Source organism: Macrotis lagotis, chromosome X, assembly GCF_037893015.1.
Source record: "Macrotis lagotis isolate mMagLag1 chromosome X, bilby.v1.9.chrom.fasta, whole genome shotgun sequence".
Classification (NCBI taxonomy): domain Eukaryota; kingdom Metazoa; phylum Chordata; class Mammalia; order Peramelemorphia; family Peramelidae; genus Macrotis; species Macrotis lagotis.
This window is the reverse complement of record NC_133666.1, coordinates 345,838,376-346,082,706: the sequence shown is the minus strand read 5'-3', so window position 1 is coordinate 346,082,706 and position 244,331 is coordinate 345,838,376. Positions and strand designations below refer to the sequence as shown.

Below are 244,331 nucleotides of genomic sequence, written 5' to 3'. Positions count from 1 at the left end.
AATGTCTAATAACATAATGTAGAATTTTGTCAGGAATCACTGGTCTAGAATTTGAAGAATTTATTCTGTTCCCTGTTCTGAAAAAAAAAAGGACAAATTTTGCCCTTCTCCAGGACTAGAGTAACTCTCCTATTCTGTACAATCTCTGAAATGTCATCAACGGTTCAAAGTGACAACTTTCGGTCCTTTCAGTATCAGAGGAAGTCGATTGTTGCCTTTATCAAGAACTCTCTCTTTCTAGCTCTTCTCTTGGGCATCATGTCCTTATTTGCTCTGACTGTTCAATTCAAAGGTGATTTCCCCTTAGCAGGGAAGCCAGAAGGGAAATAAGGAGCAGTTCTGCTTTCCTGTTTCAGCAGTTAACCATTGAACTCTGCCCGAGCAGCAGAGCTTTTACTTCTTCCACTTTCCACATTGCTCCAATACAACTTAAAAATAAAAACCTATTTTATTACCTTTTTTTCTCTCACAAGGACAACTTATTTTGAGCTTTTGGATTCCAGACACTATTGTGAGAAGATGCTGATGGTTAGGTTTCCACAGGCTGTATTAGGACAATATACACTATAAAAACTGATACCTCTGAATGATTGAAGAGACCTATATGATACACAATATGTGTAGGAATGTGAGAAATAGGACAAGGGGAGGAAGGGCGGAACAGCCAGTCAAATGGCTAGCAGAAATCTTTATGTTCCTCTTAAAGGGGGCCCAGGTCTAAACTAGTCCCAACTGCCCAGGTTCAAGGAATGGCCACTGACTTTTCACTAAGACATGCTTAATTAACTTCATACATATTAATTTCTCCACCTAAGGAGGAGCTTAGGATTCATTATAATAACATGGGATGTATGTGTAAGCACTATTGGGGTGGGGGAACATATCTAGGGGATACATATGAGGGGAGGGTAAAAAGAGTTCTAACCTAGGGGAGCCTGGACCAATCCTGCCTCTGATGGGAAGAGGACTTTGTTAACCACTTAGAAGGTTGGTTCTCACTTCTGCTATGTACGCACCAGAGGGTTCTTTCAAGAACCTTATTAAATGATTCTTCTTTCACTTCAGACTTAGTTCCATTATGAAGAGCCAGGTTCCATTTCAGCACTGCCACAGGGAAAGCAATAGACAACTGCTGGTCCAACCTTGTAGAGGGAATCTGGGGGGATCTCCATTTCTATTCTTTCAGGGCTACAATACTCTTTGTATTCATTCTTGACTATCTGCCTTGCTTAGATCTTCAGCATCTGTGTATTTATGTATGTATGTCTGCATGCATGCATATATGTATATATATATATATTAATAAATTTAAAAGGACTAAGCTTTACTGACAAACTGACATTTGGCATATCTTAGCTACCTATATAGGAAAATTTACATATGTAGCATTTACTCCTCAAGAACAAAATATATCTTTATAAAAATCTAAGTTTGAAGTGAATTATCTATGCAACCACATGAGTCTCTTCAGATAGCTCCTGTTTTTCTTTCTTATCAGAATTGTTTCTCTTTGTGTCTTTAGAATTTAATTCTTGAGAATTTCCCATTCTTCTTGAATTGTCCTTCCCTACAGAATTTTAATTCCTTAGATCCTACCTTCCTTCCTTCCTTTGAACTCTTTGAAATCTTGCCTCAAATCTAGGATACAACATGAGCTATGCCCAGCTTGCCTCTCTTTTATTTTAAACTCTATGAGAGAGCAGTTACTTTCTGTGAAGGTACCCATTATTTCCATACACTATTTCTATCCCAGAAACCAATTCCTATCAGATCTAGAACAGAATTCCTCCATGAGGTTCTTCAACCTATAGAAAAAAGTAATGATTATTAAATAAAGAAACTGTTAAATTACACTCCTTCTGGCAGAGAACTCCACAGGTAAATTGACATCTTCAAACATTAGTCATTGTCACTACTCATATCCTCATTTTTAGTATCAAAAATTTGAGAAGATATATGATGTAGTTGATAGAAAGCTAGCCTTGGAATCAGGAGGACTTGGGTATTAAGTTCCACAGCTGAAATTTCCTGACTCTATGACTCTTTCTGCCTCTGGCAGCTCTCCAAGACAATAACCATTTCAGAATAGGTGAATTGAGAGGAATTCCCTCATTGGTAATTCCTGTAATTCTTCCCATTTAAATAAAACAGGATAAAACTGTTTTTGTTGCTTTCCAAATCTTTTCCTCATACTTATTCTTTCTTTTTTCCCCTAATTTTTTTAGTAAATTTTGAGTTACAAGTTCATTTCTGCCAAATGTTTGACACTTGTATGTGAGTGTGTGTGTGTGTGTGTGTGTGTATAAGAAACCATACAATACATACTTCCATACATCATTTTTTTTCTGGACCTGGATAGCATCTTCTTTCATAGTTCCTTTGTAGGTAGATCTGAATATTCATATTATTCAGATACTCTTTTTTCTAAATTTATTTATCATTCCAACTACATGCAAAGATAATTTTCAACATTAAATTTTTTGTAAGATTTTGAGTTCCACATTTTTCTTGCTCTCTCCTTTCTTCCCCCTCCCCTTGATGAGTAATCTAACATACGTTATACATGTATAACTTTGTTAAACATATTTTCCTATCAGTCATATTGTGTAAGACGAATCAGAACAGAAGGGATCAAAAAGCCATGAGAAAGAAAAAAAGCATAAAACAAATTTTTACAATGGAAAATAGTATGCTTTGGTCCACATTCAGACCTCATAGTTCTTTCTCTAGATGTGGATGGTATTTTCCATCACAAGTCTTTAGAATGGTCTATGATTATTGTACTACTGAAGAGAGATAAGTCCATCATCACACAATATTACTGTTAATGTGTGCAATGTTTTCTCAGTCCTGTTACCTTCACTTAGTGCCATTTCATGTAAATCTTTTCAGGTTTTTCTGAAGTCTGCCTATTCATGATTTCTTACAGAATAATAGTACTACATCACATTCACATACTAGATCAGACATTTTTCCAATTGATGGGCATTCCCTCAATTTCCAATTCTTTGCCACTACAAAAAGAGCAGCCATAAATATTTTTGTACATGTGAGATGTTTTCTCTTTTTTAGGACTGGGATATAGATTTAGTAGTAATATTGCTGGATCAAAGGATATGGCATGGTTTTATAGCCCTTTTTATAGCCCTTTATAGTAGTTTCAAACTGCTCTCCAAAATGATTAGATCATTTCAAAATTCCACCAACAATGGCTTAGTGTCCCAGTTTTCCCAAATCCTCTCCAACAATGATCATTTTTCTTTATTGTCACCTTGGCCAATCTGATTGGTGTCTGGTCTCTCAGAATTGTCTTAATTTGCAATTCTCTAATCAACAATAATTTAGAGCATTTTTTCATATGACTATAGATATTTTTAATTTCTTCATCTGAAAACTGCCTGTTTATATCCTTTGACCATTTATCAGTTGGAGAAAGATTTGTATTCTTATAAATTTGACTCAATTCTCTCTTTATATTTTAGAAATGAGTCCTTTATCAAAAATGCTAGCTGTAAAAAATGTTTCCCAATTTTCTGTATTCCTTCTAATCTTGGTTTTAGCTTTTCAAAAACCTTTTGATTTAATGCAATCAAAATTATCCTTTTTGCATTTTATAATATTCTTTTTCTTTTGTTGGTCATAAATTCCTTCCCTTTCCAAATAATTAACACCTATACTATTCCTCATTCTCCTAACTGGTTTATGGTATCACCCTTTATGTCTAAGTCCTGTACTCATTTTGACCTTATCTTGGAATAAGAATGTGAGATGTTGGTCTATGCTTACTTTCTTCCATACTCCTTTTCAGTTTTCTCAGCAGTTTTTGTCAAGTAAGTTTTTATCCCAGGAATCTTTGGACTGCTACTGTTTCTTTTGTACCTAATCTATTCCACCAATTCACCATTCTATTCCTTAGTCATTACCAAACAATGACTGCTGCCTTAAGCTATAATTTTAGATTTGGTACCGGTAAGCCATCTTCCTTTGCAATTGTTTTTCATTAATTCCCTTAATAGTCTTGACCTTTTCTTTCTCCAAATGAATTTTGTTACTACTTTTCTAAATCTATAAAATAATTTTTTGGTACTTTGATTAATATCACAATGAATAAGTAATTTAATTTAGGTAGAATTGTCATTATATTAGTTCAGCCTATCCATGAGCAAATTGACAGTTTCCTAATTTTTAGATCTGAATTTATTTGTGTGAAAACTGTTTTGTAATTGTTTTCATACAGTTTCTGGCAGGTAAACTCCCAAATAATTTATGTTGTCTACAATTCGTTTAAAGGAATTTCTCTTTCTATCTCTTGGTAATTTATAGAAATGCTGATGATTTATGTGAATTTATTTTATATCCTTCAACTCACATCCAGGGCCATCTCTAGTCATCCTGATTCATTTCTGGCCACTGGAACCAGATGTCTCTGGAGGAGAAAGTGAGATTGGTGAATTAGCACATCACTCAAATCCAATTCACATTCTTGTCATGGGATGATGTCATGATCTTCTTTGAAAATGAAGGACAAAAAAGATCAAATAGTTTATATAGAACTGGAATTTGTTGTTTTTTAAGATTTTATTTATTTTGAGTTTTACAATTTTTACCCCAATCTTCCCCCCCCCCAAGGTAGTCTGTTAGTCTTTACATTGTTTCCATGGTATACATTGATCTGAGTTGAATGTGATGAGAGAGAAATCATATCTTTAAGGAAGAAAAATAAAGTATAAGAGATAGCAGAATTACATAATAAGATAATGTGTTTTTTCCCCTAAATTAAAGGTAATAGTCTTTGCTCTTTGTTCAAACTCCACAATTCTTTCTCAGGATAAAGATGGAATTCTCCATTGCAGATAGCCCAAAATTGTCCCTAATTGTTGCACTGATGGAATGAGCAAGTCTATCAAGGTTGATCATCACCCCTATGTTGCTGTTAGGGTGTACAATGTTTTTCTGGTTCTGCTCATCTTGCTCAGCATCAGTTCATGCAAATACTTCCAGGCTTCCCTGAATTCCCATCCCTCCTGGTTTCTAATAAAACAATAGTATTCCATGACATACATATGCCACAGTTTGTTAAGCCATTCCCCAATTGAAGGACATTTACTTAATTTCCAATTCTTTGCCACTACAAACAGGGCTGCTATGTACAAGTGATGTTTTTACCCTTTTTCATAATCTCTTCAGGGTATAGAATCAGTAGTGGTATTGCTAGATCAAAGAGTATGCACATTTTTGTTTTGAGTGTAATTCCAAATTTCTCTCCAGAAAGGTTGGATGAGTTCACATGGAATTGTTTTTTAAATGTTTGGTAGAAGTCACTTGTAAATCCATCTGGCCCTGGAGATTTTTTTCTTAGGGAGTTCATTTATTTAAATATTTTATTTCCTTTTCTGTTAATCTTGGCAATTTATATTTTTGTAAATATGCATCTGTTTCAAATTTATTGGCATACAGTTGGACAAAATAGCTCCAAATTATTCCTTTAATTTCCTCCTCACTGGTGACTGGCCAGATGTGAAAACTATATATGGATCTGGATGTGAAATCCCATAGTCCCAGTTATACAACTAGCCTTGCCTGTGGGCAGATGCATAAATTTGCATATTTGTGGACTGATATGTGGATTTGTATATGGACTTTTATCCAGTCACTGTCTGGTACTGCTGCTCCAAAATAAACAGTAGGAATCTTCTGCCCTTGGCTTCCCAGCTTTTCTTTGGTCTGTCTGAATTCTGGAATCTGCTGCCAGGAGAAAAGCTTGTAGTAAATTCACCCTTTTCATTTTTGATACACATAATTTGGTTTTCTTTCTTGTATTTTTAATCAGATTAACAAAAGGTTTATCTATTTTGTTGGTTTTTTCCTTAAAACAAAGTTTTATTTATTAGTTCAATTGTTTTCTTACTTTCAATTTTATTAATTTCTCCTTTGATTTTCAGAATTAATAATTTAGTATTTAATTGGTAATTTTTAATTTGTTCTTTTGCTAGTTGTTTTAGTTGCATGCCCAATTCATTGATCTCTTCTTTCTAAGCATGTAGAGATGTAAAATTCCCTTAATAACCACTTCAGCAGTTTCCCACAAGTTTTAGTATATTGTCTCTTTACTGTCATTGACTTGGACAAAATTCTTAATTATTTCTATAACTTGTTGTTTGATCTACTTATTCTTTAAAATTAATTTCCAATTAATTTTTAGTCTATCTTTCCATGGCCCTTTACTTACATGTATTTTTTTGCATTATGATCTGAAAAGGATATATTTAATATTTCTGCCTTTCTGCATTTGATTGTGAAGTTTTTATGCCTTATTACCATGTACCTCAAAGAAGAAAATATATTCCTTTCTATCCCCCTTCAATTTTTTTCCAGAAGTTTATCAAATAGAATTTTTTCCTATCACCTCCTTAACATCCTTCTTATTTATTTTGTGGTTAGATTTATCTAATTCTGAGAGAGGGAGGTTGAGGTTCCCCCACTAGTATAGTTTTGTTTTCTATGTCTTCCTTAACTCATTTAGCTTCTTCTCTAAGAATTTAGATGTTAACCACTTGATTGATATTGCTTCATTACCTATGGTACCTTTTAGGAAGTTGTAGTTTCCTTCCTTATCTTTTTTAATGATTGTAGTTTGTACTTGTAACTTCAATTGAGATCAGGATTGCTACCCCTGCTCTTTGCACTTCAGTTGAAGTTTTCTGTTCCAGTTTTTTACCTCTACTCTTTATGTATCTCTCTGCTTCAAATATGTTTCTTATAAACAACATGTTGTAGGATTCTGGTTTTTAATCCATTCTGCTATCCACTTACATTTTATGGAGAGCTCATTTCATTCTCATTCACAGTTATGATTACTAACTTTGTATTATACTCCATCCTATCTTCCCTTCATTTATACTTTCTTTCTTCTTTCACTCTATCCCTCTTCACCAGTGTTTTGCTTCTGATCATTGACTCCCTCAATCTGTACTCCTTCTATCAGCCTTTGTCCCTTTTCTTTCCCCTTTCCCCTTTTACTTTCCTTCTTCCTTTCCCCTTCCTTTCTATTAGGCCCTTCTTCCCTTCTCCCCCATTCCCCTCCAAAATCCTTATATGGTACAATAGGTTTCTAAATCCAGTTGTATATGTTATTTCCTCCATGAGCCAAATTCAATGAAAGTAGGATTCAAACAATTCTCACCCCCTTCCTTCTATTGCAGTAGTTCCTTTGCTCCTTTTTCACATTCTACCTCCTGCCCTAGTACAATTCCTTTTGTTTATACTTAATTATTTTTAATATCCTCTCAAAATCAACTTTTGTCCCTACTTCTGTCTGTACATCCTCTAATAGAAATGCATTTCTCAAGAATTATAAGAATCCTCCTCCCATGTAGGTATATAACCAGTTTAATCCTACTGAATAGTGTTTTTGTCTTTTTCCTTGTTTACCTTCTATGTATCTCTTCAACTCATGTTAGAAGATCAAATTTTCTATTCAACTCTAGTGTTTTCATCAGAACAAAATCTGAAAGTCATCTATTTCATTAAATATCCAGCTTTTCCCCTGAAAAGATTATGCTGTTTTACTGAGTAGTTGATTCTTGGTTGTAATCTAAATTCCCTTGCCTTCTGGAATATCATATTCTAGGCAACTTCAATCCTTTAACAATGTTACCATGTCCTGTGTAAGCCTGTGACTCCTTGGTATTTGAATTGTTTCTTTCTGGCTGCCTGCAGTATTTTCTCCTTGTGCTGATAGTTTTGGAATTTGGCTACAATATTTCTTGATGTTTTCATTTTGGCACCCTTTTCAGGAAGTGATCAATGGATTAATTGAATGATTTTTTTTATCCTCCTCTTTTTTTCCTCTAGGATAAAATTAGGATATCAGTATAGTTTTCCTTAATAATTTCTTGAAAGATATTGTCCAGGCTCTTTTTTTTTATCATGGCTTTCAAGTAGTCCAGTAATGTTTAAATTATTTCTCCTGGATCTATTTTCCAGGTCCTATGTTTTTCTAATGAGATATTTTATTCTATTTTTTTTTTCATTTTTAAGCTTTGCTTGATGAATTCTTGTGTCTCATGGAATCGTTAGCTTCAACCAGTACAATTCTAATTTTCAAGAAATTATTTTTTCAATTGGCTTTTCAATTTTTTTTATTTATTTAAAGCAATGGGTTAAGTGACTTGCCCAAGGTCACACAATTTGGCAATTATTAAGTGTCTGAGGTCACATTTGAACTCAAGTCCTCCTGATTCCAGGGCTGGTGCTCTACCCACTGAGCCACCTTGCTGTCCCCTTTGACTCATATTCTTATAAATTTGATAAAGTTCTTGATATATTTGAGATATGAGGTCTTCAATTGAAGTTTTAATCTTTAAATTCTCCCCCCCAGTTTTCTGCTTTTCTTCTAATTTTGACTACATTATTTTATTTATATAAAACCTTTTCAATTGGATATGATAAAATTTGCATATTTATATCTCACAATGCTATCTCATTTATTCATAAATTTTTCTATCCATAAATCTGATAGATTCCATGTTCTTCTAATTTGTTTATAATATTTCCATTTGTGTATAGGTCATATATCCATTTTTGACCTTATCTTGGTAAATGATATAAAACATTGGTCCATTCCTAGTTTCTGCAAGATAATTTTCCAGTTTTCCTAACAATTTTTCCCAAATAATGCTTTCCCAAAAGTTTAACTCTTTACATTTATCAAGCACTAAGTTACTATAATCATTTACTACTGTGTATTATAGAAATAAAGGAAGGAAGAAAGAAAGAAAGAAAATCACTAATTGTTTCAACTAATCTTTTTAGTTGAATCTCTAGAATTTTCTAAGTATACTATCATATCATCTGCTAAAAGAGATAGTTTTATTACTTCATTGTCCATTCTGATTTTTTCCAATTCTTTTTCTTATCTTATTGCTATAGCTAGCATTTCTAATACAATTTAGAATAATATTAGTAACAATGGACATCCTTATTTCACTTGATCTTATTGGGAAAGTGTCTAGCTTATTCCCATTAAAATATTGCTTGCTAACAATTTCAGGTCGATTTTATTATCATTTAAAGGAAAAATCCATTTAGACTTCTGCTTTTTTTTAATAGGAATGAGTGTTGTCCTTTATCAAAAGTTTTTTTGTTTTCTTCTCCTTTTTGATATAATATATGATTTTTTGGTTTTTTTGTTATTCATGTCATCAATTATATTAATAATTTTCCTTATATTGAACCAGCTCTGCATTCCTGGTATGAATCTAACTTGGTCACAAGTATATACACTTTGTGATATATTTTTGTAGTCTCCTAGCAAGCATTTTATTTAAGATTTTCTTCTCAATATCATTAGTGAAACTGATCTAAAATTTTCTTTTTTGATTTTTCTTAGTTTAGATATCAGTGCAATATTTATTTCATAAAAGGAATTTGATAGGACATCTCTGCCTATCATTATAAATAATTAATTTAATATTGGTATTAGTTGATTTTTAAATGTTTTGTAGAATTCAATTGCAAATCCATCTGGTCCTGATGCTTTTTTTTCATATGAAGTTCAGTTACAACTTATTCAATTTCTCTTTTTTCTAAAATAGGTTCATTAAAATATTCTAGTTCCTTTTCTGTTAACTTGGGCAGTTTATATTTTTAAGTATTCTTCCATTTCACTTAAATTATTAAATGTATTGTATATAATAGCAAAATAGCTCCTAATGATTGTTTTAATTTCATCTTTGTCATGTACTTACTCTTTTCATTTTTGATTCTAGTGAATTTATTATCTTTTCTATTTAATACATCATAGTAACCAATGGCTTAGCTATTTGTTTTATTTTTCATAAAACCAACTCCTAATTTTATTAATTCAATGGTTTTCTTATATTCAATTTTGTTAATCTCACTTTTAATTTTTCAGGATTTCCAATTTAGTATTCAACTGAGGTTTTTCTAATTTGTTCTTTTTCTAGTTTTTTTAATTGCATGCCTAATTCATGAATCTGCTCTTCCTCTATTTTATTGATGTAAGCATTTTCTTCTGATTACTTCTTATCTAAGATTCTATTCATTTCTTTAGTTCCTTTATTACTTATATTTTGATTAGATTTATCTAGTTCTAAGAGAGAAAGATTGAAATCCCCCACAATTCTAATTTTGTTTTTTATTTCATTTGTAATTCACATTTTCCTTTAAAAATTTAGATGCTATAACATTTGGTGCATATATGTTTAGGACTGATATTACTTCATTATGGATAATATCTTTTATTTATATATTTTTAATTCATTTGTTTTACTAAAAGCATGCAACAGTAGTATTCACCTTTCATTTTTTTTTTGGTAAAGTTTTGAGTTTTACATTTTTTGCTCTTTCCCTCCCTTCCTCCTACCTCCCCAACAGAAAGCAATCTAAGATAGGCTCTACATGTGCAGTTATACTAAATATAGATCCACATTAAAGTATGATACCCTTTTATATAGTGTAGTTTTTCTGCTTATCTCTTTTAATTAAATCTGTTAGATTTAACTTTGTCTGAAGTAATGATTGCTACTTTTTTAAATGATTGCCTACCTTTTTTTTACATCAGCTGAAGCATAATAAATTCTACTCCAGCCCTTCGTTTTACTCTATGTATGCCTCTTATTTTAAAATGTGTTTTTTTGTAAATAATATATTGTTGGGTTCTTGTTTTGATCTTTTTGATCCACTTGATTCATTTGATGTTTTCATTTTAAGATGAATGCATCGCAAACACACCCAAAGTTATAATTACTGTTTATTTCTATTCATCCTATTTCCCCTTACTATTTCTCTTCTTCTTTCTTCTTCTTCTTCTTCTTCTTCTTCTTCTTTCTTCTTCTTCTTCTTCTTCTTCCTCTTCCTCTTCCTCCTCCTTCTCCTCCTCCTCTTCTTCTCCTTCTTCTTCTTCTTTTCTTCCTCCTCTCCTCTCTTCTCTCTCTCTCTCTCTCTCTCTCTCTCTCTCATCTCTCTCTTGTTCTCTTTTTCTTATCAATCCTCAGAAGTTTAATTTACTTCTAATCATTGCCTTTCTAATCTGTACACTTTATTTTTGTTTTTGTTTTTTGTTTTTTGCAAGGCAAATGGGGTTAAGTGGCTTGCCCAAGGCCACACAACTAGGTAATTATTAAGTGTCTGAGACCAGATTTGAACCCAGGTACTCCTGACTCCAAGGCCGGTGCTTTATCCACTACGCCACCTAGCTGCCCCAAAATAATTTTTTTAAGGTTTTTTTTTTCAAGGCAATGGGATTAAATGGCTTGCCCAAGGCTACACAGCTAGGTAATTATTAAGTGTCTAAGACCAGATTTGAACCCAGGTACTCCTGACTTCAGGGCCAGTGCTCTATCCACTGCGCCATCTAGCTGCCCTAATCTGTACATTTTTTAAAGAGTTCTTTATCTTATGCCTTTGACAACCCATATAAGTTAAGACTTTTATACTCTATTAGTTGTTATTCCTTCTTTAATCCAGTTCTGATAAAAATAAGGTTCCTGTACTACCTGCCCCCATCACATTCTCCTGTTTTTATATTCACTCTTCTTTTGTTTGAGATGATTTGCTCCATTTAACCTCCTCTAACACAATTTTATTTTTGAGGTTCATCCCAATCATAAGCAACTGGAATCCAAATTTTCTATGTAGACTCCTTTGTTCTACTCTAGTAATGATAACATTCTTTATAATTATAAATATCATTTTCCCATATAGGGAGTTAACAATTTAACCTTATTAAATGCCTACTTTCTTAGAAGTCAAATTTTCTGTTCCATTCTGGTAATTTCCTCAACTATGCTTGAAAGTCATTTAGTTCATGAAATATCATTTTTTTTTTCACTTGAAGGATTATACGCAGCTTTACTGGGTAGGTTAATCTTAGCTGCAACCCAGCTCCTTTGATTTTTGGAACATCATATTCCACCCCCTTTGATCCTTTCATGTAGAAGCTGCTAAGTCTTCTGTTATCTTGACTGTACTTCCATAATATTTAAATTGTTTCTTTCTAGTTGCTTGTAATATTTTCTCCTTGACCTGTGAACTTTGAAACTTAGTTACAATGTTCTTATGAACATTTTGTCATTTCTTTCAAGTGGCGATTGGTAGATTTTTAAAATTTCTACTTTACCATCTAGTTTTAAAACTTCAGGGCAGTTATCCATAATAATTTCTTTTTTTTTTTTAGGTTTTTTTTTTGCAAGGCAAACAGGGTTAAGTGGCTTGCCCAAGGCCACACAACTAGGTAATTATTAAGTGTCTGAGACAGGATTTGAACCCAAGTACTCCTGACTCCAGGGCCAATACTTTATCCACTATACCACCTAGCCGCCCCTCATAATAATTTCTTGAAGTATAATATCTAGACATTTTTTTGGAATCATAATTTCCAGGTAGTCTAATATTTCTTATATTATTTCTTCTTTCTAATGAGATATATCACATTCTCTTCTATTTCTTCATTCTTTTGGTTTTGACTTATTATTATGTCTAGTTTTTTTTAAGTCATTAGCTTCCCCTTCCCTGATTCTAATTTTTAAGAAGTTATTTTCTTCCAAAAATTTTTGGATTATTTCCTCAATTGATTGACTTTCTTTTCATTCTCTTCTCAATTTTCTTGTATTATTCTCATTTCTTCTTTCAATTTTCCTCACCCTTTCTTATTTGATTTTAAAAGTCTTTTTCTAAAAAGTTTTTCAAAGAACACTTTTGGGGCTTTTGATCATTTTATATTTTTCTTCGAAGTTTTGCAAGTAGCTTTTGAATTCATTATCTTCTTCTAAATTTGAACTATAATCTTTTTTTTTTAGTTTTTGCAAGGCAATGGGGTTAAGTGGCTTGCCTAAGGTCACACAGTTAGGTAATCATTAAGTGTCTGAGGCTACATTTGAACTCAGATACTCCTGACTCCAGGGTCAGTGCTCTATCCACTGTGCCACCTAGCTGCCCCATCTATAATCTTTTCTGTCACTCTAGTACCTAGTTATGTTTAGTTTATTTTTCTGAATGCTTTCTGATTTTTTAAATTGTTTACTTTTTTGGCTGCTAACTTTATGTTAGGATCAGGCTCTACTCCTGGGGTGTGGGAGATAATGGCTCAGGCTTCAGGTCTTTCATGTTATTGTTTTCTGAGCTCTATATGAGGGTCTTAGACTTTTTGGTTTTTTCCTAGTTTTCTGATTCAAAGCCAGCTGTGACCACTCCTCCTCTGGCTCACATCTCATTCTGAGTGACCTCAAGTACTTCACTCTGTTTCTGAGTCACAACAAGATCTCCCTAATACCATTGCCACCACTATAGTTCTGGTTTCCTGCGCCAACCTGCCCCTCTGTCCTGGAACTGAAATCAGGGATTCTGTTCTCCTAGGCATGACCACACTAGCAGAATCCTTATCCCTCTGCTACCTAGTCTTCTCATCCTGTCTGAAGTCATAGCCTGAGACCGCATCTGACCTAGATCTCCTTATGTTCAGCACTAGCAGAAGCCTCCTCCCAATTTTCTCTGGATCAGTTGCTGAACCCCCACACTATTTGGGGGATGAAAAATCTGGAAGCTAAGGTTGCCTCAGACACAACTGCCCCCAGGATGTGTTATTTGTTAAGTGCAATATCTGTACTTCTCTCACTACCCTGTAATATTAGATCTTTCCTAACATCCTTCTAAATTGTTTTAGGCTGAGTGACTGCTTTAATCCAACTTTAAATAATCTGCCACTCTAAAATTCACTTTGAATTGTTTGGGGAGTTGTTTGGGGAGCAATTTGAGGGAGCTGGATAATTTCCTACCTTATCCTACCATCTTCCCACAATTCCCTTCCATGTTCATTTTTCCTAGAGTTTTGTATTAATTTTGATCTTTCACCAAAAAAAGTCATTAGATAGTTGATTTAAGAATAACATGCATATCAGAAGTGATTTGTTTCCTATCTTTTAAAATGAAATCTATGTCATTTTGTGACTTTATTCAGTACTTGCCATGACCAGAATCTTTTGATTATTTTTTATATTTTTTATTTATTTAGTATTTTATTTTCCCCCAGTTACATGTAAAAACAATTTTAACATTTGTTTTCAAAACTTTTGAATTCCAAATTCTCTTCCTTCCTTCCTCTTCACCCCCCCCCATTGAGAAGGCAATCAATTTGATTTTGGTTATGCATGATAAGTCTAGCAAAACATTTTCTTAATAGTCATATTATGAAAGAAAACATAACTCAAGAAAAATAACATTTTAAAAAGTATGCTTCAATCTATATTCAGGCACCATCACTTCTTTCTCTGAGGATGGGTAGCATTTTTCAATATAAGTCCTTCAGAGGTGTCTTAGATCATTGTATTGCTAAGAATAGCTTAAGTCATTCAATATAGCTGGACATCTTACAACACTGCTGTTACTTTGTACACAGTGCATATTACTTTGTATCACCTTATGTAAATCTTTCTAGGTTTTTCTGAGAGCATTCTGCTCAACATTTCTTATAATAGATTAGTTATTCTATTACAATCACATTCAGTTTGTTCAGTTATTCCCTAATTAATAACATTCCCTCAATTCCCAATTCTTTTCCACCAGAAATGAGCTACTATAAAGGGAAGGCATGTTTTTATAGTCCTTTGGGCATGGTTCCCAATTGTTCTACAGAATGGCTGAGTCTGTTCATAACTCCACAAACAATGAAATAGTGATTCATTCTTCCCACATTCCCTCCAAAATTTGTCATTTTCCTTTTCTGTCCTATTATCCAATAGGTATGATGTGGTAATGCCTCAAAATTGTTTAATTTGCATTTTTCTAATCAATTGTGAATTAGAACATTTTTCATATGACTACAGATAATTTTGATTGCATCATCTGAAAACTATATTTTTTTATCATTTTTCAATTGGGGAATGGTTCTTGCTTAGTGAATGAATTCCTTGTGGAGAACTAATGAGAGAACATGAACAAGAATTACACAGGATACGTAGACCTAGGTGGATTGTCATCTGCATTGTTGGAGGAAACATCCAAATCAATGATTAGATTACAGATCCTTTTAAATATCACATCTCCTTTCTCACCCAGCAGGAAACCTCAGAGAAGATAAAAGGAATTTCTAAAACAGCCTTTACACTGTTCATTGGTTCCCTGGAAATTCCTGGAAAGCCAGGGTGCCTGTCCATTTAAGATAATCTATCACCTGAACAATCAGCCTCTTTATTACTTCAGCCTATTAGGGGACCACATGGCAAGAATGAATGAATGAGAAGAAGACAGTCAAGAAAATAGTTTGAATATTGGAAATAAGATTCAATCAACATTCTCACTTGCCCCCTTAAACCAAAATGAGAAGAAATTGAAAGAGAAAAAATATTAAGCCAAGAAAAAATAGTGCCAGAAAGTTCCTTTTTATTAGAGAATATCTAAGGAAAGAAACTATCCCTGAAGCAAATTCTTCTCCACAGAGTTAAGGAGATATCTAATGATTTTCTAGCTTAATTTTAGAGCTGTGGACTTGGGAAAGATAGTTGGAAGCATCATATTAGAGCAATCAATTCTAGGTGTTTGTATGAAGAATTTCAACTACCCCCTGGAAAATACAATCCATAAAATCAAAGATTTAAAGTAGAAAGGGACCTTAGAAGTTGTCTGAGTAATTTCATTTTGTATTAACATTTTAGGTTTGAGAATTTAGAGTCAAAATTAAATTTCTTTTACTATAAATCTAATTGTATTTACTATTTTGGAATGTATCTAGGTGGGAACAATTACCATACATGGCAGGATTGATCTTTCTTGTGGATAATCAGTGTCATTCCTTTGAAATAATTGCCATTGTATAATATAATATCATACTCAATGATGCTTTTTTCAAAGGCAAACAACATGAACTACCAAAACAGAGTCATATGCCTGGAGTAATTTTATCTGCAGAGATAATTTGGACATGCATTCAAATGAACTGTTGTTTGATTGAAAGTAATAGTTTTTTGTTTTATATTCTGAACTTTTAATGCTTTATGCTTATGCCTTATTTATAAGTTTTTTGTTATGTTTCTGAAAGTATTGTAGAATATAATGGTTGAGAAAGGATTTTAATATAATTGATGGTAACTGGAATGGGATATATATTTCACATGAGGTAGAATCATCTCCAATCTCCCCTAAAGTGCTATGATTGATAGATTAATTAAAACAATAATGCAAATAACTATCTAGAAATGACATAGACCACAAAGAGGCTACAATTTTATTATTACCTTTGAAGAATCTGGTATTTGGCTAATGATATTATAGTGAGACAACAAGACTAAGGACTGTTTTGTTTGTTCAAAGACAGCAGATCTCCAACAAACTACTAGAGATAGGAGTAGCAGGAGGATTCAAGGGGATGAACATCCCTAGTAATGAATAAAAACTTCCTAATAAATTTTTTGGGAAGCTTTTGAGATGTTTCACACTAGAGACCTGGAATCCACAAGGCAACATTTTCAAGTATGCTTATTAGTGTTAGAGTTGTTTGTGTACTACAGGAGAAAGGCCAGAGCACCACTGGAATTCCATTATCTTTGCTGGGAGCTGGAGGAAGCTCTGTACTAAGTAATTTGCTGAACAACCTGAATGTTAGGTCAAATGCTTCTTCCACTGGGTGTGATAAATGTAGAAAAGATAGGCAGCAGTTGTTTTCTGTCCTTTGTTTTGAAGAAGACCATGGTATCATGGAAGTGATCCTATGACATGAAAGTGAAATTGGTTTTAAGTGACAGGGGCTGTACTCAGTCACCAGCCTCACTTTCTCCTCCAGAGCCATCTGGGTTCAGTGGCCAGATATGAATCAGGATGACTGGGGGCAGCCCTGGAAGCAGTGGGAGACTTGAAGGCCAATAACTGCACTTGGATATTTTCCATCAAGAAACAATGAGCACAGGGAAGCTAGGTGGCGCAGTGGATAGAGCACTGGCCCTGGAGTCAGGAGTACCTGAGTTCAAATCCGACTTCAGGCACATAATAATTACCTAGCTTGTGTGGCCTTGGGCAAGCCACTTAACCCTACTGCCTAGCAAAAAAAAAAAAAAGAAACAATGAGCAGTACTTCTGGCCAAGATGGTGGAGAGAAGACAGGCACAGTTCTAAAGTCTCCTGATCTTTCCCCATCTATCACATGAAACAAACCTCTTAACAGAAATTCGACCCACAAAACCCAGAAAGAAAAGTCAGGATTTGTCTTGCGCAGCAGCCTTGTATAAGTCCGGGCGGGTGAGTCTGGGCACAGAGGGCGGATCAGCCTCCTATCAACCAGATTAGTAGCTGAATTGGAACCAGGGAGTCTGAGGGCCAAAGAGACATACCTGCTGGATCAGCTGTGGGGCTAGACTATGGGGGCTTGAGTCAACTAGGAAGCAGAGCCACTGGTGTTGGCACTCACCCTCTGCCACCAGGGCTGGGGGGAGAGTTCTGGTGCAGGAGAGCTGGGGACACTATCCCTGGGCTCCTCTGGGAGGAACTCTGAGTCCATGCCTCCACTGAAGCTGAGGCCTCTTCCCAGAACAGACAATTGCAGACTATTTCTGCCTCAGGCACAGATGTGTGAGCAGAAGAGCCAGCCCAGCTGACAATAGGGAGAGGGATGACCTCACCCCAGGGTAAAGCCCACCATTGATTAAAGGCAAAAGGATTCAATAGCTTCAACCCCTCCCTTCAAGCTAAGGGAGAAGGCCTCAATCAAGGTCACAGACACTCCAGAGAAAGCAATCAGCACCTCTCACTGGCCAGCCAGGGAAATTGCACTCAGAGAGTAAAGCCTCTAGCAATCCCAACAACAAACTCCTGTGAACCAGCCCCTCCCCAACTCAAGGTCTTAGCAAAATGAAGAAGGGTCAGCGGAAAGGTGGATCCATAGAAAAATTCTTGGAAGAAAATGACCCTAAATCAGAGAGACCTAGAACCTCTGAGGAGAATATGATCTGGTCTCCAGCACAGAAAGACTTCCTTGAAGAAATAAGGAAGTAGTTTAAAAATCAACTGGAAATTTTGGGAGAGACAATTAATACCTTGCAACAAGAAAACAAATCCTTAGAAAATACAATTGGACAAATACAAAATGAGAATAAATCTCTCAGATCCTCAAATGGGCAAATGAAAAAGAAAATAATTCTCTCAAAACCTGAATTGGTCGAATGGAAAGCTCTTTCAAAAGTAGAACTGACCAATTGGAAAAGGAGTTGCAAAAGGTTAATGAAGAAAACTCCTCCCTAAAAAAAAGAATGGAGTCTGCAGAAAGTAATGACTTCATGAGACAGCAAGAGCCTGTCAAACAAAATCAAAAAAATAGAAAAAATAGAAGATAATGTAAAATACCTCATCAGCAAAAACACTGACATCAAGAACAGGTTGAGGAGGGCCAACCTGAGAATTATTGGACTTCCTGAAAAAATTGAAGAGAAAAAAAGCCCGGACTTCATATTACAGGATCTAGTGATGGAAGATTGCCCTGATATCATGGAACCAGAGGGCAAAGTAGTTATTGAAAGACTACATTGATCCCCTCTAGAAAAAGATCCTAAAATGAAAACACCAAGGAATGTTATGGCCAAATTCCAGAACTATCAGATAAAAGAGAAAATCCTGCAAGCAGCCAGAAAGAAACAATTTAAATATCAAGGAGCCACAGTAAGGATTATGCAGGACCCGGCTGCATCAAAATTAAGGGATAGAAGGGCCTGGAACAAGATATTTCAAAAAAGCAAGAGAGCTTGGAATGCAGCCAAGAATCCACTACCCCACAAAGCTGAGTCTTCTCTTCCAGGGGAAAAAAGATGGACATTTAACAAAATGGAAGAATTCCAAAAATTCCTGATGAAAAGACCAGAGCTAAATAGAAAATTTGGACATCAAACGAGAGGTTCAAGAGACACATGAAAAGGTTAAAAAGGGGGGGGGCAGTAAAAGGAAAAAAAACTGCTATCCAATAGGTTGAAACTGGCTATATCCCAGTATGGGGGGAATGATTCTCATAAATCTTGAGAACTGTAACTCTAACAGAGAGAATATCCCTAGCCAGAAGTGATGGACATTCATGACCTATCCATGAGACTGCTATCCAATGGGATGTAACTGGCTTTTTTTTTAGTTTTTTTTTAGTTTTTTTTTTTTACAAGGCAATGGGGTTAAGTGGCTTGCCCAAGGCCACACAGCTAGGTAATTATTAAGTGTCTGAGGCCAGATTTGAACTCAGGGACTCCTGACTCCAGGGCCAGTGCTCTATCCACTGTGCCACCTAGCCGCCCTGATGTAAATGGCTTTAACCCCACTTGGGAGAAAGACTCCAATAACTCTCAAGAATTTTAACTCTGTTAGATAGAATATACTTAGCCAGAAGTGACGGATACTAAGAATTTTTTATGACTCAGACAGAATGATTTTAAAAGCACTACCTCTTTAAAAGGGGGGACAGGAAGGAGATGGGAGGAAGGAGGGCATTGAATAGGGTAAATTTCATTACACTAAGAGGTACAAAATACCTATGGTAATAGAGGGGAAGAAGGGAGGAGATGAAAAACACCTGAATATTCTCATTAGACTTGGCTTAAAGTCAAATTACACATACTTAGTTAACTTAAAAAACATCTAAACTTTCAAGTATTAAAAGGGGAAAAGGAGAGGGGGAAACAGAGAAAGGAAGGGGGAGGGGAAAAGGTAATAACAAAAGGAAGGGAAGGGAAAAAGGAAAAAGGGAAAGGAGAAAGAAAGGGGAGGGGTGATATAGAAAGGCAAACACACTGAGGGGGTGATATTCAGAAACAAAATACTGGGGAATACAGATAAGGGGGAAGGGGGAAAATACAAACAAAGGGAAGATAGCATGGAGGGCAATAAAGAATTAATAATCATAACTTTGAATGTGAATGGGATGAACTCTCCCTTAAAACATAAATGAATAGCAGAGTGGATTAAAAACCAGAATCCTACAATATGCTGCTTACAAGAAATTCATTTGAAGCAGAGAGATATATCTAGAGTAAAGGTAAATGATTGGAGCAAAATATATTTTGCTTCAGCTGAAGTGAAAAAAGTGGAGTAGCAATCTTTATCTCAGACAAAGCAGCTACAAAAATAGATAGCATTAAAAGAGATAAGGAAAGAAACTTTATCCTCCTAAAAGATACCATAGACAATAAAGTTATTTCAATACTGAATATATATGCACCCAATGGGATAGCATCCAAATTCTTAGAGGAAAAGCAGAAAGAACTACAGGAAGACATAGACAGCAAAATTCTACTAGTGGGAGACCTCAACCTCCCACTCTCAGATCTAGATAAATCGAATCATAAAATAAACAAGAAAGAAATTAAGGAGGTAAATAGATTGTTAGAAAAATTAGATATGGTAGACTTATGGAGGAAATTGAATGGGGGGTAGAAAGGAATATACCTTTTATACAAAAACTGACCATGTACTAGGACATAAAAACCAATGATCAACTACAGAAAGGCAGAAATAGTGAATATATCTTTCTCAGATCACAGTGCAATAAAAGTCATATGCAATATTGGGTCAAGGAGATATAGATCCAGAACCAATTGGAAACTGAATAACCTCATTTTAAAGAATGAGTGAACCAAAAATCAAATTATAGAAAGAATTAATCATTTTATCCTAAATAATGACAATAATGAAACAACATACCAAAACCTATGGGATTCATTCAAAGCAGCTCTTAGGGGATATATTATACCTTCAAATACTTACATGAATAAATTAGAGAAAGAGGAAATCAATGAACTAAACATGCAACTAAAAGAATTAGAGAATGAACAAATTTAAAATCCCCAATTAAATACCAAATTAGAAATTCTAAAAATTAAAGGAGAAATTAATAAAATCAAAAGCAAAAAAAACCTATTGAATTAATAAATAAAACCCAAAGTTGGTTTTATGAAAAAAAACAAAAAAAATTGATAAACCTCTGGTCAATTTGATTAAAAAAAAAAGAAAGAAAACCAAATTGCTAGTATCATAAATGAAAAAGGTGAATTTACTACCAATGAGGAGGAAATTAAAGTAATAATTTGAAATTATTTTGCCCAACTATATGCCAATAAATTTGATAAGTGAAATGGATGAATATTTACAAAAATATAAGTTGACCAGGTTAAATGAAGAGATTAAATACCTAAATAACCCTATCTCAGAAAAAGAAATTCAACAAGCCATCATTGAACTCCCTAAGAAAAAATCTCCAGGGCCTGAAGGATTCACAAGTGAACTCTACCAAACGTTTAAGGAACAATTGGTTCCAATTCTATACAAACTATTCAGAAAAAATAGGGAAAGATAGAACTCTGCCTAACTCTTTCTATGAAACCAATATGGTGCTGAAACCTAAACCAGGAAGAGTTCAAACAGAGAAAGAAAATTATAGACCTATCTCCCTAATGAATATAGATGCAAAAATCTTAAATAAAATCTTAGCAAAACAATTACGACAATTTATCATTGGGATAATGCATTATGATCAAGTAAGATTTATCCCAGGAATGTAGGGTTGGTTCAATATTAGGAAAACTATTAGTATACTCAATTATATCAACAACAAACCTATCAGAAATTATATGAGCATATCAATAGATGCTGAAAAAGCTTTTGAGAAAATACAGCACCCATTCCTACTAAAAACACTAGAGAGTGTAGGAATAAATGGATTTTCCTTAGAATAATTAGCAGTATCTATCTGAAACCATCAACAAGCATTATATTCAATGGGGAGAGGCTAGAGGCATTCCCAATAAGATCAGGGTGAAGCAGGGGTGCCCATTATCACCACTACTATTCAATATCGTATTAGAAATGTTAGCTTCAGCAATTAGAGAAGAAAAAGAAATTGAAGGAAGTAGAATTGGGAAGGAAGAGACAAAACTCTCGATCTTTGAAGATGACATGATGGTCTACCTAGAGAATCCCAAGAAATCATCCAAACAGCTACTGGAAACAATTAGCAATTTTAGCAGTTGCAGGTTATAAAATAAACCCTCATAAATCCTCAACTTTTCTATATATGTCTAGCAAGATACAGCAGGAAGAGCTAGAAAGAGAAATCCCAATCAACATAAACTCAGACAATATAAAATACCTGGAAGTCTATTTGCCAAGACAGATTTAGAAACTTTTTGAAAACAATTATAAAACACTTCTCACACAAACTGAATCAGATTTAAATAACTAGGCAAATATCAATTGCTCATGAATAGATAGAGCTAATATAATAAAAATGAAAATTCTGCAAAAACTAAACTACCTGTTTAGTGTCCTACCAATCAAAATTCCAAAAAATTACTTTAATGAGTTAGAAAAAATTGTAAATAAATTCATATAGAGAAATAAAAAGTCAAGAATTTCCAGAAATTTAATGAAAAAAGTGCAAAAGAAGGTGGCTTAACCCTACCTGATCTAAAATTTTATTATAAAGCATCAGTCATCAAAGCTGTCTGGTATTGGCTAAGAAACAGAGTGGTGGACCAGTGGAATAGCAGAAACAGCAGGAAATGATTATAGTAATCTGCTGTTTTATAAACCCAGAGTCCAGCTATTAGGATAAAAACTCTCTTTGATAAAAACTGCTGGGAAAATTGGAAGTTAGTATGAAAGAAACTTAGATTTGACCAACACCTCACACCCTTTTTTTTCTTTTTTTAGGTTTTTGCTAGGCAATGGGGTTAAATGATTTGCCCAAGGCCACACAGCTAGGTAAATATTAAGTGTCTGAGGCTGGATTTGAACTCAGGTACTCCTGACTCCAGGGCCAGTGCTCTATCCACTGTGCCACCTAGCTGCCCCAACCTCCCACCCTTTACCAAGATAAGGTCCAAATGGTTACAGGATTTAGACATAAAAAAAACAATAATATAAGCAAATTACAAGATCAAGGACTAGTTTACCTGTCAGATCTATGGAACGGGGAGCAGTTTATGACTAAGGAAGAGTTGGAGAACATCCCCAAAAACAAACTAGATGATTTCTATTTGTACAGATAAAACCACTGTATCCAAGATCAAAAGAAATGTAGTAAATTGGGAAACAATCTTTACAACTAATGATTCTGACAAAGGACTCATTTCTAAAATATACAGAGAACTGAGTCATAGTTTTAAAAAAAGTCATTCCCCAATTGACAAATGGTCAAAGAATATGCAAAGGCAATTTACAGATGAGGAGATCAAAGCAATCCATAGCCATATGAAAAATTGCTCTAAATCATTAATTATTAGAGAAATGCAAATTAAAGGTTCTCTGAGGTACCAACTCACACCTCTCAGACTGGCCAATATGACCAGAAAGGATAATGATCATTGTTGGAAGGGTTGTGGGAAATCTGGGACACTATTACACTGTTGGTGGAACTGTGAACTCATCCAACCTTTCTGGAGAGAAATTTGGAACTGCGCCCAAAGGGCAACAAAAATGAGTATAACCTTTGATCCAGCAATACCACTATTGGGTCTATACCCTGAAGAGATGATGAAAAAGGGTAAAAACATTACTTGTATAAAAATATTCATAGCAGCCCTGTTTGTGGTGGCAAAGAATTGGAAATCAAGTAAATGTCTTTCAATTGGGGAATGGCTTAGCAAACTGTGGTTTATGTATGTCATGGAACACTATTGTTCTATTAGAAACCAGGAGGGATGGGAATTCAGGGAAGCCTGGAGGGATTTGCATGAACTGATGCTGAGTGAGATGAGCAGAACCAGAAAAACACTGTACACCCTAACATGGGGGTGATGTTCAACCTTGATGGACTTGCTCATTCCGTCAGTGCAACAACCAGGGACAATTTTGGACTGTCTGAAATGGAGAATATCAGATAAAGAACCGTGGAGTTTGAACAAAGTCCAAGGACTATTACCTTTAATTTAGAACATAAACAGCTTTCTTATTGTCTGATCTTGTTATCTCATACTTTTTGTTTCTTCCTTAAGGATGTGATTTCTCTCTCATCACACTCAATTGTGATCAATGTACAACATGAAAACAAAATAAAGACTCACAGATTGCTTTCTGTGGAGGGGTGGGAGGGAGGGAAGTAAGATTGGGAGAAAAATTGTAAAACTCAGATAAAATCTTTAATGAAAAAAAGAAACAATAAGCAAAGTGCATGAAAGAAATCATTTCTGAATAGCTATAATGAGTTGTATTTCTCCTACAAGATAACCAGAGGTGGGTGTGCTAAATAAGAAATCATGACTATAGGCTTATAAAGAAACAAAGAGGCTGACACCTAACTCATAACACTTTTGGTCAGTGTCTTCTGACCAGGAAGATAGATATTCTACATTTTCTCCTTCATCTGTCTTGAGGCTGAATTCCTTTCTCAGGGACAGGGATTTTCTTTTGTATTTTCATTCCAGAGTGTGAGAAAGACTGAATAAATCAGCACCCACAGGTCTTCTCTGATGAGGAGACCTATTAAATACACTTCTTCTTTTTGAATGACATCATCCCTAACTTTAGGTAGTGTAAGGGCAGCGCCCCAGACAATGGCAGAAATTAAGGGTGACACATCTATCAGATTAGTTAATATGACAAAAAAAAAAGAAAATGACAAATGCTGGAGGGGATGTGGGACAATTAGGATATGAGTGCATTGTTAGTGCAATTGTGAACTGATCGAACTCTTCTGGAGAGTAATTTGAAATTATGCCCAAAGTGCAATAAAACTATGCATACCTTTTGATCCAACAACACCACTATTAGATCTGTATCCCAAAGAGATCATAAAAAAGGAAAAAGAACTCACATGTACAAAAATATTTATAAAATCTCTTTTAGTGGTGGCAAAGAATTAGAAGTTGAAGGGATATACATCAATTGGGCAATGGTTGAACAAGTTGTGGTATATGAATGTAACGGAATACTATACTATTGCTCTATAAGAAATGATGAGCAGGTAGGTTTCAGAAAAACCCAGAAAGATTTACTTGAACTGATGCTGAGTAAAGTGAGCAGAACCAGGAGAACTTTATAAACTGTAACAGCAACATTATGTGATGATCAACAAGGATAGACTCTCCTCAGCAATCCAAGTCATCAAAGACAATTCTAAAAGACTTGTTATTTACATCCAGAGAAAGAACTATGGAGTCTGAATGCAAAGCAAAACATATTATTTTCCATTTTTAAAATTTGTTTAAATTGTTTCTTTCTTGTGTTTTTTTCTTCTTGTTCTGATTCTTCTTTCACAACATGACAAAAATAGAAATATGTTTAACATGATTGTGTATGTTTAACCTATACCAAATTGCTTGATGTCTTGGGGAAGGGGGAGGGAAGAGAGGGAGGAAATTTTACAAAAATAGATGTTGAAAACTATCTCTACATGTAATTGAAAAAATATTTTTAAGATAAAAAAGAAGAAATTAAGGGTGGCAACCCATACAACTAAATAAAATAAAATGATTTTACATAGATATCATAATAGCTTTGAACTCTTGATCCTAGAAGGAATTTGCGTCAGGATGTTCTAAAGACAATAATTCTTTCAGTGTCTCCAGCTTATTTTCTATGCTTCCAATTTGTATATCATTAGGAATTCCTAAGTAAAAATGGCTTTATCATTATTTGTGAATGTGGATGGTTTCTATAAGAAACTAGGCAAAGACTTTATACCATAATAAGTTCAAAAAGGATACATGATGTGAATGTAAAAGGTCATATCGTAAAAAATACATACAGGAGTTCTATTATTATAGCTAGGGCAGAATTCTTAACCAAACAAGGGATTAACTAGATAATAAAAGGCAATGCACATGACTTTGACTGCATAAAATTTAAAAGCTTTTGAACAGATAAGATAAAGTTAGACTATGCAGAAAAATTGTAGAATTGCATAAAACTTCATCAGTTAAACTCTGCCTAACATATAAAGGTAATTGACACAAATATGTAAAACCAAGAACCATTTTCCACTCCTTAAGTGGCCAAATAATATTAACAGTTTTTTAAAGAATAGCAAATTATAAATAAACATTCTAAAATATGCTCTGACAAGCAGCTGGAGAAGGAAATGGCAAACCACTCCAATATCTTAGCCAAGAATATCCCAAATATGATCTCAAATAGGGTTATGGAGCATTGGACACAACTGAAACAACTCAATAACAATAATAACATGCCAAATCACCAGTAATAAGAGAAATGTCATTAAATTGCCTCTGAGATTTCACCTAATACCCTACAAATGCAACCATCTTAACCCTACAAATGCAACCATCTTTCCTCTAACATTAATGCTTACACCCTACAAATTATATCCTACATTTTACTCCCTACAGATGCAAACACCTTACACCCTAAAAATGCAGCCCATCTTTCCTCCAACATTAATTCTTATCATTTTGGGAGAGATGAGAAGAATTAATGTTGGAGGAAATATAGGTATACTAATCTGCTGTTGGTGGAGTAGTGAATTGTTCCAACCATCTTGGATATCACTCTCACTCCCAAGCAAAGTCACTCTGGAGGTCAAATGGGAAAACAAATAACAAAATGTGCATACCATAACCCATATCAGATTGTTTGTGGGGGAGAAGGAGGGAGAAAATTTTGCAAAAATGGACATTGAAAATTATCTTTACATGGAAATGAAAAAAAAATCATTAAAGTTATCAAATGCATACTAGCATTCTTTGGTGTAACTAAGGAATTAGATGCAAACTGAACACCCAAATAGGATCCCACAAATTGGGAATGGTTGAAAAAATTACAGCATATGATTGTAATGAAATATTGTTGTGTAGTAAGAAATTACCTACATCAGGAATTCAGAGAAACATAGAAATATTTTTATGAACTGATGTGATGAAGTAAACATTCTAGACCTTCCTGTGACCAGGCCCAATACCCTGCTGCTCATGCCCCCGAGAGAAGTTGGCAAGGGACCAGACCAGGCTGTGTAAACTTCAGACTGTGCAAACTCTGTGCAAACTCAAGGCAGCTCCATCTTCCACTACCAGCCTTTTCTCCCAACAATGATATGGAGAACTCCTGATGACTCATCCTCAGATTCTCCTCTCAGGATTTCTGCTTCCACAAGGAGAGAGAAGTACAAACTCATTGTAATGTCAATAAAGTCCAACAAAGAACAAGGCACCAATTTTATTTGTGTCAGGTGAACTTTATGAATACTAGGAGAAATGCAAATTAAACTCTTCCATTGACTTTCCTTTTAGCTCTCCTATGAATGGATTTTCTGAGTATTCTCATCTCTTACTTAAAGTTGTTTCAATTATGTCTGACTCTTCATGATTCCATTTGGGGTTTTCTTGGAAAAGATACTGGAGTGGTTTCTCCATTTCCTTCTCCAGATCATTTTCCAGGTGAGGAAACTGAGACAAACAAAGTTAAGAGACTTGGCCAGGGTCACACAGGTAGTATATGTCTGAGGCCATCTTCCTGACTCTAGATCCAGCTCTCCATCCATTGTGGCACCTAGCTGCCTTTATCAATCTGCTATTTGAATTCTAGTTCTCTGTAACTCAATATATAGGTCTTTTATTTCTTTTTGTAAAGGTCTAAGTAAAACAAGTTTTTTGACTTCTTTATTTTACTTTGCTATTACTGAATATTTGTTTTTTTTTTCTGTCTTGTAACACCCCCCTTTTAAAGGAAAAAAAAAACCTTTGGAACAAATAGTCCTAGTTGAATAAAATAAATTCTTATACCGTCCATGACCAAAAATCTGTCTCAGGCTTTATCCTGAATTCATCTTTCTTTTTCAGGAGGTGGGTGGCATAGAGTATCATCATCATCATCATCCTCTGGAGTCATAACTGCTAGCTACATTGATCAGAGATCTTGAGCATAATCTTATCATCAGAGGCTCCTGACATGCCCCCTTTGGGATGCTTCCAGGACCATTATTCTCAAGGGGGAATCTTCTGTTGTAATTCATATCTCATGAACCCTCATTTCCACTGATATTCCCTCATCAAGTCAGAATAAATTCCAGCATAGTAAAAGTAGCATGGCAAAGGCAAGAATATTTACTGAGAGTAGCATGCAAAATTAATCACAAAAGAGTTAAATCCACCAAGAAGGGCTCTCATCACCCATTCCCCAAAGTTACCTCCTCCCTAAATGTCTCTTGTTAAGTCACTCTGGGCTTAGCTCACAACCCAGTGGGAGTAGTCTATGACAAGTCCCTTATGGCATAATCTAGAAACAAACATGAGCATGTGCTGAACTTTTATATTTCTAGTTATTACAGTCAGACACTTCAAATCCTGCCTCAGATACTGGCTGTGAGGCCCTGGGTAAGTCTCTTAACTTCAGCCTTGGTTTTCTCATCTGTGAAATGAGAATAGCTCCTACCCCACCAGGTTATTTTGAGGATCAAATGAGTTATATCAGCAAAGTGCTTTGCAAACTTTAAGATGCTATACAAATTTTTCTTATTTTAACCATCATCATCATTATTATTATATTATTATTGTTATTATTTTGCAGGCTGAGATACTCATTTCAGGGTGTCAGTAGGGTCACATGGAGATTGCAATAGAAAACAGTCTCTTCCTGGCACAGCTACCTGCTAGTCAGAACAGGATGGCCAGGGTTTGGCTGCTCTTTCTTTCCCAGTCCTCTTTCTGACTCTGTCATCCAGATTGGAGCCTTCATCTCTCACTCCACTGTTGGATTCTCATCCTCTTTACCCTCTAAGTTTTTGAACATGCCATAGGTTTCAGTCAGATTTTGTTCCCAAGAAGAAAATGGGGGGCGGGGCTGATACTCCCACCTCACAAATCAATGAGCCACTTCTGTCCCCTTAAAGTATTCAAAATAGGAGCCTCCTACATCAGGAAGGATGTACTGTCTCATTGATGAATCAAGGACTCAACATCGAAGTTTCAAAGGATAAGAAACAATTGAATGCTGCCTTCCTGGGATAGAAGGAGAATGCTTGCTAATTCCCAATATAGCATTTTGAAATTGGTTTGGGGTTTTTTGTCATTTGTTTGTGGTGTTCTGTGCTGGGTAGACTTCACTCATTCCCATGGGTATTACCTTTGAAACATTTTATTCACATATTCAATCAACAAATATTTTTCCTGATTCCTCTTAATTGTAGTGCCTTCCCTCTGTGGATTATTTTCAATTTATCCTATGTAGAAAATACCCATACATAGCTATTTACATGTATTCTCCATTAGATTGTGAGCTCCTTTGGGATAGGGATTGTCTTTTGCTTTTCTGTGTGTTATACAGATCTTTGTGGTCCTTCAAACTCTTAACACAATGCCTTTACACATTTGTTGTTGTTCAGTTGTTTTAGTTGTATTCAACTCTTTATAACTCCATTTTGGAGTTTTCTTGGCAAAGATAATGAAGTGGTTTGCCATTTCCTATTTCCTTCTCTAGCTGATTTTACCGATAAAGAAACTGAGGCAAAGTTAAATAACTTGCCCAGAATCCCATAGCTAGTAAGTGTCTGAGGCTGGATTTGAACTCACAGTAGGTATTCAATAATTGCTTGCCTGCCTGACTTGGGGTTTTAGTGAAGATACTAAATTTATATAACAAAATTCCCCATTGTCCTGGAGCAGCTTAGAGATAAGACACTAACACAAATAACTAAGATATAAAATATTGCATTAGAGCTGAAAAACAAAGTATTTCCTATACACAGAATCAGGATTCTAGCCCTGATAAATCCTAGGCCTATTTTCTTATTGTGCTTCTCAAAGGTTTGACATTTCTGCAAAAGGCTTATGGGTAAATAATAAAGGAGCAATTTCTTTTCCATGGGAAAATATGTTTCCTTCAAAACAATGTTAATGCTTATACTACTGCTGTAATAAGTGTATGGTCTCTTTCTCAGGACAGTCCAACAATTCCTACCTGGCCCCTATAAGCCTCAATAGCTGTTGAACACCAAGGAGGCCACCTTGTAGGTTTCCATTATCTTGTCTACAATGTATACCTCCATTAATCTCTGAATATCTTCCTTTGTCTTTTCTAAGACCTTCATTTGATTTTTATTTTTTCCTTCAGAGTTTAAAATTGCTGATCATTTCATAATTGGATAAGAAACCACTCCTCAGAATTCTTTTTATATGGGATATTTTCCCCTTGTGGTTGTAACAAACTGATGCTTTCATCAAGCTGGAAGTTGTACTCTAAGTTAGTTATTTGACATATATGGGACACAAAGGGAAAGATTATATTTCACTCAAGAAGTCAGATAAAATGTAATGGAGGAGGATGGCTAAATTAACAGGGAACCAGGAATTTATACAGCACTCACTATGGGCCAGTGCTAAGCACTCTATAATGATTATCTCATTTGATCCTCAAAACAACACACCAAGGTAAATGCTTTTATTATCTTTATTTTACAGATAAGAAAAATGAGGCAAACACAACTAGTAGATGTCTGAGGTTGAACTAAGATTTTCTTTTCTTTTTTTTTTAACTAAGATTTTCTTGATTCCATTACTCTATTCACTGCATCACCTAGTTAAGTTAAAAAAAAATGTATCTTGTCCTGGTCAGCACAAGGGCCAGTTTTGGATAACATATTTTTAGCAGTACCATAAGACTAAGAGACTAAGGAGGAAATGCATTTCAGGCATAGAGGACAAAGTGATAATAGAGGCAGAATAAGAGGATGGCAGGTCCCAAGAGTTGGTTCTATATAATACAGGCATAGAATTGGCAAAGGGGAAGCTATTTTAAGGGAGGACTTTATGGTGTGTAAAGAAGGCATGTCAAGCCTAAGTTCCCTTTGGGAATTACTGTATTTTCCCATGCTTAAGATGCCCCCTTTTTTGAAAAATTTGGGAGTCTAAAAACTGGAAGCATTGTTATAGTTTTTTTTTTTTACTTGCATCTCCTGTTTTTTCAGGATTGGTGTCTTTGCACTCATTGTTTCATATTTGTTATGAGTATATTAGATTATGTTTTGCCACGTTCTGTCCAGAAATGGTTCAGAAAAGATTTTCATACAGTACTGAATTCAAGCTCAAAGTGATCCAGTTTGCAAAAGTGAATAGAAATTATGCTATTGAACATCAGTTTGGTCCAACTGAGAAAAAAATCTGAACCTGGCTATGAGAAGAAGAAACCTGACTGAAAATGCTCCAGCAGAAGAAGGCCATGAGAGGCAAGTCAGCCAATAGGCCTGAGTTACAAAGAGAATTGAAGAGATGAATTGAAGAGCAAAGGACCATTTGGATTCCTGTGTCCACAAAAATGATTTAGCAGTTGTAGAATTTGAACAAAGCTCAAAGACTATTACCTTTAATTTAAAAAAAAAATTATCTTACTATATAATTCTGCTATATCTCATACTTATGTTTCTTCCTTAAGGATATAATTTCTCTCTCATCATATTCAACTTAGATCAATGCATACCATGGAAACAATGTAAAGACTAACAGACTGCCTTCTGTGGGGGGTGGGGGGTGGGGGAGGGAAGCAAGATTGGGGGCAAAATTGTAAAATTCAAAATAAATAAAATCTTTCCAAAAAAATGATTAAGCAGGAGGCCAGAAGAACTGCTGATGAAAAAGAAGTGACCGATTTCAAAGGAGGACACAATTGGTGCTTTAGGTTCATGAAACAGGATGGACTAAGTCTGTGTCCACACACCAGAGAATGCTTGTGGTCAACCACAGGGCAGAGCACAAGCCAGGAGAGTAGTCAGAGCCTCTCCTGAATCAGTGATTCCTCATCAAAAACAAATGAGGATGAACTGATGGATGGGAGTTTTGACAGTGATGAGGAGTTGTATGAATTTTATGCTGAATAAAACTTGAGTTCAAAAACTTTATGTAATACTTTTTTTTTTCAAATTTTTGGGCCCCAAAATTAAGATATGTCTTATACATGGGAGCATCTTATACTTGGGAAAATACAGTACTACTCTCAGAAGGCTATGTTCAGGTCAAAAACTTCTGTTGACTTGGTTTGAAAAAAGAATGGGAATGTTATAGTAGGGCAGGACGGATTGGATCAGAGAAGGAGTTGGATAAGAAATGACTGCTAGGATCAGTCCACGATGTCCAGTTCACCCATTTGCTTTGCTGGAGGAGTAAAAGTGCAATGTACTATACTCACTAGATCCCTATTGCTGACATCCCAACTATCAGTGCCTTGCTGATACTAGAGTGCTTTGTTATTTTCTCCTTCAGTTTATTTTATACATGAAGAAACTGAGGCAAATTGGGTTAAGTGATTTGCTGTAGGTCATTCAATTAGTAAGTATCTAAGGCCAGATTTGAACTCAGATGTTCTTGACTCTAGGTCCAGTGTTCTGTCTACTGCACACTTCAAATCCTCACTGATACTTAACACTTACCAGCTTTACAACCTTGGGCAAGTCATTTAACCCTAATTGCCTCGCATCTAGGGCCATCTCCAGTTGTCCTTATTTATGTTTGATCATTGAACCCAGAAGACTCCAGAGGAGAAGATGAAGCTGGTGACTTAGTACAGTATCCCCTCACTCAAATTCAATTCATATGCATTGTCACAGCATCACCTCCCTGATGTCATGTCAAGAAAAAGGACAAATATCACCATCATCACCATCACCATCACCATCAGTCATCATCACCATCACCATTAACATTACCTTACTAAGAAACCCAGATATTGTTCCTCCTCCTGGTGCTGTCAGCACTTACCTAACACTCTGCCCTGAAGACCTGATGCTGTTATGGTTATGTTTTGGAGGATAGTCAGGAGTAGGCCAAGACCAGGACTCCTCAGGACACATTTGGAGGCATATGGTTGCTCTGGGAAACAGATGGTAAAAGTACAATTGTCTATTTCAGCTCCCTTTTCATTTGCTTTGCTATAAGAAGAGAGTTACTAATCAGTCTGAATTTTCCAATTAATGTGATGAACTTAGTGGGTGCATCTCTTTCTTTAGAATAAACTAAAGGACACCATCCCAATGTATCCTGGTAGTGGATTGATTTGATGTCAGAGATATGGACTGTCTCCTGATGACTTCCTAAGAATCAGCTGCTCCTCTTCGTGGTCTAGAAAAGCAAACTGGTTGCTTTATCTTGCTTTCTCAGACTTCCTTTTCACCTTCAAAACTTGGACTGGAATGCAACAGTACTGACCTGCTTGTTTGGGGTAGAGGGCAAGTTTCTTCCCACATTCTTTTTACATGAACCCGTGAATCTCTATCATATAGTTTTCTTTTTTTTTTAAATTTTTTACAACTAACAAGCATATATATTCTTTCCTTCTCTCTCCTCTCTGAAAATAAAAAAGGCCCATCTAACAAACATGCACTGTCAAGTAAAACAAATTCCTTTTTATATCCAAAAATATGTCTCATTATACATATACTTTCAAAGCTGTCCTGCTTATGATTATCTTCTGAAATGGAGGCAACCAGGCCTGGTTCTTTGGGTACTCACCAGGAAAGGCTTCAATAGCAGCAGAAAACAGGACTGTAACCACACTTTAATAAGCTTACAGGGTGAGAGAGAACATTATAAATAGTATGGGAGAAAGGTGGAGGGAGAGGATGGATAAGGGGGACCAGAACAAAATACAATTTTAACATAAACCTTTATCTCTAACTAGCTTCTTCCTGTCCCTGCTCTCTTCCCCTAAACAAAACAAAAAGAAAACCTCTTTTAAAAATTATTATCTGTAATATTTTATTTTTCCCAATTACATGTTAAAATAATTTTTTAAACTTTTAAAAATGTTTTGAGTTCCAAATTTTATATTTCCCTCCCTCCCCTCCCTCCTCTCTAATATAGTAAGCAATCAGATATAGGCTATTCATTGGCAATCATGTTAAACATTTACATATTAGCCATTTTGTTCAAGAAGTCTCAAATAAAAGTAGAAGAATAGAAGTGAAAATAGCATACTTCATTCTTTATTCAACAATATCAGTTCTTTCTCTGGAGGTCCATAATATTTTTAAAAAAATCTTTCAAATACATATACATAGTCAATCAGAACAAAATCCCACATTGGCTAAGGCTAAGAAAATGTGTATCTCATTCTACAATTTGAATCCATCCCTCTCTACCAGGAGATGATTAGCATGTGTTATCATTGGTCTTCTTTGACCATGCTTAAATTGTGGTACACTTGCATTATTTAACCTTTTGAATCTGGAGAAATAGAAATATTAATCTTCATATGCCATTATAGTTTTTCCTTTTAAATCTACCTAGCTCTGGAGAATGAAATGGCAAACCACTCTAGTATGTTTGCCAAAAAAACCCAAATGGAGTCACAAAGAGTTGGACATAACTGATGACAACTGAATATCACCTAATGGGTTATCCAGAGAATAGAAAAAATAAACCCAAGATTACCAAATAAAATTATCTGAATATCTTGTACTATATGACTGAATAACACTTTAAAGTTTTACAAAGGACCTTTCATGTGTTACATGTAACCTTTTACAAAGGACGCGACATGTAACAATACTCTTAGGCATATATTATTTTCCCATTTTATAAATAAGGCAATTGTAAGAAATTGAAGGACTTTATTGGGATCTATAACTATTTAAGTGTTAGAAATAGGATTTGAACTCATATCTTTAGGCCCCACACTACTCACTGCACTATACTTTCTCAAACAAACTGGAATTTTTGAAGTAGATCTTCATTGATTCACATGATTTTTTTGCAATCCCTAAACAACATGTTTTCTTCATGCAAGGCAAAGTACAGTTCCTCTTAAATTCCCCTCATTATTTTCACTGTAGAATATTTTAAAGGCAGCCCACTCCTTTACTTGAAAGAAACACTCATTATTTGGCATTAAACATTATTTACCTGTATAAGGTTACTTATATATAGGGTAAAATGAAAGTATTCTAGTAACATGAATAAATCAATAGTAAGTAAGTAATAAATATGGTTTGAGATTGGGTCTTCCCATCTTGCCCAGGCTGGTCCCAATATTCATAGCATTCCTTCCTTTTTCCTCTTGCTTGACCCAATCCAGTTCACTTCTTAAGCACTTTGGTTTCAGCATATTGATACCAAATAGTACAGACAGTGACCTAATTCTTATAGAAGCTCAGAACTCCCAAAGCTAATCAATCCACCAGCCTCAGCCTCTCTAGCATCAAGGACTAGAAGATTAGACAATGTCTAGCATATATGTGGTAGTGACAGTGGTGGTGACGATGGGGTGTGTGTGTGTGTGTGTGTGTGTGTGTGTGTGTGTGTGTGTGTGTGTGTGTGTAGGGTGAAGAAGGGGTGAAATTATTGCTCAGAACTGCAGCAACATTGGTCTAGGTGGATTCAGATTGACTCATCACAATTTTTTTGAACAAAATAGGATAAGATGGGGAGAGAGACAGAAAGACAGAGACAGAGAGAAAGACAGAGAGAGGGAGAGATAGAGACAGAGACAGAGAGAATATGAGAATTCAGATAGTTTTCTTATTGCCTAATATTTTATTTTTCCTCAATTACATGTTAAAATAATTTTTAAACTTTTAAAAATGTTTTGAGCTCCAAATTTTATATTTCCCTCCCTCCCCTCCTGCCTCTCTAATATAGTAAGCAATCAGATATAGGCTATTTATTGGCAATCATGTTAAACATTTTTTTTTATTAATTCCTGTGAGTACCCTGCTAATGGTTTACCCATCTGGGTAAAGTCTTCCTGATGGCTCAGTTATGTTGTGTCTATGATCTCTAAAGGTATCTGGTCCTTCTTGGTCCCTGTTAGGTTTTTTTGTTTTGTTTTGTTTTGTTTTAGGGTTTTGTAAGGCAATGGGTTTAAGTGGCTTGCCCAAGGCCACACAGCTAGGTAATTATTAAGTGTTTGAGGCTGGATTTGAACCCAGGTACTCCTGACTCCAGGGCCGGTGCTTTATCCAATGCACCACCTAGCCACCCCAGGATATTGCAATCTTGTAGAAAAGGAAAAATATATATTTATTAGTGTATTAATTAACTTTTTATGTGTGTTCTACATATTTTTAAATGTACTTGTCTCCCATTAGAATATAAGCTCCTGATGAATAGATTTTTTTTATTCCTTGTATTTTGTACAGTTGGGCACAGTGCCAGGTGTATGGAATGCTTATTAATTGAAAACAATAATGCAAATCAATATATAATTAATATATGAGAGGAGAAACAAATGATGAGTTCAAGTAAGAGATGACTAATAAATGGTTTGAGGGGAGATGAGGGATGACCTCATGGTTGAATGTGACATTAGATTGAGTCGGAAAGGATGGGTAGGATTACAAAAGGTAGAGAATGGAAGGTGAAGGGAGCAAAGATATGGGTACAGGAAAGTGAATTATGTATTCAGGGCATAACAAGAAATTTAGCTTGGCCAGAGTATAATGTATATAAAGAGATTCTGTAAAAGGAAAGGCTGTGAAGATAAATAGGAACCAGATGACAGAAGGCCTTGAATGCCAAGCTATGGTGATTCAGCTTTATTCAATATGCAGTGTGGATCAGAGCCACATGATCAGAATTTTATATCAGGAAAATTAATCTAGCAATGGTGTGTGGGATGGATTGTGAAGAATCATAAAATTTTCAAAGCTGAAGGGGACCTTAGAAAATATCTAGTCTGAAATCCTCATTTTATATTCAACATGTATTTACCAAATATCAACCATAGACCAGACTGGGTGATGAACTACTCTCTGATCTCAAGAAATTTACATTCTATTGAGCAAAAAAAATAACTTGTATAAAGAAAAGAGGTATAAAGCAGAAACAACAAAGAGTTAAAGTAATTTAGGAATGGGGAGGTGAGGAAAGGTTCTCATAATTGAGTATTTCAGGTTTAGTCCAGTAGGGTTCTTGTAGGAAGTAGCACCTGAGTTTTGAGGAGATAAAGTATTCTATGAAGCAATAGGGAGAAGGGAATGCAGTTTCTCTGGATTCCAGACAACCTGTGCACAGAAAATAGCAAGTAAGTAAATCTGAGTATAATGTGTGACAAGAGAAAAAAAGTGAAAAACCCAGAAAACTTGTCTGGAGGCAGATTAGGAAGGGCTTTAAAAGCCAAAGTGAAGAATTTGTATTTTATTCTAAGGTCAAGAGGGAATGACTGGAGTTTCTTGAATAGGGGAGTGACATGGCCTGATATGAGCTAAATTATAGCAATTTGGCAGCTGCATGGAGGGTGAATTGGAGAAGACAGACAGAGCACAGGGAGATCAAGTAGAAGACTATTTCAATAGTTCATGCAAACTACCAGTCCCTGATCTAGATTATGTGAGTGAAAAGAAGGAGAATTAACAAGACTTGGTGACAGATTCAACATAAAGGTAAGAAAGCAAAAAGTATCTACCTCTAAAACTGAAAACATGGGTAACTAGAAAGATATTGATATCCTCAGTGAAATTAGAGAATTGGGGAAGAATCTGGGGGAAAAGAAAACAAGCTTACAAGCCATGCAGTTGTCATTGTCAAACAGAAGTTTCAGCGAAAGTGTGGGAATAGATATATGGATATGGAAATATGGTGCACAGAGAAGGGAAACTTCTGAGACTAAGAAGAGAATATATAGAGAGAAGATAAGAAGGTCCAGGACAGAGGCTGCAAAGTACCCTTAATCATAGAGGGTGAGACCTGGATGATGATGAAGCAAAGGAGAAGAAGGAGCAGCAGCTGGATAGGTTGGAGGAGGACCAGGAGAGAGCAGGATCACAGAAAATCAAGGGAGAGAATCTTAGAAAGTGTCAAATGTCTTTGAAAAGTCAAGAAAGACAAATATTGAAAAAAAGATCATTATCTCTGCAAACTTGAGGAAAGCTGTCTCAGATGAGTGATGAAATGGTAAACTAGATTGTCGAGGAGGAAGCTGAGGTCTAGAGAGATTGGCATTGCTAAATTTCACACAAGTTGTGAATAGTGCATCTGGGACACAGGAACCACTTAATAAATGCTTATTGACTGACCCACTGACCCAAAAGCCAGGGTTCTTTCCACTCCCTTTCAGTTCTGCCTCTGGTCCTCATATGACACAATTTCTAGATAGCTTACGATAATAACAATAGTAATGTTTATAGAACACCTTATAATTTGTAAAGGGTTCATATCTATATATGCATACCTATAACAATATATTATAAACACGTCCTATATGTCACAGGTATGATTATATTACATGTATTTGTAGTTTTCAGTTGTTTCAGTCCTGGTTGACTCTGTGATTCATTTAGGGTCCCCCCCCCGCCACCTACTGTTGTGTAACTAAGCTGGGGGCTTTTGTGGGGCTCTGAAGAGTGGTGCCTCCCTCCCTCCTCTGACTTCCTCTCACCAGCTGTGGCAATCCTGCCAGTCACTTTGGCAGCAATACTGATCATCTTGAACCCTTGCCCATGAATTCCTGCACTGCATGGGCGCCTGACCCCCAAGCTGTATTGAGGGCTTATATAAGCAACATTCACTGAAGCATCTAAAAGCAGTCAATGGCACAAATGCCACTGTATGGAGGAAAATTCCTACTGCCTGGGTCCTCCAATCACTCATTGCTACATGTCCATCTTATTTATCTCTCTCACGCTTCCCTTTAATTCTACAAATGTCATTGTCTTTTCCACCTCATCCCATCTTCCCTTCTCTCCTCCTTATGTCTCAGGTCTACCACTAATATTGCTTAGCCCGGGTAGTAGAATTTAAGAGACTGCTGACCTGCCTTTAGCATGTCAATATGATCTCATTTGTTCTCACTAACTTTCTTCCAGATGGCAGCTGTTTGCTCAGAACTATGGTTATAAATAGAAACAAAAAAGGACTACCCTCCCTCAGAGCTTATTACCTCTTTATCTGTCACTCTCATGGAGTCGAAGAAGGTTTCTATGGGATGTTCCTTATACCAACTGCTTTATTAAATGACACATCCCTTTAATTAAAATTAAGATAAACTGAGGCACAAAGTTCTAAGTAGGAATATGCAAAGTGCAAGTTTACCAATAAATAGGATTTCAGCTTCCTCAGCAAATTGAAGACCTAAATGAGGGGGACCGCCCTCTTTTGTGGTTTTGGGGAGTACAGAAAAAAGAGCATGACTAGTTAAAAGAGTTCAACATCATGGATAGCAAAACTAAAATGTTTGGTGACAGAGCTGAGGTGTGTGGAAACAATATGATGTGTTGGACATTGAGAATGAATGACCGGTCACAATCCTTCCTTCCCTCCTGTGCCACTTGCAAAGTTAGAGATAGTGGTCCAGACTTCTTTGGATAACAAACCAGACATACTTAACATAAGATTAGAATGGTGGTTAACAAAAGAACTGGCTTTCTAAACTTAACTCATAACAGGTCAGCTGAATTCTGGCCTGCAGAGACAAAGAACCATGACTTGGGCAGTTATAGAACAAACGCAATCAACTATAAGCAGAACCAATTAAAAAATGATAGAGAATCAGTCTGATTATTTTATCCCCCAAGAGGTTTTTAAAGGACTCAAAATAGTGGTTAATAGATTTGGAAAGTATTACATGGCACAGTAAATAGTGCTAAATTCGGAGTTAGGAAAATCTGAATTCAAATAACATTTTAGACACTAGCTGAGTAAATTACTTAATCTCTGTCTCAGTTTTGTCGTTGTTCAATCATTTCAGTTGTATCCTTTTTGTGGCCCATTTGGGGTTTCCTTTGCAGACACTGGAGTAGTTTGCTATTTCCTTCGCCAGCTCATTGAGATAGGGAAATGAGGTAAATAGGGTTAAGTGACTTGCCCGTGGTCACATAGCAGGTCCAGGGCTGGATTTGAATTCAGGAAGATGAGTCTTCTTGACTCTAGGCTCTGTACCCTATCCACTGTGTTATCTAGCTTTCCATCTTGCTTCAGTTTGTTCAATTATAAAATAATGAAGTCACAGCAATTGGCCTCTGAGGTCTCTTCCAGCACAAGAATTATGACCCCAGGAATAGACCCTGGTTCCAAAAGAAGGGTTGGATTAAATAGTTTCTGGGGCCCCTTTCAACCTGTGATCTTATGATTATAACAAAACCTCTTTCAATATTAACAAAATCACAAATGAGAGGGGCTTGGATATCTTGGAGAAAACTGGGCAATATTATTGTTGTTGTTTGTACTTCATTCTCAAAGAGGATCAAAGACATCATGAGCATGATGTCTTGACTTGTGCCTAAATTGAATCTGAGTGAGGCAGGGCTCTGCAGTCATTGTCTTCTCTCCTTCAGAATCATCAAAGTCCAGGAAAGAAAAAAAAGGTTAAGATGACTGAACATGACTAGGCAATATATGGAGGTTATGAGACAATGTGATAAGAATGAATACAGGGAAGAATACATTTGGGGACAACAGGAAGAATATTGCTATGGCATCCATTCTTTTGAGAGCTGTAGTGAAGGGTAGATTCTGCAGGTGTTAGTCCAGAGTTCACACATTATAGTATGTTGATGTTTAAGGACTGGAAGAGTAAGCAATGATGGAAGCTCTTGGAAGCTCCAGTTTATTTTAAAATCACAGGTGCTCAGAGCTGAAAGAAGCCTCAAAGACCATTTAGTTCATCTAAAACTTATATGAGAACCTTCTCTATACGTAGTCAACCAACCTTTGCTGGGAGATCTCCACTTTGCTCCATTCTAATTTTATATTGTTCTAATACAAGTGTTCTTTTATTTATTTTGTTTTTGTTTTTACAAGGCAAAAAAGTTTTTCCTTTCATCAAACTTAAATATTCCTCTTTATAATATTTGCTCTTGCTCCTAGTTCTGCCTACTGACTCCAAAGAGAGTAGTAAATCTAATCCCTCTTCAAATATCAAAGACAATTAATTTCCTCCTAAGTCTCCTCTTCTCCACCCTCAACATTTTTCCAATTGATCCATGTGTAAATTAATTTTCAAACTGAGAAGCATTATACAATTGTAAGTTGTTCTCATCATCACTATCATCATTTTTTCTTTTTTGCAAGGCAAATGGGGTTAAGTGGCTTGTCCAAGGCCACACAGCTAGGTAATTAGTAAGTGTCTGAGGCCAGATTTGAACTCAGGTACTCCTGACTCCAAGGCCAGTGCTCTACCCACTGCGCCACCTAGCTGCCCCCATCATCATTTTTCTTGAAGTTCAGATACCAATATCTAGCATTAACATAGTACTTTAAATTTTGCAAGTGTATATGTTATCTCATTTGATCCTCAAAATATTCCTGTGAGGGAGGCATTGTTATCCCCATTTTATTCATGATAAAATTTAGGCCATGGACTGTTAAGTGACTTTCACGGGCTCACACAGGTAAGTCAGTGTCTTAGGAAGAACTTGAATTCCAATTCAATCCTCCAAGAATTTATTAAGTACCTACCATGTGTGAATCACTGTTCTAAGACCTGGGGATACAACTAATAAAAAGGAGTCAAGAATTTACCATCTAAAGTGGAAGACAATATAAAAGAAGCTGGAAAGTTGGGGGGGGGGTGAAGAGGAGGGAGAGAACACACCAAGGGTGCTCACTGAGAGGGCATCTTATTCCCTGGAAGGGCAGCAGATGCAAAGTGAAGTGAGTTGAGTCTAGTTCAGACTGTCCTCTATAAAGGAAAGCATTGGGAGGAGTGTAGCACTCTACCCTCCAGCCTCCAGTTGTGCCAATCAGAGGAGACTAGCAGGTGAGGGAGGTGTATTAATAAAACCTGAGCTGGCAACATGGTGGTGAGTTTAGAAGGTATGAGCTTATCCTGAGAGGGGATGTCTTGTTCTGCTGAGCTGAAACCAGGTAGGACAGAAGATACAAAGTACAACCATCTCAGGGCTTCCTGACTCCAACTCACCTGTGTTGCCTCTGCAGCTCCACCTCACTGCCAGCTGATGCAGAATTCACACATGTCATTATACATCTTACACGTTAATATAATATGATTATTGCACAGATACTTTTTATAACTGAATAAATAGATTGACAATTAGCTCATCGCTTGTGAACCCATTGAAAGCCTAGTAGCAGGCAGGACTACATATATGTATATATATATATATATTATATGTTTATGCATTTATATATATAATATATGTTTATGCATATATATATATATATATATATATATATATATATATATATATACTTACATCTCACCCTGTTTCCATAAGGAAACTTTTCATTCCATGTAATTTGGGGATTATAGATATTTGACAGCATCAATTAAAATATTTTTCTTAAATTTCTATTAATATGGCATTAGGCCAATTATGGACAACAATTTTATCTGTGATAATGTGCTAGTTCCAAAACAATTTGCTCAAATCTCAAGGGTATTTTGGGTTCTGTATTTGTAGTTTGAAGGGCTTTTTTCATCTGATATGTTATAAACAACAGCAAATTTCTGGTTTATAATTGTGGACATCAGACAAGTCTTTCTAAGAATGAGTTGGCAATTTTTGAAGCTTGTTCTGATGTATTATAATTTCTATTATTTCTTTTTAAAAAATATTTAATGATTTATTTTTTTTCACATTATTATAATAATCTTCCCCACCCCCCCAAAATAGAGAAACCTCAAGGGAAATAAAGTGAGAGGGAAAAATAATGTACTTCAGTCTGTGTTCAGATACCATCAGCTCTGGCTCTGGTATGGGTTGTATTCTTTATCACAAGCCAAACAGAGAAGTTGTTTCAAAATTTTTTCCTATGTTGCTACTGTTAACTGTATTTCCCTCCATTCTATTTTTTCCTCTCCCATTTATTCTATTCTCTCTCTCTCTCTCTCTCTCTCTCTCTCTCTCTCTCTCTCTCTCTCTCTCTCTCTCTCCCTCCTTTCACCCTGTCCCTCCTCAGAAATGTGTTGTATCTTACTACCCTCTCCCAAGATCTTCCCTCTTTCTATCACTTATCCCCACCTCTTCCTTTTCCCATCTCCTCTCATTTTTCCTCTAGGGTGAGATAGATATCTATACCCTATTATTATTTCCTCTCTGAGACATTTTTGATGAGAATGAAGGCTCACTCATTCCCCCTTCACCTTTTCTCCTTCCACTACATTGCAAAAGCTTTTTTTTGACTCTTTTATGTGAAATATTTTCTCCTTTCCAATTCTTCCAGTGCTTTATCACCCATTGACTCCATCTTTATACTATCTTATACCATTATATTCAGCTCCTATGCCTTGTCTATATATGCTTCTTCTAACTGCTCTTGTAAATGAGAAGGTTCATATGAATTAGCAGTATCTTCTTCCCATGCAGGAATACATACATTTCAACATCATTAAATCCCTCATAATTATCCTTCCTGTCCACTCTTTCTGTGCTTCACCTGAGTCCTGTATTTGGAGATCAAACTTTCTGTTCAGCTCTGGTCATTTCAACAGAAAAGTTTGAAAGTCCCCTGTTTCACTGAATATCTCTTTTCTCTTGAAAGAGGATCTTCAATTTTGCTTGGTAGTTGATTCTCAGTTGTAATCCAAGCTCTTTTGCTTCCCAGAATATCATATTCCAAGTCCTACAAGCCCTTAATATAGATACTGACAAATCCTAACTGTAGTGCCATGGTAGTTGAATTGTTTCTTTCTGGATGCTTGAAGTATTCTCTCTTTGACTTGGAAGTTTTGAAATTTGGCTATAAAATTCTTGGGAGGTTTTATTCGGGGGGGCATCTCTTTTCAGGTGGTTTCCTCAATTTCTATTCTACCCCTTGCTTCTAGGATCTCAGGGCAATTTTCCTGGATTTTTTTCTTTGTCATAACTTTCACATAGCCCAATAATTTTTTAAACTATCTCTCCTGGATCTGTTTCCAGTTTTTTTTTAATGAGATATTTCACATTTTCTTCTAGTTTTTCTATTTTTTGTTTTGTTTTATTGCATCTTGATTTCTCACAAAGTCATCAGTTTCCTTTAGCTCCATTCTACATTTGAAGGAGTTTTCTTTTTTAATTTATTTTTTATTTTTTTAAATTAAAGATTTTATTTATTTTGAGTTTTACAATTTTTCCCCAGTCTTACTTCCCTCCCCCCACCCCCCACAGAAAGTAATTTGTCAGTCCTTACATTGTTTCCATGTTGTACATTGATCCAAATTGAGTGTGATGAGAGAGAAATCATATCCTTAAAGAAGAAACATAAAGTATAAGAGATAACAAGATCAGACAATAAGATATGTTTGAGTTTTTTCCCTAAAATTAAAGGGAATAGTCCTTGAACTTTGTTCAAACTCCACAGTCCTTTCTCTGGATACAGATGGTATTCTCCATTGTAGACAGCCCAAAATTGTCCCTGATTGTTACACTGATGGAATGAGTAAGTCCATCAAGGTTAATCCTCCCCCCATGTTGCTGTTAGGGTGTACAGTGTTTTTCTGGTTCTGCTCATCTCACTCAGCATCAGTTCATGCAAATCCCTCTAGGCTTCCCTGAATTCCTGTCCCTCCTGGTTTCTAATAGAACAATAGTGTTCCATGACATACATGTACCAGTTTGCTAAGCCATTCCCCAATTGAAGGACATTTACTTGATTTCCAATTCTTTGTCACCACAAACAGGGCTGCTATGAATATTTTTGTACAAGTGATGTTTTTACCCTTTTTCATCATCTCTTCAGGGTATAGACCCAGTAGTGGTATTGCTGGATCAGAGGGTATGCACATTTTTGTTGCCCTTTGGGTGTAATTGCAAAAGGAGTTATTTTCTTCAGAGAGCTTTTTAAAATCTCCTTTTCCATCTAGCCAATTCTCCTTTTTAAGGTATGCTTCTCCTCATTTTCCTTTTGAACTCCTTTTTTCCATCTGACCTAAAGTGGTTTTTAACATGTTGTTTTCTTCAGTGTGTTTTTGTATCTCCTTCACCAAGTTGCTGACTTGATTTTGCTCTAGCACAGCACTACAGTTCTTTGCAACTCCCAGTCCTGGTCAACAGACCTTTCCCTCAGATCTAACAAGTTGTCTTGGACTGGGAAATTGTTTCACTCAGTCTTTTTTGTAGGTTCTGACCTTCTAAGATTTGACTAGAGTCATAATTTTATGGTTTTTGAAGTTTTGGGGGGAAGAATTTCTGGGAATTCCTACCTTCATGCTGCCATCTTGGTTCCGCCCCTTGCTGTTTCAATTTCTATTATTTCTTTGAATAATGTATATTAATCATCATATCTGGGCTCCTTAAATGTAACATTTCTCTAATTTCTGGAGGTAGTAACTTGTCCTTTAAGGTACAAACCTCTGTTTCCTTAAATGAAGATATAGGACTCAGCTTTTTATTTGACACTTCTTTGTTGACTTATTGTTGGTTAAGTTCCTAAGGATGTTGCCCATGGACATCCTTTCGATCCCTTTCTTTAGTCTTAGCTAAAGGTTTTTTCCAGGAATAAGCCACTTATGGTATGTATATGATGTTCATTGGCACATAACTATCATCAGTTTTTGATATTGTTTGCCAACATGATATAAGTTGTCCCAAAAGTTTTTCTGTGAGTTTATAATTTGTTTATTTATTCTCTAAGTATATCTATGAATGAATCCTCTTTCTCCTTTTTGACAAAACAAATGGTATGAAGAACATGGAAAACTCAACCAGAGGAACTGAATTCAAATCCCACCTCTGATACTTAGTACCTATATTTAACTTAGGTGTATCAGAATCTCTCTGAGTCTCTAGTTCCTCATCTGTAAAATGAGGAAGTTAAAACCAAATGTTCTCCATGGTCCCTTCCAGTTCTCAATCTACGATTCATCTTTCTATAGCTGTCTTGGGGTGAAGAGTCTAATGTTTTGTTAATATTTTATATATGAAGAGCAGAGATGGGGAGTGAGTTGTCTAGTTCATCTTGTTCTCTCTTTTCTAAAGATATTCCAATGCAAACTGTTCTATAGACTTGCACAAGAAATAAACGGGCAGCCTTTGGTAACTGAATAAAAGTGTTAGGATATATTATTGTTGTTATTATTATAATCATTGTTATTAATAGTATATTCATATTTTTCAATGGAGTTCAGATAGAAATGATCAAGAAACAAGTGGCTGTATTGTTGTTATTCTTTCAGATTTAATGTTCTACAGATTACTGCTTTCGTGGATAGGAAAACTCCTTTTAGTAATTGAATAAAAGTATTGACATGCATGCTCATCTTTTGTAAACTTCTGTAATCTCACTGAAAGCATTGTAAGCACAACTTCAGCTTGTGACAGAACAATAGCAGTACCTCCCCCCATGACTTTGATTTCCTCTGCTCAGTCTCTATAGTTTGAAAGCTTTTTATCATTGTTGTGGCGAGCTCTCCAGGCCCTTCATGGTCCTGTCTAGACACCATCAAGGCCAGCATTGTTCTTCCTGAGCTTTCAAGCCCCTAAATGAGCATAAGATTCCAGCCATTGTCTGACCAGAGCAAAGTACTGTTGGTCTATTTGGGTTGGACCAGTTGGGCAGGCTCCTTTCCCTAGAGATGAGTGTATGTAGTGGGCACTGGGGATGCGTGGCACCACCACCCCTCTTCAGAACATGTGTTTGAAGCAACATGCTGTTGGTGCCCATGCTATTCTGCTGAAGGACATGATCAATTGAATTCATCTTCCATTGGCAGTAAGGGTGCCAGAAACCCTTCTGAGCTGTTTGTATTAATTGGATTCGCAGGAAGACTCGCAAGCTTCAAGGAGTTCTGATTACCTCCAAGGACGTCTCTTTAAAGGTTAAAACACTCATTTTCTTGTTCATAAATTTTTTTTTGTGATTTCTCTGTTCCCACCAGTCAGATTCAGTTAATAAATTCTAAAAATGAATAATCAGTATTATTCATTGTTTTACCTACCCTGACTATAGTGTATATTTCTTAGAGCACCAGTAATTTTCATCCAGTAGAGAAGCCAAGGACATTCATCATTAGTATTTATTGGGAGGGGTGTGTGCACCATTTTCTCTTCATTAAATTTTCATTTCTCAGGTGATCCTGGAATGCAGATCCTCAAACAAGGGGCCAGGGTCTGGGAAGGCCCTCATGTTGGACTAGACTCACTCCCTGGGCAAGTGCCAGAGATCCAGTTTTGAAGGGTATCAGCAATTGTTTGAAACCCTAGAGAATGATCTGTTCAGACAATATATTTGTTGCTGCTTTTAGGTTCCTAAGTCAATTGTTTCTTAACACTTCAGTCCCCATTTATTAAGGACCTGTTATAGATCAGGGATGCTAAGATCTGGAAACTAAAGTAGCCTGGTTTGTTGTGAATATCAAATAAGATAATACACATGAAATGTTTTACAAACCTTAATGCACTTTACAAATGCTAATTATTACTATGTTTTGGGGCATCTGGTATCTTGGGACAGAACTGGCATTGTCCCAGGCAATAAGGAGGTCAGTGTTCCAGTGAGAGATGACCCTGGCTCATTCCAAAGTCTACAGAGAAATAGCCAGGACAGGAATATTAGTCAAAGGGAGCCTGCAGCCTTGTCATTCTAGACATGCAGCTCTCTGACAGTGGCCAAGGACCAGAAGAGTTTCCTAGAATTCCAACTAGAAACAAGCCCACATTCCTTAGATCTAAACTGAAATCAGGAACTTAACAGAATTCAGACCAGGAAGCTAATGGTCAGATTCTGAGCTGGATCTACTTTCGGAGCACTAAAAGTTTACAGGTCCTCAGTCTGAGATAATCCTGGACAAAAACTCAATACTCAAGTAATTCTAGTAAGGGTTGATTTTATGAAGGTCTTTCAAATAAATCCTTGGCTATACTTACCATAGGTTACTTGTTCTAAAACTCCATCCAAGTCATCTTAAGGGTATGTTTTTAAAGTCCAGGTCTAACACCAGGTCCCCCCCCCCCCACCCCCGCCTCCATCCTATTTCCTCAATAAGCATGCTTATTGTCAAAATCTTCCTTGAGTTGCTCTGGGAAAATGGCTTTCATTGAGTCTAGTGAGATTTTGGGTTCAAAAATCCTAGGGCCTTTCTGGAAACAGAAAGGAAGAGAAGAGGAAATCTTTCTCAGAATTAATAGACCAAATGGCACTGGATTTCATGAGAGGTCCATCAGTTGATTTTTGTTGCTTTTGCAATGGTTAATTTGGGCTAGCAACTCAACAAGTATAGAGAGCTACCACCACTAGTAATTCAAAAGACCATCCCATAGCTTGTAAGGGACACTTGTTGAACCATCTCTTCCCTTCCAGAGCTGGGTTAGATATAGGGACCAAATTGGGACCCACAGAAAAAGATAGCTACTAATCCTAGAACTGACTTGGACTCCTGGAGACCTTTCAAACCTTTCAAATTCCAACCTGCAATTGGAGCCAGATTGAAACTAAGAGGGTTAGACAAATCACTAGCTCTCATGGTATCTTCCAGAATCAAGCTTAGTCCCAGTCATACCAATAAACTTGGTAATTTTCAATACCTATTAAATATTAAGTGCTCAGCAATGTTTGCTGAACAACTGAATGAATATTGGGTATTAAATCAAGAAAAAAAGGAAATCATACAATTGAAAGACACATACGCCTCTATAGTTCTTTATTAATTTAATTTTTCCTTCAAAAATTCAAACAATTATCACAGTCCTTTGTTTGATATCTCCCATGTTTAGACATGAGCTCATTTCTCTAGTTCCCTTAAAAATTGGTGACATTTCCCAGGTTATTTTGATGCCGAATCACACAGTTTATTCAACAAGAGAAGACAGCAGGGAGCAGTCCTTCCCTCACTGCTGCTGCTCTAAAATATTCACAAAAGAAAGAAAACCAGACTACTGTATCCTTGAATCGTCGGCAGGTCTTTGCCAGAGACACTTCTTGACAAAAGACTTAGGTCCTTCAGGCCTTTGTTAACTCTCCTCTCACTTCTCTCTGAGTTACTATGGAGGCATGTAGGAAAAGTCCACCTACTTCAATAACATTCTATTTCAGATTTTTAAAAAGAACAGTGTGGGAGTTAATTCTTGAAGAAACTCAGGGCATTTTTAGTTCTGTCAAGCTAACTTGACCAAGTGGTAATTAGAAGCTACTCTGAAAATTTAGGGAACTCAGGTTAACTCCTACCCTGCTTCTGGAAGGGAAAAAAAAAGTACAGAATTTATATGGATTATTGTTTGTATTTGGAATTCTGAACTCAAGTCTTTCTGCTCACTGTTTTATTCTAAGCTCTTGTTGAAGTCCTTGGTCTGTGTAGATCTGTTTATTTGTATCTGTCATGGGAATAATAGTCATAGTCCCCTAAATTACACTCTAGGGATTTAATAGCACTAAATGCAGATGTATTTGCAATGACTAATTTATACCTTTGTTTGCAACCAGGAATAGTCCTACTCCTTCTGTAAACACTATTAAATAATAACTACTTCAATAAGAGTAGTGATAATAGCAATGGAAAAGATAGTAATAACAAGAATATATTAGCTTTCCTTAAGAAAAGATGGGAGAGAAAGTGTGGTGCAAAGAGAGATGGGATTTGAATCCTGGCTTGCCACTTTCTACCTATGTGACTCTGTTTCCACAACTGCAAAATGAGGGGGTTAGTCTAGGTGAACTCCATGGTCTTTTTCCAGTTCTAGATCTGTGATCCTATGAAAAAGAATCCTTAGACAAAACATAATGTTCATCTCCCTTAAACCTTTGGAGGAAACACTATTATGGGTTTTTTATATTGTAAACTAATTATGAAAATTAGTTAAAAGTATTATTATCATTTAACTCAAAGCATTGACAATTTCCTACTACCCTCCTCCCTGTCTTCCCTCCAGTGTATTAGGTAAGACATCTGCAGCAGATTTGTGACTGAGTATGGTCAAATATCACAAAGGGAGAGAAGCAAGGGCTGTGACTTGCATTGGTAGAGAAAGTTAAAGCATTTGGGATCCTGGTCAGGGTAAAGGGCTCCAAAAAAATCTCTAAAATATATATTTAAGTGGAACTTTGCAAATCTAATCATATGAGTTTTGAACTGAAAAGGGAAGGGGGAGGAAAAGACAGTCTGTATATATCCACCAGACCAGAGAGCATATATATATATATGTATATATATATATGAAAAAATATTATTAGAATGGCCCAGAAAATTATAGAAATCAAAATCTAAGAAATTTGTCAGTTAAAAATAAAACAAAATCCATGGTCCAAGACATCTGTATACAGATGTACATACAGACTCTCTCATAAGTGCTTCACTGCTTCAGGAGACTGGAGCTGACCTCTGACAATTGGCCAACTGACTCTCAGAAGCTGGATATTCTTCAGAAATGCTGCTCTTCATTAAGGTGAATAAAAATTAAGCTGTGAATCACCTCCATGTGCTTTTTCTCCCTTGGATTCTCAAACTAGACAGTAGCAGGAAGAGAAGCTTGGGTGAGGCAAAGACTTTTCTCTCATTCCCAAAGATCAATCAAAAGAGGAGTGATATTCACAATAAAAACTGGTCACTTGGACAGGAGAAGATATTCAGGAAATAGATAATAAGTTTGGCATAGATAGATGATATATAGTGTTTTTTTCATTGTTGTTCAGTTATTTCATTCATGCCCAACTTTTTTTCTTGGCAAAGGTACTGGAGTAATTTGCCACTTCCTTCATTTTTCAGGTGAGGAAACTGAGTCAAACAAAGTTAAGTGACTTGCTTAAGGTCAACAGCTAGTGGATTTGAATCCAGTTTTACCTGATTCTAGTCCCAGCATTCTATCCACTAGGCTGCCCGATAATAGTGATGAAAGACCTCAGTTATTCAGAAATGCTCAATCTACCTCTGCCCAAAAGAAGAGCAGGATATAACTTCTTGTCTTGCTTTAATGATGATTTTTCTCTTCCAAAAAATAGAGAAAGCAATTGGAGCAATTTCTATTTTGTATCTACTCCTTAACAACAAGGAGGAAGTGATAATTGGAGTGGGAATGATGGAATTTTCATGACTGCTTGCCCACCGGGTTCTTCTCCTATATGTTCCTCCCTTCTTTCCAAATCACTTTCCACACAGCTGAAATTTTTTTTCCCTAAGACCCAAGTCTGACTTCTCCAAGGCATCCCCTTATTCAAGAAGCTCCAACAGCATTTAAAGTCCTTTACAATCTAGCTCCAACTAGTAGCTTCTTGTCACACTCTAAATTCCCTCCAAACTGAATTTATCATTGTTTCCCAAACTTGGTTTTAAATTTTCTCTTCTGTATACAAACACATACTGTTCCCTAAACTTGGATTGCCTCCTTTCTTTCCTCTATAGTTTAAAATCCCTGGCTTTCTTCAAGACTGGGTTCTTTTTCCATCTCCTTCAGAAGATGTTTCTGATTTCCTTATAATCCTCTCTCCTCAAATTATCATAACCAAGATTATTTGTTTGCATACTTTTCCCAGTAGAATATAATTTCCTTGGGCAGCTAAATGGCAAAATGAATAGAGCACAAGCCCTGAAGTTAGGAGGATCTGAGTTCAAATCCAACTTCAGACACTTACTGGTTGAGTTACCTTGGGCAAGTCACTTAACTCTGATTGCTTCTCATCCAGGACCATCTCCAAGCATCTTTATTCATATCTGGACACTGGACCCAGATGATTCTAGAGGAGAAAGTGAGGCTGGTGACTTAGCCTAGGACCCAATCAAATCCAATTCACATGCTTATCATGGCATCACTTCCATGATGTCTGGGCCTTTTTTGAGAAAGAAAGACAAGCATCAGTCTCCTTAGGACAAGAACCTCTTTGTTTTGTCAGTATCATCATTACCTAAGCAAAAGCTTTGCCTATAATAGGTGTTTAAACAATGTTTAATTGGAGTGGATTGGATTAGACTTCACTTTGTTGTTGTTTTCATTGGTTCTTCAAAGTTATAAGCCTCACTCCTCAAGTCTTCAGAGTTCAATATGCAGGACAAGAGTCAAAACGACTGCTGATGCCCAGGAGACTTCACCAAAGGCTGAAAGCATGGGAGGTTTTCTCATTTCATAAGGAATTCATGACTGGCAGACCCTGAGATGTGAACAAATCAACGCCAAGTGATAAAATCCTGTCCCTGATATGGAGAGAACAGGATTAAACCAATCAGCAAATTATTATATCCTTTCTTTTCCTTGGCCTGCTGCTCCATGCTGATAAGGCTGCTTTGGGAGGGCAAAAAATTAACCTGTACCCTCCAGGACTAGAAGGTGAGAAGAATATTGAAAAAAAATATTAACATTTGTGCTGTACTATGTTTTTCAAGGCTCAAGTCTGATAACAAAAAATTTATTCACTTTAACATAAATCTACATTCAGGCTGTTGAAACTGAAGGGAGATGTTCAAACTAGCATAATCCTCTCTCTCCTTCAAAATGACTCTGTCCATAAATGATAGCATACAACATTTATAGGAATCTTAGCTAGGAAAAAATTATAATATGTAAAAGATTAGTTTGTGTTAATATTCCATAATAGTGGAGTAACAATCTTATTTCCCTCCTGTATCACTCTCCTCCCTCCTGGAGTAAACAAAAGGGTTTCTTCTCTGCCAATAAACATCAGTATCTTTTCTTTTTTTTTCAATTTTGTTTAAGGCAATGGGGTTAAGAGTGGCTTGCCCAGGTCACACAGCTAGTGTCTGAGGTTGGATTTGAACTCAGGTCTTCCTGCTTCCAGGGCCAGTGCTCTATCCACTGTACCACCTAGCTTCCTCTTGTTTCTTTTCTTAACTGAGAAGAGTAGGTAATGGTACCGAACAAACTTTAGGTGAGTAAGCAAGGAGGTGACTGCCCTTAAAGGAGTCATTTACTCAAATCCTTCTGGAATAAGGAAGGAAATGATGTAAAAACAAGACAAGAATTACCTTTGTTTAAAAAAATAAAAAGTTGAGGGGCAGCTAGGTGGTGTAGTGGATAAAGCACCGGCCTTGGAGTCAGGAGTACCTGGGTTCAAATCCGGTCTCAGACACTTAATAATTACCTAGCTGTGTGGCCTTGGGCAAGACACTTAACTCCATTTGCCTAAAAAAAATAAAAAATAAAAAGTTGGATTTCACCCTTAATTCATTTCCCCAAGAAAAGCTTTTATTATAATTTCATTAGAAATAGTTTGGATAAACTAGGGGTGAGAATACTTAATATTTGAGTTCCTTGCTATTTTTTTGCTTTTATTTTATGTTGGCATAATTATAATATATGATTAATTATGGTCAGATTGTGCTAAGATTCAGTAGAAAATGGGCTTTTGTGGACAATGATTTTGAATATCTAGGAGGCTAAATATGGCAATGTAATACAACAGAGATGTAGGCTGAGCTAGATTATTCTTTTGGGGGTGGGGGTTTGCAAGGCAAATGGGGTTAAGTGGCTTGCCCAAGGCCACACAGCTAGGTAATGATTAAGTGTTTAAGACCAGATTTGAACTCAGATACTCCTGACTCCAGCGCCGGTGCTTTATTCACTGTGCCACCTAGCCACCCCTGAGCTAGATTATTTCTAATGTCCCTTCCAATTCTGAGATTTTGTCATTCTGCAAAATCACAGATCCCTCTGCAACACTGAGGTTGAAGCCACCAGGTGGTGGATGACAACTTCCTAGCTGCTAGCCCCCAAACCCAAAGTGGTCTCTGCAAATAGCTGCATAAATACACATTTATTTGCACTTTCTGTTGATGTTTGTCCTTCATCCTCAAAGAAGACAACAACATCAGGGAGGTGATGCCATGACAAGCAAGTGAATTAGCTTTGACTGGGTTCACTTTCTCCTCTACAGTCTTCTGGGTCAAGTGTCCAGCTATGAATCAGGACAACTGGAGATGAGCCCGGATATGAGGCAATTTATCTTCACACATGGAGAGAGTCAGTTTACTTTCGGGTTTCAATTGATCCATTCCAAGAAAACACTCTCTACTCTCTACTTGGAACCATAGGATAAAGCTAGAAGGAAGTGAACTTCACTGTTGGGATTATCCAGGTTTTGTTGAACTGGTTATGCTTTGAGGAGAAAGAGACACCCAAATGACACCTATTATCAACATTGCTCTGTGCTGGGGTTTTGTGTTTCTGTGCTTATGTTTACTTGTATTGTCTGAATTCTTGCAGAAATCTCACATCCTGGACCATACTGTCAAACTGTCTTGGGTAAAAGAACATTTAAAGTTCTCTCTGATGATCGGCATCATCCTTAATGCTCTTTGAGCCTTTTCCTCTTTTCATGGATATCCTTAAATTAGAGGTTAAAAGACTGATAGCCAAAAGATTAAGGGATCCTGTTACATGAGCCACAGTCTTCTCCCCCCAAATATGGTTTTAGAATTTAGCTCAGGTTCTAATATCTAAGAGATCAGAAGTGTCTAATGTTTCCTGTACCAGCAACTGCCACTCATCAAACTGAGATGGGTAACTCAAATGGCTATTTATTCAGCCTAAACCTGAGGGAATACTGTGCCAGAGATTACTGAACTCAATAATCCCTACTCCTTCATGCTGTTCTATCACTGATCCTGTTGCTGATCTGTGACCCAGCAGCTGGATCTCAATTTAGCTTAAAAAACTGTCTGCTGACTTGTGAATGGAGTCTCTCGGTCTAAGTAGACAAGACTCTCTCTCTCTCTCTCTCTCTCTCTCTCTCTCTCTCTCTCTCTCTCTCTCTCTCTCTCTCCCTAGTGATATTACTTTATTACTTGATTTCTGGTACTTTTTTTTATCTCAGACTCTATAACTAAGAAGTTTCTACCCATTCTGAGACTGCTACCATACTTGAAACCCTCTCTTTATAGAACTCAGCTACAACTTCCCTTTTCACCAATATTGCCAACCAGCTCCTAGAAGATGACAGATTAGAGTTTTAAATTCATTTGCAATCATATTTTCCCAAAACAAATCAGTTACGAATTTATGACATTTGCCAATTTCCAAGATGAAAGTGCTCATTCTGAATGTTTAACACTCAGCTCCCTCAGTGTAAGCTGGCTCTAGCCCACCCCCCCTTTTCTTGTACTTAATAATGTTTGTCCTTCATTTTCGAAGAAGACCATGACTTCAGGGAGGGGATGCCATGACAAAAACTCAAATTGTATTTCAGTGAGGGGGGCTTGTGCTAAGTCACCAGCCTCACTTTCTCCTCCAGAGCCACCTGGATCCAGTGGCCAAATATGAATCAGGATGACTAGAGATGGCCCTGGATGCCAATCAGGGTGAAGTGACTTGCCCAAGGTCATACAGAGTCAGAGACTGGATTCAAACTCCCATCCTCCTGATTCCAGGGCCAGCGCTCTCTCTATCCACTGTGCCATTTAGCTGCCCTTGTACTCAATAAGGGAGCTTGGTTTATAAAACAAAACTAAAAATGTTGGAAAGTTTTGCTTCCCCAGGAGAGTTTGGATCTGGGTGGGTTGGGGGAGCAGGGAGTTCTTGACTATACAGTTCTTACTATGACAGGCACATATATTTAGAATTGGACCTTAGCATCAACTAGTTTAATTCCTTCATATTATACAGGAGGAAATTGAGGCGGTGAGGCTAAGTAATTTGCCCAAGATTCAACAATAAGCAGCAAGGTTGAGATTCAGTCACATCTTTAGTCACCTTTCCAGTTTGAGATACTTCAATGCAGAGGGTCTTACTTTGTATAGCGATACAAAACAGAGTACAAAGGGTAGCCCTGGTCTGTAGGTAAGTTGAACACTGATGTTTAGAGGACAGAGTGTATCTTGCAGATCTACCCATCAGTAGTTCATGAAATGTGCTTCTTTTTCAGAAGGATAGAAAATAACCTTGTGGGTTGAGGAACAGGACATTTTTTTATGTAGCTCTTGAATCAGTTTGACAGAGAAAGGCAGGAAACCTTTCAGAGCTTTAACCTGTCAACAAAATATTTTTCAAGTAGAGAAAAAAAGTATAAATCTTCAGCTTTGCTTACTCCCATTTAACTTCTCAGGTCAGAAATGAGTTTCCTTTCACCTCAGAACTGAAAAATAGCCTCCATAAACTTCTCTTATTATTCCTTTTATAGCAGAGACTCACTAGATTAGAATTGAGGTTGATGATGTTTATCCTTTGATCTCAAAGAAGATCATGCCATCAGGGAGATGATACCATGAGAAGCATGTGAATTGGATTTGAGTGAGGGAATGCTATGCTAAGTCACCAGCTTCACTTTCTCCTCCAGAGCCATTTGGATCCAGTGGCCAGATATGGATCAAGACAATTGGTGATGGCCCTGGATGTCAGGGAATCAGGGTAAAGTGACTTGCCCAGCTAGTAAATGGCAAGTATCTAAGGCTGGATTCAAACCCCTGTCCTCCTGACTCCAAGGCCAGTGCTCTATCCACTGCACCACCAAGAGAGGGGGGTAGTCCTTGTGTAAATGGTGAAACTGGCAAAGTTTGTCAGTGGGAGCCATCTGGCATCCTTTTAAATTCCTCTTTAACCCTTATGGCACCTCTATTCTTTTGTCTGGCCTGCTTTCCCCATAGTTCTCTTAGCCAAGTCAACTAATGTCTACAAAAATTTAACTGGGAGTTCCCCTCCCGGAGGTATTTGCATTTCAGTGAGAAATTCTTAAAGTCTGAAAAGTCTTTTAAACCCAGAGGAATGAATCTCTAATGAGAAAATATCAGTCAAAGATCCAGATCAGCCCTGGAGGGAGCTAGCTGTCTAACCATCAAATCAGAAGACTGACAGGGTACAATGTCTACGTGCACCTCATGGAGTTAGATTCCTGAAGATAGGTGTTCACTTGAGACTTTTATAAGCTGAAGTTTATTTGAAATTCACTCAAAGAATTCTGTTCCAAAGAAACTCATGACAGATCCTATTGTAAAGTGGATAATCATCCCCAAAATTTGTTGTATTGAACACCTAGGAAAATGTACTGAACCTGGAGTTGGAAAGACTCTTTCAGAGTGTAAATATGGCCTCAGCCACTACTAGCTGAGTGACCCTGGGCATGTCACTTAACCCTATTTGCCTCAGTTTCTGTATCCAGAAAATTAGCTAGTTAAAGAAATGGCCAACTACTCCAATATCTTTGCCAAAACAAAAACCAAAAAAAAATAAAAATCGCCAAACCTCAAATGGGAACGCAGAGTTGAGCATGACTAAAAACAACTGAACAACAAAATTATTGCCTTTGTGTAGTCAAATGCTCATGTCTTGGATTTATTCAAAATAAGGTATACCTAATATCTATTGTATTCTTTAGACTTAGAGTTGAAAAAAACAGCATTAACTTCTTCAAAAAAAATGCAAGAACATATACTATATATTGAAAATTGATAACTGAAAGGAGTATTCTTCAGCTGAGCTAGGATGTAGATTCTATTTAAAAGAAACCTATCAATAGTTTTAATCTAATTAAAAATACAATAGACTATGTCCCAATTAGTGTGTATAACAAATCCCCTGAAGTGGTATCATTATTTGAATTGCACTGTATGTTTTCATTGGGTTGGAACCAATTATAATGTTACATAATTATAACTTCAAATAGTTTGAATTACAATACATGCAACCACTTGTATGATGTTAGTCTAAATCTAAGCCTATAATCTTTTCCATTCCATTTTCCAGTTTTCATCAAATAGGGGAGTTCTTTGCTAAATAATTTATAGTTTCCATTTTCATGAATGTTGTGTTATTGAGTTTTATTGTTTATTATTCTCACTTGTCTAGTCTGTTCCATTGATTTACCTTTATTTTGTAAACCATACCAGATGGTTTTGATGACTGCTGTTAATATAGTTTGAGATTTGAAAGAATATTACCTATATGTTCATGATTGATCATATATCTATTTTTTTCTCAATTTTTCTTTTCTATTTTCAGATAATTTGTTTTACTTCAAACTTACACTTTCAATTCATTCAGTTCTACTTCAGTCAATAATTAAAATATCTCCAAAAATTTCTTTAGCAACGACTAGCCTGAGACTAAATCTGGAGTTTAAAGATCAATGATTAATGGCCCTCATGTAAATGCAAAAAGATTTGGGAAGCAATGGGCAAAGGCAGTCCAGGAAGTGAATTAGGTTAATGTGTGGCAAACATAAAGAACTAAATACCAGGCATTAGTCAACATGGAAAAGCTAAGTAAGGAAGGTAAGAGTCCTGGTGCCTACCAGTGATCCCTTTTACCTTTAGGATCAAATATCAAATCAAATCAATCAATCAAATCAAATATGAGCCTCTGTTTGACTTTTAACATCGTTCATTACTTGGCACTTACCTTTCCAGCTTTACAATTTATTCCCCTTTACATAGTCTGCATTCCACTGATGCTGGTTCCCAAAAAGGAAGGTCCATCTATTGACTCTTGTGCTTTTTCACAGGTTCCCCCATTGCCTCGAACTCTCTCTACTTCCTTACTTCCTTTGTGTCAGCTAAAGTCTTACTTTCTGCAAGAAACCTTTCCCAGTCTTCCTTGATTTTAGCACCTTCTTTGAGCTGATCTCCAATTTCTCCTGTACATCTTATACACACATAGTGATTTGCATAGTTTCTCACCAAAAGACTGGGAACTCCTTCAGACCAGGGCTGGGTTTTTGATTTTCTTTGAAATCTCCAGTGCTTAGTATGAAAGTGCTTTATCTTGATGACTTGACTGAAAAAAAAAAACAGGAAAGATGGGGAGTCTGAGGAGAGGGACTAGGGCCAAAGCTCCCAAGTGGTAGTGCACCCCTGAGATTACTATGTCCGTTTCCCATGAGTTACCTGACCAGACAAGTGAACTGGATACGGAGTAAACCCATTTGCCCAAAGGAGTCAATCAGGAGTCTGCAGTGAGCCAGTCTTGCTCACTCACACACACCTTTGCTGGTGTTCGCTGACCAACCTTGCTTATCTATGCCTCCCAAAATGACCCAAACTGGCCTTGCAGTCAACTGTTCCTCCAAATCCTGTTTCTGTAGTCCACCTGTTCCTGGGAAAGATTGTGCTTCCTTTCCCAAGACCTGCCTAAACCACTCCTTTGTAGTTTTGAAGCATAACTCTCCCCTCCCCTCTTGGGCTGGGAGCTCCTTTGTACTTTGTACTGGGATGCCTCAGCATTAGTGTCAGATTTCCTTCCTAACAAACCTCTTCTACTTTCAACTCAGCTTGGACTCCTCTGCATTTTGAGGGGTGGGTTTCACCTGGTTGATACAAGTCCAGACTAGGTAGGAGGGCACATCAAACATAGAGGGAAGTATGATCTAGGAAGTTGGAGGTGGTATACTAGAGATCAACCTGGGGCAGGCATGAAGTAATGCTCAGGCCCCAGAGAAATAATCTAAACAAGAGGGTCAGGCCTCCATCACTGAAAAACTAAGTAACAAGTATCAGCATAGGCACAAGAATCAGCCACAAGATATACCTTAACAGTGAGCAAATTTCTCCCAAGGCAGGAGACTCTTGTATGCTACCTGAACTGGGCCAGGACTAGGATTATTTCGTGCAAGAGTGGCTCCAAGTCTATAGACAAGGGCATGCCTGACCATCTAACGAATTGTTCTGGGAATAGGAATCTAAACTGACAATAAATTTCCAATAAAATAAAGTAATTCGATTCCAGTAAGTGGCTTTGTTTAATTTGTTGTAAATTTGTTTAATGTTTTTTCACCGTACTAAAGAAATTTTATTCTGATAATTTGGATACAATATCCTAGTAAAGGTCCTCCCTCTATATACACATCTGCCTAGATCACATCCCATCATAAATCCTGTGGGAGGACATGGACCAAGGGCCTTTAGATGCAGAGGCTGGCTCTCCACTGTGCCATTGCAGAGGGGAAAGGGACTGGACAAGGTTTATAATGTTAAGAACAGTCAAGCTCCTGAGGAAGAAAGGAAACCCAGAAATACCAATAGAAGAAAAAACCAGTCCCTGCCCTCAGAGAGCCTCCATTCTAATGGGGGGGGAGTCACACGCAAGAGAGAGTTGAAAAGCAGGCTGCCAGCCAGTTGGAAAGAAGCAAGGCACCTGGGTGTGAGAACAGTATTAATAGGAAGTATAAACTCTAGGATCTGAATAGGGAACTATTAAAGTAAAATCTGCCTAGAGTTCCTAAATGTTCATTTTCATCTATGCCCTGTCCAGAAATCTTAGCTGTCTTTCTGCAAGTTATTGCCACAAGTACTCTAGTCTAAATGTAAAGAGAAAATGTTTTAAAGACTAAAGCTCTCTGAAATGTTTAAAGAATAAATCACTATGTGCATACACATGCATATCTGTGCCTGTATATTGGTAGTTAAACCTATGTGAGTATGCATATATGCATACATATGTTATACACACACCTATATCCATATATTTATAAACTCTTATTATATACTCAGTCATTGGAACAATCCATCATGGTAAGGATGCTCTTGCTGAGAGGATCATCATGGAAGAGGTGGCGTTCAAGCTGAGCCTTGCAGAAGGGGTAGATAGCAACAGAAGCAGAACCTGTTTCAAACATAAGGATCAGAATGGACAAAATCATATATGTGGGAGAAAGCAGGTTGAAATCAGAACATAGTATGCAGCAAGGTTTGACTGGAGTCTAAAGCAAATGAGAGGGAGTACTGGGATTTACAAGTGGAAAAAGTACATCAGGGCCAGATTGCAGAGTTCCATGAATGCCAAGGAGAAGAGCTGTTATTTTATTTGGTAGGTAATGCAAACCATTGAAGTTATTTTGTGCAGGAAAATGGCCAGACTTGTGCATTAAGATGATTACTATAGTTGTTATGGGAAGGATGTATTAAAGTGGAGAAATACTATGTAATGGAGATAGATGGTGGCAGTTTGGGTGGACGGTAAAGACAGATATGACATAAATTGAAAGTAGGGTCAAGAGAATTTCATAATAATCTGAGAGTGAAGAAGTTTGAAGCAGAAGGACAGAGAAAGGAAGAGAGTAAGGCAGAAAGTGCCACAAATCGATCTGAGCTTTTGAGCTTCTGTGGACTGGTAAGATAGTGTAACATTAGTGAAGATTAAAAAGTTAGAAGGAAAGGAGAGGTATCAGAGGGGAGTTAATGAACTTCAATTCTTGACTTGCTCAATTTGTTTTGTTAACAGCTGATGTGTCAACAGCGCAATCATCAAGTCTGTTGTGGTCTAGAATAGAGGAAATCTAATCACTTAGTTGATCATTTGTCTTCAGGATGTTAAGATCAAAATCATTCACACTGACCCCAATACTTTTATGCAAATATTCTAGTATGAAACATTTTGAATCCCTGTAGATCAATTAGTCTATCTAAAAGAGAGTGAACAATGTTTTGCTCAAATCCAATAACAGAATCTTTTTTTTTTTAGGTTTTTGCAAGGCAAATGGGGTTAAGTGGCTTGCCCAAGGCCACACAGCTAGGTAATGATTAAGTGTCTGAGACCGGATTTAAACCCAGGTACTCCTGACTCCAGGGCCGGTGCTTTATCCACTCCACCACCTAGCCGCCCCCCAATAACAGAATCTTTTGAGCATTTAGACTTAAAATACTTTTTGAAGGACTGTGTTCTTTTGTTAGTGTGGCTGAAAATTTAGACTCGAATTGAAATTGGCTTAAAAGAACTCATATTCAAAGGTAAAAATTTATTTTACTCATATTCAGAGGAAAAACTATTGGTTGTCCTGTATAAAGCATGACATACAACCACTGTATCTTTCAACACAAGGTCCATTTAGATAGACTCAGATTTTAGAAGTAGTGGTATTGTTGTTCAGTTCCTTCAATTATGTCTGACTCTTCATGACACTTTTTTAAGCTTTCTTGGCAAAACTACTGGAGTGGTTTGCTATTTCCTTCTCCAGTTCATTTTAAGTGACTTGCCCAAGGTTATATAATTAAGTATCTAAGGCCAGATTTCCACTAACAAAGAATAGAAGTGTATCAAGTATTTATTATAGGTTGATCAACCTCATTCCTATACTTGATTTTATTATCTCAAACTCTAGAACAATCCAAATGGTATAATTGGGAATTTTCCAATTAAGTAACTAAATTGCAACCTTTTTCTCATCAATGATTGTCACTACCATATTTCATTAACTATCATTTGGTTAATAAACTAGATAAGTCTCCTTTTTCAAAAGTAATAACATATTTCTTTAAATATTTAGTTCCATAATATTCCATTCTTAAATAAATATTAAAATATGGAATGTATAATTTTTTAAATGAAATTAATAATAAAAGAAAGATATAGACAGAAAATTTTAACTGAACTATCACAACCTAAAGTTAAATGATAGATGGAATCACTTGAAAAAATATGATTCCGTTTCTCTCAAAATACCAAAGAAACTGACTTCTCAAAAATCTTCACTTAAATTAGCTTCCTTCATGGGAAGACTTCTATGATAATAAAAAGTAAAGTACTTAAAAGCAGGAAAATAATATTCATGATAAATACAATATTTTAAATGAAATAACAACAGAAACAACAAATAGAAATTGAATGCTATATAATTGCAATGACCAAACCTGGCCTCAAGAAAGATGAGACTGTACTTCTCTCCCTTCTTTGCAATGAGAAAAAAAGGACCATAGATGTGGAATAATTATGTAATATGATTGATTTTTGGCACTTTCTGCCTTACTCCTTTCCTTTCCCTGTCCTTATGCTTCAAACTTCTCCACTCTCAGATTATTATGAAATTCTCTTGACCCTACTTTCAATTTATCTCTTATCTGTCTTTACCATCCACTCAAACTGCCACCATCTATCTCCATTACATATTACATAATTATTGTACACTGCAAATAATAGTGAATCAAAATGATATGTCAGTTAACTTTCTTGAACTATGTTTTTACTCTTTTAAAAAATTCTCTGGGGGCAGCTAGGTGGAGCAGTGGATAGAGCACCGGCCCTGGAGTCAGGAGTACCTGAGTTCAAATCTGACCTCAGACACTTAATAACTACCTAGCTGTGTGGCCTTGGGTAAGCCACTTAACCCCATTGCCTTGCAAAAAAACTTTAAAAAAAAAGAAAAAGAAAAAATTCTCTGTCATAAACTTAGTACCACTGTGCTGATTCACAGTAGGTATTTAATGAAAGTTTGATTGATTGATTGATAAGGAATGTTGGAAAGTTGGAAGATATATATTGAAAGATTAAAGTGACATAAAAGCAAAAGGTGCCAAAATTTATAATGAAATATCCAAAGAGACAATGGTAGCTAATGGTGAGTTTTTATAAAATGAAACGAGACAAAATTTCATTAGAAATGCATTTAATGAACTTATTTTTTTCACATTCTCTCTTTTCACATTCACTCTTTTCATGTTTACTCTTCTGACAATGAATGCTTTCTCTATTTGCTTCACATAGTAAAAGATATCAAATCCAAAAGAAACCTTAAAAAAAAGCTTCAACAAAAAAGATTTCTCCATCTCTTTTCTATCTTCTCCAGTTTTTCTCTTCATCCATGACAAGAAAAGTCTCATCACTAGATTCTCATAAAGTTCTATTTATATTCTTCACATTAAAAGTTAGCATTCCTAACAAGAAATAAGTTTTTCCTCAGTTTACCTTTCTTTTCCAAAAACTCCTGATCTTCAGAGTTCACAGATTAAATTTATATACATTTTCACTGACTCCAAAGGAAGAAGCATCTCAAAGTTATCTATTTCTGTTAATCCAAACACCATCTTTTCCCTAGCATTCCATTTGGCTCTTAAGGATAAAATGATGGCATCTATAACCACTATGCAGAAGGTAGTGAAATAACTGTTATAGCAGCAATTTTATCATTGAAGAGCTCAGAACTAAGCTATTCCCCTGAATTGAAATATCTGAAGTTATAATAAACTTTCTTTTGTTTTTTTTTGCAAGGCAAACAGGGTTAAGTGGCTTACCCAAGGCCACACAGCTAGGTAATTATTAAGTGTCTGAGACTGGATTTGAACCCAGGTACTCCTGACTCCAGGGCCGGTGCTTTATCCACTACACCACCTAGCCACCCCTATAATAAACTTTCAGGAGCAACAAGTATCTCATTATTACTCCTCAAACATTCCTAAGAATCTGGGATTTCATCAGTTTTAGTGTTCCATTCATAAGTGTAGATTGAAGTTCATTCTGTGCATTTCTCACTCATATTCATATTTACCACAGGAAAAGGATATGGGGAGAGGTCCACACAACATGCCTTCAGACTTTCCTGTAATTCTCTTAACATCTCAAAATTTGCTGAATGACCAGTTTACTTTTATGCATCATATATTTCTTTGATGGCATCTATTCTACCACTTAATAGGGTTTTTTTTATTTGTAATGTGTTACAGATTGCTTAATAACCATTGTGCTCTTCAATATTCACATTTGTAGAATATTCAACTTCAGTTAATATACTCTAGTGTTCCATGACTTAAAAGTCATATAACATTACCAGAAAAATACTGATACTAAAAGAATGAAACTTGGTTCAAAGAGAAGAATCTAGGGATAATTATGAAAACCTTGTAATTTCTCAAAGGCAGTTCAGTTTGTTCTCTTCTTCCTAGTCAATGCCTAACCCAAGCAATTGTCCATTTGCAGTATCTGTCTAGGTGCACATATGGTTATTGTTGTTCAGTCATTTCAGTTGTGTCCAATTCTTTGTAAGCCATTTGGAGTTTTCTTGGCAAATCTATTGGAGCGCTTTGTCATTTCCTTCTTCAACTCATTTTACAGATAAGAAAACTGAGGCAAGGAGGATTAAGTGACTTGCTCAGGTTCACACATCTAGTACATTTCTGCAGTCACATTTGAACTCAAAAGGTGAGTCTTCCTTACTTCAGGCAAGGTATTCTAACCCATGTGCCACTTAGTTGCTTTATTGTATATGTAAACACAAATGGATACCCATGTCTGCATATCTTTAGTTGTAACAATTTTATATTTTGTCCACTAAACTGCACTATTCTAACTGGATAATAGGCTTTGTTCTTCCACTAGATTTTTCCTTTATGGATAGTGACATATTCTTTTTTTTTTTTTAGTTTTTGCAAAGCAATAGGTTAAGTGACTTGCCCAAGGCCACAAGGCTAGGTAATTATTAAGTATCTGAGGCTGGATTTGAACTCAGATACTCCTGACTCTAGGGCCAGTGCTCTATCCACTGCACCACCTAGCCACCCTATTATGCCTCTTATTTAGAAAGTACCACAATGTTCTGAGTCTTCAGATAATCAGCACAATGTCATCTGCAAAGAAGAATATCTGGAGGGCCTTTCCATCTCAGTAGAATTCCTGATGGCCTTTATAACCTTTGATGGATCTCCTTCAGCACAAGGTATAAATGCCAGAGTGAAATCTTTGGGGAGCATATATCACCCTGTTTTATGCCTCACCCATTATCAATAGAGGTTAAATTTCTGCAGGAATCTTATATGATTTGAACATATTCTCTGAAAACATTTTGTTGAAGAAGAACCTTTAAGGAGACCTTTTTTCTCTCCCAAGTCATGTGCTTTTTAGTCAATAAACCAAAAGCAAAGTGTCTCTTTATGTCTGTAGGCTGATTGTGTGATAGTAAAGATGTGGTCACTGTATAGTATCACTGATGGGAAACCTGCCTGTTCCTGGACTACTGTCATCAAGGATGTCCTTAATACAAGCATAAACTATATAAATGGAAAAGTTATTACTGCTCTTCTGAAATTTTTTTCCATCTCTTTGGTATCTTCCCCCTCTTCAGAAACCTTGAGAATCACTCCCTCAATAAGCCTCACAACTACTTGTGTCACTAAAAGCATAGATCTCCTTTTATGCAAATCTTTTCCAACTTTAATCTGTTGGTGGTGGAGAGTATTTAAGTAATGGATCTTAGGAAGAAAAGAAGAAGGTGATGGACGCAAGAAAGATGTAAGGATAAGGTGAATTAGCCTAAGGAGAGAATGGAATAAAAAATTCAAGGGGAAGGAATATGGGGCTGCCATATTATGAATTTAAAGTAAGAAGTTGGAGACACAGCTGTCAGCTGTCAAGTAGTTAAGAAGTTAATGGGGCTGTCAAGGTGTTAACTTATAATCACTCACAAGTGGCATGAAAGACAAGGATCTAACTTCAATAAACATATATATATATATATATATATATGTAATATATTGTACCAACTTGTGGAGAAAATCAGAGGGAGAAATTGGGGCAGGATGACAGTACCAATAGCTGGATGTTAGGGTAAAAAAAAAGAGGGCTGAAACTGCCAGAACCAGTCCTGTCCTTGTCTTTCCAAAGGGTTTTCATGGCAGGATCCCCAGGCCAGAGAATTTAGGAAACTCAGGTAACCTTGTAGCTCATCTTCAGGGATGCACCTTTCAACAAAAGGGAAATAGAACCAGAAAGTATATAATGGAGGGGTACCAAAAAAATTGAAATAAATATTTTAAGAGAAAAAGCCTTAACAAATAGGTGAACAGGCCTGAAGAATACCTCTCCACAATGCAGTTTCCTTAAAAAAAATTAGAAGGGGGCAGCAAGGTGGCACAGTGGATAACTCTAGAGTTGAGAGGACCTGAGTTCAAATCTAGTCTCAGACACTTACTAGCTGTGTGACCCTGGGCAAGTCATTTAACCCTAAATGTCTCTCAATAAAAAAAAAGGACTTCAATGAGAAATCATTATAATAAACTTTTTTTCTTTATCAAGGACCATGGAACCACCACACTTGAGACTCTTAACATCATACTTCCAGATGGGCTTAGATAGCAGCTTGAAATGGAACTGAAAAGAACACAAGATAAGCAGCCAGACTAGATCAAGTGCATCAGACAGGAGCTAATCCTGGAGATCACACAACTGTATGTTGAAGGATAGAAAACATATTAGACATTACTAAAATGGAAAATGGCAACCAAAAGAACAACAGTAACTCCTGCCCTACATGTCTACTCTACTGTGTGTAGTCTACAGTTAAGGGCGGGGGCACAGCTAGGTGGTGCAGTGGATAAAGCACTGGCCCTGGAGTCAGGAGGACCTAAGTTCAAATCCAGCCTCAGATGTTTAATATTACCTAACTGTGTGGCCTTGAGCAAGCCACTTAACCCCAATGCCTTGCAGAAACCTAAAACCAAACACAAACAAATACAGTCAAGGTGGTCCAAGATGTGTGGAAGTGCTGATCATTCCTCTGACCATTAAGTCCACTAAGGGAAATGGGGCAAAATTCCAGGTCTTGTATCTTCCATCCACCCTAAAACCCTCCCACCTCCTGCTGCCAACTTGGTGTCCCAGTTGTGTGAGATCGATCTATCTTCCCATTGACCTCAGAACCCCTGGTTCCTGAGGAAAGCACACTTTTCTGCCCTAACTCCACCCTTTAAAGCTAGGGTGGGAACCTTTTCCTGCCAAGGGCCATTCATAATTATCAACTTAAAAATTATCCTGCTATATTTGGTCAAACATTGAAAAGTCACCCCTAAAAAGTTCCTCCTCTGTGACTGCCATGGAGACATCAGACCAAATGATTTTTTCCAGGCTACACACACACACACACACACACACACACACACACACACACACACACACACACACACACACACACACGATGTTGTTCCTCACCCCTGCTTTAAAGGGAAGAGTAGTGGAAGCAGGCCTCCCATCTCATGCTGCACTGGTCTTCACAGCCTCCTTTGGGATAGAGAGTGGTCCTGTTCACTCACTGATGAACTTTATCAAACCTTGCATACCCTAAACATCCCAGGAATTCTGAACCCCTGTAAGTTACCATGGAATCACTATGTTTCCCACCCACTATCTCCTAATTCCTTAGTCTTATACCTCTCAATTCTCCCTCTGCAAAGTTTCAACCAAACACCACCCTATCCTTCTACTGTGCAATCTGTTTCTTTCCCATTTGTTCCCTATTTAGCTATTACTAAATCCTGGGTCTCCCCTGGTGTTCATTTCCAACCCTGGCTGCCCCTTTAATTATCCACTTTGGCTCATTAGTTAAGGCAAGGGAGTGGGGGAGTTGCAATATTTCTTGCTTCCCATTACCACACTTCCAGGTTCTTCTCTTACCTTTAAAACTCCTTTGAAGGGGCAGCTAGGTGGCGCAGTAGATAAAGCACCGGCCCTGGAGTCAGGAGTACCTGGGTTCAAATTCAGTCTCAGACACTTAATAATTACCTAGCCTTGGGCAAGCCACTTAACCCCATTGTCTAGCAAAAAAAAAAAAAAAAAAAAAAAGAAACCTAAAAAAAAACTCCTTTGAAGTTCATGTTATGCATCTGTACCATGAAATCAAAATCTTTGGCAATTTTTCTCTATTCCCCAACTCCCACTTTCCTACTAAGAAGACTTCAACATACTCCAACCACTCAGTTCTTCAACCTAATCATTTCTGAGTCAGTACACAAAGATGGTAATAACCTTTATCCTGTCATCACCACAAATGTACCACCCTCTGCATTTAAGAATTCTAAAACTGCCTTACTCAACCATAATCTATTGGCTTTTCATCTGTCCCTATCCTTTCCCTTACAAAACTTTACCCTTTGAGCAATGTGTCCTCCAATCCCTTGACCTCTGAATTCTCTCCCAGGATATTTCTGCTGCCACTCCTCTTCTCATCTTGACCCTTTGGTGAATCAGCTCAACCCTACATTGTCCCTCCTTTCTTGAATCTCTAGCTCTCATCTTGCTGACTTTGCCCTGATTCAGCTTTGGGTCATGCCCACCATCTGTTAGCATTGGATCTCTCCTATAATCTGTCATCTTTGGTCCTAAACACCAGCTACTGAATGGAGGTAGAGTAAATCATAGAACTATTCTGACTGGGCCCATTACAAATTTATGTTACACAGTCTCAACTGAGACCTGATATAGGAGACAGTAATCCTACCATGCCTCTCACTATCCCACTTTCCACAGAGATTCCACCAATCCTTTTCATCCTTCCTCAAACCTCCATTGTTCCCCATCCCAAATCCCATCTAAGAACCTTGAAGGCATTCATCTTTTCTCAGTTCTTCCTCATATCACTCATATGCTTCCTTTTTTTCCGTCTTCACTGTCTCGCATGTTGAAGTGGCCTTACTCCCTATCTGCCCCATTCCTTCCCTTCTCTGTTATCTGAACCTCATTACTTATTGCCTCATTATTACTGCCTACAAGCAAGCCTATGTCTTCCTCACCCTGAGAAAACCCTCACTTGATGCTTCCATGTCTCCTCATTATCTTCCTAGATCTATTCTGCCCTTCTAAGGTTAAACTCCTTGAAAAATCTAGAATAGGGGTGGCTAGGTGGCATAGTGGATAAAGCACCAGCCCTGGAGTCAGGAGTACCGGTCTCAGACACTTAATAATTACCTAGCTGTGTAGCCTTGGGCAAGCCACTTAACCCCGTTTGCCTTGCAAAAACCTAAAAAAAACATCTAGAATAGGTGGCCCCCACCTTTCCTTTATCCTTTTACAATCTGGCTTCTGATTTTAAATGCACTGAAACTATCTCCAAAATTATGTTTTGCCAAATTCAATGGCCTTTTCTTGACAGCCTCTTCTCTCCAAGTTTTGGAACACCACTTTCTCCTGACCACTCTTCAGCATCACACCCCCAATTATAGGTGTCCTACATGTTATCTTTCCTGCTCCAATCTCTCTGCTTGAAGTCATTCTTAACTCCTCTTACCCCTTGTTATTCACTGTTACCAAAGCTCACCAGTTTCACCTTTGTAACATCATCCTTCTGTCCTTAGACACTGCCCTATCCTGGTACAAGATTGTTGCCAATAGCCTGCTGGAGGATTTACCTGTTCCAAGTCTCTCCCCAATCCATTCTCCATCCTTTCAGTCACTAAAGTGATGTTTTTGAAGTGTAGGTCTTTGCTATGTCATTTCCTAACAACTCCAGTGGCTCCCTATCACCTCTAGGAGCAAATTTAAAATTCTATCTGACCTTCAATGCTCTTCATAATCTATGCCTGCCTAACCTACCTCATTCCTTACTCCCCCAAACATTCTGGATCCACCTCTCAAGCCCTACGCATTTTCTCTGGCTTCCATTACTGGAATATATTAAATCATTTTTTTCCTGGCTTCCTCTTAGTCCCTACTAAAATTTCATCATCTATAGGAAGCCTTGATTTAATTTCCTCTTCTTTTCTTTTGTCTTACATTAGATGAACTCCTTGAAGGCAAGAGCTGCCTTTTGATTCCCCAGCACTTGATAGTGCTTGACTCACAGTAGGTGCTTAATGGACCAATCAGATAGTGAACATAAAGGATGGCAGAGACAGAGCCTTCCTGGTACCCCTGGGGTGATGAGTAAGGTGACACCACAAGGGTCCAAATCTTGTGTTGAACTTATGGAAGGATATGAAGAACTGCACAGAACAGACAAGCATGGATGAGTTGTGACCTATGTTTTTGGATCAAAGATACATTGAATAACTTTTAGAAGGTTTTCATTTTGAATTTTTTGAAATTGAATTTTCAAACTTATGATTCTTTTGTATTTTATTGGGGAATTTTAGTCCATTTGAATTTAGTATGATTAATTCTATTCAACAAACCTTAAGTGCCTACTAGACAATGCAAGTCATTATGCTAGGTATCAATACTACAGAGACAAATGAAATAGTCAAGCAGCCTACATTTTATTTTACTATGGGGCAAAATAGACAAAGAAAAAATCTTATTAGTTTAGACCTAGTTTTGTATGGTGAGATATATTGAACCTAGAATATGCAGGAAATAGTAACTGGTGACCCCAGAGACCCTTAAGTCAAAGATTGCTGCAAGGAATATTTGACTCTTAAGTCTTGGGATGGAACCTTGCTCTAAGCTTCTGCTTTTTTCTTTTTCATATTTAGACTTGCCTATGAATAAACATCTCAAGCAACCTATATCCCTTATATGGAAACTACCTACCTGTAGGCTGCTCAGGTTATTAATGTTTAATGTCCTGGTGCCCTTTACTCTTGAGTAGCAAGCCACACCTTTTTCTGGTTCTCCCTACAGTCAAATTACTTTAAAATTCTTTCTGAAAACTTTACATTTGAGATTTATTTGCGACAAAGGGAAACTGAAAAGGAAAAGGCACTAATAATGAAATCAGGGAAGGATTCATGAAGGACCTTACTAAGGGAACTAACTCATGCTAGGCTTGCATAGACAGCTTGTGTGAATTCACAGAGAAGCAATATGAAGTATCAAATTTGGGGATGAACTAGTAATAGTTTCACTGGAATAGAAAGTTCACGACAGGAATGCAAAATAAAACTGGAAATGGATGTGAGAGCTAAATTTCTGAAGTTATTTTGTCCTATTAATTCAGGATTTTTGAGAAAAGGAATGACATTAGTTTTATGTCTTAAGGATTGGACTTGTGATTTCAATGATATATGAAATTCCTGGATGAGGATATTTCCATTGCTAATGAAAGTAGGCACCTCCTAAAGAATTTAGTTAGTGGCCTAAACTTAAGCCCTGAAAAATTAATCAGGGTCATATGTACAATGTCAGAGATGGGTCTTTATGGACACACACCACACCATCATTTAATTACTATTTTTAAAAGGTATTTTATGTACTTTCCATATTTTGACACACGTGTCTAGGCAATTGTATTTGACCAGCTTGCATTTATTCCCTTTCTAGCTAGAAGCACTTTGTTCCTCTATTTTAAGCAGCCTTAAAGGCTCAGACAACTTTCTGGCCAGCTGTTAATTTCCCAAGTTGCCTTTTTCTTTTGGTGAGGCAGTGGGGTGTGCCCAGAGTCACAGAGGGTCAAGTGTCTCCAGGCTGAATTTGAACTCAGGACTCTCCTGACTCCAGGACCAGGGGCTCTATCCACTGAGCTACCAAATCTGCCATTTTCTTCTAAATCATTTTCTTTTAATTGGAAACTGAGATGAAAATGATTCTGAGCTTCTCAAGGGCAGGGATTGTTCTCTTGCCTTTCTTTGTATCACTAGCATTTAACATTTTTATTTCCATGGCTGGTTGATTTTTTTGGCTCATCTTTTCTGTTTTATATTTATTGTAATGGTAATTCCTGTTATTTGCCAAAAATTGGAGTTTCCATACAATGGTTCATTGGAAGAGTAACAGAACAGGCTGTCCTAGAAAACTTAACACATATAGTTTGCCTAGGAATAGTTTACCTGTCAGATCTTTTGAAAAGAATTTCTGATCAAAGAGAATATTATGAAAACCAAAATGGATAATTTTGACATTAAATTAAAAAGTCAATAAAATTGCCCAAAGTCAATACAACCAAGATTAGAAGGGAAGCAAAAAGCCAGGAAACAAATTTTACAACCAATGTTTCTGACAAAGGTTTCATTTCTAAAATATATACAGAACTGAATCAAATTTACAAGAATTCAAGTCATTCTCCAATTGACAAATGGTCAAAGGATATGAAAAGGTTAATTTTCATATGAAACTGAAATATGTAACTCACAATTAGAGAAATGTTAATTAAAAACTACCAACCTCACACCTATTGGATAGGGAAATCTAGAGGGCATGTGGGAAGACTGGGGCACTTATGCACTACTGGTGTTGTGAACTGATCCAACCGTTTTGGAGAGCAACTTGAACTTTGCCTAAAGGCTATTAAAACTGTGCATACCCTTTGATCCCATAATATCACAACTAGGCAATCCTAAAGGGATCATTTAAAAAAAGATTATGAAAAAAAGGGTAAAAACATCAGTTGTACAAAAATATTTATAGCAGCCCTCATTGTGGTGGCAAAAAATTGGAAATTAAGTGAATGTCCTTTAATTGGGGAATGGCTTAACAAACTGTGGTATCTGTATGTCATGGAACACTATTGTTCTATTAGAAACCAGGAGGGATGGGAATTCAGGAAGGATGGGAAGTCTGGAAGGATTTGCATGAACTGATGCTGAGTGAGATGAGCAGAACCAGAAGAACATTGTACACCCCAACAGCAACATGGGGGTGATGATCAATCTTGATGGACTTGCTCATTCCACCAGGGCAACCACCAGAGACAATGTTGTGATATCTGCAATGAAGAATACCATCTATATCCAGAGGAAGAATTATGGACTTTGAATAAAGATCAAAGACTATTACCTTCAAATCAGATAAACAAAAAACCATGTTATCTTAGTATGTAATTTTTCTATTTCATACTTTATTTTTCTTCCTTAAGGATATGATTTCTCTGTCATCACATTCAACTGAGATCAATGTATAACATGAAAACAATGTAAAGACTAACAAAATACCTTCTGTGGGGGGTGGGGGAGGGAAGCAAGAATGGGGGAAAAATTGTAAAACTCAATATAAATAAAATCTTTCTAAAAAAAGAAAAACTCATGTATAAAAATATAGCTTTTTGTGATGGCAAAGAATGAGAAATTGAAGGGATATCCATCAATTGGGAATGGCTGAAAAAATTGTCGTATATGAATGTAATGAAATACAATTGTTCCACAAGGAATGAGGAGCAGGTGGATTTCAGAAAAACCTGAACATACTGGACATATGCTGAATAATGTGAGCAGAATCAGGAGAACTCTGCATACATTAACAGCAACATTGTGTGATGATCAGCTATGACAGACTTGGCTCTTCTCAGCAATACAGTGATAAAAGACAATTCTAAAAGACTTATAATGGAAAATGCCATCCACAATCCCAAAGAAAGATCCATGGAGAGGTGGCTAGGTGTCGCAGTGGCTAAAGCACCGGCCCTGGAGTCAGGAGTACCTGGGTTCAAATCTGGTCTCAGACATTTAATAATTACCTAGCTGTGTGGCCTTGGGCAAGCCACTTAACCTTGCAAAAACCCTAAAAAAAAAAAAGACCCATAGAGTCTAAATGTATACTATTTTCACTTTTTTGGTTTTTTCCTCATTTTTTTCCTTTTGTTCTGATTCTTCTTTTATAGCATGACTTTTATGGAAATATATTTGGACATGAATGACATAACAGATCAGGTTGCTTGCTGTTTTGAGGAAGGAAGGGGAGAGAATTTTATAAAACTAAATGTTGAAAACTATCTTTACATGTAAATGGAAAAAAATTTTAAATTATTAAAAAAACAGGTTTTTCATAAGACAGACAACAGGTCTAGAAGTTCTGGTGGGATTTTTCCCCCTCCCTTGCCCATTTTTTTTGGAGTAACAATTTTGTTCTCCATGTCAATATACTTTATTTTTTTTTAATTTTTTAGGTTTTTTTTTGCAAGGCAATGGGGTTAAGTGACTTGCCCAAGGTCACACAGCTAGGTAATTATTAGGTATCTGAGGTCGGATTTGAACTCAGGTACTCCTGACTCCAGAACCGATGCTCTATCCACTGCACCATTTAGCTGCCTCCAATGTCATTATATTTTCAACTGGACTTTTTGAAATCTCAGCTTTTATCTCCCCCCTCATCACTCTGTGCTAACAAGGTAGAAAAATAAAAACTATTTCCTATTGTAAGATGAGGATTTTGAAGGTGTTTTAATGCAAGATTTTTCTCATAGTCACATTTTTACTTTAACCATTTTTTAAAAACTTTTTTTTAAAGAACTCCTAGTTATTTTCTTAAAAAAGAAATCACAGTGCACATAAAATGTTGGTTAATGCAAAGCTGTATTTTGTGCTAAGTTTTTATAAAGCACTATTTGTCTTTAAAAAGTTTTCTTCTCTGAACTAGTGCCATATGTTTTCTGAGAAATTTTTCCCAATTTTGCTTCTTAAACTGTATGCAATTTCTTCTTGTCTTCTATGAAGAAATCTGAAACTCCTATCATGCCATTTTTCCTAGTAACTCTAAGAAAAATAAGAAAAGACATAATCATTAGTATTTTATTATAGCAGGGAAATTTTTAAAAAAATTTTATTGTAAAAATATAAATTTTTTTCTAAATAAATTTAATTATGGTCATTTAATACCCTTTCAACAACATGTATTCATATGACATTTCTTCTGAGGTCAAAATATTTTCTCTTCCAATGCATACTTTATAATGAATATGGATGCATAAAGTTATACTGTTATTGTGAAACTCAAATGAGATGTCTTTAGTCTTTTTTTTTTAGGTTTTTGCAAGGCAAGTGAGGTTAAGTGGCTGGCCCAAGGCCACACAGCTAGGTAATTATTAAGTGTCTGAGGCTAGATTTGAACTCCAGGGCCAGTGCTCTATCCACTGCACCACCTCGCCACCCCTTCTCTTTAGTCTTTAAAGGAGCACTGCAAACCTTAAAACCTTATATATTGAGAGTTGATATTGTTTGTCCTTTGTTCTTGAAGATAACATCAGGGAGGTGATGCCATGACATGCACATGAACTGGATCTGATGACGGATGCTGTACTAAGTCACCACCCTCACTTTGTCCTTTCTTTCTGAACCACCTCTTTTCCTTAATAGAACTAAAGAAATCAAACTAAACTTTCTTGGCTGTCCTCCATTTTCTCTTCATCAGTCTCAGGGCTCATTTGACAGTTCAATCCTATCACAACCCTCACAGGGTCATGCCATGCCATGCTTTTCTATCCCTCCCTAGAGGAACATATACATATAATGAAAGGCTAAAATATCCATAGCAAGAAAGACCAATTAACAATTTCATGGACAACTAGATAGTTCTTTAAATTTCTCTTGTGAAGGACAGGAATTCGTTATCTATGCCTTGGTTATAATAGTAGTGGGTTTGTTCTGTGCTACCATTTCCAAAAAAATTAAGTTTACATTTATATGTTATAGGGGACTAGCCAGTAGTCAATCAGTCCTCCCATTATATTTTTTGTTCTATTTAAAATGATGCTTTATAGATTTTTAAAAGTATTTACATATATTGATCTTTTTTGTAACAACTCTTGATAGATGTTATCAAACTAATATATAAGGTATCCCAAACTTACTGAAGTTTTAATCCATTAAATAAAACTTTAAAACTGCATATTAAGATGTTTGGAACATCCTGTATATTAACACTATTTTGTAAATGATGAACTGAAACACATGGAGATTAAGTGACATTTTTACATAAAGTTACACAGCTAGTAATAAATTGTAGAACTGGGGGAAAAAACATCCTAAACCACTCAAAATTTAAGGCTTATAAAATTTGAAAATATACATGTATTATACTAATGACTACAATTAGGGAAGAAGTAAATTCAAATGGGAGTAGTTGTGTCACACGAACGGTTGAACAAAGCTCTAGACCTGGAGTCAGAAATACTGATCATCCTGAATTCAAATCTGGTCACATACATTAAGTTGTATTGACCCTAGGCAAGTCACTTAAACCCTTTTTGCCTCAGTTTCTATCAGCAAAATAAACTGGAGAAGGAAATTGCAACTCTCTCTAGTACCTTCACCAAGAAAACTCTAAATAGGGTTCACAAAAGAGTTGGACATGACAAATAAGTGACCAACAAATTCAGATGAGGGTTTGGCACTAACAAGTACAAATATAATCCAAATGAATTTATTCATTGCTACATAACATAATTACACAATATACTTTCTTAAATCCTTTTCTACAATTACAATTTTGTTTCTGTGAATCTCTATTATAATCTACCTTTATTATTATTCCCTATTATTTGCTGCCTATTATAGCTTCTGGAGGAAAGGACTATCCTTTAAAAATGAAAACAATTTGCACTGCCCTGAGGAAAATGCAAACAAATAGCAAAAAAAAAAAAAAAAATGGCAAAAATCCAGCAAGCTCTAAAAAAGAAGAAAAGACAGAGCTGCTTGGGTTTTGCTTTGCTTAATTATCATTTCTACCATACTAAACTGGTTTTTCAACTTCATTCTGACTTCTTGTCATCTTGTTCATTTCCTGCACATTCTTTCTATCCATCTTTCACAATTTAGCTTCACACTTGCCCTTAATATCCATCCTCTACTCTTCCCCTTTAAGACCCTTCCCTCTAACACAATTCATTATTCACAATCTACTTATCCTCAGTGTTGGTTACATGTATGGTGTTATTGTCTCAGCTTAGCTTTCACTGCTAATTTATAATCATACAAGATTCAAGTCATAGGGGGCGGCTAGGTGGCAGAGTGGATAAAGCACCGGCCCTGGAGTCAGGAGTACCTGGGTTCAAATCCGGTTTCAGACACTTAATTACCTAGCTGTGTGGCCTTGGGCAAGCCACTTAACCCCATTTGCCTCTCAATAAAAACCTAAAAAAAGAAAAAAAAGTCATTCCCCAGTTGATAAATGGTCAAAAGATGTAAACAGGCAGTTTTCAGAATAAGAAATTAAAACTACCTATATTCTGTATTTTCCAAATCATTGTTTATAAGAGAAATGTAAATTAAAAGTATGACACCTCATACCATCAGATTAGCTATGATAACAAAAAAGGAAAATGATCAATATTACTGAAGATGTGGGGAAATTGGGACATCAATGCACTCACTGTTGGTGGAGTTGTGTACTGATCCATCTATGCCTATATCCATACCCTCTAATTCAGCATTACCAATTCTAGTTCTAATATCTCAAAGAAATCATAAAAAATGAGAAAATTTCACATGTCCAAAAATATTAATAGCAGTTCCTTTTGTAGTGTCAAAAATAGGAAATTGAGGGGATGCCCATTATTTGGGGAATGGTTGAACAAGTTATGATATGTGAATGTTATGGACTACTATTGTTCTGTAAGAAATAGAGAAGCATGGAAATATTTGCATGAACTGGTGCTGAATTAAAGAAGTAGAACCAGGAAAACATTGTACACATTAATAATAAAATTGTGAGCTCATCACCTATGATAGATGCAGCTCCTCTCAGCAGTTTAGAGATCAAGGATAATCCTGAGATACCTGCTATGGACAAATACCATGCATATCCAGAGGAAAACTATGATATCTGAAGAACGAAATATACTATGTCCACTTTTTTAGAGCATCTTTTATGTTTTTCCTTTCTTTCTCATGGTGTTTTCTTTCCCTCTACCTCTAATTCCTTTTTCACAACATGACTAATGTGGAGATGTATTAAACACAATTGTACAGCTTTTTCCTAGATTGTTTGCTACTGTGGGGAGGGAGAAGGGAGAGGATGGTAGAAAACATGGAACTCAGTGCAAATACATGAATGTTGAAAACTACCTTTGCATGTAATTTGAAAAATAAAAATTTAAATTTGAATTTTTTTTATCAATCTCAACTATTAGTGTGTAACAAAGTAAACTATAAGTTTATTTAGGTTGAAATGTATATTTTCCATAGTAGATTCCAAATTCATTAATAAAAGAGAGTATCAGATTGAGTTTATACTTACACTGTTTCTTCAAGATGAGTAAGAAAAATGTTACTCTCACTTTCAGTTCTATCCGGATCTAATCCTGAGAGATAAGAGAAGATGTAAGAGAACCTCTCAAATGGGATGCGAGCAGGTCCACCTTCAGGATCTTCTGTAAGAATTTCACAAGCATTCTTCATTGCACTCTGTAATGACTGGAAACAACATCACCAAAGATAAAAAAAAAGTTAAATTTGCTATTCAGATTCATATCATTCATTAATGATTTAAAAAAAGAAGCAAAAATATTTTATTGAACTTCTGTCAAAGAATTGGGGAAGAAAAAAGGACAGGAAAAAGGGAAAAGAAAAAAAGGAAAAAGCATATAATTGATCTAAAAACATATTTTTGTGGACTATTAAAAATTGTGAGGAATAAAAAAAAAGGTCATGAAGATGGAGAGAAAATGATATATACCACCCATAAACCAAACTACTTTTGTTACACTAAAATTGCAGATCTAGTTGGTATAAAGTTTTAACAATAGTCTTAATCCTGTCACAGTCAACCAACTATTGAAATTTCTTCCATGTGTCCTAAATAAACTTCAGGTTTTTAGGAGAGCTATGTTCATAATTTTACTTTTCTGATATTTTGTGACTTTATACCCCAATTTAAGTATTTAGGAATATCACAGATTGCAGATTTGGAGGGTTTGCTTGATTTTTGAAGCTCCCCTTACCCTCCAACTTTTATTTTTGTTACATTAATTAAAAGATAGTAGATTTTGCCTATTACCCATATTTACATAATTCTGTATTTTTTTGCATTCATACCATGTTGCAAGAAAGAATACTTTCCAATTTTCTACTATCCACATGAGTATTGTTAATGATACTGTGATAAAGTCCAGAAATTTATGACATAAAATAATCACTGGTCAATTATTTCAAACCATAATTTCCTATTCAGAAAAAAATGACACTGACTTTTCACATGTTTTATTGACATTGTACTAATAAACTGGTAGGGTGTATACAAATTATACCATATCCTTTATATAAATTTCAAGTTATAACCAGAAAGATTCTCCATTTCCCACAAAAACATGAGGTTTTCTGAAAGACCTTTCAATGGATGAAATAAAACTTGGTAAATGTTTCTCAATTTCAAGTTAAGTATGACCAGTGAATACAAAAACAAGGAATGGGATGGACTTTTCTTTGAGAAATGAACTAAAAAATTTTAAATTAAAGAAAATTAAGCAAATAAAGTTGATAATATTAATAAAACTGATCTTGAAAATAAAATGGAGTTTTTGTCAGATCTTCCTGACTACCTAAAAAAGTTAAAGCAGCTCTTCAACTTTGTTTTTTCACCTCTGCCGTTCTTCACCCTTTTCCCTCTGCCTGTTATAATTCTATCAAATCTTTTCAAGAACTGGCTTCAAATCCTTTTTTTTTTTCAAAAAGCCTTCCCTGACTCACTCTGGTAAATCCAAAATTATCTTTTTTGACTTTACATGAAAAACAATAATAAAACAAAATAATAGAGACTATATAAATGCTAGACATTATTACATGTGTCCTGACATGTAATAAGACATTTTACAATGCAGATAAGTTCTTGCTTTTCTTATGTAATGGTAATTTGTCTCTGTCCACCCAACCCCCACCACCTGAAATACCTTTGTCTAAGTCATAAAGTGTACTAAAATGCAGACTTATTAAATCATGCCATAATAATAAATGGAATTAAGAAATAAAAGGTAAACTTTATTAAGTATGTACAGTAGCTATACAGTAAAATAACATAGGTGTGCAATCTATTGACCCTTCCTCATCCATAGCACCTGGGCTTTATCATTGATTGTTGTTTATACAAATTTTTTTATGAAGTTACTGAGAGATGTCTATCTCCAATTTCCTGCTGAAACATCGTCTCCACTTGTGTGATCTAGAGGCATCCGTATTTGGAGCTTAGGAGTTGAGGGATAGATTTTGAGTCATCTGCCTGGAGATGATAGCTGGAATCAATAGAAACTTGATGAAGTTCCTGAGAAAGTATAGAAAAGGCTCATGACAAAGCCCTGAAGTACACACAGTCATCAGAGGCAGGATATAAATGATAAACCCTATAGAGTAGTCTTTAACAGAAGAGAACCATAACCAATGTCACAAAACCTTTAGAAAAAAATAATATTGAATAGGAAGTATTGGATATTAGAGTGGTCGAGAAGACTTGATTTTACAATAAAAAAAATTGAAAAAGGAGAGACCAAAACAAGAGATTAGTTGCCCAATACCACTAGAAACTACACAAAGGAAAAAAACTAAAAATTAAACTAGAAAGGTATGTTTGAACTAGATTTTGGAGGACCTTGATTCCTAGGATAAAAGGTTTTGTACTTGGTATTTGGGAGACCCAAAGCCTTTGAACAGGCAGGGAAGTAATGTAAATTAGATTTGCTGGGCATATAAAAGTGAGAGATGTTATGGAAGTATAATTAAAAGTAGAAAGTAGAATTAAATAAATTGACAACTGCCTATATCATATCAGAGTAGAGATATGAGGGAAAGGAAAAGTCAAGGATTACTACCAGGTTACAAACCTGGGCAACCAGGGGAAGCTGGAGGAGAGGCAATTTTACAGGAGAAAATAATCAGTTCCAATGCAACTTCCAGGTTTTCTTCCTTCCTCCATCGCTCAGTAACCTTGCTTCTTTTGAGGTTTATGTTATTCATCACTACCATCAAAATCCCAAGCCACTCCTCCCTTCAATTTTCTTCCCTCTCAATTTTTCTCCTCTCGCAAAGTAGGGGATTTCAACATACACATTAATTCTCCTTCAAATATTTCAACCTTCCTACCTCCATGACCTACTCTCAGTCCCCACATTGGTCGTGATGGTCATCTCTTGATTCTGCCATTACTCACAATATGTACCACCTTCTATGTTCAAGAATTGTCTATAACCATACTCTTCATACATATGTATTATGACTTCCAATTCCTTGACTCCTCAATTCTCTCCCAAGTCAGTTCTCCTGCATTAGCCCCTCTTTTTTAGACCCAACCCTTGGATGAACCAACTCTCCCAAGGCCCTTTAATCATGTCACCAATTAGACCTAGCCAAACCTCCCTGGATCACTCCCACCATTCACTGCCTTAGCTCCTACACTAGGGGCAATGAATGACAGTGGAGAATATCATACAACTCTTCTGACTGGATTCACTACAAAATTTATTTCACCTAACCTCTCACTGCTGCTAGGCCATCTGACTAGTCTCGCTTGAACTCTCTCCACAGTAGTTCTATCAAACTGTTTAATCAGTTCTCAAACCACCCCCCCTGGTTTTTCCCCTCATTCTCAGCTGAGAACTTTGCCTCCTATTTTTTATAACTCCCCTTCATCACTCAGCTACATTTTCTTCTTCAGCTCTTCTCACATGAAGTGGTCTTAATCCTTACCAAGGCTTAACCCCTGCTCAGGCAATACCATTGCATCCTTTATCCAACTGAATGTTCCCTTTGTCATACTATTTCAGTCTCTCTACTGTATCACTGTCTACTATCTACAAACATATCCACTTCTCTTAACCTTAAAAAAACCCTTCCATTCCCACTACCTTCCTATCATCTCTTCTGCCCTTTCTAACTAAACTCAAGAAGGCTATCTTTATAGGTGCCCCCATTTTCTTTCTTCTCACTCTTAATTCCAACCTCTGACCTTATCATTCCATTGAAAACTCTCTCCCAAGTTACTGGGGATTTCTTAGCCAAATCCAGTGTTTTTTCCTCAATCCTTAATTCTCCTGGACTTCTCTTTGATCTATTGATAACTATTCACTCACTCCTCAGTCACTTCTAGGCTCCAAGACTCATTTTCTCCCTCCTGCTATCCTCTATTAGCTCCTCCTCCAAATCACACCCTCCAACTTTAGGTATCCCCCAGGGTTTTATCCTGTCTTGTTCTCTCCATCTCTACTACTAAACTGATGATTTCACTAACTCCCATGGATTTAATTACCATCACTATGCTGATAATTCTCAAAAATCTATCTTTTCTACTCCAATTTCCCTGCTGATCTCCAATCTCACATCTTCAGCTGCTTTTTTAAGATATCTTGAACTAGATGTTCAGCAGACCTCTTAAATGCAATATGTACAAATTGATTATGTACAACATTATGTTCAAACCTGACCCTCCCCCCTTACCTCCTCCCAGTCCTTCAGGTTTTCAGCCTAGGATTCCTTATAATCTCTCAACCTCTTCCTACTCCCCCCAATATTCCCCATTATCAAACTATTGCTAAAACCTGTCCATTTCCCCTTTGCAACATTTCTCCTATGTTCCCCCTTCTATCCTCTGACACCGTCACCATTCTAGTGCAGATCCTCCTCACCTATTGCTGGTGGATCTAACTCACGTCTTTCTCCACTCCAGTCCATCTACCATTCAGTCACTAAAGTGACTTTCTCTCTTTATGATTAAGTTATGATTGATTGCCTAAGGTCCTACAGGTAGTGATATTAAGATGGAGAATCTGAACTTCAGTTCTCTCCCTTCAGAACCAGAGCTCTTTCTAACCAATATTTAGACATATTTAAAGATACACACACACACACACACACACACACACACACACGCACGCACACACACACCCCTGAATAAAACTTCACTGGCTCCCTATTGCCTCCAAGAGCAAATACAAAATACCGTTTGACTTGACCTTTACAACACAATCCTGTGGTTGGGTTATAATACCTTTCTAGTATTCTTACACCTTATTCCAAACTAGCATGTATTCTTCCTTCCAGTGATACTGATCTCCTGGCAGTGCCAACTAAAATCCTACTTTCCAGAGGAAGTGTTCTCCGAATTCTTTTAATCCCAGCGTTTTTCCTGTTAATGATATCTTATTTATCCTGAATGTAGTTTGCTTTATGTATATTTGTTGCATGTCATCTTCCCTATTAGGCTGTTATTAACTCCTTGAGAACAGACTGTCTTTTGACTTTTTGGTACCCCCAGGGCTTTGATCCTCAGTATCTACCATGTAGTAGGTACTTTATTTTTATTGATTAACAACTAGTACAACTAGGAAAACATGTCCAGCAGGTAGTTGGTGATGGGATTCAAGAAGAAAGATTAGGCCTGGATATAAAAGTTTGGAATGCAAATTAAATTATAATATTTTATTTTCCTGAAGTATTATCACTGAGAAGAATCTAAGAATCCTTTAATTTTTATGTAATTTATATTGAAACAGTTCTAAGATTTATAAGTTTTGTAATGGTTAATTTCCAGGTTAATTAAGGGTATTCACAATCAGATCATATATACATATATATATATATATATATATATATATATATATATATATATATATATATATGTAGTTTGAGTGTTTGAGACAAAACACTTCACTAATCATCATCACCATCATCGTCATCATCACTACCATTTCTACAGTACCTGAGAGTTTTACAAAGATTATTTCATTTTATCCTCACAATAATCATAGGAGGTAGGTACTATTCCTATCACTGGTTTACAGATGAGGAAATGGGCAGACAAAGGTTCAGTGACTTGCCTGAAGTCACATAGGTAGTAAATGTCTGAGGCTGGATTTAAACTCAATTTTTTCTAAATACATATATTCATATCTCATTTATTTTTTCTAAAACCCTTTTTATGAAACTATTATCTCTATTTTTCAGATTAAGGAGAGTTAAATCACAAAGAAATGAAGGGACTTATACAGGGTAATACACATAAGTGTATATGATGTAGGATTTGGAACCACAACTTCTTGACTTGTTAAGACTTTAGTTGTTAGACTAGGCTGCCTCCTTTCAGTTGAGAATAAAATGAAATAGAACATTTTGTACTAGGTTCTCAAGGAGCTGAAAATGTAGGTAAGAACCTAACATTAAATATTCAAGTTTACTTCACTTCTTTCAAGGATCTATGATTTTATCACAATATATCATATATTCCATTGAATACATTCTCACCCTCTATAAACTTAAAGATGTTGTCTTAAGAATTTTGCCGAGGCCAAAAAAATTCATCATCCCATAAACCAAACTGAAGATGAATCTCTCCAAAGTTTGCTAGACTGGATCTTTGAACAATGGACACAGTATTGTCATCAAATGAGTAATGGCATCTTTGGCTAGTGTCATTGCCTTGATTTTCTATCATGTTGGTAGTGGGATAGAAAAAGGTGCAAAGAGGGAAAGAAAGAGGGAGCAAATAGAGAAGTATATCATTCTACTTATAAGAATGATTATTAAAGGAGGAATCTTGTTCCTGATGGTCACTCCAAATAATACTACAACTTTGGGAAAATGGTGTCAAAGTATAAGGTTGTATCCAAAAGTGCTCATTGTTCCTTTTAAGACTTCACCTGTTGGCAGAAAAGATATATCTAACATAAATAATATTAGGTTAAGCCAAGGATCCGACTTTATGGAACTTGGATTTATTGATCTCCTGCTACTGTAGGATATACAAGGGTCCGGCTTTCCAGAGCCTATTCTACTGCCATCTAGTGTCTAGATAAAACAAGTAAAGATTTGGCAAATGAATATCTATGTTAGGATCTAGAGAATATTTTTTTCTGCTCTCAAAGTTAATTTGTAGCCAAGAACTCAGTTTGCATGGAGTACAATAAATCCTAAAAAAACTGACCATTTCATAACTATTGTATCCCTTAGGATTATTCTTCCCATTACTCAGGGATCTCCTCTCATAATAATAGTTCTAGCATATGTTCAAATAGTTTCCAATAATTTCTGTCAACAATGAGGTATTTCAAGTGAGAAGCTATTAAAAAATGATTGTTTTCCTACAAAGAAATCTACAAGGGTGAAAATCCCTAGAAATGAAGGTCAATTGTTAGATGAGACAATTTGAAAGTGTTGGGAAAAACTGATATTTATAGGAGACAATTGATTAGGAAATCCTTACTAAGGAAGGCATAGTTTTTTTAAAATTTTTTCAAGGCTAAGGGGTTAAGTGACTTGCCCATGGTCAAAGAAGCTAAGCAAATATTAATTATCTGAGGATTATTTGAAATTGGGTCCTCCTGACTCCAGGGCTGCTGCTCTATTCACCTAGCTGCCTCATAAAGTTATACAACATAGATAATGTACCAATGTCATGCCACCATTTCAAAGTAGTACAATAGAAATGGTAGAAAAAATTATGGGACTAGCTAAAAAAACTGAACAGAAATGTAGCACTAAAATCTGCCCCCTTTCATAGCAGCTAAGTTTCTTTAACTTAAGATATAGTGTCAGATTTAAAGAAATATTTATGCTTATTACACATTAAGAATTCATACAATTAAAATCTGAGCACAGAGGTTTCTTCAATTACCTGCTAGCTGCTAGGGCCTTGAGAGAACTAAACTATTAAAATGAACAGAAGTTGAACTAACCTAAAAGATAAGCAGAGCAGTATAGTATATATTAGAAGGGCTACCATGAGATGCAGGAGAGAGGAGCAAGAAGAGGGGCAGCAATTTAGAATGCTGTCTGAAATTGTAGCCAAAGAGCAACTTAATGCATTTCTTATATGAAAAATCAAAAAGTCCCTATTAAAAAAACCCCTACTCTATTTGTCATTTCAACTTCATTTTCATGAATAGAACCCTTGAAATCATTGGTTCTTTTCCTACCATTTTGCCCTATATGAGTACTTGAAATAACGGAGTCCAATTGTATCATTTGCTCCACCCATCCTTGGAAGGGAGTGGGTTTGCTGTTATAATAATGTACCAGCACAATTATATTTCCACATGGTAGGTTGGTATTAACAGCTATATTTCGTTCCATGGTTCATACTTATTTTGGCTCTGTTTGCTTTTCATTAAAACTCTCAAAGAAAGTATGGAATTGACAGGTGAGCCTACTCTTATAACAATCTATGTAGTAGTAGTAGTAGTAGTTAGTGCTTATTAATATTACATTCAAGTATAAGAAAGAACTTTATCAGCTACTGAATCAAAGTTTACTGCATGTCTAGCTTCCGTATGTGACCAAGACTATAGTGTCATATGGGACAGTTTACCTACCATTCTTTAGTCTAGGGGAACAATTCATGACAGTCTGTTTTTGTACTGTCAGCAAAGCCAAGAATAGTTTTTGTCAAATTCATTCTAGGTCAGGCAAACATCCTCAGCCAGAAGATGTCATAATTAGTATCATTACTATTTCAAAATGGTGAGTGAGCTCAATGAATATGAATTCGCCATGGCTCAAAAGTATGTGGTATATATACCCAGACTGATGAGTGGTAGGGTAGGAACCATATAAATTTGTAAATAGATAAATCACACACACACACACACACACACACACACACACACACACACACATATGTGTGTGTATATATATATATATATATATATTCAACAACATATCACAGAATTTCAAATTTGGAAGGAACTCTAGTGACCCTCTAGTCCAATCCAGAATTGAAAGAGAATTCCTGCAACCTAGCCCCAAGCAAGTGCTGTGATGCTCTACACCAGGAAATCCAACCCATTCCACTATGGATAACTCCGAGAAGACTGAATCTGTCTTTTACCCTCATCTTCCAGCTCTGCTCTCTGAGATCAAAGGACATAAATTCAATCCCTCCTTCCACGATATGACAACCTTTTCAAGCATTTGAAAACAGCTATTTTGCTTCCCCCAGTTCATTCAACTATTAATCTTTCTGTGGACCAGAATTGGCCCTTGTACCATTCTAGCTGACATTCTTTTGGATGGTCCTCAATTTATTGTGTTCAAAATACAAAACAATGCTAGATGTGATCTAACCAAACCAGAATGCAGAAGGAATGAATACTGCCACTTAATTCCAAGAAGTGAGGTTTTGTCTCTCAATGTAGCCCAAGAACATGTTAGCTTTCTGGGCTCTCAGAATGACCACTAGAATGACTCCCCCCCCACCCTATTTTTTCGAACTGCTGTCTAACTCAGCTACCAGTCCCCTCATCTTTTCTTGTGAAGTTGATTTTCCATGTCTGAATATTTAATATTCTTATACCTATTAAATTTCATGTAATTACAATAAAAAAACTTGAGGGAAAAAGAGAAGGAAAAATATGCATATCCCACTGTTCAAAATTAACAACTGATAAAATAACTTTTGGTTTAAGGTTTACAAAGGAGTTTAAAATTCCTCCTTCTAGATATATCTGATGAGATGCCTCCTCAATGACATATTATAATCTTAACATAGTTGAGCAAAACAAGTATTCTCTCCTTTAACTCAATGAAGTCATTTGCCAGGTAGGCCTTAAAAGTATATTAACCATCAACTGATGTGTGTAGCTTTTATTCATGACAAAATGTCGCCATCTAGTGTTGTAATAGGTTAAGTATTTTTCCAAAGACAGTATTTTTTGTTTTAGTTTTTTTCAAGAGGAGTGAGATAAATATTTAAATTATGAAATTTCTTTTTAATCACTAAAAATTTAAAATTCCATAATTAAAAGTTTCATATTAATAAAACTGCATGTATGTGTGTTGGGGGGTTGTTTCCTCTAAGAATTAAATTCACTCTCTTGTTCTTGTCTTTTCATACACTGATCCTTTTTTTGTATAGCCATGTCAATTTTTTGGGCCACAAGCATGAGGGATTTTGACATACTCCCCATGCCCAAGTTTACACTATAAACCTCTAGCCAGAAGTATCTGTGCCAAGGTCAAAAATATTTTTCATTACACATATTGGTTTTTCTCCCACTAATAGATATGTTTTCTTTTGGAGTTTCATAGATATTCATTTAAATATAGATTCTTTCCATATTACCTCAAATAGCAAGCATCATCCTTCACAAGTCAAACAAGCATCTCAAATATCTCTTCCCTCCATCTTCTGTCACTTGAAATTCCACTTTGCAAAGGGCTTTTAAATCCTCCTTTCTGGCCTCCTCACACTTCCCACCAACATTTTCTTTTGTGGGCATCCAAGAAATACAGAAGTGCTTTGAGTATAATTATAACCATGACTTATCATTATCTTATTTATATGTTATGTGGGATACCTATACCCTTTTCTAACCATAAATGTTCCACATCTATCCTGAGTCCACTTCTCTATTACTTCACTTGGCAATTTCAATCAACTCCCAAGGATTTAATTATCTCAATGCTGATCCACATCCTGGTCCCAATCTGTCTGCTGACACCCAGAGTCTTGCATCTTGATTGCCTTTTAGACACCTCAAATTGGATGTTCCAGCATGTTGAAAACTCAACTCATTATCTTCTCCCTTACACTCTTATCCTCTTCCCACCTCCCATCCAATCTTCCCTATGATAGTAGAGGGCAACCCCTCCATCCTCCCAGTCCATCAGACTCCCAGTTTAGGAGTTATCCTGGATTACTCCCTAGAGCTAATCTGTTACTAAGGCCTGTCAGCTTCACCTCTGCACCATCTCTCCACTACATAACACTCTAGTGCGGTGTGTTGGCCAGCCTCAAGTCTCTCCCCACTGCAAACTATCTTCCTTCAGCCACAAAAAAGGACTTCCTAAAGTGTAAGTCTAAGCATATCATTTCTCTCCCCCAATAAATTTCATTTGATTGCTTCCAGGATTAAAAAATATTGCTGGAGAAGTTCAAAGCCTTTCCTAACTAACCCCCTTCTTCCTCTCCAGTCTTCTTACACCATACTCCTTTTGCCACATTCTCTGATTCAGTGACAACAGCCTCCTTACTGTTGCATCATAAGACACTCCATCTCCAAGCTCTGGCTGAGCATGGAGACATATCCAGAATTCTGTTCCTCCTTAGCTCTGCATCCTGGCTTTCCTAGCTTCTTTCGTGTCTCAGTGAAATTCTATCTTCTGCAAGAAGACAATTCCAGTGCTTCCCCTCTCATTTGTTTTCTACCATTAGAGCTATTTGAGGGCAGACACACTTTTCTTTTTATATCCCTTAGCACAGCAGAAGTACTTATTAAGTGGTTATTGACTGAATAACTGATATTTTAACACAGAAACTGCAAATCATTTATTGCAGTTTATATGATTAAGATTTTAAAGTATTTTATGTTTCCTTTACCAATGAGGAAAGCATGAAAAATAGATAAGGTAAGACATGAAATGATGTGCAAAGACTTTACTCCTAATTTCTGGTACACATAGCACTGGAAACTAAATCTTTCTGTAATAACACTAATAAAAGAGTTTTTGTTATAAAATTTTTCCTGTACTATTGCAATATTTATAAAAATACATTTATTACTGAATTTAAAAGGATTGTACCATACAGTTCAATACTTAAACTGACAGTTGATTTCATGGTTAATTCTCCTCCATCGATAAGAGTTGATGTGATCAAACAATTTATCACCCTCGGGCCAATTTCTCAATGAAATCTTCCACATTAGCTGGGCTATCCTTGAAAGACATTAGACTCACATTTAAAGGACCTGAAATAGCCTTTGAACAAGTCACTACTAAGCTACAATGAGGCACATCAGAGTAGGGCTTTAGAATGTCAGAAATAAACTTAACTGAAAATTATAGGTCAGGAACAAAATTACCAAAATGGTCATAGTAATTTTTAGCTTCAGTTATTCAAAATCAAATTTTTAAGGTGTTTTTGATATTTAGAGGTAGCCAGTTGGCTCAGTGGATTAGAGTACTGGACCTGCAGTCAGGAAAAATCTGAGTTCAAATCAGCTTCAGACACATACTGGTTGCATGCTCTTGGGCAGGTCAATTAGCTTGTTTTTTTGTTACCCTACCTGTAGAATGAGGATAAAAAAGTACCCATCTCTTAGTGTTATTGTGAAGAATTAAACAAGATGATAATTGTAAAGTAATTAGCTGACATATAAGAGGCACTATATAAATCTTATTTCCTTGTCTTTTCCTTCACTTTTGACTGTCTTATACAAAATTATTAATGCTTTGTAAAGATACCTACTCCACCTAGTGTGCTACAGGCAAGTGAGAAAAATTTCATCCATTCTATCTTGTCTTCAACAGGATCCATTTTGAGAATGAATTTGAGTGTTTCCATTGGCAAGCACAGAGTTTTCCATTTCTTAGTAAGTTCTTCTAGATCCACAAATTCTGAGTGAGAAAGCTTTAAGAAATATAAATGGTAAGTTAAAATCATGTAGAATAGGACAGAAAAAATTTTTTTAAATTGTCAGTATTCTAAATTTCAACACTTAACTTGAAGGGACACTGAAGATGATTTAAATCAACTGTCATTGGGGAAGAAATTAAAGCCATGAGATATGAAGTAGGTTTTCAAAAGTTATTCCCACAATTCAACCTCTCTTTTAGTTTTGAAAGGCAGTGGGGTTAAGTGACTTGTCCAAGGTCACACAGCTGGGTAATTATTAAGTGAGGCCAGATGTGAACTCAGTTCATCCTGACTCAAGGGTCGGTGCTCTATCCACTGTGTCATCTAGCTGCCCCTCAACCTCTCCTTAAAAGCAAAATTCTTCCAAAGAGGTAGAGGAATTAAGATTTTCATATTCTCAAATTTCAAATACAAAGCCGAGTTAATAGTTATTATGTAAACTGTTTCAGTCTAATAAAATTTCTACAGAATGATCCTGCCCTAAATTGAAATGGAGTCTTCAAGTGAAGAAACAGTTTACTGTCAAACATTCTTTATGCCTATGAAATAACTATCTACTCCTAGAGACTTCCAAAAACAGATTGAGTAATATATACCAAAGTTGTCCAAAGTAGAAGTCCTAAAGGAGATGACACTTTTCCTGATTAAAAATGGGGAAAAACATATTTACAAAGAGATGTGATTTTTGAGGTTCACCATTCCCCTCATTGGATTTAGTCTGTATACAGTCTTTTTTTTTTTAGGTTTTTGCAGGGCAATGGGGTTAAGTGGTTTTCCCAAGGCCACACAGCTAGGTGTCTGAGGTTGGATTTGAACTCAGGTACTCCTGACTCCAGGGCCGATACTCTATCGACTGTGCCACCTAGCCGCCCCGATTTAGTTTGTATACAGAAAGAGTTTGGTAAGGATTTGTGCCACCCAGGTTACATACAACCTTAATCTATGAAACATTAAAACTATTTTCCCTTCCTAGAAAAAAAAATTTGAAATTTTACAATACCACCTCTAATGAAAATAAAGATCAGAAAATTTTGGCTTTAGAGACCAAGTACTGAACAATTTCTTTTTTAATATGCTAGATTTGTTTTTAAAGCCAAGGTAGGAAATATGATTCAAAAGATTCAGGGAATAATTTAAAAGATGAGTTGTAACTATTTGTGGAAAAACCACTGGATTAAAAAAAAGACAATATTTAATACATGAATTAATTTATGATGATATAAGATTTAGGTGATAATGGGTAATCTTACTTAGTGAAACCTAACAGTGAATCATTTAAATTTGAGGCACAGGAGATAATTATATATAGTTATTATAAAGAGTGCCTTCCTTCTTTGAATAAACTTTAAAAAATTTGTTGGATGTGAAAATAGAACTAACTGTTTCTGTGTGGTGTCAACCACTTAATATACTTAGTCAAGTTTGATTTAAATAACTAAAAAAATTAAACCATAAAAATATTATTGGAGCTGAAGTACAAAAATGCTATACAGTTATTGTGTAAGTTAAAAAAGGGGGGTAGGGAATTAATTACTTGTTAGCTGGATAAAACAAGTTCTTTTATACCTGCTTGTGTAAAACTTTAAGGAGTCCTTTTGTTAATCCTGTATCTGTTTTTTGGGTGGCCACAGGCAGTTCAATTCTCTCTTTTACAGGAAGGGGAGCCCCTCGTGACAAGGCTGAGAAATACCTAACAGTAAAAGAAACATTTTAGAAAAGCTCATAGGATCAATATTTATAAAATAAATGAGTTAGGTTCTTAAATTAATTTTGTGAGTATGTTTAAAAAATTATGAATATAATATAAGGCAAAAAAGCAACACATTTTTCATCCAAGCTCTAGCATCAATCTAAACAGTGGGGTTAAACTCAAAAGAAACAGGGGCAAGAGGTAGAGCCAAGATAGTGGAGCAAAGGCAGGGAACTCACCCAAGTTCTTCCCCAGACCACTCCAAATACCTTTAAATAATGACTCTAAACAGATTCTAGAGAGGCAGAATTCACAATAAGATCAAGTGAAACAATTTTGAAAATTTTGAAAACAATTTTGAAAAAAAAACAACAAAATTTTGAAACAATTTAGAAAAGACCTGGGCTGTAGAGTGACCTGTCTCACAGACTGTAGGGCACCTGGGTCATTCCAGACCTCTCAAGGCCAAGATTACCAGGGACAACTTGGAAAGTCAGCAGAAAAACTGTTGCACTGGAGTGAGTGGAGCCCAGTCTAGCACACGCCTCAGTGGCACAGCCCAGACCACAGCAGGAGCAAGCCTCAAGAGCCACTGAATCAGTATGGCAGCTGCTCTCAGGGTTCTTGGTCCACAGAAAGTTAAAGAGTTGGGAGGAAAATACAGGGATCTCTTTACAGTCAATGAGGCAGGACTCTTTGCTTTGCCCATACACAGATCATGGTTGCAGTCTGGGAACCCCATCCAAGGAAGAGGAGGAGAAGAAGCCCAATGGAGTTTACTGCTACAGCAGGGCACAGACTGTTCTCACAGCACCAGGAGAGGCGGGGAGTGCTTGTGGTCATCCTCAGACCAGAGCACAGGCCAGGAGAGCAGTCAGAGCCTCTCATAAGACATTGAAGAAATCAAGAACTTGAGAACCTAGAAGTATTTGTGAAAAAGGTTATAAAAGCTTGGGACAGTGCAATGTCCTCCCCCGGAGGCAGAGTCCTACCTTATCAGAGCTAAAATCAAGTTATAGGTTGGGGAAATGAGCAAAAAGTGAAGGGGAAAAAAACCTGACTATAGACAGTTACTATGATTATACAGAAGATTAAAATACTAAGATGACATCCAAATCCCCCAAAGAAAAATATGAATTGATCTCAGGCCGTGAAAGAGCTCAAAAAAGATTTTGAAAATCAAGTAAGGGAGAGGTAGAGAAAAAAATTGGAAGCGGAAAATAAAGTGATGTGGGAAAATCATGAAAACCGGAGTCATCAGCTTGGTGAAGGAGATACAAAAAAATATGGCAGAAAATAACATCTTAAATGCCAAAATAGGCCAAATGGAAAAAAAGAGATACAAAAGTTCACTGGATAAAATGGAGCAAGAGGGAAACTGATGACTTTGTGAGAAATCAAGAAACAAAACAAAAGAATGAAAAACTAGAAGAAAATGTGAAATCTCTCACTGGAAAAACAACTAACCTGGAAAACAGATCCATGAGAGATAATTTAAAAATTACTGGTTACCTGAAAACCATGACCACATAAAAAGTGTAGGCTTTATTTTTCAAGAATTATCAAGGAAAACTGTCCTGATATCCTAGAAGCAGAGGGTAAAATAGAAATCAAAAGAAGACACCAATCACCTCCTGAAAGAGATCTGAAAATAAAAACTGCCAAGAATATTATACCAAATTTCAGAGCTCTCTCTCAAGTCAAGCAGAAAATATTGCAAGCTGTCAGAAAGAAACAATTCACAGTAAGAATAACAAGATTTAGTAGTTTCTACATTAAGGGCTTGGAATATGATATTGCAGAAGTTACAACCACCCAGTAAATCTAGGAGAAGATGGATATTCAATGAAATAAAAGACTTCCAAACTTTCCTGATGAAAAAAACTGAAGCTGAACAGAAAAATCTGATCTTCAAATACAAGACTGAAGTGAAGCATAAAAATGTAAAACAGGAAAGGCAAATCATAAGGGAATTGAATTGCTTATGTTCCTACACGGGAAGATGATATTGACAACTCATATTCATATAATTAGGGCAGTTAGAAGGACTGCATGTAGACAAGGCACAGGTGGGAATTGAATATGAAGGGATAATATATGAAAAAGATGGGAGTTAATGGGAGAAGGGAATGTACTGGGAGAAAAAGAAATGGAGAGAGGTAGAATGGAGGAATTATTTCACATAAGCAAAAAACAGCTTTTGCAGTGGAGTAGAACAGGAGGGAGGTGAGGAGAAGTGATTGAGCCTTTCTCCTATCAAAACTGGCTCAGAGGAGTGGCTAGGTGGCACAGTGGATAAAGCACAGGCCCGGAGTCAGGAGTATCTGAGTTCAAATCTTGTCTCAGACACTTAATAATTACCTAGCTGTGTGGCCTTGGGCAAGCTACTTAACCCCATTTGCCTTGCAAAAAAAAAAACCTAAAAAAAAAACTGGCTCAGAGATGAAATAATATACACACTCAATTGCATATAGAACTCTTATCTTAACCTGGAAGAAAGTAGGAGGGAAAAGGGATGGGGAAAAGGGATGGAAAGAAAGGTGATGGAAGGGAGGGAAGATTGTGGGAAAGGGTAGTCAGATGCAAAACACTTTTTGAGGAGGAACATGTGAGAGGAAAGAGGGAATAGAATGGAGGTGGAGGAATAGGATGGAGGAAAATACTATCAATAGTAACTGTAGGAAAAAAATATTGAGACAAGTTTCCCATTTTTCAAACTTGAGACAGATTTATTAAAAAATAAGAGCCAATCCCCAATTGATAAAATGACTAGAGACACTTCCAGCCAAGATGGTGGAGAGAAGCCAGCCACTGTGCTAAGGTCTCCTGGCTTTCCCTCAGAATATGAATCAAGCCTCTTAACAGAATTCAGATCCACAAAATCCAGAAAGATCAAAGGAGAAGAACATCTACCAAGAAGGTCTCAGAGAAACATGGGTGAGCCGGAGGCAGAGAGCAGAGAGCCAGTGCAGGGGCAGCAGGGCGAGACCCAGGTCCAACCTGAGAAAAACCCTGTGAGTGGTGGGAGAGCTCCAGCACAGTGGCTAGACAACAATTCGGTCAGCTCTGCTAGCCTGGAAGACCAGGGCTGCGAACCCTGTATTTTCCAGTTTAGTGCCCCCCCACCTCTGAGAGAGAAAGGGGCTCTTCCCAGAATAAACACAGTAACAACAACCCCCACCCCCCAGCTCTCTCTCAGTACTGAGTGAATAATAAGATTAACTATATAGCCTGAAGGCCCAGCCCACATTGTTCAAGGATAATTCAGATCTTGATGCTCCCCCCATCCCCCCAGAGCTAGGGAGAGGGCCTTAAATCAAGGTCACAGACACTCCAGAGAAAACTTCTAGCACCCCATACTGGCCCACGTGCACTTGGAGTTACTAAGCCCAGTGAGCAAAGCCTCTAGGATATTCAAACACCAAACCTCCGTGAGCCAGCCCCTTCCCAACACAAGATCCTAGGAAAATGAAGAAAGGCTAGCCAACCCATTGAAAACTGCCCTGACATCATGGAACCAGAGTAAAATAGTTATTGAAAGACTACATTGATTCCCTTCTGAAAGAGATCCCAAAATGAAAACATCAAAGACTTCCAACTTCCAGAACTATCAGATAAAAAAGAAAATCCTGCAAGCAGCCAGAGAGAAGCAATTTAGATGCAAGGAACCACAATAAGGACTACACAGGACCTGGCTGCATCACCATTAAGGGATTGAAGGGCATGGAAGAGCAAGGGAGCTTGGAATGCAGCCAAGAATTCACTATCCAGCAAAACTGAGCCTTCTCTTCCAGGGGAAAAGATGGACATTTAACAAAACAGGAGACTTCCAACTTTTCCTGATGAAAAGACCAGAGCTAAATAGAAATTTGGACTTCAAACATGAGTCTCAAGAGACACATGAAAAAGGAAAAGAGGGAAAAGAAAATAAAACTGCTATCAAATAAGATGAAACTGATTATATTGCCACCTGGGAAAAAGTTCTTCATAAGTCTTGAGAATTCTAACTTTATTAGAGAGAATATACATAGCCATAAGTAATGGACACTCATGACTTGTCTGTGACTCTAATAGAATGATAAATGACTGAAGATATAAACAAGTTTTCAAATTAGGTTATCAATGCTATCAAAAAAATTTAAATAATTTTTCAAAAATGCCCTAACTTACTATTAATAGGAGAAATGCATGTTGGAAAAAATCTAAGATAAGGTACTACCTTTTACTTATTGAATTGTCTAATAGGACAAGAAAGAGAAAATAATAAATGTTGAAAGATGTAGGAAAAATGGATTGTGAAATGATGCAACAATTCTGTAGACCAATTTGGAACTATATCCAAGGGCTATAAAAAAAAAACATGCCTAGCCCTTGACCTAGCAGTGCCCTCTACTAGGTCTACATTCCAGAAGAGATGAAAAACAGGAAGGACAAGGATTTCTATGTGTATAGATATTTATATATCTTTTCTGGTGACAAATAACTGGAGATTGAGATGCCCACTGATTGGGGAATAGCTGAAAAAAATTGTGGTATGTGATTAAGATGACATGCTATTTAGTTATAAGAAATGAACAGGATGCTTTCTGTAAAAAAACAACTTACACGAGCAGATGTAATGGAAAATGTACTATAAAGTAACAGCAGTGTTGTAGGATCATCAACTGTGTGAATAATTTAATCTTTTCTCAGCTAAGCTGTGACACAAGACAACTCTGAAGGACTTATGGTAAAGAATACCATCTATCTATTCCAAAGATAAGAGTTGATGGTGTCTAAAAGATTGAAGCATACATTTTTTTAAACTTTATTTTTCTTGAGGTTTCTCTTTCTTGGGGGAAGGATTATGTTTACTTTTGCAACATGACTACTACAATTTTTAACCTCTATCATGTAACTTTCTCAATGAGAGAGAGAGTAGAATGGGAGGAAGGGAAGGGAATTTGGAAATCAAGGTTATGGAAATTAATGTTAAAACCTGTTTTGCATGTAATTGGGGAAAATGAAATAAAATTTATATCAAAAAGAATTAAAAAAATAGAAACAGAGACCACTAAATTGTACATAAGGATCTTTTCAGATCACAACTATAAGATGTAATATTTATGTTTCATTGAATTTTTTATTTTATTAAATATTTTCTAATTGAATTTTAATCTTCAGGTTGCCTCATGTGGCCCATAGGCCATATTTGACACTTCTCATATAAAGCATAAAGTATAGCTAAGTCTGGTCTCTCAAGTATTTTATGTACACTGTTTTGTATTTCTGATTTTTTTAAATTTCTCCCCTTTCCCCCCTTTCAGTTTTAAAAAAATACTAATTTATTAATATAGGTTTCTAATTTTTATAATTTTCATTTCAAAATAGTCCCTAATCAAGCAGGTTTCCTATCAACTGGTTGATGATAATCATAAGATTCAGTCTTGCTGAAGAAGCCATTTTATCTTCTAATATTGATTTAATTATTATTAATCATAAACAACAAATTAATATAAAATATTGTCTTATAAAATATATTATTAATATAAAAATTAATAATTATTAAAATATATTTTATAACATTTTATTTTTTTTATAAATTACATGTCAAAATTTTTAAATTAAATTTTCATATTTTGAGTTCTAAATTCTCTCCCTTCCCTCCCCCAGTGAGAAAGCAAGCAATTTGACGTAGAATATCCATATATAGTCATGAAAAGCACATTTCCATCTTAAGTCATGCTGTGAAAGAAAAACAAGAGCAAAAAACCTCCCCAAAATAAAATATCTGCATTTAGACTCTATTAGATCTTTCTCTGGAGATGGATAACATATTTTATCATAAGTCCTTCAGAATTTTCTTGGATCATTATATTACTGAGAATAGTTAAGATTTTCAAGTAGATCATCTTACAATATTGCTATTCCTGGATACAATGTTCTCCTGGTTCTGCTCATTTCACTTTTCACCAGTTTAATGTTGTCATGTTTTTTTTTCTGTTTTCCCCCGCTGATATTCATCCTTTAGCAATCTATTGAGTTCCACACATTTTTTTCCTATCCCTCTCCCTTCTCTCATTCCTCCCCATGGTAGTGAAATCTGATGTAAGATCATGTTTAATATATTTCCATATTAGGCATGTTGTGAAAGAAGAACTAAGGGAAGGAGGAAGATCATGAAAGAGAAACAACATTACAACTTTTTAATGTCCTTCCATCCTATCTTCCCTATTTGTACTCCCCTGCTATTTGTATTTGCTATTTCCCCCTTTCCCCTTATACTTCTCTTCACCACTGTTTTGCTTTTGATTGCTATCTTTCTCACACTGTCCCCCCCCCCCTTTCCTCTCCTACTTCCCTGTAGGTTGGATGAATTTTTAAACCCAATTGGAATATATATCATTCCCTCTTTTAGTCAAATATGTCAAGAATAAGATTTACTGGAGTTTACACTACCCTCCCCACCTTCTTTCCCTCTACTGTTAATAGGTTCTTTTTCCTCTTCTTGTGATGTTAATTATCCTTCATCTTCTCCCAGTATAATCTTTTATGTCTTAATTGTTTTATACCTGTCTTGTACCTCCACTCTCTGTCAAAGTATACTCCTTTCAACTAATGCTGACATTAGTACAATTCTCTCTCTTTTTTTTTTAGGTTTTTGCAAGGCAAATGGGGTTAAGTGGCTTGCCCAAAGCCTCACAGCTAGGTAATTATTAAGTGTCTGAGACCGGATTTGAACCCAGGTACTCCTGACTCTAGGGCCGGTGCTTTATCCACTTCGCCATGTAAGTGTTTCTAAACAGTCAAAAGAATAAAAAAATTAAGTCTCTGGATGGGGGGGGACTAGGTAATAATCCTTGGGAAAAAGATACCTTATGTAAACCTTTAACAATATTTAATAATGGATAGAAGATAAAAGATTTTTGCCTTGAAGGAAGGAACCTGGGGTTTGAGTCCTGCCTCTGACACATACAAACTTATATGGTCTTTCATGTCTAACACCTCTCCCTCAATTATGGATAATTGTCTAATTACCAGCTAATGAAAACATATGTAATAGTACCCATCATAACTGAAGTTTAAATCACACACATAATACCAATTGGAAGGTTCTTCAGTTCCAATCTTATGAATAAAATGATATAAAAATATAGCTTAGTCAATATAAATCAAAAAACTGATCATGGTGCATTCCAGATATAAGGAAAAACGAACTTCTGGTCAGGGAACACTGATTTTGATCTAGAGATTTGGCATTATCTGTTTTCACTCTTTGGAATGGGAAAAATTAACACAAAACAATCTCAGAAAGATGAATACAAAAATTTTTTAGTGTTGCCATTTTTTTAGTTTAGTGCCATTTTAGTTTAGTTTAGTGCCATTTTTTAGTGTTGCAAAGCACTTTTATCTATGTTGTCTTCTACCCTAGAAACCCTAGTAGGTTAGAACAGTTCTATAAGTGTGTTTGGATTTTTTTTCCTTTTCATCTACATGAAAAAGTAAAAATAAAATGATGTTTCATGATGTTTGGCTTCTGACACACTAGCTGCTTGAATGACCAGATTGCCAGATTGATCACCTAAACTTGTATTTCTGATCAACTCTAAATTACAAATATGTAGTGATGTATAAAGGGATGTTTCTTCACTAAGATATTCCTACACTAACGATAGATTGACCCCTCCCAAAAAATAAAACCTTGACAAAATTCAAAAATGAAAGCATAACAAATGATTCCCACCAAGAACAATGGGGTAATGAACTTTTGAACCCAAGTGAACTATACTGAACAATGGAACTCGGGGGGAAGGGTTTGCAAATACAAGGTATTGTGGAAAAGGACTATAACACACGGGAGAAGAAGATGTGAAATAAAAGGATCAGTGGGAATTGTTTTCCTTCAGAAGTCTTAGGTGAAAAGGAGAGAGGGAGAGGAGTTGAGAAATACTGCCTCTAAACCAGGGGTTCTTAATTTCGGTGTCGTGACCCGTTGAGGAATCTGGTAAAATCTATGACTCCCTCTTAAATATACATTTTCTAACTACAGAAAATGAAATATAAATTAGAAAATTTATTAAAATAAATTTTTAAAAAATAAATTCAAAACTTTCTCTTTAATCTCTCTCTCTCTAGCTAGGAACCCCTTCAAAACAGTTCTCCATGCTTTCTTTCCACGAACAGCAGTAACCTTGACATGTGAGAATATAACTTTGAAGTAGACAAACCTCTCAAATCATCCTGGCTTTAAAATTTCAAGAATTTGACACAAAGTTGCTCGAGCTACTTTAAAACTTCAAGACTTGGTCACAAAGTTGCTCGAGCCCATAGGGCTTCACTCCTTCTGCCGGTTTGTGAACTCTCCTCTGACCACATCTTGTCACACAACACCAAGGACAGAGTGGCCAATCAGGAAAGAGTCTCCTTTAGCAGGCGTTCTGTCAGACCAATCACAGGCAAGGTTAAGATAGCTCTGATCCCTCAAAATTGTCCTTATAGGTTAGTTGCAACGGGAGTGGCTTTTTGCCAAAAAAAAAAAAATCCTATTCTTTGGAGGAATTAAAAACTCTAATACTTCAAAAATTAAAATAAATACAGCACAGTACAAATTTCTTAACAGGACTTGAGAGTTGCTTTGTCTAAATATTAAGGATTTCAAAGAAATAAACAACCCCCCCCCAGGCAAGTAGCGCCCCGCTTTGGGCGTTTCCCAAGGGCAGCTTACCCTGCAGACCACTGTAATACATCGGTTGGCTGGGTTCTAATGGCAGCTTTGGTGAACTGTTTCAAGATATCTGGAAGTTCGGGGGGTATATGAATCTGCTGGGCGCAGAACATAGTATCTGGAAGAGGCATGATTCTTCGAGAGTTTAACGACCCCAAGCTTGCAAAGGAAAAAAAAATTTATATATATATATATATATATATATATATATATATATATATATATATATGTATGTATGTATATGTATGTATGTATATGTCCTACGGAGATAATTAAAAAGAATAACTGCTCTACATGCTCTTAAGAGGAAGATCATATTTTACCAGTGTGGTTTAGTTATCCTGAGGGTCTTGGGAGAGGGGAAGGGAGTGTCTTACTTTTGGGGAACTGCACATAGTAAACGTTCCATTTGGGAAAGGCGGGGGACACCAAAAGAAGGATTTTAAAGCGCTCAGCAGGGAGAGGTTGGATCTCGGACCCTTTTTTTAAAAAGGCCATCACCCGACAGACTAGCTAGCTGTGCGACTCTGGGCAAGTTACTGAACCCTGTTTGCCTCCGTTTTCTCATCTGGAAGATGAGCAAGAGAGGAAATGGCAAACCACTTCCAGTATTTTTTTTTCAAAAATAAAGAAACTCCAAATGGGGTCAGAAAAAAACAGGACAGTTGAAAACTACTGAAACAGCATCGCCCCCCAATTCTCTCACCCCTGGGAAAACAGCTGTGAGAAGGTGCTTCCTAACTGGATCTGAGCCGACCCTCCTCCCCCTCCTCCCCTCCTCCCCCCGCCCCTGCTCCTGTTCCTCCTCCTCCTCCTCGTCGTCCTCCCTGGGAATGGGGAGCATCCGGAGGCCGGGGAGACATCTGTCAGGCTTCGGTGTCAGCACTCATGCCGAGGCCAGGGAGCCGTTTCGGGGGGCCACGGCGGGGGAGGAGAGGCTGCAGCCCTCCGAGAGCATGGGCGGCTTTCCGAAGGGGGGGACCCGAGCTGTGGGGGCGGCTCTTACCGACTCCTCCTGATGCAGAAGAAATGGGGGTCAACGGCGGCAGCTCGCGATTCCCCACGAGCCGGGCGGGCCGGCTCAGGGGCGGGGTCGCGATTGTCTCCCCGTATCCCGGCAACGGGCCTGGCCCGGCGGGCAGGCCGTTTAGCAGGGCCCTCGGGTCCAAATGCGTGGAGCACACCTGACACCCAGGAGGCCTTCCCCGCGGCCTTTATTTTACATTTAAGATACGCATGAGGGGGGCGGCTGGGTGGCACAGTGGGTAGAGCGCCGGCCCTGGAGTCAGGAGGACCGGAGTTCAAACTTAATAATTCCCTAGCTGTGTGGCCTTGGGCAAGCCCCTTTAACCCCACTGCCTTGTAAAAACTAAAAAAAAATAAATAAAATAAAAATAAAATAAAATATACTGATGTGAAATTGGAAGGTTTGTGATTTTCTTCATAAAACTCGAATCTTCAAAATTCAAAATTGACTACCAAAAACAACAAAAAGTTAATCTAGAGCTAAAACTTTAGTTTTTTTTCCATTTGGTACCTAAGATACCACACCGAGACTGCTCTTGGCCCATATGCTTCTCTTAAGTGACAGTTCACTCATCCAAATCTCTCTGGGCCTGACCGCATTTACAAGTTCCAAACTCATTTCCAACTACTACATCCCACTAATATCTAAAATTAAACCTGTCTAAAATTCAATGTTATTCTTTCTTCTTGGTTATCCTTTCTCTTGCTAACAGCTTGCAATTCTTATTGATTTAGGTCAACTTTTTCCCCCCACTTTTTCCTTTGACTTCACCTTCAAGCAATTCTAGCTCTTCTAATAACACCCGTTATTCATTCATTCGTTCATTTATTTTAGGTTTTTGCAAGGCAATGGGGTTAAGTGACTTGCCCAAGGCCACACAGCTAAGTAATTATTAAGTGTCTGAGGTCAGGTTTGAACCCAGGTACTCCTAACTCCAGAGCCGGTGCTCTATCCACTGCAGCACCTAGCCACCCAACACCTGTTATTTAGGCCTTATCTCTGCTGAACTAGGAATAGCCTCCTAACAGAATTTCATCTCAAACAAGAGATTTGTCATATTACTGCTACATCCTGCACACCACTGGGAGACAAGGTCATCTTAGTAAAACAGGTATGAATTACCCGGCCCCCAGCCAAGAACTTTTAATGGTTCCCTTCTAAAGACCAACATTTTATTCTAACATTTAAGGCAGACAAGTAGAGAGTAAGAGTTGGATTTTTGTTGATTGAAAAAAATTAAATTTTGAAAAAGGGACGGACTACTTGGAATGGAAATGGGTTTCGAGTTTTTTCCTAGTGTGCCACGAAGGATATTACCAGAAGGCCCCCCTAAAGCAGGGGCAGGGAACATCTGGGCCCACAGAAAGCAAAATCATTTTGGTCTGGCACTATCACAGCAACCACTGGCAGGACTCGAAATTCAATAAATCTAATTTTTTAGAGGTGAATTAAATATAGCAGACTAACTTTTAATTTGTAAGGTCCATGAATGTTGACTCTTGGCACAAAAAAATATTCCCTTCCCCCTGCTATAAAACATTCCTAAATTGTATGAAATCTTAGGGGAAGAAATGTTTTGTCCATTTTTTTTTTTTTAGGTTTTTGCAAGGCAAACGGTGTTAAGTGGCTTGCCCAAGGCCACACAGCTAGGTAATTAAGTGTCTGAGACCAGATCTGAACCCAGGTACTCCTGACTCCAGGGCCAGTGCTTTCCACTGCACCACCTAGCCGCCCCATTTTGTCCATTTTTTGAAGAACATGACATCAGGGAGGTGATATCGTGACAAACACGAATTGGATTTGAGCAAGGGGTGCTGTGATAAGTCACTAGCCTCACCTTCTCCTCCAGAGCCATCTGGGTCCAGTGACCAGATAAGTATCAGAATGACTGGAGATGGCCTTGCATGTGAGGCAGTCAGGGGTAAGAGACTTGCCCAAGATCACATAGCTACAGTCAAGTGTCTGAGGTCAGATTCAAACTCCCATCCTCCTGAATCCAGGACCAGTGCTCTTTACTACGCCACTTAGCTGCCCCAGGGAAGAAATGAAAGGTCTTGGTGTTTTCACTGAACTATTTCTAATCAAAATTTTTTGGATAGATTTAGGAAGTGAACTTCTGATTGAGACTGTCTGAGAATATGATTTAAACCTTTGCTCTGGTTCATGGCATAAAACACAGGAATAATAAACTCTCGTAAATAGGAAATGGTGGGCACAAGTACTGTATACAGGTATGGGAACTCTCTAAGGATGACCTAGAGATTCAGTAAAGATTCAGTGCTTCTTGCAATTTTTTTCCCCTTAAAATTCAAAGGGAGGGGATGGGAACACTGTTTGCCTACTTTCTGAGACCAGATGCTCCAAGATTTCCAAGAAAGATCATATTTCAAAAGAATGTTTTTAGAAATCATGATATCAGAAATCATATGATCATATCAATAGATGCTGAAAAAGTTTTTGACAAAATACAGCATCCATTCCTATTAAAAACACTAGAGAGTGTAGGAATAAATGGACTGTTCCTTAAAATAATTAGCAGTATCTATCTGAAACCATCAACAAGCATTATATTCAATGGGGAAAGGCTAGAGGCATTCCCAATAAGATCAGGGGTCAAACAAGGGTGCCCATTATCACCACTACTATTCAATATTGTATTAGAAATGTTAGCATCAGCAATTAGAGAAGAAAAAGAAATTGAAGAAATTAGAATTCGGAAGGAGGAGACAAAACTCTCACTCTTTGCAGATGACATGATGGTCTACCTAGAGAATCCCAAGAAATCATCTAAAAAACTACTGGAAACAATTAGCAATTTTAGCAAAGTTGCAGGTTATAAAATAAACCCTCATAAATCCTCAACTTTTCTATATGTGTCTAGCAAGAAACAGCAGGAAGAGCTAGAAAGGGAAATCCCATTCAAAGTAACCTCAGACAGTGTAAAATATTTGGGAGTCTATTTGCCAAGACAGACTCAGAATCTTTTTGAAAACAATTATAAAACACTTCTCACACAAATTAAATCAGATTTAAATAACTGGGCAAATATCAACTGCTCATGGATAGGGAGAGCTAATATAATAAAAATGACAATTCTACCAAAACTAAACTATCTGTTTAGTGCCCTACCAATCAAAATTCCAAAAAGTTACTTTAATGAGTTAGAAAAAATTGTAAGTAAATTCATATGGAGAAATAAAAAGTCAAGAATTGCCAGGAGCTTAATGAAAAAAAATGCAAATGAAGGTGGCTTAGCACTACCCGATCTAAATTATATTATAAAGCATCAGTCATCAAAATTGTTTGGTATTGGCTAAGAAATAGAGTGGTGGACCAGTGGAATAGACTAGGTATAAAAGCAGGAGAGGATTATAGTAATCTGCTGTTTGATAAACCCAAAGAGTCCGGCCATTGGGATAAAAACTCCCTCTTTGATAAAAACTGCTGGGATAATTGGAAGTTAGTATGGAAGAAACTTAGATTAGACCAACACCTCACACCCTTTAACAAGATAAGATCCAAATGGTTACAGGACATAGACATAAAAAAAATACTATAAGCAAATTAGAAGATCAAGGACTAGTCTACCTGTCAGATCTATGGAAAGGGGAACAGTTTATGACTAGGGAAGAGTTGGAGAACATCACTAAAAACCAATTAGATGATTTCGATTACATTAAATTAAAAAGCTTTTGCACAGATAAAACCAATGTAATCAAGATCAAAAGAAAAGTAGTAAATTGGAAAACAATCTTTACAACTAATGATTCTGACAAAGGACTCGTTTCTAAAATATATAGAGAACTGAGTCATATTTTTAAAACAAAAAGCCATTCCCCAATTGACAAATGGTCAAAGGATATGCAAAGGCAATTTACAGATGTGGAGATCAAAGTAATCCATAGCCATATGAAAAAATGCTCTAAATCATTATTAGAGAAATGCAAATTAAAGCTTCTCTGAGGTACCACCTCACACCTCTCAGATTAGCCAGTATGACCAGGAAGGATAATGATCATTGTTGGAAGGGATGTGGGAAATCTGGGACACTATTACACTGTTGGTGGAGCTCTGAACTCATCCAACCCTTCTGGAGAGCTATTTGGAACTATGCCCAAAGGGCAACAAAAATGTGCATACCCTTTCACCCAGCAATACCACTACTGGGTCTATACCCTGAAGAGATGAGGAAAAAAGGTAAAAACATTACTTGTACAAAAATATTTATAGCAGCCCTGTTTGTGGTGGCAAAGAATTGGAAATCCAGTAAATGTCCTTCAACTGGGGAATGGCTTAGCAAACTGTGGTATATGTATGTCATGGAACACTATTGTTCTATTAGAAACCAGGAGGGATGGGATTTCAGGGAAACCTGGAGGAATTTGCATGAACTGATGCTGAGTGAGATGAGCAGAACAAGAAAAACACTGTACACCCTAACAGCAACATGGGAATGATGTTCAACCTTGAAGGACTTGCTCATCCCATCAGTGCAACAATTGTGAACAATTTGGGGCTGTCTGCAAAGGAGAGTGCCATCTGTATCCAGATAAGGAGCTGTGGAGTTTGAACAAAGTACAAGGACTATTCCCTTTAATTTGGAAAAAAAAAACTTATCTTATTGTCTGATCTTGGTACCCCTGAGAATTCTATTCTCTTTAAGGATATGATTTCTCTCTCATCACACCCAAATTGGATCAAGGTAAAACATGGAAACAAAGTAAAGACTGACGGAGTGCTATCTGTGGGGTGGGGGGTGGGGGGAGGGAAGCAAGATTGGGGGAAAATTGTAAAACTCAAATAATATCTTTAATAAAAAATTTCAATTCAAAAAAAAAGAATGTTTTTAGTGATATTTTGCAAAAAGAATCAACCATGAATCAAGTTTTATTTTGTAAACTATTGTTGTGAAAGTGATATTAATTCAGAAGGCTGGCTTATTATAATATTGTGGAATCACTGATTCTATTTTAACCTACACTCCAATTCTGATTATACTGTTGTGTAGAAGCAATTGTCTAGATTGAAGAGTAAAAGAAAGATGTGGTAGCAGTCTAAGTAACCTGATGACTGAATTTAGAGGCCACATGAGCAGAAATATGGAATTTCAGATCACTTGAGTTATATCTACCTAAAGCCTTCAGAGATGTTACCCTTTCCAGGACTTTTAAAGCTGCCCTACCTGATTATGAACACTTATCTTCACTGCCTCATAGAGAACATTTGCCAATATATCCTCCTTGTTACAGAATTTTGCATCTTTTAATCATAAGATGTATCCTACTGAACTTGATTCACTTAGTTATATGCCATGGACTTTCCTGATATCTTGGACTGTTTTTTTTTTTTGTGGGTGAGTGTGGCAAATATATACTAAATTGTATTTTTTTAATTGGGAATAAGTTAAAAAAATCAGTCTTTGCTATGGGTTGGAGTGGGATGGTAAAGTGGCTGCAGTCTTGAAAACCTAGAGGGCTTTAATGTTTTGTCCTTCATTTTCAAAGAAGACCACAGACCACGACAAGCATGTGAATTGGATTTGAGTAAGGAGGTACTGCGTTAAGTCACCAACCTCTTTCTTCTCCAGCTATCTTAATCCAGAGGCCAGAAATGAATCAGGGCGACTGGATGTGGCCCTGGATGTGGGGCAGTTGGGTTGAAATGACTTGCTCAAGGTCACACAGAATGTGAGCATCAAGTGTCTGAGGCCAGATTTGAACTCCTGTGCTCCAGACTCCAGCGTTCTATCCACTGCCATCTAGCTTCCCTAGAGGGCTTTGAACTTAAAAGGGAGTCAGGGGGCAGCTAGGTGGCACAGTGGACAGAGCACTGGCCTTGGAGTCAGGAGTACCTGCGTTCAAATCCGACCTCAGACACTTAATAATTATCTAGCCATGTGGCCTTCGTCAAGCCACTTAACCCCATTGCCTTGAAAAAAATCTAAAAAAATAAAAAATAAATAAATAAGGGAGTCAGATACCATAGAGTAGTAGTTACAAAATAGAAAGAAAAGTATTAGTAAGAAAACAAATCCAGTAAGACAATAAAAAAAAATGAACTCATAGCCTGTAAAAATATCAAATTGTGAGGAAGAGAGACCCTAACACAAGGGACTAAATTAGACATTATGAGAAAACTGAGGGGACTGGGAAGGATAACAAACAAGTGGATATTAAGTCAATAACATTTCATTTTGTTACTCAATTCTGAAGCTGTGTCTTTTCTACTCCAGTATGGTTCTAGTTCATGTCTTGTAAGAAAAGTTCAAATATGGAAATTAGGAGAAAACTCTATTGTACTACTGGAACCTCACCCTGCAAATCTAGAAAACTGACCACTCTACTGTTTAGAAATCATTAACATAAGATCCAGGTTATACTGACCAGAAACCTATTCAGGTTCAAAGATTGATGCAAGTTTTCTCATATTTATACATTTTGATTATCATATATATCCTATCTGTAAAATTGGCTCTGGACTGATCAGTTATTTCCATGTTCTTTGATTTGGGAAACAGGGAAGATGCTTTTTTCTGATTACAGGAAATTGTACCTATTTGCTTTCCTTCCAATTTGGAAAGTCCCTAATCTTTCATCCAATTAGAAATCAGATTAATGTTTTCTTTTAATTAACTGGTCTTGATTGTTTTTAACATCATCTATTTCCCCTTGTATTTGGGGATCCAGGTCTAAGCTGAGGAAGACTGGTCACAGTATATTGGCCAATTCCTATGCATCACTTGATAAATTTTATGAAATCCTGGGGGAAGAAATGAGCTTCCAAGATCAAACCTGTTTCTTCAGTCATTTCGAAATCTTTCAGTTGCCACATAACTTTTTGATAGCAAAGGATTCATGATGGGGATGTGGCCAAATCAATATGCACCCTACAGGGTGGCTAGGTGGCACAGTGGATAGAGCACTGGCTCTGGAGTCAGGAGTACCTTAGTTCAAATGTGGCCTCAGACAGTTAATTGCATAGCTGTGTGGCCTCGGGCAAGCCACTTAACCCCATTTGCCTTGCAAAAAAAAAAAACACCTAAAAAAATATATGCACCCTACAGGCGCTTTTTTTCTATTTGAGTTTGACACCACTACTCTAATGTTTTTCATAAGTATTTATCAAATAGGGAAACACAAAGATAAAGCAAGAACTTATGTTGCAGAAAACAAAGACATAGAAAACTATAAAACAGGTATAAAATGAATTTGGGGGGGGAGATAAAGGGTAAGGCACTAACAATTAGTTGGATAAGATTTCGTCCTATGGGTGGACTTTAGCTTAACTTTGAAGGAAACTATGAATTCTGAGATGAAGGTAAAGAGTGTATTCTCTAGGAATAAGGGGAAACCTATGCAAAAGCATGGTTGGTTACAGGACCTATATAACATATTATGCAGAAAGCCACAAGGTCAACATGACAGTGTTTCAGTGCAAGAACGAACATAAGCCTGGAATGGACAACGAAGAATCCAACCATGAAGAACTGAGGTAAAATGTTAAACACTGGAATTTGAGTAGGGAAGTGACTTTATCAAACCAGTGCTGTAGAAATACTAATTTGGCAATTGTATGGAAGATGGACTGGGAAGGGGGAAGAGACTGGAAATTGAAAGATCAATTAAGAGGTAATAGCACAGATGACAAGTGAAACCCTAATTAAGGTGGCAGCTATGTAAGTAGAAAATAGAGACAGATATTAAAAGATTTGAGGGTAAAACTGGTAAGACAGATGATTTAATGTGAGAAATGAGTATTAGGGAAGAGTATTACTCCAAGGTTAACTTAGGTGACTATAAGGATTGTGATGCCTTTGCTAGAAACAGAAAAGTCAGTTAAGATGGATGGATTTGGGGGCAAAAATAATTAGCTGTTTTAGACATGTTAAAACTGAGATAACTATGAGACAGTTGGAGAATTGCGATAGTTGGTGTAGGATTGGTACTCATAAGAGAAAAGATCTAGAGTCAACTGCATTTAGGTATAGTTGAAAACACAGGAACTGTTAAGAAAAATAAAAAAGCCTAGGCTACAGTCCTAGGGTGCAACTATGCAAGGGGGTAAGGTAACTGTGATGACTCAAGGGAAATAGAGCTCTTAAAGAGTGGTCAACAGTACCAAACAATGCAGTTTGAGAATAAGGATTGAGAAATGGCCAAAAAACTGATATAATTAGTAAAAGGGCATCTAGATGGCACACTAGAGCCCCAGGCCTCAAATCAGAGAGATCTGAGTTCAAAACTAGCTTCAGACATTTACTAGTTGTGTGACTCAGAGGAAGTCACATAAATATGTTTGTCTCAGTTCCTTACCTGTAAATATGGTTGGAGAAGGAAATGGCAAACCACTCCAGTATCTTTGCCAAGAAAACCCTAAATGGAGTTAAGAAGAGTTGGACACAACACTGGTAACCTTGGAGAGAGCAATGAGGATGGTGATGGGAAATGGAGGTCATACCTTGTGGACAGAAGTTGAACTGTGGATATTTTCCTTGGAGAGTCAAACGATGGTGATAAGAGTATTTGAAAAGTTCTCATGTATCAAACTGACTAGATTTGCCCTCTGTCAATTCCACAAGGAAGAACCAGGAATGATATATAAGGAAAAGCCTAAGATAATAGGCCTAATAAGAGGCCTTTTCAGGTAATACAATTCAATTTTGTCCAATATTATTTTATAGATAAACTATGCGACCCAGTGTGTCCAAATGACTGGACTAAAATCCCAAAAGTACTCAGTAGCAAAAAACAAGATTCCTATATAGATCTCATAGATCCAAGTTCAATCTTCCTTCCAAGATCCACATAGACGTGTGGACTTCACCTTGATATCAGGAAATACATCACAATTAAAACTATTCATATATGAGATGGGCTGTCAGGAATAAATTTAGGTTTCCACTCACTAAGTGTATTCAAGCGGTAGTTACTTCAGGGTGTTTTGGAGGCAACTTTTCTTCATATATGTGTTGAACTAGAAAATTTCACATTACTCAAACTTTTCTTCTAATTCCGATTTTCTATGTGCATGCAAGTTACATACCAAGACTACTCTCTACAGTAATGGTATCAAACTTAAGTCTCTAAACTGTAAATAATGATCTCCATGGGCTGCCTATTGACTTAGAAACCATGAATCAACATTGTTTTATTGTACTTTATTTTGTTAAACATTTCCCAATTACATTTTAAATTGATTCAATGCACTCCAGAGTTATTCGCAGTGTCTGATACCTGTATTTCAATATATACCTGACAAGTGATTATCCTACTTTTGGTTAAAGATCTTCACTGACAGGAAACCCACCACCACCCCTAAGACAGCCCATTCCATTTATGTGTAGCTTAAAATTATTGGGATGTTTTGCTTCTTTATAATTTCAAGTTCTGATCCCTGGAGGCAAATGGCACAAATTCAATCCATCTTCTGTATATTACCCTTTCAAATACTTTGAAGGCAGCTCTTTGCCCATAAGCCTTCTCCAAGTTCTTTTAGCCTTCCTCCTATGGCACAAAACTTCACCATCCTAGCTTTCATCCTCAGTACATTTCCAGCTTATCAATGTTCTTCCTAAAATGTGGCTTCCAGAACATGTCCTATCCCAGCTCCTTTTATAAATGCTAAAAGCTCCTGAGGGAACATAATAACTTTCTCTGTGTCTTCCCATATGTAGCATATTATTTACATAGTACATAATTAACAAACATGTTGAATAACAGCTGATATTAATGTAGTGATTTATGTATATTAGATGCTTAGATCCTCACATGAACCTGTCCATTTGGCAGGGCAAGCATTATTATTCCCATTTTAAAGATGAGGAAACTGAGATTTGGAAAAGACAAAGTGAACTTACCCAAAGTTACACAGTTAGCAAGTAGCAAGATGGGATTCACAATTCAGAACATCTGATTTCAGATTATGCGCTCTTTGAACAAACTACCTTATGATAATGAACAATTACAAGAGTGTGTCTGCTGCAAGGGCAGTTAGGTTGTGCAATATACAGAATGCCAAATCTAGAGTCAAGAAGACTCAACTTCCTGAATTCAAATCTGCCCCAGACACTTATTGTGTGATCCTGAGCAAGTCACTTAACCCTACTGGTCTCAGTTTCCTTATCTGGAAAATGAACTAGAGAAGGATGTGACAAAATGCTCTAGTATCTTTTCTTTTCTTTTTCTTTTTTTTTTTAGGTTTTTGCAAGGCAAATGGGGTTAAGTGGCTTGTCCAAGGCCACACAGCTAGGTAATTATTAAGTGTTTGAGACCGGATTTGAACCCAGGTACTCCTGACTCCAGGGCTGGTGCTTTATCCACTACACCACCTAGCCGCCCCTCATCTTTTCCAAGAAAGTTCCAAAAGGGGTCACAAAGAGACAGAAACATCTGAAAATGATTGAATAATTATGTTTGCTTGAGATTAGTTTTGATGGGCTGTCCTTTTCATCTGTGAAGAATTATAAATAAAATCTGATTTATGTAATACCAGATGCTCTATTTTTTTTATCCTCAAAGGTCCTCCTTAACATTCTGCTCTTCACATTTTTATTAATGGTAGTTCTGGGAATGGAAATAGCTTACATTCATGACAAAAACTGAAAAATACACAGGAATTAAAGGTTCATTATATAATTATCATATGGCATAAAAAACAATATTAGGAAGTGAAATATGAAGGAAAGATGCTTCTTATGGACACTCAAAAAATGGGATTAAAACAACAGTAAACTGGGATAAAACAATTTAACCAAAAGTCTGAAAGAATTTATATTAGTCATGCTTTTTATTTTTTTTTTTATTTTTGCAAGGCAGTTGTTTAAGTGATTTGCCCAAGGTCATACAGCTAGGTAATTTATTAAGTGTCAGGCCAAATCTGAACTCAGGTCCTCCTGACTCCAGGACCAGTGCTCTATCCATTGTGCCACCTGGCTGCCCACAAGTAATGCTTTTTTTTTTTTGCAAGGCAATGGGGCCAAGTGGCTTGCCCAAGGTCACACAGCTAGGTAATTATTAAGTGTCTGAGGCCAGATTTGAACTTAGGTACTCCTGACTCTGAGGCCAGTGCTCTATCCACTGTGCTACCTAGCTGCCCCCCAGTCATGCTTTTTGATAATACTTTCTGAGGTTTTCTACAGTTTTCATGATAAATGGTAATAATTTAACAGATACTTTCTACTTTTCATTATGAAAAAACTTTTTAAACAAAATGAGATTTAATACTAAAAAACTGACCTTAGCAAATTTAAAATTCAGCATTCTTAAAATATGAGAAAATTAAAAACTTTACTTTTTATGTGTAATACTATCATCAAATGTATTTACCAGTGTTTTCTACAAATATTTTGTTAATGCAGAAATATTTTTTAAAAAAATCTTCACTGCAAACCCAAATGTAAAAGTCATATTTTTAAACTGGCTTCAAAAGTTCATATTACAAAGATCAAATCATTTGAGGGAAAATTAACCTCTGCTCTTTCATTAGAGGAAGTGAAAAAAACCACAAGACAATAATTATTGTATTATTTAAGAGATGTATTAAACTTTAAAATAAAAATTATTTTACATTTACATCTGGACTTTAGGACATTTGTTTTCACTTAATCCCCACTGTTTCTCCATAATGTGATAGGAAAAATTATCTAAAGAAAACATTTTGAGGTTTTTGGATCTTAGCTATAATCAGCAAATTTCACATTAGCACTTTTTTTAAAGTAATAATCTCAGATTGACATATTTTTAAAAAACAGTGTTGATGATTTTAAAACGAAATTCATTACTGACAATGAACAACTCTGAACTTGACATAAATAATGGCTTCTGATGAAGTTACTAAATTGGTCATACTAAGCCAACACCAAATTTTAATTTTTTTAATTTGTAAAAAAAAAGAGACAAAAAGTTTTACTTTCCTAACAAATTTTAATATTCCTTAAAGATTGGGTTTTCTTTCTGTGTAAAACTGATGAGACTTGCACTAGGGGGAAAAAAAAAGCTGTATGATGAAGTACAACAGAGATTTTAAAAATTTACAAGACTGTTAAGGAAATATCTTGGTTTTGTTGGTAAATAATGTCTTCATAAAAAATATCCTTTTGAAATCACAGAATGTTAAAGAAATACTGACATTCAAACCAAAAATAATTTATGGCAAAAATAAACCAATTTTTACATTTAATGATAGCAATATATGTATTATTGAATCAGAAGGGAAATTATTTTGACCAGAAAATTTTACCAGAAAATTTTCAATAAGTTTATGAAGTAGTACATAATTCTGGAGAATCTCAATTATTAATGTCTTGGAAAATTGCTCAAACCTTCTACTGCTAAACAAATGTATATGGTATTTAAACTTTTTTATAAAGGAATTTAAAATTTTGCAAATAATAAAATAAGACATTAAAAAGTTTGGGCAAATATCAAAATCAAATTTCACTTGTCAAACTTTTTCTCCTCCTTAATAACAATTTTTCTAATCAAATTTAACATGATAGATTTTATCAAGTAGTTAGAACAAAGAAAATCCAAAATTTTATTAAAGGACTGTGCAGTTTTAACTTGAACATTTCATAATGCAGTACAAGAAATCTGCATACACATAGATGTATTACAAAGTGCGAAATGTTGTAATACTATAGTCCATGCAAAATTTCTTCCATATTTTTTTTAAATAAAAATTTAAATGAAAATAATCATTCACTAGTTGGAGATGGGATGGAAAGACCAGGAATGATTGCAAATATATGAAATTTCAAGAAATTGTTGCATTTGATTTGATGGGGTGTGTATGTGTGTGTGTGTGTGTGTGTGTGTGTGTGTGTGTGTGTGTGTGTGTGTGTGTGTATCTCTTAAAAAATTTTTGATTTTAGTTTATGTATTTTAATACTATATGGATTTTTTTCTGTAATTTACAAGGATAATTCTTGACTCACCAAAATTAATCCTGCTTTTCTTTAAAACTTGATCATTTCATGCAATATACCATTTTAAAATATTCAGTCCATTTGCCCATCAATTCTTCCTGTAAAGTTTCTAATTTGCAGCTTTGGTTATAAGGAAATTAATTTTTTAAGTGAGATTTCATAGCAAGGTTCTAATATAACACAGTAATTCTTTTGAAAAAACCAGCTCGGTTTCCTCCTAGATAAAATTTAGTTTTGGAATCAATGCATTTGTTCACATATAAAACTTTTGAAATTTGGGGAGATGATTGTTTGAAAAGTAGCAGAAATACACCCCCCAATTCCCACTCAGTCATTTGCTAGCTCATAGGGCTAAATTTTTCCAAATAAACAATATAGTTTACCTAAGGAAATAAATCACATCTACAATTAGCAAAAACATCACAAAAATGCACTAACTTGAGCAAAGCAGTAGTACTGCATTATTTATGATGTCATTCTAGGAGATCTGTGATATTATATGACTTTTGACCATTGATGTTAGTGGTCAAATGAGTAAAGGAAACAACAGAAAAAGTCTTGATTTGGTGTTTTTGTTTTTTGGTTAAGTGTAGAACATGCCCTTAACAAGCACAAAAACCTGACTTTCAATGTTGATTTCTAGGGTTATTAAAGTTATCAAAATTAAAAATAAACTCCTTACCTACTGCAAGATACTGTACAATATTACAAACACAGACACATGAAAAAAAATCAGGCAGTAGAAAACGTACAACAGCTTTGGTGTTATACAAAATAACTTTCAAAAAGGTTGATAGTGAAGCACACAGTTCATGTTTTCTTACCACAGACACTTCACTGATGATTTGTATTTGTTTCTTTTCATGTTCTTGGTAAGGCTTCTCCACCCAAGAAAGTCAGAATGCATCAATTTAATAAGAACTATTAGGAACACCATAAAATGAGCTCCAAATTCACTGAAAAGTCTTGCCTCTTTGCGCCATTGCTTTGTGGCACTTTTCTTGTCAACAGAACAGCAGGTCCAAAATAAAGTGACAACTAGATTTAATAAATTAATATACATTTTGTTTAAAGATGTACAATGCACATTCTGTTTAATCCAAGGTTTAAGGGTGTCAGGATACTTCTATTTACACATATACAGATCTCAGACAGCAATAAAAAAATGAAGATGTAGATAGAGGAGCAGGTCTTCAACTGCTATCTAAATGCTAAGAATATGAATTTAAAAAAAAGTTAAAGTAAAACGATTGCTGTGAGGATCACCAGGAAAAATATTATCCAGAGACAGAAGAGTCCACAAAAAAGGACACATAAAGGCAAAAGGAAGGTCAAGGTATTTAAGACAACTATTTTATTCTTGTGAAGACTGTGGAGATGGTGTTGATGTGCCTTGTTTACCTGACTTTCGTTCGTAGTTCACTAGTCGTTGTCCCACAAGATATCTGAATTTCAAAAGAACAGAATTAATATTAGGAAAAATTAATGCATTCTTAATTTGAACATTAAATTAAAAAGAATATTTAGATTTAAACCACTTTATATATAGGATCATAATGTTTTGCTATTTTGAAAATATGGGATAGGGAACAGAAATAAACGAGTATCGATTCTAATTGGTCTAAATTTCAGCAATATCCACCACAAATTTAGAAGATACTTGACCTAGAAGTAGATATAGAAAACAGGAACAAAGCAAGGGAAAGGAAAAACGAAAAGATAAAATAGACAATAAGGGAAGCAGGGAGAAGAGAATGAGAAAACCAAAAACCTAAGATCCTAATTGTCACAACAAGTCAGATTTACATAAAGCTTTTTTTTTTTTAGTTTTTGCAAGGCAATGGGGTTAAGTGTTAAGGGTTAAGGCCACACAGCTAGGTAATCATTAAGTGTCTGAGGGCGGACTTGAACTCAGGTACTCCTGACTCCAAGGCCAGTGTTCTATCCACTGCGCCACCTAGCCATCCCTATATAAAGCTTGTGGTGGCTTCCTTAAAGCATTATGTGAAGGCAGTAATTAATAATACCATTTATATATGAGGAAACTGGGATTCAGAGATCGTAACTGATTTAACAAAATTCATCCCTCACATACTTGCAAGTTGTATAACCACCAGTGAATCACTTACAGGTTTAATTTCCTTATTTGCAAAACAGGTACAACTCAGCAATCATTTATCAAACACCTATCATGTGTTTGCATTGTGCTAGGCACTAGAAATACCAAAGACAAAAATCAAAATAGATCTTGTCCTCAAGAAGGTTACATTCTATTGTATATGTACAAACAGAAAAGTAAATGCAAAGTAATTTAAAAGTGGAATGAGCACTATTATAATATTAGTACTACATGCTGTTGTGGGAAGTGTACTTTGCAAACCTTTAAAGTATAATACAAAACCAGTTGCTTTATTTATTCTTATTTCCCATACCAACTGTTCCAAACTTTTCTCCCCATATCTTTTTTTTAAAGATTTTGCAAAGCAATGGGGTTAAGTGATTTGCCTAAGATCACTCAGAAAGGTAATTATTAAGTATCTGAGGCCAGATTTGAACTCAGGTCCTCCTGACTCCAGGGCTGGTGCTCTACCACCCACTGTGTCACCTAGCTGCCTCCCCATATCTTCTTTCATAATAACTATATACCTACAAGCAGATGACCTACCTTCCTTTTTCAAAAAAATTAATTTTTTTTTGTTACATTTTAAATTCTGAATTTTCTGGTCTTCTTTCCTCTCCACCCAGTGCTAAAAAAAGGGTTATCATTTGACACAGATTTATAAATATATGTAAACTCATACCATGCATACAAGATTTATGCAGATGACTCCTAAATTTTTCCTTAGTCTTGATCTTTCTTTTTAAGCTCCAGATTCTTTTCTCCAGCTACCTCCAGTAAAACTATTCCTCAGTATCTCTGAAACTTCAAATTAGACATGTCAAACAGAAGTGCTCTATCTTTTCCCTGAACCTACTTTCCCTTCTGATTTCATTATTTCTTTCTATAACCACCATTTACCATTATTCCTGTTTATAACCTAATGTTAACTTTTAATCTTTCTACTTCTTCACATCTCCCATATAGTTATCAAGAACTGTCAATTCTATGTAGCTCTGTTATAATTTTAGAATCTTTCCTCTCCTTTCTAGCCCCAAGGAATAGACATTCTTAACCACTTGCCTAGAGAGTACTTAAGTCGACTCCTTAAATAGCTTTTTCATGCCCATGTCTATCATTTATAACTCATCCTTGACTCAACTACTAGATAATTTCTTGAGCAAATGTTCAGTAGTGGCCAACAAGCTACCTAGTAAAGTTCATACCCCCTCTCAGCATTTGAAGCCCCTCTATTCTAAAAACTGAATTATTCAGTCCCTTAAATAAAAAGATTTAATTTTTGCAGCTCTTGTGCTCAGGTTGTTAGTACCTCTGCCTAGAACTATGTTCCCCATTTTCTTGATTAATCTTCCTAAACCATACTCTAAAGTAAATGCCATCCATAATCCTCTCATAAGCACTGTATGTACCTTACTTAACCTTCAAATTTCTCAGAGTACTTTGTTATTTAAATCTCTGCCACTGTAGTATGACTGTGCTGGTATCTTATCTCTTCTAGGAGATTTGAGGATACCCAGAAAGTCTTCTCTGCAAAAAAAAGCTAAGTAATAAAAGTTCCTGTATTGTATTCTTACTGATACAACACAATCTTTAGTTTTTATTTTTCTGTTTACCATTTAAAGGCTTTCCATGATACAACTTGACATACAAGCCCAGGTCAAGATTCTAATTGGTTAATTTTTTTGTGTCTTTATGATATGGGAGTACTCAAGGCTAACCCTTAAGATAGACATTCACTAACAATTTGTGGCAGTCCTAAGCAAGAAAATTCAATTAGCTCTAATTTTTTTGATAGTTGGGCACACTTACAATTTCATTTCTAGACAATATTCCTTTAAAAGTAAAGGAAATTTTAACTAGCTGATAGAAAGTAAAAGTACAAAGTCATGATTTATCACACTAAGATTAGTTTTCAGCTTCTCATTCTTTCTACAACAAATCTTTAAAATTTTCTTTCCCATTTCACTTTGTGGTAATCTTCCCAACCACTATTGTGAATAATTAAAATAACAGTCCTGCTACCTGGCTTAGGTAAGGGGGTTTATTCAGTCTCTCTCTGTATTATTTTTGCCCTATTATGGCTATTATATTTTATATAAAGGACTATTTGAGATTTTAGGAAATGATATAATCAACACAAAAAGTGGTTTAGAAAGTTAAAAATAGGGCAGCTAAGTGGCGCAGTGGATAGAGCACCGGCCCTGGAGTCAGGAGTACTTGAGTTCAAATCTGGCCTCAGACACTTAATAATTACCTAGCTGTGTGACCTTGGGCAAGCCACTTAACCCCATTGGCCTTGCAAAAACTTAAAAAAAAAAAGTTAAAAATGATTAATTGTAAAAAATTGTAAAAACATATGTGTATTTGTACTTTTGGCCATTACTAGATAGTATTCCAAAACAGAAATTAAAGTCTTCAAAGAATCCTAAACTCAATGGTCCAGACAAAAATGTATGCTACAAAATCCTATTTATGTTTTTTTGTTCTGTAACACAAATTAAGAACTATGAGTAAATTAATAAGAAATATTATTTAAAAGTAAACCTTAAGACTCACTTGTCATTTTTAATATGTTCATAAAGGCGCTTGAACTGTCGAACCTGGAAGGACAGGATACCCATCAAAACCACCACCATTAGTAAAAAAGGATAAATTCGACGTTGTACCAAATTTTGCATTTCAGCAGTAACACCTGTAAAATAAAAAAAGCCTATATGGATAAAGGATATAAATGTTTCTGTGAAGTCAAAAATTGAAAAGTAAAATCTAATTTCCCTAATAGTGAGACAGTAGAAAATGCAACGGATTCAAGAGAACTAGGTTCTAATTCCAGTCCTCCAATAATTAGCTATGTGACTCATTCAGCAAATCATTAAGTCTGCATTTCTCAGATTCAGGTTTCTTCACTTAGGAAATGAAACAATTAGACTGGATCTCTGAGGTGTTCTCCAAATACAAAATTCTATGAAGTAGAGAAACTAAGGTTTCAAAAACCATTTCACTATGGAAGCCTAGGATGGTATAAAAACCATTTTAAGGAGCCCAATAAGAGCTGGAAGAAACCTCAAATTTTATGTAGTCTATACCCTCTTTACTTCAGCAATGAAAAAACTGAGACTTTTATTTAAGATTATACAGCTAATATCAGAGCCAGGACTAGAATACAAGTTTCATGACTTTTCAGTCCAATTCTTTTGCATGATACCAAGTAAAGTCAACAAGCATTTATGAATGGTTTATAATGGACCAGCCACTATATAAAGTATCACATGGTTTCTTTGGATAAAAGCAAAATTAATGATACATGTTTTATAAATTATTATCTTACAAGCATTCTAACTTGGTAGTGACTAAGACAAATTTAAATTTTAAAAATTGAGCATAAAACATGTGTCTATAATTTTAAGAAATTAACTTTTTTAGTTACTAGAGTGAATGGAATACTATATATATATATATATATATATATATATACACACACACACGTACATACACAATATAAAAACAATAGAATAAGTACAATATAAATTACAAAATAAATATAATATAGTTTAGAAACTCATTTATATTGGGCTTTGCAATATATTTTTTGCCATTTTTAATATATACACTTATACTATAAATGTTCATCAATACTTCACAGAAAATATTTAAGTCACAATATCAAGTTTCTATTCTGAGAATATCATTATATTATATATTCTATTCTGTGTTCTATTTGGGAATCATTCCCACTCCTGCCAACACCCACCCCTGATATAATACCTTTGGCGTCTGGCTGACTTGTGATTTCCCTGCACAGGAAATAATTAAAGCACTTCATTTTGAAAGTCCTTTCTTTTTAAATGAGAGAAAATGTTAATGCTTCTTTCTCTTTCAGTTCATGCTGAACTATGCTAATGTACTTAAATATATACCAAATAATAATAATACAGAGATAAAACAAGCCTGGGTTATAAGTTGAGTATATTTGAGGGCCCTATTTTTTAACTCCACTGGCAAAATAAACCTTCAATGAACTGAGTGTATTTGGTAAATTTTCCATTAATGAATAATACATAAAGTACAATTTAAAATTATTCTATTATTAAAAAGACATTAAGTAGGATGACACTGCTACAAACGAACATTTTAATTTTTCATATTTCTCCCAAGAACAAAGAAAAACCAGCAAAGCTTACAATATTTAAAATTGTGAATACATGACTACAGAAATTTTTGTCTCAGTGATATAGAAGTGTCATGTTAACAGGCTCCCATCTACTTTGAAAAAAGTAAATTTCAAAGCTAATATTTCTACAGAGATGCTCTGAAGATTGCCTTTAACAATGTTTTTAATATCACTGCCGAAACACTGGGCAGGAAACACTGGCCAAATCTCTGACATACAAATTATAACTTCTTTCTTTAGAATTCTATAACACCCAAGTCAAAGAGAAAATATTACAAGCAGCCAGGACACAGTTCAAATATCATGGAGCTGCAGTCAGGATCACACAGGACTTAGCAGCAACTACACTGGAAGCTCGTAGGGCTTGGAATATACCAGAAGGCAAAAGAGCTTAGAATGCAGCCAAGAATCAACTACCCAGCAAGGCTGAATGTCCTCTTCCAGGGAAAAAGATGGACTTTCAATGAACCAGGGGAATTTCAAATGTTCCTGTTGGAAAGGCCAGAGCTGAACAGAAGGTTTGATCTTCAGATACAGGACTCAGGGGAAGCATAGAGATTGGAGGAGAAAGGGAAAATATGAGGGAACTAAATGATGATGTACTGCATGTATTTTTGTATAGAAAAATGACATTGATAATAGTCATATGAACCTTCTCAGTTAATAGAGCAGGTAGAGGGAGTTTTTATAGTTGAAGCACAGGAGAAAGCTGAATTTGAAGATAAAATATGGTGTAAAAATGGAGTCAATAGGGGGGCGGAGCCAAGATGGTGACATGAAGGGATCGAGTCTCAGGAGCTCTCTGATAAAAACTCATAAACTAAGGACTCTAACTAAACTTTCGAGAGACAGAACCCACAAAGGGACCCAGTGAGGCAGTTCTCCTACTCAAGGTAACCTGGAAAAACGCAGAAAGGCTCTGCTCCCCGGGATCGGAGAGGCAGCCTGCCAGAGGGGTGGCCCGCCAGAGCGGAAGAACTTCAGCCTCCCGGAGGCAGCCCCAGGGCGCTGGGAGCCCCAGCTCACAGCAGCAGGGGGAGTCACAGCAAGCAGCAGGGGAGTCACAGCAAGCAGCTTGGTCTTTCTGCAGCCTAGACTCGGAAACAGAAGCAGGCAGAGCGGGTAAGCAGGAGCCCCCAGGGCATGAGCCCATTGAGCTGAGGGAGGGGAGTGAAGAGAGACTGCAGAGCTCTGTCCTCTGCCCCTGGAACAGGACTCTGGGGCTCTGACTACATTCAGATCCTGATTGCAGTCTAGGCCCCCCCATAGAACAGCAGCCCCCCCCCCCCACCTCAGCCCCATGGCAGAGGAGGGCACTTATGGTCATTCACAGACCAGGAGGGAGGACAGAACTTCACACACTGAGACCCTTGTGGGAGTGTCCCAAAAGCTCAGGAAGCACCCCAAAAAACAGGCTTAGGCTGGGAAAATGAACAAGCGAAGAAACAAGAGGAAGAACATTGAGAAATATTTTGCAAATGAGCCCAAGAAGGATCAAAATACTCAGTCTGAAGATGAGGAAGCACAAGCTCCTGCATCTAAAGACTCCAAGAAAAACAGAAATTGGGTTCAGGCTATGATAGAGCTCAAAAAAGACTTTGAAAATCAAATGAGGGAGTTGGAAGAAAAACTGGGAAAAGAAAGGAGAGAGATGCAGGAAAAACATGAAAATGAAGTCAGCAGCCTAGTCAAGGAAATCCAAAAAAATGCTGAAGAAAATAGCATGCTAAAAACCAGCTTAGGTCAAATGGATAAAACAGTTCAAAAAGTTACTGAGGAGAAGAATGCTTTAAAAAGCAAAACTGGCCAGATGGGAAAAAAGATAAGAAAACTCTCTGAGGAGAACAAATTCTTCAGACAAAGAATAGAATTCAGGGAGATTGATGAATTTACCAGAAATCAGGAATCAATACTTCAAAACCAAAAAAATGAAAAATTAGAAGAAAATGTGAAATATCTCATTGAAAAAACAACTGATATGGAAAACAGACTTAGGAAAGATAATTTAAAAATTATTGGAATACCTGAAAGTCATGATCAGGAAAAGAGCCTTGACATCATTTTCAAAGAATTACTACAGGAAAACTGCCCTGATATTCTAGAAGCAGAGGGCAAAATAGAAATGGAGAGAATCCACCGATCCCCCCAAGAAAGAGATCCTCAAAAACCAACCCCCAGGAATATTACAGCCAAGTTCCAGAACTCCCAAATCAAAGAGAAAATATTACAAGCAGCCAGAAGGACACAGTTCAAATATTGTGGAGCTGCAGTCAGGATCACACAGGACTTAGCAGCAGCTACATTGGAAGCTTGTAGGGCTTGGAATACAATATACTGGAAGGCAAGAGAGCTTATAATGCAGCCAAGAATGAACTACCCAGCAAGGCTGAATGTCCTCTTCCAGGGAAAAAGATGGACTTTCAATGAACCAGGGGAATTTCAAAGGTTCCTTTTGGAATGGCCAGAGCTGAACAGAAGGTTTGATCTTCAGATACAGGACTCAGGTGAAGCATGGAGATTGGAGGAGAGGGGGGGAAATATGAGGGACTTAATGAGGATGAACTGCATGCATAGAAAAATGATATTGATAATATTCATATGAACCATCTCAGTTAACAGAGCAAGTAGAGGGAGCTTTCATAGTTGAAGCACAGGAGAAAGCTGAATTCGAAGATAAAATATGGTATAAAAATGGAGTCAATAGAAAAAAGGGAAATGTAATGAGAGAAAGAAAAAGGAGAGGGGGAATAGGTCAAAATATTTCATATAATAAGATTTTTCTTTATTACAATGAGCTATTGCAATGATATGGAAGGGGGAAGGCAAGGGGGAATGAGGGAATCTTTGCTCTCATCAGAGGTGGCTAGAAGAGGAAACAGCATATATACTCTCAATGGGGTATAGGCATCTGGAGTAAGAAGGGGGGGCAGGGGGAAGGGGGGGTGTGAGTGATGGAGGAGAGGATGGACTATGGGGGAAGAGTGGTCAGATATAACACATTTTCTTTTTTACTTCTTGCAAGGGGCTGGGATTGGATGGCCTGCCCAGGACCATAGGGCCAGGTGGATTCTGGGCCTAAGGGGTGGGGGTGGGGTGGGGGGCTCAGGGCTTCTTGGCCCCAGGACCAGGGATCTGTCTGCTGCGCCACTCAGCAACCCTACAGCAGAGTCAGAGTGAAAGGAGAGAAAATAGAATACATGGTAGTGGAGAAATAAGAAAGGAGGGAGTTGCGATCAGCAATGGCAACATTGGAAAAATGTGGAAGTAACTTTTGTGATGGACTTATCATAAAGAATGCAATCCACCCACGAAAGAGTTGATGGTGTTGGAACAAAGACTGAAGCACATTTTTTGTTATTATTATTTGGGGGAGGGTGCAGGGCAAGTGGGGCTGGGTGGCCTGCCTAGGGCCACATAGCAGGGTGATCTTTGGGTGTCTGGAGCCGGATTCGGACTCAAGGGCCAATGCTGTCTGCCACCCAGCCACCCCTACTATTATTACTATTTTATTTTATTTTGGGTCTTTTTTTTTTCTTCTTTTTGGTTTTTGCAGGGCAGTGGGGATCGGGTGGCTTGCATGTCACAGGCTGGGTGATAATTGGGTTTACGAGGCTGGATATGGGCTCGGGTGCTCGTGGCTCCAGGGCTGGTGCTTCATCCACTGCACCACCTGGCCATACCTACAACTATTATTTTTTTTCATTTTAATTTTTTTCTCTCCCCTCTACTTTTTCACCCAAGCAAGTCTATCTATATTCATGGGGGGAGGGGTATTTTGTTTACTTGTAAACAAGTATATTTTATTAATGTAAAAAAAACATTTGTACAAAATGAGAATAAAAAAATAATTTTTTTTAAAAAATGGAGTCAATAGAAAAAAGGGAAATGTAATGGGAGAAAGAAAAAGGAGAGGGGGAATAGGCCAAGATATTTCATATAATAAAATTTTTCTTTATTACAATGAGCTATTGCAATGATATGGAAGGGGAGAAGGCAAGGGGGAATGAGGGAATCTTTGCTCTCATCAGAGGTGGCTAGGAGAGGAAACAGCATATATACTCAATGGGGTATAGGTATCTGGAGTAAGAAGGAGGTGGGCTGGGGGAAGTGGGGGGTGTGAGTGATGGAGGAGAGGATGGACCATGGGGGGCAGAGTGGTCAGATATAACACATTTTCTTTTTTACTTCTTGCAAGGGGCTGGGATTGCATGGCCTGTCCGGGACCATAGGGCCAGGTGGATGCTGGGCCTAAGGGGTGGTATGGGGACTCAGGGCCTCTTGGCCCAGAGCCAAGGATCTGTCTGCTGTGCCACTCAGCTGCCCTACAGCAGAGTCAGAGTGAAAGGAGAGAGAAAATAGTATGTGGTAGTGGAGAAATATGAAAGGAGGGAGTTGTGATCAGCAATGGCAACGGTGGAAAAATATGGAAGTAACTTTTGCGATGGACTTATCATAAAGAATGTGATCTACCCACAATAGAGTTGTTGGAACGAAGACTCAAGGACATTTTTATTATTATTATTATTATTATTATTATTATTATTATTATTATTATTATTATTATTATTTGGGGGGGTGCAGGGCAAATGGGGCTGGGTGGCCTGCCTGGGGCCTCATAGCAGGGTGATCGTTGGGTGTTTGAGGCCAGATTTGGACCCAGGTGCTCCTGGCTCGAGGGCCAATGCTCTATCTGCCACCTAGCCACCCCTACTATTATTACTATTTACTTTATTTTGGGTCTTTCCTCTTTTTTTTGGTTTTTGCAGGGCAGTGGAGTTCGGGTGGCCTGCATGTCACACAGCTTGGTGATTGTTGGGTGTACAGGGCCGGATGTGGGCTCGGATGCTCATGGCTCCAGGGCTGGTGGTCCGTCCATTGCGCAACCTGGCTGTACCTACAATTATTACTATTTTTTTTTATTTTAATTTTTTTCTCTCCCCTTTACTTTATCGCTCAAGCAAGTCTATATTTATGGGGGGGGGGGGAGTGGGGTATTTTATTTACTCTTAAACAAAAATATTTTATTAATGTACAAAAACATTATTTGTACAAAATGAGAATAAATATTAAAGAAAAAAGAAAAAAAAGAATTCTATAACAACAAGGCTAAATTTGAATGGTAGTAAGAATAAACTGCCAATTTAAAAATCCAACATACTAAAATGAAACTTTTAGTAAGTGAGGCAAAAACTGTATCTAAATATTAAGATTTTTCTTCCTCTGGGCTCTAGGTAGTCAATAGAAAAGATTATAATTTGAATTTTTGTGTGTGAAAAAAATAAGCATACAAAATTTGGCAAAAAATGCCCTAAGATACCTAGGGCATAATACAATACTCAAAAATAAAATTCAACTTTTCTTGAAGCACTAAAATATGATCACTAAAAAACAACAAGAATTTTACTCACCCAGTAAAGGTACAATACCAGATGCTATAATGTAAGGTACACAAAGGGAAAGCAACAGTACAGATATCACTGGTGCTGCTAGTTTTCGAATGATATAATGGAGATCAATATTACGGATACCATTTGCATAAACCTAAAGTAATGAAAAAACAGAATAAGAGTAGGTAAATAATAATAAAAAAACTTCCAAGATAGAAAATATATCAAGTGATCCAAAGCACACCTATTCAAATCACCAAACCAAAAATAACTAAAATTTGTTTCTTGCTTAAAAGGTAAAGTCCAGAACATAGATATAAGAAGACTTTTCAGTGGCTGACATAACATTGCCTAGAAGTATACTTTCTATCTTGATTGGCAGAATGATTTAGAGAACTAACCAACTTTCTTAGCCTCTTAGGTCATAGTATTCTTTCTATAAAATAAAAAATAAAGTCTTGTTCTTAATTTATGATCCTTTGAATATATACACCTATTCAACAATGATAACCACATGTATTCTCTACATGAAAGGATTCTTCTTAGAGAAAAAAAGTAAATTATTTAGTTTTGTATCCTCTACTAAGAAGGCAAGACAAGAATATGTTCCCAAGGGGGAAAAAAAATCACTACCACAAATGAGAATAGTATGGTTTAACAGATTTCTCTTCAAAAATATATGTCTACCTTGATTAGAATAATACTAGCTGAAATGATTCAATGGATGGATGAGACAGTTGATAAACTAGAGGAAGAGAAAATTTTGGAGCATGAACAGCCTAAGGGAAAAGAAAACAAGCACAGGTGGAATGCAATACAGAATTCTAGATAATAGAGGGCAGCATACATGGTAAGACAGAAAAGGATAGAAAATTTTTTTCTCTATTGCAGTTTTTTTTACATTCTTTTCTGTCTAGTAGAGATTGTAACAGTCTGACATGCATTTACTCCCTATAAAATTAAAACTTAGATGATTAAATATATTTAATTAGCTCTTCTAAATAAATGTGTAACCACCATACAAATTCCCCTTTATGAAAATGGTTATATATTCCAGACTTCAGCAAAAAACCATCAATATTTAAGAAAGGAGTATGAATTTGCACATCAAGCAAAATAGGTATATGCAGATATGGATAGTCTCCTATATTCATCTTATAATCTATTTTATAGATGTAGTTATTCAAATATAGGATCTGCTGAAAGTGAAAGTACACCTGTATTTCCAAAGAATAGTAATATTTCATTTTCCTTGTAGTTACTAGGGAATGAGATATTTTATACTAGTGAATTTTCCACATTAACAAGCTGAGTCCTTAAAAGTTTTATCCCTTTATCCTTTAAAGCAAATAATCATTTTAGATGGAAATTTTTCCTTCAAATAACTTATCCTTCCTTGTCCTAAACAGAATTAGGAAGATGGTTTTTAAAATTTTTTTTAAATTTAAAATTTAAAATTATTTAATGCAATGAGGTTAAATGACTTGTTCAAGGTCACAAAGCTAGGCAAAGTATCTGGGGCAGAATTTCAACTCTGGTCCTCTTGATTCTAGGGCTAGTGTTGTATCCACTGTGCCGAGCTGCCCCAGGAAGATAGTTTTAAATAATTTTGATAACTCAAGGCTAGCACTGTGAAAATCAATTATTAGACCGTTGCCTAAAGCCTAATCCTCAGGGGATAACAAGAGTTAGGATTTTCTGCTTCTAACCAAAAAAGTTCTAGGATGTTTAGATGATCTTCTACTTTTAAATATTTCCTATCTCTTCACTTGTAGTCATTTATTACTTCTGAATGCTTTCAGGGTTTGTTCTTAAGAAAGGTCTTTCCAAGAATCTTAATTATCTGGTTTCTCAAACTAAATTAAACTAATGTAAAAGCTAAAACATTAGAATAAGAGTAAAGGGCTCTGAGTGAAAGTCTATCAACAAAGCATGAGAATGTGAAATCATAGACAAGATGCATTTTAGCAACAATTTTTTAAAAAAATCTTTCTTAAATTTTCACTTTATTCCAGACAAGTAAGATAAATGCCAACTAAATGAAAGTCAATTAAGTAAATTAATATGACAAGGCAACAAAGTTTCAATGTGGTTAAAGAGAAAATTTTTCTTACCTGTTCAATTACTGTTTTTAACCACCACTGAGGTCCCATCAATGTTATAGCTGCAATTATTTTGGCATGGAGAACTCCAAGCGCCCAGTCCTAATTGTCAAAAAAATTATAACTATTCAATTTGAGTAATGAAATGAACTTATTATCAGTACATAGTCCTAACAATTTCTCTGATCTATTTATAGGAGATTCCATTTTTCCTTTTAAAAGTATAGGTCAAGAAAAAAGATATCATGGATAAAAAATTCTATAGCACTAGTCTATATTAATAGACCAGTAAAGCTTTACTAGAAAATAAATCTTGCTTTCTGCATAATCTAAATCCTAATACTACTAAAGGAATAAATTCCAAAATATCTTCATCAGCACATGGACTCCTAAACAGAAATTTAAATCAAGTGTCTGAGGCATAAGTCATCTAGTAATCCCAAAATAGTGATCCCAAAATTTTCATACAATCTTACCCAAAATCTCAGATGTATACTTTATTTTTCTCCTTATTTACATAAATGTATTTTATATTAACTTGAAAAAAAAAGAAATTCACAGCAATGGAAAAGCACTCTTCAACATAAATATCTAGAAGGACAGCATTTGAGGCTTCACCACATTTTTCATTCACCATTAAATTTGACCTGGTTTGAACTTTAACTCCTTTCCTAAGTGAATCCAAGAGCAGAGAAGGGTGAAGGAAGAAGGAAATATAGAACTAACAGGGCCTTATTTGCAACACATATGGCCCCAAAAGTACTCTGGCCAAATGTGCTAAACTCTCTTCATGAACCTTTCTATAAAATCCTCTGAAAGATCTATGCAAATCTCTAATTTGAGCCTTCATCTTAAGAGTAGGACTAATGCCCTATGTCATTGATCTTTGCTTGAAATGGACAAACTAATTTGGTTTATAAATTGTGAAACTGACTCCTAGATCCAAAGTAAAAATTTGCTAGGTCCTTAATTAGTCACTTCTTAGAGACAAAAATCACCATCCAGATGCTGAGTGAGATGAGCAGAACCAGGAAAAACACTGTACACCCTAACAGCAACATGGGGGTGATGTTCAACCTTGATGGACTCGCTCATTCCATCAGTGCAACAATCAGGGACAATTCTGGGCTGTCTGCAGTGGAGAATACCATCTGTATCCAGATAAAGAGCTGTGGAGTTTGAACAAAGTTCAAGGACTATTCCCTTTAATTTAGGGGGAAAAAAACATCTTATTGTCTGATCTTGTTATCTTGTATACTTTTTGTTTCTTCCTTAAGGATATGATTTCTCTCTCATCACACTCAATTTGGATCAATGTACAACATGGAAACAAAGTAAAGACTGACAAGATTGCTTTCCATGGGGGGGGTGGGGGGAGGGAAGTAAGATTGGGGGGAAAATTGTAAAACTCAAATAAAATCTTTAATAATAAATAAATAAATAAAATTTAAAAATACATATAAAAAAAATCATCCTCCACAGAATATTCTGTATCAGCTATAGTCCTTTAACTTCTAGGGGATATGAGAACCATAATCTAATCTAAAGAAATCACAGTTTAGATCCATTGACAGATAGCTTCTTTGGGTATCGAGGAAATGTAAACTCCTTGAGAAAAAAGGTTCTTTCATTCAATGTATCTGCATCCTTATTGCCTAACATCTAATAGATACCTTACAATTATTGAATGACTGACAGAAAAAGGAAAGGTGATCAGACAGCTACCTCCATTCAATATTTTAGCTGTCTTTATGAAGAATCAATGTTATATAAAAAGGTTTTGTAATCATTTATTTCAACTTCTCCATTTTAAAAAGAGAAAATGATAACCTAGTTAACTCCAGTGAATTCCAAAATCTTGAAAAGAATGGCAAGATCTGAAGTAGATATCTTCCAGATTACTTTTATTAAGTTAGGTAATGCATATAAAACACCATACAAATGTCAGTTATTATTATTATTGTTTGATTGGACCTGTGATTTCATTGGCATAGAGAACTCCTAGTTGAAGAACCTTCCTCTGACAATGCAGACCAGTACCTGCTCTTCATATATTCTTAGTCTCTGCAAGATGCCTGGGGATACTGAAAGGTGAAGGGACACAACCTGTATGTGTCACAAATGATTTTTGAGTTCAGATCTTGCTGATTCTAAGGCCAGCTCTCTAACTACTATGTTATGGCTATCTCTAGTAATTATCATTAATGTCATCAAAGAAATCAACAGGTATACAGAAAGAGACCTAGAAATTAATGCTTTTAGGGTTTATTGATTTGTAATTTTTAAGAAAATTTGAAGTTCTAGCTATTTTTAAAGTAAAGATCTTAGGAACTGCTTCAAAAACAGGTATGGAAATATGAAAACACTTGTACAATTTCTAATCAATTTACACATATTCAGTTAATCAACAAAATTTGTGAAGTAGCTATTTTTTTCAGTTTTATTTAGTCATAGGTGATAACAAAAACAAAACGGTCTCTAGCCTCAGTGAGCTTAAATTCAAACAAGGAGAGAGTATGTATACTTTTAATTATATACAAAAAATAAATAAAATAAATGTGAGTTTGGTTTGCTGAGAAGGCATCAGGAAAGACCAGAAAAGACTCCATGGAGGAAGCAGCATTTAAGTTAGGTTTAACATTCTAAGAGGTGGAAGAATATTACAGTGATGGGGGACAGTTTGTTCTAGATGGAGAGCCAAAATGGAAATATCCATTTACCAGGACTATAGAAGCGTGTGAAAGAAAGGAATACAGTAGAAGATGAGAAAAAGGTTGGAGTTTTATTGTGAAAAGTGTTACATGCCAAATGAAAAGCATTTGTATTGACTTTAGAGACAAGAGAAAACTACTAAAGCTTCCATAATAGCAAAATAACATTTTGTAGCCACATGGAGAACATGTTCCTCTCGCAGCCTTAATGTCTTGTTTACTCAGCAACTTATTTTAAATAAGACATTAAGGCTATGAAGATACACTAGTAATTATTCAAGATGCATGAACTCTGAGGAAAAAAACTTTCTTTTGGCAAACTCCAAATGTTAATGAAACATTATTATGTTTAAAAAACATTATTATAAAGGAAATATTATTTATACTTATTTCATCTTGCTGTAAGAAGCAACACTATATGACCTAAAAAACTCAACGGCATTAGCATGTATGAAATATTGACTTATTTTTACAGTTCTGCTTCCTAAAATCATAAGAATATCTGGTAGATTCTTCAAAAGTGAAGAAAAAGTCTAAATGAGAACTTGTATATTTCCAAACTAGTAGGAAAATAACAACTGAAAGACACAAGAACTGACCTGCCATGGATAAAACAAGGGTGTCTGATCCAATGGAACCCTCAGTGGTGCAACAATTACCAGTTCAAATAAAAGTCCAAGTAGAAGTGGAACAACACCAGCTAGTAGTACTGCTACTATCAAAGTCTTCATTATCTAATTAGAAACAAAATGTCATAAGAGGTGTCATGCTTTGGACATTTGTTTACCAGAATTTTTAATAATATCTTTTTTTAGGAAAGAAAAAAAATTTTTGTTAACTAGTAGAAAAAATATATATTGCATGCATCTAAATATAGCCCACCTTCCCCTAGGAAGTTAGTTTAGCTGTGTCTAAGATGTAGCCCTAAATGAGAAATAGATAATAAATGAGAAATAAAAGAAAAAAATATAAATAGGAACTCAAAAATACTTCACCAATATTACCATACTGAAAGATTATATTTTCTGTAAAACTTTTTCCTTACATGTTTTTCTAATAATTTTATTCATTCTTGATCTTCACTATTTACATCAACAACAAAAATGATTAAAATATTCTCTCCTTTCTGATCTTCCCTACCAAATACACAACATACTGCCCTCAATATTTGAGAAAGCTAGATTAAGAGGGAAAATGCAGCCAATACAATAACTCATATCATCTTAAACACTTTTTTGGATACAAAGGACAATCAAGATTTCATGAACATGTCAACATAAAATTTGGGGGAAAGATGTTCTTTTCCAACTTTAATTATAGGAAGTCACTTTTGTATGTAGTACCATAGCCAAGAAATAAGAAAGAAAACAAGAAATTTGTTTTATTATATATATATAATAGTAACAAGCTGGCATAGAGAATATAGTGCTTGATTCTCTGTATGCAAATATTACATATATATGATGATATATGGCTTTACTGAGTACATTAATAAATAACTCTCATAATTTAGCAATTAAAATCTTACCCTTCCCTTCTACTAGCTGTACAGTGAAATAAAATTTATTTCTCAAGCCCTCTGGTAGGCAAAGGCAGTATGAATCAGTTTATACTTGTACACTAAGTCAACATTAAAGGTATTTATACTACTATAACTGAAGATGGAATATATAAATCCAAAATGAAGTACGATAATTTTAGGTAAGTAAATGAATAAGTATAAGACATAGTTTATAAAGTGTAAGACATAATAGTCAGAACTCATTATAAAGTGAGTTGATAACTATATTGGCTAGTAATTAATACTATAATATCTAACACACACACACAAAACTGAATTTTCATGTTTTTAACAAATGAAGTCCTTAAAAATCAGAACTAGTTCTAACAACAAATCATCATTAAAATTCCAGTTTCTCTAGAGTATTCTTGAATTAGTATCATGGCTGTAAAGAATGGGTATCTAGTATATAAATAATTAATACCAAAAAACATATTTTGAATCTTAAACAAAAAAAAAACCCTGAAAGTTTAATTGCTTAAAAGCATTGTTCCTTATAATTAATGGCAAAATACTAATGTCTAATTAGAATTTTACTTTTATTAGCAGAGTTTAAAAATTCTATTTTATAAAATCTTAAAAATGATAAAGATTTTAAATTAACCACTGCTAAGAATATTAGTTAATCTCATACAAAATTAATCTAAGACAATAAACTGAAAACTATATTACTCATTCTCTTAAATGCCAAAGAGTGACACACATCAGTTTTTGTCTTCTCATAAGGTGATCAAAATACTATTCTGGAAAAAAAAATTTTTTTTTGAAAGAAACTAACTTTGAGATTGACTAAGTTGGAAGCGAAGGGAAATAATAGTAGCTAAAGAAATACACCCACCAGGGGCAGCTAGGTGATGCAATGGATAAAGTACCAGTCCTGGAGTCAGGAGGACCTGAGTTCAAATCCTGCTTCAGACACTTAATAATTAACCTAGCTGTATGACCTTGGGCATCACTTAATCCCACTGCCTTGCAAAAACAAAAGAAATATACGCACCTATCAGAATGATAATCTTTCTCTGAAAACTTACCATAAGGGACCACTCTTTAACCTTCTGAAAGATCACTCTGCGTCCCTGTGGCATCCATGCAACTAGAACTGTCACTGCCCTTATAGTTAACCAGCAGACATATAGACCACAGGCGGCTGTGTATAGTTCATGGATTTTGGCAGTCCCCGTCCAAAATGACATTAACCACCGGCCAGCAAATACTGAAAATAGAAAGGCTGATAAATGAGACATAAGGCTAAGTAAAGAGAATTGTTATCTTCACACTGATATTAATAACATTTTATTAGCTGTTTTCATTATGATGACTTGTCATGACAATCTTTAGACAGTGTGTCAATTTTTTCAGTTAAAAAACTCTAAAGAACCACAAAATGTCAGTAGAAATGAACTAAGAAATTATCTAAGTCAATTTCTCCATTTTACCTTTGAGGAAACTAAAGTACAATGGGGTTCCAGGTGAGTTTTATTGCTTAAAATTGCTCCAAAATATTCTATATGAAGGAAAAATATTGCAACATGTTCTCAAATTATTTGACATACAAATCAGTGTATCTTAGGTCAAAGTACTGTTGAAGGATTTTCCCCCCCATAACTGAAATAATTATGTTAATAAGCTAATCTGGATACATATATGGAATAAATACACATATTCTAAAGATTCTAAAACAATTAAGAATTAGTTTCTTAGAACTGGCTCATTTTCAAGAAGCTAAATGTTTTATTTTAACAAAGAATATGTGGGATATGTATATACATATTTCTACAAAGTGGTGATTATCAAATCACAACAAAGTCCTATCTAAAGAATTGTTATGAAAGTGATAATAGTTTCTTGAAAACTATCTGAGTAGAATATAATAAACTCTAACATGCTCTACTATAATGGAAAGGTTTAAGAGTATGATCTTGTTGGGGGCAGCTAAGATGGAACAATAATAAGGCACCAAGATTGGAGGGAGAAAGAGTTCAAATTTAACTTCAAACACTAGCTATGTAAACCTGGGAAAGTCACTTAATGTCTGCCTAAAACTAGAGAAGGAAATGGCAGACAATTCCAATATCTTTGTCAAGAAAATCCTAGGAAGGAACCAACTAAGCTGGGCACAACTAAACAACAATAAAATGGCCTTAATGACAGGCTAAGTCTATTGTCCTATGACTACCTGGTTAAGTATAGAGAATGTTATTACTAACAGAATTAGAGTACTTAGGTACTGAATTATTTTTTTTTCCTGGACTTGCTATTTCTTTGCAAGGGGAGGGAGGGGGAGGTTATTGTTTAGGTTCTGAGTTACATCTAATATATGTATATGCATATTTTATGTACACATACCACCTCCCCACACCTACAGACCCCTATGATTGTTAGGTCCAAAACAAGTTTATGTGACATATAACATTTTATTGTTTAGTCAATTTCTCTCATGTCTGACTCTTCATGACCCTTTTTGGGGGTTTTCTTGGCAAAGACACTAGAGTAATTTGCCAATTTTCTTCTCTTACCCATTTTATAGGTAAGGAAACTGAGATAAACAGGGTTAAATGATTTTTTTTTTTTGCCCAGATAGTATTTGAGGCTGGATTTGAACTCAGGTACTTTCTGATACTAGGCTCAGTGTTCTATCCATTATGCCATCAAGTAACCCAACACTTACATACACATATTTTTAAAGATTAGGTAACACATTTGTAATGGACTTGGCAGACAAGATGGTGCAACATCTTTGACCAATATTTAGCAGAATATAAGTAGGAAAAAGAAGGCAAATGAAAGAGAAAATCATGCATTTGGCAAGACATGATTAGTGATAAGACAAGGAATAAAAGATTCCAGAATACAGGTGAAGTGTTTTAACCATAGGTTCAATATTATAAAGGAAGAAGGTGAAAACTAGAGCAAAAGTGATGAACCAGGCAAACAAGTAATTTTGTTCACAGGGAGGACAGAGAACAAAGGCAAGGGTGGCTGGATAAGGCAGTGGATAGAATGCCCAAGTTCAAATCCAGCTTCAGACATAACAGTAGGTATGTGACTGGGTAAATCATTTAACCTCCATTTTGCTTCAATTTTGAAAATGAAGATAATAATAGCACTTACATCCCAGAACCGTAATGAAGATCAAAGGAAAAAATAATTGAAAAGTGCTTAACACAGTGTCTGGAGCATAGTAAGCACTAGATAATGCTAGCTATTACTATGGCTATTGTTATTCATAGAGCAAAAAATTAGGAGTCAGGAGACTGAAGTTCGAATTCAAAATTCCAATCTATAGAGTAATTCAATAACTTTAAGCCTCAGTTTCTTAGTCTATAATGGACTACCTGTAATATGGTCCTTCTTATTATTGCCCTAAGCAATGATGGTAAACTATCATAATTAAGATCAGTTCTTGATCAATTACTATTCACATTTCTTCAACTTCCAGCTAGTTTAGAAATAAGACTGCAAAATTTAAACTGTAACTGGATGAAACAAAACATTATTGTAAATAATTAGACACTATTGAAATATAAATTATTCCTAGATTATCATGAACACTAATTAATAATATGTAATGAATCATAAATACCACTATGTAATGAGATAAAATCCACATCAACTAGATTTTTTTAAAAGATATTTCATGTTTGATATATATACACACACATATATATATATAAATTTTAAAATACCCTGTCCAGAAAAGATGTAAGTGATATGAGTTAGTAATTTGATTTTTTTTGCGATGAACAATAAACTCTATCCTTTACCAAAACTTCCAATTCCCTCTGACACAAAGATAAGTCAAATAGCCCAAATGGGAAACTAAATGGAGAGATAACCCATACTGAATCAGAATTAAAGTATCAATTAACTGAAATATAGAATACACATTTGTCCCCAAATCTGGCTGATATATTCAGTATAGCAAGTGTAGCCTAATATTTGTATTTTTTTCCTTTCAAAGAGATCTTTAGGTACACAGTCTCTATCTGAACCACATTGTTATAATCACCATTTAAAAATTATATTTGATAAATACACATTTAGGTACATTTCCATTTGAAGTAGTGGCATCAAATTAATTGTAGATAAATATTAGAATAAAAAACATACCTGGTAAAGTAAGGCAGATGAGACTGGCAATCAATAAGGTAATACACATGAAGACAATCAACAGAAATATCTGTGATGTAAAGCACAAAGCATAAACATCTTAAGAATGCTTATTTTATTTTTCAACAAGCATTAAAAGATAATTTGCAATTTTAAGTTTTATAGTCAAGCTGACTCTATCACAAAAAAAAAAGGAAAAAAGTAATTTCTGAAAATAGAAGAACTCAGTAGAACTCAGACCAAAGAAAATTTCTATAGGCTCCTATTTACATCTAATCAGATGCACTGACAAATTATAGGCAACTGTATTAATAAAAAGAGAACATTAAAATGAATTTGCAAAAAGACAGTTAATTTTTTTACAGTTCATTTACTTCAGTTTCAGTTTAAAATAAGAAACTCTAAATATTTAATCTCATATCAGTAAAGATCACAACAAGCTTTCTTTACGAAAAAAGAAAAATACTAACAACTAACAATCCAAGTATTTCCATCAACTACTTATAGCAGGAATGCTTAATTGGAGTTCCATGTGCACTTAATGGGAAAAAAAATTACATCATATTCATTAACTTCTAATTAAAATTTAACTTTTCCTTTAACTATTTAAAAATATTATGATGAAAAGGGATCCATGGATTCATAGATTACACCAGACTGACAAAGAGGGGGTTCAATGACACAAAAAAATGAGTTGTCATTAATAAAATGCAAATAAAATACATTCTACATATTGCTATTATGGAGTATTATCAGTTATTCTATGAAAAAATGTTACTCATTAGTATGAAATGGGATTTGCTTTTAAATAAATTCAATATAACCTAATTTTAAATGAGTTTACTATACAAATTTAATCAATAACAACATCAAAAAAAGATTTGTTAGACCAGTTTTGTTTTTAAAAATGTCAAAAGGATTGGCAGCTGATTTTCTGTAGTAATAAAACTATAACATTTTTTCATTGCAAATGAATAACATATAACAAATGCTTAAAATTTTTTTAAATTAAAATAATTTGGAATCTGAAATCTATGTATTCCCATTATGCATCAAAGTTCTACTGTAATCTAATACTGAGCTTTGAAATTTTTTAACCTACTTTATTCATCCTTTTATAAGCATGACATATGGCAAATTGATATTTGCCTTCATTCTCAAAGGAGACCATGTCATAAGGGAGGTGATGCTATGACATATATGTAAATTAGATTGGGGGGGGTGCTTTGCTAGGTCACCAGCCTCACTTTCTCCCCTGAAGCCATATGTGGTATGGATCAGGATAACTGGCAATGGCCTGGACTGGAGGCAATGAGGATTAAGTGACTTGTCTATGGTCACACAGCAAGCGTCTGTGGTAGGATTTGAACTCGGGTCCTCTTCAGGGCTGGCTCTCTACTTATTATGCCATCTAGCTACCCCATATAGCAAATGGCAAAGACAACTATGAATGCCATGCTGTTTGGCAATTACAAGAAGAGTACCATTTCTTACTAGAAACCTTACACAAATTTAAATAATACAAGATTTGAAAAAGAATTTATGGTACCCACCCTGAGTGGAAATTTTAAAGGCCTACGGTAAGGCTGAAAGCCCACAGGTCCTCCTTGCTGAAGTATGGCTTGGTGGGCTGCATGAAGACCCTCCCCCACCACTGGGATGGCATTGTTATTACGAGCATGCTGGTTGTTGTTAGCTTGTTGGTTTGCACTGTTTTCGTTCTCTTCTTGATCCCCAAGTAAGTAAGAATGAAGATCCCTATGCAAAAAAGACCCAGAATAAAGTAAAATTCTCTTTAGATCAAAATATAAATCAAAGGGGAAGAAAGAATAGAGAATAAAAGAATCATATTAGTGCTCATCTAATTTGGTTATCTCATTGGAACTTGAAGCCCAAGGATGTAAAATAGCCAAGTTCACTCTACTGGCAAGTGACAGAGCTGAGACTATACCAGATATATCCTGAATCTAATGACATGGGCGAGTGCTCTTTCCATGCTACCACAAATGAATAAAATTTAATAAATTCCTCAATGATCACTGCTTCTACTGCAAAAGATAACATGATAAATATTTTCTATGCAGGAAGATTCTACACACTGTCACTAGGCTAAAAATCTCATCAATATAAATATTCTTAGTCAACACTGTAAGTGAGGAAAAAGAATAATTTGACAACCAACTTTCTTACCTTTCTACCCCTGGCTAGGTTTACACTGACACAGAATCCACCAAAAGTTCTGTACATTAATCCTCTACAGCTTGAAGTCTGCAGGTACAGTCTGATATGAAGCCAGGGTAAATGGGTAATAAGTAACAGAGGCAGGATCAATTCTCTGTTTTATCAAACTGCTCCATGATATTTTTTTAAATTTAAAATTAAGTCATTTCTTTTTTTTTAAGGGAAAGGTTAAAGATTAGGATTTTAGTAGATATCTATTACCTTAATCTATTCTAAATCTTCAAATACCATTAACTATCTTGAACTATACTAGTGGTATAGAAATAAGGCCTATTGTGATTAGAATCTCTTGAACATGAAAAAGAAATTAGCAATCTAAAATGATTGTACAAAGGATAAAATGATTTTTGGGGTTTTTTTAATCTTAAGAAAACTTCTAAAATATTTTTCTTCTATATTCACAGATTGTCAACCATGATGTCATCTGTTTTAGTGAAAGTCAAAAAAATCATTGCATTTCTATAACATTTTACAGATCATCAAATATAATAACTCCCTCATTTTAAAATGAACAAACTGAGGTCAAAAAAGACTAAATGATTTGGTCAGTCCAAAGACATATGGATAATAAATAGCAAAGAAGAGATTTGGACCCAGAATTGGGACATGGGACCCAAGTTTCTTATTCCAGTTCTCTTTCTTTTCTATCACACTGGGTCTATGAAAATTAAGTTTTTGACAATTTGTCTTTCATTTCAAGCTAAAATAGGAAACAAGATTTGAGAGGCAATATATTTTCTAAAAATAATCTTTATCTCAAAAATTTAGCTTAAAGTTTGTAAAACAAAAATACACACATCATATCAAAGTCTAAGAAACACAAAATTGAAAAGCACAACTCTTTTTAAGAATTTTTTTAATCTATTTGTACATGCATATTTCCAAGTTACAAAATTTTCCTCCAACCTTCCTTTGCACCTCCCTCCCCTCAGTAGGGAATAGTCAGGTTAGCATTTTACATATATATTTTATTAAACATATTTACAAATTAGTAATTTAGGAATTAAGATTAAGGGAAAGAGATATATCAGAGATAATTTTTATAAACAATATTGTTCATCAAATTCGGAAGTGTTGGGTGGTTTTATTTTTCTTCCTCTGGTTGGGGATAAATATAGACCATTACCAGTCTAATACAGTTGTTCTAGCTCTCTGGACTGTCGAGAGGAGTTGCTTCCATCAAGGTTGTTCATCTCATAATGTTGTTGATATATACATTGTTCTCTTGGTTGTACTCCCTTCACTCAGCATCAGATCCCCTAAGTCATTCCATGCTTCTCTAGAGTCCAACCATTTATGGTCTCTTACAGAACAAAAATATTCCATAGTATTCATGTACCCTAGCTTGTTTAGCCATCCCCCAATTGATGGGCATCCCCTCAATTTTTAATTCTTTGCCGCTATGAAAAGAACTGCTATGAATATTTTGAAACATGTAGGACTTTTTCCATTTTTCACAATTTCTTTTGGATATAGACCTAGAATTGGAATTGCTGGGTCAAAGGGTATGAAAAATTGTATTGCTCTTTGGGCATAGTTCCATATTGCTCTCCAGAAAGATTGGATCTATTCATAACTCCACCAGCAATGCATCAATGACCCAATCCTCCCACATTCTCTCCAGCATTGTCATCTTCACTTTTTCTCATCTTAGCTAATCTAATAGGTGTGAGATGATACTTCATTGTTGTTTTAATTTTCATTTCTCTAATCAATAGTGATTTGGAGCATTTTTTCATATGATTATATATATATAGTTTTAATTTCTTCATTTGAAAACTGGTGGTTCATACCCTTTGACCATTTATCAACTGGAGAATAACTTGTGACCTTATAAATTTGATGTAATTCTCTATATATTTTAGAAATGAGACCTTTATCAGAACTCCTGGTTGGTAAAATTGTTTCCCAGCTTTCTACTTTTCTTCTAATTTTGGCAGCATTGTTATTATTAGTGCAAAATCTTTTTAATGTAATATAATCAAAATCATTCATTTTGCAGTTTATAATGTGTTCTAATTCTTGTTTGGTCATAAATTTATCCCTTTTCTATAGATCAGATAGAATATTTTTTGGTCTGTTAATTTATCTATGGTATTGCTCTTTATGTTTAGATCCTCTACCCATTTTGACCTTATTTTGGTATAGGGTGTGAGATGTGGATCTAGGCCTAGTTTTTGCCATACTATTTTCCAGTTTTCCCAACAATTTTTGTCAATTAGTGAGTGCTTATCCCAGAAGCTGATGTCTTTGGGTTTGTCAAATAGTAGATTGCTGTTACTGTTTACTGCATTTTCTTTTAAACCTATCCTAATCCACTGATCTATTACTCCATTTCTTAACCAGGACTAGGCAGTTTTGATGACTGCTGCTTTACAGTATAGTTTTAGATCTAGTAGTGCTAGGCCACCTTCCTTTACATTTTTTTCATCAGTTCCCTTGCTATTCTTGCCCTTTTGTTATTCCAGATGAATTTTGTTATTTTTTTTTTTAGCTCAGTAAAGTAGTTATTTGGTAGTATGAGTGGCATGGTACTGAATAAGTAATTTAGTTTGGGTAGAATTGGCATTTTTATTATATTAGCTTGACCTAACCATGACCTAACCTAACTATTCTTGAGAATAACTAATTTAAAATTAATACTCACTCTCAGCAGGTCATATTCCAAGATGTAACTTTCAAATAAAGGGAAGCAAAACTGTAGCACAAGAAGAATTTTTTAACTAATATAATGAAACCAGATATTTCAGCAACTCCTTTAAAGTATTCATATACCAGACTACAGTTTTGCCTATATAAGAAATACCAATTAAGAGAAAGAAGATTAAATTGGCACAAGTGATATAATTAGGGTGTTAGTTTATACTCACAGCAAGTATCCAGCAGTAACAGTCCATGCTCGGACAAGACCCTTCAACCATTGTCGAGTATGTCCTTGTTCAAGTAAAGCTGGCAATACCACCTGTAGCAGGAGTAGCTCAAGAGACAGTTCACTCACTGGGGCATCACTATAATAGTAAAAAGAACTGAAAAATAAACTGATAAACTAATATGTATGTAATATTTAAGGTGAGCCCTACAATGATAGGATACAAAATCTTAACTAAGCTCTTGATTCTTATTTCTATCAAAGGATCCTTTGCAGTAATATATGACTATTAGAAATGCTTGGTTTTGCTATTTCATCCTTCTCTTTGAAGTTAGACTTATTAATAAATATGTACTAATTTTTTTAAGGGAAAGACATTTTTCTAAATTCATATAAATTTCAGAGACATCAAATGTAATTTATATTACTACTGTCATATGTTGGTATAGTTCCTCTGGATAGCTTTTTTGCTTTTTCTTTTTTTAATTTTATAATGGATGGCTCACTTTGCATGGGAAAGGAGAAAGATGCAATAGGCAATGAAGGTAGTAAAAAAAGTTAGTAATAAAACAAAAGGCAGTAAAATATTTGCTTTTCATTTTAAAAAATTTTTTAAAGGTGTTTAATTTTCTAAGGGAACAAAACAGTGACAGTCTAACTCAATGTTATAAAACACAATGATCAGGGAAATAAAAATGTTACTTTATTGGGATTATTTAGAAATAAAATCCATAGACCTATTTTCTTCAGAAATATAATTATTTTAAGATGTTCTGAAATAATAGCAATTGCAAAATAGTATTAAGAAATAATATTTCATTCTTTATAAACAAAATTAATGCTATCTAACATAAGTTGAACAATTTAATAATAAACAAATGGCATTTACTTTAAAAGTTACTTTCTAGAAAATGCAGGGTATAGTAATGTTTAGCAATTTTAATATTTTCTGAAACCTAGTTAACTCATGAATTTATCTCTCACCCCCTAATTTCCAAAAGAAAAATCAATGAAATAAAGCACAGAATCAGAATACAAAAAATGCACATTAGTGAAGCACAGAAAGCTTACCTGTATAGCATGACATTATAGGGAAGAAAATTAGGCAACAGATTCTTAATAATACGTATAGGGAGCCACAGCATAAGAAGGACAATGGAACCAAACACAATCTGTAGTAAGTAAAGTGATATTAAACAACAGTAAATTAATTAACTGAGACAAGTGATATTTTTAAGTTTAATAAATGCTATAATTAGTTTTCCAAATATATGCCATTTTTAAGAGTCTAATGTCCCTTTCTTTAATCACAACTACATGGAAAGATGAATTATACTTTATCAACTTGATCTTGGAGAGGCAGCTAAGGGTAGAATATATAGTTGTGAACTTGGAGAGAGGAAGAATTTGGTTCTATTACTGTCTCTGAGAAATAACAGATAAGACAAAACACTTCTTGTAGCTTTAATAAGCTCTTCAAGATTCTTAAGTGACAGGGGCGCTAGGTGGCGCAGTGGATAGAGCACTGGCCCTGGACTCAGGAGTACCTAAGTTCAAATCCAGCCTAGACACTTAATAATTACCTAGCTATATGGCTTTGGGCAAGCCAACTTAACACCATTGTCTTGCAAAAAAAAAAAAAAAGATTCAAAAGTGATAGATGAGCTACCGATCTGCATCACTAAGAAAAATATGAACTAGAATCCTGAATAACTAAAAATAATAGCAACATAACTAATACTAAAAATAAGTCTCATCTCTAACACTGATGACATCACCTTGGTTAAGTAAACCTTAATTTTATGAAATATATATATATATATATATATATATAAAACATGTCATCCTTGTGCAGGGTCCATGCTAATCTCTGTATTGTTACAATTTTAGTATATGTGCTGCCAAAGCAAGCACTATAATATGAATATTAATGTTGGTGTTGCCTTTTTCAGTTATGTCCAATCATATGACCCCAATTGAAGTTTTCTTAGCAGAGATACTGAAGAGGTTTGTCATTTCCTTCTCCAGTTCATTTTACAGATGGGGAAACTGAGGCAAACAGGGTGAAGTGATTTGCTGGGGGGGGGGGGGGGGTCACACAGCTAGAAAGCATCTGAGGTCAGATCTAAACTCAGGCAGACGTCTTCTGACTCCAAACCTGACATGCCATCCACTGCATCACCTAGCTGCGAATATGCATGTACATGTGAGTTTGAGCAGAATAGTGAATAAAGAGCCAGCTTTGGAGCTAGAATATCTGGGTTCAAGTTCTACCTCTAATAAATTTGTTATGGGGACAAGAAAAAAATGTATAAGCTCTCAAATGTTGCTTTGAATTGGAAAAAGATATTTTATTTTCTTTTTTTTTTTTTTTTTAGGTCTTTTGCAAGGCAATGGGGTTAAGTGGCTTGCACAAGACCACACAGCTAGGCAATTATTAAGTGTCTGAGGCCGGATTTGAACTCAGGTACTCCTGACTCCAGGGCCGGTGCTCTATCTACTGTGCCACCTAGCCACCCCAAGCACAAGAGGATATTTTCTTACTGAAAGTTTACAACAAAAAAGAAATCACAGGTCCAGGTCAAAAATATCTGTGGTTCCTACTTCACAAAGCTATTGGGCAGATCAGATGACATAATATTAATTTAATGTTTTGCTTACTTTAAAACACTATATAAATTTCTTTTTAAAAAAAACGCTATATAAATCTCAACTATTAAAACTACTTTTGCAATTTTTTAAGGAGATCATTTTGTTTTATCAAATGTAGTAATTTCATTTTTAACAGAAAATAAGGAAAAATAAAGTTATATTCTGCAATTCTAAGTAAAAAAAAATGTCCCTTATGATATAACTGAAAAACAGTACAGAAAGACAATAAATAATAGGCAAGGTATATATAACATACTTTATTTTAAGGACTAAAAAAAATGTTTCATTACCACTGACAAAATAAATCTTCGGAGATGTCTGTAAATGGGCAAGTGAATCATTTCCTGTACTGGATTAAAATCTGGATCATTCAAATTCCTTAGAAACCACAAGACACCAGGCCTCAGCACCTATTAGAAAAAAATTCAAATCTGTAAAAATGTATTGGCCAGATTCTCCAGATCTTCCCCCCAAAGTAGGTGCATTATTTGTTTGATTAAATTTCAAATCAATCACAATATTTTACATAATTATAACTTCAAGTAATATAAATTCGAATGTATGAAACCATTTGAGGAAAACAAGAATCTAGATGAACAGGCATAAGACAAAATAAAACAGAAAACAGGAAAAACAAGCTTTTTTACTATCATTTTGGCAATAAATGAATTAAAAAGAATTTATTCAGTCCTTACTATGTGCTAGGCACTGTGCTGAGGATTCATATACAAAAAGGGGGAGAATCACTACCTTTTGCCTCTTTTTCCTCTCTCAAGAATGAAGAATATATACCCTTTTATTTGTGAGAAATATGACAATGATAGTACCAACAAAACTGTTCCTATACAAAGGAAAGGAGGGGAAAAAATGAGTTCATACTAACAGGTTACACAGAAAACATCCTGAGTCTTATTTAATGAATCAGCAAAATAGTCAATAAGAACACAGTAAGTATTGCTCTTGTGTCAAGCAAAGTGCTAAGCACTGGGGATTGTAAGAAAGGCAAGAGACTCCCTGACCTCAAAGAAATTGCTGTCTTCTGACAATATCCAAAAAGGTTGGCAAAATTCAACCTTTCATTAGATTTATAAAGGTTTTAGAGGATAAGATGAAAACATAAAATGGATGGAACTCTTATAATTGCCTAGCTATGTGACCTTGGGCAAGTCACTTAACCCCATTGCCTTAAATTTAGGGGTTTCTTTTTTAGGTTGTTTTTTTTTTTGCAAGGCAAACGGGGTTAAGTGGCTTGCCCAAGGCCACACAGCTAGGTAATTTTTAAGCGTCTGAGACCGGATTTGAACCCAGGTACTCCTGACTCCAGGGCCGGTGCTTTATCCACTGTGCCACCTAGCCGCCCCAATTGCCTTAAATTAAAAAAAAAACTTTAATTATGTCTTAAAAGGGGTTTTAATGACTAGCCCTCCAAATCATACAATTTGAATTGTCATAATTAAGAAATCAAAATGCTTCAAAAATTTATTCAAAATAAAAATACCTATTAAATAATGAAAATATAGGTTTATTAATTTCTACTTCATAATCTGATTCTAGTGCTTAAAAGACCTCTGTAATTTCCTCTGCAAATTTTTAAAGTTCATTTCAATTCCTTGATATGGTACATCTATATTCTCTGGATGCAAGTTTTGAAAAGAAGCTCTCTAACTAACTACTCATAGCAGCTTCAATGTGTTGTCTAGAAGGAACATCAGGAGAATTAGGTCCATGATGAAATTCTCTGCAATTATTTAGGATGCAAACCTAATGAAAATTGTTTGGAATCCATAAATCCTTGGAGTCTGAAAAGATTCATATACATCTAAAGCAGCTGTTAATGACTATCTACTGTTATTTTCTGTACATGAAGAAGTCTTTGTCTAAATTTATCACAGTCAGCATGTAAAATTTTTTTGTATTTTTTTTCTACTTATAAACTGCTGGGCTACTCAGTTTTGGAATACAGCCAAAGTCTCATTTTTCATGTTAGAAAAGAAGGGCAGTCCTATCAATTCCTATCTATTTTCAAATGTTATTTACTGAACAAGAACACCACATTTATCTCGAGTTCAATCAAGCACAAGCTTTGTTAAAATTCATTAGAGATATCTGGTATACTATATCTAGAGCATGACTCTGTAGTAACTAAAGAAATATTTTTTCTTTTTAGCTTTGAAATAGACCCAAATGCAGAAAAGGCACAAACATCATAAAAAAGATGCAATATCATTGTCTGTTTCCTTTTGTTCAAAGTACTCAATGGCTGGTTTTTTTTACTACAGTCAAGAAATTTCTTTTCTCCCCAGTAATGAATAGGGATACTTTTAAAAGTTGCCTGGTACATCCACTGCTATCACTGATACTTTCTGTACTCTCTCTTCATTATCATGTTATTCCAGAACAGCTCTGGGCTTGAGTATTTGATTAACTTTTAACTTTGGACATTTCTGAGTACTGACCACTATCTATTCTGTCAAACACTATTTGATCTTATTTGGATCATATTCTTTAATGACACTGAAGCCTTACTCAAAGGTTGAACACAGTGTCTAGCTGAAGTGACACTAGTCAGTATTAAAAATCGAATAAAGCAACATCTTCATTACTTAAAATAACTTCTATCTTCCCATTTCCAAGACTTGATCTTTAAATTGCTATGGTAAGAAACATCCAACTTTACAAAAGTAGTAGGGAGCATCAATGGTTGGGTAAGAGTAAGAAGAGAACAGCTTTCATTGTAGCAAAAGGGTCATGAGCAAGAAGAAACAGAGGTAATGGCCAAACTCTACAAAATAGTAACATTTACTTCTCCTATGATGACTATCATCCCTCCCATGTGTTTATAATATAATGAGGAAGAGACAGTACATAATGAGAGGCATGCTGGGCTGAGAAGGGAATTTTGATCCAAAGATTTACAAGGATGATGAATTAGTTGATCCTTAGGAAAATCAGATGATGTGCCCTTTCCTGAAATGACAGCAGGAGTGATTGGAGAGCTTGATATGGGCTGGGTTTTGGCAAAATTCTAGAACATATTTTCAGCTAAAGATAGGGTTAAAAAAAAAAACAAAAAAAGAACCCCCAGAGATGTTTACATAGTCCTTGTGAAAAGACAAAGGATTTTCAAAGACCAAATATCTCCCCCAAAAAGTACCTATATCAATGATAATTTTCAAATTAGGGTGCTCTAGTACATAAAATCACAGTGACAATTGATACTACTTGCACATAAAGAATTTGAGAGACTCATTTCCAAGTCTCAGCTTTACCACACAGAGAAGGTATTTGATTATAGATAAGTTCTGACCTTCTGGCACCTTAATAATATTATCTTAAATATTAATTTTTGTGGTGTTGTTTTAGTAATTCAACAGAAAGTATTACCAACTATGATAGAAGTACTGAATTAAGTCAGTTCCAGTTCTGAGTTTTAATCTTGGTCCTGTCATGAGTGTTAGTCCAAACGTAGAACAACCCATTTTGGAGGGTATCATGAAGTTCTTCATAGAATTTTTCTATCACATCACCCCCAGTCATTGAAATTATTGCACAAGCAGCAATTATTTTCATGGTATATTTTTTAAAAATAATTTGTGTAATTAGTACTGCAATACATTAAAACCAAGTAGTTTATGAAATGTTTCTTATTGCCTTTGATAAAGCTTTTTTTTCTTTTCCTCTCCAAGGAATACCTGAGGGTCATCTTTACATTTTAGCTGAAACTTCCTTCTTTTTTTGTGGTTTCGTTTACAGCAAAAATGTCAAAACTGATATAATTCAGCAGCTCCAGCAAAATATATACCTGGTCAATGAACGAGAAACTTACATTAATAGTACTAACAGTCAAACTAAACTTTTAAATAAACTCTAAGGTCTCTAATGGTCAAGTTAAACCAAATTCACATACCTCATTATCACATCTTAAAAGGAAAAATGGTGATCATTATTAACATATACAAAACATCCATAATCTTTTTAGGGAAATATAATAAGGGATCATAGCTGTGATAATTTTCATCAATTTACAATTTAGAAACTGTTTTTCTCAGAACTTACCTCTCTTAGTAAAAGAATGAAAGAAGCAAAATAGAAGACATAGACCATTCCCACTAGCCAGTGTAGAAACATCGTGGTACCTGGAGCAGACTGAAAGCTCAACTCTCGGTCTTTCAAAGTAGCATCAAACATTTCCTGAACCAAAGCAGAAAATATACATGTATTTAAAAAATGGAAGCAATTTTTTTCTGTAGTTTAAATATAACCAATTAACACATCTCACTTTTAAATACATGAATAAAATGAAATGTTGAAATTTTTTAACACATTTTAAACCAGAAATTTCATTTTACGATGTCTCAGTGTTGCATCTGTATTTTGTATCAAACTGGGAACTGCTCTGAAAACACATAAAACAAAATTTAAGATAGCTTTACTTACGGAGAAAACGTACTAGTTTTCCAAAGAAAAACTAACAATTATGTAATGATAAAATATCTTCAGGGGCGGCTAGGTGGTGCAATGGATAGAACACCGGCCTTGGATTCAGGAGTATCTGGGTTCAAATCTGGCCTCAGACACTTAGTAATTTCCTAGCTGTGTGGCCTGGGGCAAGCCACTTAACCCCATTTGCCTTGGAAAAAAAAAAAAAAAAAAATATATATATATATATATATATATATATATATATATATATATATATATATATATATATATATCTTCATATGCTTGGCAATGTAGATGCCACCACCTAAAGAAAACATATTAAAAAATCACTAGTAAAGAAAGTTTTGTTACAGTTCTGTGAAGGAAAATATGATGCAACAACTGAAGATCCTATTTTCTGATTATGGATATAACACCACTCCAAAATATCTCCCATTCTATTAAAAAAATAAATATTCATACAGCACCTATGTACTAGAGCTATGCTAACCACTTAACAAATAGTATCTCATTTGATCTTCACAACAACCCTAGGAATTAGGTGCTATTCTTATCCCCATTTTACAACTGAGCTGAGGCACACTGAGGTTAAGTGACATGCCTAGTGTCATAAAGCTAGTAAGTCCAATATTAGATTTGAACTTAAGTCTTCCTGATTCCAGGACCAGTGCTTTTTCCACTGTGCCACTAGTGACTTCAAAATACAGAATAATCACAACTAAATATACCATAATGTCTCATTATGACACAATGATGACTTTGGCTGCTTGAAGACTGAAAGCTCTGGAAAATACTATAAAAGCTCTAAGAACAGATCTAAAGACAGACTATTATCCAAGAATCTAGTATTTCAAACCTTAAGACTGTAGCCTGGGTGGTAAATTTATTTTGGCCATGTAATTCAGCTCAGCAATTATAAACATCTACAAAATAATGATCTACAGCAGTACTTAAAGATACTATAAGTATCTGAAAAAAAAAGTTGACAGCTTTTTCAATCTATAACTACAAGGAAAACCAATGGATTTAGAGTTAAGAGAACATGGATTGGAAATCCAGTTATATCATTTATATAAGATGTAGACCTTGGAAAACCCATTTCTCTGGGCCACAGTTTCCTTTATAAAACTGTGGGAGTATACTGGATTTGATAATTTTTAAAGAAAACTGCTCAGTCTAAAAAGACTAGAAACAGCATAGCAAAATGTATAAAAAGCTAGAGCCAGGAAGACTTAGGTTCAAGTGCTACCTTTGATACATAGTAGATGTATGAATTATTGCCAGTCAGGACTGTTGGATGAAGTTTGCTCAATAGATTTCCTAATACCACTGAAATCATAGATACAGATTTAAATTTTTTTTTTAAAATTTAAAAAAATTTAAAAAATTCTGTCTTTTACAGAATGATATTCATATTGTAATTAATTCAAAAGTCTTTAATTAATACAAGTAATTAGCTAAATTTAGCACAAAATTCTAATTTATGAATTTCATATCTTTCCCTTTATTGTCTATTATGGATATAATTTCTCGATGCTGGAAAAAATTAATGCTAAAATGATTACTATAGAGTGCTACTATTCTCTACCTGCTATTAAAAAGATATACAACACTAGAAAAAAATTCTTACTACAATTATATCTTTATTATAGATCAAATATTAAAGACAAAAATATGATTTTAAGATTCCTAAGTTACACATAATTTGGGGGGAAAAATCATCTATTGACTTTAGAGATACTTTCCTTCAAAAGCACCCTATGACTAAAATGAAGTTCACACTTTATATTCCAAAAATCACAATACTCACCAGAGAACATATATCAAGCCACCAGCCACAAATGAGAGGGAACACTCCAATTTCTACTACCACTAACAGAGAGACCTTAAGTAAAAACAAATTTCATCAATACTGTGATAAATACAGAACAGATGAATACTTTCAATAGTTTAAATTAAATAAAATATAAATTACCTTAACAACAATATAGCAGACCCCTAGTAAGCGACGGGATCGCTGAAATTTCACAAGAGCTGCCAAACCCTACATCATTTGGTCAAGGAAATAACTTAATACAGTATCAGAGCAAATTCCTTGGACAATGTGTAATTTATGGACTGCTAATTCTGATGTTAAGTTAAAGATAACTGCATAAAAAGGATCTAACTATAAATTCAATAATACTAGCATAGTCTGAAGAAGTTGCTGCAGCCTCCATTCCTTGAGATTTTGAAAACATAAAGACACAATCATATGTCAGGAGTAGTTTAATTCACTTGTTTGAAAGTAAATTCATTTAACTTCTACCTTTCCAACTTGCTTCCATATAAGAGCTACCAATGAAACCTGCAGCAGCAAAAAAAAAGTCAAAAAATAAATCACTCCAGATTTATAATGCTATTAACTTGTACCTGGGAAGACATTCATATTAAAAGGGTAAAGTCACAGGCACTCAGTTACAAACTTTCATTTATCAAAGTCAAATATTATTTTAGATTATACATAAACATGATTTAAGTATTGATACTCTAAACTTTCTATTAACAATCTCCTGGAGAGCAGAGACTGGTTTTTGTTGTCTATGTCCTAAGCATTTGTCATGGTAAACTATCTTAGAAAATAGCCATTCAATATGTTCTCATAAAAACAATCACATAAAAACATACATAAAGAAGATACAACCAAAGTGAAAGTCAAAGAAAACAGTTGGTGGAATTGGTTTCATCATTCATGTAAAATCAAAAAAGAAACAATTTCTTGAGATACTGGTATCATGTCAGCTTGCAAATTGACTACCCCCCCCAAAATAATTGTGATATTATAGAACAATATCTTTTGGAGATAAGAACTGGACTGAGTCAATATTCACTGATTTCAAAATAAACCTGTGCATGGGGAAAGAGCAATATATTGACAAATGCATTAGGAATTAAGGTACTCAAGATTAAGAAATAAAGGCATTCTCCAATAATTGTTAAATGGTCAAAAGATACAAAAAAGCAGCACAGAAAGGAAGAAATTCAAGTTATCAGGAATTATATGTTCAAAAAATGCTCTAAATCTCTAAAAATTACAAATTAAAGCAACTCTAAGCTTTTATTTCAAATCATCAGATTGACAAAGTTGACCGATACAATTATTGTAGTAACAAAGAAGTATAAACTTAAGGGTTTGCCTATCATTGAGAAATGGTTAGGGGCAGCTAGGTGGTGCAGTGCATAAAGCACCAGCCCTGGAGTCAGGAGTACCTGGGTTCAAATCCAGTCTCAGACACTTAATAATTTACCTAGCTGTGTGGCCTTGGGCAAGCCACTTAACCCCATTTGCCTTGCAAAAACCTTAAAAAAAAATGGCTGAAAAAATTACAGTATATGAATACAAGAAAATTTTGTCTCATAAGAAATGACAAGAGATAAGTTTCAGAGAAATCTGGGAAGACTTCCATGAACTGCTGAAGTGAGCAGAACTAAAAGAACTTATACAATAACATCATTAAGACAAGTAAATTGAAAGGCTTATTAATAAGCTGCCATGACTAATATGGAAATATGTAACATGACTGTGAATGAATAACTTATATCAGATTATTTTCTATCTTAGGGTAGGGGAAGGGAAGGGTGAAAGAAAGAAAACTTTATAAAAATGAACAGTGAAAACTATCTGATTAGTTTTTCTGAGAAAGGTAATTAGTCTCAAGATGCAAAATGAGACATACATTTTTAAACAAGGACAAAATTGTAACTTAACTATGCATATTTACTATAAGGACTTTGTTTTATTTTCAATTGGGAAAATAAATTTTAAAATAAATAAAACTTACAACACTTTTAAGAAAAGGGAGGCTGGGAGATTGTAGACTATTTGGAAGTGTCTCCTCTGTATAGTAAAAGTAATTTTTTTGAGAGTTAGAAAATGTAAATTTATGACAAGAACTAAACACTATAAAATATAAACTAGACAAAGGAAATCTCTGGTTACCTATGCAGGAGTCATTTTCAAATCATATGTATGCATATTATCAAATACTCAAATAACAGAACCAAAACAAAGTCAATACCCAATTAGAAGGAAAAAGGTTACAGAATCTTTAGAACTGAAAGGGAATTCAAGAGACTACATAGACCTATCTGTCCTGAACAATAATCTTTACAATATCCCCAATGAATAGTTAGTCAGTCTTTGCTTCAAGACATCCAATGAAAGGAAACCCAATTTCTACGGTAATTCATTTTCTATTTATTTTTTTTGGAAGAGTTTGGAGGTTATAAAATTTTTCCTTAAGCTAGTCTTATGCTTATGCACTATGCTACAATGGCAGCCACTAACATAAGAAAATAACCTCAGTTGTCAAACCTTAACCTCTCCCAAAGCTATATAGCTATAAGGAGAATTATGAAGCAGTAATGAAAAACCAATTAAAGTAATTATAAAATTCAATTCAGTACAAAGACCTCTATAAGCTCTGTATAAGAAGACAGGGATTCAAAAACAAAAGTAAATGGTTCCTGCCCTCAATGAATTTACCTGCTATTTGGGGTAATCAACATCTACATAGTAAATTAATATACTCTCCAAAGTGATTCCTGAAGGGAGGGCAATAGCCACTAAATGGAGAGGTTTCTCAACAGAAATTTTAAGAAAACTAGGATTCTATGAGTTTATTCCAAAAACATGAGGAAAAGTCTACCAACAGATATGAAGATGGGAGATGAAATATCATGTACAGAAATAAGCACTGTAAAACTGCAACATAAGCTGAAGCCAAGTTGGGATGGATTTTAAAAGCCAAACCTAAGATTTTCAATTTTGTCTTAAGAACCATTGGAGCTTCTCCAAGCAGAAGATATGTAAAGATAAATTGGTTAAGTTACCAGAAATCCCAACATCATTTGTTCAAGGATACATGACAAATTATCAGCGATATTGCTAAAAGAACATAGCCGACTATTGTTGTGATTAAGCCTTCAAAATGAGATGCTTGGACCTAGAAAGAAAAAAAATACCAGTTCAAGCTGTTGTAATCTAAACATTAAAGTGACATGTTTTAGTATGAGACTTTTAAGTTTTAATTTAGATACTCAATAATCTGTACAACCCAGACCCTTTCTCCTTCTTCTGTCTGCGACATTTTAAATATCAACAAATAGTAAAAACTATTTGAGAAAAATTAAAATTGTTATTAAATTACATCAGTGCAAAATTTTCAAAACTTGTGAATCATATATTTATTTATATTTGAGTGGCTGAGAATTTGAAACAGGAAAACTAAAAAAATTTTTGGTTGTTCTTCCCATATTAAGGACATTGTATTCATTTACCTAAAAAGCAGGGCAAAATTAATAAATTCCTAGGCTACATATTTATTTTTGCTTTGGGAATACAATACAAGACTTCCATTCACCTTTTTTTTCAGAATAATCCTAAACTATTATACATGATGGTGTTTTCATGGCATCAACTCATATAAGCAGAAGATATTAGGGATATTATTCATTATTAGGGATATTATTCATTCTATAGTCTAGATATAATTATTACATAATTTAGGAACAAAAATACCCATCAAAGAAATGTCTCCTCATAACCCACATCTCAGGAAAATTTTTTAAAATTTCTTATTCTGTGGCAGTTTTTATTTTCAAAGTGGTTGTCATTTAATGCTAAGATATTGTTCTTATTCTTTTCTCTTACTGAAGCTGTCATATGTCCATTGATGGAGAGAACTGGAAATTAAGTCTTAAGGAAAAACAATACACTTGACTATGATAATAGAGAGAAGAGAAAAAAAAAGGGTAGCAAATTAGGGAATGCCACTGGCTACCCTCATTGATCAGGATATGAAACCATCAGAGATAAAGTTTTAACACACTAAGATACTGGTTAGGAAAAAGTTTTAGGGTACTAGTACTTCTATATTACTATTCTGGATGTCGCCTTCCTACCTTCAATATTGCAGCTATCACTTGGGAACAGTTATTGCTAGATACCCCTTTCAAGAAGTTCAATGGAGAGCTCCTGGAGGGCAGAAGATTACACTCGTGTAATAAAAAAGTAAAGGATCAATTATACTGGCTGAGAAACCATTCTCGAAGCATAAAGCAATTTGGGAGATACAATATGCCATAAAAAAGTTATATTTTATTACTCAAGATTTGAATTAAAGTGTTAAAAACTTAAAAATTAATCAATTAAAATAAGTATTTTTAAAGTTTTTTAATTCATCATACTTACATATTCCTCAAATCCCAAGCCAACAACAGAAAAATGACCAATGTGATAAGGACAAAATGCTAAAGAGGAAAAAAAATTAAACCATGAAAACTTCAAAATAATGCCTTTTTCTAGAATAGTCTACCTCTTGCTATAATAAACAACAAAAGATAAGATGATAAGAAGTAGGGTATGAGAAAGGTATTTGCTCTCAAATCTATCTAACATATACTTCACAATATTTCCTATATTACTGACATTTTACTATCTACCTATACCATATTCTACATTAATTGAGCTGACTCATTCCTCTCTCCAGAAAAAGAAAAGTTTTGAGTAAGTTTACAGTTATCAACTGGAGTAAAGAATAAGTACTACTGTGGTGATGGTAAAAAACACAAACACAGTAACACTCCAAAAGAAATACTTATCTTCCATTTTTGCAAGTATGAAAGAATAAGGGTGGGTATGGAACATAACCTTGGATTTTAGTGATGTGAGATGATTTCTGCAGAATCTAGCCCATACCAGGCACTTAAATATGCCTAAGTGAATAATAAAAGTGGCTAATTGAAAGCATTCACTGGAATAGATTCTAATATTAATCAATTCAAATGAAAGGATAACAGACAACTGATTTGTTTACCTTTAGAAGTCAAAGGGAAAAATGCTTACAAGTACAATAAAAACTTGGCATCATTTTGTCTAGCTTTATAAAATATCCATGAGTAGTTTGAATGGCATAGTACTACATTTATAAACTAATTCAGATAGTACATTAAATGACTTCACTAAGGTCACAAATACACTAAGGATCAAATCCGGGTCTTCAATGACAAGTCTAAGGCTTTTTTCATTAACCCATACTGCCAACCAACAGTCCTAGTGAATTTAATTATAATTACAATTTATAACAACTTTAACTCAGGAAAATATGTTCAGCAATTCATGTTAAAATCACTATTCCACTGCTAAAAAATCATAAAGAGGAAGAGAGATGTTTGTACACTAACCCCACACTACTTAATTCTTTCCTCTCACTCAAAAACTGCTGGGCAGTAGAAATGGAAGCTCAAGTAGTTCAAAGTCCTTCCTGAGGCAAAGTCTCTGAATAGAAAAGCAGAGATTAGAGTAGGGCTCTAGCAGCTGGAGAAAAAGAATTTCTGCTATAGAGATAGGTCAGGGGTAAGAGAATCTGAGTGCTTCTGGACACAAGGAATGAAGTTAATAGTAACAAAACAGGTTTAAAAATGGCATTGGGACTATAGATGGGAAGGTAAAGTGGTCATGATCATCTCTAGCAGTTAGATTAGATAATTGGCTAGCCTCAGGTAAGAAATGGAAGACATCATTAAACTCAAAGGAACAGAATTAAAGGGTGGAAAAAAAAAAACTGTGGGCTCCTATATTGGTTGGGACAAAAAAACAGTAATTCACATCAGAAAGAGTGGAAGGGGTTGGTGGCAGGTCTGACCAGCTAAAAGATCAGGATGATAGCCAAGAGTAATGATGTGCCTTGCTACAACAGTGGTAGAAGGAATTCACTCTAACAGTGAGTGTAATAAGAAAATAAAAGAAAAGTTCTAGCAGTCAAAATAGTAAGTCTGCAAATAGGACAGCTATTTATATATGAGACATTTCTACACCAAGTGTTTCTAAGTCAAATACTACCAATCTTTTTTTCTTCTTTGCAAGGCAATGGGGTTAAGTGGCTTGCCCAAGGCCACACAGTTAGGTAATTATTAAATGTCTGAGGCCGGATTTGAACTCAGGTACTCCTGACTCCAGGGCCAGTGCTCTGTCCACTGTGTCACCTAGCTGCCCCAAATACTACCAATCTTTAAAAAAAAAAATTCCAAAACTAATCTAAAGCCTCCCTAGTAAAGGGATGTATTTGAAAAACATTAGCCAGTGGCTACACCAGAGTTTTCCATATTTGTTATCCCCAGCATTTATCTAGTCCAGCACCTTGAAAGAGCCAGCAGCTAACCAAAGTTGAATTGAATACTTACCAAAGACAAGAATAAATAATGTGTTCAGAGACACCACCCAAAAGACATGTTCCTTTAAAAAAGAAACATACTAATAAAAATAAGTTCAAAAAACAAATTTATAAATCACTATAATCAGACTTTGCTTGGTTCACACTGTAAAGTTAAGTAACACAAAATGTTACAGAGGCAAATTTTAAATAGAAAATTTTTAGTTCTTAAATTATCAAATTTAAAGTCTTAAATACATAAAGTGAGTATTTTCTTTCTTTTTTTTTTTGCAAGACTTGGGTTTAAGTGACTTGCCCAAGGTCACAAGTGAGTATTAAGTGTCTGAGGCTGAATTTGAATTCAGGTTCTCCTAATTCCAGGGCTGGTGCTCTATCCACTGTGACACCTAACTGCCCCAAGCAGAAGTATTTTCTAACAACAACAACAACAACAAAAAACACAACTACTCTTCAGGTGCAGAAAACATACATTAAAAAAAGATTATTTCCTTAAAATAATGCTTGATATCATCAGTAGATTTGTAGGGACTATTTAAACCAATCTGATTTTTTCTACTATATTAATAATCCAATAAAGAAAAGCATTCTGAAAATTATTTTCAATTTTGAGCAACCTACATTCTGTTCTATTTCATATAAAAAGATAATTCTATAACATCAGTATTGTAAAATGAATTGTTTTTCTAAAAATCAAACTGATTTTGTTTTTTTATTTTGAAACTAATAAACATAACCTAATTTCACCCAAAAATCAAGCAACTAGTTTGTGAGAGCTAATGAGGCTTGTGTGATACTGTAGTGATATCAGTGATATCAATGATATAGTGAGCTTGTGTGATATCAGTGATATCAGTGATGTGATATAGTGAGCAAAGCAAAGTTTTGGATTTAACCACAATTTCATGATCACCACATTTTACATAACTATATAAACTAGGCCAAATGAAAATGATAACATTAAAAAAGACACCATAAGTGCTTTTTTTGCCATGTATCTTTCCCATCTTCTTCAACAAATTGGTTCCTCAATCATCCCTTCCCTATTATGAATCTTCATTCTCAGCTTATCAATCAATTTCTTTCTATAAACAAGCCTAAAACAAGTCTATATACCTCCCCCATCTTTAATAACCCTCACTAGATCCTACCACGCATTCAAATTATCATCCTGTATCTTACCTCTTCTCCCTTTCACCACCAAATTTCTAGAAAAAATTTGTCTACTTTTATATGCCTCCATTTCCACTCCTCTCTCTCACTTGACAGTCCTTTGCAGTCTGGCTTATGAATTCAATTGAAACTGTTCTGCCCAAAGTAACCAATGATCTTTTGATTGTCAAATCTAATACCTTTTTTCTCAATCTTCATGTTCTTGACCTCCTGGCAGCCCACTGCTTATGACCCTCTACTCTCTGGCTTTTCATGATAATGCACTCTCTTTATTCTCTTCTTAACTATTTGATCACTTGCACACATCTCACCAAACTTTCTTAATCAACAAACTCTAATTGTTCCATCTTTCCTTTAGGATTTAATATAAATTTCTCTACTAGCAATCAAAGCTTTTCAAAACCTGGCACAATTTCCCTTTCCTGTCTTATTACATAATATATCCCTTTACTCACTCTCTGATGCAGTGAAATTAGCTTTCTTACTGTTTCTCATACACGATATCCTATGTCCCATCCCTATGCCTTTGTACTGGCTATCTCCCACAACTGAAATGGAGTCTCTTATCACCTCTACTTCTTAGAATCACTAGTTACTTTAAATAGCAAAATTATGCACCACCTTCTACATGAGACTTTTCCAAAACTGCTGGTTTCCTCAACAAATTATTTTTGCTTTCTATTTTGTATGTCTTTATCTGTCTCAGTTTTCCATGACAGAATATAAGACACTAGAGGGCAAGAACCACTCTAGTCTTTCCGATTCCAATTACAAGCAGAGTGCCTTAAATATAGCTGGCACTTAATAAATGCTTGCTGGCTAAGTGAAAAATATTAACAAATCTCAGTTCACTCCCATGAGCCATGCCCTTTAGTTTAGTGATTACCTGGAGTCTTAAGCTACACTATTTATAACCCTGGGGGGGGGGTGGGTATTTTTAGCTCCAGAAAAACTGAGAGCAGGTCAGGGAACCCTGATGGAAAGTATAGCTACCCTGACAGATGTCCCTCATGCCTGGCTGGTATTCTAGAAATAATAAAGAATGTTCCCTGAATATAAAGAAATTATATTTGGAGTTTAATGCAGAGAATAAAGTAGACATATATAACATCATTAAAGTTTTGCCATCTGTATTCTCAGGGTTTCTTTGGTTTAATAATTTTTTTTTTACTATTATAATAAAGAATTATAAAAAAATCATTGGGTTCTTAGATATTTGTATTGCACCTCTTATTTAGCCTTATATTAATTATTTATGATCCAATCTGTATTAAAATTATTTATGTCATATTCTCTTACTAGATTGAAAAATCTAATGGGAAATGGTCTATCTTTATCTTTATATTTCCCCAGTACTGAACACAAAGCTCTGCCTTAATAAATATTTTAGAATTTTACTCAGAATTTTAAGTATTGATTTTTTAAAATGCATTTTTCCAATAAATACAATAAACTTTTTTCTTAATGCTAAATAATCAAAAGTAAGGTGGTCTTGTAATCTGAAGTATAAAATTATCCTGTTTAACAATCCTTCCCATTCCTTTTCAGAGGCAAGGACTTCACAGATGTGGAACACTAACATCAGCTTTGGGGGATATCTTTGCTAGTTTTGATCATCTTTTTCTTCTCTTATTAAAAAATTCTTTGCTATATAAGGGATGGCTCTCTGGCAGGAGGAAGTGAAATATACAAGGAAAATCTAGGCAATGTGAAAAAACAAAAGATACTAAGAAAAATCTATTTTAAAGTTACAATGATAAAAATCTTAAGACACTCAATTTATCAGAAGAAACATTTATTAAATAAGTAAATCACAATCCTATTCCTAAATGAATGTGAATTTACTTACTAGGAAAACTAGTGACCCATCAAGTCCGAGCATCTAAGAGAAAAAAATAGGTAACAATGGTCAGTAGGATTTTTCTTCTAAAGTTTCTAAAGAAGCTCCTTTACTTTATCCACTTTTTTTTTAACCAACAAAAGACAAAGTTTTTGAATGTTGGAACATTTCCATTCATCTACATTTCACCTAAGCACCTATCCTGGTGCTTAGTTCTAGCAATAGACTGCTTAATTAGCACAGTCAGAATAAGTATGTTTGAGACAATCATTCTTCTTATACATGAATTTATCATTTACTAAGAGTATACAATAATTTGAATCAAACTTTTCCTAATATTAGCAATGTTTTATAAAACAAGTTTAAAACAAAACCCTCAACATGGACTATTTTCGGACTGAAAAAGCTGCTGATATACACCTTAAAAATATCCTTTCAACACTTTAGCATATTAAGACAGAATGTGTCATTTATAAAGATGATTGATAAAGAAATTTTAAAAATACAATATTCATTTATAATAAAAGTGTGATACTAAATTATTAATTTTTTCTAAAAATGTCTATAGAATCACCAACTTATTTAAATAGATATAATAAATTATTAAGTACTGTTTAAGTAAATATATCTGACTGTCCCTAACTTGTGCAATTAATTTTAGTTAAATATTTAGGTTAGTCTGAGAATGAGAGCCTGCAAGTTCTAGTACTTGATAAAAAGGGCTCTTACTCACTCTCTCCCATGTTAATTCTTCTGCAGCTCGATCCCATTCTAAAGCATTCCAGTTCATGTCATCTGAAATAATAATTTAGAGACGCCTAAGAAACCTTGCATTGCAAATATTAACATGAACTGTCTTTAAATTGAGTATCTTTCATATACTTATATAAATATACTAAATCTAATCTTATCATTAAAGGAAATTAAAAAGCAATTTATTAGCTGCATTATGTATGAGTAAAGTACCTGGAAGGTACTTCAATTTTTTCAAACTAAATCTACATATTTGAAATAATAGGAAAAAGAAATTTTATAAATTAGCTAAAGCTTTAATAATATTTCAAAAAATTCCATCCAGCATCTAATCATTATTTCCTATAAGATACATATATATGTACATATATACATATATATGATGGTTCATATTTCTAGATCATAAAACACATATAAATGCAGAATATTAAGGCTAAAATTAGTTGAAGATTTATGAATATTAAAATAAGTAGAAAACTTCTTCAATTTAGATTAAAATTAAACCTAAATTAGGACTGCATCATTACTCTGAAACGGTATCTTACAATAGCTATTACCTTGTGCCCCATTATTAGCATCTGCTGCATCTTCAACTACAGCATCTTCTTCATCTTCATTGTCTTCCTCTTCTTCATCAGCTTGTTCTTCCTGAATTTCAGGGTTTTCCCCTACTACTGCATCCTCAGCTGGTGGGTTAGCAGGTTGATCAATTGCCACATTTTCAGCACCGTTTCCTACACCTGGAGCCTAAAATGATGAGATTTCCAGATATGTGGATAACTTTTCTTAAGTTTTGCTATGCTCTGATTAATTTCTAAGAAAATAATTATTTCATCTTATACCAAATTGTGAACTTCCATTTGTTATTCTGAATTAAAATAAAATTTTAATAAAGTTCACATATTTTAAACAACTTAATATAAAAATAGAAATCTGTTTGTGTAATCAATTAATATTTAACATTTTATAAACTAGAATAGTGAAAAAGTTTATGTATATAGATATACTACTGCCTTAGTCTCTTGAAATTTTCATAGTGAAATATTCTCCTTCTTTCAATGACTGATCCAGTTTGGTAAACTTTCCAATGGTCTTGCTGGGTCAACTAACAATATAAATACTCTCCCAACCAATTAAGAGAGTCTCAAATACTTGTGTAACTCAATAAATATGTGAGGCAAAGTGATAACTGGAACACCAAAAGCTTTCCACACACACACACACACACACAAAAATGACAATGACAATTTTATCAGATTTTGGATCATTGTTTTTTGTCTATACTCTAAAAAATGCTATTTCCCTGTAGTTCTTCCCTGATCTGCTGAATACTCAATACAGTTAGTCAACACAACTACCAAATAAAGTTAAATATCATGTATTTGTTAATCTATAGTCTTTAAAATATTCATTAAATTCACCTACTCTTTTTCAAGCCTTAAATATCTAATCCTGTGTCTACTGATAAACCATCATGTAAAGGGGTATAAAAATTAAGGATATTCCTAGAGATTATCATACAAAAGTTGAAAGATATTATTTCCAACTTCTCAAGTAACTATAACATTCCTCATCTAATTGGATAAGCATTTTATAAATGAAGAAACAAGTTGAGGAAAAGAAATGATTTTCTTAAATTCTTAAAGCAAGTCACATATAGGTCTAAAAACAGGACACTGCTTTTGTCTTTACAGATGAGAATTACTAAACATTATCGAAGGAAAGCAGAAATTAATTGATATATCCCTATAGCTGTTCTCAATCTCCCTGGTACATATGAAACCACATAACCCTCCACTGTTCTAAATTTGTACATTACATATTTCAACATGTACGTATTATTATTTTACAAGAGTATCTGTGAGAAAGGAAGCAAATAGATTAAGAAGAACTAAATCCCTAATGACTAAAGTTGGAACAATTATCTTACCTCATTTTGTTGTCCAGCAGCATTGAGAGGTTGAGCATGATTTTGTTCCAACCACTGTGGTGCTCCACCATGGACTATTTGTTCTCGCAACCACACAAGGCTGATGAATGCACAAAGGGTGCATGTCACCACAAAACAACCCTGCAAACAATCTGCCAATAAATTTTCCCTATTTAAAAAAAAGTTACATAATTATTTCCACAATAACAAAATTAATTTAAAATGAGTTCATCTAAATTCCCAGCAAACTGTCAACTATCCAGAAAATTAGACTATCCAAAAATGGTTTGTTTGTTGAAGGTTCCAAAGAGCTGATGAATATAAAGAAATAATTAAAAATATGATGTTGCATTCATTGTATTTTTATGGCTTTATCTACTCTCTCTGAATATTCAGATATTTCAATAGGTCTATGGTTCAAAAACTTAACCAAGTAGTCCAAACCCTAACTGATTTGCTTTGTTTCCAAAGGAGTTATCTTTTAGAGGTTATCATAATTCTAGGGGAAGTTTTTAACCTAAAATATTTCAGAAGGGCAAGTTTCCCTGGTATTGAATTGAATGCCAGATTTTTGCCTTTTTTGGACTTCAAGAATTATAAAAATAAAAAGGAAACCCAGATTCTCAATGGATTACTCTAGACATATCCTTTTCCTTATTAACATAAGAAAAAAAGTAGTAAAAGGAGTTAAGAAAGGATAAGTGTAGGGAACAAGTATATCAAACAGGGAAAACTGAATGAAAGTTTTTAATGAGGTTAACAAATTCTATTGCTTTTAAGTTCCCTGATAGATCAGAGAGTCTCTTCTATTTTTAGTTAAAAAATGCTTTACATATTAGAATTAAACACAGAGACAACGAGGTAAATTATTATCAGAGATTATGTCCTAAATGCCATAAAGTAGAGAAACTGATATACTTGAACTTAAAAGTAATTGATGTTTTGGTTATAAAGCCATTGAAGAATTCAATATGAACTCACCATACAAATTAATTATCCCTTTCAAAACAAATCTTAAATTATACAACCAATCTTTAAGTATGGATCTTTAAATAGAATATCTTGTAAACAATGTATTCATAAAGTTTCAAACCTAATTTGGAATTTTGATGAAGAGTATGATAACTATGCTTTCAAAGATAAAAGAAAGCTATAAAAAGTACATGCTTTTCCACAGGGTAAGGGAAGAATTATATTTTAAAATGAACATAGGGGGCAGCTAGATGGCTCAGTGGATAGAACACCAGCCCTGGAGTCAGGAGTACCTGAGTTCAAATCCAGCCTCAGATACACATGATAATTACCTATCTGTGTGGCCTTGGGCAAGCCACTTAACCCCATTGCCTTGCAAAAACTTAAAAAAAAAATGAACATAGGAAGAAAAACAAATAGAAGTAAAAATGAATCATTTGAATCAAGATTTTTCCCCATATCACACTGATTTAAAACTTACGTTGAAAGCATATCTAATGGCAGTGTCAATAGTGAGCTCACAGAGCCAGTAAACAAGCACTTGTAGATACGGCCTATATTAAAAAAAAAGGGTTTGAAAAAGTATTATAACAGTAGCAGCTTCTCAATAAAATTTACATTGCTTAGATTTGTAATACTGAACACACATTAACTTACATTCTCTACAAGGATATCAAAAACTGAGAGTGGATCAAAATTATAAGCACCACTAAATTTGTTTTAAAATACAATATGGCCCTTAAATTACATGGAAATCGGAATTACTTAAATTTACTTCATTTCAATTTAAGTAAATCAGATAAAATGTTCAAAGAATTTTCTATCCAACTCTAACCTCACATCCTAGAATTTCCTATTACATTTATTATGTAGATCATTCACACTACAGAATTAAAAACTTAAATCTTCTAAGGAACATTTCAAGTAATTTCAAAATGACAGAATGTGAGGATATTTTTGTGGTTGCTTTTGGAGGGGAGTGAAGGGCAGAGGGAAGAGGAAGCTTCTCTGTTCAATGTATTTACTTGGAGCCACTACCTTGTCCACTTCGGAAGACATATTCCCATATTTCAGACTTATTCTTATGAGCAAGTTTTAAAAACAAGGTAGAAGAGAAAAATTAAACTCCAGGGAGGTGTGAAATCAGGTCTCTAAAAACCCAAAATCTGAGAATAATTACAATATGATTAAAAGACTTAAGACCATCATTTACCTAGGGTCTGAGAATTTGGTCTTTGAATTCCTTCCTAAATTTTAATTATTATTCCCATATTTTGTTCATTTTTCTTTTCTAGAATCTCTTTGGGATAAGTCTGTTTGGATTAAACTGACAAAAATGGATTCCTAATACAAATAAATATTACTAATTCAACTTATTTTTAGGTGAAATTTCTTTATTTTAAGAACATTTACTATTATTTAATCCTTAAAGGATATCACATGATAACATGATGCAGTATCTATTATTATACAATGCTTAAGAAATCCAGTACCAAAAAACTAATACTTACATGCTGTAAGAGGTACAACTCCCAACCATGCAAAGGCCACAAGTGTATAGTGAAACCAGTAACGTATTGCTGTGCCAATACTTGTAACCAGTCCAGCAAAAATATCTTGGATTGGTAGCCTTGAAGGCATATCTGGGGAATAAACTGAAAGAAAACAGAACTCTTGACCCCATTGCCTTGCATAACAAAAAAAGGCTACTTAAAGCTGAGCTAACAGAACACTGCATATCAGTACAAATATGTAAATAACATTAATATTGAAGGACCACAAAACTTAATAAAAAAGCCAATGTTAATATCATATGATCACTACTTAAAAAACAGGTCCAGTCCTCCTTTCAGCTAAGAACTAATAAACTTTTCGGGAAATGTACTTTGCAGTGGGGATTTAATGTTTGGGAAGAAGCATTTGTTATATCAAAACAAAATGTATCAATAAATGTTTTAATTATTTATATATCACATATATAAAACAGAAATGCACCTATATCATAATTTCTATGACAAGATACTCTTCTTAATAAGACATTTCAGATAAATATTTGTAACAAATGAAATCAAGATCATTAACAATTCACTTACCCCAAACACTGAATCTCAATGAAGAAAAAGTAAAGTATGCAACTAACAATTAAGTAAAATCTCTCTATAATAGTTCAGACAAGTGATAATCAATTAGAAAACATCCAGTATCTAAGATAAGAGACAGTTCATTATAGTTTTAACTAAATTTATTACTTAGATTAACATTATATTAAGCCAAAAGTCACCTCTACAATTTCCCCATATGCCATTAGTTCTGATTTTTATTGGTCAAATAAAAATGACAGATAATCCCTTAAACCCTTGAAGACACCCAAAATGTCATACATATTGAAGATATCTAACAGTCTTTTCTCAAGGCCAAAACTATTAAATTTTTTCAATCAATCTTCATGTAGTATAGTTTGGAGTTCTTTCAATATGCTACATGTCCTCCTCTATACATATTATCTTTTCATTATCATATCAATAAAATTAAGCTTTTTTAAAAGAAAAATAAATACAAGGCTTAAAATTCTACATTTAAAATCAAAACAAGAAGAACAACAATAAAGAATGAGAACCTCTTAAGAATGAAATTTTTAAAAATTTAAAATAATTCCATTAGGAAGAAGGGAAAAATGTCCACAGGAAACAAAATAGTTGTAGCAAGCATTTACTGATCAACTCTGATTTTAAATTCATATGCACAGAAGATAGAAGCAAGGTAATTAAAGTGTAGCATGTCCCTGAAGGCACATAAAGGCCTTACACTAGATGAAACTGAGGGATTTGATACTTAACAAGTACTTGTCCTGGGAGAAGGGGTGAGACCGCATCTGGAGAAGTAGATAATGAACACTGGAAGATTTTTGAAGTAAATATATTTTAAAAAGAAAGGGTAGGAATCAATGGTAGATTACACAATCAAGACTTGGTGGGGGAGTGCTACCATGGGGTAGTATCTTGTATGACACCTGTTATAATTTTCATTTTTCTGAAAAGAAGGCATAATGTAATAAGGGAATCCACTGGGCAAGTCCTACAAGGAAGTAATAAAAGTACCTAGAAGGGAGAGCCCAGAATGGATCCCTAGGCAAAATAATATAGAAATCAGAGGCAAAACCAGATAGGTCATGAATAATAATAAAATGAGAGAAAGTGGCATAAAAATGAAATTTAAAATTTAGCAATAGCACTAGATTAAAGGAAAGAATAGAAGGAAGATAAAAAAAGAAGTTAGTGGGAAAAGATATTTAAAATTTTTTAAATCTTTTTTTTAAAAGTTTAAAGGTAATTCAAGAAACAATATTGTATTTACAACAGAAGATGACATTTGAAAACCTTCTGTACAAGCAACATTAATGCATTTAGGATAAAAAGTTAAGTGGTCAAAATGGGAAAAAAATATCAAATTTCTTTTGTAAAGGTTTGATATTAAAGACTACAATAAATGAATTATATTAATATGCATAAATGATAACAAATATATACTTTAATATATTTCTGCATTATGCTATAATATAAAAATAAAATTATGTATACACACATACATATATGATAGCCATTCTCCAATAGATAGTCAAAGGAAAGGAACAGTCCCCAAAAGAACTACAAAGTATTCATAAATACTTGTAAAAAATCTGTTATAATAATAGAAATGCTGACCAAAATAACTCAGAGGTTTCACTTCACATCCTGCAAATTGTCAAAGATGAAAAAAAAAACGGCAACATCAATCAGCCTATGGAATGATAGGCACACTAATAAATTGTTGAAGGTACCAAAAAAATTTTGAAAAACAATTTGGAATTATGCACATACAGTGACTAATATGTCCATATTCTTTGAATCAGAGATTCCATTACAAGACTCATATTTCATGGAAGCCACTGACAACAAAACAGTCCTGTATACTACAAAATATTTTTGTCGCACTTTTTGTGATAACTAAAAATTGGAAACAAAGTAGATGCCCATATATTAAATGCTAAACAAATTGTGATACATGAATGAAAAAGAATATTATTAAGTTGTAATGAATTATGTGTATATGATAAATACAGAAAGCATAGAAAGATCTTTATTAAAACATGCAGCCTTTGTTATAACTACAACAATGTAAATGGAAAGAATAAATCAAAAATGAAAATGAAAAGGTAAAAAAATTACAAAGACTCTTTTCAAATGAAAAATGAGAAGACACTTCCACACTTTCCCTTCATGGGGATGGGAGGTCCATGTTATACACTGCACATGTTTTTGGACTTTTTTTCAATGTATTGTTAGTTGTGCTGAATTTTTTTTTTCTGTTTTCTCTCCAAAAAAAATAGTACTTGTCATATGGAATGGCACTCTGGGAGGGAGGGAGGGAAGGAAAAATGGGATATGGTGGTGATGCAAGAAACAAAATATCAACAAAAACTTACTATGATAAAAGGGGGGGGGAGAAAGCAAATGTGACTACTGACTTATTGTTAGGGATGTCCAAAAAAATTATGAAAAATAAGAGAGGTGTCTCACACACCTGGAAATGGGTAAATAGTCTCCTAGTTTTCAAAAAAAGAGAAGATAATAGAATCTGCAATCTATAGGCCAATAAAGCTTAACTTTGATTCCTGACAAAACCCCAGAATATTATTAAAGAAATGGATGGCAAGTTAACAGGTTTTCTTTTTTACAATGACCAAAAAGGAAATTTATTAACAGAAGTTTTTTTTTTCTCAAATGGGAGGTGGGAAAGAATGATGCAGATGGATTTATGTTTTAATGTAAACAAAAAAAAAGAACTATTCATATTAGAAAGGTAGATTAGAAAAATGATGCATTAATCTTCCCAAGATATGCTTATAGAACAGTTGGGAAAATGGAGGGTAGAAGACATTGTGCTTATCTAAACTAGCTAGCTAGCTACATATGTAAGTATGTATATATCTATATATGGAGATACATTATATATATATCCATAAACAACTAAATGGCTGAACCATTAATGGTAAATTTGTGCTAGAGCCTCTGTTATTCAACATTTTATATCAACAATCAAGGAACAGATGGCATACTTTTCTAATTTGCAGATAACAAAAAAGTTAAACATAAATATGTCAGCTAAGGATAGCTAACATCTAAGACAGAATAAAGATCCAAAAAGATCTTGAAACCTATACTTTTGGCTAAATCAATAACAGAATAAAGTCAGATTAAAAAATTAATAAACTTTGAAACTATAGGAAGGGAAAGGTATGGCTAAATTCCAGGTTTTCTAAAAGAAAGATTTGGCGTTTAAATTATAAATTCAGTAAGTCAATGTGATATGGTTGTCCATAAAGGTAACAAGATCTTAGGCTACATTAAGAGAAGTATTGTAGCCAAAATTAGGGAGGTAAAAGGTATTTTTTCCCTACCTGGAAATCATATGTGAGGTATTACCTTCAACAGCAGCTTTTAGGTAGGTCAATGATAAGAAAATCATCTACAGTAGGCTGGAGGTAAGCCACCAAGTTTGTGAATGGCCTCCGGATCATGTCTCATGAAGACCAATTGAAGTAACTACAATTATTTATCCTGGAGAGGATATCCTATTCAGATACAGATTGAACTAACCAAACACTAAGGAAAACCCTCTAACAAAAAAATTTAAGTTTCATTAAAAAAAAAAATGAAGCTCAATAATTTAGGTTTTTAATCTGCTATAAGGCCCAAAGACCTATTAATTTTTTTAGTTGCATATGATAATTTTTCAGTTCTAAGCAATTAATAACAAAATTGACCTTTGTGATGCTGTTCCAGAGTTCACTGGATTTTCAGATATGGAAGGGCTATAAGAAATAATATAATCCAAATAATGTATTATGCAGATAAGGAAACTTAAGTCCTAGAGTATACTGGTAAGTGCAGAGCCAGAAGTCAAGTCCAGTTCATCTCATTTCAGGTATATGAATTTCCAAAGATAGTAATATAATTATACTTCTTCAAAGAAAAAAGAAGCTTTTTTCACTAATCCAGTGCATGGAAAAATACAAAGCATATAATAATCATTTCTAGTACACGCACATTTTAGGGATTCCAAGTCACTTTACCCTTAAAAGTTTATGTCCCAGAAAAAAAAATACACATACCAACACCCACATATAAATTTAATGAATGTTTCAATTTCAATGCAATTACTTAAAAAGTGACAGTATGGGGAGGGAGGAAAGGGAAGGCTTATTTTATTAGTTCCTCCCCCAACATACTCCCTTCAACAGATCAGGAACTTATTCATGTTTAATAAAATGCTTTCAAAATTTTATTAAATAATGAAATAAAATTTAAATTCTTTGAGGGCAAGTGACAGCTACATTTTTGCTTTTGTATATTAAGCACTTAGGATATTGTCCTAAATGTTGTTGAATTTAATTCAATATTTTAGATGTTTAATTAACATCTAAATAATTAAAAACATAATAGATCTGGTATTTATAATCATCAAATCTGTGATCTTAAAAAACAAACTAGGTGAGTCAAAAAAAGAAGCTTAGAATACTTTCTATCCTAAACATCAAAGGAATAAAATAGAAAGGAAAGAATTTAACATAACTTTAAAATTTCAAGTTGCAAAAATACATCATACACAAAGGCAGTAAAAGTTGTTAATACTATAAACTTACTTGGTGTGAAAGCAAATCTGTGTTTGCATAGTTCACAGTATTCTTTTCTGCTGTGTTTCAACCACTGAACTAAGCTGAAATTAAAAATAACATTTACAAATTATAAATAAAAAATGTAAAATACTATATTCACACAAAAATACATTTTTATAACTTAGGTTTATAGAAACTATAATTTTCACTTTTTCACAGTAAGTTTTTCTCATCTTCAAAACACCACATTTAATTTTGACATTTTATATAACTATATAACATTTTACATGAATATATAATGATACCAGTAAAAAAAGAACTGGGGATAAGTGTTAAGGGGAGAGGAAGAGTATCATCCCCAGGGTAGTCACAGGAAGGCATAGGAATACAGGAGGACTATAAGGCAAAGAAGACTGTCATAGGGAAGAAGTGCAAACTCCCATCCTCCTCCACTGAAAATGTCCCAAGTACTATTTCCTGCACTTATAGTCAGAAAGAAAAAGCCATCGAAATAAATATCAAAAAAGATTATGAATAAAAATATTTCTTTTTAAGAAGCTTAAAGACTGTTTAAAGTTGGTTGTATATTAATCAGCAAACATTTATTAAGTGCCTACTATGTGCCAGGTGTTGAGGATAATATAAAAACAAGACAGCTCCAGTCTTTTTTAATTTTGACAGCTCCAGTCTTGAAGAAGAATGTCTTACTAGACAGACATAGAATGTTCATAAATAGGAAAATATAAAATACACAAATTGAGAATTAGGAAAGGCTTCTTCATGAACTTGAGCTGAACTTTGAAGGAAGTTGGAAATTCTAAGAGGCAGAAGTTCAGAAAGGAGAAAGTTACAGACCTGGGGGTCAGCCTGAAAGGCACAAAGGCAAAAGATGGAATGCTGTACAGAAGTATAACATAAGGGCAAGTAAAATGTAATTACTTCCAAGTACCAAAAACTACTTCAAGCAAAAAACCAAAAATAATCTGGCTTCAGAAAAACCTCAATGGACTAATAATACTGAATTAGTTGCTCTCAAATATTCTATCCAGCTCTATAATGTTCAGATTCTTTGATAATTATTTTGTTTCCCAGCAACAATCTTTTGTTTATTTAACTAAAGTTCCTACTTCTTCATGATATTTTAAAATTTATTTAAAGTCCATAGGTACTTTCAATTCCTCCAATTAACAGATAAGGAATCATGAGAAAGTGCAATTTCCATTATACCACTCTATTCTCTTCACATTATCTGGTGTCTAATACTAATAATATCTATAAATGATAGATTCTTCATCAAAAAAAGTGTCTGTTTTCTTGTTCAAACCTGTGATACATGTAAAGCCTTACTCAAAAAAAAGCACTACAAAGTTAGAGGACAACTAAGAAACTGGAGGGCGTTCTATTTGAGAAAAGAACAAGTAATTAGGACTCCAGTCTGCAAAGGCTGAAAAGAGATGAGTCAAGTTTTTTAAATTTTTGAATTTTATTGGTAGGACAAATATCAGCATGTTCATTAAATACTAGAAAACAGACATACCTCATATAATTTCCTAATCAACATTATTTTCAAAATAATCAGATTGGTTTTCCACTGAGGAGAACCTATTAAAATGGCAGTTGTTCCCTCTCACCACAAATCTCAAAACTCAGGGGATACTGGTAGAGAGTGATTTTTTTAGCTAATCAGAAAACTGTTGTTGGCCTAGCCCAAGGGAAGTAACCATTACAAGCAAAGGAAGAGCAGAGCTACTATTTTTTAAGGTTTTTGCAAGGCAAATGTGGTTAAGTGGTTTGCCCAAGGCCACACAGCTAGGTAATTATTAAGTGTCTGAGTACAAATTTGAACTCAGGTACTCCTGACTCCAGGGCTGGTGGTACTCTATCCACTGTGCCACCTAGCAGCCCTCAGACCTCCTATTTAAAACAATGTTCCTTGCACTCACTTCTCCTGTTTTGGTCAACCAAGTTTTTATAGGATCAATGTCTAATACCAGTCAAAATATGCCCACAATAGAAACAAAAAGCACTTTGAAATTTGAAAGAATCTAGTATATATAAAAATTCAATAAACACTTATTTTACACTATTTGTTTTGCACCAATTTATTTTTCAGGACACAGTGATAAATACAGAGAAAAATAAGACACTGTTTTTTATCTTCAAAAAGCTTTTAATTTCTTATTGGTGCACATATACTACTTTACCCAGCAGGTAGTCAACACATGGAATTCCTTACCTCCAACAGATAGTAAAAGCTGAAAATATAAATTCAAGAAGTATTTAGATAAATACATGGATGATATATCCATAATATTTTATTAGGGAATTTAGCAATTTGGGGGCATGATGCTAAGATTTTTTTCATAGAATATTCATGTCTTTCCTCAAAACATCATATGATATCGTCACTAGAATTACAATACTGGGAAGAAAGCATCATTCTTGGGTTCCTTCCTCTTCAGGAAATCTTCAAACAGAGGTTGAATGAGCATTTTTCAGATCTATCACAGTCAGAATTCCTTTAACTTATGGGTTAGATTAGATGACCACTGATGTTCTTCCAACCCTCCAATTTTGTAATTTTTGCCTAATTCTAAATGGCATTTATAATGTCAAATTATTCTCACTGATCTTATCTTTATACCCTCAGTTCCTAATATAGAGACATTACAAAGAGTTGGTACGTTACAACTATTTATTAGTACTAAGTACTGAGTATACAGTTATTGAGAAACTTATTTCTTATGAAAAGACTTGACATTACTGAATCCTGAATGAGTCATTTTCATGAAGCTTGTAACAAAGGAGCAAATATGACTCCCCCTCTATGCTCTTTCCCAACTCACATTCAAAATGCTGTGCATTTTTTGAATTCAGCCTATATGAAGTGACCTTGTTCATGCCCTTGTCATAATCTGTGAGTTTTGACAGGATGCCTAAATTAAGACATTGTGCAAAAATCTGGATATAACATATCTAACCTCTCTAGGAATGTAATATTTTCTCTTCCTATTCACTGGGATATATATGATACTTCTACTTAATGGATGGAAATTATCTTATAAAGAAAACTCTTTTGCTAATTGCTTAATATAAGCTCTGAGAAAAATCTTATCTAAAAGACAATACAAATAAAAATTCATTAAACTAATTATATTTAGACTATATTCTCTTCTCCCTATGAAAATCTAGGAATACTGTTTTAAAACCAATAAATAATAACATTAAAAATAAAGGGATTTCTACATTTAAAAAATATATTATACTAAAAATAAATATGAATTTTGAAATGCAATTTATAAAAAGTTTACTCACCATTCTTGATGGATAAATTTAATACTGCCAGTACATACACAAGGATGATATAATGGTTTCTCAGGTGTTCCTTCTGATCGACACACCCTACATATGTCTGTTAATAAAGGAAAAAACACTCATTTATCCTTGCTTAATCATTTTCATAAAAGGAAATATAGAAATGTTACAATATAGCACATTAGGAAAGGTGTTGTGTGCAAAACAGTTAATAGGCTGGCATACATGTAATTAAAATTTTTGAAATCTGAATGACACTAAAATGTTTATTCTTCAATTCATGAAAATAATCTGCATATCTTCAACAAAAAAATTTCATGTAGATAATAGTAGAAATGGCATCTTTTTATATACCTGCTACCCAATATTAGTATATTTGCAATATGATGCACTGAGAATGAAAAAAAAATCAAATAAGTGCAATGTCAATGCACAAACACAAGGAGAGGTCACTTGAAGAACTATCTGGTAATATTAGCCTCAACTATAATATTTGTAACAAAATCATTTTCTGATGCCAGCCTCTTTAAAATCACAGAAAACATTTCCAAATAGTATTGCTTATTGGAACCAAATCGTAACTTCTGCACAGATATAATTTGTCTCTAACCTGTAGCAACTTTTTGAGTAAAAATGTATTAGGTTTCCAAATATACATTAAACATACTTTTTATGCAAACTACTTGGTAATAAGAGACCTCTTTGGGTCAAATTGCTTTTTTCTCTTAAAATCTAATAATGAAGATAGCATAATTAAGGTTAAAAGTCAGTTATCTAAATTAGAGAGTTGGGAAGGGAATAAGGTCCTCCTTTACTTTACTTTAGTGTCAACACTAAAATTTTTAAATTCACCTTTTTCTTTTAATCTCTTGAAATGTTATAAATATATAATTCATTCAGTATGTATAATTAAAGATTTCATTTACAAAAAAGGGACACCTACTATTATGCTTTAATTAGAAAGTTCTTCTTTTTAATTTCTATATTCCTCTTCCAAAAAATTGCGGTTAGCAAAACTACAGTGTCTAGTGATTCATTGAATTAGAAGTACAGAACCTTAAAAATTAGAGAAAATCTTAGAGATCTAATCCAATTGATTGACCTGAGCATCCTCATTTGTAAAATAAAGAATTTAGACTAGTTGGCCCCTTAAGGGCCCTTCCAGTTCTATATTTAGAATCAATAAACTATTCAATCAATGAACATTTATTAAGCACCTATTATGTGCCAAGTGCTAAAGATAAAATTCAAAGAATTAAACAATCTCTACTTTCTGAAAATTCTATGACCCTATATAGATAGGTATGTATGCTTTTCATACAATTCAATTCAGTAAACAATTACCACTTGCCTACAAATTGAGCCTTCAGAGAAAATAAGACACAAGGATTAAGACATACACACACACACACACACACACACACACATATATATTAATATAACTGAATATAAAGTCAACAGAAAAATCATTTCCAAATAGGGGATCCTAGAAGTCTTTAAAGAAGGCCAGAACTTGAAGATTTCAACAATCAATCAAGGGGCAGCTAGGTAGCACAGTGGATAGAGCACTGGCCCTGGAGTCAGTAGTACCTGAGTTCAAATCCAGCCTCAGACACTTAATAATTACCTAGCTGTGTGACCTTGGGCAAGCCATTTAACCTCATTGCCTTGCAAAAACTAAAAAAGAAAAAAATCAATAAACAACTATTTATTAAACATCTTTTAAGGGTCAAAATACTTTACTAGGGAGTAAGAGATACAAAGACAAAAATGAAATAGTCCCTGTGTTCCTTATTTGTCTACAAAACGAAAAACTATGGAAATTATCTTCAGTTTAAAAATTAACAGTCTCATCTGGGACATATGGAACAATTTCTCAAACAATTCACTCAGTTAAGAGAGCTAAAAATATAAAAAGATATGTTGCTTAATGTATTCAAGCATCAACTTACTATTTGCATGTCAATGAGCCTCTGATTTGCATCATTATCATTACTATATAAAAACTTTTAGTTAAAGAATGTTGAACAAGTTGCAACTGAGACTGCTCCTGAAGACTACCCAATAAATAATGTGAAACTCTCTACTTCAAAGAAGCTTAGCCCATTTTTGGATCTAATAATTAGGAGTATTTTCCTTGTATTGAATGAATATCAAACTTTCTTTAACATCCAAACACTGGTCCTGTTTATATGCTCTGGAGTCATTTAGAAACAAACTGAATCCTGTTCCACCTGGCAATCCTTCAAACTCTTTCAACTGATTCATGTAAGAAATGATTTTGAGTCACTATAATTCATCCTGGTTTTTTTCCTCCTCTAGACACTGTATTAATGTTCCACTTAAAATATGGTATACAGAATGTGGAAATTTATTTTTCTTGATTATGCATATTTGTTCTGAGAGCTTTCTTTTGCTTTACTTTGAAGAAGTGGCAGAGAGAAAATTGATTTTTAATTGAAAAAAATTTTAAATGTAGAGGGCCAAAATATTTCTCAAAATTCAAGTTATAGCTTGACCAGGTCAGGGAAAGGAAGACTAATATCTCTACTACTATACTGTCTCTCTTTAAAATAATCAGTTATGTGAAAACTAATGCCACAAAAATTACCTATAGACATAACAACCTTACAACATAAGGCAAATTAACATCTTCCAAAGGTTCCCTATTCTAGGCTTCCTTATTCCAATATTGCAATGATACTCAAGTTTAGAGTTTAAAACCATGCATGGTTCTTTCCTGTAAAATCTGTAGATCCTTTTTCCTGTACAAGATGACTAATATGGTAATGTTTTATAATTGCATATATATAATCAAAATCTGATTGCTTAGCATCTCAGGAAGGGAGGTGGTAGGGAGGGAGGAATGGACACACAGAATTAGGAACTGAAAACTTTAAATAAAAATGCTTTTTAAAAATCTGTAGCTCCAGGGCGGCTAGGTGGTGAAGTAGATAGAGCACCGGCCCTGGAGTCAGGAGTACCTGAGTTCAAATCCAACCTCAGACACTTAATAATTACCTAGCTGTGTGGCCTTGGGCAAGTCACTTAACCTATTGTCTTGCAAGAAAACCTAAAAAAAAAATCTGTAGCACTTCACAATCTATAACTCTCTATTAGAAAGAATAACACATTTTATCTAGCAACATCAGTGATGAAAATTTAAGTGTTTTTCTAGATATCTGATAAATATCCTTTTAAGCAACAAATTTTATTTTTCATACTCTTTTGCACAGTTCTTTTTCCTTTTTACACTTTTTCTTAATTTAAGGCAATGGGGTTAAGTGACTTGCCCAAGGTCAAACAGTTAGGTAATTATTAAGTGTCTGAGGCCACATTTGAACTTGGGTCATTCTGATTCCAGGGCCGGTTCTCTATCCACTGTGCCAGCTAGCTGCCCCTTCCTTTATACTTTAAAAAAAAAAGAATATAAATCTGTTTTTAATCATTCTGGGTCATAATTATTAACAAACAGTTATTGTATAATCCACCATTTTAAAGATTATTTATGCTGTGGTCCCAGCCAACTATACTTTTTAAGTTCATGCATCCTTTTATAATACTTCCGTGTCTCTTTGCTATGAACAATGCCTGCCTTTGGCATTATTCACCATGCTATTACTTCAATTTTGGTTTGAGCTGCCATGAACTGAGAAATTAGATAACTAAGATTGCATGAATTAAATGCAGCAAAGTTACTGACTGAGATGATCAATAGCTTCACTATAGTTGTAAATTACAAAATAAAACCTAAAAAAATTTTTAAAGTATTTCTATATAAGAACAAAAACCAAATATCAAAAATAGAAAAAGAAATTTCATCCCAAATAATTAAAAATGCATAAAATATATGGGAATCAATCAATGAAAGCTCACAAAAGACCTATACAAATTCATCTACAAAGTGGTCCAGAAATAAAAAAACAACCTATATGTCAAAATAATAAAAATAACAATATCACAAAGTTAATTTACACTTTAATGCTATATCAATCAAATTACCAATGGATACTTTAGAGAACTTGACAAATAAAATAATATCAAAATTCATTTGAAAAAAACAAAAGTTCTAGAATATTAAGGGAAAGAAATGGAGATAAAAGAGGAATCGAACTTTCAGATCTCAAATTATATCACAAAGCAACAATCATCAAAAACCATCTGGCAGCATTTGTTTAAAAATAGAATGATGGATTTATATAATAGCACTTTTTTGTGATAGCAAAGAACTAGAAATAAAATAGATGTCAAATGACTGGAAATTGGCTAAACAAACTTTTTAAAAAATATTTTTCTAATGTTTGTATGATTACATTATTTATAACCTATATCAAATTGCTTGTTTTCTCAATGGGAGTGGAGTGAGAAGGGAGAGAATTTGGAGTTCAATGCATTAAAAACAAATGCTAAAAAAAATTTTTTTACATGTAATCAGGGAAAAATTTTTTTAAATTTTTTCAATTACATGAAAAAAACTTAACATTATTTTTTTTTAAATTTTGAGTTCTAAATTCTCTTCTTCCTGCATTTCCCCTCCCCCTCATTAAGAAGGCAAGCAATTTGACATAGGTTATATATGTACAATTATGCAAAACATTTCTACATTAGTCATGTTTTGAGAGAAATCACCAAAAAAAAGTATATTGCAATTTACATTCAGACTCTATTAGTTCTTTCTCTGGAGATGGATAATATTTTTCATTATGTCTTTCAGAAATGTCATGGATTACTTTATAGCTGAGAACAGCTAAGTCATTCAAGGTTGATCATAGTGCAAGATTGCTATTATTGTATACAATGTTCTCTTGGTTCTATTCACTTTACTTTGCACCAGTTCATGGGAAGTCTTCCCAGATAATTCTGAAAGCATCCTGCTCATCATTTCTTACAGCACAACAATATTTCATCATGATTGTGATGCCACAACTTGTTAAGCAAGTCTTCAACTGATGGGCAACTTAGGTTTCTTGATGCCCTTTATCTAAATTACACACACATACATACACACACACACACACCACACACGTATACATACATACATATATAATTATTTAAACATCTAATTATCTTAAACATTCTTATTTAATTATCTTAATATCTAATCCTATTATTAATAACATTATTTGTTTAGCCATTCTCCAACCATGGACATGTATCCTATTTCTATTTTTTTGCTGCCACAAAAAAGTACTACTATAAATATTTTGATATATAAGAAACCTTTCTTTTTACCAAAGATTTCCTTGGGTTAGCTCCCTAATAGTGGATCTCTGAGTCAAAAGCATTTTAAGTCCATTATTTGTATTAATTCCAAATTGTTTTACAAACTAGTTGAACCAATCCCCAGCCCCACCAACAAGAGTATTAGGACACAATTTCTGGAACACTGTCCTACCCTTTGTTATCTCTGAAGTGCCTATTTTAAAACCATTCCTTTGAAGTACTGATTTTAAAACTGTCCCTTTCAGGAAACTTAAAGTTAGCAAGGATGCATCCTAGTTCTTACTTCCACATTCGTCTGCTTCCTTTACTTGTGTAACCTCAAAATGTATCCTCCCATGTTTAGGGAAGTCTTGAATAGCTTCTGAAACCAATCTAATAAATGAATGAATGAATGAAAAAAGCATTTATTAAGCATTTTACTATGTGCCAAGCACTATGCAAAACACTGAGAATGCCATATATAAACACGAACACACATATATAACCTAAATGACCCTTACATAAGTTTAAAAATCATTCTTTTTTTTAAGGTTTTTGCAAGGCAATGGGGTTCAGTGGCTTGCCCAAGGCCACACAGCTAGTTAATTATTCAGTGTCTGAGGCCAGATTTGAACTCAGGTACACCTGACTCTAGGGCCAGTGCTCTATCCACTGCACCACCTAGCTGCCCCTAAAAATCATTCTTAACTTACTTAGCCTGCGCTTTGTGACAGGAAATTTAAAATGGAACAGACATATTGAAAAAAGCCTAGACATAAAAGTTATCCTGATTCCTGTAGCATATAATGGTTTCTCTTCCTATTCACCAATGAATATAAGATTCTTTGACTCCTTAAGTAGGAGGAAACCACCTCATAGAGAAGAGATTTTCTCCAGTTGATCAACTGCTTAATAAAGCTCTTTGCAAATCTTACCTATTAAAACAAGGTAGTTTTTATTCTATGACAACAAATCTAGGATTCCTAAGGCAGGAGTCAATTAATAAACATTTCTTAAACACCTTTGTAACGTATACTATGCTAAGTACTGGGGATACAAAGGTAGGCTCTTGAGGTGATCACAAACTGATGGGGGAGACAGCATGTAAACAAGTTATAGATACAGGATAAACTAGAAATAATCAACAGAAGACAGAAAAATCAGGAAAGGCTTCCTTAGAAGGCAGGATTCAACTAGGATTGAAGCAGTGGGTAGAGAAGAGAAAGAGGGCATTTCAGGGAGGGATGCTAGGCAGTGAAAATGCCTAGTCAGTAGAAGATTGTTTTTGAGGGTGTGGGGGTAGGTTGTGATGGGCTTTGAATTTCACATAGAGGATTTCATATTTGATCCTGGGGATAAATGAGTCACTTAATTTCCCAGTTATTAGGGGCAGCTAGGTGGTGCAGTGGATAGAGCACCGGCCCTGGAGTCAGGAGTACCTGGGGTTCAAATATGGTCTCAGACATTTAATAATTACCTAGCTGTGTGGCCTTGGGCAAGCCACTTAACCCCGTTTGCCTTGCAAAAACCTAAAAAGAAAATAAAAATAAAAAAATAATTTCCCAGTTATTGTTGCTGTTCTTTATCCTTCATTTTCAAAGAGGACCAAGAGACATACATCACAGAGTGATGGCTTGACTTTCAAGTAAACTGGACTTAAGACAGAATCATCAGTCTCACTTTTGCTTCCAAAGTCACTTAAGTCTAGTGGCATGACAAAAGTCAGGACAACTAGGAATGGTGCAGGAGGCAGTGGATGACCTTAAGAGCTGATTCAGAGGCTTTCATTTGCCACTGTTAGGAGTTGATCTGCCCATTCTGTCAGGGGAGGTAGATGCTTAGAGTAAACATCCCCTACTGACAGGTCAGTGCTCTGTTGGTTACTCTCAAACTGGATGTTGTGTGTTGGGTATATGTATGTGACACAGTAAGATGTATATTTTAGGAATTTCAATTTGGCAGCTATGTGAAGAATGAACTGATGAAGAAAAGGAAAAAAAAACATACAAAGAGACAATAGCAATGAGTTGATGAATGCCTGTACCATCTGGTCATAGAAACAGAGAAGTGAAGGAGAAAGAATGTGAAAGTTGTTCCTGAAAAAATTTAGCAATAGATTGGATATGAGAGTGAGGGTGGGGATGGTGAGATATAAGCATTTATTAAGAACTGTAAGCCAGGCACTGTTTGTTGGGTACCTATTGTGACCAAGACATGACCAATACACAGTCTTGTATGTCCAAGACTTCAACAGCACTGATAAGACACCCAGGTATCTGGGAGCCAGGTCCAGTGCTAAGCAGAAAAACCCCAAAATGACAGCCAATCTGAAATAACACAGTCAACAGCTCTTCCTCCTTTCCTTTTGCTTCAATAATTACTATGAGCTTTCTCAGACCTTTCCAGGGATCTATTTTGTTCACTAGTCAGCAACCTAGGCTGCCCCAAAAGTAAGTAACCCATTCTGATTATTAACTACTTAAATAATAAGCCTTACACTCCTAGTCTCTTTCTTTGTTATCAAGCTGGAGCCCTAGTTTGGGGAAGCCATGAATATTTCTGGGCAGGGGAATTTTAGGCAAGATACTGTACTAAGCACTTTACAAATATTACTTCATCTGGTCTTCATAATGGTCCATTTTGCAATTGAGGTAGGCAGAGGTTAAAATGACTTTTGAAGGATCACACAGTGTCTGAAGCAGAATTTGAACTTGTGTCTTCCTGATTCCAGGTCCATTCCTCTACTTTAGTACCTAGTTTTACAGCCTGGGTGATTGGGAGTATGGTGGTATCCCTAATAGTAAAAGGGAAGTTGAGGAAAGGCAAGGAAATTAGTTCAGTTTTGATCATATTAAGTTTAAAATGTCTCTAAGATATATACAATAGGCAGCTGGAGTGAGTTATGAAGTTAGGAGAAAGATTAAGCCTGAGTAAGTAAATCAGGGAATCATCAGCTTAAAGATGATAATTGACTCCAAAGGAGCTGATGAGATCACTAAGTTAAATAATAGAAGAAGAAAAGAGTCCCTGTGGGATACTCAAGATTATCAGATGTAACCTATGATGAAGATCAAGCAAAGGTGATGAGGAGGAGACAGGTTAAGATAAAGTAGTGACACAGAAAGTATAGTGACAGAAAGTATAGAGAGGAAGAAGATGAACAATAGTGTCAAAGACTGCAGAGAAGTCAAGGAGGTTGAGGATTGAGAAAGTTGTTAGATTTGGCAATTAAGAGATCATTGTGAACTTAGTACATCTTTGTCTGAAGGATAAAATCAGAAATTAGACTGAAGAGAAAGTTAATAAGAAAACAAAAAGAAAGGATTTAGAGGTATATAGGATTACAGCTTGCAAGAATGCATGGATCAAGTGATGGTTTCTTGAGATAGGGAAGACATGGGAATGTTTATAGGATATAGGGAAGCAACCAGTAAATGGAAAGATTAAAGACTGATAGAAAATGCAATCTACTAGAGAAGAAAAGATGGAATAAGATCACTCATGCATTTAGAGGAGCTTGCCTTGGCAAGAAAGAGGACTGATAGACTACATGGTAAGATGATAGATGGCAACATGACAAGAGGAAAATGGGATCAGAAAAGTATACCATAGTAATTGGCCTTGAAGAAAATCAGGGAACCTCAGAGGCAGAAGTGAGGGCTTTACTTCTGGCTTCCTAATACAGTAGATATGTTCAAATAACCAAAAGATCACCTTGAGAAATGTCATCCAAATCCAGATTTTGCAATTTAATAATATTAAATGATTTAAACATTAATCAGTAACAGTACCTTTGCAATAATACACATTTGAAATAGTTTGCAAAATGTAAAACAAATCATGAATGAAATACCAGAATGGAAGTTGGAAAGAGAACATGAACTACAGGAGAGGAAAATAAAGTTCCACCTTTCTGCTCCCTGGCACTGCTGCAATTTCCCAGTTATTAAATAACTTAATTAAGATTGCATGGATCAACAACAAATCATAGGAATAATAAACAATTTCATACAAGACAATGACAACAATGAAACATCATACCAAAATTTTTAAGATGCAGTTAAATCAGTTTTTAGGGGAAATTTTATATCTCTCAATGTTTATGTGAATAAAATAGGGAGAGAAGATCAATGAATGGGGAATGAAACTAAAAAAGTTAGAAAAAGAACAAATTAAAAATCCTCAATTATATACTATTAGAAATGCTGAAAATCAGGAGAAATTGAAAGTAAGAAAACTATTGATCATTAAAATAAATAAAAGTAAGAGTTGGTTTTATGGGGGAAAAACAATAGATAAACCTTTAGTTAATCTGATTTAAAAAAAAGAAAGAAAACCAAAAATGAAAAGGGCAAATTGACCACCAATGAGGAGGAAATTAAAATAATAATTCTCAGCCCCTTTGTTTGCCAATAAATTTGACAATCTGAGTGAAATGGATAAATATTTACAAAAATAAAAGTGGGGACTGGGCTGGGTGGCGCAGTGGATAAAGCACTGGCACTGGAGTCAGGAATACCTGAATTCAAATCTAGCCTCAGACACTTAATAATTACCTAGCCATAACCCTACTGTCTTGCAAAAACATTTTTTTCAAAAATCTAAAAATTAAAAAAATTAAAAAATAAAAGCCTCCCAGATTAACAGAAGAGGAAATAAAATTCTTAAATAACTGCCATTTCACACCAATTAACTCCCTAAGAAAAAATCTTCAGGCCCAGACGATTTACAAGTGAATTCCACCAAACATTTAAGGAAAAATTAATTTCAATTCTATATAGACTATTCTTAAAAATTGGAGGAGTTATGCCAAATTCCTTTTATGATACTAATATAAAGATGATACCTAAACCAGGAAGAGCCAAAACAAAAAAAAAATTATAGCCCAATCTCTTAATGAACATTGATACAAAAATCTTAAATAATATTTCAGCAAAGAGTTTACAAGAAGTTATCACTAAGATAATATATCATGATCAGGCAGGATTTATACCAGGTAGGCAGAGATGGTTCAATATTAGGAACAATCAACTGAAAATATAAATATAAAAACCAACAGAAATCATTTGACTATCTCAATAGATGCTGAAAAAGCCTAAGACAAAATACAATATCCATTCCTATTAAAAACTCTAGAATAGATATATAGGAATAGATAGAATTTTCCTCAAAATAAGCAGTACCTACCTAAAACTATCAAACCATCAACAAGCATTTTATATAGATATAGATATAGATATAGATATAGATATAGACATAGATATAGATATAGATATAGATATAGATATAGATATGAAAATAGGGATAAACTAGGAGCATTTCCACTAAGACCAGGGGTGAAACAAGGAAGACTATTACCACTACTATTCAATAAAGTAAATGTTTTAACAATTAGAGAAGAAAAAGGGATTAGACTTAACTCTTTACAAACAATATGATGGTAAACTTAGAGAACCCTAGAAAACCAACTAAAAACTGCTTGAAACAATTAACAATTTCAGCAAAGTACAGAGATATAAAAAATCCACATAAAACATCAGTATTTCTATAAAGTCCAAAGTCAAGAGAGAGAGAAAAAAAAATTCCATTTAAATTAACTGCCCACAACATAAAATACTTGGGAATCTACCTCCCAAGACAAATCAAGTTATTCCTCCAAGGCTGCTATTTTCAGAGGTCAGGAGAAAAAGGTATAAAATTATAGTGAAAACAAAGTGCAGTCATACAAATAGGGGATTTTATTGTGCAATTAGATGAAAATTAAACAAATCCTAAAATCCAAACAAAATAATCCAATGGAAAAAATAATTAGTATTTAATTTTAGAATTTCTGTTGTCATAGAGTAATTTATTAGATTAAGATAGACCCTATATAACTTGGCCATATGAAAACATTATCAGTTGAGACCAGTAAGTCTCAACTGGGAAATCTAAGACCATGGGAAAATTCAAAGATATAATTTACTAACCAGTAAAAATAACTGAATTATGCTCTGATTTCATTAAGTAAATGAAACTGTTTACAACAGTATGAAACTGTTTATAACTGTATAAACAGGAGCCTAATAATAAAATGCTGATTTTTATCCCCACTGCTAGTCTTTAGGTAGAAAATAAACAATAAAACCCTAATTTGGGGGAATAAATCATAATCAAGATAATGTTCTAAGTGCACTTCTAAAAAAATCAGAAATTGGTTACTTGAAATAATTTTAGTTTGAGGGAAGTGAAGCACAGATGTGAATCCTGTACTATTGAAGGAAAATAATGTAGAGATGACCTAAATTACACTTCACCAATAAAAAGTAAGCAAACAAAAAAACCAAAACCTCAAATATATTCATTTCATGAAAAAACAGATTTCATTCTTATACTACATAAAACAAGTCTAAATCTGTGATTTCTTCATTATACAAAGTCTCCACTGCATGCAAATCATAACTCAGCAGTAACAATGATAGAGTTGTCTGAAGCAGAAAAAAATGACTTGACTATGGTCACATTCCTATTATGTGCCATAGGCAATTCTTGAACCCAGTTCCTCCTGACTCCAAGACTGTCCTTTATGCCAGGATATCTTTCACAAGTCCAGATCAAAACACATAAAAGGAGAGTGTGGCAAAACGGAAGCTGACACCTTAGGAATTTCCTTAAGAAGAATGAATCACTTATCTTTTCCATATTCTGGGAATAAACAAAAACCCTCCTGTTTTTGCATATGTTACAACAAGCCTATTATGGTTCTACGTGACGTGATATTTTTAAACTAAATTCTATTTTTAAAGTCAATAAAAATCTGTTCTTCTTCCCCTCTATTCTACTTCCCTACCACTAAATGAAAAACTAAGAAAAAACAAAACTCCTGCTATAAAGATGTATAATAAAACAATATAAATTTGTGCACTGGTCATTCTAATAGAAAAAAATTTATACACGCATATATGTAAGTAGTACATGTACTGAAGTACAATATTAATATATGTGTAATCACCATATAGAAAGGGTCCTTGACACCTTCCTGGGCCCCAAGAAATTCCTCAGAAATATAACTTTGGCTAGGAGCCTTTGGGTCTGAAAATAATCTGACAGGACCAAATGCTTGACTCTGGGGGTACAGATATACCATAAATTTGTCTAAGATTCACAAAGCACCCTTGTTAGCTTAATTATCCTGCTGTATCTGTAAAATTTCTGCTTCCTCCCAGGACTGCCTCCCCTTCTCCAGATGCGGCTTGAACCACGAGATAGTAAATTTCATTCCCTCAAACCTGTGGGAAGCCTGTGAACATGTGACTCCCTCCATCTCAGAAAACGTGCTCAGACATAACACAAAGACCCTGACCCTTTCTGACTCTCTCTAGTCTCCTATCTATACTGAACCATATGTTTACATATGTTTGTAGTAGTATAAGAAAATATATCTAACTGCTGTTTTTGCTTCTGTATCCTGCTTGCTCTCAGTAGCCCCCCCCAAAAAAAAACACTATAAAAACCCTATCCCTGGGGTGGCTAGGTGGGGAAGTGGATAGAGCACCAGCCTGGTGTCAGAAGTACCTGAGTTCAAATCCAGCCTCAGACACTTAATAATGGCTGTGTGGCCTTGGGCAAGCCACTTAAACCCATTGCCTTGCAAAACTAAAAAAAAATAAATAGAACAAACAAAAAAAAAACCCTATCCCCTGAACACTCAGGTACTGTCTGATTTGGGTACTCTTCATCCCCAGGCAGTCCCTGGGAAATTAAAGATCTCCAAACTTATCAAATTTTGGTCTCCATCTCACTCTTTGGGTTTAGCAATATACATACAGATCTTGCTCTGCACTCTGAATCCTTCAGCTCTCTATCAGGAGGTGGATAACAAATTTCATTATTAAATCTTCAGAAATTATGATTTTTTTCCTTTTTTATTTAATATTTTATTTATTTTGAGTTTTACAATTTTTCCCCTAATCTTACTTCCCTCCCCCCACCCCCACCCCCACAGAAAGCAATTTGTCAGTCTTTACATTGTTTCCATGTTGTACATTGTTCCAAATTGAGTGTGATGAGAGAGAAATCATATCCTTCAGGAAGAAACAAAGTATACAAGATAACAAGATCAGACAATAAGATATCAGTTTTTTTTCCCCTAAATTAAAGGAAATAGTCCTTGGACTTTGTTCCAACTCCAGGGTTCTTTATCTGTAGACAGATGGTATTCTCCATTGCAGACAGCCCCAAATTGTCCCTGATTGTTGCACTGATGAAATGAGTGAGTTCATCAAGGTTGATCATCACCCCCATGTTGCTGTTAGGGTGTACATTGTTTTTCTGGCTCTGCTCATCTCACTCAGCAACAGTTCATGCAAATCCCTCCAGGCTTCCCTGAATTCCCATCCCTCCTGGTTTCTAATAGAACAATAGTGTTCCATGATATACATATGCCACAGTTTGCTAAGCCATTCCCCAATTGAAGGACATTTACTTGATTTCCAATTCTTTGCCACCACAAACAGGGCTGCTATGAGTATTTTTGTATAAGTGATGTTTTTTCTATTTTTATTAAAGATATTATTTGAGTTTTACAATTTTCCCCCAATCTTGCTTCCCTCCCCCCACCCCCACCCCACAGATAACACTCCATCAGTCTTTACTTTGTTTCCATGTTGTACCTTGATCCAAATTGGGTGTGATAAGAGAGAAATCATATCCTTAAAGAGAACAGAATTCTCAGAGGTAACAAGATGACAATAAGATATCTGGGTTTTTTTTCCAAATTAAAGGGAATAGTCCTTATAATTTTTTCAAACTCTAAAGCTCCTTATCTGGATACAGATGGCACTCTCCTTTGCAGACAGCCCAAAATTGCTCCTGATTGTTGCACTGATGGAATGAGCAAGTCCTTCAAGGTTGAACATTATTCCCATGTTGCTGTTAGGGTATACAGTGTTTTTTTGGTTCTGCTCTTCTCACTCAGCATCAGTTCATGCAAATCCCTCCAGGTATCCCTGAAATCCCATCCCTCATGGTTTCTAAAACAACAATATTATTCCATGACATACATATACCACAGTTTGCTAAGCCATTCCCCAATTGAAGGACATTTACTGGATTTCCAATTCTTTGCCACCACAAACAGGGCTGCTATAAATATTTTTGTACAAGTGATGTTTTTACCCTTTTTCATCATCTCTTCAGGGTATAGACCCAGTAGTGGTATTGCTGGGTCAAAGGGTATGCACATTTTTGTTGCCCTTTGGGCATAGTTCCAAATAGCTCTCCAGAAGGGTTGGATGAGTTCACAGCTCCACCAACAGTGTAATAGTGTCCCAGATTTCCCACAACCCTTCCTACAATGATCATTATTCTTCCTGGTCATACTGGCCAATCTGAGAGGTGTGAGGTGGTACCTCAGAGAAGCTTTAATTTGCATTTCTCTACAAGTGAAGTTTTTACCCTTTTTCATCATCTCTTCAGGGTATAGACCCAGTAGTGGTATTGCTGGATCAAAGGCTATGCACATTTTTGTTGCCCTCTGGGCATAATTCCAAATTTCTCTCCAGAAAGGCTGAATGAGTGGTGGTACCTCTGAGAAGTTCAATTTGCAAGAAATCATGATTTATCAGCTCCTAAATATTTCAAAGCTTTCTCTACATTATTATTGTCACTGTACAAATTGTTCCATCATCAGTCCATACAAGTTTCCACAGGTTTCTCTGAAACCATTCCCTTGATCATTTCTCTCTGCACCATAACACTCCAACAAATCTATTAACACTGCCAACTCATCCATTTCCTAACTGATGAGTACCCCTCTAATTCTAATTCTTTGTCACTTCAAATAAGATTTTAAAATATTTTTACACGTTCTTATTTGTTTTGCTTAGGACTAATCCCTTCCTTAATCTATTCTTTCTCTAATATACCTTACCTCCTAAGGAATATTCACTTGCTAAGTGAAATGCATTTCTGTATCCAATTCTGTGTTTTTTTCTCTTCTGATCAGTTCAGATGAGAAAGAAATTCAAGCACCATCCACTCCCACACCTTCTTGCTAGTATAGACTTCTATTTGTGCATCCTGATTATGGGATAATTTTTTCCTAACTTTCCTTTTTCTTCTCCCATCCCCAATGTACTCCTCTTTATCTCCCTTTCAATTCTTTTAAGACTAAGACATACTAGAATCCCATCAGGTCTTCTAATTAAATTTCATGATTCCTGAAGATGATAGGTTTCAGGTTAAAAATATGAATTTTCACCAAATATTAAAATAAGTGGTTTATTTTTTGTCCTTTGTCATAATACAGATTTGCCTTTCATGTCTCCCTTGATCATCTGCCTACAAAGCTTTAATCTTTTTTTTAAATCAGGAATGCCTGGAGATCGATCCTCTATTTCATTTAAAAACCATTTTTTTCCTCCTCCAGGATTCTACTACAGGGTAATATACATATACAACAAATTAATATAATCCTAACTTGTTGGGTAAATTATTCTTGGCAATAAGTCTAGAACTTGATGTTAGGGCTAAACTCTGAACTTTTCTGGAGAAAAAGTATGGGTTGATTACGTTGCTGCTTTCCTGGGGTCCAAAGTATTACACTGTTCTGGGTTTTCAGAGACTACTCAAATTGGGAACCCTTTGCTTTCAGTATGCCCAAAGTGGTCTAAACCAGGAAAGAATCTGATCCCTGGTTTGAGTTTTACAAGCTCCTAACCTGGGTTTGGCACTAAACAAGAGCAGTCTACTGAGAGACTCAGCCCCTATCAACCAGCTGAAAAGCTCTGCTGTTCAGAGCAACCACACCGTAGGCAAGGACTCCTATTCTTCTACAGAAATGGGTTAGAAATTAGCCAAGACCCTAATCTGATCTGGGTTCTGATCCATACCATTGATGCTGGTTTAACAGCCTCATTATACAGGTAAAAGCCTGAGAGCGTCCTATATACCCTCTTTTTTAAAAAAATTTTAGGTTTTTTGCAAGGCAAAGGGGTTAAGTGGCTTGCCCAAGGCCACACAGCTAGGTAATTATTAAGTGTCTGAGGCTGGATTTGAACTCAGGTACTCCTGACTCCAGGGCCAGTGCTCTATCCACTGCACCTAGTTGCCCCTTTATACCCTCTTTAACTAAATGCCTAGGTACAGGTTTACACCACAGTTCCCTTAAATCTAAGAATGGGAAGTGAGTGGTGAATGACAAAATTTTCCAAATGGCTTCTGTTCCTATGCCTGGCAGTGCCCCAGTATGGGTATGGGACATCAGCTTGGACACAGACCCTGGGTACTAGAATGCTCTTCAGTGTACTCCTGACCAGACTCTCTCTGTCTCCTATATCTGTTTCCTTCATTTCTATAACTCCATAAAGACTAGTTGATATCAATCAGGGAATAATATCATTAGTATCTCTAATCAGAATCCAAAATTCAAGAGTAACATGTTAGTGTGGAACACAATATATATTGCTATTCATTGAAAATTTAACAGTGAGTAGAAGGGATTTAATGTATTGTTTCTCAGTAAAATCTGACTCTGTGACCCCAATTGAGGTTTTCTTGGCAAAGTTACTGGAGTATCTTGCAATTTTCTTCTCCAGTTAATTTTAAAGATGAAAAAATTGAGGCAAAAAGTGTTAAGTAACTTGCCAGCAGTTCCACAGCTAGTAGTTGTCTGAAGTCAGATTTTAACTCACTAAAATAAATCTTCCTGATTCTAGGTCTATTACTCTATCCATTGTGCCACCTAACAGTCCTATCTGACCTCATGATGTCTTCCTGAATACTCTCTCCCTCAATTTTCCTAAACTATTGTCCCTTGATTCTTTTGCCTAGGTGATCATTTCTTAGTCAAAGAAGGTTCAGTCTCTCTCTGTCCTGGCCCTGTCTTTCTCTGTTTCTATCTGCATAATTAAATAAGAAACATTTACTAAGTATCTACTATGTATCAGGTAATGACTAAGTAAGTACTAAGGATACAAAAAGAAAACAAATGACTATCTGTCCTCAAGGAGTTCACAATCTAATGGGGGAAGACAGCAAGCAAATATGTACAAACAAGTTATATACAAAAAAACTAGAAATAATTAAAAGAAGGACCTAGAATTAAGATGGCCTGGGAAACACATACTATAGATAGAATTTTAAATGGGACTAAAAGGAAGACAATGGGCAGAGCTGAGTAGGCAGAACATTCCAGAGAAAGTGTCTTGGAGCCAAGAGTATCTTTGTATCTTTGTGTTATGTATCCAGAAGGTAACGTGTGTGTGTGCGCCCACACTCTAAACTCTTCAAATTTTTTCCAAGTTTCCCCTTTTTTTAAGAGTACCACGGCCTTTCACATTACTCAGGATCATAATCTTGAAGTTATTCTTAACTCCCTACTTCATAAATCAGTTAACAACTCTTGTTGACTCTATCTTTTTTTTTCTCAATTCCAATAGCTACATCACAGTTCAAGCTTTTATCACTTCTTTCCTGAAATGTAAATCTCCTAATTTTCATCTCTTCTTCCCAAATATCCCCTCTCCACTTTATCCTCTACAAAGCTACCAAAATAATATGCCTATAACATAATTCTGACCAGGTTATTACTACTACCCTGATCACAAAATCTTCAATGGTTCTCTGCTGCTTCCAAAACGGCCTAACATTTAACACTTCTCATAATCTGGTCTCACATATCTTCCCTAATATAGTTCATATTAGTCCCCTTCATACGATGCTTTTCTGCCAAGCTAGACTACAAGTTGTTCCAAGAATTTGATACTCCATCTTTCATTTCCATACACTCACCTGAGTTTTTAGCCTACTCTAAATTTACTCTGAATTTGCTCATCTGAGTAAATTTTGCATTCACCCTCTCACTAAACTGAAGGGCAGTTGGGTGGTACAGCAGATAGAGCACTGGCCTCGAAGTCAAGAGGACAGGAGTACAAATCCAGTCTCAGACACCAAGCTGTACGTCTACTTAGACAAGTGACTTAACCCTGATTGCCTCACATCCAAGGCCATCTCCAGTCATCCTAATTCCTATCCAGTCACTGGACTCAGATGACTCTGGAGGAGAAAGTGAGGCTAGTTGCTTAGCACAGCACCTCCTTCACTAAAATCCAATTCATGTGCTTGTCATGGCATCACCTCCTTGATGTCATGATCTTCTTAAAAAATGAAGGACAAAACAATAAAACAATAAACTGAAGTTCCTTGAACATAAAAATATTTTTTTCTTATCCCCTGAGATAAGCAGAGCACAACACATTACATATAGTAGACATGTCCACAAATGTTTTTTGATGTGTTATTCAATGTTGTATTAAATTTTACTGCTTTATTTTCTTAACTTTATCACAATATTTTTAGCTATTCTTCTTAGATTGCTTGAATTTTTATGGTTGTTTAGAAGAAAGGTTAAGAAACAAAAGAAAAGGGGAGGCTAGGTGGCACAGTGGATAAAGCACTGGCCCTGGAGTCAGGAGTAGCTGAGTTCAAATTCAGCCTCAGACACGTAATAATTACCTAGCTGTGTGGCCTTGGGCAAGCCTCTTAACCCCATTTGCCTTGCAAAAAAAAAACTTAAAAAAAGGAAAAAGAAAAGAAGAAAAGAGAAGGGGAGGGGAGGGGAGGGGAGGGAAGAATGGAGGAAGAAAATCAGCATCATGAAGAGGAGGGCTGTCCAACCTTACTTTTCATTGAAACAATAGACAATATATTTTGATTTTCCATTTTAGTGAGAGCTCTAGGGTAGCTTACTAGTATAATAAAGTATTTAGTACACCCTTAGGGGGTCATACTGTGGCTGCAAGTGGTCCCCAGGCCGCATTTTGAACTGCTCTGGATTGTACACCACTAAGTCTGGAGTCAGGAATACTGTTTCAAATCCTCACTGAGCTACCTCCCTGAGTTTCAGTTTTCTCAATTATAAAATAGATATATTATTTATACTACCTATGCTTAGGAAGTTGTGAGTCAAAGATTTATTTATGTATATAAATGAGTTGTTATTGAAATATTCCTATTTTTAAAAACCAAGCAAAATAGGATGCCATTAAAAACTATTCAGGCAACCAAGTTTAAAAGGAAAGCTGAATGCTGGGAAACAATTTTTATAGCCAGGTTTGACATAGGCCTCATTTCTAAACTATATAGAGAACTAACTCAAATTGATAAGAATACAAGTCATTTTCCAAATGACAAATGTTCAAAGGATATGAGCAGGCAGTTTTCAGATGATGAAATTAAAGCTATATAAGCATAAGAAAAATGCTCTAAATTATTACTGATGAGAGAAATGCAAATTAAAATAACTCTGAGGCACCACCTCCTACCTATCAGTTTGGCTAAAATGACAAAAAAAAGGAAAATGATCAATGTTAGAGAGGACATGGGAAAATTAGGACACCAATACACTGTGATGGAGTTGGGAACCAAACCAATTATGAGCAATTAATGAAGAGCAATTTGGAAGTAGGCTTAAAGGGGTATACAACTGTGCATACCCTTTGATCCAATAATAATCACTACTAGGTCTTTATGCCAAAGAGATCATAAAAAGGGGGAAAAGATCCACATGTACAAAAATATTTGCAGCAGTTCTTTTTGTAGTGGTAAGGTACTGGAAATTAAGGGGATGTCCATCAATTGGGGAATGGCTGAACAAATTGTAATAGAGGAAATTTTATTGTTCTGTAAGAAATCATGAGTAGGGGCAGCTAGGTGGCACAGTGGATAGAGCACTGGCCCTGGAATGAGGAGTACCTGAGTTCAAATCTGGCCTCCACTTAATAATTACCTAGCTGTGTGGCCTTGGGAAAGCCATTTAACCCCATTGACTTGCAAAAATAAAATAAAAATAAAAATAAAAACTTTTAAGGGGTGGCTAGGTGGCGCAGTGGATAGAGCACCGGCCCTGGAGTCAGGAGTACCTGAGTTCAAATCTGACCTCAGACCCTTAATAATTACCTAGCCATGGGGCCTTGGGCAAGCCACTTAACCCCATTGCCTTGTAAAATCCTAAAAAAAAAAATCATGAGTAGGTGGATTTCAGGAAAACCTAGAAAGACTTATATGAACTGATGCTGAGTGAAGTGAGAGCAGATCCAGGAAAACATTTTACACTTCAACAGCAACATAATTTGATGAACAACTGATGAACTTATTAGCTCATGTCAGCAATGAAAAGCTCAAAAACAATTCTAAAAGAACTATGAAGTCTGAATGCAGACCAAAACATACTATTTTCACATGTTTAAATGTTTTATAGTTTTACTTTCTCATAGGTTTTCCCTTTTTGTTCTGACTCTTCTTTCACACCCTAATATGGAAATGTTTAGCATTATGTGTGTGTGTGTGTGTGTGTGTGTGTGCGCACGCGTGTGTGTGTGTAGCCTATATCAGATTACTTGGTATCTTAGTGAGGAGGGAAAAAATGTGGAACTCAAAAATCTTACAAAAAAATCAATGCTGAAAACTATCTTTACATGTAATAGAAAAAAAATTTAAATTAAAAGAGCAAGAAAGTTTTGTGCTCCAGTTCTAAGAGCTTCATCCTCATAGTTTTAGTCTAGATAAAATCTAAATTTAGACTTGTTTAGTAATATGGCTAAGCAGTTAATTAGTTCAGAGTATAGAGCACTGCTCCTGGGATCAGGAAGCCTGAGTTCAAGTTTGGTTCCAGACTCTTACTAATTATATGACCCTGGACAAGTCACTTAACCTCTGGTTTGCCTTAATCTCCTGGAGAAGGAAATGATAAACCACTCCAGTATCTTTGCCAAGAAAATTCCATGGACAGTACTGGTGTGATATGGTCTACATACGGAATCACAAAGAGTCAGACACAACTAAATGACTGAACTTATAGGACTATACTTTGAGAATCAGTCTACTCAAGTAACCATGCCACTATCCACACCATTCCTCTGCTGAATAGATGAAAGAGAGAATGTGAGAGTTATGGTATAAGGGTACCAAAATAATTGTTAGGGTAGTTCCCTCCCCTAAAATGTGATTTACTTTTCTGCAGGGAATCTTAATGTACTCTGATAAGCACCTAAAATTACATTCAACTAAATTAAAAGTGCAATACTTTCTTTCAACTTTAAGTAATACTATATTTCTAATAAACTTCCAGGTAAGCCTAACTATATGCCTAGCACCTTATGTGAGTTGGCTGCAGTAAATGTTTGATAAATAAATGAACAAATGAAAGAAATGCAACAATTCAAAGTAAAATTATACAGGACTCTGGTTTCTTTTTTGCCCTTCAAAAGCAGAATAGGATACAAGAGCTGAGTATAAGCAACAGATAAACAAGATCATAGATTTTGAGAAGGAATTTTAGAAGCTATTAATTCAAATCATGTCATTTCAAAGATGAGGAAACCAAGGCCTAGAGGAGTGAAGTGACTTGTCCAAGATCCCACAGGCAGTGGGTGGCTCAGCAGGAATTTGAGCCCCAGGTTCTCCGATTCCTCTTTTCCTCCTTCCTCAAGTCATTTCCCCTTTCTCCTCCCCTCTCAGTTAAGGACTTTGCCCAATTATTTCAATGTAAAAGAAAACTGGGAGACCATTTGCAGAAAGCTCCCTTTTCTCTCCTCTGTATCTCTCATTACTTAAGTGCCTTCTGTCACAAAGTTCTCCTCCACCTATTTCATATAGGAAGTGCTCTTTCTCCTGGCAAAGGCAAACCCTATTACATGCACAATGATCCCACATTCCATCTGCTCTTCTCTAGCAAATAACCTTTTCTATCATTCTCAACTCTTAAGAAAATGTAACTGCTCACTATCTACTGGTTGCTTCTCTACAGGATATAAACAGACCCATATCACACTATCTTTAAAGTAACCTCATTTACTCCATTGTGCCTACTACATATCATCTTATATCTCTCCTCCTTTTTCACAGACAAATTATCTGAGAAAACCCTATAGAATAGGTGCCCTCTAGTTCCTTTTCTCTCACTCTTTTAACTTTTTCCAGTCTAGCTACTTTTCCTCATTATTCAACTGAAATTGCTCTCTCTAAAGTTACTAATGGTCTTTTCTCACTCAGCTTTCTTGGCCTCTTGACAACCTTCATCATAGCTATTTTGTTCTTCCTGATACTTTTAAGTTTGCATGACAATATTTCTCCAATTACCTATCTGACTTCCTGCTCAGTCTTGCTGCATCTTCACCAGGTCATACCTACTAGCAATGGAGATCTCACAACTCTCTGACCTGGATCTTCTCCTTTTATACTATATTTCACTTAATGATTTCATCAGGTCCCATGGATTCAATTATCATTTATCTCTTTTCCAGGCCTAAACTCTATTCTTACCTCCAGTCTCACATCTCAATATAGCATTTAGACATTTTGACCTTTATGTCCAAGACACAACTTAAACTCAACATGTTCAAAACGGAACCTCATTATATTTTTCCCAAAATTCTTCCCTTTCTCCTAACTTCCTTAATACTGTTAAAGATACCATCATCCTCCCAATAATGGGAGGCTCAGAACCTAGATGTCATCCATGATTCCTCACCATCTTTCATCTTCCATGCCCAATCAGTGTTCAAGTCACATTGTTTTCACTTTTGTAATATTTCTCAAATATGCCTCCTTCCTTTTCTCTTACTCTGCTAATACCCTGGTGCAGGGCCCTTATCACCTCATGCTTGGACTATTGCATAAACCTACTGATTAGTCTTCTTGCCTCAAATCTTAGTTTGACACCACTTAGGTGTCAAACTGATCTTCCTAAAGCACATGCCTCACTCAATAAATTCCAGTGGCTCCCCTCATCACCAAGATAAAATATAAAAATTTCTGTTTAGGATTTAAAGTTTTTATATCTTGGCTCCTTCCTACCTTGCCAGACTTCTTATAGCTCACTCCCTTTCATATAATCTTCAATTCAGTGATATCGGACTCACAGCTGATCCTTGAACAGACTTCAAGTATTTCCATTGATTATCTCTTATGGCTGAAATACTCACTTCTTCACACACATAGACACAACACTTCATCTTTACCTCCTAACTACCCTGACACCCTTCACATTGATACTGTTAAGTTTTCACGACAATAGTTCTCCACTACCTGACTTCCTGCTTAAGTCAACTTTACTGTTATCTTCAGCAGGTCATACCTGCTAACAATGGGAATCTCACAACCCTCTGACCTGGGTCTTTTCTCTCATCTCCCATGAATTCAGCTAAAACCTCCAGCTCTACAAAAAGCCCTACTTGATTTCCCTTCATGCAAGTGCTGTCCTGAGATTACCCCTAATTTAACCTATTTTAGCCTTTCTTTGTGACTTCAATGCTTAACACATAGTAGGTACTTAAATTCTAACTCCCAATCTATCACCCTATCTACTGCACAATCCAGGTGGTATTTTGGGGCATTTCATCAACAATGACAAAAATATTTACTTTGCAATTTTCCTACTAAATAACTAATAAAAATAAATACAGAACTGCTTTCCCAAACTAAGAATTACTTAAATGCTAAGTAAAAACAATATTGTAATTTTAATGTAGAGTTCCATTCCTAACCAAAACCAAATCAAAGTTTAACTAGAGCTAGAAGTAGCAACAGAGTGGAATCAATTTTGTCCCTTGGGGCTGATGACTAGGCTATTATAAATGAAACTGTCTTCATGTTGCATCATTCACAGAATAAGTTAGACCTCGTCTAGAAGAGCAGTTCTTTACCTAAGCATGTAAGAGTTGATTCCATGTTTTTGTTTACAAGGAGAAATCAAAGAAACCTGCATTGCCATGCACTTAACACCATACCTAGACTACTTAGCTCCAAGAGTTTATTTCAGGATAAAATGTGACAGAAATTAGTACTTTGCAAATCATATTTTATATATATATACAACCTTTACAACATCTCTTCAATTATCATTACTCTCCTACTTCAGGCCTTATCATCTCTATCCTATACTACCTCAAAAATTATCTAAATTGAGGTAGTATTCTAATCTATCTTCCATTCATTTGTCAGAGATCTTTCTAAAGTGAAGATCCAAGTCCATGTTAATCCCTATAAGGACCAAATATAAAGTCTGGTTTGGCATTTAAAACTTTTTATAATCTGGTCCCTTCCCTATCAACCCAGGCTTCTCCACACACTATATTCCAACATTACTGGCCTACATGCTGCTCCTGGTACTTGACATTCCATTCCCTACCTCCATATCTTTATATGGGCTGTGCTCCAGGCCTAGAATTCTCCTTCTCCACAACTTCCTTCTCCTGGTTTCCTTAGTTTCCTTCAAGACTCACTTCAAATCCCACCTTCTGAAGGAATCCCTTCCAGGTGCATTACCACTACCAACTCCCCCAGCTACTAGTGCCTTCCCCATTATGACTGCTTTTGATCTATTCTGTATACATATATTTTGTCCGTACCTAGATATTTTATAATTAGAACTTGAGCTCCTTAATGGCAGGGGACACCTTTACCTTCCCTTATATTGCCAGGGCTTAGCACGGTTGTTGGCAAAAGGTAGGCATTTAATAAATGTCTGCTGCCGGAATAGGAGAGAACATAGTATTAGGGACTAAAAAAAGTCTATCTCAACCAAAAGACCTGGATTCAAGTAGCACACATATTAGGCTAAATGCGAGACCTGGAGCAAATGACAACCTCTCAATGCCCCCAGACAACTCTCTTAAGATTATGCTGAAAATTAAACATAGTATAGTGGATAGTCCTGGACTTGGATCAGAAAGAGCTGAGTCCGAATCTTCTAAGATACTATGTGACTCTTGGGAAGTCTCAACTTTTTCTGAGAGTCAATTTTCTCCTATGTAAAATAAAGGGCTTTGACTGAATGATCTTTAAAATCTTTTCCAGGTCTAGAACTATAATGTCTTGAACCTATTCCATTTTAAGTGGAAAAGGTATACCAATCTGTTTCAGTAGTAGGAGGGCCTCATAAGGGAGCTCCCTCCTATTACATTAGAGTGCTGGGGGGGGGGGGGGGGAGAGAACAACAAAGACCAGGCTTCTAAAGGTAAATAATCAAACAAAAAGTGTGAAGGAAGAGCACCTAGCAGGATTAGGTCTCAAACTACACTATAAAACAGAAGGCATACAAATAATTTGTAGTGATTAAAAAAAGAGAACCATCATTAGGATGGATATGTATAGTACTACCACTAATATATGGTAGAAAATAAATCCACTAGTTTAGTATTTGATAAACCCAAGGGCTTAACTACTGGGATAAAGGCTCACTAGTCAACAAAATTTGAAAGTAATGTGGCAATTATTAAACTAGGATCAGATTTCATACTACATTTTACAATAAGCTCTAAATAGATACATAGCCAAGATATAAAAGATCATGTTCTAAACAAACGAGAAACATAAGGAGAAAAATTCCTTTCAGAATTATATATAGAGGAAGATCTGGGATTTAATTAGGAATACAGAGGATCACAAAAGCAAAAATGGACAATTTGGCTACAAAAAATTGAAGGCTTTTATACAAACAAAATCAATGCAATTAAAATTATAAAAGAAACAGCTGAGAAAATTTTTGCAGCAAGTTTCTCTGAAAAAAGTCTAACAAGGGGAGGCTAGGTGGCATAGTGGATAAAGCACCAGCCCTGGAGTCAGGAGTACCTGGGTTCAAATCCCATCTCAGACACTTAATAATAACCTAGCTGTGTGGCCTTGGGCAAGCCACTTAACCCTGTTTGCCTTACAAACAAAAAGAAAAAAGTCTAACAGCCAAGAACTAAAAGGAACTGACTTAAATAAACACAATAACAGATATTCCCCCAATAAATATGGCCAAAGGATATGTAAAGAGGGCACTCTCAAAGAAAGAACATCAGTCAAATGAAAAAAAAAATTGCTCCAAATCACTATTATTGTTGTTGTTGTTGTTGTCCTTTGTATGTGAAAAGGACCAAAATCACAACTGTGACTAATCTAAGATCAACATAAGCTCAGAAAGCACTACCACAAATTAGGCACAATCTATATGAGTATTTGGGATGGAGATGCCTCTAAATTTGTGCATCTCACATTTCTTTTGAGCTACTGAAATTCGGTTCCACTCATAGAGCACAGCATCTTTTTTGATGTTGGGATAGCATGTTGGATGGTCTTATGTCAGTCTCTTATGTTTCACAATCAATATCAAAATGCTTTAGTGAGACTTTGACAGAGTATACTTGTATCACTTCCTCTGACCCCTTAAGTGAGTTCTTCATAAAATACTCTTGGGCAAATATATGCTTGACATTCAAACAACAGGGCCAGTCATCACTGTTGCCATCTCTACAGTAGAATTTGAATGCCCAGCAGTTCAATTCAATAAAGTATCTTATCTTACCAGATGATCTTAAGAATCTTCATAAGACAATTTAAACAGAAGTAGCTTAGATTCCTAGAATGATGCTGGTAGACTGGTCAGGTTTCACAGGGCATACAACAATGAGGTCAGCACAATGACTCAGTAGACATTCAGTTTGATAGGCAGTCTAAGACCTCTTCTCTTCTGCAATTTCTTTTGAGATTTCCCAAATGTTGAACTGGATCTCATTATATGTGTGTGTGTGTGTGTACATTCCTGGAAAGTATACTGCCAAGATAAATGAACTTATATCCATAGCGTTCAAAATTTTTTCCATTTGCTATTACTGATGGATTCCTGTATGGATGTGCAGTGCTGCTTGGTGGAGAACCACTGTTTTCTTGGTGCTGAATCCATTCCAGCAGAGATCTTCTACAATTAAGGGAGTCTACTCACTGCTCATACAAAAACTGAAAAAAAAAAATCTTCCAGGTTATATAGTAAGATGAGGTTAGTCTCAGGAATTCAAGGATGCTTCCATTGTTCATCTCTATAAAGGAAAAGGAAATAAATTGTCCTCTGACCATCAAAGGGTAACTGCGACTCTCTCTAAAATCATTACCAGCAAGCTCCTTGTCAGAATTCTCAATAATCAGTTGATTCTTTTACCTGGAAGATGGTTATGTCCTGGAGAGTCAGTGTGGCTTCACAAAGTGCTGAGGAATGGCTGACATGGTGTTTGCTGCCCAGCAATTCCAGAAGAAAAGATAGGAGCAGAACAGAAATCTGTATACAATATGTATTTATTTAACTAAGGACTTTGATACTGTAAGTCAAAAGAAATTAAGAAAAATATGATGGAACTTGGTTTCATGACGAGATGCTTGCATAGGTTCTGCAAAATAGACAAAGCTTTCAAATTTTCCCAGTGATCAATGGAATGGAAATGTGTTTTCTTTCATGCCTCTTAGTATGATGTTTTCAGTTGTGTCACATAGCTTCAAAGAGGACAAAAAATGGCAAGAAAGTCAGCTACCACAATGATGGTGAATTATTTAACTTCCAAGACTCCAAAGTCACTAATAATTAAAGAAATGAAAATTAAAGTAACTGAGATTCCACTTCACATTCCTCAGACTGACAAAGATATCCCCCCAAAAGAGAAAATTTCAATTGGCAGAGAAACTGTGGAAAGAAAGGCATTTTTGGAGGCACTGTGAGTTGATCCAATGATTCTGGAAAACAATTTGGAACTATGTACAAAAAGTTTCTAAATTGTTGCTACCCCTTGACATAAGCAAAGCAAAAAGAAAAAATATGCAAATATGCAAAAAATATTTGTAGTTATTCTTTTTGTATAGAAAAATTATTTTTGTTATATTGAAAACAAAGTAACTATCAATTAGGGAATAATAGTTCAACAAGTTAGGGCACATGAATATAATATGATTATAATGTAATTGTATGACAGGAAATTAAGAATAGGACAATTTCAAAGAAACCTGGGAAAACAAATATGAACTAATGCAGAATGAAGTGAATAGAACCAGGAGGACAAATTAAACAATTTATACTGTAAAGACTTAAGAACTAAGATTAAGTTAATGACCAACCATGACTTCAGGGGATGAATGATAAAACAATGCTACTCAGCTTCCTGAAAGAACGATAATGAGCATAAATATACATTTTTAGATATGACAAAAATGTGTGGATTTGCTTTGCATGACTAAGGTAACCAAAAAAACTTTATTCAACAGTGTTCTGATTATATATAGATATGTGTGTGTGTGTGTGTGTGTGTGTGTGTGTGTGTGTGTGTATATATATATATATATATATATATATATATATATATATATATATATGTATATATATCAAGAAAAGTTTAAAACAGGGGCAGCTAGGTGGCACAGTGAGCACCTGAGCTCAAATTCAACCACAGACACTTAATAACTGCCTAGCTATGTGACCTTGGGAAAGTTACTTAACCCCATTGCCTTGCAAAAAAAGAAAGAAGAGAAAAGCTTATAACAAAAGACAAATACCCAAAAAAGACCAATATAATTATGAAGATGCTATCTTTCACAGAGTACAAATTGAGTAAGATGCCTTTAGATGCAACTAGGGCTTAAAGGGATATCATGATACTAATACACTCAGTCCAAGTTTCCTCACTGAGATTAAGACACATTCAAAAGAAATAACAACTGATACAGGAAAAGAACAACTGTATAAGGAATAAATATTTTTCAGAATATAATATGAAACTGGATAAGGAGACCATTAAGTCTGCTATACTTAGACAACCAATATATATGTCAAACAGTGACAAACAATGAGTGAGCCAAGGCTCAAAAATAAAAAAGAGAGGGGCAGCTAGGTGGCACAGTGGATGGAGTACTGGCCCTGAGTCAAGTGGACCTGAGTTCAAATCTAATCTCAGACACTTAATAATTACCTAGCTGTGTGATCTGGAACAAATCACTTAACCCCATTGCCTTGCAAAAAAGAAGAAAAAGGAAGAAGGTGGAGGAAGAGAAGGAGAAGGAAAAGGAGAAGAAATAAAAGAGAAAAAAAAGAAATTGTATTTGAATAACTTGCACAAAATTCATCACTTTAATATTAATTTTCTTCTGAAAAATGGTATATGGCCTTGAAACACAGAACACCAATCATCCAAACATCGAGATTGCCAGTGAGACAAAGATTATTGAAGCAATACATGGTAGGTTTAAGCAGGCTAGCTACAACATATTACCAAAAATGACTTATTTACAAAGTATTATAAAAGATTAGGCAGGAAACATATAATCACACTTAATTGCTAGATAGGTGAGGGTTGTCTAGACAAAAATTCCCTTCTTCAACCACTCCTTGTTCCCTCATCCCCATTCACTTCAACCCAACTCCTCCCAGTTATCAACACTCCTCAAGTCCATCCTATTTGTTAAACTGTCCTTTGTGAACCTCTTTCTCTCATGCTCCTTTGATCTTGCATTCAACAAAAATTGACACCCACCACCACCACCATTCTATATGTATGACCATTCTCTTCTCTAATATCCCTTGTTCCACTTCTATTTTTAGACTTATGGTTACTGTTCTAAGATTCATATTTTTTTTGACTCATTCATTATTTAGGATTTTGTCCAAATGGTGAAGGGTCCTATAAAGATGTGAAGGGATATCATGGGAAAGTGATTAAATTTGTTCTGTTTAGCCCCAGAAGCAAGGTTAATTTTGGTTTGATATCAGGGAAAAATTCCTAACAATTGCAGTTGTCCAAAAGTAGAATGGGACTGACTCAAGGGGTAATCAATAGTCAGTAGACAAACATTTATTAGGTGTCTACTATGTGCCAGGCTCTGTGCTAAGCAGTGGAAATAAAGTTAGGAAAAAAGATAGTCCTGGTCCTTAAGGAATGAACAATTTAATGGAAAAAGGAAGTTAAAAGGTGGGAGGCGAGGAAGGGAGCATGCTGGAGAAGTTAATCTCTCAAAGTAGTGAGGGAAGTGAGAAATGAAAAGATGACTAAGCTATTTAATTCCTTAAATAGATGTGTCAACCTGAATTTTAATGAAACTGGTCAACAACAAAAATGGAGGTCTTTTAACCCGTTAAGTGAGTTGCAGCTGGGGTACCACACAGCAAGTGCTGGGGTATTCAAGAAAAGGACTAGGAACAGGGCTATGTAAGGTACTAAAGCAGAGCCAATATCTAGGCTGCCAGTGGAGGGGAGTTTTATCAGATAAATTGCAGTTCAGTGGCACAGTGGATAGGGCACTGGCTTTGGAGTCAGGAGGACTGACACTAACTAGCTATGTGACCTCGGGCAAGTCACTTAACCCAGACTGCCCCACATCCAGGACCATCTCCAGTCATCCTGATTCATTTCTGGTCACTGGACCCAGATGATTCTGGAGGAAAAAGTGAGGTTGGTGACTTAGCACAGCACTCCCTCACTCCAATTCATGTGCTTGTCATGGCACCCCCTCCCTGAGGTCACGGTCTTCTTGGGGAATCAAGGACAAACTTTATTTTGCATAATAAGCAAAAGTCTATGAAGAAAGCTAAGGAATCTGGAAAGAGAGTTTGGGAGCAAAATGATCACAGGCTGGGAGTGACATCTAGTTAGGCTCAGGCAATTCACAGGCCTGTAAATGGAGATCAGGGCAGCTTTAGTCAGTTCTTAGTCAACTATGTTTGGCAGAGGTTTAGAGTTCATGGCTCCATTCTAAACTCAGAGAAAGAGGTAGCAAAGATGAAGCAGAGTATCAAGGATGATAAGATTTTACAAGATAATGAAGCTATTGCAATAGTTATTGCAACAAGTTTCCTGGGGGCAGCTAAAGTGGTGCAATAGATACAGCACCAGTCTTGGAGTCAGGAGGATCTGAGTTCAAATCCAACCTCAAACACTTTATAATTACCTAGCTGTGTGACTTCGGGCAAGTTTCTTAATTAACCCCATTGCCTTGGATAATAAAAGAAATAACAAGCTTCCTGGGGCACAAAGTAGTGTGGTCAACTGAGAAATGAGGTAATGAGTTCTCCCTCCTGAAAAGTTTTCAAAAAGTCCTTTTGGAAAAGTACTTATTGGTGATGCTCAGTAGGAATTCCTTTCTAATCTGGGTTTTACTAGAGCATGATCAAGGTCCCTCCTCCCTCAAAAATCTACTCTTAAATTGCCAGCAATTCTATTAAGAATATTCTGAGTAGGGGCGGCTAGGTGGTGTAGTGGATAAAGCACCGGCCTTGGAGTCAGGAGTACCTGGGTTCAAATCCGGTCTCAGACACTTAATAATTACCTAGCTGTGTGGCCTTGGGCAAGCCACTTAACCCCATTTGCCTTACAAAAAAAAACACCTAAAAAAAAAAGAATATTCTGAGTTTTGGGCCAGTCAGTAGATCAACATGCATTTAATAAACACTTGTTCTGTGTCAGGTATCATAATATTTCCTAGATAAGGTATGAAAGGCAAAAAGCCTCAAAGAATTCATCAGAAATATAAAATACAGGTAAGTATATACATATAAATTATATACAACATGAATGAAGATAATCTGATAGAAAGTATTAGCTACTACATTTTCATTTCCTACTCCTCAGAGAATTCTGGAGCCAGGCACACTGTAAAAGTTTAAGAGATGAGTCTAAGACTGCTATAAAAAGTAAGCAAAAAAACTAATTTGAGCATATTCTTAGGTTGGTATACTTCATTCTCAAAGTGGACCAAAAAGGATATCACTATATTAGAGCCTTGCAATCTGTCTGAGTGTTGTTTATCAGACCAATATTAGCTTGGAAAGGTTTTACCACAAATCAGACACAAATAATCCACCTGGATGGGATTCTTTAAATTTGCACATCTCACATTTCCTTTGAACTACTTCAATTCTGCTTTGTTCATAGAAAACAGCACTCTCCCTGGTCCCATGCCAATGCCTCCCATGCTGCATAATCAACTCCAAAGTTCTTAAAAAGATCCCTTGAAAGTGTCCTTGTAATTGGAAATTAAGGGGATGCCCAACAATTAGGGAATGGCTGAACAAATTCTGGTTTATGAATGTCATGGAACAGTTTTGTCCAAAAAAAAACCCCTGAATGGTCAGACTGTAGAAAAGCAAGGAATGAATTATAGGAATTGATGCTGAGTGAAGGGAACAGAACCAAGAAAACATTGTACACATTAAAACATTATGAGTTGATCAACCTTAATAGATGCAGCTGCTTTCAGAGAGCTAAGACAACCCTAGGAGACTAGCCCCCATCCAGAGGATGAAAAACAAAACAAAACAAAATTCCACAGAATCTGAATGAACACTACATTCACTTTTTTTTTTAGGTTTTTGCAAGGCAAATGGGGTTAAGTGGCTTGCCCAAGGCCACACAGCTAGGTAATTATTAAGTGTCTGAGACCGGATTTGAACCCAGGTACTCCTGACTCCAGGGCCGGTGCTTTATCCACTAGGCCACCTAGACGCCCTGCTACATTCACTTTTTAAAAATTTCTTTTATGCATTTCTTTCCTACTCCATGGTTTTCTTTCTTTTCCCTTAATCCTAATTCTTCATTCAGAAAATGACTAATCTGTAAACATGTTAAACACAAATGTGTATGTACAATATTCACCTGACTGTGTGCTGCTGAGGGGGGTGGGGGAAGAGAGGAGGAAGGAAATTATGCAACTTATTATGCATGTGCATGTGGATGAATATTGAAAAACTTTGATAACATGTAACTGGAAAAATAAAATATCAATTGGGAAAAAAAGTGTCCTTGTAAGGATGGTTTTTTCTGACTCCCTGTGAGGGCTCATCCTGTGTGAATTCTCCATAAAAAATCTTTTTGGCAATCATTTGGCATTTGAACAATGTGACCAGCCCATTGGAGTTGTGCTTTCTGTAGCAGAGTTTGGATGCTTGAAATTTAGTCTGAAAAAAGGACCTCTGTCTGGTATTTTATCCTACAAGGTGATCTTCATAATCTTCCTAAGACATTTGAAATGGAAGCAATTCAGTTTCCTGGCATGCAGGTGCTAGAATGTCCAGGTTTCACAGGCACACAGCAATAAAGCCAACACAATGCTCTATAGACCTTCAGTTTGGTAGTTAGTCTAATACCTCTTCTCTCCCACATTTTCTTTCAGAGTCTCCCAAATACTGAGCTGGCTCTGGCAATACATGTGTCAACCTGATTGTCAATGATAGTTCCCTGAGAAGGACACTGCCAAGGTAAATGAACTTATCCACAGTATTCAAAACTTCTCTATTTGGCTATAATCAATGGTTCTCTATTAGGATGAGTTGGTTGATGGAATATTGGTGTTTCCTTGACTTTGTTAGGCCAATTAGCACAAGTAGCAAAAAATCAATCCATAATCCTTGTATCTCAGCTTCAGAGGCTGCATTGAGTGCACAATCATCTGCAAACAGAAGATCATGCACCAACACTTCCTCCACTTTTGGTCTTGGCTTTTAACCTTTTCAAGTTGAAGAATTTACCATCAGTGCAGTAACTGATCTTGAAGCCATGTTCATCCTCAGTGAAGGCATTTGATAACATAGTTTTCACTGAAAATATCATGTTAAAAAGAATGAGAACAAGGATACAGACTTGTTTTACTCTGTTGGTGACTGGGAAAAATAGTGAACGCATCATCCACCATCCAGAACCCAGGCAAGCATGTGAAATTAATATACAATTCCGATGAACTTGTCCAGGCAACCAAATTTTGACAAAATTTTCCATAAGCCCTCGTGACTGACAGCATCAGCCTTGATCAGATCAAAGTATGTTTTATACGATCTCTGTTCTGTTCCTGGAGATGTTGGAGAGCAAACACCATACCTACTACTGCTCGGTCCTTTCTGAAGCTACTTGGGTTCTCAGGTAGATTATCATCTTTCAGGTGACAAATCAGACTATTAAGGATGATTCTGGAAAGAATCTTGCCAGCAATGACTAAGACAGAAACACCATTGTGTTTGTCACAGGACAATCTATTCCTTTTTACCTTTATGGACAGTGGAGGCATCCTTGAATTCCTGGGAGATAACCAGCTCCTGGCCATATAACCTGGAAAATTTGTCAACTTTTGTATGAATCATGGACCCCCACCATGAAAATATCAAATGGAATAGAATCAGCACTAGGTGCTTTGTCACATGAAGAGGCTATTGGCATTCAAAACCTCTTCTTCAAATGGAACTAGGGAAGAACTGACTTTATTCAATATGAAGTAAATGGTCAGTGGCCTCAATATTGATTGAAGATGGTCTGTTGGGAACACTGTGGAAGTATTCAGTCCATCTCTCTAGGATCATGTCCCTCTCACTAACCAACATGGCTCCATCAGCACTATGCTCCATCAGCACCATAGGAGATAAATAACCTTCAGGGCATCATAAAATCTACTGCACAAAGCTTAGAAGCAAACAGCCCCATACCATTCAATAACTCCTGCTATGTTACAATGCAGCACAATAAAATAAATGATGCTCAGTGACTTCCATGTCTCAAAAAATATAAAAAGATGGATATATCAAAAGTTTAGTCAACTCAGTTCAAGTAGGGAAATATAAATTAAGTTTTCGAAAGGTAACATCCAAAAGGATTCAACTAAAATAAAGTTGTAGAAGTTAGAAGTTTCAATAATGTGGCAAATTCATTCATATAGAATAACATATTTTCCAAAGATGTGGCATAAACAAATCACTATTGTGCTCTCCATTCAATCATGTAAATATTTTAGTCTATTCTATTCTCCTCTCCCATACTTCAAAGGATCCATGATCTCATTTATGTGGGTACTCTCTCCAAAGGCCCAGACTGTAATTTATCCTATATGATTCTTAGGTATAAAACATATTAATATCCTACTGAGGGGCGGCTAGGTGGTGCAGCGGATAGAGCACCGGCCCTGGAGTCAGGAGTACCTGGGTTCAAATCCGGTCTCAGACACTTAATAATTACCTAGGTGTGTGGCCGTGGGCAAGCCACTTAACCCTGTTTGCCTTGCAAAAAAAAAAAATCCTACTGAAATACCCAAATGTTTTTCAGGGTTAAAAGTTAAATGGTCAATTGAAGGTTTTTCCAGCTAAGTTATTCTACTCATATCCTATAGACATAATGCACCAGGTTCTTGACATTTCACAGATGCAAAAAAGAAAGCATGAACTGTTCACTAGGTATCTCTCTCTCTAATTAGGTAACCAGTTTAACTCCTCTTCTAATCATAACTCTCTCTGAGGAGATGCATTTTGCTGTTTTCAAGCAACTAAACAGTAATGTGAATAAAAAGCTTATCTTACAGCCTACCAATGCTTACCACATGCCTCTAGGTAATGCTCAACTTTAGTTTTTAAGATATCAGTATTCCATGACTCACTGCTATACAGTATCATCAGAAATATAATTTTTCTCCCAAGGAGAAAGCTTGGAGTCATATTATGAATGCAGCTCCTCTCAACAATTCAGTGATCAAGGACAGTCCTAAAAGATCTATCATGGAAAAAGCCATCTATATCCACAAGGAAAAAAACTATGGAGTCCAAATGCAGAACAAAGCACACTATGTTCACTTTTTAAAGCTTTTTTATGTTTTTTCTTTCTTTCTCATGGTTTTTTCCCCCTCCCTTAGTTCTAATTATTCTTTCACAACATGACTAAAATGGAAATATGTTAAACATGATTGCACATGTACATCCTATATCAGATTGTTCACTGCCATGGGGAGAGGGGCAGGAAGGGATGGTGGCAGAAAAATATGGAACTCAAAAGTTTGCAAAAGGATGGATATTGAAAACGATCTATGCATACAATGGGAAAAAAATTAAAAATGAGAAAAAATTTTAAATGGAAAAAAAAACAAACAAAACACCATGCAATTTCCCAAAGGCAAACAAGTTCGACCTTCCCCCTTTCTTGGGATCAGGTCACTGTCTGTCTGCAGAGTTTGTACAAGATACATGTACACTGGAGAACCTAAAATGGGCTATCCATCATCCAAATGCTTATTACAGTCTAGAAAGTAGACATTTATCAACCATTTGATTTTTCCAGTACAAATATGCTGAATTCTGGAATGGGCTTGGTACAATAATCTCAGATTTTATTTATAGGATCTCACCTTCCAGAAGTCAGACTCAACATTCATAATGGTGAAAACTTTTAATGAATATATGTCCTTGCTTTAAGCCTCATTTTATATTAATAATAGGAGACTCAAAATTATCTCTATTATTAACATCTTTCAAGCAATGTTACTCATAAGAGGAAATATTTACGGCAAGGTTTTTGTTCTACTAAATCAAGTGTTTCTTTTTAAAATAAAGAGTAATCAACATGGTAGGGGGCCTTTTACTGTCTCTCAGTCTACTCTTTTCCTTCAATTTCAATTTATACAAGTCTGCCTGCATTCTTTCAAGCCTTCATCAAGGACTACATCAATGAGTATATAAATTATTCCCATTCCCTTTCTTCCTTCCATTCAAATGTATTTCAGGAACTATCTCAATTTATCTAGAAGAGTCATGTACTGATAATACAATTTTCATACCTGAAAAAATTCATATGCTTCATGTTTCATATTTGTGTTTAATAAATGCAAATATCAAGATAAAAACACTGGCTATTCAAAGAGTGCCCCAAAACTATGACCCCTAAATTACCAAACTGTGCATAACTTTAAATCGGAAATACCACTACTAGGCCTATGTCCCCAAAGGGATCAAAGAAACAAAAAATATTTATAGCAACTTATTAGTGGCAAAGGGGTACCTCTCAGTCAAGGAATAGAGGAACAAATAATATGAATGGAACAGAGAAATCTGGGCTTATATAAGCAGAACAAGAGTTAAGTGAACAGAATTGGAAGACAAATTTATACAATAACAAAAACACTGCGAAGAAAAACAATCTTGAAGGATTTAAAAACTCTAATCAATGCACTAACCAATTATGATTACAGGGGTATAAAAAGGATTTAATGTCAAAACAAAAAATTTAAAGGCTTTACTTTTACCTATCACCAGATTTAAATTTGACATAAAAGTATTCCATCAAAAACAAAGATAATGTCATCTGTTTAATATCAAAGTATACTTACTCTACAGCAGTCTATGAAGTAAGGAATATACTCAAATATGGCAGATCTTCTTTTAGAAAAGCACATATGGCCTCCTAATTAAAAGATTTATTTGACTAATAAATTGGCAATATCTCAACGGGTTGGTTTTCTCATCTCTAAAGTTAGGAGATTAGATGATCTCTAAAGAATATGCAAATTCTAAAGTTCCATTAACCTAATATTAAATGAGTTTACATACAGAATGACAATTCTTTGGTACTTTTGACAAGATCACAAATACATTGATAGAGGCACTCCCTTCTTTATAGTATGACTTACAACTCACCAATATCTTACTATAAGCAACCCTTGACCATGTTCCTTCAAATTTTTCCAAAATGTTGGACATCTTTCTCTAGAGACCTTATAGGTTATTGATCTCTATTACTGAGAGAAATTATTATTAATAACTAATGATTTGGGGAAAGTCATTTCCCCTTTTCTCTATCCTCATTTAAAGACCTCAGTCTCTGAAGGCTAAGCCAACTTTCTCCTCTATCTGATCCTACCCAACCTTAGAAGGAATTTCTAGTGTATGGTTAATTCCATTCAATCAAGCTTGGGGGTAGATCAACCCAAGGCAACTTAGGTAGAGTAGGTATAAAGATAGTCTCTCTGTCTGAGGGTGATAAGATGTCGCTCTCAGTTCCTCACTGTAATATTCATTCTCTTATTGTTAACCAATCAGATTTGATGGCATACTTTTGAATACTCTTCTTCCAAAAAGATATAAAAACTGAGACCACCATGATCGTCTTCAGTCCAGGAGAAAATTACAATTCTTTTTTTCATAATACTGACATTATTAATAAAATGATTAAACTTTTTTTAATCTCTTGAATCTTTTAAAAAGGTCACATTACGTAATCCCTCACTCTCACCCAATGACCAATCCACTTTCTTTTTTTAGTCATATATATCCTTGATGACAGACTGACTGGCACGGGGAGGTCAGGAAAGAATCAAGAGTTTTAAAAAGTCAGGAAGCACTAGTTTCAAGTTCTGCCTCTGATATTTAACACTGATCTAAGCAAGCAAGTCATTTAACTTTTCATAATCCAAATTTCCTCATCTCTAAAATGAGGATATTAAAATCTGTGATATCTCTCATATGATTGATAAGAGACTCAAATGAGATAATATATAGATGCAGATATATATATATATATATAGTGTTTTGTACAACTTGAACAATTATATAAATGTAAATTATTATTATTATTATTATCATCATTATCATGTTTTGATAGTACTTCTTGTGCACAATTATTTTGGGGGTAATATACTTCAGTTTATTTTACATCTACCTTTTTTATAACCTGCAATTTCAATTCACTAAAAATTGGGGTACTTTATGATCTAATGTGCTGTAGCATCACCAGAAGTTTAAAAGTTAGCAAATGAAATTCAGTTATTTAATCTTCATGCCATGTCATTGAAATATGAGGTCTACTCAAATTATTTTACTGATTAAAAACAAACAAAAAAAAAGTTTTAAGTTTTACCTGAAATGAATTCTGTTATTTTTATAAACAGTTGCCCTGCTTTCTAAAAGATAGACACTTGAGACTGGGTTATTCTGTCTGACTTCAAAACAAGGGACCTGGTTAATAGAAGGTTTCTTGTCTTTAGATGTATATCATTCTTCAGTAAGTCATAATAAAGTCCTGAGAGGCAGAAATGACCAAAACGTGATGGGACTTGTCTAGGGAGGTGGTAGGGGAATTGGGTATCCCATTCATTCCTCATCCTATTTTGATCTTACTACACATTTTACTCTGAAGAAGGAGGTTGCATTATCATTGCGAATTTAAGTTTTTGGTTTCTCTGATTTTCTGCTAATGGGGAAAAAATGGAAGGCTATAAGTCTGGCAATTCCTACCCAGCTGGCAAGGCATCAAAATAAAACCAAGCTAGTTCAGAGAGATTCATCACCTCAAGACTGTTCACTGCTAGGCTCTGACTTTTTTTGGGGGGGGGGGGGGGGGGCGGGTCACAGCATCTGATTTCCTGAGTCTAAGACATAGCCAGAATTCCATCCGCATCTATGAAAGAAGTATTCACTCACTTACACAAATGAAATAATCTATTTTTAGTGTACTACCCCAAAATCAAATGCCTAAATAGAAATGAGCTACCATACATTATAGGAATCAGGCATAACAAAATTGTTAGCTGGTGTTACCAACGAATGGGATATTCTGGCTAATTAAAAGACTTTTAGTAAAGGAACAATCATGAATCACAGAATCTTAGTACCTGATTGAACCTAAGAGGTAATTTAAAACCACCCCTATTTTCCAAATGAGAAAACAAAGGTCCAGACTGAAGTATCTTTATCAAGTTCTAGTCTCCTGACTCTCAATCAGAATTCTTTTTCACCATGCCTTATTGCCTGCCAATTCTCAAAGAAATAGAATAAAATATTTTAACCCAAAAATTATATTGAAAATAATGTAATATTCTTTACTGAGAAAGGACTTCAAAATGCTGCAGGACTGAAGGCTCACCATTGTGAATTAGCAGAGATCTGGGTTCCAGTCCTGCCAACTGGTATTGTAGTTCATTTTACCACTCTTGAATCTCCTATAAATTCTCATCTGTAAAAATCAGGGACTGGACAAGATCTCTATAGTCCCATCTAGTACTAACACTGTGTGAGCTTCTAAGGTGCTACAGAGAAAATTGAGGGCAATATGTCAGAATAAAAGAGAAAGTTCAGTCTTTCTGAATTTTCAGATCAGAAGTTGAATCCAGAAACACCTACTTTAGAGACAACCTGAATTACTGACAGAGATGGCCATTCTGAACTTAGAGTGGTCTCCTTTACTAGGCTTTCCAAAAGAACCTCCTTCTACTGTCATATGGAAATTCAAAAATATATTAACACTATTGTTCTATTAGAAACCAGAAGGGATGGGAATTCAGGGAAGCCTGGAAGGATTTGCATGAACTGATGTTGAGTGAGATGAGCAGAACCAGAAGAATATTGTACACCTTAACAGCAACATGGGAGTGATGATCAATAATAATGGGCTTGCTCATACCAACAGGGCAACAATCAGGCACAATTTCTGGAGTATCTGAAATGGAGAATGCCATCTGTATCCTGAGAAAGAATTGTATAGTTTGAACAGAGACCAAACACTATTACCTTTAATTTTTAAAAAAGTTATCTTATTATGTAATTTTGCTTTATCTTATACTCTGTGTTTCTTCCTTAAGGATATGATTTCTCTCTCAATCACATTCAACTTAGATCAATGCATACCGTGGAAACAGTGTAAAGACTGCCTTCTGTGGCAGTGTGCCCTCTGTGGAAATATTGTAAAATTCAAAATAAATAAAATCTTTAAAAAACAAAAAAGTAATAAACCACTAGATGCTTTACTGGATATACATACATATATATATATATATATATATATTGGAGAGGATATTGGAGAGAAGGGGGAGAGTCTCCTATTGATGATGTGAAGACTTTTCAAAAATGAAATAATTTGTCAAGATCACCTAACTCAAGAGAAAACAATCATTTCAGTCTTAGACACTAGAATATAAGAATACTTCAAAAAATTTCAGAAATAAATTCTATAAAAGTAAATCCACTAAACTAAAAACTGGAAACTCAGACTTCTCTAATTGTTATTTTTGCTCTAATTATAATGGTTATTACTTTGTTCAGATACACAACTCGAGTCAAATAGCCTAAACTATCCAATTTATCACATGCCACTGAATTGCAGAATATTTACTGCATTACTCAAAAATTCAAAATTTTTTAGCTAAACTGGAAACTACAGAAATTCTCTGAAGAAGTTCAAAATGTGGAAAATATAGCACTTTGTGGACAATAACCTAGTGAGGCACAGAAAGAATTAAATGTCCATTCAAGAGATGAGAAAACAGGCATTAGTTGAGACTTGTCCATGGTACACAATTAATGGTGGTAGAACGAAGTTCTCCTCATATAACGTGGCTCAAGACTCTCTTGCTGATTACAGCATGAGTTCTTTCACAATTGCCTTTAATTTCCTTTACTATTTAGTCTAAAATGTATCGCATTAAGCAATGGGGGGGGGGGGGTTAAAAAGAAAAAATTTAAAGCACATATTTAATTTACTATGGATGACTAGGTTATTCACTTCATCAAGATATATACCTTTACATGAAGCTCCACAGCTGGTCAACATAGGGATGAAATTATGCTGAAGACATATATACATATGTATATACATATATATACATATGCTTGAAACTGTAACTCTCCTAACTAATAACCTTTACGGCTTTTTTATAATCCTTCTTTACTTAGTTAACAAAGTGTTTCAATCACAGGCTGGCAAAGAACTTGGATTTTTTAATCAGGTCCAGTTCACTCCACCATGGTGACAGAGGCCCTGCTATTTATTTTTCTCCATAACTTTCTAAGTCAACAAAGAAATTGATCCACATTTTTCAAGGGGAAAGGGATCAAGAGACAACAGGACAAATTTCCAGAGGGGAAGGAAGGAAGGAGGGAGGGAGGGAGGGAGGGAGGGAGGGAGGGAAGGAAGGAAGGAAGGAAGGAAGGAAGGAAGGAAGGAAGGAAGGAAGGAAGGAAATAGAAAAAGAAGGAAGGATAGGAAAAGAAGAAAGGAAGGAAGAAAGAAAATAAAGGAAAAGAAAGAAGGAAAGAAAGACGGAAAGAAGGAAAGGAAAGAAAGACGGAAAGAAGGAAAGGAAAGAAAGAAGGAAAAGAGAGAGTAAGAGAAAGAAAGAAAAAGAAAAAAAAAGAGAAAGAAAGCCATGACAGACCGAGGGCTGCAGAGAGATCCCCCACCACTTGGTTTTCAACAAGAGGGATGGTTCTGCAAGCCCAAGCCCCCTTCTCTCTCCCGAGACCATCCGTGGGGCCGGGGGAGGGGGGCGGCGACCAGGGCGAAGGTTTGGGGTGGGGGGCACAAAGGAGGGGGAGGGGAGGGGAGGGTCCGGTTTCTTCCGCCTAGCTCGGCAAGCGAAGGAGCACCTGGGGAGAAGGGGGAGAGGTGGGCCGACGGAACCCTATTTGAAGCCCCTTTACCCCACGACACTGGCACCGCCGGGCGGCCAGGCAGCGCACGCAGAGCGCAGCCCGTCCCCCTCCGCGGGGCCGCCCCGGGCGCCCCAACCCCCATCCTCGCCCCGCCGCGAGTGGCAGCGGGGGGGAAGGGGCCGAGGCCCCGCCGCCGCCCCGCGCGCCGGCTCTGCCCAGGGGGAGGCTCCGTGCCCAGGGCCGAGCCCTCCGCCGCCACTCCGAGGGGCGGCAGCCCGGGGGCGCCTTACCTTCCTCGGCGGTGTCCATCTTGTCGGGGGGCGGCGGTGACGCAGCCGCGGAGGCTCCCGAGGCCGGGGCCTTCCGGGCGGAGGCGGGGGGGAGGGAGGGGGAGCGAGGCGGAGGCGTGCGTGAGGGGCGGCGAGGCGGGGAGAGGTGGAGAGAGCCGGAGGGAGGAAGAGCGCGGAGGCCGGGGAGGGGGCGGGGCCCGGAAGGACCCGGCGCCCGCAACGACGGGCGTGGCGTCACGTCCGGCGGGGCCGCCGCGCCCTCCGGCGGGGCCGTCAGACCGGCCGGGCGGCCCGACGCGCCTGCGCGCTCGCTAGGAGGCGCGGAGCGCCCGCCGACGGGGGAGCCCCGCAGCAGAACGCTTTAAAACCACACCAAAAAAGAGTTGAGAAAGGGACCAAAGGGTCGATTTTATCACGGTCTTGCATCTAATAGGCGCATTCTAAACGAACAAGTGCGCGATTCCACGCGCAGTCGTCTTTTTATTCTTCATTGAAACGTTTGGTGATGGTCAATTCACAGTATAAAAGAAGAAACTTTGTAAAAGACAATAACAGAGGTGGGGGGAGGGAAATTGTAAAACTCAAAATCTTTAATAAAAGTAGAAAGCAAAAAAAAAAAGGAATCACAGAGAAGTGGCTGAACTTGGAGACAAACGTGGCCCAGAGTGGCCGTGGGGCCGTGAACTTGGTACTCGTGGGGCCGACAAGGCCGGAGTGGCCACTTGCAGCGGGACTGCGCGGGGGAGGATCCCGGGAGGCTTCCCCGACCTCCCCGAGGGCCGCCCACAAGAGCCCTTCACAGTACACGTGAAATGAAGGATTCTGAAACACCTTCCTATTTATGAAACCGGTCCCTTACCCAGCCCCGCTTCAAGTCTGACCAAGGATTTACGGACCAAACCACCAAATTTAAAAAATAAATGACCGCATCTGTAGAAATAGCTTCAATCAAACGTATTCTGCTAGTTGTGACCACTGAAGGCCCAGGAAGCCTTTGAATTTCAAAAGTCAAATTTAATAAAATTCTGGGAAAATTGCTTAATTCTCTAAAATGGGAGGGGAAAAAAAACTTGTAGGTTATTCTGAGTACCTCAAGTTTCTTATGCTGATTTTATTTATTTTGAGTTTTACAATTTTCCCCCTAATCTTACTTCCCTCCCAATAAGTAGGCTTTTAAGTTTGCAGTAACATAAGAAATTAGCTTTTGAGTTAGGATCTAGGTTCCAATACTACCCTAAAGTACCACCCGTGTAATTTTGAGCAAGGTGATATCAATGCTACCATGGACATATTACTTATCCTCGATGGCCCTTTCAAGTCTTTTTTTTTTTTTTGGTTTTTCAAGGAAATGGAGTGAAGTGACTTGCCTAAGGTCACACATCTAGGTAACTCTCTGAGATTGGAATTGAACTAGGATCTTCCTGACTCCAGGGCTGAGCATGCTTTATCCACTGTGCCACCTGTCCCAGCTACTTCAAGTCGTAACATTCCTTGGTGAATGTCTAGAAATTGTCTAGAAATAATCGGCAACAGTGAAGTCATACTTGATTTGGAGACTGAATTCAAATAAATGCTCTAACTCTACCTGTGTGACCTTGTTCAAGTTAACTTCTCTGGGTCTATTTTCTGTTAGCAGTTTGGATTAAATAAGCTAATGATCCTGCGATTATAAAAGCCTGAAGAAAGTTTATGTTTACTGTGTTGCTTACTACCAAAAAAAAGGAAAAAACTTTACTAGAAGTTTTAAGGAAGAAGGCACCTTTAGGGATGAGGCTCCTAGATAGAGGAAGCAAAAGATAATAGAGCAAAGAGACACCATCTCTTCAAGCTCAAGACCTGTGTCCATACCTGGGCGAGATCTCCCATATAGGTTACTTGCTTTGATTGCCACATTCCACAGTTTTATTAATTTTCTAAGAGGATAAAAAGAAAGGCAAATGCTTCATTAGCATCAACTTTAAACATTTAAAAATCAGTGATTAATGAAATTTTCATCATGTTCTGTGTGCATGAAAAAAAATTGATCATTAATTTGAAATCTGGGAGTTTGATAGTTTTCAAGTTTGAACCCCATTTGTTGATTTTTATATTCTCCATAATTTTACTTTATTAAACTTACAGATAGGATTCCTTACAAAGGAATTTTATAGGGGCGGCTAAGTGGCACAGTGGATAGAGCACTGGCCTTGGAGTCAGAAGTACCTGGGTTCAAATCCGATCTCAGACACTTAATAATTACCTAGCTGTTTGGCCTTGGGCAAGCTACTTAATCCCATTTGCCTTGCAAAAAAAACCTAAAAAAAAGAAAAAGGAATTTTATAAAGCATCTACTACTTACAAGACTCTTGTGCCAGCCACTAGAAAAAAACATTAAATACAATGCCATTTAGAAGTAGCCTGAATTGATATATACATTCTGAAAATTGCATATTTTAAAGCCAAACAAATTGAGAATGAAATATTTTTAAAATGAAAAAGAAATTTTAAATTTATTTACATAAGATTTCAAATTCTAGAGTTTTTAAAGCAGTTTTAACTACTTTATTTTTTCATCACAAGTTCTAACATCTCAAATGAGTTATCAGTTTCAAATCAAAACTATATGACAATTCTGCCAACTTCTATCCTAGCCATTGTAGTATTTCAAAAATTGCTTCATTATAGTGTGCTATAAGAAATGATAAGCAGAATGCTCTCAAATCCTGGGAAGATTTGCATGAACTGAGGCAAAGTGAAATGAGTAGAAGAGAAGATTGTACACAGAGCATTTGAAAGATGATCAACTGTGAATGACTTAGCTATTCTTAGCAATACAAAGATCCAAGATAATTCTGAAGGACTTAATGATTTAAAAAACTGCTATCTACATCCAAAGAACTGAATGTTAATTGAAGCATATTTTTTACTTTATTTTTCTTGTCTCTTTTTTTAACATGTGTTTTCTTTCACAACATGATTAATATGGGAATAGTTTTATATGACTGCTCAGGTAAAATAAAAGCTTCAGTATTTACAAGAATAAATTTTGATTTATTAAATTTTCTGAGTCGTGTTTCCTTAAGTTAATTTAAACTAACTCTTCCTTGTTTACTAATTATATCACACATTGAAAAGACATGATTATAATCAAAGCAAGTAAAAAACCCCCACAATTTATTAAGTACCAACTTTGTGCTAAGCACTGGGCTAAACCCTGGGCACATAAATCCAGTACCTGCTTAAGAAGTTCACAGTCTTTCATGGGAGACAGCATGCAAAAATTTATATATGAAGAAAATTGGATAAATTGAAGATAAACTCAGAGGGAAAGCACTATTTTTAAAGGGGATTGAGAAAGGATTCTTGTAGAAAGGATTTTATGAGATTTGATGGAAACCAGGAAGAAGAGATGACAAGGGGAAAGAATTCCATACATGAGGAACTGAGAAAGCAATACTGTTTTGACATACACAAACACTTTTAAAAGTATGTAGGAGATTTTAAAATACTAAACATCTTAGTTAAATTAATTAAAAAATTTTTAAATTGAACTCCTCTGATATATTCTATAACAAATCTTCTAAGCTCAACCATCTAGCCATCTTTGCCATCTAACACAGAGCCAGGAAACTGGAATCAAAATTCCAGTCACCAAAGCCCATGCATTTCACTCACAGGAGAACCAATCCTTCAGATCAGTATTCAGAACAGAGTCCATTTGCTTTTAATGTACAAATAATCTCCTAACAAGCTTTTAAGTCCTAGGAGCTCCCTAACTTCCAGAGGATAGAACCAGGTTAGAATTTTTCTTCCCTGATATGTAGGCCAGATTAATAAACTGTTTCAATGTTAACTGCCCATGTGCATATGTTATTAAAGGCACATGCAAAAATTAATCCAAGAATTCAGACTTCCCTGGCTATTATGAATTATGGCATCCAAAGTGATTAACAGGAAAACATTAATTAAAAGCTCATTTGGGATGTTCAGCCAAAATCAGAACTCTTGAATGACTATATTGATAGTCTAGAATTGAATACAACTATGTGAATGTTATTTGTCTATTATGCCAGCTAACCATTTCCTCCGCTAATAAGAACCCTCAGGCTTTGAATACTCATTGTCCTTATTGCAGATTCCATAGTCTAGCGGCTAAGCTAAGTGGCACATTGGATAGATCACCAGCCCTGGAATAAGGAGAACCTGAGTTCAAATCAGACCTCAGACACCTAGCTGTGTGACCTTGGGCAAGTCACTTAACCCCACTGCCTTGTAAAAAACAAACAAAAAACCAATAGTCTATCCATTATATCACATTGTCAAATCACTCAACTTCCCTGGGTTTCAGTGTCCTCATCTGTAAGAAGGGTTAGAGTAGATGGTCCCCTTCAATTTCAAACATATAATAACTAAAAAAATCAGTATTGAGATATGGTATTATGTTGCAGAAGAGTAAGGGACACAAATTGTAGCTAATAAAATGACTAAGGATGACTTTCATTGAATTGTAATTAACTGAAGAATTCAAATAGATAAAATATTTCCAGTTTTTAAAAATAAAATAATATATGCAAAACTTCTCAAAATATTAGAACACTATATAAATGTTAGCTATTATTATAATGCATTCTATGCCAGTTCATCTCTCTGCTCTTCTAGAATAAGGATTCCCAGTTTTTTTGAAGCTTCAATGTCTTTTTTTTAGGTGTTTTTTTTTTTGCAAGGCAATGGGGTTAAGTGGCTTGGCCAAGGCCACACAGCTAGATAATTATTAAGTGTCTGAGGTCGGATTTGAACTCAGGTACTCCTGACTCCAGGGCGGGTGCTCTATCCATTGCACCACCTAGCTGCCCCTAAGTTTCAATGTCTTATCATTGTTGACTTGATTTTCCGACCCATTTCCTTCCCCGCCTCCACAAAGTAGATTTATGTGAATACAGTCATGTGTAGATACAGAATTGTGAACATAGATGTGGATAAACATATGTGTGTATTCGCATATATCTACTTTGTGGAGGCGGGGAAGGAAATGGGTCAGCAAGTCAAAGATAAAACAGCAAAACTTCAAAAAGACTAGGAATTCATGTTCTAGAAGATCAATAACATAGGTATATTTACATACATAAGTATATATTCATGTACACATATTTGTGTATGCATATATTTTAATTAAAAAATTATAATTTTATTCTGAGAAATTCTACTAAATGTTCCAATATCCATTAAGATAATTAGAGACACTCTAGTATGTGAAACATTCTCAACTGAAGTTGAGAATCACTACACTAAAAGAACGCCTACAGCTCAGAAAGCTATTTTGATTTCTCTCCAGGGCCTTTCCCTCTCATCCATACTTCCCTCTTTGGTCTGAGGTTTGAGCTCAGAGTATGGAAATAGCTGTGGGCAACCTGTTTGACCTCATTTGCTCCCTGCCCTGGATCTAGTTCATAATTCTGCAGACTTAAGGCATCTGTTCCTTCTACTCTCTCCCTTGTATTGCCTCAGACAAACTGAGACCTGGGGAAAACCTTAATTTAGAAAAGTCAAGGTCACAAGGTATCTTTAAGCCATTGCCAGTCACCTTGACTTTTGTCTTGCCATAGACGTACACAGCTCTGCCCCACTTAAGTCCAATTCATGCTCAAGTCAAGACACACCCGCTTGATGTCCTAGGTCCTCTTCAAGAGCAAAGAATGAACAAGTACCCAATGACTCACTACAGTACTTTGACTTGTGATACCTTTCTACTTACTAGACTTGAAATCATTTTATTATTTTCTTAACTAACTTCATATTTTTTCTCTATTAGTTTTCATAATATTCTGTGTAATGTGTAATTGGGCCTGTGAAGTTTTTCTTATGGTTAAAAATCTGCTCTGAAAATCTTTATTCTACTGCTTCACCAATGGCTTTCCTCAGCAATAAGTTAGCCTTTTACTGGAGGTAATTAATCAGTTTTTATTGAGCCCTTAAGTTAATCGAAGTAAAGACTACCTTTCCTCCAGTAGCTATGCATTGACAATAATATAAACAGCTTCTTAGCCAGTTTGCTAGAAAAGCATTTTTACGTCTATTCAGAAATTATGGTTCTCAAGCGCTCCAAGTACCTCCTCCCATATGGACTCATTGAAACCAACCAGCGTCAGAGAAGGTGTTGAGACTTGTGGTTAGTTTCTTTTGTCCAGTAAGTGACTGGCTATGAGCCAACCAGGCACAGTGAGTGAATACAGTGCTATGAGTTGGTGTAATCATATAGCTTCCATGTTTAATCTTCCTCTAAGCTATATAGAGAATTTTGTTTCTGTGTGTGGGTGTATGTGTGTGTGTGTATGTGTGTGTGTTGGGGGTGGAGTTGGAGGTGGAAGTAGGGTGGGGGGGTAGGAAGAGGTGGAGAGATTCAAGTGATATGAACTGTGGAGTATAGGTAGGGAAATAAATTCATTATTTGGCATAACTTGGACCAATAGCAGCTAAATCTAATTCTGTGAGATGACATAAAAGTGCTACCCTGACAGGTGAATTTAGAATAGAACTAAGTGAAATTAAGCATTTGATGTGATAAATGATTTAAAAATCAGCAGGCCCTCCTTAGAAGGGCATTTGACTTCTTTCATTATCCTTGATCATTTTTAGCTTTTCCCTTGATTCATCAGTCACCTCACTATTTCACATACCATTTGCCCAAGTGCCTATCACCATGACCAGAATCTGACTCAAAAAATGCATATAAAACACATAATAAGTACTTGTTAAATGGATATCATACTACTACAATGAATCTGTGATCTCATTAATTCATATATTCCTTCTAACAATGGAATCAATCAATAACCATTTGCTAAGCATCACTTATATGACAGGCAATGTGTTAGATCTACAAGACTTTATTAACCTCCCACTAGCATGTTGTTGATGATGATATTGTTTTTCATTCTCAAAGAAGACCATGAGGTGATGCCATGACATACATTTGAATTGGATTTGAGTGAGGGTGTGCACTAGAATGTATCAGGCACCTTGCTGAGCCCTTGAGATGTGAAGAAAGGTCTTCATGAAGCTTGCAATCTAATGAGGGAGACAATGTAAAAAGAACCATGCACAAATAAGATATAGACACAATAATCTGAAGATCATTTCACAGAGAAAAGACACCAACATTAAAGAGAATCAGGAAAGGCTTAGAGAAGTTGAGATTCTGGTTGAAACTTGACAGAAGACGTGGTAGCCAGGACTTAGAGATGAGGAAGGAGAGAATTCCAGGCATGGGGAACAGCAAATGAAAATACATAGCGATGGCAGTGTCCTGGTTGGGGAACAGAATGGAGGTCAATGTCATTGATCATAGAGCATATGGAAGAGAGTAAAGTAGTTATAAAAAGACTGAAAAGGTAGAAGGGGGCTGAGCTATGAATGAATTTAAAAGTCAGAGGATTTTATATTTAGCCCTTAGAAGTAATAGGGAGCCATTGGACTTAATTGAATAGATTAGACCTGCTCATAAGGAAGAACAATTTGCAAGTTGAGTAGAGGATAGACTAGAATGGGGAGAGACTTGAGAAAAGGAGACCAATCAGAAGACTATTGCCAAAGGGCAATCAGGGTGGTGACATGGCCAGAAGAGAAAAGAGCTTAAAACTAGATATTTTCTAAAGGTAGAATCGATAGAACTTGGCAAATAGATTAGCTATAGGGAGAGAGTGAGGAGGATGACACCTAGGGTTCAACCCTGGGTGATTGGAACATGGTGGTATGCTCAACAGTAATAAGGAAGTTAGGAAAGGGAGAGGACTGAAGAGGGAAAAGAATGAGTTCATTTTGGGACATAATGAGTTTAAGATATCTGGGAAATATCCAGTTCAAGATGTCCCAAAGCTAGATGGAGATGCAAGACTGGAGGTCAGGAGATATTTTAAGGATAGACAATGATATCTGAGAATCATCTGCATAGGGGTGATAATTTAATCCATGGGAGTCATGCAAAATACTTTAGAAGGAAGAAAAGTAAGAAGAGGACTCAGGACAATGTATTAGGGATGTTACTGCTTAGTGGTAGGGAGCTGGATGAAGATCCAGCAAAGGAGCCTGAGGAGCAATCAATAGGACAGGTAAGAGGAGAACCAGGAGAGCATTGTGTCATTTAAAAACTAGAGAAGAAAGAATATCGAGGAGAGGAGCAGCTAGGTGACACAGTGGATAGAGCACCAGCCCTGGAGTCAGGAGGACTTGAGTTCAGATTCGACCTGAGACAATAATTACTTAGCTGTGTGAACTTGGGCAAGTCACTTAACCCCATCATCTTACAAAAATCAAAATAAAGAACAAAAGCAAAAAAAAAAAAAAGAATATCAAGGAGAAGAGAACAAAGGACAAAGGCTACAGAGCAGTCAAGAATGATGAAGATTGAGAAAACACCATTAGATTTGGCAATTAAGAGCTCACTGGTAAATGGGGAGAGAGCAGTTTCAGTTGAATGACGAAGTAGGAAGCCAAATTGTAAAGAGGTAAAAAGAGTGAAGAAAGCAAGTGGAAAAACTAATTGTAGGCAGCCTTCTAGCCTCCAAAGAAAGGAAGAGTATAGAATGTTGCCAACAGAGATGAGCAGATCAAGTGAGTTGTTGAGAATGAATTGTGTGTGTGTGTGTGTGTGTGTGTGTGTGTGTGTGTGTTTGTGTGTGTGTGTAATTGGGGGGTGGGATTAAGATTAGAGGAGCTAAGGAGAGATGGAGAAAGAGATTCTTGTAACAGGAATTCTGCTGTATAAGTTTTGAAATAGTATAAATAGTATAAATCCACCTGTCTGGTGGGTAGCATTATGTCAAGACATGGGCATATTTTGGGGTTACAGGGAAACAACCAGGGTATAGGGAGAGATTGAATATTAGTACAATAAGGGATGACCAAGGAGACAATCTGCTGGAGAAAATGGGATGAAATAGGATCATGTACATATAGAAGGGTTTGCTTAACAAGAAGGGCTGCCTCTTCACATTAAACAAGGGCAAATGAGGTATTTGATTGAAATAAATTGAAGAGGAAAAGAAAAGAGGGAGCTCTTTGTGACTCAAGATTAATCTACCTAGGGATGGCTGGATGGTGCAGTGGATAGAGCACCAGCTGGCCCTGGAGTCAGAAGTACCTAAGTTCAAATCCTGTCTCAGACACTTAATAATTGTCTAGCTGTATGACCTTGGGCAAGTCACTTAACTCCATTGCCTTGCAGAAAGGGGGGGAAAATTAATCTATCAGTGAATGGCCTCCATTTTTTGAGTGAAATGTGAGGCAAGGTTCCCAGGTAAGAGAGTGTGAAGTGGAGAATCATGGGACTTTTGAAGAGATCTGAAAAAATATGAAAAAGCTTCCCTAGTGATAGTGAACACTACTGAACTTGTGGAGGTAGAGAATTGATTAGATAAATATAAAAGGATTGTCTTGCTTCAGTGAAAGCCCAGTTGAGATCATATAACATATATTTGTAGTTGACCTGTGTTTCCTGGTTTTACGATTTTCTCCAACTTTGTTTAGCAATATATGAATAGGAGCCTAGGCAGAAAGTGGTAGGAGTAATCTAAAACTTATATTTGGCATGAATTGGATATCATATTCATATCATAAATTGGATAAGGGGACAAAGGAGTCAAGTGAAAAGGGTAGTGTAGAGTTGAACTGATTCACCAAGAGGTCAAAATGAGGAAGGGAGAAAATTATATCTGATATGGGGTAATTACCTGAGAAAGAACTAGGAATTAAAGAATTGGAGGTTACAATGATGACCAAAAAACAGGATTAGGGGCTGCAAGGCAGAGGAACAGGTGGAATGAAAACAAAATGGGATCAGATACGAGATTTCAGATTTCATGAACATGAAAGTAGTATGTTTTTATGTGATGACAAAAACAAGAATAAAACCATCTCTGTGTTTTACTGAAGTGGAGTAAAAGAGTACATCTTTGGAAGTGAGTAAATTGGAAAAGTAAAATGTTAGAATGTTTGAATGAGTATCAATATATATATATATATTTATGACTTCCAGTAAGAGAGTAGGATTTAGGAAAGAGAGAAGGAAGGTGAATCAGACACTGAATTCATTGAAGAATGAATGGGCAGATGGTGTGGTGAATAGAGTATTGGCCCTGGAATCAGAAAGACCTGAATTCAAATTTGACCTCAGACACTTGACACTTGCTAGGTGACCTTGGGCAAGTCACTTAACCCCAATGGCTTTCCATTCAGGGCTATCTCTAGTCATCCTGACTCATGTCTGGTGACTGGATCCAGATGGCTCTAGAGAAAGTGAGGCTGGTGACTTAGCACCCTCCTCACACAAGTCCATTTCTTGTGCTTGTTATGGCATCACCTCCCTGATGTCATGGTCTTCTTCCTGAATAAAGGACACAAACTTCATTCTGATTGAAAAAGGAAGGAGAACTTCCTAGACTGGGTGATATTTCTGATGATATTAAAATTTAAACTCGGGGCAGCTAGGTGGCACAGTGGATAAAGCACCGGCCCTGGAGTCAGGAGTACCTGGGTTCAAATCCGGTCTCAGACACTTAATAATTACCTAGGTGTGTGGCCTTGGGCAAGCCACTTAACCCCATTTGCCTTGCAAAAACCTAAAAAAAAAAAAATGTAAACTCCCTGGGAATTGAGATTATTTAATTCTTTGTATTTGTGTTACCTAACACAATATAGGTAAATAAAATATTTGTTGAATAACTAATAGATTTTGGGTTTTTTTTTTTTTTAGGTTTTTGCAAGGCAAATGGGGTTAAGTGGCTTGCCCAAGGCCACACAGCTAGGTAATTATTAAGTGTCTGAGACCGGATTTGAACCCAGGTACTCCTGACTCCAAGGCTGGTGCTTTATCCACTGCGCCACCTAGCCGCCCCAATTAATAGATTATTAATGGTCCCAGTGCTCTAATTACTGAGTCATCTGTTACACTTTCCTGGCTCTTCCCTTTCCCTCAATTTCAAAATGTTAAGTAGTTGCCAAGTCCTCATGATTCTACCATTGCATTATATCTTTTCTTGACCTCCATTTTTTTTAATTTATCTCTAAAACTTGACATAATAGCACCCCTATCCCAGGTTGTTATAAGGATAAAATGAGATATATACAAAGTTTAAAGACCCTTAAAAGTTCAGAGAGATAGTTCAGCAGATAGACTTTAGGCTTGGAATCAGGAAGATTCATCTTCATAAATTCAGTGGGATCCTGGGCAAATCTCTTAACCCTCTTTGCCTCAGTTCCTCATCTGTAAAATAAACTAGAAAAGGAAATGGCAAGTCACTGCAGTATCCCTGCTAAGAAAACCTCAAATTGGGTCACAAAGAGTCAGACAGGACTAAACAGCAACACAAATCTAAGAGGACAGTGTAAATGTTAGCTATTAGTCTCACCACTTTCCTTTTTCTTCATTAATCCTGTTATAATCCAAGTTTAGATGATAATCTCTTTCTGTCACACCTATTATAAGTCTCCCAGCTAGTTTCCCCTTTCATTCTTTTCACTCTCAAATTTGCCCTTCCTGTACCTGCCAAAATAATATTTAAAATTTACAAGTCACTTAAAATTCACAAGTGACACTCCTCAAACAACAGCCTTCAATAACTCCTTAAAGCCTGTGGGATAAAATACAAGACTCTAGTGATGCCACTTTGAGAAAACTAAGGACCTGAACTAAGATCCTTTTATAGGTGTGCAAATACCGTCCTTGGGGTTTCTTAGACCACTGTAGTCTAACTAAAGAAAAGGAAACATTTTCCTTTTTTGTATCTTTTCTGAAGAGCTGTGTAATAGTTGATTATATCCTGGCTGTTTTTATCAAATCCTCCCCATGGAGAAGCATCCTCCCCTGATTTTAAAATATGAGTGTTAGCTTGAGGGCATTGAAGACTCCCCACAATCTGACTCCAGGCTATTTTATTGTACATTCTTCTTCAAACTCACTACATTCAATGTAGTAGTTATCCATCAAACTTGACATTCTAATGCATTTTTATGCAACCTAGCCTTTATGGCTGGAATGTACTCCCTCCTTAAATTTTCCCAGAGTACTGTACTGGACCTCTTTTTCACCTCCATCATGTGCTACCTTTGTATTATTCTACCTGTCTAGTCTCTACTTACACAGACATGGTGGCAGCTCCGTGATGCAATGGATAGAACACCAACCCTGAAAACCGGAGACCTTGAGTTCAAATCCCACCACAGATACTAGTTGTGTGACCTTGGGTAAGTCATTTAACCCTAATAACTCCCTACCCAGGGCTGTCTCCAGTTATCCTGATTTGTATCTGGCCGTTCAAATTCAATTCATGTGCATCACCTCCCTGATGTCATGGCCTTCTTCCAGAACAAAGCAAAAACATCATCATCATCATCATCATTAGGGAAAGATAGAAGGGAGAAAAATCAATGTTTGACAATTGAGGGGGTAAAGATAAAATAATCTTTAAAGAATAAAAAAAGAAACTCACTAGAAAGATTTCCTCCCTTTCTCCTAGTTAGCTATTTCCCCTCCTAATTTTATCCACATTGGTTTTGTTTGTGAAAAAATTTCATATTTTTCAAATTGCTTTTTGTTTGATGTTTCCTATTTTTACATTATTTTTTTCTTGCATCTTTTGTCTTTTTTCCTCACAGAGAGCTATCTTTTTTATAAAATTGTTTATAAAATAAGAACTTTTTAGTTTTATATGATCAGAATTATTTCTTTTATCTTCTGTGATCTTCTCTATTCTTAGTCTGATCTTTAACTCTTTCCTATCAGTAGTTGTGTAAGATGTTTCCTTCATCGATCCCCTGATTTCTTATGATATGATCTTATATATCTGCCATATATCTATTTGAAGCTTGTCTTGATTTGTGGGGTGAAGTTTTAGTTTAAACTTACTTCCTGCAAGACTACTTTTGTCTCATAAGGTTTTGTCGAAAGAAAAAAAGTTTTGTTTTAACTTTCTTATCCTAGTGGTTTGGACTCATGAGTTTATCAAACACTAAGCTACTCTGCTTCTGTGCATTGCATTATTCTAATCTTTTTTCTCAGTTTTTTCCTATTGAGAATTTTCATTGAGATTCTTGACCTTTTATTCTTCCATGTGAATTATTAAATTGTTTCCCCAGATCTATAAAGTATTTTGGCATTTTTTTGTTGGTATATCATTGAATAAGTAAATTAATTCAGATTTTTAAATTATATTGGCTTGACCTACCCATGAACCATTAATATTTCTCCAACTGTATATTAACCAGAGTTTTATAATTCTTTTAATATAGTTTCTTTGTGTGTGTTGATAGGTTGACTCCCAAATATTTTATACTTTCTATCATTTTTTTTATTTAGTTTTTTTTTTGCAAGGCAATGGGGTTAAGTGGCTTGCCCAAGGCCACACAGCTAGGTAATTATTAAGTGTCTGAGGCTGGATTTGAACTCAGGTACTCCTGACTCCAGGGTCAGTGCTCTATCCACTGCACCACCTAGCCACCCCTTCCTATCATTTTTTTGAAAGAAATTTCTCTTTTCTATTGGGTTTTGTCAGTAATATACAGAAAAGTAGATGATTTATTAGAAAAAATGCAACTGTAAACATGCTCACTCTAATTTTCAATTTTATAGTAACTAGGTAGACTAAGCAATCTGATAAATGCAAGCTCAAGCTTAAACAGATTTTTAACCAACTTCATTGCACTGCTCTTATAGTGAGTGCATGGAACCAGACCAGAGGACTTCAGAGGACATCAAAGCATGCCCAAATATTGTTTTCATGTTCTTTGGCACTGGTGTATTTATTGCTGCATGTGGTGAAATGAAAGGCTATAGTGATGAAAGGCTATATGAGGTCACCAGCTATTTACTTATAACTAGGATTGTAACTCCTCTAAATGTTTTCCTTTCTTGTTCAGTTAGAAATATACTGTAAAATGGAGAAACTCTAATTGCATATATATGTATGTATGTACACACATATGTATCCATGTATGAAATGTAATTTATTTTCTTCATAATAATTTATATTTTATTTTATGCATTAAAAAATATTCTTCTGAAAAGAACTCATGGACTTTACCAGAGTGCCACAAGGGTTCATGACACTTTTTTTTTTATAAATATCCCTCTCTAATCATTTCTGTAATTTGACCATTCCACAGTATTTAAGCATTTTACACTATGTATTTGTCCAATGAAGAAAAAAAAAGAAGACAGATAATTACATTGTTTTTTTTTAGTTTTTTGCAAGATAGTGGGGCTAAGTGACTTACCCAAGGTCACAAAGCTAGGTAATTATTAATTGTCTGAGGTCGGATTTGAACTCAGGTACTCCTGACTCCAGGACTAGTGCTCTATCCACTGTGCCACCTAGCTATTCCTACATTGTGTTTTTTTTAAGAGATCACATAATCTAATTTTTTAAAAATCTTCCCAGGGCTTATTATGAAAAGGATTGAGTACCCTAATACAAGATTTCTATTAATAGAGACAGGATGATCACTTGACAAGGATTTATAGAATGTACTCTTTCATCTATAGCTTGAAGTGGATGACCTCCAAAATCTCTTCCAATTCAGAAGTTCTATGATTTAATTTTTTTTTTGGTGAAGTTTTGCACTGGCCTGCAAAAGAAGAAATGTCTTTTTTTTTTTTTATTGGTTTTGGCATTTGGTTTTGTTTGTTATTGACATATGTAAGCAGGAAAATGGGCCATTTGTGTTCATTAATTTTTATTTTTGTTGTTCAGAATTCTCAGAAGATATTAAAAAGAGAGTTTCAAGAAATTTCTAACTCCTAGTTAGTTATTTTGGACCCAAGACTCCAAATTATGACATACCTAGGCATAAATAATTTAATCTTTTTGTTAAAATTCAATTTATTTTATTTTCTCTACTAAGAGAAGATGTATGTTTCATTATCTCTTCTCAGAGACCAAAAATGATCATTGCAATTAATAAGTGACTGCTTTGTGGTAAAGTTTTCATTACATTATTGTAGTTATTATATGCATTCTCCTAGTTCTATTGAAGATGGGAGCTCTGTGTTCAGAATTCCCCTGCCTCCCTACTTCCTTCACTCTATCATTCCATCCAATTCTTCCATTTAAATAATTGGAGCTATGAATAATTCATGAATGACTTTTGCCAATAGAATAAAAATAACTTTATTTATTAACTAAGTTTACTGATTTAGTGGTATATCAATCGAACTACCAAGGCATTACTTTATAGAACTATTCAAAATATTAAAAAATTTACCCAGAGAAACAAAACATGAAGAATCTCAAGGGAAATGTAAGAGGCAGGCCTAAGGTCAAAACTCTCTTAATTCAGGTTTAATTTTGAAAGGAAGTGAACAATGAACTGAAAGGAAATTCTTTTGTCTTATTATAGCAAGTATATGCAACAAGGATATTGTGGTACTTACTTTTAGCTTTGATAGACTCCGTGCCTCTTTATGGAAATAAGTCTGGTTAGCAGGTCATCAAGACAGAATCTGGCGACTTAGATGTCTCAGATACCCCTCAATTCTGAAAGGCTCAGACTTCATGTGACTTTTTAATGTCATTTTAACCAATATGGTAAACCAGGAACCTGTATCAGGGAAACCAGGATAAATCTAATCTCAAGGATGGCTGTCTCCTTTTAGGGAAAGTTAATTCTTATTATTAGAAGAAAGGAAGAAATATTTAATAATCAGATCTCCTGGAGAAGAAATGTACATACAACACAATTTTAAGTTTAATCTGAATTATTAATATTTCTCTAGTACCTTCTTAACCCTAAACAATCAGCAAAAATGATAAATTAATCCATGATTTTTATTTACTGTTTGTACATTTCTAAAGTGTAAATGCCCACACTGAAAATTTAACCATCGGCTTTTGGTGATCAGTAGAAATTAATTCCAATATGCCTAATATATTGTGTTTGTGTTCTGGTCTTATCATAGGAAATACTGAGAAAAAAAGTAGCAACATAGAAGGCCTAGCAGGACCAGTTATAAAACTATACTATAAAGTAACAATCATCTAAACTAATTGATGCTAGTTAAATAGAAATGTTGATGAATGGAATAGACTAGATAAATAGACCCCAAATCAGTCAAATTAGTACTCTGCTCAGCACTGGTACTCAGTGCTCAATAAATCCAAGGAACCCCAGTTTCTAGGGTTAGATATACATATTTAACAAATATAGCTGAGAAAAGAGGAAATCTGTCTGAAAGAAATCAGATTTAAAAACCAATATCTTTTATCATATTTTAATGTTTTTTTTAAAGATTTTTCAAGGCAATGGGGTTAAGTGGTTTGCCCAAGGGCACATGGCTAGGTAATTATTAAGTGTCTGAGGTCGCATTTGAACTCAGGTACTCCTGACTTTAAGGCCAGTGCTCTATTCACTGTGCCACCTAGCCTCCCTTAATGTTCTTTTAAAATTTTGAGTTCTACATTCTCTCCCTCCCCCAAGAAACAAATCAAATATACATATCAATCATGTGAAACATATATCAGCCATATTTCTAATAAAAATAAAAAATGAAAACATATTTCAGTTTGCACTCAGTTCATCAGTTCTTTCTCTGGGGAGGATAGCATTTTTTCATCATGAGTCCTTTGGAATTATCTTGGATCAATATATTGATCAAAGTAGCTGTCTTTCACAATTGATCATCATTATTACAACATCATTGTTACTATGCACAATGATCTCCCAGTTCTTCTCCCTTTACTTTCAATTAATTCATATAGTTTTTGTAATTTTTTTTCTGAAGTCAGTCCCTTTGTCATTTCTTTTTTCTTCCTCAATATTTCTTTTTTGTTTGTTTGTTTTTGCAAGGCAAATGGGGTTAAGTGGCTTGCCCAAGGCCACACAGCTAGGTAATTATTACGTGTCTGAGACCAGATTTGAACGCAGGTACTCCTGACTCCAAGGCCGGGGCTTTATCCACTACTCCACCTAGCTGCCCCCTCAATATTTCTTATAGGACAATAGTACTCTATCACAATCATTTGCCATAACTTGTTCAGCCATTCCCCAGTAGAAAGGCATCCCTTCAATTTCCAATTCTTTGTCACAATGACAAGAGCTACTATAAATCCTTTCCTTTTTCTTTGATCTCTTTGGGATACAGGCCTAGGACTGGTATTGCTGGGTCAAAGGCCACACACATAGCCCTTTAGTTGTAGTAACAAAATTGATATCCAGAAAGGTTGGACCACTTTGATACTTTACCAGTAGTTCATTAGTGAACTTATTTTCCCTTCCCTTAAACATTTGTCCTTTCTGATTGGTGAACAATAATTCCTCAGAGTTATTTTAATTTGTATTTCTCTAATCAATAATGATGTATTTAGAGCATTTTTTCATATGACTAGAGATAGTTTTGATTTCTTCTGAAAACTGCTGGTATATAACCTTTATTTATCAATTGGGAAATGGCTCTTATTTTTGTAAATTTGACTCAGTTTTATTCTCAGTGTGTATTTGAAAAATGAAGTCTTTATTGGAAAAATTCCTATAAATTGTTTTGATTATTTCATTATTTAGGGTTCCTTTTAGCATGTGGTTTTCTGATTATTTCTTTCTCTCTCTCTCTCTCTCTCTCTCTCTCTCTCTCTCTCTCTCTCTCTCTCTCTCTTTCTCTCTCTTGAAAGGCAATGGGGTTAAAGTTACTTGCCCAAAGTTACACAGCTAGGTAATTATTAAGTATCTGAGCCCATATTAGAATTGAGGTCCTCCTGGCTCCAGGACTACTATATCCACTGTGCCACCCAGCTGTCCTGCTTATTTTTTAAAATTGGGTCTGATTGCTACCTCTGCCTTTTTACTTCAACTGAAGTATATTAGATTCTGCTCCAGCCCTTTATTTTAACTCTATGTATCTTTCTGTTTCAAGTGTACCTCTTGTAAACAGAATATTATTGGAAAGTGGTTTCCAATTCATTCTGCAATCTGCTTCTGTTTTATAGTTGAGCTCATCCTATTTCCATTCACAGTTATAATTACTAATTGTATTTTCCTCTATTTTCTTCTATTTTTCTTTCTCTTCAAAACTCTGTTTTGTTTCTAACCACTGGCTGCCCTTCCTTTTATCATCTCCACACTCCCACCTTTTTCTTATCCCTATTATCTATTGGGTACATTATATTTTTATATATAATTTCCCTCACTGAACTGCTATTGCAAAACTGCCTTGCAACACTCCTACCCATTTTCTTTTTCATTATATATCTTATTTGTGAGAAAAAAAGAGCCTAAACATCATATTTCTTGACAAGGGAGCTCTGGAATTTGGCTATTATATTCTTGGGAGATTTCATTTGGAGATCTTTTTCAGGACATGGTTAGTAAATTCTTTACATTTCTATTTTACCCTCTAGTTCTAGAACATCAGTTCTAGGCCCTTTTTCTGACATGACAGTTAGTTTGTTCAATAATCCTTAAATTATCACTTTTCCATCTATTTTCCAGATTAGTTATTTTTTCCCTGATGAGATGTTCCACATTTTCTTCTTTTTTTCATTCTTTTGACTTTGTTTTATTGTTTCTTGTTGTCTCACAGAGTTACTAACTTTCACTTCCCCATATCTAATTTTTAAGGAATTATTTTCTCTGATGAAATTTTATATTTTCCTTTCCATTTGTTTTTTAAAATGTTATTTTCTTCAGTACTTTTTGTGCTGCTTTTACCAAGCTGTTAATTCTCTTTTCACAATTTTCTTGCATCATTCTTTTCCCAGCCACTCATCTCTTTCTTTAACTCTTCCAGGAATTATTGTTGAGTTTAGGTCCAATTAGAATTTTTCTTTGAGTCTTGTTATACAGCTGTTTTGCCTTTGTTGTCTTCTTCTGAATTTATGTCTTGGTCTTCCCTGACTCTATAGTAGCTTTTTATGGTAAAATTCTTGTTTCATTGTGTAATGCAAGGAATTTGGTCTGAATGTGAATGTGAATTTCACTTAGTCACAGTTGTCCTGCTTGAGTAGAGTCATCCACATTATACAATATTGTTTATACTTATGATTCTTAAGTAATCATCAAAGTTGTCCTGATGCCAGCTTTGATCTATGTCCCTATAAATGCCGATGCTAGTGAGCAGACCTTGCAGAAAGCAAAGTGGAAAGTTGGCAAGTGGAAGATGTAAGCAGAGATGCAGATTAATTTATGTGTGAACTTGACCCTTTGACTGCCCTGCTGTTAGCAGCCTACACAATAAAATGGTATAAATCTCCTTTTCATGGCAGACAGCATTCCTTTGGTCTCTCTGAATTAAAGAAAAACCTCGAGAGCTCCTGCCCAATAATTGGCGAACTCATTGGGACTTGTTTGAGGCCCAAACCTCCTGACTTACAATTGATGATGAGGATGGGATTTGTTTGGGAGTTTCTGTTCCTGCCTTGCATGTTTGTTTATTTTCCCAGTCTATTTCTTGACTTTTAACTGTTTGTCAAAATTGGACTCTGCTCTTGTGGGGATAGGGAGGCACTGTTCCAAACTTCAGATCTTTTCATGCTGCTGTTTTCAGAACTAATTCTGGGTGGGGGGGGGGGTCTGTAAATATTTGGTGTTTCCTAAATGATATGATCCTGGGTGAGATAAGGAACTGCTCTCTACCGGTCTGCACTTTGCCCAGGGAGGGTCCCTAGTCTCCTATAGCTGCAAGCATTAGTGCTTCTCTTTGCTTTGGGTCCCCTGATCTACTTTCAGTAAGTCCTCCCCTTCTGTAGACTTGCCTGCTCCAAATAAGTTTCATAAACAGTATTTAGGTCCATGCTCTCTAGAAAGAAACTAAAGAAATAGCTTAAATTAAAAATCATTGTTATGTTTTTTAAAATCTTTTTCCTTTTTAATTTGTAACTCTTACAAAATAGGAAGCTATTTATCCCTGAAAAGATTTGTCAGCAGAAAGAATAAGCAACTTTATATATTAATTTTTTGGGGGGAATGTGTTCTTTCTTCTAGAGAACTCATTGGCTTTTAATGAACTTTGCCTCTCAGCTGTTAAGTATTTATGATGAACTCTGTATCTTGTGGGTAACTAAAGGCCATTTCATTATACAACCAAGTAAAAACAATTTACAAGCAACTTATTGAGTATTGATTAAATGCAATAGATCTTTGATGGCCTTCATGAGTGAAAGTAGTTCCTAAAAGGATTCCATTGCACATATCCTTTTAAAGAAGGATTCACTTGATATACAATAAAAAAGAAAATAAAAAAGTAGAAAATTTCTATGGGGGGGGTTCTGCAATTTTAAATGACTTCTTTAAATATGTATCTGTTCTTCCATGTGTATTTTTTTACAAGTCAATGGGGGTTAAATGATTTGCCCAAGGTCACACAACTAAGAAAACATTACATGTCTGAGGCTGGATTTGAACTCAAGGCCTCCTGACTCCAAGGCTGGTTGTTTTATCCACTGCACCACCTAACTGCCCCCATGTGTATTTTTTCAACCAAATATTATGTTCCAAAGTGAGGCAGGAAGGAAGGGCATATAAGGAAATGCTAAAGTTGTCCATATTTGCCCTAGTTCTTAATATCATCAACTTTGAATTAAAACGACACTACAGGTACTCTAGTTCAACTTCTCATTTTACAATTAAAGAAACTTAGGCCCAGAAACTCAGGTTCCAAATTCACAAAGATTGTAAACTATAAAGCCAAGAGTTGAACTCAGGTCCTTTACCTTTGCATCACACATGAGCATGAAGTATGAGTCATTTGTCCTGAGATACTCTAGTTCTTCCTTTTCCCCCCTAAGAGAAAGAAAGTTGCATTACCAAGTAAGCTGATGTACATTACAATAGGCAAAAGTCCATTTAACCAAATGAATAAAAAACAATTGTTGCATTTCCTCAAGTAATCTTTATCAAAAAAAAATAAAGATGCAGAATTATCTTCTGAAGTAGAATGTAAACTTCTTAAGGTCAAGGGCCATGATTTATTCTGCTTTTGTTGCTATAAAACTTGTTAAGCAAATTATAGGAGCTCAGTAAATGATGCTAAATTATAGGTTTCACTGATACAGAATTTTATGGTTGTATAAATGGCCTACATTGATCCTTATAAAAACATGTGAAGTAATACAACTATCCCTATTTTACAGAGAAGAAAACAGACTCAGGGATAAGTAATTTGTTTGTCATCACTAGGCAACAAGAAACCCAGGTTTTTTGGTCTGATCAATACTTTTCCTGCCATACCCTGCTTTTTATGACACTTAACTGATTTGAATGAATTTTTTCTCTTTTAGAGGGATTATTTGGACATTGTGAAATAATAGTCTCAGATGCAAGAACAAGGAATAATTTATTTTTAGGGGTTTTTTTTGCAAGGCAATGGAGTTAAGTAGCTTGCCCAAGGTCACACAGCTAGGTAATTATTAAGTGTCTGAGGTTGGATTTGAACTCATCTACTCCTGATTCCAGGGCTGGTGCTCTGTCCACTGCGCCACCTAGCTGCCCCAAGAACAAGGAATAATTAAGACCATGATAACCATGCAAATTAACAACTACTTATTTTAAGTTATTAAACTATAGATTGATTTCATGTTTGGATTGCAACTTATTCCTCAATGCTGTTATCCAAGAAACACACATTTTTTTTCTTTTCACTAAAGGGTTCGATTAAATAGTTGGGCATCAGCTTTTATTAAACAACTTCTGAATGCATAGCTCAAACCATAGGTTTCAGAAAGGACAAATTAAGTGGTAGCTTTATCTCCCTAACCTAATTTTTTAATGCAAAAATATTTAAATCCATTCACAATATACAGTTGGACTTTCTAAGTAGGGAAATATCTTTTAGACACTGGAATCCAAATTTATAAAATTTTCTGTCTTGGGGGGGTTGTGGGGCAATGGGGTTAAGTGACTTGCCCAAAGTCACAAAGCTAGTTAACTATCCAATGCCTGAGGCTGAATTTGAACTCAAATCCTTCTTACTCTGGTGCTCTCTCCTGCCACCTAAATGCCCTGAAATTTTCTATCTTAAACAAGTTCTGTCAACAACCAAAAAACTAAATGCTAACTCTCTTAAATGATAAATGATTATAAGGCTTATCATTTAGGTTTTTGGTTGTTAACAGAATTTGCTTAAGAAATGTTCTGTCTAGGGGTGGCTAGGTGGTGCAGTGGATAGAGCACTGGCCCTAGAGTCAGGAGTACCTGAGTTCAAATCCAACATCAGACAATAATTACCTAGCTGTGTGGCCTTGGGCAAGCCACTTAACCCCATTTGCCTTGCAAAAACCTTAAAAAAAAAAGAAATGTTCTGTCTAAATGATAACTTTCTCAATCATTTATAATTTATTCATTTTTGTTGTCGCATAATTCTCACATTTTCATGAACCTCTAAATCCTTTTATTGTTAATTGAAGAATATAAGCAAAAGCAAGTTTTAAGTAGAAATACTATTACTAAAAATTACTATTAATGAAGATATTGAGAACTCTAGCACAGTCTTCTGAATATGATTTTCCAGAAATAATAATAGTTATGGTTTATCAAATGAGAATTGATACCAAACAGAAGGCAACATATTTGAGCATGTAATACCTCAAATTTATTATAAAAGCTTCATAGAGGGGAGGCTAGGTGGTGCAATGGATAGAGCACTGGCCCTGGAGTCAGGAGTACCTGAGTTCAAATCTGGCCTCAGACACTTAATAATTACCTAGCTGTGTGGCCTTGGGCAAGGCACTTAATCCCATTGCCTTGCAAAAAAAAAAAATTAAAAAAAAACTTCATAGAAAAGAATCCAGGAGTTAGATTCTAATCCAAATATACTTCCACAGGAATACCCTGTATCTTAACCCCCAAGTGATCAATTGTACAATATCTCCTGAAGACCTCCAGGAAAGAGGAGTACATTGCCTCCTGATGCATGTTTGGATGGCGGAATTTTTAAAAGAAAAAAAAGAAAAAACTTTCCCCCTTCAACAAGCATATAGCTGCTTCTGCAATTTCCACTGCTTAGAATTCTTCCTTCTACTACCAATCAGAAAAATCTAATTCAGCATATTTATAAAACAGTCCTTTGAAGATAATAAGAACTTCAACCTTCAGCAATTTTAATTGTAATTATCTTGCCCTCTAGTGGCTTAATAAGGAGAGAGAAGAAAGGGACTATATCAAATTGCTATCTTTCTCATTCCAGTCCCTAAGATTCTGTTGCTACCTTAATAGGACATCATTTATAGGTAACTTAACTTTCTAATAGTAGTACATGAAGCTTTTCACTAATATGAAAGGAGATATCAATTCATTAATTTATTCAGTAGGCATTTATTAGATACTTATCACTACATATTCATTACTCATTAGTTCTTCTGCCTTCAGTGACTAAACTCATTGAGAAGGCCTTCTGCAGAGCCTCCACTTGCTTTCTTCTTGATTCTTACCTCATTACTCAGCCAAAACTATTCTTTCCAAAGTTTCTAAGGATCTCTTATTTGCCAACTCTAATGACATCTCAATTGACCTCTCTGAAGGTTTTGACATCACTCATCATGCTTTTCTTGATAATATCTTTCTATATTTTCATGACCCTACTCTTTGGTTTTCCTTCTATTTTTTTAGACCACTCCTCAGTCTCCTTTGCAGCATCTTTAGCCACTTCACAGCTGCTAATTGTGCTTCTCTTCTATCTCCATGTTATTACACCTGGTGATTTCAACTCCCATGTATTCAATTATTTTTATGCTGATGATTTTCAAATCTTTTTAACTAGCCCTAACAGCTTTGTGGATCTCCAATCTTCATCTGCCTCTTACACAGCTCAATCTGAATATCCCATAGCTATCTTGAACTCAATATGCCCAAACTGAATTTTTTATCTTTTTTCCACAAACCCTCTTCTCTTCTAAGCTCTCCTATTACTGTCAAGGCACCATCATCCTCTCAATTATCCAGGTTGACAACCTAGGTGTCATCCTTAACAATTCACTCCCATTTTCCATATCTAATCTGTTGCCAAGTTATGTTAATTATTCTACTATATCTATAATTTAATCCTCCTTCTCTTTTGGCACTACCAATGCAGGCCCTTATCATCTCACCCAAAGACTATTCTAATAGCCTGCTGTTTGGTCTCCTTCTCAGTCCATTCAGTCTTCCTGATCTAGTCCTTTCTACACACAGATGTCCAAATGAACTTCATAAAGCATCCATTGACCATATTGTTTCCCTATTCAATAAACTCTGGTGGCTCCCTATCACATCCTGAATCAAATAAAATTATCTTTTGGTATTCAAAAATCTTCATAACCTGCCCCTCTTACTTTTCCAATATGATTACTCCTTAAACCTCTACTCCCCTGGCCAAATCACATATTTGTTTAGCCAATGATCCTGGTTGCCTTGCTGTTCCTCAAAAAAGAGATTTCACCTCCTCACAAAAGATATTCTTTCCTATGGGGAGCCTGGGTACTTACATTGACTAGCTCCATTTTGACTCAACTTTTTAACTTCTCTCATTTTCTTCAAGTCCCAGCTAAAATTTCATATTTTCTTTTTAAATAGTTTTTTGCATGTTGACTCCTCCACTAGATTGTCAGTTTCTTGAGAGCAAGGGCTGTCTTTTGTCTTTTTTGTATTCAATGGGTTTATCACAGTCTCTAGCACATAGCAGAAATTTAATAAACATTTATTGATTTACTAATAGGTATATAAAATATCTTTAAAGAAATTTAAATAATACATATGTAAAACGATGGAAGCTGATATATCAGGAACTGTGCTGATAGATTTGTAGGTTTGTCCCATTAGGGGTAAGAGCAGTGAATGGTGAGGCTGGCCAAATTTAACTTTGTCTGGATCTAAGAGGCAACCCTGGTGTAAGGAGAATACACACAACCAGTACTCATCACTGTATCTTAAGCCTCCATCAGTGTTTTTTTAAATTTACATAAAATTCATCTCAATAACACCATTGACTCAACCACGAAACATTTACTAAGCAAGAAGGGGGAAATAAAAGAAATAATATTAACTTAGTAGAAAACAAAAAGTAGAAATAAGTCTACCAATAAACCTTGGTCATACTGTCCCACCAGGGTTCACAGTATCACTGGGGGAGAGTAAGTGCATACTTAGAAAAACCCAGTAGAGAAATATATATGTAGAGGAACCCATGGTCTTGGAGCAGCTACTCACAACTCTGAAAGGGAAGCCTTGATGCCCTTAGCTTTTTTTAGAGAACAATTTGTACTGTAAATTATCTGAAAATGTGATTCTCATCTATCTATTCACTATCTGATCCTTATAGCTCTCCTGTCTCTGTGCTAGCAGGTATTACTATATGACAAGGTCTAGAGAGTTATTGTAGGGAAAAATGTGAGTAAGAGTCACTTGATCTTCTCCTTTCCACTAGAGTAATGTGAGAGAGCAGATTCTTCCCATACCACAACTTTTTCCTCCCAGTGGGTGGTCCAGGACCAGGAGGTATGACACTCCCCTGATCTGCACCTCTAATCTACCATTTGCTTAAGGAAGTTCCTTAGGTTCCCTGAGGTTGCTGAGTTTTAAACCAAACAGTAAATGTTTGTTAAGTATCAATTAAGTATCATCAAAATATTTATTAAGTATCAATTAAGTTTCAATCAAAACATTTAAGTATCAATTATGTATCAAACATAAGCCAGGGGATATAAAGAAAGGCAAAAGATAGAAAAAGAGATAAGGAAATGTAGATACCTATTATATACTGCTTTCTCAAAGAGTTTAACCAAAAGAAGGAAGATAGATATGGGACAATAGTCAGCAATGATAGATGGTTCAAATGAGGTTTTTGTTGTTTTTTTTTTTTCTTTTGATTGGGGAGATCAGGGCATGTTTATAGGCAGTTGGGATGGAAGGGAGGAAATGGCATTTGAAAAAGTGCCTACTTTACAAATGCCTCATTTGATCTTCAAAACTACCTGAGGAGCAGCTAGGTGATAGAGTATAGACCCTGAAATCAAGAAGACCTGAGTTCAAATCCTACCTCAGACACTTAGTGCTTACTAACTGTGTGACCTTGGGCAATTCTCTTAACCCCATTTGCCTCAATTACTCATCTGTAAACTGAGCTAGAGAAGAAAAATGGCAAACCACTCTAGTATCTCAGCCAAGAAAACCCCAGTTGGATCACAAAGAGTAAGACATTACTGGGGAAAAAAAAGACGGAACCAAAAAAAAGAGAAAAACTAAAGATAAAGGAGAGACTGGAGATAATAGAGGGTTCAACCCAATGGATAAAAAAGGATGGCATGATATCACTCATACATGTAGAGAGATTTGCCTTGGCAAAGAGAAGAATCATATCATTATGCGAGAAAGGGTTGAGGGAGGAGGTAGTGGCAGAAGGCATCTAGGTGAGGTAAGATGAGGAGGAGTGGAAAAGAGGGAGCTCAAGGCAAATAGTGACAAGTTTTCTTTTTTAAGTAAAATATGAATAAAAGGTTCAGTGAAAGGATAGGGGAAATGAATTAGGAGAAGGTTCAAGGATGCATGAAAAAGTGCGAAAATACTGCTGTGCGCAGCTTAGGGAGTTAATGAGGAAGACTTGGGGTTCAAATGTCACCTCAGATGCTTTTTAGTCATATAATCATGGGAAAATCACTTAAACATATTGGTTTCAGTTCTTTCATTTATAAACTAGGAGAATTGGATTTAGCAGTCTCCGAGTTTCCTTCTAGCTTTATATCTCTAACCCTCCCTAGGGCTCTCTTTTCTCTTCCTCCCATCCTTCCTTTCTCCTTTCACCCCTTCTTTCCTCCCTCCCTCCGTTTCTCCTTTTCTTCTCATACTGTGGATCCTCTGTCCAAAGTCCTAGTAAGTTTCCTTGGGATTAACAGGACCCAAATCACTCTGGCTCTCCTTGACTGGCCAACAATGGATCCCAGTGCACATGGCCATTGTTTGGGCCCTGATTGGTTCAGAGTGAATTTAAACAGAAATTGTTTCTGTTTTGGTCAGATGGCTAGATAGCCTTACCCACCCAACATTTTTTTTCTTCTTTTTTGGAAGTGGTCATTGTTGGCCTCTTTGCCTAATCTCTCTCTCTTACCTAATCTTAAAGACTGAATGGGTGGAGCCTCAGTCAAACTGACCTGGGAAAGACCTAACTTTAAAAAGTCAGGGTCTCCTACTGCATCCAGGACCATCTCCATTCTTCCTGATCCATATCTGGCCATTGGACCCAGATGGCTCCAGAGGAGAAAGTGAGACTGGTGACTTTGCATACACCCTCTTACTTAAATTCAACCTGTTTGTTATGGCATCATTTCCCTGATGTCAAGATCTTCAAGAATGAAGAACAAATAACTGCAACAATAATACATACATACATACATATATATACCTATCTATATATACACACACACACACACACATATATATATATATATGCACATTATAATGTCTCAAAAGCTTAAAGTAGTAAACTTGTGATTTTAAACTTGCACTAAAATTTTTGGGATACCATGTATTATTAGCAAATGCACATAAGGTAGGTGATATATACAGTTGAAAACCAGGATAAATGACATGGTAACACATCAATGGATAGAAGAGGTGTCTGGAAAATTTTAATTCCAAGCAAAATAAGGCTGATTTGCTTTTCTTTCTCAACTGCTCTCTAAAGGCTCGTTACTTGCAGCGATGGGCTCTTTGGGATGCCTGGTGGCAATTTTTAGGTGGAGTTCCAGAGAACCTGTTTTGCAGGTTGGGACTAGAGGGGAACCTTTATTAAATACCATTTGTCTTAAACTACAGTAGCAATAATTCTTTTTCAAGGTATCAGATGATGGTTGTCAGGGCATTGGCTGAGTAATGGCTTTAGAACTCCCTTAACTTGTCCGGTTTCTCTGGCTAAGTTGCTATATGATCCTCCATGAGCCCCTTTCCTCCTCTGAGTCTGATTTGCCACCTAAAGTTGAGGAGTAAATGATTACAAAGCATTTTGAAGAGTTAAATAATTAAGCCTGATTATTGAAAGAATAAGCTAGTTCCTCAGAGTAACCCTATTCTAGTTTCCTAGAGAAACCTGGCATAACTCACAGCTTCCCAGTGTTAGAACAAGTTCACAGTAAATAATCACCACTTAGTTACAATCTCAAAATAAAGTTTCATTATTATCGAAGATATCAGGTATGAAATAAAGGCCCAGCTTTCAGTAACAGTGGTTTCTCATACACATCTCCTTTATCTTTTCACTGAACTATCCTCCATGTCACCTCTGTCTCTTGGCTTCCTGAGTTTTTTCAAGACTTAGTTCAATCCTCCCTT

General features: G+C 35.5%; 2 protein-coding genes, 1 long non-coding RNA gene and 1 other non-coding gene across 8 annotated transcripts; all 4 read right to left on the bottom strand.

The window, feature by feature from the left end:
* Nucleotides 1-74,321: 74,321 nt before the first annotated feature.
* On the bottom strand, nt 74,322-101,599 carry ROPN1L (rhophilin associated tail protein 1 like). Of its 2 annotated transcripts, none has more exons than XM_074201712.1 (6): nt 101,495-101,599; nt 100,489-100,647; nt 91,661-91,784; nt 89,927-90,088; nt 78,002-78,177; nt 74,322-74,520 (listed from the first exon to the last, which is right to left on the bottom strand). In XM_074201712.1, exons 2-6 carry the CDS (start codon nt 100,617-100,619, stop codon nt 74,445-74,447), a joined length of 669 nt encoding a protein of 222 aa, XP_074057813.1. In that variant the 5' UTR covers nt 100,620-100,647; nt 101,495-101,599; the 3' UTR covers nt 74,322-74,444. The 2 variants fall into 2 exon arrangements, with proteins under 2 accessions (XP_074057813.1, XP_074057812.1); XM_074201711.1 differs by lacking the exon at nt 101,495-101,599 and adding an exon at nt 101,195-101,267.
* LOC141498502 (uncharacterized) lies at nt 80,574-88,849 on the bottom strand. Its single transcript, XR_012471661.1, has 3 exons — nt 88,633-88,849; nt 87,800-87,943; nt 80,574-80,591 (listed from the first exon to the last, which is right to left on the bottom strand). It is a non-coding gene; the product is annotated as an uncharacterized LOC141498502 (long non-coding RNA).
* A 12,698-nt stretch (nt 101,600-114,297) lies between the features above and the next one.
* Nucleotides 114,298-216,190, bottom strand: MARCHF6 (membrane associated ring-CH-type finger 6). Of its 4 annotated transcripts, none has more exons than XM_074205328.1 (26): nt 216,084-216,190; nt 173,655-173,751; nt 170,367-170,440; nt 165,196-165,339; nt 164,166-164,238; nt 162,713-162,881; nt 161,340-161,529; nt 160,763-160,824; nt 160,039-160,071; nt 157,030-157,081; nt 155,039-155,097; nt 153,711-153,791; nt 150,782-150,850; nt 150,617-150,691; nt 148,420-148,554; nt 144,654-144,773; nt 142,783-142,883; nt 141,713-141,868; nt 138,155-138,359; nt 136,602-136,671; nt 133,523-133,719; nt 131,530-131,664; nt 128,232-128,321; nt 126,139-126,271; nt 119,116-119,251; nt 114,298-115,885 (listed from the first exon to the last, which is right to left on the bottom strand). In XM_074205328.1, exons 1-26 carry the CDS (start codon nt 216,100-216,102, stop codon nt 115,795-115,797), a joined length of 2,766 nt encoding a protein of 921 aa, XP_074061429.1. In that variant the 5' UTR covers nt 216,103-216,190; the 3' UTR covers nt 114,298-115,794. The 4 variants fall into 4 exon arrangements, with proteins under 4 accessions (XP_074061429.1, XP_074061430.1, XP_074061431.1 ...); XM_074205329.1 differs by having other exon boundaries at nt 133,523-133,704; XM_074205330.1 differs by having other exon boundaries at nt 141,713-141,850.
* Nucleotides 143,521-143,625, bottom strand: LOC141503684 (U6 spliceosomal RNA). Its single transcript, XR_012473018.1, has one exon. It is a non-coding gene; the product is annotated as a U6 spliceosomal RNA (small nuclear RNA).
* Nucleotides 216,191-244,331: the final 28,141 nt, after the last annotated feature.

What these genes read in the sequence shown, in the direction of transcription:
- MARCHF6 (XM_074205328.1), bottom strand. An exon ending in CTGCTGGACAACAAAATGAG is followed by an intron (nt 161,530 to 162,712) that starts GTAAGATAATTG and finishes TCATCATTTTAG; the next exon opens with GCTCCAGGTGTAGGAAACGG. An exon ending in CCTTGTTTTATCCATGGCAG is followed by an intron (nt 128,322 to 131,529) that starts GTCAGTTCTTGT and finishes TTTGACAATTAG; the next exon opens with GACTGGGCGCTTGGAGTTCT.
- ROPN1L (XM_074201712.1), bottom strand. Translation starts at nt 100,619, where the DNA reads ATGCCTCTTCCAGATACTATGTTCTGCGCCCAGCAGATTCATATACCC. An exon ending in CCTGTAGCACACTAGGTGGA is followed by an intron (nt 78,178 to 89,926) that starts GTAGGTATCTTT and finishes TGTTGTTTCCAG; the next exon opens with TCATTACAGAGTGCAATGAA. An exon ending in ACTCATCTTGAAGAAACAGT is followed by an intron (nt 74,521 to 78,001) that starts GTAAGTATAAAC and finishes TATTTTTCTTAG; the next exon opens with AGTTACTAGGAAAAATGGCA.